Raw genomic sequence first — 288,358 nt, 5'->3', positions numbered from 1 at the left:
AGGGCCCCTCTCTCTTGCTTCCTTATTAACAGAGCCTGATTTGTTGAGGGGTGTCAATGAGCCCAGCTCATGGTGAATCAGTGAGTCAGGATTAGTCAAAGCCAGTTTGGGTAACCATAATCCACTCTATCCATGATTGTTATGGACATGGGCATGAGACAAATAAGGGGAAGTCTGCTGGGAATTCCTGGGAAAGTGTTTTCTCCCTGATGAGAGAAGAGAAACCCTTTATGCCTTGTCCCTGTTGCTGCATGCTTTGGGTATTATCAAGAGAGGAGATAAACCTGGCAGCATTGTCAGTCTATGGCAGTCATAAAGTGGGGGAGGATGGGATGTGCCTAAGTATGGAAAAAGGAAAGGATGAGAAAAGTTTGGTTTTTGATGGTCTCACTGAGCCTGGTACTGCCTACCTCTGAGCTTCTTAATTAAAGCATAATGTCTTTATATATTAAGCCAGGCTATTTGAGAATCCTATTACATGCAACCCAAAGCTTCCTAATACAGAAAAAACTTGCCTGAAGGAGGAGCAAGATGGTGGAGGAGTTGGAGACCTAAATTTCTTCTAGTCCCAGGAATTCAGCTAGATAGTTATGAAACAGTTCTGAACCTACAAACTCAACAGGAGATATAGAAGAAAAGAATAGCAGCAATTCTATGAACAGAAAAGCAACCACTTTCTGGAAGGTAGGACATGCAGAGAAGTGAATCTGAGGTGATATACGGGAAGACAGACTGCGTGGGGAGGAAGCCTCCATCAGTCAGCTACCAATAAGTTATAGAGCACCAGAACATGAAGTAAGAACTTTTAGAAGTCTGCTCTGCTGAGGGACATTGCTCCAGTGGCTAAGCAGGGGGGTGGAATCCTCTCTGGGACAGTGTCATCTCAGGACCCTTGGAGTCACAGAAAGACCAGGAGTGCCTCAGTGTGGCAGAGCACCCAGGTATCAGAGCAGGGAAGTCAGCTACAAAGATGGAGCCTAGAAGGGGGCTCTGAGCTTGGGATTGCCATAAACTGTGATCCAAGGCAAGTCTGGCCACTGTGCTTCAAGCAGAGACCACACAAGTGGCAGATCCAGGGAAACCCCCCCTCTTCCTCCACTGTGAGGAGTGGCGCAGGAGAGTGTTGCAGGAATCCTCTGTATTTGGAGACTCCAAACAGGGCCATGCACCAGAGACAGAAACACTAGACCACAGACCAGGTGAGCTCAGAGTGCGGCCAGAGACCAAGGAGAGAGGAGTGACTGACTGCTTTTCTCTGAGGGTTCACTGAAGAGGGGAGCCCCAAGCTCTCGGCTCCTCTAGGGCGGGAGACTGGGAAGCCACCATTTTCATTCTCATCCTCCAAAGCTGTGAAGAAAGTTTTCAGAAAACAAAAACTACTGAGAGCAAACCTGAGCAGATTACTTAGCCTGGCCTCTGGCAAGGACAGTGCAATTCCATCTTGGGCAAAGACATTTGAGAATCACTGCAACAGGTACCTCCCCCAGAAGATCAACAAGAATGTCCAACTAAGACCAAGTTTACCAATGAATGAGAACTGCAAAACTCCAGCACTAAAGGGATACAACACATAGAAGTCATGGCTTTTTCCCCATGATTCTTTAGGCTTTCAAAGTTAAATTTTAAAATGTTTCTTTATTTTTTCTTTTTCTACTTTTTTAAAAATTTTCTCTTTCTTATTTTAACCCACATCTTATCAATACCTTTAAAAAAATCTTTTTAATTTTCATTTTTATAGTCATATTCTATCCCTTCATTATATTTAACCTTTTTGTGTGTGTATATATATATATATACACACACACACATATATATATGTGTGTATATATATATATACATATATATACATATATATATATGTATATATATATATATAAGTTCTTCCCTCTTTAAAATTTTGGGATAAAGTTTCTTCTAACAGAACAAAATATACCTTAAGCTAGAGTATGGCTTTGTTCTAGTCTCCTGCCTGATCACATTCTCTCTCTCTCTTTTTTCACTTTCTTTTTCAACCAACATCTTATCAATTCCTTTTTTAAAATCTTCAATTTTCATCTTTACAGTCATATTCCATCCCTTAAAGATAAGAGCCAAAATCAATGAAATAGAAACTAAAAGAACAGTAGAACAGATCAATGAAACTAGGAGCTGCTTCTTTGAAAGAATTAATAAGACTGATAAATCCTTAGCCAGACTTATCAAAAAGAAAAGAGAAAGAACCCAAATTTTAAAAAATCATGAATGAAAGAAGAGAGATCACAACCAACACCAAAGAAATACAAACAATTATAAGAACATATGAGCAACTATATGCCAGCAAATTTGACAATCTGGAAGAAATGGATGGATTCCTAGAGACATAAAAATTACCAACACAGAACCAGCAAGAAATAGAAAATGTGAACAGACCTAAACTATTAAGGAAATTGAAGTAGTAATCAAAAATCTCCCCAAAAAAAAAAAAAAAAAAAAAAAAAAGAGCCCAGGGCCAGATGGCTTCCAGGGGAATTCTACCAAACATCTAAAGAAGAATTAATACCTTTTCTCCTGAAACTGTTCAAAAAATAGAAATGGAAAGAAAACTTCCAAACTCATTTTATGAGATCAGGATTACCTTGATTGCAAAACTAGACAAAGAACCCATCAAAAAGGAGAATTACAGATTAATATTCCTGATGAACATGGGTGTAAAAATTTTCTCCAAATACTAGCCAATAGGATACAACAGTACATTAAAAGGCTTATTCACCACGACAAAGTGGGATTTATTCCTGGGCTGCAAGGTTGGTTCAACATTTGCAATTCAATCGATGTGATACAATACATTAACAAAAGAAATAACAAGAACCATATGATACTCTCAATAGATGCATAAAAAGCATTTGACAAAGTACAGCATCCTTTCCTGATTAAAACTCTTCAGAGTATAGAGATAGAGGGAACATTCCTCAATTTCAAAAAACCCATCTATGAAAAACCCACAGCGAATATCATTCTCAATGGGGAAAAGCTAAGAGCCTTTCCCTTAAGATCAGGAATACAACAAGGATGCCCACTCTCATCACTACTGTTCACCATAGTACTAGAAGTCCTAGCAACAGCAATTAGACAACAAAAAGAAATAAAATGTATTCAAATTGACAAAGAAGAAGTCAAACTCTCTCTTCACAGATGACATGATACTTTATGTGGAAAACCCAAATGAGTCCACCCCCAAATTACTAAAACTCATACAGCAATTCAGTAATGTGGCAGGGTACAAAATCAATGTACAGAAATCAGTTGCTTTTCTATATACCAATAACCAGACAGAAGAAAGAGAAATTAAGTAGTCAATCCCATTTATAATGGCACCCCAAACCATAAGATACCTAGGAATATATCTAACCAAAGAGGCAAAGAATCTGTACTCAGAGAACTACAGAATACTCATGAAAGAAATTGAGGAAGACATAAAGAAATGGAAAAACGTTCCATGCTCATGGATTGGAAGAACAAATATTGTGAAAATGTCTATGCTACCTAGAGTAATCTACACATTTAATGCAATCCCTATCAAAATACCATCAACTTTTTTCAAAGAAATGGAACAAATAATCCTAAAATTTATATGGAACCAGAAAAGACCCCAAATAGCCTGAGGAATGTTGAAAAAGAAAACCAAAGCTGGTGGCATCACAATTCCAGACTTCAAGGTCTATTAGAAAGCTGTTATCATCAAGACAGCATGGTACTGCCACAAAAACAGACACATAGTTCAATGGAACAGAATAGAGAACCCAGAAATAAACCCTCAACTCTATGGTCAACCAATCTTTGACAAAGCAGGAAAGAATGTCCAGAGGAAAAAAGACAGGCTCTTCAACAAATGTTGTTGGGAAAATTGGACAGCCACATGCAGGAGAATGAAACTGGGCCATTTCATTATACCACACACAAAAATAGACTCCAAATGGATGAAAGACCTCAATGTGAGACAGGAATCCATCAAAATCCTTGAAAAGAACACAGGCAGCAACCTCTTCAACCTCATTTGCAGCAACTGCTGCTGGAAACATTGGCAAAGGCAAAAATGAACTGTTGGGACTTCATTAAGATCAAAAGCTTTTGCACAGCAAACAGTCAACAAAACCAAAAGACAGCCAACAGAATGAGAGAGGATATTTGCAAATGATATGTCAGATAAAGTGATAGTATCCAAAATCTATAAAGAACTTATCAAACTCAACACCCAAAAGAACAAATAATCCAATCAAGAAATGGGCAGAAGACATGAACAGACATTTCTGCAAAGACAACCAGATGGCCAACAGACACATGAAAAAGTGCTCCACGTCACTCGGCATCAGGGAAATACAAATCAAAACCACAGTGAGATAACACCTCACACCAGTCAGAATGGCTAAAATTAACAAGTCAGGAAACGACAGGTGTTGGCTAGGATGCGGAGAAAGGGAGACCCTCCTACACTGTTGGTGGGAATGCAAGCTGGTGCAGCCACTCTGGAAAACAGTTTGGAGGTTCCTCAAAAAGATGAAAATATAGCTACCCAATGACCCAGCAACCACACTACTGGGTATTTATCCTAAAGATACAAATGTAATGATCTGAAGGGGGATTTGCACCCCAATATTTATAGCAGCAATGTCCATAATAGCCAAACTATGGAAAGAGCCTGGATGTCCATGAGAAGTTGAATGGATAAAGAAGATGTGGTATATATATACAATGGAATAGAGCCATAAAAAATGAAATCTTGCCATTTGCAATGATGTGGATAGAACTAGAGGGTATTGTGCTAAGCAAAATAAGTCAATCAGAAAAAGACAATTGTCATATGATTTCACTGATATGAGGAATTTGAGAAATAAGACAGAGGACACAGGGGAAGGGAGGGAAAATTGAAACAAGACAACATCAGAGAGGGAGACAAACCATAGGAGACTGAATCTCTGGAAACAAACTGAGGGTTGATGGAAGGTAAGTGGGTGGGAGGGATGGGGCGCTGGCTGATGGACACTGGGGAGGGTATATGCTATGGTGAGTCCTGTAAATTTTGTAAGACTGATGAATCACAGACCTGTACCTCTGAGAAAATAATAAATTATATGTTAATTTAAAAAGAAAGAAAGAAAGAAAAAATAAATAAATAAATAAAATAAAAAGAAAGAAAGAAACAACTTGCCTGAAGACATGCAACTAGGAAGTAGCAGCACAAGGCTGCAAAGTAACCTCTGTCTTTCTGTCTATAAAGCCAAAGTGGACAGGCTCTCGCCTCTGCTCCATCCCAGTTTAATTCCAACTCTATACCTCTGGGATAGCATGGGCTTAAACAAGCATGCAAGCATTTATGCTCTGCCACAGCTGACACTAGATCCTAATCCGAATACAGCTGTACTTCTTACCCTCCTCAGTGGGACCTTCCTGAACGTCAGTTTGGTGGGAGCCTGGATCTCTCCTCGGCACTGTGGAGACAACTGTCAGATGCCATCATAATAAACAGTGAGACTTGTTGGAAGCCTATCAGTGTTCTCACTTATCTGCCTTCATGGCATCCCTTAGTTTCATGGTGCTTACATCTGCAGCTTGATTGACTACGTTTGACTTGTTTTCTGGAGTTAAGGCTCAGCAGGTACACCCTTCCTCCAAACCAGCAGGGTTCTTACCAGTGGCCTCAGAAATCAAGACACTCACTTTCATACTGGATCCAGAAGGCTTGGGGTGGGGAGCAGTAATTAGAATGTCCCCTCTTCCCACTCCTGGCCTAATTCTGTGCCACAAAAATTTGGCCTATAGGTGTTCAAGCAGATAGATCTAAGAGATGCCAAAAGGTTGGGCCAACCCAAATGTCTCTCCCATTGACTTGCTCCAAGGTGAGAAATTCCTACCCTTAGTCAGTCCTAGAAAATATAATATTCTTAGAGTGTACCTTTTGCAAAACAAATATAGAGAGAGCAGCTCATCCTTCTTGGTATACATAAGACTCTCATATGTTGCCTCCATTTATGGGGACATAAAGCCCAACTCTGTTTGGAACTATGTATGTTTTAAATGTGATTTATTATTGTCTGTTTCTCTTTCTCAATAGTCTATGAGCTTTATGAGTGAGAGAGGCCTTATATTTTTTTACTTGCTTTTGGAGTTTGAGCATCGAGCATGGTACTAGACATTTAATAGGTATTTAATAAATCCAGATGGAAAGAATAAATGAATTGCAGCTCAAGGGAGAGTGAAAGGAGGTTAAGGAAGTGGCGACGAGTATAAATAACTCTTTTAAGAAGACTGTCTGAGAGAAGAGAGAATGAGTGGTAGTTAAAGAGGGACACAGAGGAAGGGAGACTATTGTTAATGGCACACTGGGGAGAAAGGGATGGTAGAGGAGTAGCTGTCCACTGCCAACTCCAGGTGACATCATTTACATCTCATTGCATGTGATTGGCACACCGTATAGTAGTGCAGTACAGTGGCCCAGTTATGTAAGACAGAAGTAATAACTGATGGAGAAGAAGATAGGGCAGGGATATAGAGCATAGGCTGGCCTTAATTGGGGTATTCATCCTTTGAGACTGGACATGTGAATACATTTGGGGTAAAGTGGGAGGCAGGAAATTAGGGCAGTTTTTGCACAATGTAAGCCTTTTTGGTCGTATAGGAGATTACACCATCCAACAATGAGAGAACTGGGGTTCTGTGAAGAGTTTAAGGAAAGTAATGAAGGTTTGAAAGGGAAGACAGAGTGGACTAAAGACCAGTAGAAGGATGTAACTAAACCACAAGGTATGTTCTAGGCATCACAGACCCAGTCTGGCACCAGTATAAGACTGGGAGACCTGGGATCACCCAAGAGAAAGAAGTGGAGACTGGAAAATGCACTGGGGGAGGTGGTCATGGCTGGAGGGCTGTCTTCCATGCAGAGCTTCTAATTCACAAATTACTGAGCAAAGCTCAGTAAGTAAATTGTCTAGACACAGAAAGCATATTCCTATCAGAACTACTATTTACAATCACTGGATTCTCTAGTTAGCAACCTACAAAAGCCCATTTATTCTTCAGAGTCCCTGAAGACATGAACTAATGCTGTATTAATCCTTCAACGTCACCTCCCACTCTTCCCAATTATAGCCTTTCTATGGGAAAATGTATGCCAGGTTACAGATCAGTAGACCAGGAACACCCCTTCCAACCCCATCCATCTCTGAGGCTCTTCCCTAGCTTCCCTGCCCAACACGTGGTGAGGGTTCAGAGCCAGGGTCTTCAGTGGGACCAAAACTATAGCCCCAGAGCTTGTTAGCTGCATTCACCCAACCAGGCACTGGACTTGTATGCATTTGTTAAGGGCATTTGTAAAGGGATCAAGAGCTCCCCGGGGATTCCAAATTCCCCACCACTGGCAGTGCCACCGCTTGGGCTTGGGGGAGGGCGGTGTTGGAGAAGGGCGTAATCCCAGACAAGTCTCCCTTTGATGGAGAAGTCACTCCTATTTCATAACACCTCACCACCGAAAGAGAATTTAGAGTCCGACCCAGCAGTTCTATTTCTAGGAATGTATCTGGTTGAAATGCCTGCACAAAGGTGCAAAGATAATGCTCAAAGCTGTTCCCTGCAGCACTGTTTGTAATTTTAAAAAGCTGGAAACAATGCAAACATTCATCCAGGGGAGAATGGGTAAATTGATTGGGGTATCCTTGTCCTACCATTCAGGGGGCCACCATGTGACCTCTAAAAGGATATGGTATATCTATAAGTAGCAACGTGTATATGACTGATACATAACTGATTTTAAAAAGTGGATTAAAAACAGTATATGTGATATGAAGTTAGAGCCTTATAACAAAATATACACATGTTAAAATGTGTGTATATATATGTGTATATATATATGTATATATATATATGTGTATATATATGTATATATGCATGATTACGAATGTGCTTAAAAACACCTTCTAGGATGAATGCCTAATTATTAACAGTGGTTACCTCTGGGGGAATGATTGAAGTGGGGAGTGGTGGAGAAACGGAACTTTCATACTCTACTTCATACATTATAGAATTGCCAGAACTTTTTTATAATGAACCTGTATTATTTCTATGATAAGAATAACATGTGAACTAATTTTAAAAGAATATTAGGCATTGTAAATATGCCAGTGCACCATAAATTAATCTATAAATGGAATGCTTTCTCAATGAAAATACCACAAGCAGGGCGCCTGGGTGGCTCAGTGGGTTAAGCCTCTGCCTTTGGCTCAGGTCATGATCTCATGGTCCTGGGATTGAGCCCCGCATCGGGCTCGTTTCTCAGCGGGAAGCCTGCTTCCCCGTCTCTCTACCTGCCTCTCTGCCTACTTGTGATCTCTGTCTGTCAAATAAATAAATAAATAAATAAATAAATAAATAAGAAATGTTACTTTAAAAAAAAAAGAAAGAAAGAAAAAACACCACAAGCGGTTTTTTTGGAATATAACAAGCTCATTCTAAAGTCTGCATGGAAAAATTAATGTACTGGAATAATAAGAAATTTTCTAAAAAGAAGAAAAATGAGAGGGGACAAATCCTAGGTACTAAAATGCACTATCAAAGCCACAATAATTAATAGAATTACCTGGGTAGTGACCCGTGATTAAACAGGCAGAGCAATTCAATAGAAAAGAGCCCAGAAAGAGACACAAATGCTTATGAAAATTTGTTATTGGATAAAGATGGCACTTCCAAGCAGTGGGGGCAACAAATCCTTCATTAAAGGGTATCAGGACAATTAAGTTGCCATCTTGGGGGGGAAAAGGAACTGAATCTCTCATTTGATACCTATTCCTAATAAATTCTAGGTAAATCTATACATAAAGATAAAAGCCATATAAGTATTAGAACAAAGCACTAGAGGCTATGAGAATATTTTACACCACAGGAATGAAGAGTGTATTTCTAAGCAATATGCAAAGCCCAGAAGCCATAGAAGAAGTCACTGATACATTTGACTTGATAAAATTAAACATTTTCTACATGGTAACAAATATCATGAGCAAAGTAAAACAAATAAACTACAGACTGGACAAATACCTGCTTAATAAGTGTCAGGAGCCTAACTTCCTCTCTCTCTCTCTCTCTCTCTCTCTCCCTATATATATATATATATATATATATATATATTCTAAATAAATTTTTAAAAGGTCAATGAGCCCATAGAAAAATGAGAAGAAGCATGAATAGGAAATTCACATAAATACATACACAAAGGGCTCATGGCCACATAAAAGATGGTCAACCTCACATGAAACAACACAGTATCATTTTTCATCTAGCAGCTTGATAAAGCTTCTTATTAAGTTTAGTAATAAAGTTTTAGTAAGGCCATGAGTAAGCAGTGTCAGTGAGAGGAGTTATGTCCTCTTGGGAAGAGCACTAGGCAGTATCAGAATAAAAAGGGTACCCATCCCTCGAAACTGCATTCCCCTTCTAAAATTTCATCCTTCAGATATGCATGTGTGCAAAGATGTATATTCAAATATTATAGAAGCAAAGACTAGACACAACCAACCTATTGTCACTAGGGAACTGGTGAAATAGACTGCAATCTGTAGATGTCAGGGAATGAAACACGATGCAGCTCTAGAAAAGAAGAAGGACATTTTAGGTATGCAGATGTGGAACAATCTTCACACTGCTATTTCTTTTTTTTTTTTTTTAAGATTTTGTTTATTTATTTGACAGAAACAGATCACAGGTAGGTAAAGAGGCAGGCAGAGAGGGGGAGGGAAGCAGGCTCCCTGCTGAGCAGAGAGCCCGATGTGGGGCTCAATCCCAGGACTCTTAGATCATGACCTGAGCCAAAGGCAGAGGCTTTTTTTTTTTTTTAAGATTTTATTTATTTATTTGACAGGCAGAGATTACGAGTAGGCAGAAAGGCAGGCAGAGAGAGAGGGGGAAACAGGCTCCCTGCTGAGTAGAGAGCCCGATGCGGGGCTTGATCCCAGGACCCCAGGATCATGACCTGAACCGAAGGCAGAGGCTTTAACCTACTAAGCCACCCAGGTGCCCCAACACACTGCTATTTCTTAGTGAAAATCCATGAGCAAAGCGGTGTTTGTAGTATGCTACAATTTGTGGACAAAAGGAGAAATGATATCTGTGTTCATGGAATCTCCAGAAGCACACACAAGAAAGTGGTACAGTGTTTGCCTCTGGGCAGGGAGATCAATGACTACATGTTTGGGGTAGAAGAGAAACTTATTGTCACTACAGTTTATTCAGACTATTTAAATTGTTTACCAAATGCATACATTCATTTTTCAGTTAAACAAACAGGATATGATTTAAAATATAGCATTAGTGGGCACCTGGGTGGCTCAGTGGGTTAAGCCTCTGCCTTCGGCTCAGGTCATGATCGCAGGGTTCTGGGGTCGAGCCCCACATCGAGCTCTCTGCTCAGCAGGGAGCCTGCTTCCCTCTCTCTCTCTGCCTGTCTCTCTGCCTACTTGTGATCTCTCTGTCTAATAAATAAATAAAATCTTTTTTAAAAATATGGCGCTAGAGGTCATTAACTAAGTCCAAGCCTCCCATTTCACAAAGAAATGGAAGCCCTGCCCATTCACGCATTTCTTCAACAGGTGTTTTTGAGTGCTGTATTAGTTTCCTATTGCTGGTGTGCAAAATTACCACAAACTCAGTGGCTTAAAGCAACACAATTTTCTTATAGTTCTGGAGGTCAGAAGTCTAAAATAGGGTGTCAGTTAGTAGTCCTTCTGGAGCCTCCAGAGGAGAAACCATTTCCTTGCCTATCTCAGCTTTGGGAGGTTGTCCACATTCCTTGGCTCATGGACCCTTCCAGCAATTGCATCATTCCCACCTCTGCTTCCATCATTGCATCCTCTTCAACTCTGCCCTCCTGCTTCCTCACCTCTGTGGTCCCTCGTGATTATGTTGACCCAGATAATCCAGGAAGATTTCGCCATCTCAAAACCCTTAATTTAATCACATCAGCAAAGCCCAAGAAGCAGAAGACCAGGTAAGGTAACATAGTCAGTTTCAGAGATCAGCACTTGGATAACTTTGGGGGCCCTTGTTCTGCCTACCACAAGTGCCTTCTGTCAGCTGCTGCCTACTCTGCTCCAAGCACTGAGGATACAGCCATGAAAGCAGACATACAATTCCTCATGGAGTTCACATTCCAGCTGGGTCAGGGGAGATAATAAACAGCATCTGTAAGTGAAATAAAATGTTAGATGATGACCAGTGCTATAGAGATAGAGTGCATGAACAGGAATGAGTTAAAGAAGATTTGACACTGAGGTGGAGGGCTTTAAAACCAGGAAGCCCCCCTGGGAAAGGGACACTGGGAAAGGGTGTGAGGATGTGGAGGAGGTGAGGGAGAGGCCATGTTGACATCTGTGGGAAGAGTGCTCCAGGCAGAGAGACAGCAAATGCAAAGATCCTGTGGCCGCAGTGCATCTGCCACATTCATGGAGCAGAAGGTGACACGTGTGGCTAGAGAAGGTAAGGGAAAGTCAGGAGGGAAACATGGTGTAGGGTCTTCCAGCCTATTGTAAGGGCTGCCTTTACCCTGGAGTGAGATGGAGCTTCTAGAGGAATTTACGCAGAGCCAATAACAGGATCTATCTTACCAAAATCCTGATCAAATGCAAGCGAGAAGCCAGGAAGCTACTGTGGGAATCCGGGCATTATAGAGTCAGTAGCATGTTCATGGCACTACCAGTGGAGGTGAAGAGAAGTAATTTGCTTTTATGATATGACGGATGTGACATATATACTAAGCCAGATTTACAGACAGATTGTTTGTAGGATGTGAGAGAAACTGATAAGTCAAGAATGAGTCTAAGGATTTTGGCCTGAGCAGTTGGAAAGACGGAACTGCCATTATTAGAGAAGCAGGTTTTCAAGAGTAGTGGACTTGCGGGGCATAATGCTTTCAGTTCTGGAAATGTGAATTTGGAGATTCTATCAAACATTCAAGGGGAGCTGTTGAATGGGAATCTGTAAATCCACATCTCGAATTCAGGAAAGAGGGCCAATCACAGATAAAAATGGGGATCAGAGAAATGGCATTTAAAGACATGAGATTGAACACTGGACCACCTGTTGGCAAAGCCAGAGCTTGAATCCAGCTCCCATCGCTCCCGCCCTTCTATGTTGGTGACTTGAGATGGAGACTGACTATATTCCTTATTCTTTCTTTGATTTATAAAAGAATTTCTATCTTTAATGGTAAAGTATTCCATGTTCAGTTTATAGAAAATCAACATCAAAAACAAAAGACCTATAAGCTCATTAACTGTAAATAATCACTCTTAGCCATTTGACATATTTTCCTTTCAGACTCTTGCTGATGTAAAGCATACATTTGCATGTTACAAAATGCCCAAAAAGTATTCATTGATTTTTGCTTTTTTTACTTTGTAAAGTAAAAATATATATATATGAGAAAGAAATATGAGAAAGATAATGAAGGGTCCCTGAGGAAGCTCACCTAATGAATATCCATCCATGAAATTATCGTCACCATCGCAAATGCAGGCTTTCTGCCCAGGGATAGTGCATTTTGCAAAAGGATGGCCAGTGCCTCCTCCTGAACTGTGCAACCACTCAGCCCTGCCATCTGTTGAGCAGACAAGGGAGCCTGGTTTTCTCACATGCACCTCTGGCACCTGGTGAATAAACACATAAATGGGCACTTGGTTGGTATGACTGTCTTTTACGTAATATGCCTCACCACGGAGCCTCTGCGCTACACCGTAGCTGGCTAAGTCAGAGGCTGTTTCTGTGGCAGCAGGGAATTTACTGCTTTACCTAAACTGTGAGGTTCAGGAAAGGTTATTGAGCCGCAGTTTCACAGTGGAAAGAGAAAAATTGTGTCAGACAAAAGGCAGGGGCGGATAACCCTAGGGAATTCATTTTGTCTTTTCAGCTCCCAGAACATCTTATTCAGAGGGGAACTGTCACCTTTCTATTTCAGACCTGGTATGTGGCTCAGAACTAATGGCCTGCCTGCCTTTCGCCTGAATTTCTTTGAAAATATGAGGCCCAAAGAGAGTCCCCAGGGAGCATCTGCTCCAAATACGGAATGGCAAAAGGAACAGGGAGTGTGGGGCAAAATCTTACCTTCCCCGACCCCTGGCCCCTCCTCCCAGCTGCTCCCACCCGGACAAGATGAAACCATGGTATGACCACTGGGGCCCCAGAACCACAGTTTTCATGTCTCTCTCTCTCTCTTTTTTTTTTAAGATTTTATTTATTTATTTGACAGAGAGAGATCACAAGTAGGCAGAGAGGCAGGCAGGTGGCGGGGTGGGGAAACAGGCTCCCTACTGAGCAGGGAGCCTGATGCTCGATCCCAGGACCCTGAGATCATGACCTGAGCCGAAGGCAGAGGCTTTAACCCACTGAGCCACCCAGGCGCCCCACGGTTTTCATCTCTTATCACAATGTCTTTAGGACATTAAATGTCACTAGCCCTGCCAAGAACCTGGCATGATGCACTGGTAAAAGCTTAAATTGCAGAGGCAGCACACCTGTGTTCAAACCCCACCTGGAATAAGTTACTTTGTCTCTTCCAGACCCAGTTTCCACACCAGCAAAATGGGGATGATAAAACCCACCTGTTAGGTCTGTGAGGGCAAGACTATAAACAAAATGTCTGCAAAGCCCCTGGCTCATACAGGGTCACAGCAAACATTCCTTCCCTCCCTTTCACTGAGGCCAGCCTTGTAGAAATAAGGACTTCCCTTCTGTAGGTTCCTCTTGGCCACCTCAGAAGGTTATCTGGTGACACACTTCTCCTTTAGCATCTTCAATGGTGCTCCAGAAAAGGAATCACACGTCATTACCTTGACATTTGCAGTCAATACTAAAATAGATGTGATATGAAGTGCAAAGACTTAAAGTCTCAGTTCAGGGCCTAAAATGGGTTCAAAATAAAAATGACCTGGGGCAAAACATTAATTTGGGAGAATGTGAGTAACTCTCTTTGGGGGAATATACAGATGCTCTCCAAAGTGGCCTCAACAGCAAAAGTCAGTAGGAGGGAGGTGTATGGGTGGCCTACGTATAGAAAAGAAGTTCCTGTCCAGTGTTCTGAGGGGTGTCCTAGGATTAGGTCCAGGTGAGATTGTCTGAAGAATTGTGCATGTGGGTCCTGGGAGAAACACCAGCCCTACTATTATGAATGGTTTCCTCAGATAATCTTGCCAAGAGAGTCCTCCCCAGAGGAAATGGGAAAGCATGAGATAAGCAATCTCTTCCTTTTCTATTTAGGCATCCTTAAAGACACACAGAGAACAGCAGTGGCGAATAAAAAACAATTTCAATTTAAGGTAGAGATGAAGTATCAAAGTAATTCCTACAAATGAGTATTAAATGCATAGGCTGTGACAGGAAAGATAAAGACCAAGTCCTCCACATGTCGTGCTATGCCCCTACATCCTTCCTTTGAATGCTTCCCATCAGCTGTTCTGAACTCTATTCACTTCCTTGAACACTTGTGTCTCACACTCTGTGCACCTGCACAAAACCCCTTCATTCTTTCTGTCTCAACTCCAGGGGCAAATAGCAGTTGTGTCCAAGGCCAGTCTTGGTGCATGCATTTCTGACACAAGTCATTGGTTTGGATGTGGACTTGAAACATAGTTGTGGCAAAGAGATGGAAGGGTAATGTGCTGGGGGGAGAGAGGATTCAGGAAAGAGACTTCTTCACTGATTAAACAAAAAAGCCCATTAAACAAAAAGTTCCTCTTATTTTCCCAGGCATTTTCATGTCCTTGGGTGAAGCCTGGAACCATGGCAGTCATTTTGTGACAGGGAGGGTGATAAGGAGATATGATGAGGACTGCAAAGTGGGAAGATAGAATCTGGGATTTTGACATTGTTTGAGACATTGGACTAGTAGCCCAGCAGCTACCATATCTCAGGACTTTTTGCTAAATAAGATAATGTATTTTCCTTACAGTTGTAGCCATTTTGAATTTTCTACTCATTGCTACTAGAAGAATCCTAACTGATATACTACTTGAAGTCAATGTCTAATCACATAAATTTTAATCATATAAATAGTTGCAAGGCTAAATTGTCTCTCTCTGAACTTTCCAGTTTGCTTTTTGAGGGAGTGGGGGAATTTGAGGGCATACTGATGGAGGGAAAGCACATTTTTTTCTTGTCTATCTATAAACTAATGTTAACATTTGCCTGAATGTTTGTTCCTGAGGAGATGAACAGTTATTTTTCTACATTTTATTAAGGTGTGTATATGTGTGTGCTTTAAAGATGGACATTTGCTTGTAAAAGATGAGGAGCTGAGGGAAAAGGGAAAATGGGCTATTTTGTGACAGGTTTTATAGGAGTCTATACTTGAATAGTCAAGGCACTTCCTCCATGTGACACAAGAACACTTGGCCAAAGGAGGGCCTGGGTACAAAAATCTAGCCCACTCTGTTCATTTAGTCAAGTACTCTGCCACAGGCTACATTCACTTGGAGGGACGGGTACATCTTTCTAATCTGCACAAGAGTACCATAAGTGGTAGCCTGAAGGGCAATATTGCCTCAAGGCCAGTAACTAAGTATGGCATAGATGTCATAGAGAACTTAAGTTCATATTTTGCCCAAGACTATTCTAGAAGTCCAGGAAGTAGGGACTTTGGCAATAGCAGGAGAGAGCTCCTTGAAAGAGATATTCCTTATAGCAGCACTATCAACAACAGCCAAATTATGGAATGAACCCAAATGTCCATCAACTCCTGAATGGATAAAGAAGACGTGGTATATGTATACAACGGACTATCACTCAGTCATCAAAAAGAATGAGTCTTGCCATTTGCAACAATGCAGATGGAACTAATATTAGTGTATTATGTAATACATAATACCAGTACACTAGTAATACTAATGTATTATGCTAAGTGAAATAAGTCAGAAAAAAATAAGTATCATATGATTTTACTCATATGTGGAATTTAAGAAACAGATGAACATAGGGGAAAGGAAGGAGCAATAAAATAAGATGAGAGATATCCTTGATAACTCCAGGAACATGCTACTGTGTCTATATATTGCTTTAAATATTTCCTCATAGACCAGGTGTGATTACATATGTGCTAGTTAATTCAAACATCTCTAAATCTATTAGCTGTCCAAATCAAGAATATGTGTTCTATGGTTGATCAGTTGAGCTTTATATCAGAAGAACCACAACAAGTGCTTCTGAGATCAATATTTCCATCAATGTTTCAATAATTAGAATAGTGAATGCCAGAAATTACTTTTCAGAAAAAAGGAAACATGCCCCTGAAAGTTAACAGCTCTTCCTACAACTGCCTCCAGAGCTCATGGAGAGGATAGTCAAAGTTGGTGGCACAGAAAAACCTTGAATTCACCTCCTATGCACACACCAAATCCATACCTTTGTATAGAATGATTCCTCCAGAGGAAGATATGAGGGTTGAATGGACAGCTTCTGCACAATAAATAATAGAGGGACCACACAGAGAAAACTAGGAGAGACTGAGACACAACAATGAGAATCCCATCAAAGATAGCAACCTGAGTAGGAAGGGATATCACTAAGGGGCCTCTGTGTAGACTCAGGCACCCTGGGGCACAGTGGAAGAATAACATTTTAAAAGATATCTAGACTATAAGAGAAAGAAATCCATTTACTAACACTAGAGCATCACCAAATGGGCAGGAAAATGTTGCAACTCTCTCCAGGGTCAGAAGCACCAGCACACACCATTTTTTACATCCCCCCTCCACCTTCATATTGTGGACAAGACCAGGCTCCAGGCACACTAGCTGGTCTGATAAGGCCACACAAGTAAGCTCCAGGTCCCTAGCCCATCTCAGTTAGTCCCCAAAGATAGACCTGTTATGGCATACACTGAGCCTCCCTGCCCCAATTCCAACCATCTTTCCAGTGTGGATGCAATGCAGCATGTTTCAGGACTCTCCTGGCCTTGCCCAACACAGCCATCCAACCAAGATGACCCAGGCATGGCATAATCCAGAACCTCCCACCCCAGCCTATGCCCACTTCAGCTCCAGCCACCTTACCCAGGTAAGCCCTTGACAAGTGTGGCAAGTTCTGGGAAAGCTTTTCTATCACATGTCCACACTAACTCATCCCACCAGGGTGACAGTGGTGTGAAACACTCCAGGACCCCCTGTACCATATGGACCCCAGCTTCAGCTGATCTGCCAAGGTGGCCCTGGCAAAGCATACCCTGGGATACCCTTTCCTGCATCTGCTTCAGCTCTAACAATTCTGCCAAGGCAACCCTAGCATAGTGTACCCAGGGACCCTGGCCTAAGTCTGCTCCAGCTCTAGCCATCCTGCCAAGGTGGTTCTAATACTGCAATTGCTGAAACTCCACTGGCCTGTACCCACTCCAGATCCAGCCAGCCAGCTAAAGCTTTTGGGTACACACAATCTACACAGGGATGCTCTTATACACTGTCACTTCTTCAAAACCAAGAGAAGAAGCTGTTCCACTTAATTCATAGAAACAAACACAGAAAGTCAAACAAAATAAGGAAACAAAGGTAAATATGTATCAAAGATGAAAGAACAAAATAAAACACCAGGGAAAAAGCAATGAAACAAAGATATAATTTACTTGTAAAGAGTTTAAAACAATGGTAATAAAGATCTTCACCAAACTCGGGAGGAGAATGGAGGAATACAGTGAGAACATCAACAAAGAGTTGGAAAATATAAGGAAGAACCAATCAGAGCTGAAGAATACAGTAACTGAAATAAAAAATAAACAAGAGGGAATCAACAGGAGATTAGATGATACAGAAGAATGGATCAGTGATCTGGAAGACAGAATAGTGGAAATCACCTGATTTCCCAATCAGAACAGCAAAAGGAAAAATATAATTTTAAAAATGAGGTTAGTTTAAGAGACCTCTGGGATAACATCAAGCATAATAATATTCATATTATAGGGTTTCTAGAAGGAGAAGAAAGAGAAAGGGGCAGAAAACTTACTTGAAGAAATAAATGGCTGAAAAATTCCCTAATCTGGGAAAAAGAATAGACATCTAGGTCCAGAAAGCACAGAGTCATAAACAAGATGAACCCAAAGAGATCCATACCAAGACATGCTATAATTAACAGGGCAAGAGTTAAAGACAAATAGAGAATCTTAAAGGAGGCAAGAGAAAAACAAATACTCACATGCAAGGGTAACGTCATCAAACTATCAGCTGATTTATCAGCAGAAGCTACAGGTCAGAAGAGAGCTGCAGAGTATATGTAAAATGCTGAATGGGAAAAACACACAACCAAAAATACTCTACCCTACCAGGGTATCATTCAGAAATGAAAGAGAGATAAAGAGTTTCTCAGACAAGCAAGAACTAAAGGGGCTCATCACCACTAAACTGGACTTACAAGAAATGTTAAAATATCTTCTTAAGCAGAAAAGAAAAGACCATATCTAGAATTAAAAAAAAAAATGAAAGAAAACAAATCTCACTGGTAAAGGCATCTGGGGGACAAATCCCACCTGGTCATGGTAGATAACAGTACATTAAAAAGATTATCCTCCATGACCAGGTGGGATTTATCCCTGGGTTGCAAGGGTGGTTCAACATTTGCAAATCAATCAATGTGATAGAACAAATCAATAAGAGAAGAGAGAAGAACCACATGGCCCTCTCAATTTGGTGCAGAAAAAGCATTTGACAAAATCCAGCATCCATTTCTGATCAAAATGCTTCAAAGTATAGGGATAGAGGGAACAATCCTCAACTTCATCAAATCTATCTATGAAAAACCCACAATGAATATCATCCTCAATGGGAAAAAGCTGACAGCCTTCCCTTTGAGATCAGGAACACGACAAGGATGCCCACTCTCACCACTCTTGTTCAACGCAGCATTAGAAGTCCTAGCAACAGCAATCAGACAGCAAAAAGAAAGAAAATGTATTCAAATTGTCAATGAAGAAGTCAAACTCTCTCTCTTCGCAGATGACATGATACTTTATATGGAAAACCCAAAAGACTTCACCCCCAAACTACTAGAACTCATAGAGCAATTCAGTAATGTGGCAGGATGCAAAATCAATGTACAGAAATCAGTTGCTTTCTTATATGCTAACAGTGAAAATACAGAAAGGGAAGTTAGAGAGTTGATTCCATTTACTATAGCACCAAGAACGATAAGATACCTGGGAATAAACCTAACCAAAGAGGTAAAGGATATGTACTCAAGGAACTACAGAACACTCATGAAAGAAATTGAAGAAGACATAAAAAGATGGAAGACAATTCCATGTTCATGGATTGGAAAAATAAACATTGTTAAAATGTCTATACTGCCTAGAGCAATCTATACTTTCAATGCCATTCTGATAAAAATTCCACGGGCATTTTTTAAAGAGCTGGAGCAAACAATCCTAAAATTTGTATGGAATCAGAAGAGACCCCGAATTGCTAAGGAAATGTTGAAAAAGAAAAACAAAACTGGGGGCATCACATTGCCTGATTTCAAGCTTTTCTCCAAATCTGTGATCACCAAGACAGCATGGTACTGGCACAAAAACAGACACATAGACCAGTGGAACAGAGTAGAGAGCCCAGATATGGACCCTCAACTCTATGGTCAAATAATCTTCAAGAAAGCAGGAAAAAATATTCAGTGGAAAAAAAGACAGTTTCTTCAATAAATGGTGCTAGGAAAATTGGACAGCTATGTGTAGAAGAATGAAAGTTGACCATTCTCTTACACCATACACAAAGATAAACTCGAAATGGATAAAGATCTCAACGTGAGGCAGGAATCCATCAGAATCTTAGAGAACATAAGCAGTAACCTCTTCAACATCGGCCACAGCAACTTCTTTCAAAATATGTCTCCAAAGGCAAAGGAAACAAAAGCAAAAATGAATTTTTGGGAGTTCATGAAGTCCCAAAAGCTTCCACAGAAAAAGCTTCCACACAGCAAAGGAAACAGTGAACAAAATAAAGAGGCAACCCACAGAATGGGAGAAGATATTCGCAAATGATAGTACAGACAAAGGGCTGATATCCAGGATCTATAAAGAACTCTTCAAACTCAACACACACAAAACAGATATGTTTTTTCATGTCAAAAAAATGGGCAGAAGACATGAACAGACACTTCTCCAATGATGACATACAAATGGCTAACAGACACATGAAAAAATGTTCATCATCACTAGCCATCAGGGAGATTCAAATCAAAACCACATTGAGATACCACCTTACACCAGTTAGAATGGTCAAAATTAACAAGACAATAAACAACATGTGTTGGAGAGGATGTGGAGAAAGGGGAACCCTCTTACACTATTGGTGGGAATGAAAGTTGGTACAGTCACTTTGGAAAACAGTGTGGAGAATTCTCAAAAAGTTAAAAATATGGGGCGCCTGGGTGGCTCAGTGGGTTAAGCCACTGCCTTTGGCTCAGGTCATGATCCCAGGGTCTTGGGATCGAGCGCCGCATTGGGCTCTCTGCTCAGCAGGGAGCCTACTTCCCCCCTCTCTCTGCCTGCCTCTCTGCCTACTTGTGATCTCTGTCTGTCAAATAAATAAATAAAATCTTAAAAAAAGATTTTAAAAAAAGTTAAAAATAGAGCTTCCCTATGACCCTGGAATTGCACTATTGGGTATTTACCCCAAAGATACCGATGTAGTGAAAAGAAGGGCCATCTGTACCCCAATGTTCAGAGCAGCAATGGCCATCACCAAAGAACCAAGATGCCCTTCAACAGATGAATGGATAAGGAAGATGTGTTCCATATACACTATGGAGTATTATGCCTCCATCAGAAAGGATGAATACCCAATTTTTGTATTAACATGGAGGGACCAGAAGAGATTATGCTGAGTGAAATAAGTCAAACAGAGAAAGTCAATTATCATTTGGTTTTGCTTATTTGTGGAGCATAAGAAATAACACGGAGCACATGGGGAGAAGGAGAGGAGAAGGGAGTTGGGGGAAATTGGAGGGGGAGACGAACCATGAGAGACTATGGACTCTGAAAAACAATTGGAGCATTTTGGAGGGGTGGGGGGTGGGAGGTTGGGTGAGCCTGGTGGTGGGTATTATGGAGAGCACGTATTGCATGGAACACTGGATGTGGTACATAAACAGTGAATTCTGGAACACTGAAAAGAAATTTAAAAAATAAATAAAATTAAAAAAAAAATAAAAGCAGTGGATCGGTCCCTTAAATGAAGCTAATATGAAGGTGAAAAGACAAAAACAGTAATATCAATTACAACTATAATAAGTAGTTAAGGGATATACAAAATAAAAAGATGTAAAATACGATGTCAAAAACATGAAAGATTGTGAGGCAGGGAATGTAGCACTTTTTGAATGCATTTGAACTTACACAACTATCAGTTTAAAACAGACTGCTATATATAGAGAGCAATATATATATATATATATATATATATATATATATTTTAGAGAGCAATATATTTGAGCCTCATGGTAACTACAAACCAAAACCCTACAATAGACACTCAGAAAATAAAGAGAAAGGAACCCAAACATAACACCAAAGAAAGCCACCAAACCACAAGGGAAGAAACTATGAGAAGAAGAAAAGAGCAGAGAAGAACTACAAAAATAAGCAGAAAACAATTAACAGAATGGCAATAAGTATACACCTATCAATAATTACATTAAATGTAAATGGACTAAATACTCCAATCAAAAGACATAGGGTGGCTGAATGGATTTCTAAAACAAAAACAAAAACAAAACAAAACAAAACATCTATGTGCTATCTAGAAGAGATTCACCTCAGAACTAAAGCCACACACAGGTTGAAAGCAGAAATAGGACAATATATTCACTGGAAATGAAAAGAAACTTGGAATAGCAATACTCATACAAGATAGACTTTAAAACAAAGACATTAACAGAAGACAAGGAGTATTATGCAATGACATAGGGGTCAATTCAAGAAGAGGATATAACATTCATAAATATTTATACTCCCAACTTAGGAGCATCTAAATATAGAAAGCAAATATTAACAGACATAAAGGGAGAAATTGACAGCAAATCAATAATAGTAGGGTACTTTAATGTCCTGCTTACATCAATCCAGACAGAAAATCAGACAGACAGAAAATCAACAAGGAAACAATTACCTTAAGTGACACATTAGAGTAGATGTATTTAATAGATATATACAGAACATTTCATTCAAAAACTGCAAAGTACACATTCTTATCAAGTTCACATGGAACATTCTCCAGGACAGATCACATGTTAGGGCACAAAATTAATCTCAATAAATTCAGAAGATTGAAATTGTATCAGGCATCTTTTCTAACTGCAACAATATGAAACTACAAATCAAAAGAAGAAAACTGGAAAAAACAAACATGTGGAGACTAAATAACATCTAACTAAACAATCAATAGCTCCACAAACAAATCACAAAGGAAATTCAAAAATACCTTGAAACAAATGAAACTGGAAACACAGTGTTCCAAAATCTGTGGAATTCTAAGAGGAAAGTTCATAGTGATACAGGCTTACCTCAACAAGCAAGAAAAAAATCCCAAATAAACAATCAAACTTTACATATAAAATTTAGAAAAAGAAGAAAAAAAAAACAGCCTAAAGCTAGTTGAAGTAGAAAATAATAAAAATCAGACCCGAAATATATTAAATGGAAACTTTATTTATTTTTAAGATTTTATCTATTTGACAGACAGAGATCCCAAGTAGGCAAAGAGGCAGGCAGAGGTGGGTGGGGGGAAGCAGACTCCCCGCTGAGCAGAGATCCCAATGTGGGGCTCAATGCCAGGACCCTGGGATCATGACCTGAGCCAAAGGCAGAGGCTTTAACCCACTGAGGTTCCCAGGCGCCCCTAAATGGAAACTTTAAAAAATAGAAAAGATCAATGAAACTAAAAACTAATTCTTTGAAAAGATAAACAAAATCAATAAACCTCTAGCCAGATTCATCCAGAAAGTAGATAAATACATACACAAAATCAGAAATCAAAAAAGTTATAACTGATATAACAGAAATACAAAGGATCATAAGAATTTACTACAAAAAAATACTATGCCAACAGGAAATAAGTAAATTCCTAGAAACACTATCATCCAAGAGCAAATCTTGAAGAAATAGAAAATCTGAATAGACCAACTACTAGAAATGAAATTGAATCAGTAATCAAAAAACTCACAAGGGGCATCTGAATGGCCCAGTTGATTAAGCATCTGACTCTTCATTTGGGGTCAGGTCATGATCTCAGAGTATGGGATTAAGCCCAGTGGCAAGCTCCACACTAAGTGCAGCATCTGCTTGAGATTCCTTCTCCCTCTGTCCCTCCCCTTGCTTGCACACTCTAATTCTCTACCTCACTCACTCACTCAATAAATAAATAAATAAATAAAGTATTTTTTAAAAGAAATTGCTTTTTAATGATGACACTTATGACTTGTTAATTAACATGACTCATGGTTAGAAATGCATTCTCATTAGGGAAAATAATGATATTTAAGATATGCAGGCTGGATAAAATATTTCAGTGACATTTCCAACCTTTTACAAGAAGTAGGAATCCTACACCTTGAAGAATTGCTCCTAAATGATCTCATATCCAGGCATTGTTTCGGAGAGTTTCTGGTTGCCAAAGCCAACCCTAACCCTACTTTAATTTAGTCTCTGTAATATTGGAGTGACCCTCAATTGAACTTTCTGGTGAGGTGTATCAAAGTAACTTATATGGCAGAGAGCTGGAACTTCACTGAAATTACACAAGAGGCTTTAGGACCTTTTTGGCCCTTGCTGCTTGCTAATGAAAGTTTGTGTAATAAACGTCTCCAAGGGTGGCAGAGTTTGGTCTGAGACTTGTTTTTATTATAACAATATTGTGGGGCCCACTGAAATATCCCATCACTATCCCTCATGTTAGCTTGCAATAGGGCACCATCACCAATGCACTGAGGTTACTTTAGGAAGTTTTTAGATCAGTGGATATTGGCCTATGGGGAGCCAGAACATGACAGAATGTGGTGGATAAAAGAGAAAAAAGATGGTGATGCTCCAAGGTAACTAGTGGACAAACAGGTTTGTAAGCACTTGTGAGGCACCCCTTTAGAGACTCCCGGGGCACGGGGGGAATAGACGGTTCTTGATAAGAAGCTGCTGAGATTTCAGAATACAGCTGGTTGAGGCTTGAACTATTTTAGTTTGGGTATAAAGCAAATGTAACTTCAAATGTACCTGCCTACAGACTGGAAGAGTCTGAAATTAGTTACATCCACTGATTACACATAGTTATATACAATAAATCATTTTAAATGTACAGTGGTCTTGGTATAAGCTATTATAGGGGGGAAAACAGTTGAGGCAATCCAAGAATGGAGGTTTTGAACAAAGTTATGGCTTCTATAAGGTTTAATGGGGACATAGTCCCTTTTCCTCTACTAAACTTGTCAGTAATTTTATATTCCTACATATATTGCTATATTTCTGGGAAGGGCTGAGGAGTGGAATGGGTGGTAGATATTGTCCTAAAGGCTTGTCATGTGAATCTTCTGGTTGATAGCATTAAATAACAGTTACTGAGAAGACTGTGACATTGGGGGTGTCTTGGATTTTCATTTTACCTCAAGAGGCCACTTTGATGGGGTTATTGTTCAGGAATATGGGCACACCACAGAGAGAGAAAATTTAGATGGGGTTTTAAGAAGCGCACCTCATGAGAGGAAGCCAAGATGGGGGAGGAGTAGCAGACTGAAACACCATTAGGTTCCAGAAGTTCAGCTAAATAGTTATCAAACCATTCTGAACACCTACAAACTCAACAGGAGATAGAAGAGAAGAGCAACAATTCTAGAAACAGAAAATCGACCACTTTCTGAAAGGTAGGATGTGGGGAGAAGCAAAGGGAAGATAAACTGTAGGGGGAGAGGCCAGCTCCCGGCAAGTGGTGGAACAGGAGAGCACAAAATCAGAACTTCTAGAAGTCGTCTCCACTGAAGGACATCACTCCAGAGGCTAAGCGGGGGAGTGGGGGGTGGGAGGTGGAGCTCTCACGGGAACAGTGTGGTCTCAGGTCTCGCAGGGTCACAGAAACACCAGGGGTGCCCGAGTGTGGCAGAGCTGCCAGGTATCCCAGTGGGGAAGCTGTCTACAGAGATGGAGCTGGAACCGAGGAATGAGCTCTCAGCTTGGTGTTACCTTAAACCGTGATCCAAGGCACAGTTGGGCCACTGCCCTTTGAGCAGGGACCACACAAGTGGCAGATCCAGAGAGAACCCCTCTTTCCTCCTTCAGGAGGAGTGGCACAGGAGTGTGCTTCAGGAATCTGCTGAATTTGGAGGCTCCAAATGGGGCTGTGCACCAGAGATAGAAACGCTCAGTCACAGACCAAGTGAGCACAGAGTGCAGTCAGAGACTAGGGAAATGGGAGGGATTGACTGCTTTTCTCTGAGGGAGCACTGAGGAGTGGGGCCCTGAGCTCTCAGCTCTTTTGGGCCAGAGACTGGGAGGCTGCCATCTTCATTCCCAACCCCCAACGCTGTATGGAAAGCGTTCAGGGAACAAAAGCTCCCTAGAGCGAACCTGAGAAGATTACTTAGCCTGGCCCCTGGCAAGGGCAGTGCAATTCTGCCTCAGGCAAAAACATTAGAGAAGCACTACAACAGGCCCAACCACCAGAAGATCAGCAAGAAAATCCAGCCGAGACCAAGTTCACTGATAAGCGAGAACTGCAAACTCCAGAGCTAGGGGGAAGTAACTCATAGAATTCATGGCATTTTCCCCAGGATCCTTTAATCTTGCAAAGTGAAATTTTTTTATTTTTTCTTATTCTATTTTTTTAACATCTCCTTTCTCCTCTTTTAATGTTTTTAAACTATTTTATCTTAACGAAACCTTTTTTTTTTAAATCTTTTAAAATTTTCCCTGTTATAGTCATATTTTATCCCCTTATTGTATTTAACCTCATTTTTGGGATACATATAGGTTTTTTTCTTTAAAATTTTGGGATACAATATCTTCTAATAGATCAAAATATACCCTAAATCTAGCACATGGCTTTGTTCTAGTCTCCAATCTGATCACATTCTCTCCCCTTTTGTTTTTTTTCTCTTTTTCCAACCAATTTATCTTTTTTTTTTTAAGATTTTATTTATTTATTTGTCAGAGAGAGAGAGAGAGAGAGCACAAGCACGCAGAGTGGCAGGAAGAGGCAGAGAGAGAAGCAGGCTCCCTGCTGAGCTAAAAGCCCAATGTGGGACTCGATCCCAGGACTCTGGGATCATGACCTGAGCAGAAGGCAGTGGCTTAACCGACTGAGCCACCCAGGTGTCCCCCAACCAATTTATCTTATCAACTCCTTTTTTAGAATCTTTTTAAAATTTTCATCTTTACATTCATATTCCATCCCTTCATCATGTTTACTCTTATTTGTGTGTGTGTGTGTGTGTGTGTGTGTGTGTATGCATATAGGTTTTTCTTTCTTTAAAATTTTGGGAAGTAGTTTCTTCTAAGAGATCAGAATATATATATATACACATACATATATTTTTATATATAAATATAGATGTGTGTGTGTGTGTGTATTTTTTTTTATTTTCCCTTTTCTTCCCCCAGTTTCAGGTCTCTTTTGGTATGGTTAGCGTATATTTTTTGGGGTCTTTGCCACCCTTTTAGTATTTTATTCTCTTATTCATATATTCTTATCTGGATAAAATGACAAGATGGAAAAACTTACCACAAAAAAAAAAAAAAAGAACAAGAGGCAGTACCAAAGGCTAGGGACCTAATCAATATGGACATTGGCAATATGTCAGAAATAGAGTTCAGAATGACGATTATAAAGGTGCTAGCTGGGCTCAAAAAAGGCATGGAAAATATTAGAGAATGCTTTCTGGAGAAATAAAATCTTTTCTGGAGAAATAAAAGAACTAAAATCTAACCAAGTTGAAATAAAAAAGGTTATTAATGAGGTAAAATTTTAAAAAATGGAGGCTCTTACTGTGGTGATAAATGAGGCAGAGGAGAGAATTAGTGATATAGAAGACCAAATGATGGAAAATAAAGAAGCTGAGCAAAAGAGAGATAAACAACAACTGGACCATGAGGGGAAAATTCAAGAGATAAGTGATACCATAAGATGAAACAATATTAGAATAAATAGGATCCCAAAAGTGGAAGGGGGGGGCAGAAGATATATTGGAGCAAATTATACTAGAAAATTCCACTAATATGACAAAGGGAACAAGAATCAAAATCCAAGAGGCACAGAGAACCCACCTTAAAAATCAATAAAAATAGGTCCACACCCTATCATGTAATAATAAAACTTACAAGTCTTAGTGACAAAGAGAAAATCCTAAAAGCAGCTTGGAACAAGAAGTCTGTAACATACAACGGTCGAAATATTAGATTGGCAGCAGACTTATCCACAGAGACCTGGCAGGTCAGAAAGAACTGGCATGATATACTCAGAGCACTAAAATATGAGAAAAATATGCAGCCAAGAATGCTATATCCAGCTACGCTGTCATTGAAAATAGAAGGAGAGATTAAAAGCTTCCAGGACAAACAAAAATCAAAAGAATTTGCAAACACCAAACCAGCCCTACAGCACATATTGAAAGGGGTCCTCTAAGCAAAGAGAGAGTCTAAAAGTAGTAGACCAGAAAAGAATAGAAACAATATACAGTCACCTTACAGGCAATACAATGGCATAATTTCATATCCTTCAATAGTTACCCTGAATGTAGAGGGGCTAAATGCTCCAAATCAAAAGACACAGGTTATCAGAATGGATAAAAAAAAACAAGGGGCACCTGGTTGGCTCAGTGGGTTAAGCCTCTGACTTCAGCTCAGGTAATGATCTTAGGGTCCTGGGATCGAACCCCATGCCAGGCTCTCTGCTCAGCGGGAAGCCTGCTTCCCGCTCTCTCTCTGCCTGCCTCTCTGCCTACTTCTGATCTCTCTCTGTGTCAAATAAGTAAATAAAATCTTAAAAAAAAAAAAGACCCATCAACATGCTGTCTACAAGAAATTCACTTTAGACCCAAAGACACCTCCAGATTTAAAGTGGCGGGGGGTTGAAAACAATTTACCCTGATAATGGACATCAAAAGAAAGCTGGGGTGGCAATCCTTATATCAGATAAATTAGATTTTAAGCTGAAGACTATAATAAGAGATGAGGAAGGACACCATATCATACTTAAAGGGTCTGTCTGACAAGATCTAATGATTTTAAATATCTATGCCCCTAACATGGGAGCAGACAAGTATATAAACCAATTAATAACAAAATCAAAGAAACACATTGACAATAATACAATAATAGTAGGGGACTTTAACACGCCCCTCACTGAAATGAACACATCATCCAAGCAAGAGATCAACAAGGAAATAAAGGCTTTAAATGACACACTGGACCAGATGGACATCACAGATATATTCAGAACATTCCATCCCAAAGCAACAGAATACACATTCTTTTCTAGTGCACATGGAATATTCTCTAGAATAGATCACATCTTGGGTCACAAATCAGGTCTCCACTGGTACCAAAAGATTGGGATTATTCCCTGCATGTTTTCAGACTACAATGCTCTGAAGCTAGAACTCAACCACAAGAGGAAAGCTGGAAAGAACTCAAATACATGGAGGCTAAATAGCATCCTACTAAAGAATGAATGGGTCAACCAGGAAATTAAATAAGAATTGAAAAAAAATCTTGAAAACAAATGAAAATGAAAACAAAACTGTTCAAAATCTTTGGGACACAGCAAATGTTTCAAGTACACAACCTAACCCTACACCTAAAGGTGCTGGAGAAATAACAGCAAAGAAAGCCTAAACCCAGTCGGAGAAGAGAAATAATAATGATCAGAGCAGAAATCAATGAAATAGAAGCCAAAAGAACAGTAGAACAAATCAACAAAACTAGGAGCTAGTTCTTTGAAAGAATGAATAAGATTGATAAACCCCTGGCCAGACTTATCAAAAAGGAAAGCGAAAGAACCCAAATTTTAAAAAATCATGAATGAAAAAGGAGAGATCAAACCAACACCAAAGAAATACAAACAATTATAAGAACATATTATGAGCAACTATATGCCAGCAAATTTGACAATCTGAAAGAAATGGATGCATTCCTAGAGACATATAAACTACCAAAACTGAACCAGGAATAAATAGAAAACCTGAACAGACCCATAACCAGAAAGGAGATTGAAGCAGTCATCAAAAATCTCCCAACAAACAAGAGCCCAGGGCCAGATGGCTTCCCAGGGGAATTCTACCAAACATTTAAAGAAGAAGTAATACCTATTCTCCTGAAATTGTTCCAAAAAATAGAAATGGAAGGAAAACTTCCAACTCATTTTATGAAGCCAGCATTACCTTGATACCCAAACCAGACAAAGACCCCACCAAAAAGGAGAATTATAGACCAATATCGTTGATGAACATGGATGCAGAAATTCTCACCAATATACTAGCTAATAGGATCCAACAGTACATTAAAAGGATTATTCACCACGACCAAGCGGGATTTATTCCTGGGCTGCAAGGTTGGTTCAACATTGGCAAATCAATCGATGTGTTACAATACATTAATAAAAGAAAGAACAAGTACCATATGATATTCTCAATAGATGCATTTGACAAAGTACAGCATCCTTTCATGGTCAAAACTCTTCAAAGTGTAGGGATAGAGGGCACATAACTCAATATCATCAAAGTCATCTATGAAAAACACACAGCGAATATTATTTTCAATAGAGAAAAAATGAGAGCTTTTCCGCTAAGGTCAGGAACACGGCAGGGATGTCCACTATCACCACTGCTATTCAACATAGTACTAGAAGTCTTAGCCTGAGCAATTGGACAACAAAAAGAAATAAAAGACATCCAAATGTGGAGATTCCTCAAGAAATTAATAATAGAGCTTCCCTATGACCCTGCAATTGCACTACTGGGTATTTACCCCAGAGATACAGATGTAGTGAAAAGAAGGGCCATCTGTACCCCAATGTTTATAGCAGCAATGATCACAGTCGCCAAACTGTGGAAAGAACCAAGAGGCCCTTCAACAGACGAATGGATAAGGAAGATGTGGTCCATATACACTATGGAGTATTATGCCTCCATCAGAAAGGATGAATACCCAACTTTTGTAGCAACATGGACGGGACTGGAAGAGATTATGCTGAGTGAAATAAGTCAAGCAGAGAGAGTCAATTATCGTATGGTTTCACTTATTTGTGGAGCATAACAAATAGCATGGAGGACAAGGGGAGTTAGAGAGGAGAAGGGAGTTGAAGGAAATTGGAAGGGGAGGTGAACCATGCGAGACTATAGACTCTGAAAAACAATCTGAGAGGTTTGAAGGGGCAGGGGGTAGGAGGTTGGGGGAACCAGGTGGTCGGTATTGGAGAGGGCACGGATTGCATGGAGCACTGGGTGTGGTGCAAAAACAATGAATACTGTTATGCTGAAAATAAATTTAAAAATTTTTAATGAAAAGGCATCCAAATCCAAAAATGAAGTCAAACTCTCACTCTTTGCAGATGATATACTTTATGTGGAAAACCCAAAATATTCCACTCCAAAACTGTTAGGATTCATACAGGAATTCAGTAAAGTGTCAAGATATAAAATCAATGCACAGAAATCAGTTGCATTTCTATACACAAACAGCAAGGCAGAAGAAAGAGAAGTTAAAGAACCAATCCCATTTACAATTGCACCCAAAACCATAAGATACCTAGGAATAAACCTAACCAAAGAGGCAAAGAATCTGTACTCAGAAAACTATAAAGTACTTATGAAAGATATTGAGGAAGACACAAAGAAATGGAAAAATGTTCCATGCTCATGGATTGGAAGAAAATGTCTATGCTACTTAAAGCAATCTACACATTTAATGCAATCCCTATCAAAATACCATCAACTTTTTCCCAAGAAATGGAACAAATAATCCTAAAATTTATATGGAAGCAGAAAAGACCCCAAATAGCCTGAGGAATGTTGAAAAAGAAAACCAAAGCTGGTGGCATCACAATTCCAGACTTCAAGGTCTATTAGAAAGCTGTTATCATCAAGACAGCATGGTACTGCCACAAAAACAGACACATAGTTCAATGGAACAGAATAGAGAACCCAGAAATAAACCCTCAACTCTATGGTCAACCAATCTTTGACAAAGCAGGAAAGAATGTCCAGAGGAAAAAAGACAGGCTCTTCAACAAATGTTGTTGGGAAAATTGGACAGCCACATGCAGGAGAATGAAACTGGGCCATTTCCTTACACCACACACAAAAATAGACTCCAAATGGATGGAAGACCTCAATGTGAGATAGGAATCCATCAAAATCCTTGAAAAGAACACAGGCAGCAACCTCTTCAACCTCAGCTGCAGCAACTGCTTCCTAGAGACATCGCCAGAGGCAAGGAAAGCAAAGGCAAAAATGAACTTCAACAAGATAGAAAGCTTTTGCACAGCAGTCAACAAAACCAAAAAACAACTGAAAGAATGGGAGAAGAGATTTGCAAATAACGTATCAGATAAAGGGCTAGTATCTAAAATCTATAAAGAACTTAACAAACTCAACACCCAAAGAACAAATAGTACAATCAAGAAATGGGCAGAGGACATGAACAGACATTTCTGCAAAGAAGACATTCAGATGGCCAACAGACACATGAAAAAGTGCTTCACTTCATTTGGCATCAGGGAAATGCAAATCAAAACCACAGTGAGATATCACCTCACACCAGTCAGAATGGCTAAAATTAACAAGTCAGGAAATGACAGATGTTGATGAGGATGCAGAGAAAGGGGAACCATCCTACACTGTTGGTGGGAATGCATGCTGGTGCAGCCACTCTGGAAAACAGCATGGAGGTTCATCAAAAAGTTGAAAATAGAGCTACCCTATGACCCAGCAATCACACTACTGGGTATTGACCCTAAAAATACAAATGCAGGGATACGAAGGGGCATGTGTACCCCAATGTTTATAGCAACAATGTACACAATAGCCAAACTATGGAAAGAACCTAGATGTCCATCAACAGATGAATGGATAAAGAAGATGTGCTGTATACATACAATGGAATACAGCCATCAAAAGAAATGAAATCTTGTCATTTGAAACAATGTGAATGGAACTAGAGGGTTTTATGCTGAGCAAAATAAGTCAATCGGAGAAAGACAATTATCATATGATCTCTCTGATATGAGGAATTTGAGAAGCAGGGTGGGTGGGGGATAGTGAAGGAAAACATGAAACAAGATGGGATCAGGAGGGAGACAAACCATAAGAGATTCTTAATCTCACAAAACAAACTGAGGGTTGCTGGGGGGTGGGAGGTTAGGGAGAGGGTGGTTGGGTTATAGACATGGGGGAGGGTATGGGCTATGGTGAGTGCTGTGAAATGTGTAAGCCTGATGATTCACAGACCTGTACCCTGGAGGAAAATAATTCATTATATGTTAATTAAAAAAAAAAAACCTACAACCAACATCATAAAAAAAAAAAAAAGGAAGAGCTCCTCACTACCACAGGTTAACAGGATTTAGTTGACTTTAGTTTGACTGTGTCCTACAAAACAAAATAGGAAGTTGGACTAGTCAGTCAGCAAATGGGTACTGCACTCTTGTTAAGTGCTAAGCAGTGTGCTGGGCACTGTGACCCAGTCCTTCTATAAATAGTCTTTCCAATAGCAAAGACAAAATAAAACATGTTAGTAGGTGCAAATCAAGTAAGAAAAAAAAGCCTATTCCTTTAGGAGTCAGGGCTTGTCATTCTAGCCAATGTGTTAGTACCAATAAGTAGAACATCTTTAGGGATAAAACTCCTGAGCCTTGACATATAGTACTCTAGATGCCCTTCTTATCACTTTTCTTCTAGTAATGGAAGACTTTTTGAGTATCTGATGTGTCCTCAATACTTGTGGTAGGCTCCGATGATACAGAGATGAAAACACAAGTTATGGCCTTTCAGAATTCATAATCTCATCTGTGGCTATGGGAAGACTGTGGTAAAAAAACAAACAAACTAAACAATTAGCTTGGTAAACAATAAAAACAGATCTAGAATAGTTGGGGCATAGGAAACTCAGAGGAGATGCATCAAACTCAGTAAATATGATGAGGTTATAAGGACAACTCCCTGGGAGTGACACCACTTGAGCTGAATCCTGAAGTACAAGCCAAGTGGCCAGGGCAAAGGATCAGGATGAAAGACATTTGACTAGTTTGGGAGCATGTGCAAGATCTGTCATTATGACTTTGGGAGGCTGCGTTGGGGTAGGGACACAGCTGGGGCACAGGATGCACTGGGGTAGGGGAATGGAGGGAGGACATCAGAGAAAGTCAAAGCCCAGATCACAGAGCAAATTCAACTTAACCCAGAAGGTGATAGAAAGTTAAAGACTTTAAAACAGAGAAGGAACAAAATAAATTTTTGTTGGAGGAGAAAGAAAACACTGTAGGGAAGAAAGGAAGAGATAGCACCATGGCAGGGGTTTATGTTGTAATTTTTTGCAGAGCCCATTCAGGTGTATTTACCCAAAGCAGTCTACTCATATAGGTAGTCTATAATTTTTTAAGGGTCTATTTATTTATTTGCAAGACAGAGTGAGAGAGAGCATGTACAAATGGGGGAAGGGGCAGAGAAAAAGAAACCTGAAGCAGACTCCCTACTGAGCACAGAGTCCAATGCAGGGAGCTCAATCCCAGGACCTGGAGACCATGACCTGAGCCAAAACCAAGAGTCAGCCAAGTTGGCAACCTAAAGAGCTGAGCCACCCAGGCATCTCTCTAAGTAGTCTATAATTAAGACTTTTAAGTTGAAGTCTCATTACTCTCTAATACTGATATTTGAATCAAGGAATACCATTTATCATTTCTGGTAATTCATGTTGCTGAGCAACTCTCCACAAGCTGCTTCAACGGTTCTTTGATGGTTCTGCGCTTTAGAGAGAACTAAAGAAATCATACCTCAGCTTTAAGTTTCAAATTGATTTGAAGTCCATGGTGAAGATAATCTTGAAAGCTGGGTTTTGCAGAGTGACAAAAGTTTTCTTCCAAATTCTGAAAACTGGGTCATAAAGGGATCATAAAGGGAAGGACTTGGATAAAGCAAAACATTTGGAAGTGGAAAGTAAGAAACAGCAAAAGGTCAAATGCTAATGTCCTGGCTTGTCTTGGGGGGTGGAAATTTCCAAAAGCAGCATAAGAAGTCCAGTGTGATGTTTTAAGAAACCTGAGAACATAAGAGTTCTATGCCAGAGGAGACTGCAGGGTATTCAAAGAAGTCCCACACTGGACAATGGCCCTGCATCTGATGCCTCAAAAGGAGTGATGGAGCAGCTTCATTCAAGTAGAGATAGTGGCTCCAGTGGACCACAGTCTACATGTCATATGTAGGCCTTTTGACTAAAGGCTGTAGCTAAGACTCTCAACTTCTGCAGGGACATCAAAATTCCAGCCCGGACTCAATACTCCTCAGAATCATGGATAGAGACCCTGTAGGATGAGCGCCATCTCATGAAAGGCAGGGGAAGCCCAGAGTAGCCCCCTTTGCTCCCAGGTACCCAAGGAGAGGGGAGATAAAACCTGGAGGCAAAATGTGAATTAGGATCCACTAGTTACTATGAATTGACAGTTTTAAACTGGAATACATGGAGTTAAATTTAATAAACAATTTTAAATATCCTCGTTAGCATAGGTAAGAAGGGGGATTGTCGCTGGCACAATAGGCTCAGTTCCTGAATATAAAGTTACTTTAATTTTACAGATTTATTCATTTACTTAAGATGGAGAGAGACAGAGAGCAGGGGGAGGGACAAAGAGAGAGGGAGAGAGAGAATCTCAAACAGACTCCCAACTGAGCATGAGACTGGTGTGGGGCTCCATCTTATACCGCCGAGATCATGACCCGAACCAAAATCAAGAGTTGGGCAGTTAAAGAACTGAGCCACCCAGGTTTCCCATAAAGTTACTTCTTAAAAAATAATCTGAGTTGTGCTGGCCAAACTTCTACTCTGCTTCATCCATGTATCACACACACACACACACACACACACACACACACAGAGGATTTTGAATTCTTCTCCAAAAAAATTACCATGTCCAAAAATATGCTACAAATTATCACAAAACAAAAGATCCTAGGGAAGGTTGGCTTTCATTTTTTTTTTTAAGATTTTTTACTTATTTATATATTTGACAGAGAGAAAGAGACAGACAGAGACAGAGAGTGTGTGCAAGCAGGAGGAGAAGTAAAGGGAGAAGGAGAAGCAGGCTTCCTTCTGAGTAGGGAGCCCGATGCGGGATTCAATCCCAGGACACTGGGATCATGACCTGAGCTGAAGGTAGATGCCTCAGGCAGAAGACTGAGGCGCCCAGGTGCCCCAAAGGTTGGCTTTCAAATGAAAAGGCTGAGGACTCACTACTTATAGCATGAGGAAGCAACAGAATGTATTGGTTAAGACCATGGAGCCTGAAGTGTAGTATTCAAACCTTGGTTCCACCATGAACTAGCTGTAACCTTGGGCAAGCTGCTTTTATCTCAGTTCCTCAGTTTCTTCATCAGTAAAATGGAAATAATCTACTCACTTCATAGGCTTGTCATGAATACTAAGTTCATATCTGGAAAGCCCTTGGAATAGCTCCTGACATATAAGTGGGGCAATGGAATTGTTTCACAAACCAACTACTGTCTCAGAACCCCCAGTGCTCAAGGGACTTCTGACTGAAGTCAGAGTCATGGTAAAAGATGGTGATTTAGGTTAAGAACTATAAGCTTTTTGTCTAGATTTCTTGTGAAACTGGGCAGTTTCTTTGACCATAGCCCTTCTTTTTCCATAAGTCTCTTTGTCTATACAGTGGATATAAGATTATTTTGTCTGTTTCAGACAGTGAAGTACTGTAAAAATTAATGAGGGAGATGTCTGTAAAATGCTTTGGATTTCTTAAAGGAAAAGTGAAACATATAGAGAAGGTAACAGGGGAAGATGGCGGTGGATTAGGAGGACACTAGGCTTGCCTTGTCCCATGAATACAAGCAGTTAACTACTAAATCATACTAAATGTCCCAGAAATCGATCTAAAGACTGGCAGAACAAACTCCGCAACTAAAGGTAGAGAAGAGGCCACACTGAAGAAGGTAAGAAGTATGGACACCCAGTTTGGGAGAGAAATGGATTATGGCCACTGTGGTAGGGAGAGAGCTTCGGTCTCAGAGAAGGGCAAGAGACAGGCTAGCATACAGGGGAGTTCAAAAGGAAAAGGAATTCCCATAGCAATTGACTTGGAAAGTGAGAGTCCCCAAATTTCATGAGTTCTTGCAATCAGTGGGGCTTAAAGCCTGGAGTTTTAAAAGTCAGCAGGCTTGGCTCTGGGAGAGCTTAGAGAACATTGGGACTGTTCTTGGAGAAAAGGTAAGGCAAATGGGCCTGAGGACATACAGGATGCAAACAGGATCTGAAGCGCATGTGGGACACACAGTGGGGAGGTTAGCTGCTCATGTGGGAGCATGTCCCAGAGAGGCAGCATTCATGGAGACCCTTCTGGGTACAAAGGAAATAGCAGGAACCATTTCCATCCCCCACCCCTCAGCATAAGCACAGACCCACCTGTGGGAACAAGCACAGTGCCCACACTTGCTATCTAACTTGTTTACACCAAGCCCCACCGCCCCCATGCTACAGAACAGCCCCTCCCAGTTACCTTGCCTCAGTACCAGCATGGTGGGCACTTCTCCTCCAGAAGGCCCAGCCCAAACTTCTACTCACATGTGTCTTCCAAGGGTGGAATTTTGCAAGGCCTCAGTTCCAATGGTGGCAGCAATAAGTCTCATTTCACACAGAGGGCAGAGCATACCTATTTAAGACATGCCACATTCAGGCCAGGAACCAAACATTGCCCACAACAGGCGAAGAGAGCCTCTGCAGATGCCTGGCCTAAAGGATAAAGTGGCCAGGACAAAACAGCAGAGTGCACACAGTACACACTGGGGACACTCCCAGAAGCTGCAGGCCCTGGGGAACAGGGGACACCACATGGCAGAGCACTATAGGACCTCATAAGGCCATTACCCTCAAGAACAGGAGACATAGTTGACTTTTTTAACACACAAAAACAGGCACAGAGACTTAGACAAAATGAGAAGAAAGAGAAATTTTTCTCAAATGAAAGACAGAAAAAGGTAACAGCTGGTGATCCAAGCAAAACAGATACAAGTAATATTCCTGATAAAGAATGTAAAATAGATATAAGTAACATTTCTGATGAAGATATAAGTAACATTTCTGATGAAGAATCACAAGTATATTCACTGGACTTGAGAAAAGAGTGGAGGACAACAGTGAGATCATTAACATGGAGTTAACAAATAAAAGAGCTGAGATAAAGAGCTTAATAAATGAAATGAGAAATACTCTTGATGGAATGAACAGCAGGCTGGAAAAAGCCAATAAATGAATTAATGACCTAGAGGACAGAATAATGGAAAATTATCAAGCTGAACAAAAGAGAGTAAAAAAATATGCAAAATGAGAATAGATAAAGGGGGCTTAGTGGTAACTGCATTCATATTATAGAAGCTCCAGAATAAGGGAGAGAAAAGGGGGCAGAAAATTTATTTGAAGAAATAATAGCTGAGGGGCGCCTGGATGGCTCAGTGGGTTAAGCCTCTGCCTTCGGCTCAGGTCATAATCCCAGGGTCCTGATTTCGGGCTCTCTGCTCAGCGGGGAGCCTGCTTCCTCCTCTCTCTCTGCCTGCCTCTGCCTACTTGTGATCTCTGTCTGTCAAATAAATAAATAAAATCTTAACAAAAACAAAAAAACAAAAAAAGAAATAATAGCTGAAAACTTCCCTAATCTGGGGAAGGAAACAGATATCCAGATCAAAAAGGTACAGAGAACCCCCAACAAAATCAACAAAAGCAAATGCATGCCAAACATATCTTAATTAAAATGGCAAAATATAGTGATAAAGAAAAATATTAAAAGCAACAAGACAAAAGAAGACAGTTACACACAAAGGAAACCCCATATAGCTATCAGCAGATTTTTCAGCAGGAACTTTCTAAGCCAGAAAGGAGGTGCATGATATATACACAGTACTAAAGGGTGAAAACCTGCAGCCAAGAATACTCTAGCCAGCAAGCCTATCATTCAGAATAGAAGGAGAGATTAAGAGTTTCCCAGACAAACAAAAACTGAAGAAGCTCATAACCACTAAACCAGTCCTGCAAGAAATATTAAAGGGGACTTTTTGAGGGGAAAGGAAAGACCAAAAATGACAGTATGATGATAGAAAACACAAAAAGAGTAACAATGAATAATTTTAAAAAATCAGTCAAGGAACTCACAAAATAAAGAATATAAACTATGACACCATATATCTAAAATTTGAGGAGGAAAGGAGTAAAGAATGGGTGCAAACTTAAATGACTTTCAACTTAATATAGACTGCCATATTCAGAAGATGTTATATACAAACCTAATGGCAACCACAAGTAAAAAGTCACTAATAAACGTGCAAAAAATAAAGAGAAAGAAATTCAAATATATCACTAAAAACACTGGCAAACCATGAAAGAGAAAGATAAGAAAGGATCAGAGAAAATCTCCAGAAACAACCATAAAACAACAAAATGGCAATAAATACATATCTAGCAATAATTATTTGGAATCTGAATGGACTAAATGCCCCAGTCAAAAGACATAGGCAGAAAGAATGGACTAAAAAAATAAAACCCAATATGCTGCCTACAGGAGACTCATTTTAGACCTAAAGACACCAGCAGATTGAAAGTGAGGTGATGGAGAAACATTTATCATGCAGATAGATGTCAAAAGAAAGCTAGAGTAGCAATGCTTTTATCAGACAAGATGGACTTTAAAACAAAGACTGTAGGGGTGTCTGGGTAGCTCAGTTGGTTAAGCATCCTAATTTTGATTTTGGCTCAGGTCATGGCCTCAGGGTCATGGTATCAAGCCCCATGTTGGGCTCTGTACTGAGCATAGAGCCTGCTAAGGATTCTCTTTTCTCCCTCTCCCTCTGCCCCTCCCTGTCCTCTCAAAAAAAAAAAAAATAATAATAATTAAAAATAAAGACACTAATAGGGGACAAACAAGAACACTATGTACTAACAATGGGAACAATCCAATAAGAAGATATAACAATTTTAATATTTATACATCCAACCTGGGAGCACCCAAATATATAAAATGGTTAATAACAAACATAAAGGAACTAATTGATAATAATACAATAATAGTAGAGGACTTTAATACCCCATTCACATCAGTGGACAGATCGCTTAAACAGAACACCAGGAAGGCCACCTGTACACCAATGTTCATAGCAGCAGTGGCCACAGTCACCAAACTGTGGAAAGAAACAAGATGCCCCTCGATAGATGAATGGATAAAGAAGATATGGTCCATATATACAATGGAGTATTATGCCTCCATCAGAAAGGATGAATACCCAACTTTTGTATCAACATGGACAGGACTGGGAGAGATTATGCTGAGTGAAATAAGTCAAGCAGAGAGAGTCAATTATCATATCGTTTCACTTACTTGTGGAGCATAAGGAATAACACTGAAGACATTGGGAGATGGGGAAGAGAAGTGAGTTGGGGGAAATCTGAGGGGGAGCCAAACCATGAGAGACTGTGGACTCTGAGAAATAAACTGAAGGTTTTGGGGGGTGGAGTGAGCCTGGTGGTGGGTATTATGGAGCACATGTATTGCATGGAGCACTGGGTATGGTACATAAACAATGAATTTTGGAACACTGAAAAAAATTAAATTAAGTTTTAAAAATAAATTTTTAAAAAAAGGACACCAAGAAGGAAACAGTGGTTTTGAATGACACACTGGAGCAGATGGACTTAATTTCAGAATGTTGCAATCTAAAACAGCAAAATACACATTCTTTTCAAGTGTGCATAGAGTTTACTCCAGAATAGATCATACATTAGGCCATAAAACAAGCCTCAACAAAATCAAAAATATCAAAGTCATACCATGCTATCTTTTCTAAACACAATGCTATGAAACTAGAAATCAACCACAAGAAAAAATCTGGAAAGGCCACAAATACATGGAAGTTTAATAACATGCTACTAAGCAAAGAGTGGGTCACAACACCAGGAAAACAAAGAAGAAAGAAAAGTATACAGAAACAAATGAAAATGAAGCACGAAAGTTCAAAACTACGGGGACACAGCAAAACCTGTTCTAAAAGGGACATTTATGGCAACAGGCCTACCTTGAGAAGCAAGAAAAATCTCGAATAAACAACCCACCCTTATACCTAAAGGAGCTAGACAACAAAAGCAGCAAAAGGAAGAAAATAGTAAAGATTAGACCAGAAATAAATGAAATAGAAACCTAAAAAAATAATAGATCAATGAAACCAGGAGCTGGTTCTTCGAAAAATCAATAAAGTTGATAAATCTCTAGTAAGACTTATCAAGAAAAAAAGAGAAAGGACCCAAACAAATAAAATCACAAATTCAAGAGGAGAAAAACAACAAACATCATGCAAATATAATTATAAGTGAATTTTATGAAAAACTATATGCCAATAAATTGAACAACCTAGAAGTGGATAAATTCCTAGAAACATATAAACTACCAAAACTAAAATGGGAAGAAATAGAAAATTTGAACAAACTGAAAACGAGCAAGGAAATTGAATGCGTAATCAAAAACTCCCAACAGACAAAAGTCCAGGGCCAGATGGCTTCACAGGCAAATTCTACCAAACATTTAGAGTTAATACCTATTCTTCTCAAACTATTCCAAAATATATAAAAGAAAGGAAAAGTTCCAAATTCGTTCTTTGAGACCAGCATTACCCTAATACCAAAACCAGACAAAGACATTACTAAAGTAGAGAACTATAGGCCAATATCACTAGTGAACATAGATGTAAAATCCTCAGCAAAATACTAGCAAACTGAATCCAACAATAAATTCTAAAAAATTATTCATCCCATTCACATGGGATTGATTCCTGGGTTGCAAGTGTGATTTGCGTATTTGAAAATCAATCAACATCACATCAATAAGAGGAAGTATAAGAACAATAGGTTCATTTCAATTGATGCAGAAAAAGCATTTGACCAAGTAGAACATCTGTTCATGATAAAAACCCTCAACAAACAATGTTTAGAGGGAACATACCTCATCATAATAAAGGCCTTATATGAAAAACCCACAGCTAATATCATCCTTAATGAGGAGAAACTGAGAGCCTTTCCCCTAAGGTCAGGAAAAAGACAACGAAGCCCAGTCTTACCAGTTATTCAACATAGGACTGAAAGTCCTAGCCACAGCAATTAGGCAACAAAAAGAAATCAAAGGCATTCAAATTGATAAGGTACAAGTAAAACTTTTACTATTTGCAGATGACATGATACTATATAGAGAAAACCAAAAGACTCCACCAAGACTTGAGTTGTTAGAACTGATAAATGAATTCAGTAATGTTGCAGAATACAAAATCACTGCACAGAAATCTGTTGCATTTCTATACACCAATAATAAAGCAGCAGAAAGAAAAATTAAGGAATCAATTTATTTACAATTGCACCAATAACAATAAGATACCAAGGAATAAACCAAATCAAGGAGGTAAAAGACTTGTACTCTGAAAACTATAAAACAGTGATGAAAAAAACTTGAAGATGACAGAAGGAAATGGAAAGACATTCCATACTCATGGATTGGAAAAACAAATATCTTTTTTTTGTTAAATGTTAAAATGTTAAAAGTTTTGTTAAAAGTTAAAATGTCTATACTACCCAAAACAATTTGTGCACTTAATGCAATCCCTATCAAAATACCAATAGCATTTTTCACAGAACAAGAACAAACAATCCTAAAATTTGTATGGAACCACAAAAGATCCTGAATTGCCAAGGCAATTTTGAAGAACAGAAAAGCTGGAGGCATTACAATTCTGACTTCAAGTTATATTTCACACAAAAATGGCACAAAATAGACACATAAGTCAATGGAATAGAATAGAAAACCCACAAGTGGACCCCCAATTAAATGGTCAATTAATCTTTGAGAAAGCAGAAAAGAATATCCAATGGGAAAAAGGTAGTGTCTTCAACAAATGGTGGTGAGGAAACCGGACAGCAACATGCAAAAGAATGAAACTGGACCACACTTTCCCTTTCTTTCTTTCTTTCTTTCTTTCTTTCTTTCTTTCTTTCTTTCTTTCTTTCGAGGTGGGGGGAGGAGAAGAGGAAGAGGGATAGAATCTTAAGAATCTCCACATGCAATGCAGAGCCCAATGGGGGGCTCAATCTCACCACACTGAGATCATGATCTGAGCCGAAATCAAGAGTCAGATGCTTAACCAATTGAGCCACCCAGGAGCCCCTGGACCACCTTCTTACATTATACAAAAAAATAAACTCAAAATGTATTAAAGACCTAAATGTGAGACTTAAAGCCATAAAAACTCTGGAAAGAGCATGAGAAGTAATTTCTCTGTCATTGGCTTAACAACTTTTTTCTACATAGGTACCCTGAGGCAAGAGAAACAAAACCTAAAATAAACTATTAGGACAACATCAAAATTTTCTGCACAACAAAGGAAACAATCAACAAAACTAAAAGGCAACCTACAGAATGGAAGAAGATATCCGCAAATGACATATCTGATAAAGGGCTAGTATCCAAAATACATAAAGAACTTATAAAACTCAACACCCAGAAAACAAATAATCTAATTTAAAATTGGGCAGAACACATGAGCAGACATTTCTCCAATGAGGACATCCGGATGGCCAACAGACCTATGAAAAGTTCATCATCACTTAACATCAGGGAAATGCAAATCAGAATTATAATGAGCTATCACCTCACACCTGTCAGAATGCCAAAATCAACAACACAAGAAACAACAGGTGTTGGGGAGGATGTGGAAAAAGGGGAATCCTCTTGTACTGTTGTGGGGAACACAAACTGGTGTAGCCACTGTGGAAAACAGTAAGGAGTTTCCTCAAAAAGTTAAAAATAGAATTACCCTATGACCCAGCAATGATGCTACTAGATTTTTACCCAAAGAATACAAAAACATTAAGTCAAGGGGATACATGCACCCCTATGTTTATTGCAGTATTAGTTACAATAGCCAATATATGGAAGCAGCCCAAGCATCCATCAATTGATGAATAGATAAAGAAGAACTGATATATACATATAATGGAATATTATTCAGCCATCAAAAAAATGAAATCTTGCCATTTACATGGTGCTAGAGAGCATAATGCTAAATAAAATATATCAGTAAAAGAAAGACAAATACCATATGATTTCACTCATATGTGGAATTTAAGAAACAAAACAAATGAGCAAAATGGAAAAAAAAGAGACAAACCAAGAAACAGACTCTTAACTATAGAAAAGAAACTGATGGTTACTAGAGAGGAGGGGTTGGTGGGATGAGTGAAATGGGTGATGGGGATTAAGAAGTGCACTTGTATTGAGTACTGGGTAATATAAATAAAAACTTAAAAAAAGAAATGTATATTATCTCAAAAAATAAAGAAAAAGCAATATAATTTTTGAGGCACTTTCTCATAATCTTTAACATTCAACTGTTACATCATTATTATCTTTCTTCTACCTTCTCTATTTACTTCCCAGCTGGGGAAAAAAAAAAAAAAAGAAAGGGAACAGCAATCAGAAATACAGTATGTTTCATGAAATGTTTGGCATTTAAATTTCTTTAAAAAATTAGAACTGAATGACCTATAGTATGCTTTTGATACGTGTGCTGGTAGACTTTTTAAAATATATATTTTTTCACAATGGTAACATTTAACACATGAGAAGGAATTTCTCTTAGACCTGAAACCAGAAAATTAATCTGATGTCTATCTAAAAATAGAGATGTTTTTTCTTATCCTTTTCTCTATTTTTTTAAAAGCCAACTGCTTATTCATTCACCTTTCCCAGATGTTGGCTGGGAAATCTGACTTTTTCTTTCCTTTTCTCTTTCTTTCTTTCTTTCTTTCTTTCTTTCTTTCTTTCTTTCTTTCTTCCTTCCTTCCTTCCTTCCTTCCTTCCTTCCTTCCTTCCTTTCTTTCTTTTCTTTTGTAGTCTTGCTGGAAGAACTCATAGATATGCAAAAGTGTTGGTAACACCAAAGGTGCAAATTACATCAAAATCTCATGGAATTAAAGAATTTAAGTATCTGTTGTTGCCACTTCATCTTCCATTATTAAATGCATAGAAATCACAAGGTTTGTACCTGTGAGAATTTCATAAATTAGCAAACATCCAAAATGTAGTACTAATGGAAATGACATTTAAGCTTTGAGGCAGAGCTAAATTCAGGTTTCTGAAAAGTTGGTCAGCTGCTCTGTGCAGATGTTGTTTTTATCTAGTGTTATGATCATTTCATCATATAACCAGGTTTCTTGAAGTGGCAAGAAACTTGAGGCTTGAGACATTTTTAGAACAAGAAGTTCCTATGATCCTCCTCAATGCACATATGAATTATAGTCCCATGATCTAAAGCTGTGCTTTTCAAACTGGGCAATGATCCATTCATAGGCATGGAAATCACCTGATGAATCAAAGCCAACATTTAAAAAAGTAGAATAGAAAAACATCATATCATGATCATGTATTATATGTTGAAAGAGGAAGCTTTGTTTCCGTGTGTGTGTGTGTGTGTGTGTGTGTGTGTGTGTTGGGTATGATACAAACTGTATTTTTGGGGGTGAGTCAACAAAATATATTTGAAAGCCACAGATATAATCTAATGCATATTTCCCAGATAACTACAGTTAAGAGGAATTTAGTATAAACCTAATGGAAAATAATATTTCAGAAAGTCTGATAGATCTTGAAATTATCCATAACCTCTAAACCAGTTATTCCACTTTTGGCTATCCATCTTAAGGAAATAATCCAAATTTCAGACAAAGATTTATACATAAGAATATTCACCACACTATTATTCATTGTACTAGAAACCCCAAATAGTTGAAATGTTCAATAACGTAGCAACATTAGGTTCATTTTAGAACATGAAACTAATCAGACATTGCATCATCATTAAAAGCACTATTTTGACTAACATAACACAATAAAAAAATCAAAATCAATAAGTCTTTTTTTAAAAAGCACTATTTTAGGAGGATTTTTAATGATGTGGGAAATGCTCATGACATAATATTAACTAGAAAGGATTCAAAATTGCTTATACTCTATAACCTTAATAGATGCAAAAACTTGTTAGAAGAAAAAGGCTAAAGTAGTGGTGTTCTAAGTGATTATGATTTTCATTCTGTTTTTCTCTATTTTTCAAGTTTTTTTTTTACAGTGTATATATAAAATATCTATTGTGTAGGGTAAAGAGTGTTTCTTAAAAACAACAACAACAACAAACCGGCTTCACCAGGATAGCCAAGTAATAATGTGGTGTTCATCACCATTTGCTTTCGCAAAGATGTCACCTTGGCTGACTCCCCCTGTTGGGCCAGGAAGAACAAGAGTTCCCTTCTTTTAAATGCGTTTTCATAACGTGGTGATTTTCAAGGATCTGTTTCACATCCTTCCTGAGTGATTCACACCAAAGCAATGCACCAGGGTCAGGGTTTCAGGCCTCCCAACAGAGTGTTCCAGAGGTGCCCTTTTCCTTTCCCCAAGACCAGTATTTTAGTTTCTTACCGTTAAAGCTATAACAAACCACCACTAACCATAAGTGGCATAAAACAAGACAAACTTATCTTACAGTTCTTGAGGACAGGAATCCCAAGACGGTTTTCACTAGGTTAAAATTAAGGTATCACCAGGCCTTGGGTCCTTTGGAAGATTCTAGGGGAGAATCTGTTTCCTTGCATCTTCCAGTCTCTAGAAGCCGCTTGCACCCATGGCCCTCCCTCCATCTTCAAAGCCAGAAGATTAGCATCTTGAACTCTCTCTCTTTGCTTCCATTTCCACATTGCCTTCTCTGACTCTGACCCTCCTGTCTCCCTCGTAATAAGGACCCTTCAGATACAATGAGTCCACCTGGATAATCCAGGCTAACTCCCCATTTCAATATCCTTAAAATAACTAATGACATATGCAAAGTCCCTTTTGCGTTGTAGGTCACATATTCACAGGCTCTGGGGATTAGGACATGAACATCTTTAGGGGGCCCATTACCCTGTCTACCACAACCAGGCTTGACAGAGCAGCTTGAAACTAGGAGTTCATTTCTCCTGCATTACAGACAGAGTAGTCTGTAAACTCTCCTGTGCCTAGTTAGGGGTCCCAAATGTGCAGGGCCCTATGATTTTCCACTAGGGGGCAACATCCAGTAGGAACAGGATCTTCAGTCCGTCACTGACAACTGCCAAAGGTTAACCGAAGAGATAGTTTGAGGGTTTCTTGCTATGATGCAAGCCTACAGTATCACAAAAATGTAGTCAGAGTGTACCAGCACGCATAGATAGTTGCTTCAGGATTCGCACTCTGAGTCATAATTCCTTCCTACTACTGCATCTTAGGCTGCAGCTGTGTAGAAGGCAAATGAGCCAGAGGAGGGAGACTGAGGGCTCAAAAACTTCAGAGGTTATTCTCATTTGCTTTTGTGTCTATTTTACAACTTTCTAAGTTTCTTAGGTAATATCACATTGTAAAAAAAAATGGAAAGTACAGGTAAGCAATAATGAAAATATTGTTTTTATGTTGCTTTTGGCTCTTCAAAGCTGGATACAAAACAACTAAGTGTCCGCGTTTTAATTTTTAAAGACCCTTTTACTGACTTGTGGATTTAGAAAATTAAAGTCCATTTAAGCAACTAAATTAAACTTCAAAGCAATAAGAGCAGTTGGTTATTAACTTAGTTACCTTCATACCTACTATTTTCGGTTTGTCTTAAACCCAATAGCATGCTATTTTTAAAAAATTAACTTTACTGAAATTAATTTAGAATCATGGTATTCTCCAGGTTCGAGCAGACTCCTCTGTCTTGCAGCTTTTCTTTATAGATTCCAGTTTGTGTTTTTCCCTGCTTTTCTTTAAAGCTGATAAATGAAATAAAATGCCAGCATTCATAAGCCAATGAGACTTTCCTTTAATTCCTCACTGGGGTCAACAAAGTAAAGATTCTTTCCTGTCTGTACCTTCATTTCCTTTAAGCTTTTCTTCTTAAGATATTGACCTGCCTCAAAAATTCCAGCTTCCTCCCCACTTGTCTAATTTCTGCCCACCGCCTCAAAGATCAGCTCCAGCACCACCTCTTCCATGGAGCCTGAGAGAACACAGGGGCCAACACTGATGTCTCCCCTCCCCTCTCCCTTCTAGAGCCGACACACTACCCTACGTCTGACACTTCTCACTCTTCTGTTTACCATGCATCTTCACCTAACCTGGCATTCGTTTCCTTACTTTTTTACAACAAAGGGGACCTCACCTCAGAGAGGTTGGGGGGCTATCCCAGAATCTCACAGGACACTCAGCGACAGAATGGGCACTGCAGTTCAGGGCTCCCGACCCTCTCTCCCAAGGCTTCAGTCACTGCCCGCATGCCACCTTTTGGGCCCACTGTTTTGCCAAAAAACGGGTCTTTACATTTGACCATGGGATTAAACTTCCAAATATTTGCATCTTCTCACCTTAGACTCATCAAGAACTGTTTGAAGGAGGAGATCATATTTATTCACACAAAATATTCACAGCGACCATAATGGAAGTCCTACTCTTTGCCAGGCACTGTGCCAAGTCCTAGAGATGTAAGGATAAAATCAGATAATCCTGATCTATAAAGTTCTTAAGAGTTTGGTACAGAACAGAGAATGACACTACAGTGTGAAAATTGTCCCAGCATAGGAAAATGCCAGGGGTGGCCCAGAGAGCCTAGAGGTCAGGAAAGCCCTTCCAGAGGAAAAGCCCTTGGACTGAGGCTCCAGAGGCAAGGAAAGCAGAAGGGAGTGGAATTCACATTTATTCAGCAGGCACTAGGTACTCAACATAGACCAGGTACCGCTCATGTATCACCTCATGTAATACTTAATGCAAGCCTGTGGGGAGGGCAGAGGAAACCAGACATGGATGATTCACGTCTGCATTGCACTGTCCATTACTATACCAGCCAGTTCCTATGGAGGGTTCTGATGTGCCAGCTCTATTCCAAATACTTTGCATGCATTACTCCTTTCATCATTACCACAACCCTGCAAGGTCAATACTGTGGCTATCCTTATTTTACAAATTAGTAGAGTGGGTACAGTTCTCATAGGCACCCAGCAAATAAGTGGTTGAGCTGGATTTAAACCAGACATTCTGGCACCAGAGTCTGTGCTCATAACCACCATACTGTGCGACCTCTACCAGACTATTTTGTCATCCCTTGAATATATATTTTTAAAGATTTTATTCATTTATTTGACACAGAGAGAGAGAGAGAGAGCACAAACAGGTGTAGCTGCAGAGGGAGAGGGAGAAACAGACTCCCCACAGAGCAAGGAGCCAGATGTGGGGCTCCATCCCAGGACCCTGAGATCATGACCTGAGCTGAAGGCAGAGGTCTGCCTAACTGACTCTGCCACCCAGGCACACCAGGTACCCTTGAATATTTTTATTAGTAAGTAATGAATATTCTTACTGAAAAAGCCAGCAACTCAAGATTGTGTAAACTGTAAGTTTCCACACTTCTGATTCCATTTCCAGCATTATTGGTGAGTTTTGAAGCTAAATATTATTAACCTAATTTTACAGATGGGAAAAGTGAGTCTCAGACATATTAAGTGATTTGCCTGGAGTCACCGAGGTAGTAGGTGGAAAACTGGGATTTAGAACCAAATCTTTCTCACTCTAACAACTGTGAGGGAACTACCAAGCAAACTGGGGGGTCTGGAGAAGAGACCCCAATGCCACGCTAATGAAACTGGGCTTTCGTTGTTGGTGAGCAGAAGGTGGGGGATGTGAGCCTACTGATCTTTTAGGAAGATCTTTCTGGTGACAGTGTGGAGGTAAAAGGTCAGAAACCAGAACCTGGAACAAGTCAGTCGGAAGGACTGACAAATACTCATGATATTGTTGGTTAGAGTGAGCAACTTGATGACAGATCTATTGTGGGGAGTGAGGGAAAAGTTAAAGTTTAAAGTTTAAAGTTAATTAAATTAAAGGAAATGTCCTTCGGGCAGAACAAGAAGATCAACTGGTCTAGGCCCTACCTTAAGGGCTTGGAGAGAACGAGTGGGAGCTCTGGGGGGCAGGCAGAACCTTCCACAGTGGGTTACTTGAGAGCACTGAGGTTCAGGATCTGAATCCACAAACTGAGCCCACCAGGGCAGCCCAAAGAGCATCTCTGCTGTCCCCTTCCATAGGCTGTACCGTTTCCTGTGTTTTCCTGCCTCTCCAAGTCTCATTTAATCCATTTCACTTGGATAAACAGAGCCCAGTCGATGGTTTCTCAGACCTGCTCTACAGAAGATGTGCATTACCTTTGGCAAACCACATTTAAAAGTTCCAGACTCCCATGCCTCACTGGTCAGGTACATACGGGAAATGCATGAAGCAGTCAGCTCTAAACTGGAAGCGGTAAAAAACATGGTGAGCTCAAGGATACTTTTCTGCAAGCCTAATCATTCCAGTTCAATTTCTTTTTTCCTTGAACCACCAGGCTGGTCAAACAAAACACAGTCAAGCCTCATTATTTGGGGATTCTGAATCTGCAACTTTGCCTACTTATTGAAGGATATTTATAATCCTAAAACCAATACTTACAGCAACTGTTGTAGTCATCTGTGGACATGCACAGAGTGGTGAGAAATCTGAGTCTCCCAGCACACGTGTTTCCAGCTGACACAGAGCAAGCCATCGCTCTGCGCCTTCTTGTCTCAGCATTCACACCGTTAAGAAGTGTTCATCTCCCTGGTCCATTTAGTGCCACATTTTTCTCATTTTTGTGCTTTTTTTTGGCTGGTGTTTTGCTATTTAAAATGGCCCCCAAGTGTGGTGTTGGAAAGCTGTCTACTGTTCCTAAGTGTAAGAAGGCTGTGATGTGTGGCGTAATGGAGAAAACACACGTGTTAGATAAGCTTCATTCAGGCATGAGCTAAAGTGTTATTGGCCATGAGTTCAATGCTAATGAATGAACAATATATATTAAATAAGGGGTCTTTAAAGATTTTATTTATTTATTTGAGAGAGAGAAAGAGAGAAGAGAGCATGAGTGGGGGTGGGGGGAGCAGAGGGAGAAGTGGACTCTGCTGAGCAGGAAGCCTGACGTGGGGCTTGGTCCCAGGACCCTGAGACCATGACCTGAATCAAAGGCAGACGCTCAACCAACTGAGCCACCCAGGTGTCCCAGACAAGGGGTATTTAAACAGAAACACACATTAAACAAGCTTATGTATTGACTGGTTGACAAAAATGGTGTGACCAGAGGCTCACAGAAATCTAAATCTGTATTTCTCCTGGGAGCAGTGGTTCAGTTTCTGATGCAACTTTATAGAATGGAGCTACCAATAATAATGAGTATCATCTGTATCTGAGAGCCCTTCATTCTGCTGTCAGTTTGGGAGCTCCTCTTCAATGGCCTTCTCCTAATTCTCAAAGTTCTCAGAGTTCTCAGTCATGGGATTTCTAGGTATCGTTGGTTGTCACCTGGGACTCATAGTAAAGCTCTAGAGCTTGTGTATAATTTTTTAATTATTTTTAAAAAATATTTTATTTATTCATTTGACAGAGAGAGAGAGTGCACAAGCAGTGGGAGCAGCAGGCAAAGGGAGAAGCAGGCTCCCTGCTGAGAAAGGAGCCCAACGTAGGAACCTATTCTAGGACCCTGGGAACATGACCTCAGCCGAAGTTAGACACTCAACTGACTGAGCCACCCAGGCATCCCAATTTTTTTTATTATTAAGCAAAATTTAAGGTTATCTCCATAATAATATCAATGCTTTCCAGAATGGGAAGATGTACCAGTCACATGCCCCACCCTCTTAAAAAAAACCTGTGGAAACAGCTTTCAGATCTCCTGTCAGTGCTTCCCATTGACCAAACCCAAATGGAAACCAGCTGATAAAAGAGCCTGGAGTCAAACACTAAAGCAAAGAGAAGGACAAAGAATCTGTCTGGGGGAGGGGTAAGTTTAGAATTAAACCAGCATGGGGATCCAAATATTAATCAGGCAATCCTATAATTAATGTATAGATACACACTAAATGCTCTGAACAAAAAGAACTTGGTGTTCTGACAGCTCAGGACACAGGAGCATGACCAAGACTGGAAGTGAGGGGAGACTCCCCGAAATAAAGCTAAAGTACAGCTTGAGCTGAGATCTGAAAGATGAATAAGGGACAAGCATCCTAGTTAGAGGCAACAGTTGTGCAAAGGCCCTTAGAAAGCAGGGAGCAGAGTGCTCACAGGGTTGTTGGTAAGATGTAAAATCAGTAGAATTCTGAGAGGGAATCTGGCAGTTGCTATAAATTTTTTAATGTGCATACTCTTCAACCCACAAATCTTGTTTAGGTTTCTATCATAGAAGAATTACTTGCACATAGGCACAGAATAGCATTTAACCCAATACTGAGGACAACAGTGTTTATTATAACCAGACTCTGGAAACAGCCTAAGTGCCCATGAACAAGGGAATGGTGCAGTAAACTATAGAACATCCATCTTATGAAATGCCAGACCACAATGAAAAGGTAGTTTGTAAATATCTAGAAGACTTCCTGCTTAAGAAAAAAAAGAAAATTGGGCGCCTGGGTGGCTCAGTGGGTTAAGCCTCTGCCTTCGGCTCAGGTCATGATCTCAGGGTCCTGGGATCGAGCCCCACATCCAGATCTCTGCTCAGCAGGGAGCCTGCTTTCCCCTCCCGCTCTGCCTGCCTCTCGGCCTACTTGTGATCTCTCTCTCTCTCTCTCTGTTAAATAAATAAATAAAATCTTAAAAAAAAAGAAAGAAAAAGAAAATTGGAAAACAATATAAATAGCATGATCACATTTATGTAAAAAAATCTATATTTATAATACACATACAAATATAACTGCAAATATCATAGCAAGGGGAAAGTTTGAATGGGTACACTCCATACCAACAAGAGGATTATCTCTGGAGTAGGGGCAAGAAAGAACAATATTTTCCTTTTTTTTTTTAAATATTTTATTTATTTATTTGAGAGAGTGAGAGAGAGAGCAAGCAGGGGCAGGAGCAGAGGGGGAGGGAGAGAATCTCAAGCAGACTCAGATCTGAGTGCAGAGCCCGACACATGGGACTAGATCTCATGACCCTGAGATCTCGCCCTGAGCCAAAACCAAGAATGAGATGCTTAAATTTGAGTGAGCCACTCTGGCACCCCTCTTTTCTTTTTTAATCTACCTATCAACTTCTCAATCATTTGAAACTTTATAAAGAAAATCTGTGTATAATTAAAATAAGTATATATTATATTAGTATATATCCCAAAAAAAAAAAAGAGAAAAGGAGTTTTTGTTTTTGTTTTTGTTTATTTTTACTCAAGCACTGCTAGTATCTATTAGTTTCACTCTGGAAAAGAGACGCTTTCATAGAATAATTATTTCCTAAAGTTCATCTTAGTCCCCGAAGATGCTTTAGGCCAGTCATTTTTAAGCTTGGCTGCATGTAGGTTTAACCCAGTGAGCCTCTTAAAAACTCTGATGCTGGGGCACCTGGGTGGCTCGGTGGGTTAAAGCCTCTGCCTTCGGCTCAGGTCATGATCCCAGGGTCCTGGGATCTAGCCCCACATCAGACTCTCTGCTCAGCGGGGAGACTGCTTCCTCCTCTCTCTCTGCCTGCCTCTCTGCCTACTTGTGATCTCTGTCTGTCAAATAAATAAAATCTTTAAAAAACAAAAAACAAAAAACAAAAAACTCTGATGCTCAGGCACCAGATTCAGAGATTCTGAGTGAATTGGCCATGGTGGAGTCTGGGCATGGGAATTTCTTAAAGCTCCTCAAGTGGTTCCAATGTGCGGCCAAGGCTGAGAAACACTGCTCCATGACATCTTTATCCTATGGGTTCTTAGAGTCAAAACCTGCCTCAGACACTTAGTCACCTTGGAACTGGCAGTCTCTGGCACAAATCAGCCGCTGGGAAGGGTATTGCTGAAGATATGATTACCCAACACTATGAGTTATTATTGAAGCCAGCAGGAACACACCTTGGCCTTGGAGTAGAGAAGCTACCACTAACCAACATAAGGCTGTGAAAGATGCACAGGCAAGTAAAGAACTTTGAAGACAAACAAAATTGCAGACACCTTTACTCATGTAGTTATTTACTGAGCACCTACTATGTTCTTGGTCCTTTGGAACAAAGCACAGATTCCATGCTTAATGAGAGGAGAGAAGGTCAAGAGATGTTTCTTAGAGCAAAGGAGGCTTCAGGTAGGTTTGAGGCTGTGTTTACAAAGTGGACAGGACATATATATTACCTCTGATATTTTGTTCATTTCTCTCTTTTTTTTTTGTATTTTAATTTATATATTTGACAGAAAGAGAGAGAAAGAGCACAAGCAGGGGAAGCAGCAGGCAGAGAGAGAAGGAGAAGCAGGCTCCCCACCGAGCAAGGAGCCCAATGCAGGACTTGATCCCAGGACCCTGGGATCATGACCTGAGCAGAAAGCAGATGCCTAACCATCTGAGCCACCCAGGCACCCTCTTTTGTTCATTTCTTATTGCTGGGACTTCAAATGAATGGGCATCAAGCAAGAACTCAAGGTCTTTGGCTCCAGTGATTTTTATTTTATATGCAAGCAGTTAACTGTTCCTTTGAGGTTTAGTCAAAGTGGGCTGAGTCTGTGGGAAATTCAAAAGAGAAACTAACATCTATATATTCTCTATTCTAAGAAATCTGAAGATGGGGATGGTGGGTCACCCATGGGTGACCAACTGTCTCTGTTTGCCTGGTGTTACGAATTGAATGTTTGTGTATCCCTGAAATGCTATGTTGAGGCCCTAACCCTGTGATAGGTAATTAGGTTTAGAAGAGGTCAGGGGAGTTTGGTCTTTGTGAAGGGACTAGTGCCCTTAGAAGAGATCAAAAATCTTTGCTCTCTTACGCATGCACTTGCTTGCTCACTCTCTCTCTCCTCCCAGTGAGGACTCAGAAAGAAGGTAGCTGTCTAATAATCCAGGGAGAGGGTGCTCACTGCAACTCAACCCTGCTGGCAATTTGATCTTTGACTCCCCAGCCTCCAGAACTCTGAGAAATAAATGCGTATGGTTTAAGCCCATCAGTCTATGGCATTTTGCTACAGCAGCCTGAGCTGCTTAAGACAGGCACCCAGGATGCAGGACTTCCACTTTTAAAACACTCTTAGAGTACCTTGGTTGGCTCAGTCAGGTAAGTGTCTGCCTTCAGCTCAGGTCATGATCCCAGGGTCCTGGGATGGAGCCCTGCATCAGGCTCCCTGTTTACCAAGGAGCCTGCTTCTCCTCTCCCTCTGCCTCTCCACCCTGCTTGTGCTCTTTCTCATGCTCTCTGTCTCTCTCTCTCACTCTCTCTCTCTCTCTCAGATAAATAAAATCTTTTTAAAAATAAAATAAAACAAGGACAGTCCTGGCCAACCATTCCAGATTGGTTGGGACTGATGGGTTTCCTGGGACTGGCACTAATACCAGCAAAGTCCAAGTAAGCCAGGACAAGTTGGTAACCTCAGTCACCACAAACAACACTCCTCTTTCCAAATGAAGCTTTTCTCCTTTTATTGGACAAGGGCAGAATTGTTGGCAACTCTGCTCCAGAAGGGATCCCAGATTCCATCACCCCCATGATTTGGCATCCAGGTGGAGGGCTCTGCAAACAAAAATGAATCCTCCTGGACATGGGACATGCTGCTTTCAGAAAACTAAAGTGGAATGCTCTTTCATGAGTAAAACCTCCATTATTTTCAGGACTAGTCTGACTGAGAAAATGGTCTCCTGAGATATATGTTAGGAGCGCCTGACACTATATTTGTTTTCTATTAATAAATCTGGGCTTCTCTCAGGGCACCAAATGAGGGCTTGATTAAAGTTCCCTTTCAACGGGTGCCTGGGTGGCACGGTTGGTTGGGCATCTGCCTTCAGCTCAGGTCATGATCCCAGGGTCCTGGAATTGAGTCCCGCATCAGGCTCCCTGCTTTGCGGGGAACCAGCTTCTCTCTCTGCCTGCTGCTCCTCCTGCTTGTGCTCTCTCTAACAAATAAATCTTTAAAAAAAAAAAAAAAGTCCCTTTCAAATGATCCTGGAGCTTCTTTGCCTGTTATTCAAAGTCAAGTGTGGCTCCTTGTCAAATGGTTGCCAGGAGATAGCATAAGAGCCAACTCCCCACCTCCTCTGCCATGGCAACGCGCCCTTATTTCCTAACCTGGCTTCTTTCTGCTGGAGTCTAGATTTCTGAGGGTAGTGTGCTAGCCTTGATGATTTAGTTAGTCTTGCAGAGAGAAACCAGTCCTTCCAACCTTCCTTCCACACAGAGGCTTCCTCACGTGATAGCAGCCTACTACTGACTTTTCCTTTGTGATCCTGTACTGTAGCTGTCATCAGTCTCTTATTCTCTCCAGGCCTCCATGAGACACTCCTGGAAGCAGAAATACAAACACACTTTGAAGCCTTAAAAATACAATAGTTAAAAAATATATACAATAGTTCATTTAAATGGTGACCTCCCAAATAGGAGTCAAGGTCTTCATAATATTTTCTTAACTTAAGAGCAGAAAGTGTGTTGAACACAAAGTGGATGGAAATGTGGCTCATGAGGTGCCTCAGTTTACCCATCTGTAAAATAGGGATATATTCCCTTATAAGTTACTGTGAGGATGAAAAAGATGTTAGAACAGTGCCTGGCACACAGTAAGTGCTCGATGAATGTTAGCTATTGTATCATTGTAAGATTTGCTCCTGTCTGTTTTTATATGGAACTTTAACCAAAAATATAGTTAAAAGAGCTAAATGTCAATTATTAGGACTGTTTTATTTGTAAGTGATTACTCAAGTTAGCCTATGTAAAAAAGGCATCATACCGATGTGGTTTGAAGTGGTGGGGTTTGGAGCTGACAGCCAAGAAAGTATTCCTGAGACGTCTTTTGTGCAAAAATGTGGTTTTATTAAAGCCCAGGGACAGGACCTGTGGGCAGAAAGAGTGGGGTTCTGAAGAGTGACTTGTTATATAAGATTTTCTACCCTGTGGTGATGAGGGTGCTGTTAGGGCTCCAGGAAATGGAGTCTAGGTTTCTGGAAATTGCTTTATTTTTTGTAAATCATGAAGACAATTGCACACTGGTGGAGACTTATGTCCTGTGTGACTGTGATCTGTATCAGTTAACCATTTGTTTTTCCTTTTTCCTTTTCACTAGGGCAGCCAGCAATGCCTGAGGAATGTCACCCAGATCCCACCCGGGGTGTCATCTTGTGCTTTGCCCTCAGCTTGCCTTCTGCTCCCTCATTAATACTGGTTCCAAGTGCTTGCATGCATGCATTCATTTACTCCTCTTACTCTCTGCTGGTGTGAGGGCTATAGTGACCAAAGACACCACTTCCTGCCCCCAAGAAGTTCCTAGATTATTGGAGTGAGACAAAAAAGAACCCAGATATCGGCAAGCCAATGCAATAAGGGCTATGATATATAATTCTTGCATGGGGTGATATGGGACCCATCGGAAAGTTGTGTGGGGGCTGTGGGAGGAGGCCTGTCTGTATCTCCCCACTAGACTCTAAGTCCCTTGAGGGCAGGGATTGTGTGTTTTCATCTTCGATTTCCTCAGGTCCAAGGGAGGATGCATGGAGAGTAACACTGAAGCAAATCCAGGTTAAGTGGAACCTAAAGCTTACATCATTTGTGGGCTCTCTTTAAGAAAATACAAAATCACAAAGTGAAGGTTTTAGAGGGGAGGGGCTGGGGAAATGGGTGAGCCTGGGGGTGGGTATTAAAGAGGGCACATATTGCATGGAGCACTGGGTGTGGTACATAAAAAATGAATCTTGGAACACTGAAAAAATAAAATTACATTAAAAAAAGAAAATATAGAATTACAAATGTATAATTAGGTATAAGGATGAATATGTATTTAGAATGAGAAAAGAAATCAGACCAAACTATTTTCCCTTTAATATGAGGTCTCTTTAGACAATCTATCAAAAATGCTTATAGAGAAACACTTCCATTTGCTAGCTAGTTTTGCTTCCCTACACTGCATACTTTACGACTCCGGGCAGCAATCGGTACCCAGGGGCCCTTGTGAATGAGGAGCCTTCAGGCTTTGATTTCAAGAGCTTCAGGATAAATCCATTTTCTTTCTTTCTTTCTTTTTTAGATTTTATTTATTTATTTGAGAGAGAGAGAGAGAGAGAGAGAGCGAGCATAAGCAGAGGGGAGGGACACAGAAAGAGGGAGAAGCAGCCTCCCCGCTGAGCAGGGAGCCCGATGCCAGACTCCATCCCAGGACCCTGGGATCAAGACCTGAGCTGAAAGCAGACGCTTAACCAACTGAACTACCCAGGTGTCCCGATAAATCCATTTTCAATGGAACATTTCTTCCCCTGCTTCCTTCACTGAAAGTCACAGCTCCACACAGATCCCTTTTATCTCTGGGTTCTGGGAACTACTCTCCCCTCTATCTCTTCAGGCCCAAGAGAAGTAGCTACAACTCTCTGTTTCCAGCCTTGGGGTATTGCACTATCCCAGTAGCTTCCCTACTCCCTGGTCACTACTTTGTAAACAGTCCCTTAATTAAAGACTCTCAAATTGTCTAATTTGAATGTGCCATCCGTTCTGTCAGGACCCTTGATTGATACAGAAGATAAAATGTGGTTCATGTTTATAGCCCATGGGTAAATACTCTAGGTATTATTACAGTATGTGTGCACCACATATTATGTTCTTTACACCCCATATTGTACATGATTATCATTATTATGGGTATATACACCATTCCTAGATCCTTCTAGTTCACCAGCATGAGAGCTCATCTTTTCTATTCCTTCACTGACAGGGATGCTAGTAATAATACAGACTTAAAACCTAAACCAGAAAAGAAGCAAGTCAGGCCTTCTCAATGGAGCAAATCTACTGAAGACCTGAGGAGTGAGCCACCCCTTTCCAGTCCCTATAGGTGAGCCCCAAAGTCAAATACAGACTCAAAGGCCATCGACATCACCTACAGTTCAGGGGCTTGGGATGCTTGGCAGGCAAGAGTGAGATCTTTGCTTCAAGCAGACACAATTCATCAGCAGGTTCCATCAGGATGTCCCACAGACTAAACCACCCCAGCCAACTAGCACTTTTTTTTTTTTTTCATTTTAAAAAGGATTTATTTATTTATTTGAAAAAGAGAGAGAGAGAGAGTGAAAGCACACATAAGCAGGGGGAGAGGCAGAGGGAGAGGGAGAAGCAGACTCCCTGCTGAGCTGGGAGCCTGATGTGGGGCTCCATCCTCCAACTAGCACTTTTTAAATATGCCAAAGGAGAGTCATCCTGGAACTCCAAACTTTGGCCGGTAAGCAGGATTTTAGCATACCAAGGAAACCAAGTTTCAATAGCAAGTGATATCTATCACTTAAAGTGCCTTGAGACAAGAAGCAATGTATTGGCTCTTAACCACATAAAAAGTCTAGGGATGGATTTTACTTCAAATGCAGTGGGATTCAGGTGCTCAAAGGGTGTCACCAGAAATCTCGATCTCTTTCTCCCTTTCTCTCTCCTTTTCTCCCTCTTTTCCTCTCACTTTCCCTCTTTTTTCCCTTTCCCTCTCTTCCTCTCCCTTCCTGCCTCTCTCAGTTTTTCTCTCATTCTCTTCTTCAGCTCTGCTTTCCTCAGAGTTGGTTTGCTTCTTAGTCAGGCTTTTCCCAAGTGGTAGCAAAAAGAACACAAATTCTTCCAATTTTACATCCTACCAAATAAACACCATCCTCCTTAGCAACAAGGACCTGAGACTGAATCTGATTGGTCAGATTCGGGTCACATGTTCATAGCTCTACCAATCATCTTGGCCACTACTGCCCAGGTTGGAACCAAAGGATGTAGTTTGTCCGCTGAAACCAGATGAGGAGTGGGGAAAGAGGAGTAGATAATATTAGGTAGAGGAAAAAATCTGAAGGAGGAAAACACTACAAATGTCCATCACACCATGACTGCAGTGGCACCAGGCTGCAGCCAAAAGACCCAAGTCTAAGAGCTAGAGACAGTTACTGAATCTAGGTATTTGAGGTTCCTGCAGTTGTAAGGTGGTAGAAAGAAAAGATACGGAGAATCCCAGTTTGACCACTGTCTGATCCCAGGCTCTCAATTCCTCTTCCTTCCTTGGCTTCCATCTTCTCAGCAGCAAGTGGTGGTGTGGGACCAGATCTCTGAGAGTCCACCTCGATCCAAAAAATTACTGCCTGTTTATATTCAACAGATATTTTAAAATCCCCAGAGCTCAGAGGAGAACCAAGCAAAATCCACCACCAGGATAAAAGTCAGAAATATAAATTCTTTTTCACTTTGTTCTGTAGCTGTAGCAGCAGATTAGCCTCCTCAGCCAACCACCAAATCACCCCTCCTGAGGTCTCATCAAGGCAGCTTCTGGGAAGGCATTACTGAGATCAATACCTATGTCTTTGTCACATGCTGACCTGAGCAAAGCAACAACAGACATTTTCAACGAAGGATCTGATTTGGGGTTGGCAAAACTGGATGCAAAACAAAATCATGCAGGAAAATCAAGGAGACTTTGCAAAATACAAATGGGTGATAGTCTGATTTTCTTATGACATTTTGGTGGCATAAATTACAGACCAGATTTTCCATAGTTTGAAACCGATATTTGATACTAACTACCAAAAAACACAGAAAAGTGACCAAATGAAGACTGTTTGCAAACAGTAGTGTATAAATCTTGGTATGATGTTGACTTCAATTTTGCTGAGGCTGTTATCCTTGTATTACTGTCTTTGGTTTTGAGGACCAAATGACTACCCACAGTGCCAAATCAATTTTATAGCAGGAAGCTGCACACCAATATCAATGATGGGCAGAATTTGGAGTATCAGTCTGTCAAGAGTATGTAAAGACCTTGATACCCTGTTGAATGCTTCGGGCACCAATTGAATGCCATTTGCTACTGACACTACCTGTCAATTTCACTGCTTCCTTTTCTATAGACGTCAATGCTGTCCTTTAATTGGAACACCCTACTGAGACCCTGAGGTATTGCTGGATGATGTGAAGTTGGAGCCTAGGCAGGGACAGCAGAAAATTTGGCCTTATTATAATTCCATTTTGGTTTTTCCCAAGAGGGTAATATAACCAAGGGATGATCAGAACAAGAATATTTAGGCAATTACTTGCCTGCTGGTTTCTGGTTAAATTGATTATCTGCTTAGTTACCAATGCAGTTAACTACATGTTATTTAAATGTATTTATCTCTGAAATGCTGCCCACCAGTAAGGAAAATGATCTTTATTACAACCGTTCTTCATTGCTTAATTCTGCTCTTTCTGGATAAAGGTTATACTATCTGTCTTATATTTGAGAATAGTGGTTCTCAAACGTTTTAGTCTCCACAACTCTTTTCATACTTAAAAATTGCTAAGGGCCCCCAAAGAGCGTTTGTTTATGTGCATTATATCTATGAATATTTACTATGTTAGAAATTGAAACTAAGATTTTTAAATTTTAATTCATGCATTTTAAAACATGCACTGTTATATTAGTTTCAGATGTAGAAACTAAGATGTTATAATACATAATATTTTATTATTTTAACTTTTTTTTGAGAGAGAGAGTGTGTGTATGCACACTTGAGCAGCAGGCAGGGGCAAAGGGGGAGAGAGAGAATCTTAAGCAGGCTCCATGCCCAGTGTGGAGCCTGATGCAGGGCTCAATCTCAGGACCCTGAGATCATGACCTGAGCCAAAATCACAAGTTGGATGCTTAACCGAATGAGCCACCCAGGTGCCCCTACTTTAACTGATATTTTATGTATCTTATTATATATTATATGGTATACATTATTAATATATTATTAATTCAAATATTTAGCTCCTATTTTAAAAATTCCATTTCACATTAATGTAATATTTTATAGAAATGTTTTAAATTAAAAGTTTTAAATTAAAATGTTTTAAATTAAAATTTTTAAATTTTAATTAAAAGGGGGTGAGGAAAGAAGTGTGGCAGTGTCTTTAACTTTTCAAATCTCTTTAATATGTGGCAGAGTAAAACACTGCTGGATTCTTACATCTGTTTGTACACATATTTTTTGCGATATGTAGTTTTGGTTAGAGGATATGAAGATTATCTGGGCTCATATAGTGGGAAAAGAGAAGACTATTACAGTAGCCTTTTAAAGATAATTTTAGATATTCTTCTTTAATAGCACATTGAAACTTGACAAGTGGTAGTTTCTTAAAAGTTAGTTGCAACATGGAATCTGAAATCACGTCAAAGAATTTTTGTACTCTGTTACATTAAAATTCACTGGTCTATCTCATTTTGGAATGATTTTATAATGTATGTATTCCAATACCTGGAAAATATTGTTTCTCTGAAGTATACAGATCTCCCAAGTGCTAACACATTTCATTATATAGCATTTTTAAAAAGATTTTTATTTATTTATTTGACAGACAGAGATCACAAGCAGGCAGAGAGGCAGGCAGAGAGAGGAAGGGAAGCAGGCTCCCCGCTGAGTAGAAAGCCTAATTCGGGGCTCGATCCCAGGACCCTGGGATCATGACCCAAGCCAAAGGCAGAGGCTTTAACCCATTGAGCCACCCAGGTGCCCTTATATAGCATTTTTATTTTATTTATTTATTTGACAGACAGAGGTCACAAGTAGACAGAGAGGCAGGCAGAGAGAGAGGAAGAAGCAGGCTCCCACTGAGCAGAGAGCCCGATGCAGAGCTCCATCCCAGGACCCTGGGATCATGACCTGAGCCAAAGGCAGAGTCTCTAACCCATTGAGCCACCCAGGTGGCTTTTAAAATGTAGCATTTTAAAAATCACTTTCATTTATATTATTACCAATCTCATCAGAAAAGTCTGTTAAGTATTGGGAAGCTATTAAATTCATGGGTGTGGATGCAAATTTTCCAAAATTCTAATTTTGGAAAACATGTTAGAATTCTATCATTGGTAAGAAACATTGCTCATTGTTTTCTTTAAAACAACAGATTCATTTTAATTCTCAAGAAAATGTCAGCTATCCAATAGCTACAGTTTATCTGCTCAATAGCTACAAGTCTCAATAGGTACAGTTTATCTGCTACTTACTCTTTTAAGCAAAAATAGTAACTCATGAAAAACATGGCTAACTCAGCTCATAACTCAAATAATCACTCAAGTACTTTCCTTGAGTTATGAATTCTTCAGTATGAAGCATAAGTTCTTTATGCAAACATTCTATTTTACCACACAGGGCATAGAAAGACATATAATCAAGATTTGAGATTGAACGAAATCAATAATTTCTGCTGCCTCATCAAGGAATGTTGGAATGGGGTTTAAAACCCAGGTCTGCTGATCCCAGAGCCCATCTTTTTCATCAGTATGCAAGTTTCCCATCCCCAGCAAAATTCATGCATTTGGAAGTCAGGCTGGTCAGCTTTTACCTTTATAATGAAAAAAAAAAATGTTTGTATTTGTGAGGTGATGAGAAGCAAGAAAACACCATGGCGAAGATCTAGACAGACAAATAAGAAGTGGGCACACAGGGTATTTTTCCTAGAGAAATTTCTTCTGCAATAGTTACTTCTATTCAGTACAGAAGCTGAATTATTCCCTGCTTGTATATTCTAACCTTTATTTTTCTGTTCCTTAGTCCATGAACATGTGACTCAGAACATGAGTCTAGAAAAAGTGGGACAGAGTATTTGCATGTTAATTTGAAATTGAAAATCTTTTTTTATATATGGGCAGATGCATTTTCTTCATTGAGATATACAACATATGTTTTGAATAAGAACAGATTATATTACTGATCTGCAAACGTTGACAAAATAATGGCTCAAGAGTTCACAGTTGTCTTTACCACAATTCTGTATCTACTGAGACAAGCTTTCTTTCCAACTGGCATATAGATCCCCTTTAAAAAAATAATAATAATTTTTTTATAAAGCTTTATATCTTTTTCTAAAAAATTCATTCTTTCATATGTTAAAACTTAAATATAAAATATATAAAATATATAAAATATAAAATAATTATATAGAAAATCTACACTGTGACCAAATTATATCAGGCTTAAACAGAAACTAGAGAACTGGACCAAACATGCAACTCTATGCTTATACTTATAGTTTAGTTGGGAAGATGGTTAAGGTAACAGCAAACTATATGTTTCCACAGGTAATTTCTCTATCTTAACTCTCCCACATCCTGTGCAGGAGGTAGTTGTGATAGGCAGAATAACGGCTCTCCACAGAAGTCCACATCCTAATCCCCATAACCTGTGAATATGTTACTTTACAAGGAAAAAGCAGTTTTACAGATGTGATTAAGTTAGCGATCTGCAAATGGGGAAATCATCTTGGATTACATGGATGAACCTAAAATAACCACAAAGGTCCATCTAAGAGGGAGAAAGAAGAGTCAGAAGGAGGAGATGTAATAATGGAAGCAGAGATTGGAGTGATGCAGGACCATGGACCAAGAAATTTGGGAACCTCAAGATGCTGAAAAAGGCAGGGGAGAAAATTATTTCCCATACCTCCAGAAAGAATACATGTAATAGCTCCATTTTAGCCCATTGAGACCCACTTGGACTTCTGACCTCTGGATAATAAATGTGTGTTGCTTACAGTTGCCAGAGGGAAGGGGACAGTGGGGTAGGGCAAAATGGGTAAAGGGGAATAGGAGCTATAGGCTTCCATTTATGGAATGGATAAGTCATATGGGTGAAAGGTACAATATAGGAAATATAGTCAGTGGTATTATAAAAGCATTGTAAGGGCAAAGATGGTAGCCACACTTGTGGTGAGCATAGCAAAATGTACAGACTTGTCAAATCACTATGCTGCACATCTGAAACTAATGGGTAACATTGTGTATCAATAATACTTCAATTTGAAAAAAAAAGGAAGCTTGTGATAATTTATTATACTAGCAGCAGGGAACTAATATAGCTGGTATCACTATTGGTCCTATTTAAAACGAACAAATGAATGAAAAGTTCACATGACTTAAAACTCATACATTTTGGAGGGTGTGCAAAATGGTATAACATCCATGGAAGATGCTTTGGCATTATGTATCAAAATTACCAATATATTTACTCCACTTACCCCAATGCTACAGATATACCTGTTTGCATGAAATGACACATGTTCAAGTTCATTCACAGCAGCATTGTTCATCGCAACAAAATACTGTAAACAATCTGATTGTTTATCCCCAGGTAAGTAATGAAATAAACTTCACAGTGAGATACTATGCAGCTGTGAAAAAGAATGAGGAAGCTCTCTATATACTGACATGGAAAGATCTCCAAGATTTATTGTTGAGTGAAAAAAGCATATAGTATGCTACCTTTTGTGTACGGAAATAGAGAAAATAAGAATATATATCCATATCTATCTACATTTGAATAAATATTGGAAGGATACACCAAAAGCTAACAAAAGTGGTTACCTGTAGAGGAGAGAACTGCATGGGATGAGATGGAAGGAAATAGAGGAATGAGAAAGATTTTCCAATATACATCTTTTCATGTCTGATTTTTTAAAAGATTTTACTTATTTATTTGAGAGAGAGAGAGAGCACATGTGCATATATGAGCAGGGAGGAGGGGCAAAGGGAGAAGGAAAAGCAGGCTCCCCAATGAGCAAAGAGCCAGATGCAGGGCTCGGTCCCAGGAGCCTGGGATCATAACCTGAGCTGAAGGCTGATGCTTAACTGACTGAGCTACCCAGGCGCCAGTGCCCCCCTCCCCCGCCACCATGTCTGAATTTTTAACTTTGTGAATGTACTACACTACTTTTTTCTAATTAATATTAAAATGAGTTTAAGTAACTTACTGGTCTTATGTTGCACAATCAATTCTAACAGTAGCAATAAAAGTAAAAGGACCAGTAATGGAAGCAGCTACTCCTTTTTGCATGTTGTGTGCTAGGCTCTTTCATGTCTTTCTCATTAAATCCTTATAATACCTTAGTAAGGCAGAAATCATCATCCTATTTATTACAAATGGAGAAACTAATGCTCAGAGAAGGTGAGTCTTGCCTGAGGTCTCCCAGCTCATGAGCAGAGGAGTTGACCTCCTAGCTTAGGTCTCTCGACTCCAAAGCTTATGCTCCTGGCCACCAAGTTATAGAATCTAGAAACCAGAGTGTTTTGAGTGTTAGTGAATTCAATATCACAACTCAGCTTCTCATATACAAGTTTTTGATGAGCTAAAATGAGAACCAAGTTGGCTAAGTGAAGCATGAGGGTTTTTGGGGAAGGGGAAGGGCTGGCTAGGCTCTCCTATGAGGCTTTGGAGAGCTTGATTTGGGAACAATCCATTGTAAATCCATAAAATTAGATAGTCAAAGTGCTATCATTAGTGGTTACTTCATGAAATTAAATCGACAGGTTCTTCCTTGTTCTTCCAGGTCAATACCTGAGTACCAGCCTTTTGAGTTCTCCACATGCTTCACCCACCCCCTGCCAGACTCTAACATTTATCAGGTCTGGGACAAGGATATAAATGGAGATCTGTGTGCCATAATTCTGACTATTATAAGTTATAAGCCAAACTAAAAAATGGCCAAATAGAATAAGTTATAACCACCCACCTTAACAAACACACTTGCAGAACCATATGAAAGGCCATTGTTTGAAGTTAAATTTCTTATGCTCCTAAAAGTTCTGTGCCCAAAAGTCCTATTTCGGAGAGTTCCAATCCCTGGTCCATGAACTATGACCCCTCTCTTTCCACCCCTAGATCTCCCTCCATGCCACAACCAGCCTCAATATCCCAACCTACATGTCCAAACTCCATTTATACACCCACAAATAACCACCCTTAGGCCATTCTTTGAGCCCAGCGGTATGTATTCAGTGGTACATTCTGTCTTTAGGAAAATGGACCCAGAGACAAAGCCAACACAAACCCTAGAAGCAGGCTCAGGACCACAGGGAATTTCAATTCCAGGACCATGGTCTATATGGTTAGAGAGAAGGCTACATGTGGGCATGGGCTCTTGGTCTCTGGGACTTCTCACCCTATGGGGAGAGTGGGGCAAGGGGAGAAGAAGCCAAAGTCCACTAGATCATGGGGCCCAGAGAAGGCAGCCATCTTTCTCAAGTCCAAAAGAAATGCTGCTTGCTCCTAGAAGTGTTTGTAAAAGTGATACTACAGGATGGACAAAATTCAGGGCTCAAGCTCAATCACTTAGTGAACAGGAGAAAATAGTGAAGAGAAAAAAAAATCCCATGGTTCATGGTAAATTCATGTGTTACACAAGCAAATTTTAAAGAAAGAAAGAAAGAAAAGATCAATGAAACCAAGACTGGTTTTTGAAGAGATAAACAAAATTGATAAACCTTTAGCCAAACTAATTAAGAAAAAAAGAGAGAGGGCTCAAATAAATAAAATCAGAAATTAAAGAGAAGAAGTGATAACCACCACCACAGAAATACAAAGGATTATAAGAGATTACTATGAAAAATTATATGCCAACAAAATGGATAAATTGGATGGAGAAATGGATAAATTCCTAGAAACACGTAACTTTCCAAAACTGAATCAGGATGAAACAGAAAATTTGAACAGTCCAAATACTAGTAATTAAATCAAATTTGTAGTAAAAAACCTCCAACAAACAAAAGTCCAGGACCAGATGGATTCACAGATGAATTGTACCAAACATTTAAAGAAGAATTAGTACCTATTCTTAAACTATTCCAAAAAACAGAAAGGAGAGAAAAGCTTCCAAATACATTCTATGAAGCCAGAAGACCCAGATGAAAAACCAGATAAAGACACTACAAAAAAAGAAAACTACAGGCCAATTTCCTTGATAAAGATACATACAACCCCCCCCCCAAATACTAGCAAATCACACTCAACAATATACCAAAAGATCATTCACCACAATCAAGTAAGATTTATTGCAGGGATGTACAGATAGTTCAATATTTACAAATCAATCACATGATAAATCACACTAACAAAACAAAGAATAAAAATCATATGATCATCTGAATTGATGCAGGAGAAGCATTTGAAAAATTCAACATCTAGTCATCATAAAAACTTTCAACAAAGTGAGGTTAGAGGAGACACATCTCAACATAATAAAGGCCATATATGAAAAACCCACAGCTTACATCATACTCAGTTGTGAAAAATGTAAAGCATTTGCTCTAAGATCAGGAATAAGACCAGAATGTCCACTCTCATCACTTTTATTCAAGATAGTACTGGGAGTCCTAGCCACAGCAATCAGACAAGAAAAATAAATAAAACTCACCCAAATTGGTAAGAAAGAAATTAACTATCACTATTTGTAGGTGACATGATACCATTCATAGAAAACCCTAAAGACTCCACCAAAAAACTATTAGAAGTAATGAATGCAACAAAGTTGTAAAATACAAAGTTAATACATGGATATCAGTTGTGGTTCATATACTAATAACGAGGCAGCAGAACGAGAAATTAAGAAAACAATTGCATTAGCAATTACACCAAAAAGAATAAAATACCTAGGAATAAACTTAACCGAGGAGTTTGTACTCTAAAAACTATAAAATATTGATAAATAAAGATGACACCAAAAAAATGGAAAGATATTCCATGCTGATGGACTGGAAGAATATATATTGTTAAAATATGAGCACTGGATGTTATAAGCAACTGATGAATTACTAAACTCTACATATATGATTATCTACTGACCATCAGCTATTAACAAACCCTGATTACTTAACACACTGAGGGACATCATTCCTTCATAATCAACAGAGTCCAAACTTGGATACAGACTTTCATAGCAAGAGTGAATGATTTCTATTAACCTACACATATCTTTAGACTTTCCTCCTCCCAGCACCTAAAGGAGCCTGTTGGAACTGCTCAGGCTGGTCCTAATCCTGTTTTGCTAAATCAGACCTTTGGGATTTTGTAATGCACAACTGGGAGTAAAGGGAAAGGAGATAACCTAGAAATCCAAAAGCCAGGGCTAGAGAAGAATTGGGATCATGGAGCTTTCTGTGGAAAATAACAAATTTAAAGAAATTTTTAGATGTTTTATTTTTGCTTATGTATCCCCTTCATAATATTTGGAAAACACACGTTGGAGACTTGAGCTACTTTGCAATTACATTTAATTTCTGGGATACATTCTGTTGGTGGTGACTTGGTAATGTGAAGAAGTCCCATAGGTGAATGCTTTCAGAGCTTACAGGTGGATGTGGGAATGAGGATCTTGGGAATCTCATAGGGATGAGGGAACAGCCATATTAACACATTTCATGGTGACCAGAACCTAATGAAACAACCTTAAATGTGGGTCAGGACCAAAAGCAGCTTTGGCCACTTACATTACTTACATTACATTACTCTTTTCATCTTTGCCTCTATCTCTAATTACTCCTACCACTACCAAACAACCAGCCAAGGTTTTCTTCAGTTCATAGCTATGACAGTCTCATGCCCTGTGCATGCTGTTCTCTTTCAGGGTGTCATTTTTAGTTACAGCCTCTATGTGGTCATTAGAAAGCAGGCTGCAAATCCTTTGGCTTTCTTTCCTCCTAAGCAAATGCTCAGATTGTATTTATCTGCTCTACTAGAAGTTATGTGTGGCCATATGATTGTATAAGCCAGTGAAACTGAGTAGAAGTGACATATGTCACTTCCAGGCAGAAACTTTAAGAGCTACCACATGTTTCACTGTGGCCAGAACTGTACAGGGAGTGGCTGTTCCATCAATCTGGGTCTCTGATGAGAGAGCTGTCATTGCAGAGCAGAGAACCCAGCAAACTCATGACAAACATGTGATCCAAACAAGAAATAAACCTTTGTTTCCATCCTACACTGAGATTTGGAACTTGTTTTTTACTACCATACGAGCTAACCCAGTAATTCTCAAAATGTGGTCCCTGAATCTAAGGCAGCAGCCTCACCTAGAAATTCATTAGAAATGCAAATTTGGTGGCTAACAGACATATGAAAAAATGTTCATCACCATTAGCCATCAAGGAGATTCAAATCAAAACCACACTGAGTTACCACCTTACACCAGTTAGAATGGCCAAAATTAACAAGACAGTAAACAACATGTGTTGGAGAGGATGTGGAGAAAGGGGAACCCTCTTACACTGTTGGTGGGAATGCAAGTTGGTGCAGCCACTTTGGAAAACAGTATGGAGATTCCTTAAGAAATTAAAAATAGAGCTTCCCTATGACCCTGCAATTGCACTATTGGGTATTTACCCCAAAGATACAGATGTAGTGAAAAGAAGGGCCATCAGTACCCCAAAGTTCATAGCAGCAATGGCCACAGTTGCCAAACTGTGGGAAGAAAAAAGATGCCCTTCAGTGGATGAATGGATAAAGAAGATATGGTCCATATATACTATGGAGTATCAGAAAGGATGAACACCCAACTTTTGTATCAACATGGACAGGACTGGAAGAGATTATGCTAAGTGAAGTAAGTCAGGCAGAGAGAGCCAATTATCATATGGTTTCGCTTACTTGTGGAGCATAAGGAATAACACAGAGGACATGGGGAGATGGAAAGGAGAAGGGAGCTGGGGGAAATCGGAGTGGAATATGAACCATGAGAGACTGTGGATTCTGGGAAACAAACTGGAGGGAACTTGAAGGGTTCTGGAGGGCTTAGGTGAGCCTGGTGGTGGATATTATGGAGGTGGTGGTGGATATGCATGGAGCACTGGGTGTGGTGCATAAACAATGAATTCTGGAACACTGAAAAGAAAAAAAAAAGAAATGTAAATTTGGGGACTGCAGCTCAGACCTACTGAATCAGAAACACTGGGGGATGGGACCCAGAATTCTGTCTTTTAATAAGCCCTGCAGATTATTCTAATGCTCATTTTAGTTTGAGAGCCACTAACCTGAACTATCCTGAATGACTCTGCCTCCATTACCAATAAACTGAGACTTTGTACCCAAAAATAAAATCTCTAAAGAAAGAATCTGGTCTAATTTAATCATCAACCTATTGGACAGAACTCTTGTACCATGCCACCTGATAGGCCATTGTCCAGACTATAAACTGGCAATCTTGGGCCATGTGCCTTCCTCAAATTCAGTCAACCCTGGCCCCAGTAGTCAAAGTTTAGAAGGAAGCAGGAAGGGTCACTGATACAGAGCATGGCTACACATGCCTGCATAACTACCTAGATACCCACTCAGCACCAGTGAAGGGCATAATATAGTATAGTTCAGAAGGGGCTGTGGATGCAGCAGCACCATGACTGTTTTCTTTAATAAATTATAACAAATACAGAATAATATGTGGAATATAGGAAGAAAAAATAGAACACTCTAAAGGAGTAGCAATAGATTATACTGATCTGTTAAGAATCATATCCATCCTTCTTTTCCCCGTTTCTGTCAACATTAGTCTACAGAGGGGGCCTTTGAAGTTTTATCCAGTGTTTCTGAAACTTGATGTATATTAAAATCACCTGAGGAACTTTAAAAAATACCAGAACTGTTCATTCTGAATCTGGATGGAATGTAGTGGCAGGGAACTGCCAGACTTAGCAACTAAAAATATAGGACACATGGTTGAATTTGAATTTTAGATAAATAATGATTTTTTTTTAGTGTAAATGTGTCCTTTGTAATAGTTGAGATATCCTAAAATATTATTCATTGCTTATAAGCTTAAATTTAATCAGGTCTCCCCAGAAAGGGGAAGCAGGAGGAGGGCCTGGAGGAGGGGGCAGGTGGATCAGTCTTTTTAAAGTTCCTCAAGTGATTACCATTTGAGGTTTAAGACTGAGAATCTCTGGTTTTGCTCAACCCATCCTTAACCCTGCAGAATAAAAGTTATTATTATTTTCTATCGTCAGAACTTTAAGTAAGTGTAGAGTAGAATTCATTCTCTTCTAAACACACTTCAGGTGATGGATTTCACATTCATTTATTTCTGCTTCTCCCCTCCATGGCACTATAAAACCGTACAATGATTGACAACCCTATCATTGCCATTATGAGTGAACAGCACATAATCCCCCATTATGTAAATGCCTACCACCTCATTTCTGAATTAGGCATCAATTATGGCAACATAATTGTGTTGTGAAGAGGCTTAGTCAGAGAGTAGAGCTGATCTCTGACTCAAAGGGACAGGGAAAAAGAAGATGCATAAAATTCAAGTGTGCCATTAGCTTTTAGGTTGATGCTCACTGAGCAAATCATTTTTCCTGAGTTCCAGTAGCCATAGTTCTTTCTATGAGTATTGAATTTTATTAGGTTATTCTGAGCTGGTGAGAATATCCTGGATTGAATTATAATTCATGGTTCCTGAAGGATTTTAAAAAAACAGTTCAGGAGAAACTGGACTAGAATGTATATTGCTGTAGGATTATTAACTCAATCATTGAAGCAAACAGGCCATATCATATCTAGGTTATCATAGTGAAACAAGAGTGTCAGATTAACCTATGATAAAATAGGTGAAGGGGATTAAGAGATACAAACTTCCAGGTAGAAATAAGTCACAGGGATGAAAAGCACAACATAGTCAATAATATTGTATACTGACTTGTATATTATATAGTTAATATTATTGAATATAGTCAATAGCATTATAATACTTTGTGTGAAGACCAACGGTAACTACATTTATTATGGTGAGCATTGTGTAATGTATAGAATTGTCAAACCAAATTGTCAAATCACTATGCCTAAAAATAATATTGTATGTCAACCATACTTCATTAGAAAAGAAAATTGCTTCAAGAAGACAAACCATTATGATTCATAGCCAAAGATGACATTAGTCATGGTGATTTTTGAGAACACTGACAATGTGACACATCATACATTCTTTTTAAATATATTTTATACACATTTCCAATGATCAGAATATTATAACTTCACTATAAAATATTTGAAAATATAAATATGTCATTCAGAATATCACTACTCTAATAGAACCATAATGTGCATTGGGCTGTATTTTCTTCTAGACTAGAAATTCCTTTGCGTGTTTTCAAGTGGTTGTCCATCAGACATTTTTAAAGTCCAACTACACTGCAGACCCAATGCTGCTCTTAATCACCTAGGAAGCAACTCAAATGCCATTTTATGACTATTATTTTCTTTCCTTTGTTTTTAAGTCTCTAACCCTATCTTGGTGGATGACCTCACTTCCCACCTCAAAAAGACCATAGATACTAGCAACTCTTGGGTTAATTACCTTTGGTTCAACACACATAGTCCCCTCACATCTTTCCCTTCACTCTCTAAAGAGAGACAATCCCTCCTCTCCTAAGCTAATATTCAACCTGGTCCCCATCATTTCCTGTCCCATTGAGTTAACCCTCCACCTCTTCCCTGTTCCCCAATGCCCCGTGCTCCCTTCCCCCCCAGTAAGCTAACCCTCCACCTATACCCTGGTTCCTATTGTTGCATGTTTCCTCAAGTGGCTCACATTCATTGATAATATGGCTTATATATCATGGGCTTATCAATCTCAACCTCCCCACCATATAATGACACCTGGAATTCCTAGTTGAACTTGCAAAAATTTCAGGTATGTCACTGTTTAAATGTATACAAAATGTAACTATCCCTACTTTTCTGTAACACCTCTCAACTGTTAATAATACAAACCCTTATGCCATCAGATGGCAGACACAATCTCAATTACATCAGGATTTCTCTCACACATTTTCTTTGAGGTTTTGTTTAAATTTTGGCAGGCCAGTCTGACAACAATAATATGAAAAACAACTAACACTTACATGTCACTTAATCTATGCTAGGCATTGTTTTACATGCTTTCCATGTCTTCACTCATTTGATTCTTTTAAAAAAATTTTTTTATTTAAATTCTACTTGATTAACATATTCTGCTTTATTAGTCTCAGAGGTAGAATTTAGTGATTCATCAGTTGTATAGAACATCCATTGCTCGTTATTTCAAGTGTCCTCCTTAATGTCCATCACCCAATTATACCTTCCTCCCACCCACCACCACTCCAGCAACCCTGTTTGTTTCTGAGAGTTCAGTGTCTCTTACAGTTTGCCTCCCTCTCTATTTTCATCTTATTTTATTTTTCCTTCCTTTCCCCTATATTCACCTGTTTCGTTTCTTAAATTCCACATATGAGTGGAATCATATGATTATTGTCTTTCTCCATCTGACTTATTTCAGTTGGCATAATACCCTCTACTTCCATCCATGTCATTGCAAATGGCAAGATTTCATGTTTTTTGATGGCTGAGTAATACTCCATTTTGTATACATACCATATCTTCTTTATCCACTCATCTGTCAATGGACATCTGGGCTCTTTCCATAGTTTGGCTATTGTGGACATTGCTGCTATAAACATTGGAGTGCATGTGCCCCTTTGAATCACTATGTTTGTATCTTTTGAATAAATACCTAGTAGTTCAATTGCTTTGAAAGAATTAATTAGATCAATAAACACATAGCCAGATTTGTGAAAAAGGGAAGAGAAAGGACCAAAATAAATAAAATCGTGAATGAAAGAGGAGAGATCACAATTAACACTGAAGAAATACAATTATAAGAGGATGTTATGAGCAATTATATACCAACAAATCAGGCAATCTGGAAGAAATGGATGCATTCCTAGAAACATATAAACTATCAAAACTGAAACATGAAGAAGTAGAAAACCTGAACATACCCATAACCAGGAAAGAAATTAACTTATTTGATTCTTACAACAGCCCAATTTAGAATCTATTATTGTCTCATTTTATATATAGGGAGATGAGTATATAGAAAATTAGTTATTGGCTCAAGGAAATAAAGTTTTATAAGTCATGTTATAGTCTGTGTTCTAAACCATTACCCTAGATCTCCCTTAGTTTCTTTTGTAGCCCAAGGCATTAGCAGGCAGAGGTAGTATGTGACTTGGACCATTGTCTATGTTGGCATCTGCTGAAACATCTTCCTTCCATCACAGACTCATGCAGGTGCCTGCTGACTTATACTCATTCCTCATTCCAAGGCTCCTTCATGACTGGCTTACTTTCAGTTACTTCTGTTTTCCCTTTGGGACCACTCTGTATAGCTCTCTTGTCTTGCCAAGCTTCAGGCACTCTACTTATCTACCTGAAGACTTCTCTGCCCAGATATAACATTCAACCATGTTTCCTTGCCACATTCCCAGGCACTGTTTGGGAATGAAGGGACAGGTCCCTTCTACCACCAGATCAGGACCCATCTAGAGTTTCTTCTCCCACTCAAACCCCAGGCTTGGACATTAGGATGTCCTCCTCAGGGACCCACAGTACCTAATACACTCACCTCTCCTTCTTTGACTCCCCTTTGCCTGGTCTGAGAAGTCTTTATTTAGTTAGAGTGGGTGAAAAATTTTATCTCAACCTTGTATTCTACAAAGTTAATGGCTCAGTCTTTCCATCAATCACTCAGGCTAAGGTTTTTAAAACTCAAAATCCAGGGTGCCTGGTGGCTCAGTCAATTGAGCATGCAATTCTTTATTTCAGCTCAGGTCATGATCTCAGGGTCATGGGATCGAGCCCCTTGTCCATCTGGCTCCACACTCAGTGCAGAGTCTGCTTCTCTTTTTCTCTCTTCCTCCCTCTTTGCTCCTCTCCCCCTGCTCTCTCTCTATTTCTCTCAGATAAATAAATAAATCTTTTTTAAAAAGAAACCCTGAAAATCCAACAGCTGGCTTCTGTTTTTACTCTTGAACACCTAGTCTTCCAAATACAAAAAGGGCCACAGGGTTCACAGAAATACTAAGAATGGCACCTGTTGCTGTATGATATTGAGTAAAGGCTAAATCTTTCACATAACAGTCTCACATGAGGCTTAAATAGAAATGTTCCTGAAAAAGACATTTTATCCACTTATTCATGTTTATTTACTTATTTATTCATTTGTTGAATATTTATGAAACACTTATAAAGCACTGCATTAGTCAAAGTTTCCAGACAAATAGAACCAATAAGATGTGTATATATAGAGAGACTTATTTTAAGAAATTAGTTCATGCAATTGTAAAGGATGACAAGCCCAAAACCTGCCAGGCAGAATACCCTCTTCATGTGCAGAAGTCAGCTTTTTTATATTAAGGCCTTCAAATGAGTAAAGGAGCCTCACCCCTACTGTAGAGGATAATCTGCTTTTCTCAAAGTCCATTCATTCAAATATTAATCCCTTCTCCCTAAAAAACCTTCACAGAAACATCTACAATAGGGTTTAATCAAATATCTGGGTACTGTGACCTAGCCAAGTTGAAAGGTAAATTTAACCATCACAAGCACCTACTCAGTTGTTTTTCACTAGGGATGTAACAGACAAGAAAACAAACATGGTCCCTGGCCCCATGATGTTTCCTCAAAAATTCATTAATTCAACAGTCCCTGGATGTAAACAAATTCAAATTCAAGTGCAAAGGATTCAAACTAGCTCTTTTCCAATTAGCAAGAATTGATAAGAAAGAGAAAGAGATAAAGTGGTCTTTGGGTACCAAAAATCTAGAAGCCTGTGAAAAGGTAGTAGAAAGGGATTCTGGTATCTTTGAAGATGAACTTGAAATCATTCACAGCTTTGTCAGGACCATTCCTACTCATTTCCCCAGCTAACTCTTGCAGGGAGAGGTAGTCCCCTTTTGCCTTTTAGAGATGGGTATTGGCAGAAGAGGCTTCATAGAGGAGGTGATGTTTTAGCTAAGTGTTCAGTGATGGATAGATACACGCTTGGCGGAAAGGACAGATAAAAATTATTCCAAGCATTAGATGTCAATGAAGCCATATATAAAGCCCAAACGGGAAATATATCATATTTGGGGAAGCACAAATATCTCCTGTGACTAGGGCACAGGGCACAGTAGCAAAGCACAGAGACAAAGGAGGCCTTTGTTTTTTGTTTTTGTTTTTGGGGCCTTGTTTCCCGTGCATGCTTGGACTTAGCAGTGAGAAACCATAAAAGGTGTTACATTGAAGGAGATGTGATTGTTTTGTGTTTTAGAAATATTATGCTGGTCAAGAGTCCTAAGGATGGATTACAGAGGGCCAAGATGCTACTAGTGGGAAATTAAACAATCCTGGAGAAAGATCTTGAGGACCTCAAAGAAAGACTGGAGGGAAGAGAACAAGGTTGAAAGATGCAATGGAATTAAAATAAAAAGACAGTGAGGGGTACCCAGATGGTGCAATAGACTCTTGGTTTTGGCTCAGGTCATGACCTTTACCTAAGGGTACTGGGAACAAGCTCCACATCAGGCTCTGCGCTCAGTGCAGAGTCTGTTCGAGATTCTCCCTCTCCCTCTGCTCCTCCCTCTCACGCTGTTTCTCTCTCTCTCTCTCTCTTTAAAATAAATGGATAAATCTTAAAAAAAAAACTTGGCAATTTATTGATTGTGGGGGTGGGGAAAAATTGGGGAAGAGGAGTGGTCCTTTCAACCAGTGGAGTTACCCACCTTCGAGTGGAACACACAGGCCTGATCAAGGAGAAATATAGTTGTGGTCACCTTAACAGAAGGCACACCCCTATCCCATAGTCCTGGGTCACATAAACTCGGGTTCTTATATAATCTAAGAAAGGGGGAGCAAGTTCCCTCAAAATACTAATATTGGACTTCCTGCCATGCTTTGCATATGGCAGACTAAGAAGTAATTGGGTTAGGTGTCACGGTATAATTCATAGCTGATAGTTTTATATTACTAAAGTTAATACTTAAACAGTAACTCTCTATGAGATCAATTCTATTATCATCTCTATATGACAGAGACTGTGTAACTTTATCAAGACCATCCAACTAATAAGCAGTAGTCAGGATTCAAAGCCTGGTATTTAAGCTGACTCATAGCCATCAGATGAGGGCCAGGAGAAACGAGCTACACAGACGTAGTCTAAACCATTTTTTTTTTTATTTTTATACAATCCAATACTGAATAATTTAAGGATCTCTTGCCTTTTTCCACAAAGGAATGCCAGTATAAGTGAGTATAAAGCTCATCTGATTTATAATTCATCTTCTTAAATGTGGAGATGAGATCTTACAATAGTTTTCCTTTTTTGTTGTCACTTCCCGTTGATAAATGAAAGGATCAAGGACCCTAAAACCTCCTGCCCATTTAGCCAAAAAATTTACTTGTTTTTATAAGCAAAAATAAAAGCATTGCTCTCTTCTTTTGTTATAGGTACACTGAATGCACAGAACTCATCAGATGTCATTACATATGCATCATTTTAAATCTCCCACTTTCCCTTTAATACTGTTTGGTGAAAGCTGTCCTCCTCCTCCCTCTGGATTAAAACCTATATAGCCTCTGTGATATTTCTACTCACTTCTATATAATAAAAATTCCTAAGCTCATTTTAAAATTACAAACTCAATCTCAGTTGAAAAACTAAAAAACACCCACTTAAATATATTAATAATCTCTTCAATCCTCATTGAAAGGTGAGGCTTCTCCCCCCTGAAGGTGGGCACATGTTTTTTCTTCTCCTTTTCCAGCTGGCAATTCTTCTCCTCCTTGAGCTTGATCTCCTTCTCTGGGAGGACCAAAGCAGGGAGAGAGAAGAAACCTTAGGATTTTAGGACAAATGCTAATTAAATGACCCCGTGGTAAAAATAGCTTTGAGCTCTGTGGACAGGCTAGAGCTTAAAATGATCTTTCTCTTTCTCTTGTGACATGCTTCTGAGGTTCTTTAGTGGCACCCCAGCATTGGGGCCTTCCTCTGCAGCTTCCTGTAGGTAATTTTTATCTGACTTATCAATAATTGAAGACATATGTTGGTAAAATTTTCAAATATATGTATTTGGAATATGCATTGTGTGCATTACATACTTTGAGGCAATCTGGTATACCAAATTTAGAATTATTATGGCTTTGTACTTAGCTGAACCTTTTTATTATTATAGTGATCCTCCTTTGCCTTAACAATGCTTTTTGTATTGTGGTCTCTTTCATTTGAATTAATGTGAAGTGCTTATGAAAGACGTGGCTATCATGGCTTTCTTTTGGTTAGAATTTGCTTCTTCTATTTTCTATTTCCTTTCTACTTTCAAACTGTCTCTATCCTTAGAGTTTAAACATGTTTCCAATAAGCAACATTTAGCTGGATGTGGTTATTTCTGTCATTTTATTGTGTGCTTTCTATTTGTCTACTTTTTCTATGTTTCTTTTTTCCTCTCTATTGCCTTCTTTTAGATTGATTTTTTCCCCCCTTATTCCAGTTTCCACTTAACAGGATTGAAAGTTATATACTCCATGTATATTCTTTTAGTAGCTATTCTGAGAATTTTACCATGCCCAATTTTGGGCATGAATAATGCTGAATAAGGCTGAATAATGCTCCCCACTCAAGGATTTCCATGTCCTATTCCCAAAACTTGTGAAAATATTAAATTTTTAAAAAGACTTTGAAAATGTGATGTTATAGATTTTGAGATAGGAAAATTATTCTGGGTTATATGGGTGGGTCCAATGTAGTTACACAAATATTTATAAGAGGGAGATGGTAGGGTTAGAGTTAAAAAAAAAAAGGCTGTATGATGACAGAATGGAGAGAAAGACTGCAAGATACTATACGGCTGGCTTGGGGGACGGAGAATGGAGTCTATGCCAAGGATGCAGACAGACTCTAGAAGGCAGAAAAAGCAAGGAAACAGATTCTTCTCTAGAGCTTTCAGCAGGAACACAGACTGCTGACCCATTTAGACTTCTGACTGCCAAAACAGTAAGAGAATAAACTTGTATTTGTTTAAACCACAAAGGATGTAGTCTTTGTTATAGCAGCAATTGAAAACAAATACAGACTTTGGCACCCAGAAGTAGGGTGCTGCTATAACAAATACAAAAAAAAATGTGAAAGTGGCTTTGGAATTGAGTAATGAGTAGAGGCTGCAAGAACTTTGAGGTGTATGACAGAAAAAATCCTACATTCCCTCGAACAAACTGTTAATAGACATGTGGATGCAAATGACTCTGACAACGAGGGCTCAGAAGGAAATGAGGAGCATGGTAGAGAAAGCCTACATTGTCTCAGAGAATACCTAAATCATCACAAATAAATCATTGATAGAAATATGGTGAGGGCTCTGATATGGACCCTCAACTCTATGGTCAAATCTTCGACAAAGCAGGAAAAAAATATCCAGTGAAAAAAAGACAGTCTCTTCAATAAATGGTGCTGGGAAAATTGGACAACTATGTATAGAAGAGTGAAACTCAACCATTCTCTTACACCATACACAAAGATAAACTCAAAATGGATGAAAGATCTCCATGTGAGACAGAAATCCATCAAAATCCTAGAGGAGAACACAGGCAGCAACCTCTTCGACCTCAGCCACAGCAACTTCTTCCTAGGAACATAGACAAAGGCAAGGGAAGCAAGGGCAAAAATGAACTATTGGGACTTCATCAAGATCAAAAGCTTTTGCACAGCAAAGGAAACAGTTCACAAAACCAAAAGACAACTGACAGAATGGGAGAAGATATTTGCAAATGACATATCAGATAAAGGGCTAGTATCCAAAATCTATAAAGAGCTTAGCAAACTCAACACCCAAAGAACAAATAATCCAATCAAGAAATGGGCAGAGGACATGAACAGACATTTCTGCAAAGAAGACATCCAGATGGCCAACAGACACATGAAAAAGTGCTCCACATCACTTGGCATCAGGGAAATACAAATCAAAACCACAGTGAGATACCACCTCACACCAGTCAGAATGGCTAAAATTAACAAGTCAGGAAATGACAGATGCTGGCGAGGATGCGGAGAAAGGGGAACCCTCCTACACTGTTGGTGGGAATGCAAGCTGGTGCAACCACTCTGGAAAACAGCATTTTCAAAATGTTGAAAATAGAACTACCCTATAACCCAGCAATTGCACTACTGGGTATCTACCCTAAAGCCAGTTGGTGGTATTAAGGAGGGCACGTTATATTGCATGGAGCACTGGGTGTGGTGCAAAAACAATGAATACTGTTACGCTGAAAATAAATAAATAAATAAATTAATTAATTAATTAAAAATTTTTAAAAAACCCACACACACACACACAAAAAGAAAGAAACAAACAAATGTAGTGATCCGAAGGGGCACATGTACCCGAATGTTTATAGCGGCAATGTCCACAATAGCCAAACTATGGAAAGAACAAAGATGTCCATCAACAGATGAATGGATAAAGAAGATGTGGTATATATATACAATGGAATACTATGCAGCCATCAAAAGAAATGAAATCTTGCCATTTGTGACAAAGTGGATGGAACTAGAGGGTATTATGCTTAGCGAAATAAGTCAATCAGAGAAAGACAACTATCATATGATCTCCCTGATATGAGGAAGTGGAAATGCAACATGGGGAGATTTGTGGAGTAGGAGAAGAGTAAATGAAACAAGATGGGATCGGGAGGGAGACAAACCATAAGAGACTCTTACCGTCACAAAACAAACTGAGGGTGATGGGGAGAGGGGAGAAGGGAGAGGGTGGTGGGGTTATGGACACTGGGGAGGATATGTGATATGGTGAGTGTTGTAAAGTGCATAAACCTGGCGATTCACAGACCTGTACCCCTGGAGTAATAATACATCATATGTTTATTAAAAAATTTAAAAATTTTAAAAATTAAAAATAAAAGAAAGAAAGGATGAATACCCAACTTTTGTATCAACATGGATAGGAATGGAAGAGATTATGCTGAGTGAAATAAGTCAAGCAGAGAGAGTCAATTATCATATGGTTTTACTTACTTGTGGAGAATAAGAAATAACATGGAGGATATGGGAAGATGGAGAAGAGGAGGGAGTTGGGGGAAATTGGAGGGGAAGATGAACCATGAGAGACTATGGACTCTGAAAAACAATCTGAGGGTTTTGGAGGGATGGGGGATGGGAGGTTGGGTGAGCGTAGCGGTGGGTATTATGGAGGGCACATATTGCATGGAGCTCTAGGTGTGGTGCATAAACAATGAGTTCTGGAACACTGAAAAGAAATTTAAAAAATAAATAAAAAATTTTTTAAAATTCTAGTTAAATGAAGGGGTCTCAGTTTTATACTAGCCCATGGTATGATCTCCTACTCCTCTGAGATATAAATCCTCAAAGCTCTAGAATTCTGAGTCTACACTGCCTGGGCTCAAATTTTGTTTCTACCACTCACTCCAGGGTTTCTTTCTGTGACCATGGACAAGTTACCTAACTTCTGTGTGCTTCAGTTTCCTCTTTTATGAAGTGGATATTAATAATAATTCCTCTCCCATAGGATTGTTATAAGGAATAAATTAATTGATATGACTAAAATGCTTGGAACAGTGCCTGACCCACAGAAAGTGCTCCAAAAGTACTTACGCTCACTTTGGATATTGGCATGTACCCCCATGTTGACTGAAGGGTCACTTATTCCGTTTTAGGTCGTTGAACTTTTTTAAAATGATCTTGAGGATTTGCTTTATTTTCTTTCAAGCTGGGCAGCATTTAAAAGAACGTTTGTTATAATCTACCCGGAATCTAGTTGAAAAGAATGTTGGTTGCATTTTTCCAGAATCTAGATGAATAGCCTAGTAGGAAGGCTTTTTTGATGACTTAGTCCCTCTGCTGTGGAGACTGAGATGAAGGGATCATCCCAAAGTAGTTTCAAGGCTGTGCCAGGGACCTCAGATCCTTGAACATTTTAAGCTTTCCAGGAATAGGAAAGAGTTAATATGGAATAACAAAGGGCTGTTTTGTTCTAGGTTTTCTTTAGAGGCATGACCAATAGCCCCACTTTACGCTCCAATGGAAGACCTCCCCAAAGGGCTCTGAGAACTCTCAGTGGAATGGTTTCTTTCTTTTTACCCCTGCACTTAAGCTGTGTACAGTTATCTATTACAACATATGCATAATTTTACCTCATTCAGCCTTAATAAATATTAAATGCAAGAATAAATGAAAGAAAAAGGCAATGGAAAAAATAACATGTATGAAGAATAGACTTTTTCTCTGACTTAAAAGTAAAGGTGAAACTTCCCCCACAACTTTTCAACATGCTAAATTTTCATGAACAAGCCAATTAATCAATATTGTTTAAAGACATCAAGGTAAATAACTGAATGAAAAACAAAAGTATTAAAATTGGTTCCTTCTGGGGAAGTAATGATAAGGTGAGTCAGTGATTACTATTCTTTAACAACACTTTGTACTATTTGATTTTTAACCATGTTCTACTTGATTTTTTACTGTATCTTTTTTTAAAAAGATTTATTTATTTGAGAGAGAGAGAGTGTGTGTGTGTGCATGAGCAGGAGAAGCAGAGGAAAAGGGAGAGAGAATTTCAAACATGCTGAGTGCAGAGCCCCATGCAGGGCTCAGTCCCATGACCATGAGATCACTACCTAAGCAAAATCCAAAAGTTGAACAATCAACCAACCACACCACCCAAGCACTCCAGATTTTTCCTATGTATATCTTGAAAAAAAAAAAGAAATATTTAAAAGCAAAGATTAACCAATTTTGGACCTGCTGTAACTCAAAAGCACCCAGTAGTACATCTGACCTCGTGAGGTTTAGTACAGTCTTTTATTTTATTTTTTAATTTAGTGCCCAGAGTCCCGATTACCAAAGAGCTGTTGATACAAAGCCAAGTTGACAAATAAACAGAATTCTGAACTTTAATAAGTCACGTCCAGTGGACTTGGATTGAGCCGAATAAGCTTACTGACTGGTGCCAGAAAGTAGCTGTAAAGAGACTCTGTAAATCAATTAACTCCATGGTTTTTATGGAGATCGCTTGATACCAAAACTTCTTTCTTTGAATGCTTCTCTGATCCTGTGGAGATGAAAATTGACATCCATAGTCATATTCTACCAAAAGAATGGCCAGATCTAAAAAAGGTAATGGTGATTAATCTGCTGAATTATTTCTGGATCTTCTCCAGGGTTTCTCATTGCTTCTACTACAGATCTGTTTATTCTTTGGGGAATTAGATGTTAAGTTTCTCTGCCCTAGGGGTGATTTAAAATTATTTGGTAGCTCTGATTTCCCAGTTTTTTAAAAATTAGCTTCATATTTATTTTCAAAGAACATTGATCAAAGAAGTAAGTGCCTTCTCCAAATCCCCTTCTCTCCTCAAATGAAGCATTCTTTAAAATTTCTGGACAATTTAAGTCAGGCATTTTTACTTCCATTTAAATCATATATTCAGCTGCTGGGAAGATACGTGCCAAATACAGAATTTAAAGTTACAGTTTCAAGTAAAAGACTATTAAAAAAATGGAATATGATAGGCTTCCAAGACTTCTAAAACACATCTCCTTTCCAAAATGTTTAAAATAAGTTTTAGAAGCACTAAGAGATAGCTTTGCGGAATTTTTTTAAAGTCTATTTTAGGACACTGTCTGAAACCTTTCCTTTTGATGTTCTTTAAACTGTAAATCCTTGTTATGAACTAGAGAGTAAGAACATCAAAAAACCCTAGAGAAAATGACATGAAGCCTTTGTACAATGAGTGTCTCTTTCTCTGTTTCTCAAAAGAGGGAAATTTCCTTTTGTCATTAAGAACTTTTGAATGAATACTAAAAGAAGGAGGTGAGGAACATGAAGAAATTTATAACCGGTTTGAGCTTTATTCAGGTTAAGTATCAGGTTTTACCCAATCTTCTCTCTAGTATTTTCATGCCACTAATAATGTTTCATCTTTTTTATCCCAAGTGAGGAAAAATGAATTAACACAAACTCTAATTAAAATACAGTTTATTATGCAAGTAAGTGAAACTGTTTTCTTTTCATAAATGTCTCCTAGAAGAATGTTAATCTTGCTTCTTTCTCCATTGGTACTTTAGGTAAGGTGAATGAATAGTAGACATTGTAGTTTGAAAAATACATATGATGCTGAACCATCTTAAAAGTGTTTCCTGTTGTAGCACGTAGTCTAAGGGCCTACATGGGACATTGCTGCTCTAAATGTTATTGTACTCATCAAGTTTTATCAGTGTGTAAACCCCACCTTACAAGGTTAGTGATAAAAACCCAGAGCAGCCTAAAAATGTGCCTCCTCTTTGCTAAAGGGAGAAAACTTTCTACCTACTATCTACCTAGTGTCACAAATCCACCTCCCTTCGTCTGCCTCCCACCCAGAAGCTTGCCTCCAGTTTGAGCAGAGAAGTTGTCACCAAGAGCTGACAATTTCTAGGTGCCCCCACCCAATGCAGGGCCCTGCAGGCATTGTTGAAACTGGTTAGGAAACCGAAAGATGCAGAGATTAGGGAGGCTATAACCATAAATATGTGCCCTGGAGACTTCCCAACCACATGCTCTGCTGGCTCTTTTTGCCCCTTCTCCTTTTTTTTTTTTTTTTTTTGAGATTTACTTATTTATTTGAGGCAGAGGAGGGGCAGCAGGAGATGAGAGAAAGTCTCAAGCAGATTCCACACTGAGTGTGGAGCTTGATGAGGGGCTTGATCTCACAACTCTGAGATCACAACCTGAGCTGAAACCAAGAATCAGACACTTAAGTGAATGAGCCATCTAAGCACCCCCCTCCCTTCTCCTTCTTAACCTCTAGCTGTCGCCTAAAAAGAGGGGAGGGGCATTCAGTTTATGTCCCAATAAACCAGGGTTCTATCTAGTAGTCTCATTTGCTGCAGATGACTGATAACCTTAATAATATTGATGATATAATGATAGTAATAATAACCATTATACTCTTAACTGCCAGGGAGCAAGATACATATATATTAGATTCACATAAAAATCATGTAAATCGTAGATAGGATTTATATTAGTAACCTTGCTGGACCAATGAGTGCCCAAGACACAGAAAGGAGCCTCTAATCCCAGAGCTATGTGGGACCACGGTGGCCCCTCTACAGCATTACCACTGCCACCACCTTGATAGAGCTTGCGCAGGAGCCTATCACTGCTATGAGGGATGTCGCTGCTTCCCTCTGTCCCCCACTGTCTCCCTCCACACCAGCCTGTCCCCCAACTCCCCACATTCATGTAAACCCACTGAGAGCCTCATCACAGGGTCACTGGAACCTGACTTCAACCCACAGGTCAAGTAAGTGGATTTGTTATGTGGTAAAGTCTTCATTTGATTGCAAGCAAACCAGTGATGAAAAAAAAACAAACTGAAAAACAGTTTGTTTTCAAACTGGGAGTGAGATAAACATGGGATTCTTCTTCTTCTCACCCCATTACCAGTCCATATAGCCAGAGTAATGTAAGCATTAAAGTGACCTGAGTCCTTGGTGTTCATATAGTTCAGTAATTACAACAGATTTTCCTTTATCTTCAAATTATTTCTCAAGGGATAAAATATTATTTCAAAACATCAATCTCTGATCTTTTCTCACCATTTTTCCAAACTTTCCAATAAAAGAATGAGAAGGAGAAGCCAATTTTGTTTCAGAAGATGAAGCCCCATTGGAAGAACTAACATGTTTTCCAACCTGCTTTTCCTTATTAAACATTAATGAACACACCTCAATAACCTTGACCTCCTAATGCAGTGAAGAAACAGATAAGTAGAATCAAAATGCCTGGGTTGATATTTAACTAATGATTATTAACAACTGGGATCTGAGAAATCTTTTCATTTTCACTTGCTAATAATGATTTTACTCAGACTTACAGTTAAGATCCTTAGGGGGAAAATCTATCTCAGGTGTAAAGAGCAGATGCAGGGAGCACTTGATCAAATTGTGTTTCTGATGCATCAGGACCCCTACTCTCTGCTATCAGAAAGAGGAGGATGGTGGCCCAAGGAACCATGGTGAACATTGTTTCAGGTTGATCCATGATGAGATTATTCATAACAACAATGATGATAATAAGGTCTTGGCTCTTTCCTTCAGTAAGAATTTACAGACCACCTACTATGTCCCCAATAGTAAGATTTGCAAAGATTTTTCCAGTTTTAAATGGGTTTGAAAAATTCTGGCCATTAATAAATATATATTTACATATTTTTTCATTAGCAATGATTTAATTGTACTTGATCACTGTCAGATTTTAGGAGACAAAATTCCAGACATAATCTGACTTTTAAGCAACCCCTCTGAGGAAATAGATATCTGGTTTCATCAAACAGGAAGTTCCTTATTCACCTCATGAAGTGTGATGTCCCCAAGACATTAAAAATGCCATTCAGTTCATCTATCTCTAATTGATATAAATCTATTTCAGAAACATATCTCTTATATTTAGAACTGAATTCCCTTGAATTTTTTAGTTTGTTTTTTATTGTCATGACCTTAAATACCTATGGTCATTGTCAGTCAAATATTTTCAGACTGTAAATGCCTCTTGGCATATGCTCTCACCAAAACTATTTTCAAGGTCATAAATTTCATACCCCAGGCTTGATTCAACCTAGGATGACAGCTGAAGAACTATGTAGAACCCAGACTTGCAGCAGTTGCCCTAAATAGGTTAGGCCTTTCCAGGGGGGTTAGAAGAAACACAAAGTGGTCAAATTTTGTGCTTTCCAAGAAAAAGGAAGGAGGAACACAGGGTGACAAAAGCTCCTTCTTTCAGAGCACTCTTTAAAGTCTGAAGCTAGGGTATGCCTTCTTCTACCACCTAAGGATAAAATAGGCTGCCACCACTATGCTACATTTAATGCCACCCTGGCTGCCGCCACCACCACCACCAAGCTTACTAACATTACCGCTACCACCTCACAACCTCTACCATTGCCACCACCACTGCCATCCCTACAAATACCACAACCATCACTATCACCCCCACTACCTCCACCATTACCAATGCCACTGTCATCATCATCATCATAATCATTGTTAGCATTGATGAGGCCCTTTCTATAAGCCAGGTCTGGCATCAGTAGCTCTCTATGAATTTTATCTCAATTAAATTCCTACAAAATGCTATGTTACAGCTAAATATGAAGCACAAAATGTAGCCTCACTTTACCCATAAGGAAAGAGTGACTTTGAGATGCTAAGTTACTCCAACAAAATTCAGAATCTTGTAAGTGGTTGGTCATATGTGACAAGATCCCTTTGTTCTGCCTCCCACTGCCTCTCTGCCCTTCCTCCAAGAGACTACATCTTTAACCTGCTAACTTATGGGTTAAAGTTCCTTAGCAAATTAAGAATAAGTAAGAAAGACAGAGAGGAAAGAAAGAATAGAGAAGGAAACAAGGAAACGAAACTTTTTCTTCTACAGTAAAGTAAAATTTCAGTGACAATTTTCCAATTCAAGAGAAAGTTTATTGACTTTAAAATGTAACTGGTAGAGGCCATATGCCGCCTCCTCCACCAATGTAAATCTCTCATCAGCTTTATCCAGGAGAAGATGGAGGTGGAGAGCACGAGGGTATTAAATGCATGAAAGGAGAAGAGTGGGGTGGTGGGATACAAAAGAGAGACTTGGTACAAAGAAGAGAATCCAGGCCCCTGATGGACAGTTTCCTTTGCATGCCCAGGTTACTACTCCAGGTCCTACGATGTCATTTAGGAAGAGGGCAGGTTGATTTTTCAGAGCTAATATGATTATTTGGAAGTAGAACTCAAGAACAGACCTTATGTCAAGGTAGAACAAGGCTGGTACAGAATTTACAAAATCTTAAATCTCTCTTGGGGTGGCCCCAGTCACAGACACAGAGACATACAAACAGCCCTGTGCTGCAGGCCCAGACCTCCCCTCTCAGTCTGGAGGTGAGAGGGTAGCTAGGAAAAGAAACCTGCCAAGGACTGACTCCCTCAAGACAACTTCCCTATAACATGACATGAAAACAAATCACTGTTAGCTTGTTTCATCCAACTATAATAAGCAAGAAGTTGGGCTGATATTCAGCTTCTCTACCCAATACTACTGACAATTGCTGTTGATAAGCTCTTCACATCACTGTTTCTGCCCCCACCATCTTCCCTTCTTCCATCACACGGTGGGAGTCACTGTCCTGAAGCCAAGAAATGCTGAACATTGGAAGTTCTGACCCCAGACTATCTTTTCAATCTCCCTCCATAGATATCACCCGACTCAAGTTGGTGGCCAGTACCCTCCTACAGGTTCCCAGAGAGCTTGTGTGTTACTCTGTCACAGTACGTCTCACATACCATTACTCTTCAATACTTGCCAGCCTACCCCAATGTTCAAGACTGGAAGTGTCCTTCATTTTCTCTGCCCTAGTAAGGCTGGTCAGGGATGGGATTCTCTGAGAGCTTGAAGAATGAATGAACAAAATGAGGTTTGAAAACCTCTAATTATGTGAGTCATATATACCTATGTTCTCAGGCAGACTTTGAAAGCTTTTTATTCATGATCTCAAGAAGAAATATATTTTATATTGTGACTCAGTTCATTCATATATATAATGGAAAAGTCTAATGAAACTAATAACACCTGGGAAACATTCTAATATATTATTCTATTCTATTCTGTTCTGTTCTATTCTCTTCCACTCTGCTTCATTCCATTCCATTTCATTCCTATTTTAACATGGGTTTTCCAAGAAGCAGACCCTGAAACAAAGATTCAAATGCAAGTAGTTTACTTTGGAGGTAATCTCAGAAATACCAGGAGAGAAGAGAAATGAGACAGGGAAAGCAAGTCAGCCAATGAAAGTGTAGAATGTGTGCCTCATCTCAGACTCATCATGCCCAAGTGGTGGGGAAACCAAGGTATTCAGTGTATATAAATACAGGCATCCTCAGTCACTGGTTGAGGGATTTGGAGACAGGGGGCCAGGAATGGGGACATTAATTTCCTGAGATTTCTGACCTTCTAGAAGGACTGCACCAAAGCTGGCTTCAGGAGGAATAGGGAAGTCCTTGTCAAAGAAACGTAGGAGCTGGCAGGTGTAGGAGGGCTGGTGTGTACAGGAGTGTTAAGGAGAGGGAAGATAGGTAGAAAGCTGGCAGCATTCATTACATAAATTATTTTGGCTTTTAGGATGTCTGGGTCACCATCCACTAAATTGATTTCATGATCTACTAATGGGCAACTCATGGTTTGAGGAGCAGTGTTAGCATTCTAAGATGGTATTTCCTAAAAAGTAGACTTTACAGTCCACATACTTCTGGTGGTCTGTGAAATGATTTTAGATGGTGCAAGAAGAACTATTTTTTAATGTTAATCCTCATTTAAAAATTGTAAACTAGTGTCTGATATCTGGTGCAGAACACATAAACATCTCTCAAAACTCAGTAATAAGAAGACAAATAACCCAGTTAAGAAAAAAAATACTAGACAAAAATGTTCACAGATATTTCACCAAAGAACATATGGCAAATGAGTATTTGAAAAGCTGTTCTAGTTATTAGAGAAATACAAATAAGACCACAATGGTATAACACTACACACCTACTGAAGTGGCTTTATTAAGAAAACTAACAATACCACATTCAGGTGAGGGTGTGGAGCAACTGGAATTCTCATACTTTGTTGCTGGGCATGCAGACTGCTACAGCCACTTTAGCCACAGTTTCTAAGGGGCAGTTTCTCATGAAGCAATTCCGCTCCTGGATATTTACCTAAGAAAAATTAAAACATATTTCCACACAAAGAACTGTCTTCAAATGTTTATAGCAACTTATTCATAATAGCAGATAAGTAGAAAAACAAAATGTCTACCAAGTGTCCCTAGAATGGGATACTACTCATCACTAAAAAAGGACTGAACTACTGGCACATTCAACAACATGGATGGATCTCAACTATATTATTAAATGAAAACAAATCCGCTCATAAAGGATGTATAATGTATGGTTTAACTTAAACAACATTTTGGAAAAGTCAAACTTACAAATTGAGAAATCAAACCAGTGGCTGTAAGAGGCTGAGGACAAGAACGAGTCAAGTGTTGACTGTAAAGGAGCATGATACTATATTTCAGGGTGATGAAAGACTCTATTTTCTTTTTTTTTTCTTTTTTTTAAATTTTTTTTATTTATTTTCAGCGTAAAAGTATTCATTGTTTTTGCACCACACCCAGTGCTCCGAAAGACTCTATTTTCATTTTGATTGCAATGTGGGATTGCATAGAACATACACTTACAAAGATCTAATTTTACCATATGTAAATTATACCTCAACAAACCCAACTTTAAAAAAAATTGCAACCTAGGTAAAACGAGCACTTCTATGACATAGAATTTTCCTCTGGAATAAATATATTTGAGGGAAAAAAGTAAATTGATTTAACTATCAACAAAATATGTGATACATGGGTGTGCAGGGAGAAAAAGGGAAAGTGATGCCTGGTAGGATGGAACTCAGGATCTTTTGCCCCAGAGATGCTCCTTTATTGCAGTCCTTCCTGTTTTGTTCTTCCAGTCTAACTGTGCTTCTCCCCCACAGAGATTTGGCTATGGAGGCTGGGTGCAGCTCCAACACCACAGCAAGGTGAGTTTCTCCCAAATTGTGAATGTGCTTTAGACAGGGACATCCTGAGCCTGAGATGTTCTTGCAGGTGGGCCTCCAGGGAGCTCAACTCATGTCCTCTTATTGACTTTGTAATAAGCAAGGAAGCAGTACTGAGTTTCTCAAAATTACTAGGAAAAATGAGGGTGACTTCAAAGAGCTGTAGTTAAGAAGATAAAATTGCAATTTGAGAAGTCATTAAGAAATCTTTTTTTTTTCTACCCTAGAACCAATTTTAGCATTTATTGTTCTGCCTCAAGAAAGTGACCTGGGCTCTTTCCACAGGTTATTATAGTATATTAATGCCAACCAAATAAATGACACAGTTTAGGTTTGTGCACAAGCTGGAGAAATTAAACACTGGAGACAAAGCAGAGAAAAGCCACTTTTATTAAAGGTTGAGTCTGGTAAGAGAAAAAGCAAGAGGAGGAAAGCCTGGGGCAAAGCATTCTGTAAGTAATGAGACCTGTGCATGAGCTGAAGTCTAGGGCTACACAGAGGCATCTCATGCTCTGTCAGAGGCATCTCATGCTCTCATGGAGTTCAGGTCACATTCCTGAGCTTCCAGCTAAATGTAGATAGACCATGGAAGCACACCCTAGAGGACTCATGGTCTGGGAAGGCACAGTTACCATGCATAGGGGTAACTTGGAAGAAATGCAAATTTGGGGGTCTCACCCCAGTCCTGCCATCTCAGGAATTCTGAGGGTCAGGCCAGCAATCTGTGTTTTGACAAGCCTCTAGTGATTCTGACACTCACTCAAATCTGAGAACCTGGGGGTCATACATTCATTTACTCACTTACTGATTTATATTGACACTTATTTTGTGTCAGGCCCACCAATCTCAACACCAGGAATAGCCTGTTGACCCAGAAAGAAATACTCAATGCCCTCATGGTGCTCAAATTCCAGGGATAGACAAAAAAAATATCATCACAACAGAGAATGGAATGAAAAACAATGCTGTAGTAGCAAGTGACTAGGGAAGATTCGCTGGGCTGGCTGCTCAGGGGGCCATCTAAGACTCAGAGGATGGTAAGGAAATCCTGGACAAGTGTCCCTCGATAAGGAACAGCAGTTGCAAAGCCCACCAAGTGAGAAAGAGCTGTGTTTGAGGAACAGAAAGGAAAGGATTGTGACTAAGATGTAGTAAAAGGGGGAGATGGTAGGAAATAAGCCTGGTGAGGTATGCAAGGGCCAGATCAGGGAGAGACTGTGGAGACACTTGAAATAACCCTAGTTGTGGAGTCCGGATTTTATTCTCAGTGAAACACAATTTCTCTGGAGGGTCTTAATGGCTTGAAAAGACCACCTTGACTACTCTGTGGAATAAGAACAGAGACAGGTAGAGTTTCGGAAGCCAAGGAAAAAGGTTGGAGAGATGGGCAGAAGCCTCATCAGACAGGGTCATAGAGGATAGATTTAGGCCTTTGTACTTGATCCTGAAGGCAATGGAGAATAAATAGTTTTGAACATCAGCATCTCTGGGCAGTTCGCTCTCACCTCCACTAAAGAGGGCCCACTAAGTGCTGCTATAGACACGGTGTTGCACTTTTCCCATTAAAAGTGCTAGTTCCTAGGGGAGCTGGTGATGTCAGTTGGCCTTAAATCTCCCCAAGGGAGAGTACATTCTGAGTAGAGCTGATTACAAGGCTATTAAGAAGTCCACAGGAATGGACAGACAGGTCTCATTTGTAACCTTGATACTGTATTTGAATGGCTTTCATTTCATTTTGTTTTCATGTCAAGAGATTGCATAAACACTAAATCTCCAGAAGAAAATAGGAATGAAAATATTTCATATCTACTACCTACATATTTCCAGCAAAACTGTACAGAATTTAATAGAACAAAACAGTGACAATCTATTTCTCTCTCTCTCAAAAACAAAACAAATAAACATGCAAAAGAACTGAATATGTATTTTTCATAATTACAGTGGTCAGAGATTACAGCCACTGGAAAAACAACAGGCAAATATATATGAATATGGAAATTAGGCTAAGCAATGAGAAAATCCAGTATTTGAGGCTGAAATTTCTTTTTGTTCTCCTACATTCCTTTGAATAAATATCTTGTGGCCCCCAAGACTGATTTGCCTCAGAGATTCCTGTCCTCAGAAAAATCTTTCCAAAACATTTCTCTGGTCTGCCATTTGTTTCTCTTTTTAACCTTTGGCTTTTCAATGCCCTTGGAATGAACCAAGGAGTATTTGTTTGCCACAGGAAAGCTTTGTTCAGAACTAAAAAACACCATTTATCCTTGGTTGAGTGGTGATAAAAGTATAGGTAGCAAGTCAGGTTGTATAGCCTTTCGGGAGCTGCTTAGGGTGGTAAAAGAATACCTAGGAGCATTTCAGAGGGTAGACATAGTGTCCTTTTCAAATCCATGGGTCAGATGAATCTAGAAACATGCTACTGAGTGGTTTCCAGGCCTTTGGGAATACAAATACAGACATGCACAAATGTGCACATAAACATATACCTGTGCATGCATATACACAAACACATCATTTCCATCCAATTAGCATATTTCACACACTAGTCTGTGTGATCTCATCAGGTTGCTGCTCTCAAAATGATTTCCCCCATATAGAAAAACCTACCCATATTTTCACCTGTGTCCCAAGCACAGGACCTTCCATCCCCACGGAGTTGGGGTGCATCATCTTCCCAGTGTGGATGCGTTCTCCATCCTGGAAACTACTAAAACCCCCATGCTATTGGGATTTTTATGGAGGTTTTCTCATGTAGGCATATTCAATTATTAACTCTATTTCTAGCCCTTCTTCCTTCCCTGGAGAAGTGGTGGGGGACTGAAAATGCCAAGCTTCTAATCATGGCTTGGTCTTTCTGATCACCAGCCCCCATCCAGGAGCCATCCAGCGGTCTACTCAGAGTCACATCAATAGATCAAAAGAGGGGTGCGTGGGTGGCTCAATGGCTTCAAGCCTCTGCCTTTGACTCAGGTCATGATCCCAGGGTCCTGGGATCGAGCCCCACATCAGGCTCTCTGCTTGGCGGAGAGCCTGCTTCCTCCTCTCTTTCTGCCCACCTCTCTGCCTGCTTGTGATCTCTGTGTGTCAAATAAATAAATAAATAAATAAAATCTTAAAACAAATAGAATAAAAGATGCTACTAGTGCTCTTACCCACTTAGGAACTCACAAGGGTTTTAGCAATCCTATGTCAGAGGACTAAAGACCAAATATTAAAGTAAGAGATGCTCCTAGTAACCCTCAACAAAGTAGGTAGAGATGGAACATACTTCAACATCATAATAGCCACATATGAAAGACCAACAGCTAATATCATCCTCAATGGGGAAAAACTGAGAGCTTGTCCTCTATGGTCAGGAACAAGACAGGGATATCCACTCTCACCATTACTCTCTAACATAGTACTAGAAGTCTTAGCCACAGCAATCAGACAACAAAAAGAAATAAAAGGCTTCAAAATAGGCAAGGAAGAAGTCAAACTTTCACTATTTGCAGATGATATGATACTCTAGAAAACCCAAAGACTCCACCAAAAAAATTGCTAGAACTAATACATGAATTCAGCAAAGTCGCAGGATATAAAATCGTGCAGAAATCTGTTGCATTTCTACATACCAATAATGAAGCAGCAGAAAAAGAAATCCAGGAATTGATCCCACTTACAATTGTACCAATAACAATAAGATACCTAGGAAAAAACCTAGCCAAAGTAGTAAAAGATCCATATGCTGAAAACTATAGAACACTTATGAAAGAAATTGAAGAGGATATAAAGAAATGGGAAAAAAATTCCATGCTCATGGGTAGGAATAACAAATACTGTTAAAATGTCCATACCACCTAAAACAATCTACACATTTAATGCAATCCTTATCAAAATACCACCAGCATTTTTCACAGAGCTAGGACAAACCAACCGCAAATTTGTATGGAACCACAAAAGACCCCGAATAGTCAAAGCAATCCTGAAAAAGAAAAGCAAAGTGGGAGGCATCACAATTCCAGACTTCAAGCTATAGTACAAAGGTGTAGTCATCAACACAGTATGATACTGGCTCAAAAACAGACACATAGGTCGATAGAACAGAATAGAAAACCCAGAAATTGACCCACAATTATATGGACAACGAATTTTTGACAAAGTATGAAAGAATAGGCAATGGAAGAAAAAATAGTTTCTTCAACAAATGGTGTTGGGAAAACTGGATTGCCACATATAGAAAAGTGAAACTGGGCCATTTTTTTACACCATACACAAAAATAAATTCAAAATGGATGAAAGACCTAAATGTGAGACAGGAATCCATCAAAATCCTAGAAGAAAACACAGGCAGCAACCTCTTTGACCTTAGCTATAGCAACTTCTTACTAGACACATTGCCAGAGGCAAGGGAAACAAAAGCAAAAATGAACTCTTGGAGCTTCATCAAGATAAAAGGCTTTTGCACAGTGAAGGAAAACAACCAACAAAACTAAAAGACAGCCTACAGAATAGGAAGAGATATTTGCAAATGACATATCTGATAAAGGGTTAGTATCCAAAAGTCAGAAAGATCTTATCAAACTCAATACCCAAAAAACTTCCCAAATAATCCAGTTAAGAAATTCGCAGAAGACATCAACAGACATTTTCCCAAAGACATCAAGATAACTAACAGACACATGAAAAGATGTTCAACATCACTCATTATCAGGGAAATGCTGATCAAAACCACAGAGAGATACCACCTCACACCTGTCAAAATGGCTAAAATTAACAACACAGGAAACAACAGATGTTGGAGAGGGTACGGAGAAAGGGGACTCCTTTTGCATTGCTGGTGGGAATGCAAACTGGTGCAGCCACTCTGGACAACAGTATGGAGGTTCCTCAAAAAGTAAAAAATAGAACTATCCTACAATCCAGCAATTGCACTACTAGGTATTTACCCAAAGGATACAAAAATACAGATTTGAAGGGGTATATGCACCACAGTGTTTATAGCAGCATTACCAACAATAGCCAAACTATGGAGAGAGCCCAGATGTCCATCGACTGATAAATGGATAAAAAAGATGTGGTATATATACACAATGGAATATGACTCAGCCATCAAAAATAATGAAATCTTGCCATTTGCAATGATGTGGATGGAGCTAGAGTATATTATGCTAAGCAAAATAAGCCAGTCAGAGAAAGACCAATACCCTATGGTTTCACTCACATGTGAAATTTAGGAAACAAAACAGATGAATATGTTGGAAGAGGAAAAAAAGAGAGAAGGAAGAAGGGGGAGGCAAACCATAAGAGACTCTTAACAACAGAGAACAAGCTGAAGGTTGATGGAGGATGGACTAAATGAGTGATAGGTATTACGGAGGGCACTTGTTATGTTGAGCACTGGGTGTTGCATGTAAGTAATGAATCACTAAATTCTACTCCTGAAACCAATATTACACTATATGTTAACAAACTAGAATTTAAATAAAAATTTGGAAAAGAAAAAGAGAGACACTCCTAGTGTTCTTATTACTTAGGAAATTACAAGGGTTTTAGGAGAAATGTGCCAGGAACCAGGGGCAGAGACCAATATATATATTTTCTATTATTTCACACTCCATCACTAGGGGACCAGGGAGACACCCAAACGGGTAAAGAACACACAGATAGCAATAATTTTGTGCTAACAGAGCAAAAGAAACAAAAAATACTAAGGGATTTCAGGAGACGTGGAAGGCCCAATGCACGGGGCTATTTTCATGAAAGAATCTCAGAACTTTAGAAGTAGTGATTATCTTGTCAATGTTTGAGAATATGGGCTGCAACAAAACAGTGAGTCATATCAATGCAGTGGGTTAGAGCAGCTTAAAAAATTAAACAGATTACAAAAGAGAATAGCAGAATGCATTTGTGGTAAGAGTAAACATTGTTTCATGAAACTTTTGTCTCAGTTTGTGTCTGTATAAATAGATACACAGAGCTGTAATGTATCACAATGCAAAATACCTTTCTTAATGTGGTATCATGGCCAATACTGATTAAAGTCCTCATCCAATGCCCTCATTTCATGTTTTTATTTTTAAGGTTAATTTTTCATTACATAAGTAATATTTGAATAAACTTTCCTTTTTAAATTTAGGCTTTTGGAGATAAAGCTATAGTTAATTCCCATGGATCAGCACTCCTTATCCTCAAAAGTAATTCCTATCAGGGTGCCTGGCTGGCTTAGTTGGTAAAGCATTCAACTCTTGATCTCAGTTAATGAGTTTGAGGACCCACATCAGGTATAGAGATTACTTAAAAATAAAATCTTTTTTATAAAGTAATTTCTTTTTTTAATTGTGTTATATTAGTCACTATAAAATACATCATTAGTTTCTGATACAGTGTTCCAAGATTCATTATTTATTTACAACACCCAGTGCTCCATTCTATTAACAGTTTGGTGGATATCTTTCCAGACCTTTTCCCATTATTTTATTTACATATACAGAGAGACACACATAAACATATAGTATTATGTAACAAAATGACAAACAAATGACACTAAAGACAAAGGGCAGATATCCAAGATCTATAAAAAAACTTCTCAAACTCAATACTCAAAAAACAGATGAACAAGTCAAAGAATGGGTAGAAGACATGAACAGACACTCCTACAATGAAAACATACAAATGGCTAGCAGACACATGAAAAAATGTTCATCATCATTAGCATCATGGAAATTCAAATCAAAACCACATTGAGATACCACCTTACACCAGTTAGAACAGCAAAGATTGACAAGGCAGGAAACATCAAGTGTTGGAGAGGATGTGGAGAAAGGAGAACCTCTTACAGTGTTGGTGGTGGAATGCAAGTTGGTACAGCTACTTTGGAAAACAGTGTGGAGAACTCTCAAAAAGTTAAAAATAGAGCTACCCTATGACCCTGCAATTGCACTACTGGGTATTTACCCCAAAGATACAGATGTAGAGAAAAGAAGGGCCATAAGTACCCCAATGTTCATAGCAGCAATGTCCACAATACCCAAACTGTGGAAAGAGCCAAGATGCCCTTCAGAAGATGAATGGAAGATGTGGTCCATATATACAATGGAATATTACTCAGCCATCAGAAAGGATGAATACCCAAATTTTGCATCAACATAGATGGGACTGGAGGAGATTATGCTGAGTGAAATAAGTCAAGCAGAGAAAGTCAATTATCATATGGTTTCACTTACTTATGGAACATAAGGAATAACACGGAGGACATTAGGAGAAGGAAAGGAAAAGTGAAGGGGGGGATCGGAAGGGGAGATGAACCATGAGAGACTGTGGACTCCAAGAAACAAAGTGAGGGGTTTTAGAGGGGAGGTGGGTGGGGAGATGGGTGAGCCTGGTGGTGGGTATGAAGGTGGGCACGTATTGCATGGAGCACTGGGTGTTATACATAAACAATGAATCATGGAACACTACATCAAAAACTAAGGATGTATTGTATGGTTACTAACATAAAAAAATAAAAATTTAGGAAAAGTCAACAAAACAAGGAGGCAACCCACAGAATGGGAGAAGATATTTGCAAATGATACTAAAGACAAAGGGCTGATATCCAAGATCTATAAAGAATTCAAACTCGACACACACAAAACAGATAATCACGTCAAAAAATGGGCAGAAGACATGAACAGATACTTCTCCAAAGAAGACATACAAACGGCTTACAGATGCATGAAAAAATGTTCATCACTAGCCATCAGGAAAATTCAAATCAAAACCACATTGAGATACCACCTTATACCAGTTAGAATGGCCAAAATCAACAAGACAGTAAACAACAAGTGTTGGAGAGGATGTGGAGAAAGAGGAACCCTCTTACACTGTTGCTGGGAATGAAAGTTGGCCCAGCCACTTTGGAAAACAGTATGGAGATTCCTTAAGAAATTAAAAATAGAGCTACCCTTTGACCCTGTAATTGCACTACTGGGTATTTACCCCCAAAGATACAGATATAGTGAAGAGAAGGGCCATGGTACCCCCAATCTTCATAGCAGCAAGGGCCACAATCGCCAAACTATGGAAAGAACCAAGATGCTCTTCAGTGGACAAATGGATAAAGAAGATATTGTCCATATATACAATGGAATATTATGCCTCCATCAGAAAGGATGAATACCCAACTTTTGTATCAACATGGACAGGACTGGAGGAGATTAAGCTGAGTGAAATAAGTCAAGCAGAGAGAGTCAATTATCATCTGGTTTCACTTACTTGTGGAGCATAAGAAATAACATGGAGGACATTAGAAGGAGGAAAAGAAAAGTTTATTGGGGGAAATCGGAGGGGGAGACGAACCACGAGAGACTGTGAACTCTGAGGGTTTTGGAGGGGAGAGGTGGGGGTTGGGTGAGCGTGGTGTTGGGTATTAAGAAGGGCACATATTGCATGGAGCACTGGGTGTGGTGCATAAACAATGAATCTTGGAACACTGGAAAAAATAAAATACATAAATAAACAAACAAAAAAATTTAAAACAAAACAAAACAAAAATAAATAAATAAAAATCTTTCAAAAGGGGGAAAAAAAGAGTCACATACTCTTCCAACTGAGCCAGCCAGGCACCCCGCTTGGGGGACACTCCTTAAAAAACAACAACTTGGTTTTCTTTTGCGAGTTTAGAAAAACAGGATTTGTTTGTGGGCTGAATAAATTAGAGCAGCTTACACCAATTACTTGATTATTAGTTTAGTTTAAGATCTTGGTTGATATTGAGGTCAATTTAAAAACAGAACCTAGGAAACCCCTCTGTCCCTCCCCCAGCAACAGGTGCTACCTTCTGAGGCACATTAACAGCCCTGCAGGGATAGCTGAGTTCCCAAATGTAAAGTGAGATGGATCAGGAATTGATTCTCCCAAAATTCTGGTTTAGGAAACAATGCAGATTGGGAGCCTATTATAGGGCACAGCTGCTCTGTGGTACTTTTCACTCAGAAAAGGTTCTACTGACAGTTGCTGCCATTCATTAGCCTTACCATGGATCCAGCATGAAGGATGTAGAGAGAGTTTAGTGAGTCCAATTCTCCTTCCATGTAATGAGGGCCATCCTCTCAAAACATCAGACTCTGTAGGAAGTGAAAGCAATTAACCTTTGCCTACTAGATAGACACCAATTACCAATATCAGCTTGATGATATGGAAAATGGATCTATAACCTTGGACAAGTCACTGCGTTTTATGGACTTACTATTAAATGCAAGACTTGAACTAAATGATCCATTTCTGCTATAATGCATCCTGCTTTATCTAAAACCAAAACTTACTCATGCATCTCCCAGAGAACATTAACATATTACCATATGTTATTAATGTTATACCATTAGTAACATATGGTAAAACATTAACATATTACCATATGTTATTAGTTATACCATTAATAACATATGGTATATGTTATAGTTATATAGGTATATGTTATAGTTATACCATTAATAACATATGGTAAAACATTAACATATTACCATATGTTATTAATGTTACACCATTAATAACATATGGTAAAATCTGGCCTGAAATGTTGAAGCATGTTCTCTGACCTGGTTCTTTACAAATACTCTATTATTGAATCTTCTGTTTCACCCAGTTCTTAGTGGCAAACAACAGAACCCATTCTATCTTGCTTAAGAAGAAAGGCAGCTCACAAACCTTCTGGGAAGACAAGCGATCAAACCATGAGGTTGTGCTAACATGGACAATGCCAAATCATACTTGGGGGGGTGCTGCTCCACCAAAAAGGCAAGTGCCTGGCCACAGACAAGAAACTTATGCTGATGCTGATGAGACTGGAAACCAGAGTATTGACATTTCTGCTCCAGCCACATCTGGCACCTCAGACAACACCCATACCAGAAGGTAGTTTCTGCAATTTGTTAGTACTCTTGCTACAAGGAAGGCTGGGAAAGTGAACTCTGGATTCACCCTCATAAAATTTCTTCACACACAGAAGTGTTCCAGAGATGCTGGGTGGCCACAGCATGACAAATATAATTGTCCACATTTTGCAGATAGAAGTGAGGCTTCAAGTGAGAAATCCCCTGACCAATCCTCTTCTACTGGTAGAAAGTAACTTCATGAGATTTTAAACCCAGGTCTGTTGGAATGCATGCTCTTTCCGCACTCTGCTATCCTGGGTACTTTATAGTGATTAAGCTTTTCTACTTAGGAGCAAAAGAAAAATAAAGCCTCTAATTTGCCAAATAAAAGTTTATTTCTTCACTTTTTCTTTTATTGTCATTCTCTCCCCTCCCTTCTTCACTAAATAGAAAGACACATGTTCCTATATTCTATTTGTGCAATCAGTATTATTCAGGAATCTTTTTTGTGAACAACAGAAACCAATAATGGCCAGTTTAAGCAAAAAAGGAATTGGTTGCAAGTGTCTCAAGCCCCTCCAGAATTGCAAATGCCTAGGGAACCACTCATAAGATGTTCAGGTGATTGAAGCCACAGCCAAGGCCATACCACAGGACTCCCTAGCCTGGCTGCTGCCTCCCAGATGGACACTGAACACTGCCACCAGCACGACTGCCAATGGATACAGCACAGGGTCACTGCTGAAATCACTGGCAGAATTCACCAATCCTGTCTTTTAGCATCACTTCCTCTTGATTAAAAACTAAGTATTGCTGGTCAAACTTGGGGCAAGGAGAGCAAGCACTGGGGCTCTGAGGCTTTATGAGAGGGTATCTGGGACCTGCCTCCACCAAGACTCTCACAGGAGATTGCCCAATCTGGGAAGGTGGTTCAGATGCTGCCAGGTCAACAAAGGATGGGAACTGAGGCAAATAAATCATGATGTCCTAATGTCAAGAGACTCAGGTCTGCCTAGGTATGGACAGCTATATCAAGTATACAAGTCATTGTTCAGTGATCTTTTCCCCAGCCATGAGAAATGAAAACTTGGATGTGAGGTCTTACGTATGCATGCCAGATATGAATGGGCTGCCACACTTGAAGGTGAAAAGTGGTCAAATTTCTCCATGCGTGGGATGGAGAAGTTCTTGTCCAAGGAATAGAAGGATGAAGAAAAAAGCTGTGGCAGGGCCTGTGTACCACTCACAATCAAGCCTAGAGGAAGAGGAGGAAGGTGAAAGACTCCATCAAGCAGAGCTCAAGGCCTTTGATCACCACATGACCATTCAGCCATCACATAGGGCGCAAGGGCAATCCTGAGGCCCTGAAGCACCATGAGGGGTGATGTGCCATCAAAGCAGGGGAATATCAGAAGATAGTCTATTCCCTAATTAGCCATACATCATTAAAAACTAATACTTAGAATAACTAGCACTTAACTTGTGTCAGAAACTCCACTAAGTGTATTAAATGGATTATCCCATTTCATGCTTACAAGATCCATTCAAGTTAAGTCACATTATTATTCCTATTTTAAAGATGAGCAAATTGAGGCTCAGCGATATTGTTTAACTTGCTCAAGTTTACACAGTAAGTGGTAGAATGGGGATTTGAACTTGATCACTATGATTTCAGGGACCTTGATCACACCTTTCCCTTTTCTTTAGGAATTACAAATTGAAAGTCCACTTTAGAGGACTCTTTGCACTGAGTATTAAATGTAACATACACAGGCAGGCATGATGTCTGGTGGAAGCTAACAACTTAGCACCGAATTTCATACCTGCTACTAGACTGATTCACTTCATTGTCTGCCTTGTCCTGCAGGTGTTGACATCAGTGAGCCCTGCTCTGTTAGACAACTCATTTACTGTCACTATCCATCTGTTTCTTCTCTGTAAAACAAGAGGGTTGGACTAGACAGTCTATCTCAAAGGCCCTTTCCAAGTCCAATGTTATGGGTCTGGAGTTTTCCAGACACTGGGCCATCCTCTCAGGTCCTGTAGCCAGCAGTTGAGATCCGCAAGATGACCAGCCATGCTCAGTATGCAGCCCCAAAAGGCCATAACCATGACCTTGTTCCGTGTCCAGTCACTGACATGAAGAGAGCACACCTCTTCAATTCCAGGCCAACATTAAGGCACGAGGATGAAAAGCTGAGTCCCATTAAATGAACAGACTTCTACTTCTCTAAGGATTAAGTAAACCACTCCCCCCCCCAAATTTTGGAACATGTAGAGAACCATGTTCCAAAACACATGTTCCAAAGCATACAAGGAAGAATAAATCTAAGTAAGCCTAGGTCAACCTTTTGCTAATGCGAGTTTTCTGCCCTAGGGAGAAGCAAAGATGCTGAAAGATGGGAAGGTCTTCAGAGTGATCCAAGAGAACTGCTGGGATCCAGAAGTTCGTATTAGACAAATGGACCAAACAGGTAGTTGGGCGAGAAATGCTACCAATGTTTGCATCTGATATAAAAGCAACATCTGCCTCTAAAAGTCTGTTCACCACTTAATGTGATTAATGTGATGGCAGCTTCTGATTGACTTTTCTCTACAGGACAGGCTATTCAGCTTTGCTTCTAATACAATGCTTTTAGAAAGTGTGGGTTTAAACTTTTATAATCAGGTATACCCTGTTTTAAAGTAGAATGTTACATCATCAAAAAGATAAAAGTAGTATTTTATTATTTCAAACTTGTTAAGCTCAAATGTAGAGTACTTACTATGAAGTCAACTAAAACCATAAAAAATGAGAATTCACAATTAAGGATGCCAACTACTTGCTTATCAGATTCAGGATCCATATTCTTTCTATAGTTTGTCTCAATGCACAGTACACAGAATGTCCCCATTGATGTATAAGGGGTGGAAACGGGAGTAGTTAAAAAGAGAGTTAATTGCATAATAATCTCAGAATACTCTATGATGTAACCAACAATAATAATAAAAAACAATGAAGCTAACCCAAAAATTTGAAAGAGGAAAATTGGGAAATTCTTGTTTCAAAGCTGAATCACTAACAATTTCTAAGAACTGCTTGATTTTCCTTAGTTTACTTCTAAAAAGCAAACAAGTCTCTCAAATTTAAAAGAATTTTTAAGACTATCTAAAATATGGTATGATGGCCACGTTGTACTTTTACTTATTACTACCTGGTTGACCATGTGACTTGAGGAGTATATCCTCCAAGAAGATGCACTGAGCCTTCTAGACACATGTGAGCCCTGACCAGGGGCCGTGACAGGGAACTCACTACTATAATACTGTCAGGCTTAAATTTCAACATGGGTAGTCTAGAGTCAAAAAAGAAAACAAACAATGCATACACACAAATGAAAGAGCAGCTTGGAATTATCACCTTCTTAATCAAAGACAAATTTATAAGAACTTCAAACATATACAGAGATAGAAGAAGACATTTTATACCAAAATCTGCACAAAATGAGTTAACTCGCCAGTCCCAAATAAGTAGGTAGTCTTTGGCATGTTAGAACTTGGTCTAGGATACTTCCTTATAGTTTTTTTTTTAAACAATTATAAGTATATTTAAATAGCATTCAAATTGAATTTTACAGAAAGTCTAAAGCACCTCTGTGGACCATTCCACAGAACACAGAGTATACGCCTCTGTTCCAGAAGTATATGGGAGTGGGAGAGGAGTGAGAGAGAAAAAACTTCCCAGGCTTAGAGCAAAGAGCAAGGTTTGATCTACATGCAAAGTTCAGAGTGAAGATGGTGGAGGCATAGGGGACCCTAATTTCATCTAGTCCCTGGAATTCAGCTAGATAATTATGGAGACTATGAAGTACGTCTATGGACAGCATGGAATTTGAAGAGGATTATATCATAGTTTATCTCTTAATTACATTTGCTGTGTTTCCTCTCAAGGAAACATATGAACTTAGGAAGCAGTTTTTTCACCTCAACTAAAGAAAATGATTTATTTTCCTTAAAATCTCAGAGGGAGAGGGAAAAAAAACAGGGAGACAAGAGTGATCAATTGCTTTTCTGTAAGGACTCACTGAAGAGTGGGGTACACAAACGTCAGCTCTGGGACTAGATATTGGGGTGTTGCCATTTTCATCCTTCCCCCCACAAAGCAATCAGTGCTAAAAGCCTTCAGGGAGCAAAACAGCACTACTTAGTGCAATCTGGAACTGCTTACACTGAGCCTGGTCCCCTGGCAAGGGGTGCAATTCTGTCCGGGCAAAGACACCTTGAGAATCAGCACAACAGTCCCCTCCCCCAGAAGACCAGCACAAACATCTGGCTAATACCAAATTTACCAATCACAGAGAACTGCAAAACTTTAGCTCTTGGGGAAAACAGTATACAGCATTTGTGGGTTTTTTCTCATTATTCTTTAGTCTTTCCATTTTATATTTTTTCTTTTCAGCTAGTTTATTTTATCAATTCTTTTTTTAAGTCTTTTTTTATTTTTATTTTTACATTTACATTATATATATATATTTCATTTTTTGTTTCCTTGTATTCAATTTTATTTTTATATATAGTTTTTCTTTCTTTCCTATTTTAGGACCTAGTTTCTTCTAAAAAATGGACCAAAATACACCCAGGATCTAATTTACTGTTGAGTTCTCTTCTACAGCTTGTTTGACTGTTCTCTCTCTCTCTCTCTCTTTTTATTTATTTTGTTTGTTTGTTTGTTTGTTTGTTTTCTGTTATCTTCTAAATTGTTTAGTGCATATTTTTCTGGTATTGTTGTTGCTATTTTTGTATTTTATCTCTTTCATCTATTCTTTTCTGGACATAAGGATGAGATTGAAAAACTCACCCCCCAAAAAAAGAACAGGAGGCAGTACTCACTGCCAGAGATTTAATCAATATGGATATAAGTAAGATGTCAGAACTAGAATTCAAAACAATGATTATAAAGGGCACTAGCTGGGCTTGAAAAAAGCATAGAAGACACTAGAGAATCTCTTACTGGAGAAATGAACTATAATCGGGCTGAAATCTAAACGATTATTACTAAGATGCAATAAGAAATGGAGACTCTAACTGCTAGGATAAATGAGGCCAAAGAGTCAGTGATATAGAAGATAAAATGACAGAGAATAAAAATGGTGAGAAAGAGAGATAAACAAATGATATTAAAATAATTGGAGTCCCAGAGGAAGAGGAAAGAGAGGGGTCAGAAGTTTATTTAAACCAATAATAGTTGAGAACTTCCATAATCTGGGGAAGGAAACAGGCATTCAAGTCCAGAAGGTACAGAGAACCCGCTCAAAATCAATAAAATTGGTCAACACCTCAAAATATAATAGTGAAGCTTGCAAATCTCAGAGGTAAAGAGAAAATCCTGAAAGCAGCTCGGGACAAGAGGTCTTTAACCTACAAGGGTAGAAAGATAGTTTGGAAGCAGACCTGTCCACAGATACCTGGCAGGCCAGAAAGGACTGGCATGATATATTCACGGTGCTAAATGAGAAAAATATGCATCCAAGAATACTTTATCCAGCAAGGCTCTCATTCAGAATAGAAGGAGTGATAAAGAGCTTCCTGGACTAACAGAAACTGAAAGAATCTGTCATCCCTAAACCAGCCCTGCAAGAAATACTAAAGGGGATCCTTTGAGTGAAGAGACAGCCCAAAGGTACCAAAGACCAGAAAGGAATAGACAATATACAGAAACAAGGACTTTACAGGTAATATAATGTTACTAAATTCATATCTTTCAATAATTACTTTTAATGTAAATGCTCCAATCAAAAGACACAGGATATCAGAATGGATTAAAAAACAAGACCCATTGATATGTTGTCTATAAGAGATTCATTTTAGACCCAAAGACACCTCCAGATTGAAAGTGAGGGAGTGCAGAACAACTTGCCATGCTAATGGGCATCAAAAGAAAGCTGGAGTAGCTTGCATCAGACAAACTAGATTTTAAAACCAAAGACTGTAATAAGAGACGGCAAAGGACACTATATCAGAATAAAAGGGTCTATCCAACAAGAAGATCTAACAATTGTAAATACTTATTCCCCTAACTTGGGAGCAGCCAATTATATAAACCAACTAATAACCTAAATAAAGAAACACATTGATAATACATTAATAGTAGGAAACATCAACACACTATTCACAGCAATGGGCAGATCATCTAAGCAGAAGATCAACAAGTAAACAAGGACTTTAAATGACACACTGGACCAGATGGACTTCAGAGAGATATTCAGAGCATTTCATCCTAAAGCAGAATACACATTCTTCTAGAGTGCACATGGAACATTCTCCAGAATACTTCACATACTGGGCCATGAATCAGGTGTCATCCAGTACCAAAAGACTAGGATTATTCCCTGCATATTATCAGACCACAGTGCTTTAAAACTTGAACCCAATCAAGAGAAAATTTGGAAGGAATACAAATACATGGAGATTAAAGAGCATTCTACTAAAGAATGAATGGGTCAACCAGAAAATTTAAAAAGAATTTTAAAAGTTCATGGAAACAAATGAAAATGAAAACACAACCATTTAGGACCTTTGGGATGCAGCAAAGGTGGTCCTAAGAGGGAAGTATATAGCAATACAGGCCTTTATCAAGACACAAAAAACATCTCACATACACAACCTAACCTTACACCAAAAGAAGCTGGAGAAAGAAGAGCAAATAAAGCCTAATCCCAGGGGAAGAAAAGAATTAATAAAGATTAGAGCAGAAATCAATGAACTAGTAATCAAAAGAACAGTAGAACAGATCAACGAAACTAGGAGCTAGTTCTTTGAAAGAATTAACAAGATCAATAAACCCCTAGACAGACTCACAAGAAGAAAAGAGAAAGGACCTAAATTAATAAAATCATAAATGAAAGAGGTGATCACAACCAACACTGAAGAAACACAATTATAAGAGCATATTATGAGCAACTATATGCCAAAAAATTAGGCAATCTGGAAGAAATGAATACATTCCTAGAAACATACAAACTATCAAAATAAAAACAAAAAGAAATAGAAAACCTGAACAGAGACATAACTAGCAAAGAAATTGAAGCAGTAATAAAAAATCTTCCAACAAACAAACTTCAGGGTTGGGTGGCCTCCCAGTGGAATTCTACCAAACATTTAAAAAAGCATTAATACCTATTCTTCTGAAGCTGTTTCAAAAAATAGAAATGGAAGGAAAACTTCCAAATTCATTCTTTGAGGCCAGCATTACCTTGATCCCAAGACCAGACAAAGATCCTGCCAAAAAGGAGAATCATAGACCAATATCCCTGAAGAATATGATTGCAAAAATTCTCACCAAGATAATAGTTAATAGTATCCAACAGCACATTAAAAGGATTATTCACCACAACCAAGTGGGATTTATTCCTGGGCTGCAAGGTTGGTTCAACATCCACAAATCAATCAATGTGGTATAGCACTTTAATTTTTTTAAAAAAGGACAAAAACCATATGATCCTCTCAATAGATGCAGAAAAAGCATTTCACAAAACACAGCATCCTTTCTTGATAAAAACTCTCTTCAGTGTAGGGATAGAGAAAACATACCTCAATATCATAAAAGCCATATATGAAAAAGCCACAGAGAATATCATCCTCAATGGGGAAAAACAGAGTCCTAGGGTTAGGAACATGACAGGGATGTCTATTCTCACCACTGTTATTCAATATAGTATTAGAAGACCTAGTGTCAACAATCAGAGAACAAAAAGAAATAAAATGCACCCAAACTGACAAAGAAGTCAAGCTTTCACTCTTCATAGATGACGATACTCTTATGTTGAAAATCCAAAAGAGTCCATGAAAAAAATTGCTAGAACTCATACAGAAATTTAGTAAAGGGGTGGGATATAAAATCAATGCACAGAAGTCAGCTACATTTCTATACAGTAACAATGAGACAAAAGAAACAGAAATTAAAGAATCAATCCCAATCAGTATTACAGCCAAACCATAAGATATCTAGGAATAAACCTAACCAAAGAGGCAAAGGATCTGTACTCAGAAAACTATAGAACACTTATGAAAGAAATTGAGGAAGACATAAAGAAGTGGAAAAAACAATCCATGCTCATGGATTAGAAGAACAAATATTGTTCAAATATCATGATACCCAAAGCAATCTACACACTTAACGCAATCCCTATCAAAATACCATCGATATTTTTCACAGGGCTGGAACAAACAATCCTCAAACTTATGGAACAAGAAAAGACCACAAATAGACAAAGGAATGTTGAAAAAGAAAACCAAAACTGATGGCATCACAATTCTGGACATCATCCTCAATCACAAAGCTGCAATCACCAAGATGGTATAGTACTGGCAGAAAAACAGATACAAATAAATGGAACAGAATAGAGAACCCAGAAATGGTCCCTCAACTCTATGGTTAACTAATATTCAACAAAGCAGGAAAGAATATCCAGTGGAAAAAAGACAGTCTCTTCAACAAATGGTGTTAGGAAAAGTGGATAGCATCTTGCAGAAGAATGAAACTGGACCATTTTTTTTACACCATATGCAAAAATAAACTCAAAATGGATGAAAGACCTAAATGTGAAATAGGAATCCATCAAAATCCTAGAGGAGAGCACGGGCAGTAAACTCTGAGACGTTTGCCACAGCAACCTCTTGCTAGACACGACTTCAAAGGCAAGGGAAACAAAAGCAAAAATGAACTATTGAGATTTCATCAAGATAAAAAGCTTTTGCACAGAAAAGAAACAGTTGACAAAACTAAAAGACAAACTGCAGAATGGGAGAAGATATTTGCAAGTGTCTTATCAAACTCAACACCCCAAAAAACAAAAAATCAATCAAAATATGGGCAGAAGTCAGGGTGCCTGGGTGGCTCAGTTGGTTAAGTCTGCTTTTGGCTCGGGTCATTATCCCCGGGGTGCTGGGATTGAGCCCCACATCAGGCTCCCTGCTCACCAGAGCCTCTATTTTTCCCTCTCCTTATGCCCCTCCCCACACTTTTGCACACTCTCTCCCTCTCTCTCAAATAGATAAATAAAATCTTTTTTAAAAATTAAGAAATGGGAAGAAGACATGAACAGACATTTCTCCAAAGAAAACATACAAATGGCTAACAGACACATGAAAAAATGCTAAATATCACTCAGCATCAGGGAAATAGAAATGAAAACCACAATGAGGTATCACCCTACACCAGTCAAAACGGCTAAAGTTAACAAATCAGGAAATAACAGATGTTGGTGAGGATGTGCTAAAAGGGGAACACTCTTACACTGTTCATGGGAATGCAATCTGGTGCAGCCACTCTGGAAAACAGTTTGGAGTTTCCTCAAAAAGTTAAAAATAGAGCTACCCTATGACCCAGCAATTGCACTACTAGATATTTATCCAAAGGACACAAACATAATGATTTAAAGGGGCACCTGCACCTCAATGTTTATAGCAGCAATGTCCACAGCAGCCAAAATATGGAAAGAACCCAGATGTCTATCCACTGATGAATCAAGAAAAAAGATGTGGTATGTATATATATACAATGGAATATTACTCAGCAATCAAAAAAATGAAATTTTACCATTTGCAGCAACATAGATGGAACTAGAGGATATTATCCCAACTGAAATAAGTCAATCAGAGAAAAACAATGATCATATGATTTCATTCACACATGGAATTTAAGTAACAAAACAGAGGACCATAGGAGAAGGGAGGGAAAAATAAAATAAGATGAAATCAGAGAGGGAGACACACTATAAGAGACTCTGATCTCTAGGAAACTGAGGGTTGCTGGAGGAGAGGTGGGTGGGAAATGGGGTAACTGGGTGATGGGCATTAAGGAGGGCACTTGATATAATGAACACTGGGTGTTATATGCAACTGATGAATCACTAAACTCTACCTCTGAAACTAATAATACACCATATGTTAATTAATTGAATTTGAGTGAAATAAAATTAAAATTTTAAAAAGAAAAAATAAATAAATGTGAAGTTTGAGCAAGGACTCATTGTTTCAAGGAGAAAACTATAGAAATGAGATTCAGATGGCTGTTGTGAGAATCACAGCTTATGACTGCAGTTTAGATGAAGTGTGTCTCCTTCGGGTTTCGTTTTGTGTTTCATTCCATGGCTATCCTTGAGAGAATTGTCATGACTAACCCTGGCTGAACACTTACTTCGCACCAGGTACTGTTCTCAGTACCTACCATGTATTAACTCACTTAATCCCCATAACAACCCTAGGAGATAGTATCTACTATTATGCCTATTTTATAGAAAAAGAAAGTGAGGGACAGAGATTAAGCAAATTGCCCAAGATCACACAGCTTGCAGGGGGCAGAAACAGGATTCAAACCCAGGCAGTCTGACACCCCAGGGGCTTAACAACAATATCCTACCACCTCTGTGGAGGTAAGAAAATAAAATGATGAAATGCCCAGCATAGAAGATTTCAGCAATCCATGCCATCTTCATGGGGAGGAAAATGTAACCAGCAGACCCTGGGTCATTTCACCACAAGATCCAACATGGAGCTGAGAAAGACCAAAATACTAAGATAACAACAAGATGATACATCTGTGTTCCCAAGTCCTCAACTAAGTTGAGTTCCTCTTGAAGCTGGTTCTGGGATCAACCCAGGAAGGTCAGGACTAGAGAGGGATCTAGGCCTGGTAAGGGCTGGAGTGGGAGCTCAGTCCTCTCTGCATGAAGGACGCTAAGAGGCCCCAGTGGAGTCTGAGGGATGTGAGCAAATACCTGCTCACACCTCATCCTCTCTCAGCATCTCTGAAGGCAGGTATTATTGTACCTACTTACAACAGAAACTGTGGAAAGGGCCTGCAATAGGACCCATTGTACCTACTAAGGGAGGCAAGGAGGTTAAGTGATTTGTTCAGGATCACACAGCTAGTAATGGCAGATCTAGGATTGTACCTAGGGCTGTTTCTCTCATTCTACCACAAAATCTCTCCCCAAACCTCTCTCAGGATAAGGATCACCTGGGATGTTTGTTAAAATTCTTTTTCAGGCCCACTCCACTGAATCAGAATGTCCAAAGGAGGGCCTAAACATTTGTGGGTTGTTTTTTTTTATTTTTTTTTATTTGACAGACAGATCACAAGTAGACAGAAAGGCAGGCAGAGAGAGAGAGAGGAGGAAGAGGCAGGCTCCCTGCTGAGCAGAGAGCCCGATGCGGGACTCGATCCCAGGACCCTGAGATCATGACCTGAGCTGAAGGCAGAGGCTTTAACCACTGAGCCACCCAGGCGCCCCTAAACATTTGTTCTTATGACATTCCCCCTCTCCATTTTAATCAAGAGGTAAGTCTGGGGAGTTATGCCATAGGGTTAAAACCCCCATTTTAAAAAAGAGAAGTTCCAAATGGATTAGGCTTCTTTTTTCCCTTTCAGTTCTCAGAGACCAAAGAATATGTATCCAAACCAAGTGATACATAAATAGTGCAATTTTAATCTGAACTATGTGACATGTAATGGCCTGTGAGGTAGAGGGAAGGAAAAATGTTGGATAGGAGCCTCACCCCACCACTTTCAAACCAGTGACCTTACATCTAATCTATAAAATGTAGAAATGAAATAGTGTAATATAGGCAAAAGTATTTAGGTAAAATGTAAAGATTTTATAATTGAAAGGAGCTCATCTATTTTATCCTAATCAATGAGCATAAACATTACAGCAACAATGTTTTAACAGTGCTTTCTAATTAAACACTGCAGTCTCTAGTCCTCACTACATAATGATTAATTCTTTCATTTACTGGGTCTGTTCAACATGGCAGTCATGGCTCTGGACACTAGAGATATGGCATGGACAGTCAGGCTTAAGTAGTGTCTACCTTCATAGTAGAATCCACAGAGTAAACAACTAAACACAGTAATGACAGATTACATAGAAAAGGGAGGAAACAGAACAATGGTGTAGAGAGTGGCTGGAGTTGGGGAAGGACTCTCTGAGGAGGTGACATCCCAATCGACCTAAGGGTGAAAAGGAACCCATCCTGTGATGAGCCAAAGAACATTCCACTCAGTGGAACAGCAGTGCAAAGTTCTGGGGTAGGAAAGCACTCCAAAGAACAGGCAGAGGGCCAACAAAGCACAAGGTGAGCCCTGGGAGAGACTGCGTGGGGCCTTACAGACCACGTTCAAGTCTAGATTTTATTCCAAGTGTGATGAAAAGTCCTTGGAAGTTTGAAGCAAGGAAGTGACTTAATCGGATTTTTAAGCCTTACTCTGACTTCTGAGGAGAGAACAAACTTTAAGAGGACAAGAATGATAGTAGGAGACCAGTTGAGGCTTCTGCAGTGGTCCATGTATGCTGGTGGCTTGGACCAGGTAGTAAAAGGGGTGGGATAGGTGGGCAATGAAAAGAATCAGAGTAACTAACCGGACTTGCCAGTGGATTGGATGTAGCTACAAAAGAAAAAAGAGCCAGCTCAGTCTGGCAGCACCTCTCCTGATACCCCAGCTCCTGGAGCTTGAAGACAAAAGATTTTAGGCATCCTGGTTGCTGGATTCTGGCGCCTACCAAAGAGACTCATTCTGTGCATTCCAGACAGTGGGACTCCACCCAGGCTCACTAAGGAGATGAATTAAAAGGGAAGGTGGTTGAGAAGCACTCTCTGTCACACATAACCTAAGATGAAAAGCTCTGAAAGAATTGATGGAAAAATGTCTTGCTTAAATAAAACTTCACAGGGAGAGGAGGGTAGAAATATCCCTTTACAAATGGGGCCTCTTAGTCTTTTCTTGAATGAGCTCATTTTTTTTTTTAATTTTTAAAATTTATTTTCAGTGTAACAGTATTCATTGTTTTTGCACCACACCCAGTGCTCCATGCAATCCGTGCCCTCTCCATTACCCACCACCTGGTTCCCCCAACCTCCCACCCCCCGCCCCTTCAAAACCCTCAGATTGTTTTTCAGAGTCCATAGTCTCTCATGGTTCACCTCCCCTTACAATTTCCCTCAACTCCCTTCTCCTCTCCAACTCCCCTTGTCCTCCATGCTATTTGCTATGCTCCACAAATATGTGAAACCATATGATAATTGACTCTCTGCTTGATTTATTTCACTCAGCATAATCTCTTCCAGTCCCATCCATGTTGATACAAAAGTTGGGTATTCATCCTTTCTGATGGAGACATAATACTCTATAGTGTATATGGACCACATCTTCCTTACCCATTCGTCCGTTGAAGGGCATCTTGGTTCTTTCCACAGTTTGGCGACCGTGGCCATTGCTGCTATAAACATTGGGGTACAGATTAATTCGCTACATCTGTATCTTTGGGGTAAATACCCAGTAGTGCAATTGCAGGGTCATAGGGAAGCTCTATTTTTAATTTCTTGAGGAATCTCCACACTGTTCTCCAAAGTGGCTGCACCAACTTGCATTCCCACCAACAGTGTAAGAGGGTTCCCCTTTCTCCACATCCCCTCCAACACATGTTGTTTCCTGTCTTGCTAATTTTGGCCATTCTAACTGGTGTAAGGTGGTATCTCAATGTGGTTTTAATTTGAATCTCCCTGATGGCTAGTGATGATGAACATTTTTTCATGTGTCTGATAGCCATTTTTATGTCTTCATTGGAGAAGTGTCTGTTCATATCTTCTGCCCTGAATGAGCTCATTTTTGCCCAGCATTTACTCTTCCCCCTAGACCTAGAACTGTAGGATAAGGGAAGCCTGGGACAGAGAGCCTCTCAGGGGGATAGGGAGGAGAAGCAGGGGAGGGGAGGGTGGGATGGAGACATGCTGGGCCATGGCAAATGCAGGAGGAATGCCTGGACTATTCTTCTCATCACCTTTGCCTTTCTTTGTGTCTGTGTCTAGGAGTGACTGTGCAAGCCCTTTCCACAGTTCCTGTCATGTTTAGTTACTGGGTAAGTGTGAAAACTTAAATGGTCTCATTGGTTGGTGAAGGCTCATGTTCAGCTCACTAGTGAGTGGACAGATGCCTCAAGTCTTGACATTATCCCCCCCCAACTCTCCTCCCCTTTAGAGATCACCAGGGATCCCCAGTTTTGCATACTGCAGTGTCCCTTCCCAGGCATTCTTCCTAGTCATGTTCTTGCTCTAGACCCGCACAGTCCAGAACAGTAGCCAGGAGCCACAGGTCAACGTGTGACTCGCATTACATTTCCACTGAACAGGGTACTTCTAGACTCAACCTGAATTCCTTCAGAACTTACCTGTCTCATGATTCATTCTTGCAGTGCCTTCCTCAGTCACTGACAAGCCAGTTTATTCTGAGATGATAATGGCCAAAAAGTGAGAACAATAATAATGGCTTGATATGCTGGCTCTCTGGGGGAAATACACAATTCAAAATGGGATTGCTGCACTTGGATGCCTCTCCCCAACAGATTAAATCTCTAGCACTGAGCTTCAGGCATGATCACAGGCTGTGGGAGGTCACAGCTGGGGATGCACTAAGTATCTGCTCAAGCAAGTGAATATTCATTCGTGTGGTGATTTAAGGAGTAATGGAAATATCACCTGCTCACGCGGACTTTCCCCACCCATGCTCATATTCCACTATTAATGCTTTATTTAGTCTTTAGCTGTTCCTGCGATTAGATTCATTTTTTAATTTTCTTTTATTTTTTATTTTTGAGAGAGAGAAAGAGAGAGAGAAAGTGCAAAGAGTGGGGAGGAGCAGGGGGAAAGGGAGAAAGAATCCCAAGCAGACTCCCCACTGAGTGCAGAGGCCAAGGATGGTTCCATCTCATGATGTTGAGATCATGACCTGAGCTGAAATCAAGACTTGGGAGCTTAACAAACTGAGTTACCCAGGCACTTCTAGACTCAATTGTTTTTTTAATAAAAAAAAACTCTAAGACTTCAATATGTGAAAATTTATCAAAGTGTCTACTATTTTGACCGAACAGCTGGAATTTCTGGAAAGTACCAAATGCCTGCCAGTGGAGGTAGGATGAAGTTAAAAGGAAAGAAACAGTAAGGAAAGGAGAGTTAGGAGGGGCAAGATGGCAGAGAAGTAGGAGAACCCTATTTCAACCCATCCTGAAGTGAGCTAAATATCTACCAGAACACTCTGAACACCCATGAAATCAGCCTGAGATGTAAGATTATACACTTCTGGATCTCTATGGGGGCAGGAAATCATCAGTGGAGAGGTAAAATGGAGGGGAATGCTCAGAATGATATCGAAGGATAAACAGAAGGGGGAAGGAGCCACCAGAAGCGACTCACTGGAAAGTAATAACCCAGTACGAAATTACCCTGTGCTTGGGGACCAGCATTAACCTGGAGTCTGCTTAAAAGCACTCAAAAAGAGCAAAATTTCTTAAAGGGCAACTGTGGAATTGGGTAGCCATGGGCACAGTCCTAACCCATGGACCCAGGATGGCCAGTGCCTCTGACCACCCACGCCAGAGAGAGTGCAGCACAGCCCCCAGTCCATGATCCCTGAGCCTCTGGCTTTCCGATGCTTGTGCCACTGCTTGGCTGGGCGCACTCCCACCCGCACGTGAGAGAGCCTGGTGTGGGACCCAGCCAACAGTCTCTAGGTCCGCAGCCTTCCACCACCTGCCTGTGGGAAGTTGCAGTGTTCATCGGAGTTTGCAGAGGGGGAGTCTGTGTGTTCTGGGTGATCCAGGGGGGAGCAGACTGAGGCTTCTCTCTGAGATCAAGCACTATGTGTGGACAGTTTACTTTTTGCACTAGCCCTCTGAAAAGCCGCAAAAAGCTGCCCAAGAACAAAAACCTCAAGACAAAAACCTGAAAAACCCAGTTTCCCCATAGCCCAGCCACTTGATAGGGGACAGGGTGACTCAGCCAAAGCAAGACCCACTGAAAAACAACGCAGCATGCCCCTCCGCCAGAAGACAAGCTAAAAGAACAAGAGGACAATAACCACAGGGTCCCCATAAAACTGTAAAACCCCAATATCAGGGGAAAACAGTATATTAAGTCTCCGGTATTGCCCCCAAACCTGTATATTTCATTGATACAACTTTTCTTTTTAATTAGTTCTCACGGTTCATCGTATTTTTTTAACCTACTCACCATTACAACTAGATATTTAATACTACATATTGCATAATAACTTTTGTTTTTACATAATAACTTTTTTCTTAACATAATAACTTTTTAACTTGAGCTTTTTTCATATATATACCTGGCGGGTTTTTTTTTTTCTAAATATAAATAGATATAAGCTTCAAGGTAATCCTTTTTCCCTATTTGATACTACCCCTATATATAAGACAGTTTTAATTTCCCTGTATCTCTGGGAAGTTGAGTCCTTTAACAAAGATAACAAGATACACCCACATCAAGGGTTTATAACCACCTTCCCATCTTACTCTTCTGTCAGTGTTTCTGTGCACTTGTTTTTGCTTTTGCACTGTATAAATTTATTCTTGTGGTTCATTTTGGGTGGGTTTTTCTTTTTCTTTTTTTTTTTTCTTTCTTGTCTCTTACTTTTGTCAGTCTTCTTGTTTCTTCGTTTTTGGTTTATATGCCTTATAAACCTTACTTTTGGAACTCATTTTGGCTGGGTTTTTTTTTTCCTTTTTCTCTTTCTTTTTTCCTTTTTTTCTTTCTTTTTGGTGATGACCTCCCATTGTTCCAAAACTTTCCAAGGGACACCTTGACTGTATCATGTTGATATATTCAGCTATACATCGCCTCAACCACCTCTCACAAAAATGACTAGGAAGAGGAACACCCAACAGAGGAAAAATTCAGAGACTTTGACCTCTGCCACAGAACTACTGGATATGGACATAAACAATATGTTGGAAATGGAATCTAGGGTAAAAATTGTCCAGGCAATGGCTAGGTTGGAGAAGACCATTAGTGGCAACATAGAATCTCAAAGGGGGAAGTGAAAGCCAACCTAGCAGAAGTTTAAAATGCTATCAAAGAGATCCAATCTAATCTAAATACTTTAACAGCTAGGGTAACCAAGGCAGAAGATCAGATTAGTGATCTTCTAGAAGATCAGTGATCTTCTAGAAGACAGAAGATAGAAAAGCAGGATCAGGAGGAGGCCTGGACCAAACAACTTAAAAGCTGTGAAAACAGAATTAGGGAAATAAGTAACACAACAAAACGTTCCAATGTCAGAATTATTGGGATCCCTGAGGGGGTGGAGAAAGAGAAGACTAGAAGATATAGTTGAACAAATACTGGATGAAAATTTCCCTATTCTGGGGAATGGAACAAGTGTGTGTGTCCTAGAGACAGAGAGGACACCCCCCAAGATCAACGAGTCTAAAAAGACCTCCAGACACTTAATTGTGAGATTCACAAATCATAAATTCAGACAGGAGGTCTTAAGGGCAGCTGGGGAAGAGATTCCTTACGTACAGAGGAAGAACCATCAGAATAACGTCAGATCTGTCTACAGAAACCTGGCAATCCAGAAAGGGTTGGCAAGACATATTCAGGGCACTAAATGAGAAGAATATTCAGCCAAGAATACTTTATCCACCAAGGCTGACATTCAAAATGGAAGGAGAAATAAAGAGCTTCCACAACTGGCAAGGTCTAAAACATTATGTGACCACCAAGCCAGCAGTGTAAGAAATACTAAGGGGTAGTTCTATAAAAGAAGAAAGAACCCAAGAGTGGACAGAACAGAAAGTTACAGAGACAATGTATAGAAATAAGGACTTCACAGGCAACATGATGTCAATAAAAACTTATCTTTCAATAATCATTCTCAATGTGAACAGCATAAATGCTCCCATAAAAAGGCATAGGGTAGCAGACTGAATAAAACAACAGGACCCATCCATATGCTGTCTCCAAGATACATATTTTTAAACCTAAACATACATCCAGACTGAAAGTGAAGGGATGGAGAACCATCTTTCATGGCAATGGGCCTCAAAAGAAAGCTGGGGTAGTGATTCTCATATCACATAAATTAGATTTTTAGCTAAAGACTGTAGTCAGAGATACAGAAGGACATTACATCATTCTTTTTATTTATTTATTTATTTGATAGAGACACAGCGAGAGAGGGAACACAAGCAAGAGGGGTGAGAGAGGGAGAAGCAGGCCTCCCACAGAGCAGGGAACCCAATGTGGGGCTCGATCCCAGGACCCAGGGACCATGCCCTGAGCCAAAGGCAGATGCCCAACGACTGAGCCACCAAGAAGATCTAACAATTGTAAATATTTATATCCCCAATATGGGAACAGTCAACTACATAAGACAACTGTTAAACAAAATAAACAGTCATATTGATATGAATACATTAATTGTAGGGGATCTTAACATGCCACTCTCAGCAATAGACAGATCATCTAAGCAGAAAATCAACAAAGAAACAAGAGCTTTGATTGACACATTGGACCAGATGGACCTCATAGATATATACAGAACATTCCACCCTAAAGCAACAGAATAGTCATTCTTCTCGAGCACACACGGAACTTTCTCCAGAATAGATCACATACTGGGTCACAAATCAGGGTTCAACCAATACCAAAAGATTGAGATTATCCCCTGCATATTCTCAGACCACAATGCTTTGAAACTGGAACTCAACCACAAGAAAAAGTTTAGAAGAAATTCAAACACTTGGAAGCTAAGACCACCTTGCTTAAGAATGTTTGGATCAGCCAGTAAATCAAAGAAGAACTTAAACAATTCATGGAAACCAATAAGAATGAAGACACTTCGGTCCAAAACCTATGGTTATGGCAAAGGTGGTCCTAAGGGGAAATACATAGCCATCCAAACCTCACTCAAAAAAGCTGAAATATCCCGAATACACCAACTCTCTTTACACCTTAAAGATCTGGGAAATTAGCAATAAATTAAGCCAACCCCATGCACAAGAAGGGATTAGTTAAGATTAGAGCAGAGATCAATGAGTTAGAAACTAGAGATACAGTAGAACACATCAACAAAACTAGAAGTTGGGTCTTTGAAAGAATTAATAAGATCAATAAACCACTGGCCAAACTAATCCAAAAGAAAAGAGAGAGGAACCAAATTAATAAAATTATGAATGAAGGGGGAGGGATCACAACTAACACTAAGGAAATAGAAACAATCATCAGAAATTATTATCAACAATTATATGCCAATAAGTTAAGCAATCTAGAAGAAATGGATACATTCCTGGAAACCTATAAACTACCAAGACTGAAACAGGAAGAAATTGACAACCTGAATTGACCAATATCTAGTAACGAGATTGAAGCAGTGATCAAAAACCTCCCAAAAAGTAAGAGCCCAGGACCTGACAGATTCCCTGGTTAATTCTACCAAACATCCATAGAAGAAATAATACCTATTCTCCTGAAGCTGTTTCAAAAAATAGAAACAGAGGGAAAATTTCCAGACTTTATGAAGCCAGCATTACCTTGATCCCCAAACCAGGCAAAGACCCCATCAAAAAGGAGACTTTCAGACCAATATCCCTGATGAATATGGATGCCAAGATTCACAAGATCCTAGTGAACAGGATCCAAGAGTACATTAAAAAGCTTATCTACCATGACCAGGTGGGATTTATCCCTGGGATGCAACGGTGGTTCAATATTCATAAATCAATCAATGTGGTAGAATAAATCAATAAGAGAAGAGAGAAGAACCACATGGTCCTCTCAATTGATGCAGAGAAAGAATTTGACAAAACACAGCACCCTGTTTCTGATTAAAATGCTTCAAGGTATAGGGATAGAGGGAACATTCCTCAATTTCATCAACTCTTATCTATGAAAAACCCACAGTGAGTATCAATCCTCAATGGGAAAAAGCTGACAGCCTTCCCTTTGAGATCAGGAACACAACAAAGATGCCCACTCTCAATACTCTTGTTCAACATAGTATTAGGAGTCCTAGCAACAGCAAACAGACAACAAAGAGAAATAAAAGGTATTCAAACTGGCAATTTGAATTCAAATTGGTACAATTAAAAACAAATTGTTATAATTGTTACCACAATTGCCAAGAGGTAAAGGATCTGTACCTGAGGAACTACAGAACACTCATGAAAGAAATTGAAGAAAACACAAAAAGATGGAAAAGCATCCCATATTCACGTATTGGAAGAATAAACACTGTTAAAATGTCTACACTGCCCAGAGCAATCTATATTTTCAATGCCATCCTGATCAAAATTCCACTGGCATTCTTCAAAGTGCTGGAACAACAATCTTAAAATTTGTATGGAAACTGAAAAGACCCTGAATCTCTAAGAAAATGTTGAAAAATAAAAACAAAGCTGGGGGCATCATGTTGCCTGATTTCAAGCTTTACTGCAAAGCTATGATCATCGGGGCGCCTGGGTGGCTCAGTGGGTTAAAGTCTCTGCTTTCAGCTTGGGATCAAGCCCCGCATCGGGCTCTCTGCTTAGCGGGGAGTCTGCTTCCCCCCCCCCTCTCTCTGCCTGCCTCTCTGCCTACTTGTGATCTGTCAAATAAATAAATAAAATCTTTAAAAAAAAAAAGCTGTGATCACCAAGACAGTATGGTACTGGCACAAAAACAGACACATAGACCAAAGGAACAGAATAGAAAGTCCATATATGGACCCTCAACTCTATGGTCAAATAATCTTTGACAAAGCAGGGAAAAATATCCAGTGGAAACAAGACAGTCTCTTCAATAAATGGTGCTGGGAAAATTGGACATCTATGTATAGAAGAATGAAACTCGACCATTCTCTCACACCATACACAAAGATAAACTCGAAAGGGATGAAAGACCTCAAAGTGAGGCAGGAATCTATTTAAATCCTAGAGGAGAACATGGGCAGTAACCTCTTTGACATCGGTCACAGCAACTTCTTTCAAGACAAGTCTCCAAAAACAAAGAAAACAAAAGCGAAAATGAACGTTTGGGACTTCATCAAGATAAAAAGCTTCTGCACAGCAAAGGAAACAATCAACAAAACAAAAAGGCAACCCACAGAATGGAAGAAGATACAAATGACACTACAAAGGGTTGATATCCAAGATCTATAAAGAACTCCTCAAACCCAACACACATGAAACAGATAATCATGTCAAAAAATGGGCAGAAGACATGAACAGACACTTCTCCAAAGAAGACATACAAATGTTTAAGACACATGAAAAAATGTTCATCATCACTAGCCATCAGCCTTGCTGACCCCCTGGGTGTCCGGGGATGGGTGGGAGGGTGTGGTCCACCCTCCTTCCACTCTACTATAGGATGACTGGCCCAGTAATTGTGTCCATCCCTTCTGATTATTACTTCCATTTTTCTAATTAATCAGCAATACACTAGCAGTTTTCTTTACTTTTGCAGTGATTGGCTTTTGGTCTCCTGCAGTCAGGGGCCATTTCAATCTGTGCCCCAGCTTGCTGAGGAGTAAAAGCAATGGACAGTGACAAATGATTCAGCCCAGGTGGTGTTGTTAGAGTAAATATCTAAAGAAGTAGGTTATGAATGATATGATCTTCCCTTACCTGTCTCCACCAGGCCAAACCTCAGGACACTCTAGATCTGTGCCAGCTTTTAAACAATGACTTGGCTGCCACTGTTGCGAACCACCCCAAGAGGTTTGTGGGCCTGGGCACATTGCCCATGCAGGCCCCTGAGCTTGCTGTTAAGGAGATGGAGCGCTGCGTAAAGGAGCTGGGCTTTCCCGGGGTCCAGATCGGCTCCCACATCAACGAGTGGGACCTGAACGCGCCGGAACTCTTCCCTGTCTATGCCGTGAGTATGCGGGGATACCTCAGCCAGCATGCGGTGGAGCCAGCATGGTGCTGGGTGCTGGAGAGCAGAATAGGAATATGTCACCTCCCTGGCAGGGAGGAAGAAAGATGCCTGATGACATGCTGCATATAGCAGGAAATATGGAAAGAGTTCTCCAAAAGGAGGGGCAATACCCTAGAAGAGAGACAGGTGGAAATGTTTCACAGGCCAGCCTGGAGTTAGCCAGGGAAATCTCTCTTCCTTTCCATCCCCCATGCTCCTTTTCTACCCTTTCATTTGGACGCTGAAATATTACCCTCATCCCAGCCATAGTACAAAAGGCCATATTAGTGACACGCAAAGAAAAAAAAAGTATTTATTTTGCTTTAGAAAAAAAATACTTATCTTTCAAAATCATGAAGTTGTTTTCCAGGTGCCTGAGTGGCTCGGTCAGTTAAACACCTGCCTTCAGCTTAGGGCATGATCCCAGAGTCCTGGAATCCAGTCCCCCATCAGGCTTAAGCGGGGAGTCTGCCTTTCCCTCTCTCTCTCCATCTGCTTCTCCCCCAGCTCATCCTCTCTCTTGTTCTCTCTCTCAAATGAATACATAAAATATTTTTTAAAAAATTATGAAGGGATTTTGAAGAAATTCTGGAAAATACAGAAAAGCATAAAAAGGAAAACAAAAATAACTCATAATCCCACTACCCAAAGATAATCACTGTTATTATATATTTATTTTGTTTGCATGTTTCTGCATATATCTATATTTTAAAGAAATCTGAATTCTATTATACATGTGATTTCATATCCTAATGAAGAATTTCTAATCTAAATGAAAATTCTCTTAATGCATGAATTTTAAATAACTGCCTAATATTCCAATATATGGATATGTTTTGATTTATTTAACCAGTCCTCAATTAATATACTCTTTATGCCATATATTTTGAAAATGTATAATTAAAACATGTAACAAAAACAATGCCATCAAAATATTTGGTGAAACTAGCTGGTGAGTATATGAAAGTTCATGGTACCATTGTTTACAACTTTCTACATTTGAAATATTGCTTTATAGAGTCTATTTTCAGGAATTCAGTGCCATTTTCACCTTCCAAGTATCCAAATTAAGTGTCCACAGTCCCATGGTCCTCTCCACCAGTCCTCCTCTGCCCTTCTGTTCTTTCTGCAACTAAGCATGCTTTTCTTCGTATCAGGAATCAAGATGCATAATTCTACATTCAATTGCATTTTTTATTTCTTTCTATATTTCTAGAATGATAGTAGTATTGCTTTCTATTATTTTCATTGTAAATGCAAAATCTTCAATAGTGAATTAAATAGATGTTGGTGGGGATACCTGGGTGGCTCAGTCAGTTAAGCGTCTGCCTTCAGATCATGATCCCTGGATCTTGGGATCAAGTCCCACATTGGGCTCTCTGCTTAGGGGGGACTGCTTCTCCCTCTGCCTGCCTTTCTGCCTGCTTATGCTCTCTCTCTCTCTCTCTCTCTCACTGACAAATAATTAAACAAAATCTTCAAAAATAATTTTAGAGGCACCTGGGTGGCTCAGTGGGTTAAGCTTCTGCCTTCGGCTCAGGTCATGATCTCAGGGTCCTGGGCTCGAGCCCCGTATTGGGCTCTTGGCTTGGCGGGGAGCCTGCTTCCCCTTTTCTCTCTGCCTGCCTCTCTGCCTACTTGTGATCTCTCTCTCTCTGTCAAATAAATAAATAAAATCTTAAAAAAAAATTTAAAAAAATAATAAATAAATAGATGTGGGTGTACTGCCCAGCACTATAACCACAGATCATTTATTTGTGTTTATTGAGCTCAGCCTACATGCAAAAATGTTTCCATGTTGGGCACCTGGGTGGCTCAGTTTGTTAGGCAACTGCCTTTGGCTCAGGTCATGATCCTGGCGTCCCAGGCTCAGCAGGGAGTCTGCTTCTTCCTCTCCCCTTTCATGCTCTCTCTCACTCTCGCTCAAATAAATAAATAGAATCTTTTAAAAACAATGTTTCCATGTTTATATCTATGGACAATGCCCACCAGTTAGGGTGTTACCTGTTAAATTGCCTCCCAATAACCTGAAAGATTTAATGTTCCTCTAAATATTGAACTCCCTGAAGCATATTGGCTGCTGGGACTGAGGTGAAGCAGTGAATGTTTTCTAGAAACTCTAATGGGCTTTGAAAGAGAATTTATTTAATTGTGCATCCAAGTTGTTTCAGCACAATGTGAGCAAGCCTTCAGCTGCAAATCATTTTATTATTCACTGGGATTGGGTTTATGAATTACTAAGGAGCTCAAAAAGCAAGAGCAGTCAGTTGTGGTCCAAATGGATATTTTCATTTGTATGACTCGCTCAACCAATCACTCATTCTAAATAGGCTGTTTTGGGGGCTGCTGATCTCTCAGGGAATTCAGGAGAGTATCCTGACCCCAGCAGATCTGTGATATCCTGGGGCTGGCAGCACATTCATTCGGCTAGCAAGACTTGACAGCCTCACTAGTCGCTAGCTTGCATCAATAACATGGCTAAAACAAATGACAGGAGTTATCATGAATCAAGTTGGCTTTGTCATTTCAAGGGAGCCTGGACCTCCAACGTGTCTAGCCATCTCCTTTATTTCCTAGACCTCCCTCGTTAGTGAGTGAACCCAACCATACATGCTCATGTCAGTTTTCAGGCACAAAAATGTCCTTATTACAAGTATGAGACACACAGACTAGCAGTGGCAGACTGCCTGCCTCTACCATGTATCAGACACAAGACCTGAGTAATTTACCTAGCCTCTAACTGCCTTAGTGTCTTTCTCTGTAAAATAAGAGTAATAAAAATGCTCATCTCAGAAAGTATTATGCTAAGTGAAACAAGTCAGAGACAAATAAATACCATATGATTTCACTTATATGTGGGATCTAAAAGAAAAATAAACAAAGACAGTGATATACCCAATGGACACAGAGAGCAAACCAGTGGCTACCAAGGGGATGGGCAAAATGAATAAAGCGGAGGGGGGGGGGGATACTTGCCTTCCAGATATGAAATACGTAAGTCACAAAGATGAACGGTCCGGCATAGGGAATAAAATCAATACCGTAATGGTGCTGTATGGTGACAGATGGCAGCTTCCCTTGTGTAAGCACAGCATAAGGTAGAGTTGTCAAATCACCATGCTGTACACCTGAAAGTAATGGAACATTGTATATTATGTATATATATTATGTATATTTATATATATTTCAATTTTTAAAAGTGCTCATCTTATAAGGGATTAAACTAGTCAACAATTATAAAATTCTTATAACAGCTTTGGCATATGGTAAGTTCTCTGTTAACATGAGTTATCACAATTTTGAGAGTTTAGGTGACTTCTTTTTGTGTTCTCTACATACAGAAGGTATCAAGAGTATTTACTAATTTGAATTGAAGAGAAATGCACCATCACAGGTGCATAGAATAACATTTTATCCTAATAAGGAGTCAAATCCCACTGAGATACCATGATTTTGTGCCTTTGTCAACTCCAACCCATCCCAAGAAGTTAACTCTGCCTGCATCCATTATCAGAAACTAATTACCTCCTCTCCCTTCTGTCCCCAGAACCTAATGAAATTAGAAGTCCCTTCTCCAATCTACCCTTTGTCTGCCGCTTCCAGAATCTCTTGTTCTCCCATAATTGCATCTCCATTTTTAAAATGCATATGTCCAGGGGACAGCTGGATGCCTCAGTCAGTTAAGCACCGGGGTCTTGATTTTGGCTCAGGTCATGATCTTACGGTTGTGAGATCAATTCCTGCATTGGGCTCAATTGTCTCTCTCCTTCTGCCTTCCTCCACCCTCTCCACTGCTCCCCCACTCTGCCAACTAGCACACCTCTCTCTCTTCTTTAAAAAAATAAATGAAATTTAAAACTAAAACTAAATAAAAATGTTTATGTCCAGAACTTATGTTGCATCACCCTATTTAACCCACATATTTTTTTTAAGATTTTATTCATTTATTTGACAGATAGAGATCATAAGTAGGCAGACAGGCAGGCAGAGAGAGAGGAGGAAGCAGGCTCCCTGCCGAGCAGAGAGCCTGATGCGGGGCTCGATCCCAGAACCCTGAGATCATGACCTGAGCCGAAGGCAGAGGCTTAATCCACTGAGCCACCCAGGTGCCCCAACCCACATATTTATATGTAAAGGTAGAATGAATCACTCCAACACCTCAATATATTTAGGTAAGAAATGAGTTAAGGAAAATTGGTTTTGAATCTTGTTAAGCACTCATACTCAATGCCCACTGAGGGAACTTTTTCAAATTAAATATTTTGTTGAATAAAAGTCATTCCATCCAGATAGGATTTCCAGTTCCCAGAAGGACCTGGAATAGGTTTGCCCATGACATTCATCGCAGTACCTGCAGGGCTGGAACTGAGAGCTCTTGACTTCCTGAAGGCATCTCATTCGCAACAGACTGTTCAGGGACTCAGCTGGGCTCCTGAGGCTTTGTGAGTACCTGTAGACCCCCAGAAACTCCCAGCCATTGTTGGGCTCTGTGTGACCAATGGCTTGGGTCAGGCCAGCCTGCTCCAGTCTAGTCACGGGCCTCTGGCCCCCACCTATCGCTTCTTCACTTTCACATCCTCAGGTTTCCAAGCGGGAGAAACAAGGGAACACTCTAGCCCTGACTCTAAGTGTACAATCTGAACAGTCCTCCTGAAAGAATGGATCAAGTAGGAACCAGCAGAGGAAACTTCCCCTGCATTTGAGGTGTGGGATCAGTCCTTGAGCATTTTGCTCTCAACTACAACACTTGAATGCTGGATGTTTCCTGTGACTTGTTTTGCCAAAAATATATTATATTCATTGACCTCCATGGTCAATCCACCAACTCCCTTGTTAATTCTAAGAGGCCTTCTTATTTTCTAAGCAGGAGCAGAATTTCTCAATGCTTTTTTTATATAGATTAAGAAACAATTTCAAAAATGCTTTAGCTTATTTATTCACATCAATATAGACCCAGAGAAAAAGTCTCCCTAAAATAGTACCCTATATTTGCTGGTTCATCCAAATAACAGTCCTTCTCTCTCTCTCTCTCTCTCTCTCTCTCTCTCTCATTGCTTCTTTGAAGGAGGCTGTAAAGCTGAACTGTTCCCTATTTGTGCACCCCTGGGACATGCAGATGGATGGACGGATGGCCAAATACTGGCTCCCTTGGCTTGTAGGTTTGTATCAGCTTGGTTCTAAAAAAGAGGATCAAGTTTTTGGTTTTTTCCAATTATTTCTGGAACCCTTCTATGTCAAAAAGAGAAAGTATGAATAATTAACAGGATTACAAGTTACTGAGCTCTGGGATAAATGCTATATACATTACTTCAATATATACATATCCACATAAAACTCTATGAGGATGACGTTATAATAACCGTCTTATAGGGAAGAAACCAAGTCTCTGAGTGGTTAGATAAGTTGTCCAAGTAACACAGTTAATAAGTGAAAATGGAATTTACACAAATTTGTCTGACTCCAAAGCTACCTCACTACACAGACTCCCAAAAAAGCTCCAAAAATAAGTAACCATGCCTGCGTAATAGAATTTTTTAAAGAGCCAACAAGCTCTTGGGCACCTGGTTGGCTCAGTCAGCTAAGTGCCTGCCTTCAGTTCAGTTCATGCTCCCAGGGTCCTGGCACTGTGCCCCACACTGGGCTCTCTGCTCAGCGAGGAGGAGACTGCTTCTCCTTTCCTCCTGCTGCCACTCCCCCTGCTTGGGCATTCTCTCTCTCTCTCTCTCTCTCTCTCTGTCAAATAAAAAATAAAATCTTTAAAAAAAGAAAGAAAGAAAGAAAGAAAAAGAGTATCAGCTCTTAAAATGAGAATGCTGGAGTTAACAAGTAGAAGGTCAACTCCCACCACCCTAGATTGTAGATGACCCAGGCTTTCAGTTTTTCTGTTATCTGTTCCTTTCTGTTGCTCTTTGTTCCTGCTCTATTCATTCATGATTCCACATGAAGGTAAAGGAGAGGATAAGAGGAGAGACCTCTGCTTGGCCTATCCAATCTCCTTATTACTCCTGATAACAGGAAATGGAGACAGGTGGCAGTTCTGTGGTCACAGGTAAAAAGTGCGGCTCATCTACAAATCCAGTAGTGGGTTTCCCAGTTGAACAGCCTTGGATTTTCTTTAGGGAGGCCATTATTCCATTCTCTCCTCAGCCCAGTTAGTACAATCATAGTTAGTTATAACTAATCATAGTTAGTACAAATGATAGTACTTGTATCATTAGTACAGGTAATGATAAAGTAACCAACATGAAGAACTAATGGAGCAGTATATTGGAAGTAAGAAAACTGAATTTCAGTTCCATCTAGGCTCTAGTTTTCTGTATAACCTGTGGCAAATCACTTCACCTTTTCAGGCCCATTTCTCATGTGTAAAGTGGGAGAGCTGGTCTGCACTATCTTTCTGCTCTGGCATTTTGTATCTCTCTGATTGTTTTTGGAGACCAATGTATTTAGTAAGGCAGCTTCCTACCCATCCTCCACCAAATTTTTCAGCAAGAATTAGCAGGAAGAGACAACCTAAAAGGCACCAATGCTGTCCAGCTCCAAAGAAAAGCCATCCTAATTCAGACAACACTTTGACTAGTCCCACAAACTTATTTGTATTACAACTTCCCACATGAAAAACAGAAGAACATGTGCCTAAAGAGACATTTCATCATTCATTTATGCAACATGTATATATTGATCCTTTCCAGCATGCCAGGCCCTGTACAAGGCAATGAGGACATTGACATGGACAAAACCTCTGCCTTTCTGAAGCTAATGTTCTGGTTAGAAGAAAGAGATGACAGAGACACAGTTTATAAACAAACAAACAAAGGCTAATTTCGGAATTCTATTCTGGACACAAAAGTAGTCATCAGCCGATTGGAGGACTCCCAGTAAGGGAGGAACATGATGCAACTGACACTGTAAATATTCCACTTTGGTTCCTGTAAAGAGAATGGATTATGTAACTATGGTCCAAATAATTAATGGAGAGCAGAATCACAGGACAAAAAGGAAGTGACGCTTTCCATCCTCCCGCCTTCAGGAAGCTCTGCCCACAAACCAATGCCAGACAGATATGAATCTGTCACTCTTCCAGAATTCCTACAAGGCCAGGGAGTCAGACCATCTCTGTCCATAGAGCAATGACAGGCTTGGGGAAGGATGAGCATCTGGTAAATCCCCATTTGGCAGTCAGAGAGTAAGTCTTCCCCTGAAGGTACAGGCTTACCTGTGGAGCCCCCAGAGATTTGTTGATAACAGTCTGAAAAGCAGTTGCCTGGAAATGTAACCCAGACTAACTTTGTGGAGGTGAAGGCACTAGGCATGGAACAGATGCTTCTTCGAGGGGCACAAAGCACTTGAAACAACTCATCTTTTTTTTTTTTTAAGATTTTATTTATTTATTTGCCAGAGAGAAAGAGAGCACAAACAGGGGGGAGTGGCAAGCAGAGAGAGAAGCAGATTCCTCAATGAGCAAGAAGCCTGATACAGGACTTGATCCCAGGACCTTGGGATCATGACCTGAGTCAAAGGCAGATGCTTAATCGAATGAGCCACCCAGTCCTCCCAAAACAACTCATTCTAATTCAGTTATTTTCGACCTCACCTCTAAGAAGCAGCAAAGATTTGGCAGGAATTATAATTTTAGTTAATATTTATTGAGAACTAAGTGGCAAGAACAAACACGTTATACAGCTGAAGCACAGGGAAGCAACTAACACTTGTTGAGCACCTCCAATGTGAAGTTCTGGCTAGAACCTTTCCCAACATCATCATTTTCAAGGCTCCAAAATAGTCTTGCAAGATGGGCAACAGACCCATTTCACAGGTGAAGAAGCACAGGCTCAGGAACATTAAATAATTTGTCAAAGGACAGGAAGCAAGAAATTAGAAGAGTTAGGCTTCAACCCAGACTCACTGTACTCTTCTTGCTCCATCATCCACACTGAAGTGGAAGAATCAGGACAAAAGCTCGGTCCTTTGGCTCCTTGACTCTCTTGTCCATTAGATGACTCCACAGGAGTCTAAGTGGCACATAGGAAGCTTCTAGTGGTCTGTTTGCCAAAGTAATGGCTTCTAGACAACCAAGCCAAGCTGGGACAGAGGGACCTCACATTTCTCAGCATTGACAATCACAGCAAGCTGCCATTCCCCCAACCAAGAGAGCTTCTTCTTGCTTGAGATGACAAGCCTTACACCCTGTGACTATTTCCTCTTTTAGGAATGCCAGCAGAGACCACCACTGCCATTTGCTCCATGATCATGGGAGGAGTGTTTGAGAAATTTCCTAAACTGAAAGTGTGTTTTGCACATGGAGGTAAGGCACTGTCTGCGTTACTCAGCTCAATCTACCATAACAAAATACCATAGATTCAGTGGCTTAAACAACAGAACTTCATTTTTACACAGTTCTGGATGCTAGAAGTACAGGATCAAATTGCCTGCAGGATTAGTTTCTGGTGATTCCTATCTTCCTGGATTGTAGAAGTTTACTTTCTTAGTATGCACATGACATATCCTTTTGGATGGGTAGAGAGATAATCCTAAGGAACAGGAGCTGATCTAAGGGAATCAGCCAGTCATGTGGAGTATCTGGGATTTCCCTGGTGTATATAATGGCTCTCTGGCGATACACACTCTGTGTTGAAGGCTGGGGAGGATCTCCTGTACAAGGAAATCTAATCCCAAATCTCACTGTCCCTCTCCTTTCTCCTATCAGATTAAAGTTCCACCTTATAATTTCATTTAACCTTAAATTACCTCCTTAATTACCCTTGTCTCCAAATACAGTTAGATTGGGGGTTAGAGCTTCAACATAAAAATTTTAGAGAGACCCCATAATTCAGTCCATAACATGCCTGCAGCCATCATTCTAGTCATAAAGTATATGATGGTTGGGAACTAAATTCCATTTTTGTGGACAAGGTTAGTTTGGTTGGCATAGTTTTTGTTTAATTTTGCTTTGTTTTGTTTTTGTTTAAATCCCTCTAGTCAGACTATAAGCTCTCCAGTTTGCAATAGTCCCTACCATTCTCTATTATTTACAAATAGGCTTATTTTATTCATTTATATTTCCTACTTGGTCCCTGCAGGTAATTGAGTTTCTGACTCTTGGGCACACACACATACCACAACGACCATTACTTTTGATGGTTGCACGCATGGCAATACATTTTATGGATATGCCATCATTATGTAGATATTTCCCAGTTCATAGGCTGTCTCTGTATTTTGCTATTATAAGCACACTACATTTGAAAACCTTGACCACATATCTTTACACACATGTATTCTTTCTTTAGGATAAATTCCTCAAACATGAATTTATAGATGAGTTCGTATCATTAGTTCTGTCATCTCCCAGCATTTGGGACACAATAAATCCTTTGTAAATACTGGACTACAGTAACTCCTCTTTGTATATACCATGAGGATTGAAAAATAACCTTTTCAACTGACACTTGCCCCTCACTAATGGGTTTTACTTGCAGGAGGTGCTTTCCCTTTCACAGTCGGAAGAATTTCCCATGGATTCAACATGCGCCCAGATCTGTGTGCCCAGGACAATCCAACCAACCCAAAGAAATACCTTGGTTCCTTTTACACAGACTCCTTGGTTCATGATCCTCTGGCACTCAAGCTGTTAACAGATGTCATAGGAAAGGTAAGTTGAGTCTACCACGTGCATGGCATATGGGGAGCAAAGTGTAGGATCAGCAACCAGGTACATGGCCTCTCTCCAAAAAGGGGATGTAAAAAAAGGCATTAGAAGAAAGAAGAGAGACAGTGAGATTTAGGATTAGATTTGCTTGTACAAGAGATCCCTCTCCAGAGCCTCCTTCAACACAGTGTGTATTATCAGAGAACCATTATATACACCCAGGGAGATCCCAGATAATCCACATGGCTAGGTAATTCCCTTATGTCAGCTCTTTTCCTTAAGGTCATCTTTGTAGTCACCCAAAATGATAAGTTGCAATACGGTAAGCAGGAAAAGAGATACCAGTTTTTTGAGTTTTTTTTAATCATTTTTAAAATTTATTTTCAGCATAACAGTATTCATTGTTTTTGTACCACACCCAGTGCTCCATGCAGTCCGTGCCCTCTCTAATACCCACCACCTGGTTCCCCCAACCTCCCACCCCCCCACCTCTTCAAACCCTTCAGATTGTTTTTCAGAGTCCATAGTCTCTCATTGTTCACCTCCTCTTCCAGTTTCCCCCAAATGCCTTCTCCTAACTCCCCATGTCCTCCATGCTATTTGTTATGCTCCACAAATAAGTGAAACCATATGATAATTGACTCTCTCTGCTTGACTTATTTCACTCAGCATAATCTCTTCCAGTCCCATCCATGTTGCTACAAAAGTTGGGTATTCATCCTTTCTGATGGAGGCATATTACTCCATAGTGTATATGGACCACATCTTCCTTATCCATTCATTCGTTGAAGGGCATCTTGGTTCTTTCCATAGTTTGGCATCCGTGGCCATTGCTGCTACCAGTTTTGAAATCAAACTGACTGTGTTAAAATCTTGGCTCTACCTCTTACTAATTGGGTAAATTATGAACCCAACTGTCTTCATCCACTAAATGAAAATTGGAACATTAAAGAAGGAGGAGGGACACCTGGGTGGCTCAGTGGGTTAAAGCCTCTGCCTTTGGCTTAGGTCATGATCCCAGGATTCTGGGATCAAGCCCCACATCGGGCTCTCTGCTCAGCAGGGAGCCTGTTTCCCCCCCTCTCTCTCCTCCTGCCTCTCTGCCTGCTTGTCATCTCTGTCAAATAAATAAATAAAATCTTTAAAAAAAATAAAGGAGGAGGAAATGACACTTGACAGGGAGGCAGGGGAAGATGATAAAGGGTCTGTATACCACCTGAAAGTTTTTTCTGAAATAATACGGTACAGCCTTCATTTTGAAAACAATTCCCTCATTTAGTCCAAAAAGACCAACATGGTATTACTTTAAACTTCACAAGTCTTTCCTTTGTTGTCATGTGCTCATAGATCTCCTTGTTGGTGGCATTTCTACTTTTAAGTATTTTTTGAAAATGCAGACTCTACAAGTTACACAATTTTTAGGGCAAAGTCCAGTTTGAATCATTGAAAAGTCTGAAATATATACTATTTCAATGCCCTCATATTATTTACAAATATCTATAGAAAGTTTCCAAATTTTCTAAGGAAAAAAAAAAAACCTTGAGGATTTCTTTAAAAATGTGAACATATTTAAAGATTTGCAATGTGGTGCTTAGATTGAGAGTAGACTCTAAGGCGTTTAAAATTTGTCTAGCAGAAAAAGAAGTCCATCATTGCACAGCTGCAAGAATTTCTCCATCTCCAGAATGGAGACTTCATCTTACTTTAAAGCTGACTGTTTTTCTGGCTTAAGAAACTCACTAGAATATAAATGTTAAACATTCTGGTTTGGTAATAAATTATATAGTTGAGCTGTGTTTCTGGGTCTTCTAGCTTTTATGTTGTTCCTGCAAAAATGGGTGCTTAGCAGTGGGTTATGAATGTTGATGATTATTGGTTTGGACACTGGAGTGATGGGGAGGAAATCACAAAAAGGAAAAACTGGAAGAGAGACTGTGAGTTCTGGACTTTGAGCAATGGAGAAGAGGGTGTGAGGAAGTGGCGTGGAATTGGCGTGAATTCCATCAAACCTAGTACCCCCGGTATTCTGAGAAATGGTAAAATCAGAAGATAATACCCCTGGCAAATATAACACCCATCTTATGAGGGATACCTACCATTAGCAGTGAGGGATACTACCAGCATCAAACAGAATTCAGGGAAATACATATTGCCAGGGATTCAGAGCAAAAGAGGAAGAACATGGCAAATGCTTTGTGGTAACTAGCAGATGGACTAGTTAGTGAGCTCCTGTGAGCACACCCCTTTTAGAAACACTGAGAGGGCACTTTGCAAAGTTAGTGGTGCTCAGAATCTGCATTCAAATCATGAATGCTTGAGCTATCATAATTTGGGCATCAAAAGCAAATGCAACCTCATTTTATGTGACCTCACTGTATGGTGAATCCAGGACACAGAAGTAATACATATATTAATAGTTTGGATTCTCTCTAAAATATTAATGCTTCTTTGTTCTTGTTATAGCCACATTAACAAATTCTCTCAAAAACAACCCCCAAACGAAAATGGCTGAGGAAAGTCCCAGCATGACACTCAGACAAGACAGAATCATTAGAGGTATAAAAGGGAGGTTTCCTGGAGGGAAAAAATGGAACTGATGTCTTATTTCATGGGTTTGTGAGTTTGAAAGGATGACTACCAGGCATTCAAATTCAACAGATGCATTGATGCTATTTGGAACAAATAAGCAGTATGTACATAGAAAATTAAGCAAATGAAAGAAAAGGAAATAATTAACTCCAAGAAAAAAAAAACACCCATATAAGGGCAGATAATCATTGTACATTACTTGACTCAGCAATGAACAATATTTATAGTCATAATAGTGTAAATACTAAATACTAGTTTAAATGAAAATTCTAATTCAATTGGGAAAATGGAGGAGAGAAGTTGGGGTACCAAAGAAATTCTCAAAGACCATAATGAGAAGTCAGTAAATGCTCTCTAAAGCTAATAAATCAAGAAGAGGAATAAGGTAATTATATAGAACAATAAAGGTAATTATCTGAAGATGCAAGTTAAAATGGTGAAAGTGGCTGAGTTGAAGGATAAGAGTTAGGAACATAGGCACAGGATTGTTTTTAATGAGAAAGACATTTTAGTGATATTTGATTATTTAGCTATGTATAGGCATTACTTTGATAAATAAAAATTTATATAATACCTTAGGAGTAAATAAATTCAAAGAGTATGCAGAGAAAAATAAATAGAATAATAAACATTTAGAGAAAAAAATATATATTTATACCAAAACTATTTATTGAGCCCCTACTATTTCTAAAACACTGAGCTAAATGGGGGACTTAAATTACCAAATCTCTGACAGGTATGAGTTGATATCTCATTGTAGTTTTGATTTGAATTTCCTTGATGATCAGTTTTATTAAGCACTTTTTCATGTGTCTGTTGGCCATCTGGATGTCTTCTTTGGAAAAATGTCTAATCATGTCCTCTGCCCATTTTTTAATTGGATAGTTCATTTTGGGAGTGTTGAGTTTTATAAGTTCTTTGTATATTTTGGATAATAACCTTTATCGGATATGTCATTTGCAAATACCTTCTCCCATTTCATAGGTTACCTTTTAGTTTTGTTGACTGTTTCCTTCACTGTGCAGAAGCAGCTTTTATTTTCTTTTAGAAGCTTATATTTTGATATAGTCCCAGCAGTTTATTTTTCTTTCCTTTACCTTGCCTCAGGAGACATATCTAGAAAAAAGTTGCTATGGAGGGTGAGGGCACCTGGCTGGCTCAGTTGATAAAGCTCTTGATCTTGGGGTCATAAGTCCAAGCCCCACATTGGGCATGGAACCTACTTTAAGAAATTAATTTAATTTAATTTAATTTAATTTAAAAGTTGCTATAGCCAGTATCAAAGAAGTTACTACCTGTGTTCTCTAGGATTTATGTGGTTTCAGGTCTCCCATTTAGGTCTTTAATCCATTTTGAGTTTATTTTTGTGTATGGTGTAAGAAAGTGGTCCAGTTTCATTCTTTTGCATCTTGCTGCCCAGTTTTCCCAACACCGTTTGTTGAGAACTGTCTTTTTCACACTGGATATTCTTTCTTACTTTTTAATCAGCCATATAGTTGTAAGTTCATTTCTGGGTTTTTCTATTCTGTTCCGTCGATCTATGTGTCTACTTTTATGCCAATACCATACTGTTCTGATCACTACACCTTTGCAATATACCTTAAAGTCCAGAAATTGTGAAGCCTCCAGCTTTGCTTCTCTTTTTCAAGGTGGCTTTGGCAATTCAGGATCTTTTGTGATTCCATACAAATCTTAGGATTGTTCGTTCTGGTTCTGTGGAAAATGCTATTGGTAATTTGATAGGGGTTGCATTAAATGTGTAGATTGCTTTGGGAAGTATAGACATTTTAATAATACTTGTTCTTCCAATCCACGAAAAGTGGAAAGACATTGTTGTGTCATCTTCAGTTTCTTTCATCATTGCTCTATAGTTTTCAGAGTACCCATCTTTCACCTTTTTGGTTAGGTCTATTCCTAGGTATCTTATTGTTTGGGGTACAATTATAAAGGAGATTGATTCCTTAATTTCTCTTTCTGCTGCTTCATTATTATTGCATAGAAAACCAACAGATTTCTATACATTGATTTTGTAACCTGTGACTTTACTAAATTTGTGTATCAGTTCTAGAAATTTTTTGGTGGAGTCTCTCAGGTTCTCTATATACAGTATCGTGTCATCTGCAAAAATTGAAAGTTTTACTTCTCCCTTGCTGATTTGGATGCCTTTTATTTCTTTGAATTGTCCAATTGCTGTGACTAGGACTTCTAGTACTATGTTAAATAACTGTGGTGAAAGTAGCCATCCTTGTCTCGTTTCTAATAATAAAGGAAAAGATCTCAGTTTTTCCACAATGAGGATGATGTTAGCTGTGGGTTTTTCATATATGGCCTTTATTAAGTTGAAGTATGTTTCCTCTAAATCTACTTTGTTGAGTGAGGGTTTTTATCATGAATGGATGTTGTACTTCATCAAATGCTTTTTCTACAGCTATTGAAATGATCACACAGTTCTTATCCTTCCTCTTACTGATGTGCTGTATCACATTGACTGATTTGTGAATATTGAACCATATTTGCCTGCCAGGAATGAATCCGATTGGATCATGGTGAATGATTTTTTTTTAATGTGTTGTTGGATTTAGTTTGCTAGTATTTCATTGAGAATTTGTGCATCTATGTTCATCAGGGATATTCGCTTGTAGTTCTCTTTTTCAGTGGTGTCCTTTTCTGGTTTTGGTATCAGGATACTGTTGGCTTCATAAAATGAATTTGGAAGTTTTCTTTCCTTTTCTATTTTTGGAATAGTTTGAGAAGAATAGGTATTAGCTCTTCTTTAGATGTTTGGTAGAATTCCTGTGAAGCCATCTGGCTCTGGACTTTTGTTTTGGTGGGAATTTTTTGATTATTGATTCAATATTTTTGCTGGTTATCAGTCTGTTCAAGTTTTCTATTCCTTTCTGTTTCAATTTTGGTGGGTTTTATGTTTCTAGGAATTTATCCCTATTTTCTAGGTTGTCCAATTTGTTGGCAAATAGTTTTTCATAAAATTCTTATAATTATTTGTATTTCTGAGGTATTGATTGTTATTTCTCCTCTCATTCATGATTTAATTTATTTCAGTCCTTTCTCTGTTCTTTTTAATAAGTCTGGTTAGGGTTTATCAATTTTATTTTTTTTTTTCAAAGAACCAGCTCCTGGTTTCACTGATCTGTTTTTTAGGTTTCTATTTCATTTATTTCTGCTCTAATCTTTATTATTTCCTTCCTTCTACTGGCTTTAGGCTTCATTTATTTTTCCTTTTCTAGCCCTTCTAGGTGTAAGGTCAAGTAGTTTATTTGAGATTTTTCTTGCTTCTTGAGGTAGGCCTGTATTGCTATATACTTCCCTCTTAGGACAGTTTTTGTTGCATCCCAAAGGTTTTAGACTGTTGTGTTTTCATTTTCATTTGTTTCTGTGTATTTTTTTTTAATGATTTATTTTTTAAAGATTTTATTTACTTATTTGACAGAGAGAGACCTAGCAAGAGAGGGAACACAAACATAGCAAGAGAGGGAACACAACCAGGGAGAGTAGGCAAGGGAGAAGCAGGCTCCCCACTGAGAGGGAGCCTAACACATGGGGCTCGGTCCCAGGACCCTGGGCTCACGACCCAAGCCGAAGGCAGATACTCAACAACTGAGCCACCCAGGTGACCCTGTATTTTTTTTAACTTTTTTTTTTATTTCCTCTTTGGCCCATTCATTGTTAGTAGCATGTTATTTAACCTCCATGTATTCATGATCTTTCCAGATTTCTTCTCATGGCTGACCTCTTGCTTCATGGCACTAAAGTCAGAAAAGGTGCATAGTATGACTTCAGTCTTTTTGTATTTGTTGAGGTCTAATTTGTGACCTAATATGTGATCTACTCTGGAGAATGTTCCATGTGCACTTGAAAAGAATGTGTGTTCCACTATTTCAGGATGGAATGCTCTGAACATATAAGTTCATCTGATCCAGTGTGTCATTCAAAGCCATTGTTTACTTGTTTATTTTCTGTTTAAATGATCTGTCCAGTGATATAAAAGGAATGTTAAAATCCCCTATTATCATCTTTATTATCAGTTAGTTCCTTTATGTTTGTTATTAACAGTTTCTATTACTTGGGTGGTCCCATGTTAAGTGCATAAATATGTACAACTGTTATATCTCTTTGTTGGATTGTCCCCTATATTATCTTATAGCATCCTTGTCTCCTGTTACAGTCTTTATTTTGAAGTCCAGTTTCTCTGACATAGTATTACTACTTTGGCTTTCTTTTGACATCCATTTGCATGATAAATGTTTCTCCGTCCCCTCACTTTAGTTCTGCAGATGTCTTAAGGACCAAAATGAATCTTAGCTTATAGATGGGTCTGGTTTCTTTATTCATTCTGACAGCCTATGTGTTTTGATTGGCGCATTTAGTCCATTTACATTCAGAGTAATTTTGATAGATATGTATTTATTGCCATTTTATTATGTGTTTTGTGGTGGTTGTTAACTATTTTCTCTGATCCTTTGTTGTCTTTCTTCCATGGCTTGCTGATTTTCTTCAGTGATGTATTTGGATTTCTGTTTTTTCTTTCCATACTTATTAGTGGTTTCAATATATGGTTACCATTAGTGTGTATAGAACCTCTTCAGCAAATAGCAGTCGACATTAAGTTAATGGTTGCTTAAATTTGAACCCATTCTCTTCTCCTCTCTACACCTGATTTTAGGTATATGTTATTATATTTTATATACTTTTCATGTATGTGAGTTCTTTGATTTTTACATAAATATTCATTTTTACTGCTTTCATGTTTCCTGCCTTTATATTGTTACTGTTGGTATCTCCTTTCCACTCAAAAAGTCCCCTTTAATATTTCTTGCAGGGTTGGTTTTTGGTCAAGAAATCTTTTAGTTTTTGTTTCTACAGGAAACTATTTTATCTCTCCTATTCTGAATGGTAGGCTTGCTGGATAGAGTATCCCTGGCTGCGAATTTTTCCCATTCAGCACTTTGAATATATCATGCCATTCCCTTCTGTCTTACAAAGTTTCTTTTGAAAAATCTCCAACTAGCCTTAAGGGTATTTCCATGTAAGTTAATGAATCCTTTTGTCTTGCTGCTTTTAAGATTTTTGTCTTTATCACTATATTTTGCAAATTTAATTACAATATGTCTTGGGGGGCGCCTAGGTGGCTCAGTGGGTTAAAGCCTCTGCCTTCAGCTCAGGTCATGATCCCAGGGTCCTGGGATCAAGCCCCACATCTGGCTCTCTGCTCAGCAGGGAGCCTGCTTCTTCCTCTCTCTCTGCCTGCCTTTCTGCCTACTTGTGATCTCTCTCTCTGTCAAATAAATAAATAAAATCTTAAAAAAAAATACAATATGTCTTGGTATTGACCTCCTTTTGTTGATTTTGATGGGAGTTTTCTGAGCTTCCTGGATCTGGATGTCTCTTTCCTTTCCCAGGATAGGGAAGTTTTCAGGTACTATTTCTTCAAATAATTTTTCTGCCCCATTTTCTCTTCTTCTGGGACTCCTATAAAATAAATGTTATTACATTTGAATAAGTCACTAAGTTTCCTAAATCTATTCTCATTTTGCATAGTTCTTCTTTCTCTCTTTTGTTCAACTTCATTGCTTTCCATTACTTTGTCTTCTAGGTCATTAATTTGTTGCGCTGCTTCTTTCAGCCGGCTGTTCATTGCATCCAGCATGTTTCTAATCTCATTTATTGCACTCTTGATCTCTAATTCTTTTTTAACTCTCTTATCTCTGTGGCAAGGGTCTCACTAATGTCTTCTATTCTTTTCTCAAGCCCAGTGAGTATCCTTAAGATTGTTGCTTTAAATTCTAAATCAGGAATGTTAATATATATTTATACATATATCTAGATTACATTTAGAATACATTTAGAATACATTTAGAATATCTATATGTATATAGACATATAGATATCTATATATTTAAGTGATTACATATATAAAATCACTTAGATCTCTGGCTATGGCCTTATCTTGTTCTTTCATTTGGGATAAATTCCTCTGCCTTTGCATTTTGTCTATACATTTAGAATATCTATATGTATATAGACATATAGATATCTATATATCTAAGTGATTATATATATAAAATCACTTAGATCTCTGGCTATGGCCTTATCTTGTTCTTTCATTTGGGATAAATTCCTCTGCCTTTGCATTTTGTCTAAGTCTCTACCTTCTTCCCTATATTAGAAAACCCAGTTATATCTCCTGCTCCTGAAAGTAATGGCCTTATGAAAAAGAGGCCATACAGTGCCCAGGGCCTGGCACTTCAGGGAGTGTCTCTGGTGTGTGCTGTGTATACTGTTGTGTCCTGGCTGCTTTATCCTTCAGGCCAGTCTTCTACAAAGGTTCTCCTTGCCAGGTGTGAGCAGTGTTTGGTCCCTGACCTGAATGTGGCAAGTTTTAGCTAGGTGTTCTCTGGTCGGCCTATGAAAAGAAACTTGTCAGTACCTCCACTAGAACTGAGGCCCTGCAGGGGTGCCTGGGTGGCTCAGTTCACTGAGCATCCAACTCTTGATTTTGGCTCAGGTCATCATCTCAGGGTCTTGGGATCAAGCCCCATGTCAGGCTCCCCATCAGCCGGGAGTCTGCTTCTCTCCTTTTCCCTCTCCCTTTGCCCCATTCCCTGCTTACACTCTCATTCTCTCTTAAAATAAATCTTTTAAAAAAAAAGGAAGAAAGAAAGAAAGAGAAAGAAAGAAAGAAAGAAAGAAAGAAAGAAAGAAAGAAAGAAAGAAAGAGAAAGAGAGAGAAAGAAAGAAAGGAAAAATGAAAGAAAGAATGGAGGGCCTGCAAAACTCTCTGGCCATAAGATGTGTATGAACTGGGGTTTGTGCTCCCTTCTGGAGAAGGGGCCTTGATGCTGGTACTAAGGCAAGCATAACTGAGGAGGGCGGTTCTTCCAGAGTGTGTGGGACTGGGGTTTGGTATAAGCAAGTAAGGCATCCAGTGTCTATGCTGTGCTACTTCTCACAGGTGGCTCTGTGTTTATCCTCATGGGTAGGGAAGGAAAATGGCATGGGCCAGGTCCTTTGTTCACAGAGAGGTATCCCAGGAACACTGCCTTTCAGGGATATACTCTAAGAAGACCAAATGACCTCCCCACTGTGACCCCAGAGCTCTTCAGATCACTATTTCCATGATGTCTGCCCCTGGTTTCCTGGAGCACAGTATTCCACAGTCCTCCACAGTACTCCACAGGTTCCATCCCAGCTGAGTCCGCTGACCTTTAAAGCTACAGGCTTAAAGGCACACTGGTTGCTAGAACTCACAAAATTCAGTCCCTTTCATTTTCCAAGGCAATGGCTTCAGGGAAACATTCTTCTACTAGTGCATTCCCCTGTGTGCTTCTTTCTCTCACCCTTCCCCATGGCAATGGCTCCCTCCCTTCCACAGCAGCCATGAACCATTTCTCCCCTAAATCACATCTCTGCACTTCCCACCTTCTTTGATGTGGCCTCTTCTCTCCCTTTAATTGTGGAGTTTGTTCTGTGAGCCTTCAGATTAATTTCTGAGGTATTTAGAATTATGTGATAGTTATCTAGTTGTGTTCACGGGATAAAGCAAAACTAGGCTCCTCCTACTCCACCACCATCTTCTCCTCTCCTGCTGAGGTGACTTTTAATATTAAGTCACTTATCCCTCTCACCCTCAGGTTCCATAACTATAAATGGAAATGACACCATGCAGAATTGATGTGAGGAGTTGGTGTAATACTATGCCAAAGGACTATACAAATGTCAGCAATTTATATCACCTATTCTAGTGCTTTACAAATAGTAGGTATTGAGTTAATATTTGTTTAATTGAGTTAGTATAATGGTTTCATGGATATAAGGCTAATCTTACTGTGCATTTGTTGAATTAAGCCAGGCTTCTTCTCCAGGAAATTATGTCTCAGAGAACAAACTGAATCCTTAGTAAGTTAGAATTTTTATAGTAAGCTACATTATAAAAGAGTTATGTTGTATTTACTGCATATGCTGCTGATGAAATAGGCTAATGAGAAGATAGCTAAATGTTCCTTTTCTAGAAGACAAATGAATTCTCTTCTATTATTTGAATTTAATAGTAAGTCACATCTTTCAGAATTCACAGCATTTCCTGAAAATGTGAAAAAGTTAATACATACAGCAGGTGAGCATTTTATTTATTTTCCCTGGCAGGAATATTAATCACTATTATTATCATCTCAGTAAGTCTTTGACCTCATAGGGAATGTGTGTTGCCGGCGTTGGGGAGGGAAACATATGTCAGGGCAGAGTGCTGGTGCTGAGAAATCAATCAGGATTATCTACTGTCTCATAAAGAAAGCCAGTGTCTTGGTAGACAGTATAATTCCAGGATCCCAGAAGAAGCAAGCAGCCATGGTAACTAAAAAGCCCACCATTATAATTATTCCTTTGGGTTTAGAGAGTCTTTAGAAAAGTCCTACTAAAATGTGGCTGTTGTCAAATGTTATATTAGCACATATAACCTTAAAATTGGTTCATGATTATGGTGGATCCCATGGGAATAGAATCCTAGATCGCAGGCAAGAAGACGACAAGAAGGAGAAAGTTCTAGCTTTTGGAAAACCAGAATCAGGTATGTTATTTCGGAACCTGAGATGTCACAAGAGCTTAGGATTCCCTGAGAGCTTGGAAATAGGGCAACAGTCATCCAAGTCCATATCCTTTGCCTCCTTAACCAGGATTCTCTATGTAATCCCTTTAAAATACAATCAATTTGCAGTTATGAGACAAAAGGTGATAAAAATAGCAATACAAAAAGTATTTTTAACTCGAGAAATATTTATTAAGCTTCTATCAAGTGAAGACTGGTATTAAGCAATGGAGAATGTAATCTTCATCATATAGGACCATATTTTGAGGAATTTCATCTTCTTCCTTCTTCCTGAGGAATCCCACCTCTTCCCTGCTACTATCTCTTCTCCCTCTGAACAAGAATTCTCATTAACAAGAACTTCACTTCCATTTTTTTTATGCCTACTTCATTATCTCTTACGGAATTCCTAACAAGTTAGAAATGATCAGAAATTTACCAGAAAGTATCAATAAAACATATACAGATAGATATAGGGTATGAAAAATTAACATAACAGAGATTATCACAAGTAGATAATTAACCTTCTATAGAGAGGAGCTGTGAACAATAGCTACTAAATAATAATTGAATACTGCCAAACCATGAGTTTGGAGTTTGGCAAAAGTCATCTACAATCAAGTTAGCAAGGAGAGCAGGGAAGTATCTTAACTAGGAAGGATAAAATGCAGAGGAGTGGTTTTCATTTCTGCTTTAAAATCCTTTGCTCTCTCCATATGAAAATGGAACAGATACATTCCCCCCTTAAAATGTATTTATATCCAAGAAGGCCATAATACTGAAAATGAAAGAATTCCTGACTAGGAAGCAAAATACATTTCTAAATTTCAATTTCATGTTAACGTAGTTAACAAATGTAATATAGCAAGGGACTTTTTAAAAATTATGTTGTGTTTTAGAATTGTAAACAGCTTTAGCAAGAGAAGCAAAAATAAGAACAAATGAAGCTCCAGTGAATACAAAGCAGGCATTCAGAATGAGATCAGCTGTTGGCACAGATGTGAGTAGATATAACTTTGGGCCTTTAGGACTTCTATAAGCAGGTGTATTTCCTTGGCTTTTTAAAGTAAAGAATACAAGAATCTAGAAATAGAGTTGTTAGTCCATCATAGCCTTCCTCTAACTTTATTATATATTTTCACATATCATTTCATGTAAACATATTCATAAAACCTAGGAAAATCCTTTTTTTCCTGGTATAAATCAAAATGTCACTTATTCTTACAGGAGCTAAAATTTAACATATTTAAAATATATATAGGCAGTAGCTCTTTCTCCCCACGGTCCTGTCCCTGTACTTTAATAAACCACCATTTTGCATCAAAAAATAAAATATATTTAATATTTCAGGGCTAGTAACAATCAGACTTCCCTCTTTCATATAATCAAGCATTCATTCCTTCAAAACACAAAGCCACTCTCGGATTGATTATAATCATGTCAGAGTTTTATTTCAAACTTGTTTAAAAAAAAAAAAAAGAGGCTTTCTGAAAAGTCCAACTCAAAGAATCTATCTTGGCAGAGACATTTTATAGGGGAAAACATGGTTAAACAGTTACTATTGACTGGATTAAAAAAAAAGACAACTATCCAGTTAAGGACAATTAGCCTCTTTGTATTATTAATTAAAAGTCTTAGACTAGTTTGAAAACTAAGTAAATGGAGGGGGTGTCCTAGAAACTTTTATGATCATTAAAGTCTATGAGAAAATTAACCAAATATTTTATCAAGAATGCTATACTTTGGGGGTGCCTGAGTGGCTCAGTTGTTAAGCATCTGCCTTTGGCACAGGTCATGGTCCCAGGGTACTGGGATCAAGCCTCACATCAGGCTCCCTGCTCAGCAGGAAGGCTGCTTCTCCCTCTCCCACTCCTCCTGCTTGTGTTCCCTCTCTCACTGTGTCTCTCTCTGCAAGTAAATAAATAAAATCTTTAAAAAATAATAAAAATAAATAAAAAGAATGCTACACTATCTTTGGTGATTAATGTTAACTAAATTTATCATGGTGATCGTTTCATAATATATGCAAGTATCAAACCATTACGTCATACACCTGAAACTAACATAATGCTATATATCAATTGTAAGTCAATTAAAAAAAAGAAAGAAAGAAAGAATGCTCATTATTTCCCAGGAAGAGCAGATAGTCATAACAGACCACAAAGTTCTACCCCAGTTCAGATTCAGGACAACTTTTTTTTCTCACACTTACTGGAGGCATTTTATTCCATGCTAAGGAAATTTGGGCTTCACCTTCTGGACAACAGAAAATTATTAATGGATTTTTAGGAGGAATGTGGCATGATCAGATTTTTATTTAAAACAGCCTTCTCTGGGTTATGGACATAGGGGAAGGTATGTGCTATGGTGAGTGCTGTGAAGTGTGTAAACCTGGCGATTCACAGACCTGTACCTCTGGTGCTAATAATACACTATATGTTAATAAAAAATTAAAAGTTAAAAAAATAAAATAAAACAGCCTTCTCAGTGTTAGATATTGATTAAAATGGATAAGAATGAAATCAGTTAGAAAGCTATAGTAGCAGTTAATTTAATTCAATAAACATCCACTCTGTACCAAGCCTTTTGCTCAGGGCTGGAGACAGTTTTTGCCCCACTTCTTAGCTGAAATGGAGACACAAACCTGGCTCCACCACATACTAGCTGTGCAGCTCTAAGCAAGTTAAGTTATCATCTTTGCTTCCTTGTCTGTTGAATGGGGATAATGATAGGATCCATGTCATAGAAAGGCTGTGAGAATGAGTTAATGAATGCAAATGGCTTAGAACAGCATCTCACACATAGTAAGTAATCAATATATGTTAGATATTATTATTATTATTATTTAGGGATTATTTCACAGCAATTTAAGAAGTACTGTGAATCAAAGTATTTGCAGGATGCTTTAGGGGTACAGAGATCATACTTGGCTGAGTGAAGGGATGGTAAGAGCCTGAGTTGAGGGAGGAACTAGGGAAGTAGAAAGGAACTGATGAGTGCAAGAAATGATAGAGGTAGAATCCAAAGCGCTCAGCGACCCATGAAATGCTGGGGTGACAGAGCAGGAGTCCAACATGATTCCCAGGTTTCCAGCTTGGGCAACTGGGTGAAAAGTAATGCCATCAACCTAAAGGAAAAACAGATTTGGGTTCATGCTCTATCAAGTAATCATGAATGAGTCAATAGAATTTGTGAAATTACCCAATTAATGCCCAAGATACAATTCGCAGTTAACAGTGGCAAAAAAAAATCTTATCAGAGTTGTTACTTAATATCCGCAACTGGAAATAGTCATTATTATGGAAGGCACATTAAAATCCTAAACTCAGTTACAGTATAAATGTAATTAATTGCTCAAGTTTAAGTATTTTCCAAATATCCCTATACTGTTGGCCCAATATCTGACTTATTAACTCAGATGAATATAATGTAGGTTAATTGAGGCCAAGAGCATGGGTTAGTTCAGTGGTTCTCAACTCTGCTTATGCATTAGAATCATCTGGGGAGATTTTTTTTAAATTCTAATGTTACTAGTTATTTTTAGGTCTCACCCCCAGATATGATGATTTAATTGATTTGGGGTAGGTTCTAGGGTGAACATTTTTTTAAAGCTCCCTAGGTGATATTAATGTACAAGTAGTATGGAAAAACAATGGGTTAGCATCAGTAAGAATCTATAATTTATGGTCACAAGGAACCTTAGAAATACTCTAGTTTTGGAACTTTGCTTTTAACCTATGGAAACATATGGTCAACAACGTCTTATAATATTGTGTAAACAAGTAAAACAGAGAAAAGCAGAGTTGTTCTAATTAGGCAGTAGAAGTCAGGAGGGAAGCTTTGTCTGGCAGGCCTCCCCCTCACTCCTGTCCCATCTCTCTTATATAAACTTCATTGATGCTGCTCCCTGTCCTCCAGCCCCCAAGAATTCTCCATGTAATAGTTTAAAAAATTACTTCTGACTAAAAAAAAAAAAAAAGTCATTCTCACATTCATGAAATATTTTTAAGCTCTAACAACATGACTGGTGCTAATATATGGGAACACTTTATATTTTAGAGAGGAAAACAGACAAATGACAAGTGTATATAGAAGAAAATATGAAGTAATCATCTATATCTTGGAAGTAGGGAAACCTTTCCTAATGATGACTGAAAAATCTAGTAACTACATGGAAAACGATTAATAAATTTGGTTATTTTAAAAATATTTTGCAAGGCAATAAAATATTGTAAACAAAGTTCTCATCACAAGAAAACAAAATTTTGTAACTAGAATTTGTATTTAGAATTTTGCAACTATAAATGACAGATGTTAACTATACATGTGGTGATTATCATTTCACAATATATACAACAGTGAATCATTATGTTGCACACCTGAAACTAACAGAGTTGACCCTTGAACTGTACAGGTCCACTTATACCTGCATTTTTTGCAGTATTGTAGCATAGTACTATAAATGTATTTTCTTCATGATTCTCTTATAACATTTTTTCTAGCTTATTTTATTGTAAGAATATAGTATCTAATACATGTAACACACAAAATATGTGTTATTTCACTGTTTATGTTACTGGTAAGGCTTCCAGCCAACAGTAGGCTATTCATAGTTAAGTTCTGGGGGAGTCAGAAGTTATACTCAGATTCTTTTTTTTTTTTTTAATAAACGTATTACTAGTTTAGTTGTTAATAATGCTTGAATAAAGCTGGGAAGGGGAGAAGAAAAAAATACCACATATACCTTGATTCTCTTTATTGGTCAGGAATTCTCCAAAAAGTTTTACATTTATCATCTCATTTAATTTTCAAAATAATAATTTTCACAAAGGATATAAATACTAGAATATGATAATTTTATGGATGGGGGAAGCACAGAAAGTATAAACAATTTTACCAACACATAGTTAGTAATTGTTGGAGCCAGAATTCAAACCCTAGCAATATGACTCCAGTTTTGGAACGCTTAACCACTAACTTATGCTTTACTTTTTCTTAATGTATTTTTTTACTTTTTTTATTATTATGTTCAGTTAGCCACTGTATAGTACATAATTAGTCCTTGATTTAGTGTTCAATGATTCGTTAGCTAAGTATAACACAACACATGCCCTCCTCAATACCCATCACCCTGTTACCCCCTCCCCCCATCCACTTCCCCTCTGAAATCCCCAGATTGTTTCTTGGGGCCCATAGTCTCTCATGGTTCATCTCCCTCTCTCATTTCCCCCTCTTTGGATTTCCCTCCCTTCCCCTGTGGTCCTCTGTGCTATTGCTTATGTTCCACATATGAGCGAAAGCACGTACTCAGATTTTCAACTGTCCTGCCCCTAATTCCCATGTTATTCAAGGGTCAACTGTTTAATGTTGTATGTCAATTATACCTCATTTTTTTAATGTATGGCTTTAAATATATCTATTAGAAAAAGAAGGTATAAAATCAATGATTTATGATTTAAGAAACTAGAAGAGGGTGCCTGGTTGGTTCAGTGGGTTAAGCCACTGCCTTCGAAGCAGGTCATGATCTCAGGGTCCTGGGATGGAGTCCCGCATCGGGCTCTCTGCTCAGCAGGGAGCCTGCTTCCCTCTCTCTCTCTGCCTGCCTCTCTGTCTACTTGTAATCTCTCTCTGTCAAATAAATAAATAAAATCTTAAAAAAAAAAAAAAAGAAAGAAACTAGAAGAGGTGGAACCCCTGGGTGGGTCAGTCAGTTAGGCATCTGCCTTTGGCTCAGGTCGTGATCTCAAGGTCCTGGGATAGAGTCCCGCACTGGGCTCCTTGCCCATCCGGGAGGCTGCTTCTCCCTCTGCCTGCTGCTCCCCTGGCTTGTGCTCTCTCTTTCTTTCTTTCTTTCTTTCTCTCTCTCTCTCTCTGACAAATAAATAAATAAAATCTTAAAAAAAAAAAAAAAAAGAAACTAGAAGAGGAGAAAATTAAACTCAAAGTAAGTAGAGGGGACGCCTGGGTGGTTCAGTTGGTTAGGCAACTACCTTTGGCTCAGGTCATGATCCCAGGGTTCTGGGATCAAGTGCCACACTGGGCTCCTTGCTCCATGGGGAGCCTGCTTCTGCTTCTCCCTCTCCCTCTGCCTGCTGCTCCCTCCTGCTTGTGCTTGTGCTCTCTTTCTCTCTCTCAGGTAAATAAATAAAAATAAAATCTTAAAAAATAAAAAAGTAAGCGGTTAGGAAGAAATGATAAAGAGCCAAAATAAAAAATCAGAACCAGCATAAACAATAAAGAAAATTTATAAATCAAAATTTGGGTGTTTGAGGGTGCCTGGCTGACTTTGTTGGTAAAGCATGCAACTCTTGATCTTGGTATCATAAGTTCAAGCCCCACATTGGATATAGAGCTTACTTTAAAAAAAAAAAAAAAACCTGCTTGTTGTTGTTTTTTAAAGATTAAAAGATTTTATTTATTTGAGAGAGAGCAAGAAAGAGAGGGATAGAGCACAAGGAAAAGGAGGAGCAGAGGGAAAGGGAGAAGTAGACTCCCCACTGAACAGGGAGCCCAACATGACCCTGGGATCATGACATGAGCTGAAGGAAGATGCTTAACAGACTGAGCCAGCCAGTCACCCCAAAAATTGGGATTCTTTTTAAGAGATCAGTAGTAAACTCCTATAAAGATCGATCAAGTCAAAAAAAAAAAAAAAGAGAGAGAGAGAAAGAGAAAGCACAGATTACTAACATCAGGACTAAAAGTGGGATAAAACCACAGATCATACAAATATTAAAAGGATATCAAAAGAATATTATGAAAAAATAAAATAAAATATTATGAGCAATCTTCTGCCACTAAATTTTACAAATTAAATGGACAAATTTTTTGAATTACATAATTTACTGAAACTTTAATATGTATTAAAGGAAACTGAATTTGTTTTCAAAAATCTTTCTACAAGGAAACACTAGGCCCAAGTAGTTTTGCTTGTAAATTCTATCAAACACTTAAGGAAAAAATAATGCTTATCCCATATAAACACTTTCAGAAGAACAGAGAAGAAAATAATTCCCAAGTCATTTTATGGGGCTAGAATGAACCTAATACCAAACCCTAACAAAGACTACACAAGAAAATAAAATTACAGATCACTATCCCTCCAGAAAAAGATGCATAATCCTTAACAAATATTAGTAAATCAGGAGCGCCTGGGTGGCTCAGTTGGTTAAGTGTCCAACTCTTGATTTCAGCTCAGGTCATGATCTCGGGGTCATGAGATCAAGCCCTGTGCCTCAGGCTCCATGCTGGGCATGGAGCCTGCTTAAGATTCTCTCCTCCCCTCTTCCTCCACCCGTTTCCCCTCTCTAAAACATATATATACATATATATACACACATACATATATATGTAAATCAAATTCAGCAATAATTTAAAATAATACATCATGAACAAGCAGGGTTTATTTTAAGAATGCAATATTGGCTTAACTTCTTAAAATCAATGTAATTTACCATATTCATGTTATAAACACTATGATTATTTCATAGATGAAGAAAAGATATTTGACAAAATTAATTAGTCATTCCTGATTTTTAAAAAAACTCTCACAAACTAAGGAATAGGAATGAATGCCCTCAATCTGATTAAGAGCATTATCAAAAAACTTATAGCTATTACCCTATCTAATGGTGAAATAAACACTTATTCCCTAAGATAGGGAAAGAGACAAAGATGTCCACTCTCACCCCTTCTAATCAACATTGTACTAGACATTCTAGCCAGTATAGAAAGATGAAAAAAGAAATAAAAGGCATACAAATTAGTTGAAGCAATAAATTGTCTTTGTTAGCAAATGACATTATTGTCTATGCAAAAATTTTTAAAAACCCTACAAAGTAACTACTAAAACTAATCGAATTTAGCAAGATTGCGGACATTAGGGCAATTTTTTTTTTTAAGTGGGCTCCATGCCAAGCATGGAGCCCAACATGGGGCTTGAACTCACAAGCCCTGATCCTGAGATCAAGACCTGAATGGATGAAGACTTGGATGTTTAACCAACTAAAATACCCAGGCACCCCCATTAGGGCATTTTTAAAAAAATCAATTGTCTTTCCATATACTAAGAGCAAACAACTGTAAACTAAAACTTAAAATTTCAAGGGGACCTGGGTGGCTCAGTTGCTGGGCATCTACCTTCGGCTCAGGTCATGATCCCAGGGTCCTGGGATCAAGCGCCATGTTGGGTTCCCTGCTCTGTGAGCCTGCTTCTCCCTCTGTCTGCTGCTCCCCCTGCTTGTGCTCTCTCTCTGTCAAATAAATAAATAAAATCTTTTTTTAAAAATAATAAAAAATAAAACTTCAAAACAATTCAATTAGCAATTGTGTTAATAACCACAAAGTATGCAGAAATAAACAATTGATGTGCTATACCTCCACAATGAAAGTTATAAAATATGACTGAAAACAATTGCTAAAAACCCAAATAAATGGAAAGATAAACAGTGTTTAAGAATCCAAGAACTCAATATTGTTAAGATGACAATTCTCTCGGGGCGCCTGGGTGGCTGAGTGGGTTAAAGCCTCTGCTTTCCGCTCAGGTCATGATCCTTGGGTCCTGGGATCAAGCCCCGCATCAGGCTCTCTGCTCAGCGGGGAGCCTGCTTCCTCCTCTCTCTCTCTCTGCCTGCCTCTCTGCCTACTTGTGATCTCTGTCTATCAAATAAATAAATAAAATCTTTAAAAAAAAGATGACAATTCTCTCAAAATTAATCTATACATTCAATGTAATCCAAGCTGAGTCCAAAATGTATAGGGATATACAAAGGATCAGAGAGCCAAAATAATCTAGAAAAAGAAAAGTAAAATTGGAGACCTGCATTAACTGACTTAAGAGCTATTATAAAGCTATAGCAGTCAAAACAATGTGGTATTGGCATAAGAACAGGCAAATAGGTGGATGGAATAGACTATAAGAGTACAGAAACAGTCTCACTTTTATATGATCAATTAATTTCTGACAAAGGTATAAAAACAACTAAATGGGAAAAGGAAAGCCCTCTCACAAATGGGGCTGGCACAAGTAGGTAGTCATATGGGGGGGGGATGAAATTCGACTCTACCTCACACCATAAACAAAATATAATTTGAGAAGGATCATATACCTAAACATAAAGCTAAAACTATAAAGCTTCAAGAAAAAAATATAGAAGAGTATCTCTTTAACATGGTAGCCAACAGAAATTTGTTGGACAGGACACAGAAAACAGTAAACATTTTTAAAAAGACAAGTTAAACATCATCAAATTAAATTCTCTCTTTATAAGAAAAATTAAGTGAATAGGCAAGCCACAGAATGACAGAAATATTCATAAAATACATGTATGACAATGGACTTACATCTAAAATAAAGAACTACTACAACTCAGTAATAAAAAAACAAATGACCCAACTTAAAAATAGACAAAAGACTTCAATAGCCATTCTGCAAAAGATGTACAACTAGCCAATAAACATGTTTAAAGATACCAAGGGAAACGAGTCAAAGTGGTCAAAAGATACAAGCATCCAGTTGTAAGATAAATAAGTTCTGGAGATGTAATATACAGCATGGTGACTATAGCTAACAACACTGTACTGTGTATTTGAAAGTTACTAAGAGAGTAGATCTTAAAAGTTCTCACCACATGAAAAAATATTTTTAACTATGTGAGGTGATATATGTTAAACTTACAGAGGTAATCATTTTGCAATATATACATATGTCAAATTATGATGTTGTACACCTTAAACTAACATAATGTTCCATGTTAATTTATCTCAATAAGACTTGAAAAAAAAATAAAAAACTAAAAGGAAATATGCTCTTTAAAATGGTAAAAATAAGTAAATAGATAAAGATACTCCACATCATTAGTTCACTGGGGAAATGTAATATGAGAAACCACACATATCACTAGAGTGCTAAAAACAAAGAGACTGAAAACTGCATTGCAAAGGATATGGCACAACAAAACTTCAGTATATTGCTATGGAACACATTCCTACATACTCCCAGATATTGACTCAAGAGAAATGAATACATATATCCACAAAAAGACTTTACAAGAACATTCATTGCAGCTTTATTCAAAACAGCCAAAAACTAGAAAAAATCTTAAGTGAAGGGACATGTGAGAACTTTCTGGGGTGATGGAAATGTTCTGCATCTTGATATGGGTATGAGTATATGCATTTGTCAAAAACTTACCAAATTAAGAAAAAAACTTATCAAATTGAATACTTAAGAATTTTATATTTTAATCTATGTAATTATTACCTTAAAAATATACCAAATTCTAGGGGTGCCTGGGTGGCTTAGTTGGCTAAGCAACTGCCTCCAGCTCAGGTCATGATCCTGGAGTCCCGGGATCGAGTCCCGCATCGGGCTCCCTGCTCAGCAGGGAGTCTGCTTCTCCCTCTGACCCTCCCCCCTTCTCAAACTCTCTCTCTCTCAAATAAATAAATAAAATGTTTAATATATATATATGTATATACATATATATGTGTGTATATATATATGCATATATATATATATATATATATATATAATTCTAGCTAACTTTACTTTTTGCAGTACTATGTATCAGCAATTCTGAAAATATTTTCTGCACATTCTGCCCAGATCTTAGTTTACTGATACCATTTTTCACAATAGGGAAACTGGGCTATTTGAAGAAATGGCTGATTCCAGAACAGAGAAAGTACAAAATCAGCTAGAAAAACAACCTGTGCTTGAGAGTACTTAAAAAATAGTGGGGAAATAACACGAGGACACAGGGAACAACTTGAAGGTATTCACACTGATCAAATTTATGATCTGTTCATCAAAAATAAACAATGACAGGAATGGGTTATAACCCACTAAATAAAATAAAGTCCAGAATGATATAAATATATAAATGGGTGCAGAATATATATGAATAAATACATGAGCATATATATTTCAATAAATAAGCATGTATATGTAATAAAATCTCTTCCTTAGAATTAAAGAGTGTAGAAAAAATTATAGAGCTAGAAAATCATTACTGATAAAATATGATAAAACCAGTGGGTAAAAGTTTGATGAGGAACAAGATATTTATGTGATCCTAAAGTATCTCCACACAAATTACTTATTAATCATGAAGGGGAAAAAATTGTAACTTTATGGTAGAGAAACTAGGTGGGCACCAACTGAACTAAATGATTAAACATCACCAATACTAGGACATACTGGTGTCATGCACCCCTAATATGATGTACTGAAAAAAAAAATATCATTTCTGTAAGAGTCCTACCAAAAATAGATAATATATATAATCATGAGGAACAATCAGACAAACACAAACTTAAGGACATTCTATAAAATAGCTAGACTGTACTCTTCAAAAAAAATCCAGGTCAAGAGTAAACAAACAAAAAAAGTGTTCTAAATTAAGAGAAACTTCAGAGCAACTAAATTTAATGTGATTATCGATTGGATCCTAGACTAGGAAAAAAGATTATTGGGACAGCTGACAAAATTGAGTATAGACTAGGAATAATATAATAGCATTATATTAATTTTAACTGTCCTGATTTTGAGAACTGTACTGTGATTATATTTTTTAAATGTCCTTGTTTCTTAGGTAATAAACTAATTTGTTTAGATGTAAGGAGCCATGATTTTCCACCTTACATATAGTTCAGAAAAATATGCATATATACACAATTATCCATAAAAAGAACATGATAAAGCAAAGGGGGCAAAATGTAAAAAATTGGTGAATCTGGGTGAAGGTTAAATAGCAGATCCCTAAATTACCCTGCAAAATTCCTATCAGTTTGAAATTTTGGCAAAACAAAGAGGTATCCACTACATCAATCAATCAATCAGTCAATCAATCAAAAACAGGAGTTCAGGGCTGGATGCAATCAACCCAGTAAATTCAGGAAACTATAAAGTTTGGTATAACTAGTACACACTGTGACAATAGGGTTCCAGCAAAAAATAAGATGGTAAGCTTGAATTGGGAAAACTACAAGAAAATTAATAAATGGAGTACTTACAAAGATATGGAAAGCTCCATTTCCATTCTAGGCCAAAACTTCAAGACAGGACTCTGTGAAAGGGTCTGCATAACAAGAGCAGAGACTTTTAGGTAGAGCTAAGCTGAATAACTTCACAGAAGGGACCTGAAACATAAAACACTTTCCTTCTACTCTCCAGTCTGCCACCCATGTTACCTATTAGCCAAACTCAACTAGAAGCCTAAGATCAAGGGAGTATTCACATTGGTCAGTCTCCAGGGGACAAATAGTAAAGACGAATGGAGAGTGGATCTGGAGAAGCATACAGAAGATATCCAGGATACAAGTGGACAGGGATGGGAAAGAGAGTAAGAGTGTGGGAAAATGAGAACAAGAGAGAGAATGAGAACGAACATGATGCAGAATAAATATTAAGATCAGGACTTCAATATTAGGTAACATTGAGTTTTAATTGCCTTTGAGGTAGCTGAGAGGCAAAGTCCAGCAGGAAGACCTATACTCAAGACTCAAGGCTTAGGAGCTAGATCTTTGTTTACAGACAAGACTGCCTAAGTAGCACAAATAGAACAGCAATAAAAGAGAAGAGGGGCACCCAAGCTAAGAGACACTTGCCATTTTTTCACTATTCATTTATTTTTCATACAATTCATCTGTTTTTCTCCCTGTCGCTCCACTGGATATACACTTAATAAGGATGGCATAACCAATAGACACTCTTCAGTGCTTACCTTTTTTATGCTCTCTAAAGCATTACTTATTAAAAACTTTAAATATCTCTCTTTGCATTTTTCTTTTTTTAAAATATTTTATTTATTTATTTGACAGAGAGTGAGAGAGGGAACACAAACATGGGGAGTGGGAGAGGGAGAAGCAGGCTCTTTGCAGAGCAGGGAGCCTGATATAGGGCTCAATTCCAGGCCCCTGAGATCATGACCTGAGTTGAAGGCAGACGCTTGATGAGTGAGTCACCCAGGAACCTCTGCATTTTTTTCTAATATCACTTTTTTCTGGCTTTCCTTCCACCTCAATCATTGTCTCTACCTCTTTTGTGGGGACTTCCCTCTACCCTCCATTTCGGCAACCATTCCACCTACAATGTTGATGTTCTCTATGGCTCTACCCTTAGCTCTCATCAGAAACCATGAAGGCAGTGGAAAACATATTTAGAGTACTGAAAGAAAAAAAAAACGTAAATCAGGAACTCTAGATCCAGCAAAAGTATCCTCCAAGAATGAAGAGAGATTAAAACATTTCAAAATAAACAAAAAGAGAATTCATCATTAGTAGACATGCTATACAAGAAATGCTAAAGAGCATACCTGTAGACAGAGAAGAAATCACAAGGAAAATTAGAAAATATTTAAGACAAATGCAATATAAAACATAATATTCCAAAATTCATGAAGTGCTGCTAAAGCAGTACTTAGTGGGGAATTTATAGCTGCAAAATGCCTATAGTAAACAAGAAGAAAAATCTCAACTCAATAGTCTAGGCTTGCACCTTAAGAAACTAGAAAAAGGAAAGCAAACTAAACCCAAAGTGAGCATGTGGAAGGAAATCATAAATATCAGAGCAGATATGAAAAAAATAGAGAATAGAAAAATAGAGAAAATCACAAAACCAAAATTTGGCTGAGATAAGGTCACATGGCAAACCTTTAGCTAAACTGACCAAGAAAGAGAGAAGATTCAAATTACTAAAATTGGAAATGAAAGAGGAGGCCATTACTATAGACCTTACAGAAATAAAAAGAATTATAAGAAGAGACAATGAGCAATTGTACACTAACAAATTAGATAAGCTAAATGAAATGAAATTCCTAGAAAGATGACAGAAACTGATTCAAGGGAAAAAGAATATCTGAATAGACCTCTAACAAGTAAAGAGGTTAAATTAATAATTTTATTTTCTTTAAGGTGTCACTCATTTATTTATTTGGGAGAGAGCATGAGGCAGAGAAGCAGAAGAAGGAGAAACAGGCTCACCACTGAGCAGGGAGCCCAACTCAAGGCTCGATCCCAGGACCCCAAGATCATGACCTGAGCAAAAGGCAGACACTTGACCGACTGAGCCACCCAGGTGCCCTCCCCCAGTGATATTTACTAAACTCAATCCAGCAACATGTAAAAAGAATTATACACCATGACCTACTGAGGTTTATCCCAGGAATGCAAGTTTTTCAACACACACAAAAAAATTAATATAATATACCATACTAGGACAAAAACAACACAGTCATCTCAATAGGTGCAGGAAAAATACTCAACAAGATCCAACAGCCTTCATGATAAAAAAAACACTCAGCAACTAGTAGGAGAGCTTCCTCAATCTGATCCAGCGCATCTGTGAAAAATCCCCAACTAACATTAACAAACTTAATGGTGAACTGAAAGGTTCTGTTCTCACCACTTCCATTCAATATTGTACTGGAGATTCTAGCCAGGACAATTAAGGAAGAAAAATAAATAAAAGGCATCCAGATTAGAAAGGAAGAAGCAAAATTATTTCAGATGACATGAACTTATATATAGAAAATCCTAAAGAATCCACAAATAAATTATTACGGCTAATAGATTCAGCAAGGTTGTAGGTAACAGATAAGTATATAAAAATTAATTGTATTTCAGGGGCGCATGAGTGGCATAGTTAAAGCTTTCAACTAATGGTTTTGGTTCAGATCTGATCTCAGAGTTGTGGGATCAGGCCCTGCAATGGGCTCCACACTCAGCACAGAGTCTACTTGAGTTTCTCTCTCCCTCTCCCTCTGCCCCTTTCCCTACCTCTCTCAAATAAATAAATAAATCTTTTTAAAAAATAATTGTATTTCAATAAACTAGCAATGAATAATCCATACATGAAATTGAGGGGAAAATTCCATTTATAATAGTATCAAAAAGAATAAAATACTTAGGAATAAATCCAACTGAAGAAATGCCAGACTTGGACACTAAACTATAAAACATTGTTGAAGAAAACTACAGAAGACCTAAATAAATGAAAAGACATCCCATGTTCATTAAGTAGTGCACTTGTGATGAGCACCAGGTGATGTATGGAAGTGCTGAATTGACTTAAAAGATTCAATGTAATCCCTATCAAAACAAACAAACAAACAAACAAACAAAAACAGGTGCCTTTGGGGCGGGGGAGGGGGCAGGAATTGACAAGCCAATCTTAAAATTCATATATAAAAGCAATGGACCCAGAAGAACCAAAACAATGTGAAAAAGAGGGACAAATTTGAAGGATTCACACTTCCAATTTCAAAACATTCTATGCAGCTACCATAGTCAAAACTGTGTAGTACTAGCATAAGAGACATTTTGAATACAAGTGCCAATACAATTAAATGAGGAAAGAATAGTCTTTTGACACAACCAGATATCCACATGCAAAAAATTTAAATTGTGCCCCTTATTTACACCCTACATAAAAAATAAACTCCAATAGGGGCCTCTGGTTGGCTTTGTCAATCAGACATCTGTCTTCAGCTCAGGTCATGATCTCAGGGCCCTGGGATCAAGTTCCGCATCAGGCTCCCTGCTCAGCAGAGCTTGTGCCTCTGACTCTGCTGTTCCCCCTACTTGTGCTTCTTGTCTCTTGTCTCTCTCGCAAATAAATAAGTAAAAATCTTTAATAAAATAAACTCCAATAGAACAAAGACCTAAATGGAAGAGCTAAAACTACAAATGCTTCAAAGAAAATATTGTTGTAAATCTTTGTGACCTTGGTTTAGGAAATAATTTCTTAAATGTGATGCCAAAAATATAAGCAACTAAAGTAAAAAATCAGATAAACTAGACTTCATCAAAATGAAACTTTTGTACTTCAAATATATGTCTAGTAAAGTGAAAAGACAACCCACACAGAAGAAAATATTTATAAATTTATGTCTGATAAATCTCTAATATTCAGAAAATATTTTAAAATTCTTACAATTTAACTATAAAAAGAAAATACAGGGGCTTTGGCCACCTGGTGGCTCAGTAGTTAAGCATCTGCCTTCAGCTCAGGTTATGATCCCAGCATCCTGGGATCAAGCCAGGAGTCAGACACCTTGCTCAGCCTGCTTCTCCCTCTCCAGCTTGTGTTCCCTCTTGTGTTCCCTCTCTCACTGTCTGTGTCAAAAAAAAATAAATAAAATCTTAAAAAAAAAAAAGTAAGTACATGGGCTTGAATAGACACAAAGGATCAGAATAGGTATTTCTCCAAAGACAAAAATGGCCAACGAATGCATGAAAAGATGTTCAACGTAATTAGTCACTAGAAAAGTGCAGATCAAAACCACAGAGAAATACTACTTTATACCTACTATGATGGCTTTAATCAAAAAGATGGATAATAACAAGAACTGATGAGGATTTGGAGAAACTGGAACCCTTATGCATTTCTGGTGGGAATGGACTTACCATATGGACTTACCATATGACTCAGCAATTCCACTCCTAAGTGTATATCCAAGAGAAGTGAAAACATGCTCATGGTAAAAACTTGCATAAAAATGTTCGAGTACTAGAGGGTATTATGCTAAGTGAAATAAGTCAACCAGAGAAAAACAATTATCATAATTTCACTCACATGTGGGATTTAAGAAATAAAAGAGGATTATAAGGGAAGAGAAGGAAAAATAAAATAACCCGAAATCAGAGAGGGAAACAAACTATAAGAGACTCTTACCTATAGGAAACAAACTGAGGGTTGCTGGAGGAGAGGTGGGTGGGGGAATGGGGTAAGTGAGTGACAGACATTAAGGAGCGCACGTGATGTAATGACATATATATATATATGTTTTATATATATATATATAACACTCGGTGTTATATACAACTGATGAATCCCTGAAGTCTATCTCTGAAACTAATAATATACTATATGTTAATTTTAAAAGATGTTCAGAGCAACATTATCATAAAAGCCAGAAAGCAGAAACAACCCAAGTGTCCATCACCTGCTAAGGGATAAGCAAAATATGGTACATCTATACACTGGAATATTATTCCATCTAAAAAGGAAAGAAGTACTGATCTAGACTACAACATGGATGAACCTTGAATATAGTACATTAAGCAAAAGATGCAACATATTACATAATTGCAGTTACATGAAATTTTCAGAAAAGGCAATTCCATAGACACAGAGGATAAATTAGTTTACACTAGGAAGGGGGGAAGGAGGGAATGGGGAGTGCTTGCTAATGGGTATGGGATCAACTTTGGTGTGATAAAAATGTTCTGGAATAAGATGGTGGGAATGATTACACAAATTCATAAATACACTAAAACGCACTGAATTATACATTCAAAAGGCTAAATTTTAAGTTACATGAATTTTTTTTTTAAGATTTTATTTATTTGACAGAGAGAGAAAGAGAGAGCAGGGGAGGGGCAGAGAGAGAGGGAGAAGCAGACTCTACCTGCTGAGCAGGGACCCCGATGTGGGGCTCAATCCCAGGACCCTGGGATCACCAACTGAGCCAAAGGCAGACACCCAACCAACTGAGCCACCCAGGCACCCCATGAATTACATTTCTTAAAGGGAGGCAGGGATCTCTTCCATCTCCAAATCCTAATCTTCTTTTCAGAGGCAACTAATGTTATTTGTTTCATGAGTACCATTCCTGAAACAGACTGTATACATACAAAAGTATATTTCTTTGTCTATAGGTCCCTTGTTAAAAACAGAAATACAAGCATAGTAGATACACTGTCGTAGACTTTTTCTCTTTACAATAAAACCTCAACATTATTCCTCTTTACAATATAACTTAGTGATTATTCCATTTCAACATATGTAAGTATTCCTCATTCTTCTTGTTTAGATATGCTATAGTTTAGTTTGCTAGTCTTTTGCTGCTACAAATAATGTTGCAATTAATTTCCTTGTGTATATTTCTATTACATGTGTATTAGTGGAACATTTTTCTAGAAGTAAAATTTCTGGTTGAAAATGTTTTTATTGGGGCACCTGGCTGTCTCAGTGGGTGAAGCATCTGCCTTCAGCTCAGGTCATGATCTTGGGGTCTTGGGATCGAGCCCCGCATCAGGCTCTCTGCTCAGCAGGGAGCCTGCTTCCCCCTCTCCCTCTGCCTGCCTCTCTGCCTACTTGTGATCTCTCTCTCTCTCTCTCTCTCTCTGTCAAATAAATAAAATGTTTTTAAAAATGTTTTTATTTTATTTTGATAGATTGCCATTACTGATTTAATCTCTCTCTTACTTACTACATTATGAGTTCTCTGAGGACAGGGACCATTTCTGTTTGGTTGACCAGGATAATTAGATTCTAACACACTGACTGACATACTGCTTTATATATTTGTTGATGGATAAGCTTGTACTGCTTTGTTGTACAAAGTGTCAAACGGAGATTCAAAGTGACATCATTCAAAAAAAAAAAAAAGACAACTATTCAGTTTGTAGAGATTAGAATTCTTTGGGGATTGGTTTTTGTTTGTCTTTACTTTTCAACCAGTTGTGTTTTTTTTTCCCTTTTCGACTGAGGCATGTTTTCAAAAATTACATGATCAGGGGCACCTGGTCGGCTCAGTCTATGGAGTGTGCAACTCTTGGTCTCAGTTTGAGCCCCACATTGAGTGTAGAGCCACACTGGGCTCTCTGCTCAGCAGGGAGTCTGCTTCTCCCTCTCCCTCTCCCTCTGCCCTTCCCCAGGGCTCATGAGTCCTCTCTCCTCCCCCCATCAAATAAATAAAACTGAAAAAAATTATGGGATCAATTGCAGTGTGACATTCTAAGAAATATAGAATCCTTAATTTCATCTGCAGATATCAACATGTTTTATTAAATAAATGCTTTCTTCTTATATATTTCAGTTACTCAAAAGAGGGAGGATGGGGGCAGGTTGATTCGCAACTTTAAGAAACCCAATAGCGACACCTGCTGGAGAAAATGTCAAAATATGCTTTTAGATCAGTTTGTTTCTCTTAACTGAAGGGATTTGTTATCTTATCATAGGAGTGCTTGTAATAAGTAAATATAATTATATTTAGGGAAGGTTCTTTGATCCTCTGTTAAGTTACAGTTAATTTTTTTTTCCCTCAGGATAAAGTCATTTTGGGAACTGATTACCCCTTTCCACTAGGGGAGCTGGAACCTGGGAAATTGATAGAATCCATAGAAGAATTTGATGCAGAAACAAAGGTATACGTCTTTTCCTTCATGTTTTTCTTCCTGAGTTTTTCCAATCAATTCTTTGGTTTCAGAGTACTTTCAAATGTGACAACAAAGAACAAGGGAAACATTATGCTTAATATTCCTAGAATTGTTACTAGAAATAGTGGAACTATTAAAGGCAAAGGAAGATGTGGTGTATATATACAATGGAATATTACTCAGCCATAAAAAAGAATGAAATCTTGCCATTTCCAGTGACACAGCTGCAGCTACAGAGTATAAAACTAAGTGAAATAAGTTGGTCAGAGAAAGACAAATGCCATATGATTTCACGCAAATGTGAAATTTAAGGAACAAAACAAACAAAAGGGAAAAAATAAGACGAACCAAGAAACAGACTCTTAACTATAGAGAACAGATGGTTCCCAGAGGGAAGATGGTTGGAGGGATGGGTGAAATAGGTGATGGGGATTAAGAGTATATTTATCTTGAGAGCACTGAGTAGAACAACTGAATCACTACATTGTACCTGAAACTAACTTTATGTTAACTACACTGGAATTAAATTTTTTAAATTATTTTTTTAAAAGCTGAAAGTCAACCGAGTACAACTAAATTCATAGAGCCAAAAACAGAAACTGTAGAGAAGCATATCATAATATTTATGCTTGTACGTTAGATGAACAAGAAAAATGTCTAAGTTTTCCTTTAACATTTCTGTAACAAATCTACCAATTTCAAAAATTGTAATGATTCTGGTTATTTGGATATTGAGATTAAAGTCTTGATTAACAAATACTCAAAGAACCAGAACTCTCAAGTAACGATTTTTTAATTTTGGCATTTGATTTTTAGTGTGGGTAAATGATACTAAAATGTACTATAATGCTGCCACTGCCTATTCTGCCCTTCAGCTTATGAACCAAAATGAGTTTAAAATCAGAATCCATGTCCTCAGATCCCCTCTCCTTTGTCATCCCCCTCCCATCCCACCCATAACCCACAATAAAACAAGTTCTTCCTCAGGGATTCACTGCAAATCACAACTGAGGTCAAGGGTGGCCAAAGATGAAGACACAGGGACATATAAACTCTTAACGAATCTTATAAAAGTCTCAGTCATAGGGCGCCTGGGTGGCTCAGTCAGTTAAGCGTCTGCCTTCTGCTCAGGTCATGACTCACAGGTCCTAAGATTGAGCTCTGCTCACGGGCCCCCTACTCAGCAAGGAGTATGTTTCTCCCTCTCCCTCTCCACTTCCCCTCTCCCCGCTCATGCTCCCTCTTTCTATCTTTCAAATAAATAAACTTTTTTTTTAAAAAAAGTCTCAGTCATAATCCTTTTGCATAATTCCTGGCTTCCTTCTAAACTAGAATCCACGTTCCCTTAACCAAAATTAAACAAACCAAATTACCTTAAGTCTCCTGATTTGACCTTTACCAGATAATTATTATTATTTTGTGCCTCTAGTTCTTTATTTTATGTGCTTATGACTTTTAAGGTCAAAGTTTAAAAAAAAAAACTCTTACATGAAAACGTTACGCTCACAAATTCATGACATTCTATACAAGGTTACTATAAAATTATTTATAATAAAATACTGAAACAATCTACAGGATAATAGTTAAATAAATAATATATCCATACAATGGAATGTATATACCCATAAAAAAATTAAAAATCAATTTTGAAAGTATCTTAAGTTTAAAAAGCAAGGTACAAAACAATGAATACAGTGTACTTCCATTTGTGTTTAATACACTATCCACTTGTGAAAAAAGTCCATATACCTAAATATAAGTATTTGCTTATATATGCATAAGATATCTCTGGGAAAACAGACAAGAAACTGGTAACTCTGGGAAGAAAAAGTACTGGTTAGATGGCAGTAGTGAAAGGAAGCATCTTACAACCTTTGAATTTTGAGCCACATAATTTGTGGTCACCCATTTGATGACCACAGCAGCACTGGGAGGTAGACAGGAAGATGCATTCCACCATGTAAATGCAGAGGAGGAAAACAAGATTTAGGTGCTGGGTGATTTGCCAAAGGCAATATTAACTGTTAGATTATAGCACATGGACCCAACACCAAATCCGACATGCAAAAATGTATCTTCTTCAAATGATAGTTGGTACCAACCTATTTTTAAAAGCAAACAGTTTTCTCTTCTAAATCTTCCTTTTAAGATGGGGATGGCACAAGTGTGTTTTAGGGAAGAACCCTGAGTAAGAGGACCCTGCCTCAAATCCCTCACTGTCCAAGGCTGTGTAAGAACCCTGAAGTGATCAAAATATATAGAGATGCATTAATATCCACAGATATTACACAACCCCATGCATGTTTGCTTCTACTCTCAGCTACATGGGGCCCTTTGCAAGCTGGACGTATATCTAGAAGTTATCCCCTTAACTCACAATACTTTTTTTTAAGATTTTATTTATTTATTTGGGGGGGGAGGAAGCATGTACGCATGAGCGGGGGACAGGCAGAGGGAGCTGCAGACCCCCCCAGCAGGGGGGCTCAATGCACAGCTCCCCCTGGGGACTCCAGGATCATGACCTGAGGTGAAGGCACAGGGCTTAACCAACTGAGCCACCCAGGTGCCTCAGCTCACAGGAGTTCTCTAGGGTTGACCTAGTCTATAACTGGAAAGAAACTGAAGAAAAATTTGGCAGGCCTTTTTTCATCTGAAATCTATAAATTTACATATTTACATATTCTGAGGTGCTTCATCTACCACTTCTCTTGTGCCAAAAGAAAATACCTTTTGTTCAGGCCATGTGAAGGGACAACACATATGTCTAAAAACTGGAGGATGTCTAGATGACTTCTGGGCACTATTTCCAGCTCACCTGTCCCACAGACCTAACCTGTACCTTTTCTTTATTAAGTTGACCTTGAACAACGCAGAGTTAGTAGTGTTGACCCTTTTATCAAAATCCACATATAACTTTTGGCTCCCCAAAAACTTAACTACTAATAGCTTGCCACTGACCAACCAAAATCCTTACTGATAACATAAATAATTAACACATATTTTGTATCTTACTTGCATCATATACTGTATTCTTTCAATACTTAACTTTTTACAATTTTTTTAGTAATTCTAGGCTACACAGTTTGTGAGGTTTTTTTTCAAATTGTCACAAATCTCTGAAGAATTTTCCAATATACTTATTGAAAATACCCACATGTAAGTGGACCTGCGCAGTTCAAACCCGTGTTGTTCAAGGGTCAACTGTATTTGTCTCTAAATAGTCCTTGAAACCCATTAGAGGGTCCTACAGAGGTTTCTAAAGAAGGGCATTTTTCCCTAAGGGGGCTTTCCCCCTTCTAATTGTCCTTTCTTCCCATGGCCAAGTCTCAAACTTAGATTTTAAATAGTGAGGCAGAACAGGGGTCAAGAGGTTTGTTGTTCAGAGGTGCCTGGATGGCTCAGTGGATTAAACCCTCTGCCTTCAGCTCAGGTCATGATCCCAGGGTCCTGGGATTGAGCCCCACATCGGGCTCTCTGCTCAGCAGGGATCCTCCTTCTCTCTCTCTCTCTCTGCCTGCCTCTCTGCCTACTTGTGATCGCTGTCAAATAAATAAATAAAAATCTTTAAAAAAAATATTCATTGTTTAACCTGCTAATATTTTTCTCTCACATTGGGAAATTCATCTTTTAAAAACCTGATAAAGACATTCAGTAAAGTATTTTGAAATAACCATTAAGTAATACTTTAAAACCTCTCTTTTCTTTTTCAGGATAAACTCAAAGCTGGCAATGCCTTAGCATTTTTGGGCCTTGAGAGAAAACAATTTGAGTGACTGAATTTACTACAAAGGCAAACATTCAAGAAGATACTTTTTGTTTTTAACTATGTATCACACATGCATTACTAAAATCTTATTTTGTGCTATTTTACCCAGAAATAGAATATCCACACATGTTCTCAATTATTCATAACAAAAATGACTCTCAGAATATGTTTTCATTCTGAAAAACAGCACATTATTTCATGTGCAAATCAAAAATGATATTCCCAGAACTTTTTAAATTAATGTCAGAAATAAAAAGCAAAAGGTCATTAATGATTTATACGTAGAAAGACCAGACTCATTCTGGAGGGCTGAGGTAGGTTCTCCACTTTGAGCGGGTATATGTGAATAGGGAGGGCCCCCCCCAAAAAAATTCTTTATTCATTTTTATTACATTAGCCCACAGCTGGGCCAGGAATGCTTTACAATCCAAAAAAATAAGTGATATATACATGTTACCTAACCTCTAGAGAGTTTATAATCCAATTAAAGAGGCAAGACACATGTTCATGGAATAATAACTAAGCAATACAATAGGAGGCACAGAAGTTTCAGTAAGAAAAACTCATCTGGATTCAAACTTGGACAGATCTTCACAGAACTTGGGCTGAGTCTCTAAGGATGGACAAGCCTAACGGGAAGATGGGAAATAGACAAAGAGGCCAAACTATTAAGAATAGGACTTTCAGACTGAATGAGAACTTACTTATTCTGGAGAAAAGTTCCAGTCTGTGATTTACTTTTACCAGAAGTTCTTTTAGTTTAAAATACTGAGCAAAATGTGTAAAGCTAGTTATGGAGATTGAGCAAGGAAATACCAGGGTAGCTATGTTCTACTGAGTTCATTTATGGTTGTCCTACCCAGGCTGCTGAAAATGAAGTTGGTCCTGGGAGGGGTAATGAACATCTGTGGTTCATGTACCTCTGGCTGAATTCTAAAACCAAATACAATTTTTCAAAGTGATCCTCTTGCTTTAAACTCATTCATAGTTCTTTTCCAACTTATTAGTCCAGAAAACCAAGAGTTGAGTATTGGCAAGAATTTTAGGTGATCTAACTTGCTAAACTACACCTATCCCATTATTTTTACTTTATTTAGTTCAGTATTCTCTCTCTTTCCTGCTCCTCCTGTTGCTTTCTAGGACATTACCCACCCACCATTCTGCTTACTACTACAATCTGCTTAAAAAGAAAAACAAAGCTGAGCAAAATGTCAACATGAAGCATATGTTTTCACTTTTTCCTTCCCCATTCTTTGGGGGGAAATGTCTGTTCTTTTTCATATATTCTACATTTGAACACTTTTAATGTAGTGTTTAATCACTGTTTTATTATGAACAATAACCTGATCACCTTACTCAATATCACAGACAAATAAAGACACATTAAATAGATACAAACAAGGATATTCATACTCATAGACTGTTTATATGATCTGTCAGGGCTGTAGAAGTAGGGATACGAAAGTAAACAAGAAGCACAAAAGTCCTCCTCTGATTACACTTAAAATCTGGAGAATAAGATGCACAAGTAAACAAAGGAGAGAGAACAGAAAAAGGAGGAATGGAGACAGGGAAAGAAGGAAAGAAAGCTGGAGGGAAGGGAGGAAAGAAATTTTTTTCTTATGCTAACAAACACTATAAAGAAATTAAAACAGGGAACTGTATAGGGTGACTAGAGGAAGGATGGGGGAGAAAACATTAAATTGTGGGCCCTCTTTAGAGAGGACTTTAAGACTTAAATGGTAGAACGCCAAGAGCCATGAGAAAGAGATTTCCAGGCAAAGTTAAAAACCTCTGAGACAGGAAAGAGCTTATGGCAGTTTGTGAGCAAGAAGGAAAGAGGTAGGAAGTGAAGCTGAAAAGATAGCTAGATAACTAGGTCATAGGGAAGAGTTTAGATTTTATATTTAGTTTCACAGGAAGCCACTGGAGTTTTAGAAATAGGTCTGTGATATGATCTGACTTATGTGTTAAAAAAAGAAAAAAAATTAGCAACTGTGACAATTATTTAAGGGGGTAAGAAAGGTAGCAGGGAGACAAAGCAAGAGTTGACTTGGGCAAACTAATAAAATGGATGTGGTTGTAGATAGAACCAACAGCACTTGATAAATGTGAGGAAGAGGGAAGAAAGAAAGGAAAGAAATCAAGGTTGATTCTCAGGTATCTGTATGTGTGTGTGTACCACACTTTGTCCATCAATCTCCTATATTTGGAGATTATATATAATTTCCAATATTTGCCATTAAAAATAATGCTACAAGATTAGATCCATTTCCCACACCAAACATAGGAAAAACTCCAATAGCAATTGGATAAAAGATTTATCTATAAGAAAAGGAAATTATGTCAACACACACACACACAAATTCAATCTGATACAGGCACATTTGGGTAGTTCAGACAGTTAAGTGGCAGACCCTTGGTTTAGGCTCAGGTCATGATCTGAGGGTCCTGAGATTGAGCCACGTGACTGGCTCTGACCTCATCATGGAGTCTGCTTCTCCCTCTCCCTCTGCTCCTCCCCCAATTTGCTTACTCTCTCTGTCTCAAATAAATAAATAATGTGTGTGTTTGTGTGCTTGCATGTAGGAAGAAGACCTGAACAGACATTAAAAAAAAAAAAAAAAGACACACAGGTGGCCAATGACACACATGATCAACATCACTAATTACCAGACAAATGAAAATCTAAACCAAAATGAAATATCACACCAGTCAGAATGGATGAAGTAAAAAAGACAAAAAAAAAACAGGTGTTGGTGAGGGTGTAGAGGAAAGGGAACCCTCATGCACTGTTGGTGGGAATGTAAATTGGTGCAGCCACTCTGGAAAACAATATGGAAGTTCCTCAAAATACTAAGAATAAAAATACCATATGATCCAGTAATCCCACTTTTACATATTTACCTGAAGAAAATGGAAACACTAATTCAAAAAGATCATGCACCTCTGCATTCACTGCACCATTATTTACAATGACCAAGATATGGAAGTAACCCAAGTGTCCACTGATAAATAAATGGATAAAGATGTGGGATGTGTACATACATATATATGTTACATATTATATGTTTAATTACATATGTAACATATATAATATTCCATTGTGTGTATATGCATAATATATATAACAGTAAATGTTATGTATATTACACACACACACGCAGGTGTGCACACACCATGAAATAGAACATTACTCAGCCATTTTTTTTAAAAAGAATGAAATGTTGCTACTCATGACAACATGGATGGACCTAGAGGGTGTTATGCAGTATTTATTGAGGGCTTATTTAGTGCCAAGAATCATTATAGGTGCTGGGATGATGTAAAAACAAACAGGGTTCTTACCCTCAATTGTGCCTATAATCTAGTGAGGGAGACAGGTATCAGTTAAGCAACAAACAGATATAAAATTGCTACCATAACAAGAGCTAGAAAGGAAAGGCACATAGGAGGTAGAAAGTTTATAAAAAGAAATTTTAATTATTATATAAATTTTAATTTTTATGTAAAAATAAAATTTAATTAATCACAACCGGGAAGAGACTTCTCAAATGAAATGTTTGAGCTGTGATTGGAAGCAAGAGGTGAGAGGTAAAGGGAAAGAGGTGAAGAGGAGAGAGGGAAGAATATTTGAGACAGAGGGAACAGCATAAATGAAAATCTTATGGCAGGAGAGAAAAGACAGCAAGAAACAAGACCACTGAGACTGGTGGTGAGAAAGCAAGACATTTTTGGTAAATGTGGTAAGTGGCAAAATCATGTGGGGTCACAGTTCAGCTAAAGAATTTTATCTGTCAAAAAGCAATGAAGTCTAAGTGGGGGAAGACATGAGTGGAGTTAAATTTTGAAAAGATCCTTCTGGCTCTAAAACAATACTGCTCACATCCCGAATCTCAAAATTCTCTCGGGAAAATCACTCTTTCAGCCTTTTCTCTCTTTCGTCATCTAATATACAAACTTCCCCAAAATATATCCATGAAAAAAAAAAAAAAAAGAATCCCACCACCATCAGATTCCAGAGGACATTGATTCACAGCCATCCAAGCATTTCTCTTCCTTTTACAGTACCCTTCCCCATCTTTTTGACCTCCCCTAAGAAAGAAATCAGATCTGACTCAATTTTTATTATCCAACCAAAAAACATCAACTTATATTCCAGGTAATTAAGATTAACTTAATGAAAATAAATACCCACTTTGTATTTGCTTAAGAGAAGATTCTAAGGCTTTTTTCCAATCAAATTGAATAAAATTAAATATTTTAAATATAAAACACTGCTCACTTTTATTAAGTACCTAAAATTTTTAGGTTTTTTTGAAAAGTCAATACATGATTATGTTAGAATAGTTCAAAAAGATCAAATTCAGGGGTGCCTGGGTGGCTCAGTGGGGTAAAGCCTCTGCCTTCAGCTCAGGTCAAGATCCCAGGATGCTGGGATCAGGTTCTCTGCTCAGCAGGGAGCCTGCTTCCCTCTCTCTCTCTGCCTGCCTCTGTGCCTACTTGTGATCTCTCTCTCTCTCTCTCTGTCAAATAAATAAATAAATAAATAAATCTTTTTTTTAAAAAAGATCAAATTCAACCTATCCCAGAAGGAACCATTTTTACCTATTCTTTTGGATATTCTTGCAAAGATCATCGATGATTATACAAGCACTTACTTGAGCAGATTCCTTTGTTCACTTTACCCAGACAGTGACATCTTGCTTTTTTGTTTCTACTTAATACCTTGGTGGTCATTCCACATATAAGCTGCCTTCTTTTCATAAGAGTCTGTCTTAGTTTGGTAACTTTAGTTTGGATGCATTCTAAAGCTCTACAATTTTAAATCCAGTTCACAAATTCTACATCTTTGATGTCCCAATTTATATCTTTTTATCTGATGTATCCATTAACAAATTATTATAGTTACTGTTAATACTGCTTTTGTCTTTTAACCTTTACACAAGCTTTATAAGTGATTAAATCAACACCTCTGCAACATTAGATTATTTTGTTAGTACATATTTGCCTTTACCAGTGAGATTTACATTTTCCTATGTTTTCCTGTTACTAATTAGTGCCCTTTTATTTTTAGCTTAAAGAAGTCCCTTTAACATTCCTTGTAAGGCCAGTCTAGTGGTAGTGAACTCCTTTAGCTTTTCTTTATCTGGAAAACTCTGTATCTCCCTCAATTCTGAAGGAAACTGCCAGGTATTCTCGGTTGGCAGTTTTCTCTCTTTCAGCATTTTGATGCCTTCTTCTTTTTAACACCTGAACAGTGTTTTGTTGCAGAGAAGTACCAAATCATCCAAGCCTCAATTCAAGGATCCCTTCCACTCTTCTGCAGTGATAAACTACAACTAAGAACACCCTCATGACATAAAATGTTGAATATCTTTGAATACGCTTTATTTCCATTGGCATATCTTCCTTGTGAGGTGTGGGTTCAGATCTTTTACCCAGTTTAAAATTGGGATGTTTTCCTCTCAACAAAGTGGTTTTAGAGGGAACATACCTCAACATAGTAAGAGCCATATAAGAAAAACCCACAGCTAACATCATACTCAATGGTGAAAAGCTGAAAGCTTTTCCTCTAAGATCAGGAACAAGACAAGGATGTCCACCACTTCTATTCAACACAGTAGTGAAAGTCCTAGCCACAGCTCAGGCAACAAAAAGTAAAGGGCATGCAAATTGGTAAGGAAGAAGTAAAACTGTCACTATTTGTTGATATTATATATAGAAAATCCTGAAGAGTCCACCAAAGGATGACTGGATGGCTCAGTTGATCCTGATTTTGGCTTAGGTCATGATCTCAGTGTAGTGAGACTTAGCCCCTAGTCTGGCTCCAAGCTCAGCGGAGAGTAGGCTTCCTCCTTCTTCCTCTCCCTCTGCCCCTCCCCCCGCTTGGACACTCTCTCTCTCTCTCTCTCTCTCTCTGTCTTAAGTAAATAAATAAACAAATCTTAAAAAAAAAAAGACTCTACCAAAAAACTGTTGCAACTGATAAATGAATTCAGTAAAGTTGCAGGATACAAAATTAACATATAGAAATCTGTTGGCATTCTACACATTAATAATGAAGTAGCAGAAAGAGAAATTAAGATAATTCCATTTAGAATTGCACCAGAAAGAATAAAATACCTAGGAATAAACTTTACCAAGAAGTGAAAGACCTGTACTCTGAAAGCTATAAAACATGACCCACACAAATGGAAATATAGTCCATGCTGATGGACTGGAAGAATCAACATTGTTAAAATGTCCATACTACCCAAAACAATCTACACATGTTCAATCCCTAACAAACTGTAACAGCACTTCAGCCGATCCTAAGGGCTAATTTGTTTCAAGTTGACACACTCCTTACTTGCTGACCTAAGACCCTGGATTTGTGACAGAACTAATTTATTTTCTTTGAGATATGCAGACCATTGGCCTTGAGGAGTAGAGGACCAGAACTCTACCAGGCTACAGAAGCCAGAAATTCTGTTTGAAGCCAGCTCAGCTTTCTGATTAGCCTAAAATTTTTTTAGCAAAATGATTTTACTGACCTCCCTTTGTGTATCTGTAAACCTGGCCCTCTTCTGCAGAAGGAACAGGGTACTCCTACATATCATGAAATAAGAACCAGACCCCATCACACAGCCCCCAAACACTGAGATAACTTTTATAGCTGGCATCATCAAGTCTTCATGTAATCAAAAAATACTGCAGGCCCCTACACTCCTTTTGCTGATCAGCCACTCAAAATCCCTTTAAAAACCTCTGGGCCAGGCAGAAACCTTGGCATTAGCTTTCGGACAAGAGTCTGCTTTCTTCTCAGGTTGCTGGCCTTCTGAATAAAGCTCAAATTCCTTTGCAATCAAAATTTTCTCTTCAGTAATGGCCTTTTAGGAATGGGCAGCCAAACTTGGATACAGTAACAAAAATACCAACTGTATTTTTCACAGAACTAGACCAAATAATACTACAATTTGTATATAACAACAAAACACCTCGAATAATCAAAGCCAGCTTAAGAAAAGAACAAAGCTGGAGGTATCACGATCCCAGATTTCAAGATATACTATAAAGCTGTAATAATCAGAACAATATAAAAAATAGACACATGGATCAATGAAACAGAATACAGAGCCCAGAAATAAACCCATGCTTACATGGTCAATTAATATATAATAAAGGAGGCAAGAATATGCAATGACAAAAAGACAGTCTCTTCACTAAATGATGCTGGAGAAACTGAACAGCTATATGCCAAAGAGTAAAAGTGCATCACTGGCTTACACCATACACAAAAGTAAATTCAAAATGGATTAAAGATCTGAAACCATAAAACTACTAAGAGAAAATATAAGCAGTAATTTCTTGGACATTGACCTTAGCAACATCTTTCTAGATATGTCTTCTCAGGCAGAAGAAACAAAAGCAAAAATAAATTATTGGGACTACACCAAAATAAAAAGCTTTTGCATGGTGAAGGAAATCATCAACAAAACAAAATGGCAACCTACTGAATGAGAGAGGATATGTGCAAACAATATATCCAATAAGGGATTAATATCCAAAACATATAAAGAACTTATACAAGTCAACACCAATAACAATAATAATCTTTCAATTAAAAATGGGCAGAGGACCTGAATAGACATTTTTCCAAAGAAGACATACAGATGGCGAACAGACATGAAAAGATGCTCAACATCACTCATCATCAGGGAAATGCAAATCAAAACCACAGTGAGATGTCACCTCACACCTGTCAGAACAGCTAAAATCAAAAACACAAAAAATAACAAATGTTGGTGAGGATATGGAGAAAAAGGAACCCTCATGCAGTATTGGTGGGAATGGAAACTGCTACAGCCACTATGGAAAACAGTATGGTGATTTCTCAAAAAGTTAAAAATAAAAACACATTATCCAGTAAGTCCACTACTGGGTATTTACCCAAAGAAAATGAAAACACTAAGTTGAAAAGATATATGCACCCCTGTGTTAACTGCAACACTATTTACAATAGCCAAGATAAGTGTCCATTGATAGACAAATGGATAAAGAAGCTATTGCATACATGTGTGTGCATCCATGCATGCATGTGTGTGCACACAAACACATAAATATTACTTGGCCATAAAAAAAGAGTGAGAGCTTGCCATTTGTGACAACATATATGAATATAAAGGGCATTATGCCAAGTGAAATACACTGAGAAAAACAAATACAGTATGATTTCACCTATATGTGCAATCTAAAAACAAAATTAATAAAACACACTCTTAAAATACAGAGAACAAACTGTTGGTTGCCAGAGCTGAGTTTGGTGGGAGGGATGAGTGAAATATATAAAGGGGATTAAGAGGTACAAACTTTGAGTTATAAAATAAGTCACTGAGATGAAAACTACAGCATAGGGAATATAGTGAATAACATTATAATAATCTTGTATGGTAACAGATGATAACTACATTTATTGTGGTCAGCACTGAGTAATTCACAGAATTGTGAATGTACATGTTCACACCTGAAACTAATACAAGATTGTATGTTAATTTTGCTTCAATTTTTAAAAATTGAGATATTTTCTTCCTGTTGAATTCTAAGATTTCTTTTATATTTTGGATACAAGTCCTTTATCAGATATGTGTTTTGCAAAGATTTTCTCCTCGTACTTTTACTCTCTTCACAGCAGTCTTTCATAGAACAAAGTTCCTTAATTCTAATGAAATCCAACTTAATCTTTTCTTTCATGGATCATGCTTTTGGTGTTGTGTGTAAAAATAATTGCCAACAAAAGGTCACCTAGATTTTCTCCTGTTCCGTCTTACATGTACATTTAGGGACATGTACATTTACTTTACATTTAGGGACATGATCCATTTAGAGTTAATTTTTGTGAACAGTGCAAGGTCTGTATCTAGATTTTTTTTTTTTTTTTACATATGGATAGCCAGTTGTTCTAACATCACTTGTTGAAAAGACTTTCCTTCCTCCATTAAATTCCCTTTGCTTCTTTGTCAAAAATCACTTGACCATTTTTGTGGGTCTATTTCTGGGCTCTCTATTCTGTCCCATTGATCTGTCCATTCTTTTGTCAATATATGCTCTCTTTATTACTGTAGCTTTGCAGTCAGGTAGTGTTAGTCCAACTTCTTTGGATTGTGTTGGCTATTTGGAGGTCTTTTGCCTTTCCCCATAAGCTTTAGAATCAATCTGGTGATATCTACAAAATAACTTGCTAAAACTTTGGGATTGCATTGAATCTATAAATCAAGTTGGGAAGAAATTATCCCAAATGATAATGTCTTCCAACCCATAAACCCACAATATTCTTCCATTTATATCTTTTCTGACTGCCTTAGAGTTTTGTAGTTTTCTACACATAGATCCTGTACATGTTTTAGATTCATTCCTAAGTACGACTTTTTGTAAGCGACACTATGCTATAAATTTTGAGTTTCAATTGTACATTGCTGGTATATAGGAAAGCAAATGATTCCTGTGTATTAATCTTGTATCTTAAGATCTTGCCATAATCACCTGTTCTACATTTTAAGTACTCTCCATGTCCAGCCTGGAGCCCAATGTGGGGCTCAAACCACTCCAAGATCAAACCTGAGCCAGTATCAGGAGTTGGACACTTAACAGACTGAGCTACCCTGGTATGCCTCCACATTTTTAATACTTTGAGACTTTCTACAAAAACAATTATGTCACCCTTGAACAAATTCATTTTTTGCCCTTCCCAATCTGTTTTTCATTCACTTTTCTTACTGCATTAGCTAGGTTGGATTCCAGCATTCCAACACAATGTCGAAAGATGTGGAGAAAGGGAATATTCTTGTTAGCAGGAAAGCTTCTAATTTCTCACCATTAAGTATGATACTAACTGGAGGGTTTTTATAAATTTTCTTTATCAAGCTCTCTTCTATTCCTAATTTGTTTAGAGTTTTTATCATAAATGACTGTTAGGGTAAGCACCTTATAAATGCTACTTTAATTCTATCCTATTACTTCTCTAAGCAGGGACAGATGGGAAGCAAGCAAGGGAGATAAATAAAAGTTATGCAGACAGCTATTCCAAACTGCCTATTGCAACCAAATCAATAGCTCTCTATCGAATATGTGAAAAGGGAAGGCAAAACAAAGATAGAGCAGTACACTGGGCATAGGAGCCCCAAAACAAGGACAAATGCCTGGATTATCAACCAGTAACTCACTTAAAAACATTATCAGTTACCTTTCAGAAATATGTCTGCCTGGGGGCGCCCGGGTGGCGCAGTTTTTAAATGTCTGCCTTCGGCTCAGGTCCTGATCCCTGGGTTCTGGGATTGGGCCCTGCATGGGGTTCCCTGCTCCTGGGAAGCTTGTTTCTCCTTCTCCCACTCCCCCTGCCTGCGTTCCCTCTCACACAGCATCCCTATCAAATAAATAAAATATTTAAAAAAAAAAAAAAGAAAGAAAAATATGTCTGCCTGTATTAGGTCTTTGGCAAATAGTTAAAATTTTAAAGATTTTTTTTATTCATTTATTTGACAGAGATCATAAGTAGGCAGAGAAGCAGGCTCCCCGCTGAGCAGAGAGCCCGATGCGGGGCTCGATCCCCGAAGCCTGGGATCATGACCTGAGCTGAAGGCAGAGGCTTTAACCCACTGAGCCACCCAGGCGCCCCCAAATAGTTAAAATTTTAAAAGGCAGATTTTATTCACACACAGTAGGCACTGGCTCAGAGCCGGAGACCTATCTCCTCCGAGAACGGAGCTCTGCGGTACTCTCTTACAAGGACAGAAGAGGTTAATCATACATGCGGTCTTACACTTTTAACTGTTAACAAAACAAAGTAAATTCAGGGGTCCTCTTGTGTATCTGTTCCTCCCTAACCTTGTTTTAAATCATAGCTTGGGGGCGCCTGGGTGGCTCAGGTCATGATCCCGGGATCAAGCCCCGCATTGGGCTCCCTGCTCCCCGGAAGCCTGCTTCTCCCTCTCCCACTCCCCCTCCCTGTTTGTGTTCCCTCTCTCGCTGTGTCGGTCTGTCAAATACATAAAATCTTTAAAAATAAATAAAATACTTAAATAAATAAAATCTTTTTAAAAATAAGTAAATAAATCATAGCTTTGTGTAAAAACAGTAACCAGGGGCTCCTGGGTGGCTCAGTGGGTTAAAGTCTCTGCCTTTGGCTCAAGTCAAAATCCCAGAGTCCTGGGATCTAGCCCGGCATCCGAATCTCTGCTCCGCAGGGAGCCTGCTTCCCTTCCTCTCTCTCTCTGCCTGCCTCTGTGCCTACTTGTGATCTCTGTCAAATAAATAAATAAAATCTTTAAAAAAAAAAAAAAAAGCACAGTAACCATATGGCCTCAAAATTTGGTCTTAAAAATTCACCTCCCCTTTCTAACGTGATAACCTTTGGCCAGAAATCTCAAAAATAAGCCCCACAACCTAAGTGGCTGTGGAATCCAAACAAGACTACGTTGGGAGCGGGGGAAGCATTCAAATCCACCACAAACGTGGAATGCTGTTTCTCCTGCACTCCTCCAGACGCGTCCTTCCTTCCTAGAGCCGCCAGCAGACAAAGACTTTCGTCGCGGACAACTCCTAAGAAAGCCAACAAGACTGCGCGGATTAAAACTGAAGGAAAATGGGGGCTGAGCCATGCGCGTGCGACACAGGACAGCTTTTCTTAAAGCGCCGCCAGCCTCTCGGCCCTAGAACCCGGCCGACTTTAAAGTCCACGCCCAGGTCGCACCACGCAGCCGCCCGCCTGCCTTCCCTCTGCACGCGACCTGGGGCCAGCCCCTTCGTTCTTCTGCCCAACCCTTCGCCCCGCCAATCCTACACCCGGCATGCATCGCTCCGACCTTTTCCTTCCCAGCCGACCCCCACCTTCGGGCGCCTCTAAATGACAAGTGGCGCGGGGCATTGTGGTCCCGAGCGTGAGAGCGAGACCGGGGGCTGGAAAAAGAAAGCAAAAGACGGGGGCGAGCCGGTAGGGCGGCCCCTGCGCACGCGCACGGGCGGCGGCGAGGGTGAAAAGGGGCGGTGCGTGGTCTACGGCGAGCGGAGTGGGGCGGGGTCGCGCGGCCTTGGCCGGGAGTCCGCGAGCCGGGACGGGAGGGGGGTGGGTGAGGGAGCGGGCGCAGGAGGAAGTGTCATGGCGTCGGGCCGTGGAGGTTCTTCTCGCTGGTTCTTTACTCGGGAACAGCTGGAGAACACGCCAAGCCGCCGCTGCGGTATGGAGGCGGATAAAGAGCTCTCATACCGCCAGCAGGCGGCCAACCTCATCCAGGACATGGGACAACGTCTCAATGTGTATCCTTTCCTATTCTTGGCCCTCCGCCGCTCACGCCCTGTCCCTCCTTACTATTCGTCCAGTCGCCTGGTTGCTGGGCCTGCTGCCCCGCGAACATGGCGCCGCCGCCTCGGCCTTCGCTGGGCTGCGGCTGCGGTGTAAGGGAAGGCAGGCTCGGGCTCGGGAGGCCGCAAGCGGCCAGTGAAGGAGGGGAGGAGAGGAGTCCGGGAATGCGGGCTGGGAGGCAGCGTTGTATAATCTGTTTGGGGCCGCGCGTGTGGCGGCGGGGGATGGGAGTGGCGCCGAGACCCGAAGGGAATCTTAGGGATTATCGCAGAAAAGAGGTGGCTACTTCGACTTTTAGTCGGAGAAAGGGTCGAATGGTAGGAGGGTTACCGATGCTGAAAGGCATAAGTGTTCTCCGCGGCCTCTCCCCGCGCTCCTCGCTGGTTTGATGGCGGGTCTCGTACCCTGGGAGCTCACTGGAGGTCTTTATGTTCTTGGCGTGGTTTTGTATGGATGTGCGCGCGCGTGTTTCAACTGTCTGATGTTGAGCTTAGTCAGTCCTAGCCATTGATAAATCCTTCCCGGCTTACTTAATAGCAATATTGGATGCTCAGCACTTATTATTACTGTTGGCGTCGAGCCTACCACCACCCTGCAAGGTTTTGTGTGTGTGTGTGTGTGTGTGTGTGTGTGTAGTTTTGGGATTGGTTTTGAGTGAACGGTAAGCACTGGAAAAACACCGTAGATCGGGAATTTTCCATCAAAATTGTTCCTGTAAATTAAATACTGTTTTTTCTCGGATATTTCCTAAATGTTACGTTCCAGCTCTCAGCTTACAATAAACACTGCGATTGTTTATATGCACAGGTTTTATATGCACCATTCTTTCACCAAATTCAGTAGAAATGTAAGTACTATTTTATTGTTTTTTACCATAACCATAACCAAATTTTGAGGTAAAATGGATACGCAGAAAAAAGTTGGTCGTTGACTTTATTTTTGGACTTAGTGTTGTAAATTAATAGTGAAAGTAAACCGCGTGATAAACGTTTTTGCTTGAAATGCAAAATGTTCCTGGTTTGTTTTTAATTTGTGATGATAAGCTGCCGGGCACTGTGTTAGGCTCTGCCAGGGTTTTGAGCTAAAGAGTAATAAACGTTTATTTACTCACTTATTATATCGGTATTCGTTTAAATTTTATACTTTTGGATAATTTCAGATAGTAATGTACAGTGTAATTTGGCCTAGTCACTCTGGTGTACATCTTAAATGTGTTGGACTCCTTGTGCTTGAAATACTGTGAACTGGGCTTAATTGTGACATTCTTTTTAAATGACCCTTTGAAAGTTAAATGGTTAGCAGAAATATTTTATTTGCTATTAAAGTTTTTTAAGGTATCAGCGTTCCTCTTTATCACAGCATTAGTTGTCTACTTAAATCTTTGGTGACTTAGACATCAAATTTTCTTGAATTCACACATACATTATCAGAGGTGTGTATATGTATAATCAGTTTTGAAGTAAAATTTATCTTCCAGTACTAAAGAACATAACCTATAAATCTTGAAGAATAAATAGTGTTGGGTTGAAATTTTTATTTTACCTTGTGAAAGGTGTGAGTTTGGTGTCTGTCCTTTTCAGAGTAATATGCATACTGTGTTGCATCTGTTAACAAAATTGCCCAATATTTAACTCTGTCTTAATTGTCACTATTTTTTTGTTCTTTTTATCACAGCTGTTTTTAGAATGCTATTCAGAAAGGTGTGTATAGAAAAAAAATGGATCATGGAAGACTTTATGCTATTTGTAGTTTGTCATTAAGACCTTTTTGCTAAGAAAACAATCTTTGAAAAGGTCCTTGAAATACTTTTTTCTGATTGGAAGGAACAGCTTCATAGCTTAGATTGATTCGTGTTTTAATCTCTTCTGATCATAAGACGTTTTGGTCTCCTGAAGGCTCCTTTTCTTCTCTTTCTCTTTTAAATCTACATGATTCTTGTTCTATTTCTGTTTTCCTAGTTATTTCTTTGGCACAGAACTTGGGTCAGTGATAGTGTTATGGAAGAGAGAGGAAGCCTTTTTGGCAATAACATTAGATTGAGAGAATGAAATTTAAATTGGCTCCAAAGGCAGTGGTAAACTAATGAATACTAATATAAATGTGACTTTCCTTAAGTAGCCCTGAAAAATGCTGGTAGAAATCATAAGTCAAAATAGTCCTGGAAATTTTCTTGATGTGGCTACAGATGTCCCATTTGCTTAAACAGGTTACTTTTCTACTTCCAGTAAATGATCTCACCACAAGACTATACTTCTTTTTGAACCCTCCCTCTTTCATAATTTGTCTCTGCGGCCTGGTTGGTGTGCTTTAAAACAGTTATCTTGCTTATAGCCAAAATTCACAGCTTTAACTTTAAATTGACTAGTGAAGCACAGGTCCTTTGCATTCTTTAACTAATTTACTTAAATGCCATCATCAATAAAAAGCCAAAGTATTTTTATTACCCCATTTAGTGTCTTATATATGTACAAAGGTAAACTCAGCATTTTACATTAAAATGTTATTAGCAATTGAAGTCTGATATTAATTTCTATTTGAAAACGTGGCATTGCACACTTCATATCTAATTGTTGTCTTTTTTACCTTTGCTGTTATATCAAAAGTGGTTTTAATATTTGTATTGATGCACTTGCATCAGTTGCACAGCCTCACTCTTTTATCTTTTTTTTTTTTTCCTATTCTTTTAGGGTGAAGGGGGTGGTCTCAAATTGAATGTGAGTCACTTTTAAATTCATACTCCCCCACATCATTGGGAAAATTTTTCTTGTAGGGTTATAATGGAATGTCATAGTAAACTACAAAAAGCATGAATTTCACCACAAAGTAAACTGAACACCATTCAGTAAATTCCTAACAAGTTTAAATTTGAAGATGCTAGGGACAAACTATAGCTAGTTTTGTAATAAATACCATGCATTAGTTATATTAAAATGTTTAATGATTATGTGGATTCATTGTGTTTTCCTACATTGACTAATTTAAAAGTAAAATGTCCCCTAAATTTTAAATGCTATTGTTTAAGAATAAAATCAGTGTCAACATGTGTTGTGACCCAGAAACTGTCTTTTATCATTGAGTTTTATTGTCAGTATCTCTTGGAGAGTTGGATCACTATCAGCATAAATGACTTTTATATGTAACCTAATTAGTTAAGTCTACCCTTTGCTCACTGGATGCAGTGAGGTTTATGTAATTCGGGTTAGTAATTAAAGAATGACCTTGTAGCATCAAGCTCGAGATAAATCTAGTAAAGTATAAAAGCCCTGGCGCCAAGAGTGCCTCCAAGTTACATACTGTGGGAGAATATCCTCTACAGTGTCAATCTTGGAATAAATATTGACCCAACTTCTCCTAGAAACTCTGTTCATTAATTTGGTTCGTCAAGTTCATGATGCATTTGTTTCTTCTATTAATTCCACGTTTAGTGAATTCTCTTAAGATCAGATCTTAAACATACTGTTTTCTCAGTGTTTTGGGTGGTCACGGTCTATTCTCATAGCACCTCTCCAGATCACATGGCCATTTTTATCTTCTCTTAACTTTCCTTAGTTCCATTGTCTCTTTTTTTGACTGCAGCATTCAGAACTATATATAATCCACCAGATTTAAATGTATTGAAGTTCTCATTTAACATACTGTATTTCTGCTAAGGTTCCAAGAGTACACAATTAAGGACAGTATTCAGGACTGATGATATTAAGGAATGACTATAATGACTTCTAAGAGTGCATCATCTAGGTCATGTCTACATTTTATACATCTTAAGTTAGATGATCAGCTGCTACACGTAAGCAAACTTGTATTTTTGCTTGTGCTAAAATTTGTTTACCACTTCTTGCTTAAAATCTTTATAATCTTTATCAGTTGACCTGACTTTTGACTATGAGATGTCATTTGAAAATCTGCAGTTGTTCTTTTTGCATTCCTTTTTCCCCCCATAAAGACTTAATGAGGAAAGCTATTCTTGTATCCATCTACAGAAATGACCGTAGTACCTGTTCTTTGATAATACAGCATTCTGCCATTATAATTTTTAAGAATAGTCTGCAATAGAAATTTATTCAAGACTTTTGAAGTAGTTTTTATCTCGTTTATACTGTGCATATTTATACTCAGTCATAAAATTGTCCTACATGATTGCCTTTTCTGAAAGAAAACCAGCATTTTGGGGAACTTGGTTAGCTAAAGGGTTTTGCTTATATTTTTATTGTGAAAGCCCTTAATTTCTCTCAAATATAGTAACATAGATGAAGTTAAGTATAAAAATGTTTCCCGACACATACATTCAGATTAGAAGGTAAACAATGTAAGGGCAGGATTTTGTTTGTTTCCTTTCTTTTTTGGTTTTACTGATGGTTGTGTCGCCAGTACTTCACATAAAGTAGGTAATAGAGCAGCCATTTGTCAATAAGATGGATCAAATCATGTTTCTCACGATCTGTTGAGTGAAGTCTTATACATTTTCCTCTGTATACATTCTCTCTACAGAGACAAGCTTTAAATATTTTATTTTGAAAACTGATATAGGCACATAGTAAATGAAAATGGTAGAGAGGGGGATGTGATAAACCACCCTCCAATTTGAGTGTGTAAGCCCACTGCCCCAGAACATGTGCTGTTAAGTTTTTGTGTGCCCTTTCAGAAATATTTTCTGCTTGTTCAAGCTTTTATGTATGTATAACTTTTTTAGCCCCCCCCAAAAAGGGTTGAGTTGGGTTTGGTTTCATAGTTGTTAGAAGTCCTCCTTCGAATTAGGCCCCAGAGTCCCCTGTTAGCCATATATGAGTCTTACCATTTATGCATTGTGCATCCCTCTTTTTCCAGATGGTGCATTCTCTTCTCATGTAACAATGGTCTCTCAGGTTTTAAGACAGGTGAAGTTTAACTCTTCTTGAAGCATTCCCAAGATAACTCCAAACTCCACTCTTTGACTTCTGAATTTCTTTCTTATTCTTTGAGTCCTGTTCACATCCTGTTGTATTCCATCTATTTGGTGTCCTTTATTGCTACAGCATAACTACATTTGTGAGGTGAAGTGGATTTTTTATATAAAGATTTTTATTTACTTATTTGTGAGAGAGTACACAAGAGAGCACAAGCAGGAGGAGCGGCAGAGGGAGAGAGAGAGGGAGAATCAGGCTCCCCACTGAGCAGGGAGCCCGACACCTGGCTTGATCCCAGGACCCTGGGACCATGACCTGAGCCGAAGGCAGAAGCTTAACCAACTGAGTCACCCAGGTGCCCCAGGGTTTGTTTGTTTGTTTACTGTAAAATACAACACAAACATAAAACCACCAACCATGTATAGCTTAGTGAATTACAGTAAGGCCAACAACCTTGTAACCACCACTCAAGAAAGAGAACTTTGCTAACTATCCCGGAAATGTTTCCGTGTGCCCCATCCTTATGTCAACCCCTTCCCTCCCTCCACAAAATAATTATTATAGTTATCAGTTATTACAGTTATCATTAGGTTTCGTATAGTTTTACCACCTATTCCTACACTCCTAAATGCCTCAGTTTCATCTTGCCCGTTATTAAAAATTTGACTACTTTTTTGAGTCTCTGAATCTACAGTTTCTCCTCCATCCCTTTCTTTCCCTTAAATTTTATCTGTTGAAGAACCTAAGGCAATAGACCTGTAGAGTCTGGATTTTGCTGATTGTATACTCATGGTGCAGTTTATCATGTTCTTTTGTTCTTGAAGTCCCTGCAAATTGCCAGGTAGATCTAGAAATTTCATCAAACTCAGGTTAGATGAGTAAGTTTAGTAAGACTACAGGTGTTGAGATGCCTAATTAGGAGCCATCTGATGTCTTTTTATCTCTGTGTTAGCAGCTTTTGACTGATACTCAACATCTAGATCCTTTGGTTCATGGTGATACTCTCATTTCATTAGTAATTGGAATATTTTTGTATTGAAATGCTGTGATTCATCTACTACTTAGACTCCCAGTTGTATAGTTCATAAAGGAAAAGCAGGATAAATATATGATTCTTACCCTACATGTACTACTTTTGTTGAAATGTAATTCATATACTGTATGTTTCATCAGTTGAAAGTGTAGTTTAGTGGAGTTTTTTAAGTGTATTCACAAAGTTGTATGTTAATTTTAGAAATTTTCGTTACCCCAAGAAGAAACCCTACACCAGTTGGCCATCTCTTTACATTCTTCCCCCACCCTATTCTGGACTTTTCCTATAAGTGGAAACATTCAATACGTGGTATTTTCTGACTGGCCTCTTTCCCTTACTGCATAATGTTTTTAAATTTATCTGTATTGTAGCTTATAAGCTTATTGTAGCTTGTAAGTGAAGTGTAAGCTTCACTTAACTTTTCTTGCAGACTACCATTGTACTCCATTTTATATATCCATTTATCAGTTGATGGACATTTGAGTTGTTTCCACTTTTTGGCTATTATACGGCTCCTGTGAACATTTATGTGTAAGTTTCTGAGTGGACATATGCTTTGATTTCTCTCAGGTGCAGAAGTAGAATTGCTAGACCATATGGTAACTCTATACCCCAGTAATCTTGTATAGCTTCCTCACTATCTGTTACAGCAAGGTATTCCAGGCTTATCTTGTACATTTTCTTTTCCACAGCTGGAATCGCCATTTCTTTAATTAATCCTCCTTTGTTTTAGTAGGAAGTGAGCTGGACACTAGGGATACTGTATTTGTCTTGTTTCTGGGCATCTACAATGAACAGAGAGAGGAAATATATAGTACCATAAATACCCATTTATTATGCAGATTGGTATATTAAGTGTTTATTATTCATTTACACATTAAATATATGAAATATATTAACCAGATTTTTTTAATAGGTATTTCTTTTAAATGTATATTTTAAATACCTCAGGAGTTTTGCTAATTCAAGATAGCAGCATTTTTTACTTAACCTCTCTTTGTGATATATTTCTCTGACCTTCCACACCAAATAGTTCTTAAGAATGTGGGATTAGTGGGCACCTGAGTGGCTCAGTTGGCTAACTGTCTGCCTTTGGCCTAGGTCATGATCCCCGGGTCCTGGCCCCACTGCAGGCTCTCTCTCAGCCTGGAGTGGAGCTGCTTCTCCCTCCCCCTCTGCCTGCCACTCCCCCTGCTTGTGCTCTGTCAAGTAAATAAATAATTTTTTTTTTTTTTTAATGTAGAATTAGAGAATTTATCCCATCATCACTCATTAATTTAACCTCACATTACACAAATAAGTGTTGGAATAGCAGTACTATCACCACCAGTATAATTACTGAGAACAATAAAATGTTTTTGTTTGCTTTCCCTCTCAGCCCTGGTGTTTAAAGTCCTGTTAATGGCTACTACATTACCTTAAATAGCCATTAACAAAACTCTCCCTTTTAATCCTTATTTAATCTTAGTTCTACAAGTAACTATTTTTTGTTCACTGCCAGTGCTTTTGTTGATGTCTCTGTAATCATTTTGATTGTTTGAAGTTCTCTCAAACATCATGGAAACAAAATTCTCTGAATCTTTGCATGTTGATAATAGTTTATCTGTGATATTTATATTCAAGGTCAGTTTTGCTGTGTATAAAATTCTTGACTCATGCTTTCTTTTCTGAGATATCTTAAATATGTAACACCTTTTTTTCCTGGCATAAAGCACTACTACTGGTGATGATCTAGTTTTCTTATGGCTATGGGACTTTTTTTTTTCCTTTGTAATCCAGTAATTTTACTATGGATTATCTTGATGTTGGTTGTTCTCGGTTTATATACTCAAGGGATCTTTCAGTGTGTGACTTCATTATCTTCTTTTTTTTTTTTTTTTTTTTTGTGGGCAGCGGAACAAGGTTTATTGAGTGATATTAAAGCAAAATTTATTGATAGTACAAAGCTATCAAAGAGGGAGGAGACATGAGAGGGTTGCCCGTCTTTTTTACTTACGTTTTGTGTTTTGAATCCTTAGTGTCTGTTAGTTTGGAGGTGTGTTACTCTTTTAATTTTTCTGGGTTTCTGTTGTGATAAAATATACATAGCATGAAATTTATCATTTTAACCATTTTTTTAAGATTTTTTAAGATTTTATTTATTTAACAGAGAGAGCGAGAGAGCACAAGCAACGGGAGCAATAAGAAGGAGAGGGAGAAGCAGGCTCCCCACCAAGCAGGAACCCATTGCGGGCCTCAGTCCCAGGACTCTGGGATCATGACCTGAGCCAAAGGCAAATGCTTAACCATCTGAGTCACCCAGGCGCCCCTAAAGGTTTTATTTATTTGTCAGAGAGAGAGAGAGAGAGAGACTGAGCAAGCAGGGTGGGTAGCAGGCAGAGGGAGAAGCAGGTTCCCTGCTGAGCGAGGAGCCTGATGTGGGACTTGATCCCAGGACTCTGGGATCATTACCTGAGCCAGAGGCAGGTGCTTAACGGACTGAGCCACCTAGGTGTCTCTTTTTTTCTTTTTAAAGGTCATTTTAACCTTTTTTTTTTTTTAAAGATTTTATTTGTTTGACAGACCGAGATCACAAGTAGGCAGAGAGGCAGGCAGAGAGAGAGAGGAGAAAGCAGGCTCCCTGCTGAGCAGAGAGCCCTGTGTGGGGCTCAGTCCCAGGATCCTGGGATCATGACCTGAGCCGAAGGCAGAGGCTTTAACCCACTGAGCCACCCAGGCGCCCCCATTTTAACCATTTTTAAGAGTACAGTTCAGTGACATTGTTGAGCAAACATCACCACTATCTAGTTCTAGTACTTTTTTTTATCTTTTCAAATGGAAATTCTGCTCATTGAGCAAACTTCACATTCTCCCCTCCCCGCAGACCCTGAAAACCACCTTTCTATTTAGTCTATGAATTTCACTATTGTTTACCTCATATAAGTGGCGTCATACAATATTTGTCCTTTTTTGTGTGTGTTTTATTTCACTTAGCATAGTGTTTTCAGGATTCATCCATGTTGTGGCATGTGTCAGAATTTTCTTCTTTTTAGGGCTGAATGTTATTCCTTTGCATGGATGAACCACGGTTGGATTCCTTTTACCTTTTGGTTATTGTGAATAATGCTGCTGTGAATGTAGGTTTATAAAAATCTACTTAGGTCCTTGCTTTCAACTCTTTTGAGCCTATACCCAGAAGTGAAATTACTAGATCACATTGTGAGTCCATATTTAATTTTTGAGAAACTGCCCTGTTTTCCACAGCAATAGCACTGTCTTAAATTCCCATTAACAATGAATAAGGGTACCAAGTTCTCCATGTCCTCACCAGCATGAGCTCTTTTCTGATTTTCTGATAATAACCATCCTAATGAATGTGAAGTGGGTATCTCGTTGTAGTTTTAGTTTGCATTTCTCTGGTGGCTACTGGTGTTTAGCATTTCTTCATGTGGTTACTGGCCATTTGTGTATTTTCTTTGGAGAAATGTCTAACCAGTCTTTCATCCATTTTTTTAATTGGATTTTTTTCTTAAATTATAGGAGTTCCTTATATACCCTGGATATTATTCTCTTACCAGATACATGATTTGCAATTTTTTTTTTCATTCTGTAAGCTCGTTCACTTTTTTGATGAACAAAAGTTTTTTATTTTGATGAACCCAGTTTACCTATTTTTTCTTGTGTTGCTTATGCTTTTGGTGTCATTTTTAAGAAATCATTGCCTAACCTTTCATGGAGCTTTTCTCGTTTTCTACTAAGAGTTTTACAGGTTTAGTTCTTATATTTAGGTCACTGACCCATTGTGAGTTAATTTTTGTGTGTGGTGTGATGTGAGGGTTTAATTTCATTGTTTTGCATGTGTATATCCAGTTTTCCCAGTACCATTTGTTGTTTTTTGTCTTTTGTTTTTTTGAGCAGTACTTTCTACTGTGATTTTTGTTGCTTAGGGTTAACTCTTCTGGTTTTTACAGTATCTTAGTATGGCCTAAATAACTTTTCATTTACATATACAAAAATAAAACAATTGACTTTCTGAGGTTCCCTGGCTATGTACCCCTCCCTCGTTTTTATTTTCTGTTTACCTTCTCCCTGTCCTGCCAGTTCTGCTTTAGATCTCAAAAATTCTTTCCAGTGTGGAGTCCTGGAAAAGAGCCTTGGGAGATCTGTTTAATAGTACATAAGAAGTTAGCTTTAACCCTTAAAGCCCTTCTCTAGGCCTCTGACATATACCCACTTAATTGAACTTGACAGAATTCCTCTCCAGTTCAGCTGCTGTTCTCTGATTGGTCCACCATGATTTCCAGTAAATGTCCGTGGGCTATTTTGAGGTTCTTTTATCAAGCCTAGCAAATGGCCCATTACTTTGCTTTGCTTCTTGTTGCGTAGATGCTGATACTGGGTAGGGATTATGGATACATATTTGCCAGGTTTGTCCTTTATCCATTTGTATTTTGGAATTTCCTAGGAATGCCTTACCAGGTAGTTTGGTTATAAATATCCGTGGAGTTTTGCTTTTGTTCTCTTGTTACTCTGCTTTTCTGTGGGGATTTGGTTACCACCTCTGCCCCTATCTTCTCAGAATTCTTCTACCTTCTTAAAAGGTAATTGTCAGTCACTTTAAGAGATGATACGCTAATTTCCAAACAAGGGAATAGACTATCATCTAAACGTACTGTTGACCCTTAGGTTTGAACTCTGTAGGTCCACTTAATACAGATTTTTTTCAATAAATATATTAGGAAATTTTTTAGACATTTGCAATAATTTCGAAAAAACTCAATGACAAACCATATAGCCTAGAAAAACTGAAAATTTGAGAAAAATGAGGTATTGGGAGAAGATGGTATATAATACATATAACATAGAAAATGTGTTAATTGACAATCTATAGGCTTGCAGTCAATAGTAGGTTACTTAAAGAGTTTTGGGAGAGTCAGAGTTACATATGTATTGTGTGTGTAGGGGGGTGGCACTACTAATACCTACATTGTTCAGGGAACAATTTTAATAGTTTAATAGGTCCCTTAATAGGTTTAAGAATGTCTAAGGAGAAAAGGGTAATTTTTTAGGAATAATTAAGTCACTTGAACTTATTTCTGTTAAAGAAGGAACATTATGATCCATCTGGAATAGTTTATCAATAGACATAAAAAGCGTATGTGATATTATTGACTGATTTTTTTGCAAATTAATTCTGAAAAGATCTCCAGAATGTTCTCCCACAAAACTTCAATGTTATTTTGAAACATGGAACTCTGCCTGCCTAATTACAGGGTTGTTGACTTGATGTAGTGTATTGGGTAGTATACTATACAAGTCTTTATAAAGTCTTTGTGAAGCAGCTCTTTTTTTCTCCCCCCAAAATTAGGTGATTGTAAAAGGTTCAAATCAAATCATTTTTACATGCGCACACACGCGTATACACACATACACACACTTAATGTGTCTGTTAGTCCTGATAGTTCATGTTCTTATGGTAGCTTTAGCTCATTTGTCTCAAGTAAGAAAGCATTTTATACAGTTTGGTAATGTAGCATTTCTAAACTAACTGATGTATAGAATAGAGCAGATTTTTACATTAACAAATGTGTGTCAAATATTTTTATTACCCAAAACACACAAAGGTCTCTCTAAAGACTGTGTAATTTATAAGTTGACTTTGAAGGCAGTTGGAACAGAAATTCTGAAGATGTTTTTAGTGCATAAGATTGGGTAAAATAATTTTTTTAAGGGAAAATCAAATTGTTATATACTTTACAATGGGGGGAGATGATGGAAATCTAAAATTTTATTCTTAACTAAGTTACTGTTGTAGATGTAAAGTTATTTAGTAAGTAGTCCTGATACCATATTTACAGAAAAACATGTAAAATGAAGGTTTTTTAAAGTTATTTGAGTCTGATACAGAAAAAGAAACAAATGACTGTAGAAGTTCACCTATTTGTTCAGCACTGGAATTTTTAAATATTACAGCTTTAATGGTTTGTACTTTGTTACGTGATGCTATATGTTTATGTGACAGTAGTTAGTCCACATAGAGTGCATGTTATGTGACAAGCAGTGTGCAAAGTAGGCGTGATTTTTTTTTTTAAATAAATAAGAAATAGTGTTTTTCCTAAGGGATTTACATTCTAGTGAGAGAAAGAAAAAAAATTTGTCTTTCTGCTCTGGGAATAACTAGGAAAAGTAATCAGTTTGAGCTATTTTGAGATGCCAGTGGACATTTAATACATTTCAGTCTGTTTCATATCATTTTAATGTATTTTTTCTTTAGAATGCCAATTGTGGGTTTAAACCTGTACTAATAATATAGCCACTAACTAGAAGTGAATTAATTTCACATTTCTTTACTATTTTAACATGGCTGCTAGGAAAATTACACTTGTGGCTCACATTACATTTCTATTTGATGGTGCTGGTTTGGGCTATAAACTCTTAAAAAGTAATACCAGTTAACTAATGAAAAGTATAGACATTTGTATCTGTCAACAAGATTACTGTTGGATCTCACCGTAGTAATTTGTTCTATAGAGAAGTTTGCACATTCAAGCTAATTTTAAATAGAGGGCTCATTCAGAAGTTGAAAAAGTAATGATAATGATTCTTTTCTGGTCAAAAATCTTGAGATCATGAAAACTATAATAGTTGCATGCTTAGAAAAAAAAATTAGCTTTCAGCAGAGAAAGGAAATTCTGAGGATCTGGGGAAAGTCTTTAAATGATGCACTGATTCAGAGAATATAATCAAATTTTTACACACTCCCCCCATTGTTAAATAGAAGTTTTAGTTTGTATTGCTCTAGCTCAGTGATTGCTGTTTAGAGTGACTAACAGGAGTACCTATTTGAATTAACAGTACGGTTCACTTTATGTAGACCTAAACATCTGTTCCAATTATTTTTTTTTTACTTTTTCTAAATTTTTTTTATTTTTTTAATAAACATGTAATGTATTATTAGCCCCAGGGGTACAGGTTTGCAAATCACCAGGTTTACACACTTCACAGCACTCACCACAGCACATACCCTCCCCAATGTCCATAACCCCACCACCTTCTCCCAAACACCACCACCCCCCCTACCTCACCCTCACAACCCCCCTACCCCCTGCAACCCTCAGTTTGTTTTGTGAGATTAAGAGTTTCTTTTATGGTTCGTCTCCCTCCCAATCCCATCTTGTTTCATTTATTCTTTTCCTTTCCCCTCTCAGAAAGCTTTTTAAAAACGATTTTTAAGGGGCGCCTGGGTGGCTCAGTGGGTTAAGCCACTGCCTTTGGCTTGGGTCGTGATCTCAGGGTCCTGGGATGGGGCCCCGCATCAGGCTCTCTGCTCAGCGGGGAGCCTGCTTCTCCCTCTCTCTCTGCCTGCCTCTCTGCCTACTTGTGATCTCTGTCTGTCAAATGAATAAATAAAATCTTAAAAAAGAAAAAAAAACGATTTTTAAGAAATTGCCACACTTTTGCAAAGTAGCCATACCATTTTACCTTCCCACAAGCAATGTGTTAAGGGTTCCAATTTCTCCACATCTTTGCCAACATTTGTAACTGTTACTGTCTGTCTTTTTAAAATTATTATTTTATTATTATACCCATCTTACAGGCATCCTAGTGAGTATAAAAAGCATTATCTCTTTGTGGTTTCAGTTTGCATTTCTGTAATGATTAGTGTTATTGAGCATCTTTGCATGTGTTTATTGGCCATCTCTAGTATCTTCTGGGGGGAGATTTCTACTTATCCCTCCCCTCCCCTTTTTTTTAAGGTAGGCTTCATGCCTGGCAGAGCCTGAACTCATGACCCTGAGATCAAGAGTCAGATGCTTAATCCACTGAGCCATCCAGGCACCCCTCCTTCCTATTTTTTTAATTTCATCATCTCTCTATCAAATTGTGAGAGTTGTAGATATATTCTAGATACCAATCCCTTACCAGATACAGGATTTGCAAATATTTTCTTTCATTCCATGGGTTACCTTTTTCACTTTGCTGATATTTCATCCATAATACATGCATTTAATTTACTAGGATTTTTCTTTTGTCATTTGCATTTTGATGTCATATCAAAGAGAACATTGCTTGATCCATGGTCATGAAGATTTAGTCCTCTTCTCAGAGTTTTATAATTTTTAGCTCTTGTATCTAGGTCTGTGATCCATTTTTAGTAAGTTTTTGTTTATGGTGTAAAGAAGGGGACTACCTTCTTTTTGTTTTTGTTTATTTGTTTGCATGTGGATATACAGTTGTCCCAGCACTGTTTTTTGAAAAGGCTAATTTTTTTTTCCCATTGAATTAAATGTTTATTTCTGGAAACTCTATTCTATGATCTCTATGTCTTTCCTTACACTGTTATCACATGGTCTTTATTATTCTAGCTTTGTAGTAAGTTTTGAACTCGGGAAGTATGAGTCTTCTTTGTTCTTCATTTTCAAGATTGTTTTTGCTGTTCTGGGTCCCTTGCATTTCTGTAGGAATTCTAGGATCAGCTGGTCAATTTCTGCAGAGAAGCTGAGATTCTGACAAGGAATGTGTGAATCTGTAGATCAGTATGGGGAATACTATCCGCAGTATTAAGTCTTCAGTAATATTAGTTCTTATTTGTTTAGCCATTTGAAGGAAAGTGGAGTTCTAAAGATTTATGTGAAATATTTTAATACATATGCAACTTGTTTACCAATAATCTATGACTATTTATTGTTGGCTGGTAGGAGTTGGGTGTCTAAGGGAGACTAGAGACTTAGCTATGAAATACTCCATGTACTTTGTAAGTTGAAAATTTTTTGTTTTTGTAACAGATTCGTAATGGTAACATAGGCTCCATAAATAAATTTTTAAATGCCAAGTTACATTAAGCATTTAAATTCTTTTAAATATCATATATTTACTCTATGGATATCAGGGCCTATTCTCTTAATTATTACTGCTTTTCAGCAATACTGAATACTAGTTAGTCTTTTTTAGACCAGCTCTCTTTTAGATGTAATTAGAAATCCCAAATAACATCCAACCTGAAGATTTTTTTATTTCTCAGTATAAATTTTGTTATGTTGACAGTATTACACTCATGCATAATTCTATGGGTAGAAAAACAACTAAAATACCAGACTGAGTTAATGACATTTTCTCTAATCCTGTGATGTCAGTCTTTTCAGTGCATCAAAATTAAGGATATGAACCACTTAAATTTGTACTGGAATTTTGATCTAATTGGTAAAGCTTAGTGATCTTTGTTTTGAACAAATCGACATTTTGACTTAATCTGTTTTCTTCTTTGTTGAGAGCTGTTACCCCCTTATTACATCTAAGTTTGTATTTCCTTTTTCCTATTCTAAGACCTTTCTGGGAGTCTTATAAAGTTGTACCATTACCATTTTTCTTTAAGCCTCAGGTGTGTCATTTCCCAATTATGAGCTGTGATACCTAGAACTGTGTATTCATTAATGAAGCCTTTTTTTTTTTTTAAGATTTTTTTTTATTTATATATTTGACAGAGAGAGACAATGAGAGAGGGAACACAGCAGGAGGAGTTGGAGAGGGAGAAGCAGACTTCTTGCTGAGCAGGGAGCTGAATGCAGGGCTTGATCCCAGGACCCCGGGATTATGACCTGAGCTGAAGGCCAGATGCTTAACGACTGATCCACCCAGGTGCCCCATTAATGAAGCTTCCTGAAGGCACAGGAAAATAGTTATCCTAGTCTTGGTGGAGGGGGTAGTTTGGGAGCAGTTGAGGAACAGAGCAGAAGTGGCTTTACCAGCCTGTAGGTCCTAAAGATGAAACATAAGAAGAGATTAGAACAAGCCTACTGATGACATATTAGCAAAAAAAAAAAAAAAAAAAAAAAAAAGCATTTTCTTTGCTTCTGTTAGGGAGTCTTTTGGATTAGGAAATTTTAAGTTGAAGAGTAATAAAACAGTTGTAGCTAGTTCTTAAATACAGATGTACACACAAGGTGTATGCACAAAATTAATTACTAAAAGAGTAAAGACCAGAATGATTCATTTGAAACTGACTGGCACACAGCCATCATCAGTGATTTAGAAATTACCCAGGCTTTTGTTAATTCAGACTGACCTTACCTCCAAATATCGACGTTGAAGCCAGCAGTGGAGAGTGAAGAATGTCAGCAGTGAGGGCATCATGAGCAGAAAGGGGAGACGGGGGCTAGGAATGGGCAGGAGGAGAAAAGATGGAGAAGGAAGGGAGTCAGATCAGGAGGTAGGAATGGAAACATATAAAGGATTAGAAAAAGAGAAGGGGCTGAAAACAACTGGAGGGAGAAGGGACAAAAGAAATACTGCAGTGACTGAAGAAATATGTGTCATCATTTTAGTGTGTCTGAATCTGCTTAGTTAGGGCTACCATGGAACCTTTAAAGAATTCAGTTTAACGGTTTAACTGTGAAAGAAAGGAAGAAGAGGAGCAAGAAAGAAGGGGATTTTTAAAAGCATACAAATCCTTAAGATCAGTAGTAGCAATACACAGTTGTTTAACTTACAACATAATAATGATATTATTTGAGTCCTGTTACTCTGGGGCACTATACTGAGTGCTTTACATATATTGATTCAATGAATCCTCACCACAATTTTGTAAGCAGATACTATTTCTCCCATTTTACAGATGCGGAAACTGAGCCACAAAGAATAAGTAATTTGCCTAGGCTAGTCAGATAACAGAGCCAGGATTCCACTGAGGCAGCCTGACTACTGTGCTACAGCTGGCTTCATCACCTCTACCTCCCCCTCTCCATGATTTGTATGGTATATTTCTGTAGAAATTTTTCTTGTTTTGAGAATGTAATATCCCTTTGAAATAGTTATACATCTTCTAGGCTCACAAACTCTGGACACTATTTAAAAATCAGTTTTTATTTCCTGTAGTTAATAGTAATTCGAGAAGCTTTATTAGATAACGGAACACAAAGGTGGATAGTGCATGGTCCCTATCCCCAGTGAACTAAAATCTCAGTTCGTAGTTTTTTGCTCACTCAAACCGAGTATCTACTCCAATATTAGTGTGAATTCTTTGACTTTGAACCAAGGTTACGTGCATTAATGAATGTTTATTGCCTTCAAAAGTATGCTCACCTTTAAAAGCCACAGACCAATAATAATATAGCCATTACTTAAAACTTTTGGAATTCTTCTCCTTTCAGTAAGCCACACAACGAATCAGCCTTCTATAAAAAAACAAAAACATAAGTACCTAACTTGATTACCTTCTTTAGTCATCCTTAAAATTAAAGCCTCACATGGATATTCACAAAGTATTATCTAAAAAGGTGTTTTGTTTTGTTTTGTTTTGTTTTTACAGCCCTGATGGAGTAAAATGTTTGCAGGCTGTAGAGGAGGAAATGTGAATGGAGTTAGTGGATTTCACCAGGAACTTTGGAAGAGTGTTGGGTATTAGTGTTGCACTGGAAGGAGGATGAGAATTGAGCCCTATTTAGAGGGAACAGAAAGACTTCTGTGAGGAGTGTGGGTAAATAAACCAGGGATCTACCCTGAAGATCATTGATTAGCTCTCTGAACATTTAATTTTTTTAATTATTTGTAGAATTTTAGAACCGTTCTCTAGTACACATACTTTGTTTCCATTGAGACTATCTTGTAAGGAGAAAAGCTGTGTGGTTTGAAAGTACTTCTTGATGTTGAGGCTTACAAGAAGTCTGAAGAGAATGAAGCGGTGACTGGGAATCCTAAGAGATTTTACCAAGAAGAACTCATTGAAGACTTTAGAGGTACCTTTTAGGCGAGTAAGAGAAATCCTGGGTCATCTGGCAGTTAGGAAGGAAGTTTATGTATTAAGTTCAGTCTAATTTGACATTGGACTTGTGTCTGTATTGCTTCACTCTTTGGTAAATAGTTCTGGCATGTGATGGCTGGCTTAGCCATTCCCCTCTTAGACATGACTTAGGTAAAAAGTGACAGACCATGGGAAACTGAGAGTATCTTTATAGTTTGCTGCATTTCTTACCCCGTGGTATTGGCTCTTAGATTTTTACTGTGGGATTGGGAATACATGGAATTTAACATCGGTGCCTTTACAATTATATGTGGATTATCCACATATCATTCATTTGGCAAATATATTGAACAGCAGCTGCACAATGGGAGACAATGGGAACATCCATGAATAATTCAATCTCTATATTTAAGCTGCTTCTAGACTAGTAGAGCAGTGCTCACTTCGGCAGCACATATACTAGACTAGTAGAGCAGATAAAATTAATAAGCAGATAAAATTAATAATTGAAAGTAAAATAATAGAGGTATGCAGCTTCCTACTGAATAAAGAAGGGCACTACTCTGACTCAGGAATTTTCCCTAGGATGAGGTAAGCCTTTAAATAGAAAAGGAATTTATCAAAAGAAGTAGGTAGCAGGGTAGGAAATTTTCAGTATGTAGAAGAAATAACTGAGCTAGGAAATGATTCTCCATTGTCTTGTACTCTGCATTTCAGAAAACGCCCTGCCTGCATGACTGCTATTTAGCTGGTATTAACTAATTTTTAGTGTTGCTTAATTAAATCTGTTATAAAGATAACAGTTTATTCTAAGTCTGTGAAAACTTAAGAATAATTTGCTTTTTTGAGCATTCTCAATTTTTACATCTTGTTTTGTAACTTTAATTCTAAAGGATAGAAATAAATTGAAAGTCCAAGTTGAATTACTCAGTCCTTTTAAGGTAACATTACTGGTAGTTGGGAGGCAAATGCACTTAATTTTAGGTCTGTTTTAAACATGTATACATCAGGAAGAGAATTTCTTAAAGTCATTTTTACTCCATTTATTCATCTGCAAATGCAGTTGGATTAGTGAAGGTCCCTTTCAGATTCAAAATCCAGTGGTTAAATTTCATGGCTCAGCATTATAAGTTGTTTTAAAAGCTCAGAGGAAAGAGTCATCCTTCTTGTATCAGAAACTTTCTTCTCATGTTAAACTACCCAAGTCATGTAGCATGATTCATGCTTTCTCTCCTCCCCTCCCTTTTTTGGCATTGATTGTATGTAGTGATTGATGACCCCCAAGATACAGGGACACTCAGATGTTCGTCTCTTAAAAATTAATCTGAATCTTGACATTTAGAGATCATCTTCCCATGAGAAGTTTCTTCTGTATAATCTTAGATTATTTGAATTTTGGATGTGCCTATTTTCTGAATCAGCAGTTAATTTGGCTTATTCCTAATTTCAGGGTAAATTTTGCTCAAAATTGATGTTTCTCTTTCTTAGTGTCTTTGTAGTGCTATGTTCTTGTACTTCAATCCCAAGAACATATAACTTACTAAAGCCAAAAAATATTGCTTATTTCTTGATCTCCAGTTGTCAGTGTTTCTGCTTTATTGATTTATTTTACATGTTTATTCCCTGTTATTTTTAAAGCTGCTTTTAGTATTGCTGTAGTGAAGTAATACAGATACTAGGTAATAATATCTCATTCAGAATCTTCTCATTTTGCCTTGTAGATCCTTTTTCTGTCCCAAAAGTAATACTATGTAGTTCTTAGCCACACAATGAATTGTTGATTAATCTAAAAAAACTGTAGAAAGTAGTGGCTGTACCTAAAAAGAAGGAAAATCTGGGTATATTTTACTGCCTTCCTTTTTTTTTTTTTTTTTTAAAGCTGTGGCTTTATTATTTTGCTTGAGGTTGTTTTTTCCCCTTTACATGCATTAATATGATTTAAAGTTTCTTTGAGTTAGCCCAAGTAAAAGTCTTTTTCCTTTTTCCCTTTGGTATTCTATTTGCAAAACAAGTAAAGCAGGTTTTATAGACTAGGGTAATGAGTTCTATTTAATTAAAACTCTTATATCAGTCTTGTTATAGCCCAACTCACAATTCATACTTTTAATACTACATTCCTTCTTTGCACGCCCCTCCCTTAGAAAATAGAAGGTTTTTCCAAAATTTTTTACTTCTAAATCACCAAATTTTTATCTTTTCTGCAGATAATATCACCTACTGCATTATTTTTGGCTGCAAAAGTGGAAGAACAGGCTCGAAAACTTGAACATGTTATCAAAGTAGCACATGCTTGTCTTCATCCCCTAGAGCCACTGCTGGATACTAAATGTGATGTACGTAATAATAATTCAATTGGTGTTGCCTTCCAACTGCTGCTTATTCCTTTGACCATTTAGGAATGTAATACTGGCAAGTGACCTAACAAACATATTTCACGTATGTACATGAGTTTCAGTATTGTTCTGAATCATGTCAAGGCTGTGATTCAAAGGTGGTTATAAGGTGTTTCACATTTTGTTGTTTATCCTCACAGCCAACCTATGATATATGTAAGTCATATCACCTCCATTGTTTGGGTCCATTTGAGACCAGAGATAAATAACTCTTAAATTGTCAACAATGAAAAAAAAATAGAAAAATCTCTGGACTTGCCTCTAGAGCAGTAAATAGTAATTTTACAGAATCGTTTCTTTGTTAATGCATGTATACTAATAGTTACTGATCCATAGAGACACTGTTATACCATGCTTTCATGAAAGGGTTTTTTTTTTTCATATTTTTAACTTTCCTCAAGAATAATGCTGACTTCTAAACAACTTGTTCATTATCAGCATTTTAATAGACCTTGTTTGAAAGTGCCATTTTAAAATGTTATGACATCTTAAAACAGAAGGTGGAATTCTAGGCCTTTAAATTCACTTTCCCAGCTCTTGTATTATAGGTGAGTTCCTCTATCAGAAACTTTGTAACTACTGAATGACTGCCAGATTATATTAGTTTACTTTCATTTAGTTAATCTTAAAGTCCTGATTAAGTATATCTGATTTTTTAAAGTATATCTGAGTTTATTAATGACAAGTTTTACCGTAAATGTTGGCTTTAAGGGAGTGAGATACTAATGTTACCATTCAGTAATAAAGAATGTGTGATTATTCAGAGATTGTTCTTGTAATTTCTATTAACTTCACAGATTCAGAGTTAATTTTGGTGAATACTTAGGGTATTGTTCAAATAATAGAAATCTGTGTTTTAAAAAATCATCTTGGTGACCTTTTCAAAACGGGACATAAATAAAGGTGCTTTTCACTCTGAGTTTAGCCACACGACCACCTTACATGAATATTTATGATGTGTTGCTTTTTATACCTTACTCAGTTCTCTTAATTTAAGAAATTTGATAATGGTAGAAATTTTTTATACTCTCTATTCCCAGAGTAATTACAATAGGGGAATGATTTGTTGAAGTAAAAGAGAAGACCTTCTATTTCCCCATGGGTGTGTGATACATTCTTTTGGTATTTTATATCTAAAATGTTTTCTTTTAACCTAGAGATTTGAGGGTTTGCTTTGATTTTATTTTGTCTTTTTTGAGGAGAGGAAGTTCAAAAAATATAACTCATTGACTTACTCTGACCATCAAGGAATTACCACACAAAATATCTTAGAGTGAATTGGTATGTTTTTTCTTTACAGGCAGGTTTGGATTTGATGTTCTTACTTGAGTTGGTGCTTCCTGTCTTAATGTGTCTTGAAGCACAGTGCCTACATGAAGTTTTATAGTATAGACTGGAGGGTTTGTTGTTTTCAGTTAAGCTCTACCTCCTTTCGTATTATTGTTGTCTTTTTAGGGGTTTTTTAACTTGTTTTTTACCTTGTTTACATATTCTGTATTAGAAGTGAATAAGTTTAGATTGGTTGTAGAAAATGGGATTTCTCTGTCACCCTCAAATTATTTCCTTTGTGTTTCTAAACTACTCTGATTTAATGTATCTGTTAATTTTCATGAGATTTAACAGTCCCATGATCTGGTAGTGTTTATCTTAAGCATTTTAATGTTATTATTTTTACCTGGCAGGCTTACCTTCAACAGACTCAAGAACTGGTTTTACTTGAAACCATAATGCTACAAACCCTAGGTATGTATTTTCATCAGATATTATTTGTGTATGTGTTCTTCAGTGTGGTGTCCTAAAAATGGAATAATTTTACCACTATATAAAGTTTCGTTTTAAAACAAGGTTCGGGGCCAGAATAGTATTACCTGGTTATAAAGAAACCATTTATTAAAAATTTCATTTACCATTAATTGAACAGTAAACATAGTTTTCATTGTGAAAGGCTGCATGTGATTGTAACATGTACAAATACTCTGACTATAGGGGCACCTGGGTGGCTCAGTGGGTTAAGCTTCTGCCTTCAGCTCAGGTCATGATCTCGGGGACCTGGGATCGAGCCCCGCATCGGGCTCTCTGCTCAGCGGGGAGCCTGCTTCCCCTTCTCTCTCTGCCTGCCTCTCTGCCTATTTGTGATCTCTCTCTGTGTCAAATAAATAAATAAAATATATTAAAAAAAAAATACTCTGACTGCAGTCAGTATTTAATGAATTTATCACATTTTTAATGTGACACAGTAGTTACTTAAACATTGATCATCCTTTTCTGAAAATTACATTTTAAGTTTTTTGCAATTTAAGTGATCTCTAAAGATTATTTATTCAAATCTTTCACTATATTGTTGAGGAAATTGAGACTTAGCATGGTTTGTCTTGTGTGAAGTCGTGTATTTCTGGAAGAACTTGGCAGTGTATTATGGGAATAACACAGGCTTTATGGAGCTCTTGGTTTAAAATCCATATGCCTTTGACTTGCTTTTTTAAGCTTGGGCAAAGTCGTTTTACCTTTCATACCTCCATTCTATATACGCACGGTAGAGTAATAATGTCTGCCTTAACGTTGTGAATTTGAAGATGAGAGAGAGTGTATAAAAAACATGTACCACATAGTATGTGTGTCAGAAGTCGCTATTAATCATTATGGTAGTTATTTATTACTCCATTCCCAAACTAAAAGAAGTTTAATAATCATAGCCTCCTGTCATGACAGACTTTTTTTTTTTTTTAAGAAAAGTAGCTTGTTTAAAATAGATGGAACTCGTTTAATACTTTTATAGCATAAAAAGATACAAAAATAAAAGTGAGAATCTTATCTCCAAATCCAATAATTTAACATGTTACTGCTTTATTATATGAGATTATATAAATATGAAATTTACAAAGATTTGTGTAATGAAGGTTAAAAGAAAAATTATATTAAGGGGAAGTTTGTGTAATAAAGGTTAAAAGGAAAATTATTTTAAGGGGAATTATTTTAAGTTAGAATTTATAAGATATACTTCTATGGCTTTGATTAAAGTATGATTTTGTGGGTTTAATTACAGTAGAAATATAAATAGATCACACAACAATTTTAAAAATCTGGATTACCTGTTTGTCAGAATGTTATTTGTTTACTGCTCCTGAAGACACTAATGTGACCTCCACTTTTTAAAAAAAGGAAAAACCCGGCCCTCCCTAAGGGTTATTTAGACATGGAAAGCTCTTTCAGCATTTTATCTTTGGTTTTAGAACCTGATTTAAAGAATCTTGAGGGGTGCCTGGGTGGCTCAGTGGGTTGGAGCCTCTGCCTTCAGCTCAGGTCATGATCCCAGGGTCCTGGGATCGAGCCCCACATCTGGGCTCTCTGCTCAGCAGGGAGCCTCCTTCCTCTTCTCTCTCTGCCTGCCTCTCTGCCTACTTGTGATCTCTCTCTGTCAAATAAATAAATTAAATCTTTAAAAAAAAAATAAAGAATCTTGAGGCTACAAGTTTCACTTGTCTTAATAACTTTATCATAAATGTATGTAATTGATATGTATGTACATACATAAATGTATGTACATAAATGTGATTGTAAGCTAACTGGTTGAAACCCTTTCATCTAAGGCATACTAAGAAAATAAGAGGACTCTAAATCATTTAAAAGATTTTTCTCCCACTATGGCCCAGGGATTATATTTATGAAAAATACTCTTTACATCTTCTGAAAGAGTTGTAATACATTTTTTAAAATATGTTATGTAGTTGAAGTCTTTGCTTTATAGTTGTATTTTCTGTAATTTTAGTTTGTTTTTAACGTGAGGATAATCTCAAGCTAATCATAATTCAGAATTTTTAATAAATACCACCCCAATCTGCAAATAGCTTTGTTAACCAGTTTTCAGTAAGTGGAACATTGGTTTTAGAAGAAATTATTTCTTGTCATTGAAGGTGTGTAATGAGCATGTCAGTGATAGAAAAAAACTTTTGTCTTTGGATCTTTTTAATAATGAACAATATATTATACATTTATGGTTGTGCTGATGAATGGCATTTCTCAGGCAAGTATTGTAGTGTGGTAAGTGATTGGGAAAAAAGTGCTTTTCATTTCAGGTTTTGAGATCACCATTGAACATCCACACACAGATGTGGTGAAATGTACCCAGTTAGTAAGAGGTAAGTGATCTTTGAAACTTCTAAATTAAGTGTTAATGCTTTTTATTGTCTAATTGATTTGAATGAGTTTTGTCAAAATGGGGAAATGTCATTTTGAAGCAACATCTTTTGGTGTCCTGCATCTGCCTATTCATTTACTTCTGCATGTGGTTCTACCTGGCAAATTAGCGGCCTTTAAACTTACGGGAGAATGTCCTTTCACTGAAAAATTGGAGGGCTTCCAAATGTTAAGACTCTGTTCATCTCCCCATTAGGCTAAGCCAGTCCCATTTCATTTAATATTTAAGAAGTTGGCCATTGACACATACAGAAAATTTCTGGTCTATCTGAAGCTTTCATTGACTTCTAGAAAAGTTATTACAATTTAAGAATTTGGAGACCATCCTCAGATCTTTCAGATAAAAATTGTCTTAGCAGATTTGCCATTTTGGAAATACTTTCCCCGTGTTCATTTGAACAAAATTGACCTAATACATTCTTCAGAGTTCTTTAGTATTACTAAAAATAATTTCCTTTTTGTGTGTAATGGGGAAGTACATAATATGCTACAGACAGCATGTGATGTGCCTATTAAACCTTTTAAAACAGGAGTAGGAACTTTTTGTATTATTTGCTTTATGGCTTATAAAGTGTGGTATACATTTTTCTGCTCTTGTTAATGAATCCTACATATCTGTTCTTGTATCCCTAGAAATACTCTTTACACAATTGCATGTTGTTACACTATTTCTTCTACTTTCCTGTTTCCCATTTGAAGTGTAAATGTACTAAGAGCAACCACTTGGAACTTTCATTGTACCTTTTTCTATTACTTTTTGAAAGTGAAATTTTGCAGTTTTATTCTTTTACCCCCAGACTTCCTTCCTTAGGTTTATTCTAAACAAAATGGGTAAGACTTCTAAAGGCTTTTCTTTGTTTTTTAGTGTTTTACATGAATATTCTCATATCTTATTCATTCTAAATTGAATTCCTATACCTGGTAGGATTTTATTATGTTAATAGCTACATTTAAAACAAACAAACCTGTTATTACAGTGTCATTGTTAAGAAATGGACTTCTGAAAGTCCCATTTATATTTTGTTATTCTAATAACTAGTACATGTTATGACTTGTAGAACATATTTAATTATGGTTCCTGTACTTCATGGTTATTGGAATATAATTTAGAGCACATTTTCATCCCAGAATTACAGTATAGTATAGAATTATTTTAGATAACTAGTGTATGTGTTTGAATTAAGGGGAAAAAAGGCTTTAGAGTGGTTTTCCTGAAAACTTGAAAGAATAAGCTATTTTGTGAAAATAATGAGGAGCCATGTAACTTTGCTTCAAGCCTAATGAAAAAAGATAATGAAGAAAGATATTAGGTTAAAATTCATAGAGGTACCTAGTAGGAGATGAAACTGGATTTTCAGCTTAGCATCATTGTGAAATTTGAGTCCTGATCTTTAATCAGAGTTTAGTAGCTTTTGTACATGTTGCTCTATATCTAAAGCTAGAGACACCAAGTCCATTCATTTACAAAGTTGGTTAGTAAGTTTTTAAAAATTCAGAAAAACTACAAATTTGATGTTTTATCCAAAGCAGAATATTTAAATCTAATTTTTTGTTGTTAATGCTTAAAATGTGACCGATTCTTAAATTTTAATACAAATCTTACATATGTTTAACTTCCATTTTGTCTGACTAACATTTCAGGTAACTGTAGTTTACATCTTACTCCATTTAAAAACATTCTTTTATGTTTGCTGTCTGTTTTTCTTTGCTCTGTTAAAATTTTCAGCTAACAAAAGAACATTTTTCCTACATTCTTCCTCTGTTGTACGCTGTTAATAGGTTATTGAATTTAGATATATTCTGAGGTAAAAACTGCTATGACAATTTAAAATTATTTTTACTTCCTTCTCTACATATTTTGATTCTTTGTGGGTATGGGGGGTGGTAAATGGTTTGGTTTCTTTAAAGTTCTTCCCACCCTCCACCCCCTCTGGAGATGAGAAAGTTGATATTATGCTACTTTGCTGCAGAATTGGCTAATGTCATTTTACAGGGACCTTTCATTTCTGTGATTTCTCCTTCCCTCCCCACCAGGAAAGAATGCCATACATAAGTCACACTGCCTCCAAGACATCTGATGCTTTGACACTCTTCCTTAGCACAACTCTGCTAAGCCCAAATCCCTTTTGTATACCTTATGTTCGTGATCCACATGGGGCAGCAGGGATTACAGGTGCCATGAAAAAAATAGAGGGCAAATGTGAGGCCTCTTAGAGAGGGGTGAGTTGAGGTGAACTGATCAGATCTTAGGTGAGCAGAGGGGAAAGGTGCATCAATGATTATGAATGTAATTGGGGGAAAAGGGAAATTAAAGCAAAGAATCCCTGATGGGAAGAATAAGAGAGCAGATAAAGTGAGCGGGGGACTGTTTTCAATTTCAATGTCTTAAAAGCTAGTTGTTAAAAATTGCTTTTCCTTTGGGGACCAGTGTTGCAGCATCCTGATTCCCTAGAGTACTTATATCTTTTTCTAAAGTTGACAATTGGATTCTGTAAGAAAAATACATGCAGTGGAGTTTTCTATATCTACGCCCTTAGGATGTTTCTAGGTTGTTTATTCCTTGTTGATGCTTAATAGCATAAAAAACTGAGCAGTTCGTGCTCTCTTGAATTTGGAGGGTGGAGGGTTTGTTTTGTTTTCTTTTCTTTGGATGGAAGTACTTAAGCCAACTTAAATATGATGACTGAGGATTAAGTCTGGCAGGCACCTCTTTGTATTTTGTATTAGACTTCAAAATCTTTTCTTCTTCTTCTTCTTCTTTTTTTTTTTTTTTAAATCCAGGAGAATGCTTTATTGCAACTTTTAGCTGACTAGATGCTTAACTTAGTAACAAGTTTAGCCCTTGTAACTGGCTAGCTAAAAGCAAATCGGCTTGTTTCTCAGATCTTTGGGGGATAGCAAGAAACATTTGAGTGAATGTTGTTGAAGATTTTCAGTAGTATAGAAAATGATGGCGCTCTTGTGATATTTGTAAGTAGTAAGTAAAATTTACTTTTTGTGTACAAAACTTTGAAGTTTTTGTTGTGTTGAGAACTTTTTGATGGTAGCACAATAAAGCTGATAGTATTGTCTTCGTTTTTTTTTTCTTTTCTTACAGCAAGCAAGGATTTGGCACAGACATCCTATTTCATGGCTACCAACAGGTTGTTATCCTGACCCTCTTTGTTGCACTGTTGTAGCACACTATAGCTTCCTTTAATGCAGGGCCCCCTCAATGTGTCTCTTACCCTTGTTGCAACAGGAGACTGGACCATCTACTGTGGTGGTACCTTCCTGTCTGCTTTGCGGTGTATTGTACAAGGGACTTCTGGCACAGAGGGGTTAAATGCACATTGTGAAGTGTAGTGGTGCTTTCTGATGACATATTCTCGATTTGTGAGTGCATAAGTCTAAAATTGGTAGCCTGAATAGCAGCTAAAGATTACAAAGAGCTAAACTTAACGTAGAAATTCGAGCAACTTGGTAAGTATAAAGCTATTTCTAGTTTACAATTATAGTTAATTGACAATTTTTTAAAATTTCACATTGATCCAGTCTTAACTTTAAAATAATCATTAAAGTTTTTTTAATAAATAAAATTTATATAACTTGGGTTTTTCTTCCAGATAATACCCACTAGTTGTAAATCAGAAGTAGCCAAGTCCTGTCAGTGCCTAGATTTGACTAAGTACAATTTTTACTTTAAAAAAAAATTTACTTCCTTTTCAGTTTATATTAAAAAAAAAATGGGTTTGTGGTTGATAAACATTTTTCATCAATTCTGAACTGAACTGGAAGAATAATTTTTTAAAGCCTTTAATACATAATTCTGTTCTGGGTTGATTATATTAATGCTTTCAGTTTGTTTTTTAAATGGGTTGTTTGGGAGGAGGGGACCAAACTAGCATTGTGTGGTCCTTACTTTCTTGTGACACTGTTAAGTTTTATGTAAAGCTTTAGACCGGTAAATACCAATTTATTTTCTTAGGTATATGTTGTTGGGATTTAACCTCGATCCCTAGGAATTTTGAGCAACAAAAAGAAAGTACTAAATATAAAACTTCAGTTAGAAAAGGCTAGCTGTAACATGTTATATGCCCAGTTTGGGGCATATAGTAGAAGGAGAAAGGTAGCATTTTTCTAGTACTTAGCAACATTGGGCCTCGAAGCTGTTCACCAAAAGGTAAGTTTTCTCTGTAGCTTTGCTGAAAAGAAGACAGAGGTTTACGTAGATTAAGTGTTAGATTCTCTTTGATTTACTTGAGAATTCTGTTTATTAACCCATACCAAATGGTAGAATTCCTGATTCTGTAATGTGATGTTGAAATTACTTTGTCAGTTTTACAGTCTATTGCTTTTTCTCTACTTTTTTGCCAAGACATTACAAAAGAAACAAAAATACTACCAAAAAAATTAAAATGTTATAGTTGTTTGTGCTGATTATTGGAAATACACTGTCTTCCCCCTTATAAAGAAGTAAATATACTTCAAAATTTAGAAATCTTAATATATTAGTATTAATAAATGCTCTGGGGAGTCAGAATGTGGAGAATGTTCATAAGCTATGTGGGTTTTTTAGTTTTAGGATTTTATAACTATAGTGCTAGATTTTAATTAAATAAGGTTTTGTACTGTAGACTTAAGAAAACCTTTATGTTTTTGCTCTAATCTTACTGGTAAATATTTTTCTTTGTTTTACATATTTGAATTACTATGGTTCTTCGTTTTCAAACCTGCTCTACAACAGTCTACACCTTACCACCTTCTGTCTTCAGTACAAACCAACAGTGATAGCATGTGTATGTATTCATTTGGCTTGCAAATGGTCCAATTGGGAGATTCCCGTGTCAACTGATGGAAAACATTGGTGGGAATATGTGGATCCTACAGTTACTCTAGAATTACTAGATGGTAAGTAGAGAAAAATAAGTATTTTTTTAATGTGGAAAACATATTTATATTATGAAAAAAGTCTGCCTGCTTTTGTCCAGATTTGAAAAAAAAGCAAATCCTCGTAGACTCATACTTTAAGTGAGTAGTTACCCGTTCTGGCTGCTCCACCATTTTCCCCTCCCTCTGTAGTTTTTTTTGATATTAATCCCAGATATCTCTTCAACTATTAATATTTTAGTTTGTGTTTCAAGAGGTAAGAGCCTCCTTTGAAACATAACTATAATTTCATTTTAACAATTTGGTAATAGAATTTTAAAAAGTGTAATTACACGGGCAAATGAACAGGACGAAAATAAGGATTTATTGGCCTAAAGGAAAAGCTAAAAACAAACAAACAAAAAAAACACACTTGAACATGTTTTAACCACCAGTGAATATCTAAAGCTCTTTTAGGACTTTTCAAAAATATATTTATGTCTATATGATTTGTAATGCTATAGGTTGGTAGTTGGTTATAACTTACTGTAGAACATGTGAAGCAGTGAGCTAAAGGTATTTCAGGGTAACATTCCATGTTCTGTAGTTCCACTGATGTGTATCATTATTGCCTTTCATTATTAAATATAAATTGACAAAATTAGGGTACAAATACTATAAATTGTGAACCTGGAACTGGATCTTTCTTAATAAGAAATTTCTCTGGTAACAGATAAGAGAAGCTGACCATAGGAGAGATTCTTGGGGATTAAGACATTTTAACCAAATACTGTAGATTTCAGAAAGGAAATAGATTACACTTCTTACTGAAGATACACCTAAACTGGTAAACTGTTATGTTAGATTTTCAGCTTATTGTTCTGTGGGCTTTCCCTAACTTCTGTTGCAAAATTGAAGCTAATGGGAAAATAGGATTTGTATCTGTTGCTACTAAGGACATCTGTTACATAGAGACCCCTTTGGGTTTCACATGTGATCTTCCAATAAAATCTCAGCATGTTTCTGTAACCTAGATGTTTGTTTTCTGTGAAGGGCCAAAAGTAACTCTTTTTAGGGCTTAGGTCCCTTCTGTCTATGCCAGCTACGCAACCCTGCCCCTGTTGCTGCGAAGCCACCAAGGCAATCTGTAAGTGAATGGGTATGGCTGTGTTGCAACAAAACTTTGTTTACAAACACAGGGTACAGGTCTATGTGCAGTATTGCCTACCTTTCTGGTAAAATAAGCTTCCTCTTTAGATTTCTTGATTTTTGGTTTTTTTTCCCCTCCCTGAAAAATTTCTCAAGAGCATGTAGTTCATGCTATATTACTGCCACATGATTATGCTCTTTTCCTCACATTGCCAGAGGTTGTTTTTTGTTTTTGTTTTTGTTTTAAGTTTAACGAGAGAGGGAGGGGCGCCTGGGTTGCTCAGGCAGTTAAACGTCTGCCTTCAGCTCAGGTCATGATCTCAGGGTCTTGGGATGGAGCCCTACGTCAGGCTCCCTGCTAAGCAGGGAGTCTGCTTCTCTCTCACACTTTCCCTCTGTGTTCTCTCCACCCCTGCCCCAAATAAATACTTAAAATCTTTTTTAAAAAGAGAGAGAGAAGAAAATCTTCAGTGAGTGGAAATGGCATCTTCTAAAAGCCAGTGGGAGCTTTTTTTCATCTATGACTTGAAAATAAAGTTATCTGTGCCACCATCTTACTTCAGCAGGTAACAGTTAAGATAAAGTAGGTATAATTGGAATAAAAATAATTTATATACATGATCCTAAAATAAAGTTCGCAAAAAGCAGGTAATCTGCCTCTTACACTTCTCTTAAGTTATAGTTAAAGTTGGTTTTTTTGACACAGCAGGGACCACCTAAAAAATCTCTCTGTTTCCATTCTGAAAATGCTCAGGTCTGTTACTCATAAGAAGAGCCACTGAATAGGAATCTGGGACATTTAAGACATTGACAGTTTCAACATTTCGTATAGCATTCTTTCTTTGTGTTTTAATCACAAAAAAATGTAACAGTTTAAGATATTAAGATACATCTGAATTTTAGCCTGGTGTCTAAGAATCAGTGTTCACTAAAATAATTCATTTTTGGGGACCTGGGTGACTGAGTGGGTTAAAGCCTCTGCCTTCAGCTCAGGTCATGATCCCAGGATCCTGGGATCGAGCCCCGCATCTGGCTCTCTGTTCAGCAGGGAGCCTGCTTCCCTCTGCCCTCTTGCCTACTTGTGATCTCTGTCAAATAAATAAAATCTTAAAAGTAGTAATAATAATAATTCATTTAATGACTATTGCAAAAACAGCATTGGCTTGGACTTGGCCTACCTGTAACATTTGTTGTTGTTTTGCAGAGGTTTTTTTTGTTCTATGATTAATAACAGACCTTCATGTGTTTCTTGCATTTTGAATTTTTTTTTTCTGTATACTAGTTTGGAAGGGGAAAATGGCTCTATTTTAAGCATCATCTATGATTGTTGTGCACTTAAGTAATATATTAGCAGTGATTATTTGACAGATTCTTAGTGTCCAAGTATAAAAAGGTGGGGTTTTTTTCAGATTAGGAAGGATAGTAATCCAGGCATTAGATTGTTTTCACTCAAATTGGATCAAAAAGTTCCCGAGCAAGTTTAAGTTGTCACAGCTTATGAACATAAAATAAGTGCTGAGTTTTTGCATATTTTTTCTTAAAGAAAAATTTTTTATTGTCTTAATTTTCATTATCAGTCTTGGCATGTTTGCCTAGAATCATTTATAGAGAAACTTACTGTGCATACTAAAAAGTAATAAATGAATCTGTCTACTAAATTGGCATGACTAATATTATGTGATACTGTAATTCATTTGACTGGTATGGATATTTGTCTTGAGTGGTCAATAGCTTTATTAATAGCACTATTTTGGGGTAGGAGAGTAGAGTTCATCATAACCACACTGCCTTGGAAAAGTGAGTCATCTCACTGTAATCCCAAATTTAAGAAAAAAGTGAGGTAAAAATATATGACCAAGGTGGTTTTACTACTGTGTTAATAGTAATAATTACTAGGAGTCTCTGAGTATAGATGGAGGAATTTTTTTCATTTAACTTTGAAATAATTCTAAACTTAAACTACGTTGTAATACAGTTTCTATGTACTCTTTACCTGGTTTCTCTAATGTTAACATCTTATGTACATGGTTATCAAAACCAAGAAATTAACATTGTTACAATACTGTTACCTAACTGCATGTTTTATTTTATGTCCTGAGTTTTTTTGTTCTAAGATCCCATGTTCCATTTGCTTGAAAATGCCCCTTAAATCTCTTCTAAATTAGTCAGTTTTTCTATTATTCGTTTTCTTTTATGACCTTGACACTTTGAAAAATAATGGTGAGGGGAACCTGGGTGGCTCAGTCGGTTAAGGGTCTGCCTTCAGCTCAGGTCATGATTCTCAGGGTCCTGGGATCAAGACCCACATCAGGCTCCCCGCTGAGCAGGGAGCCTGCTTTTCCTCCTCTCTCTGCCACTCCACCTATTTGTGCACATGTGCGCACGCGCTCTCTCTCTGTCAAAGAAATAAATAAAATCTTCTGAAAAGACAAAGAATGGCCAGTTACATTATAGAATGTTCCTCAGTTGGGGTTTGATATTTCTCAATATTAGATTGAAATAATGCATTTTGGGCAGGAATACCACAGAAATGGAAAATGGGTTTACCTTGCCCTGTGCATCTTCTCAAGGGTTGTTTTTTGTTTTGTTTTGTTTTTCTCAAAGGATTTACCTTATTACTGGTAATAACCATGATCGCTTAATTAAGGTGGTATCTGCTGGGTTTCTCCGTTTTAAAGTTACTGTTCTTCTCTTTGTAATTAAATATCTTAAAGAAGTTATTTTAGGATTATACATATATCTTCTTTTTCCTCCAACTTTGTCCATTAATTTTAAAGAATCTATTGATAGATCTTGCCTGCAATAATTTCTATGATGTTTGCCTAATGAAGGTTTTCTGTTTGGGGGGAATTTTTTAATGCTACTAAATTTTCCAGAGATTCTAAGCATGGGGGTGTGGGGCGAGTGGTTTTTTTTTTTTTTAAGGGATTAGTCTTTGAAAATAGCAGTTCAGATCTATGTCTACATCTATATTTGCTGAAGGTTGAATAGAAGGGTGACAGTGAAGTAGATGAACTCTTGAGGCCCCTTTTTAATATTGCCCACTTGAGAGAAATATGAATCCTAAAGACACCTTCTAAGTTTTAAATTTAAATTTTATTTTTAGAGCTAACACATGAGTTTCTACAAATATTGGAGAAAACACCTAGTAGGTTGAAGAGGATTCGAAACTGGAGGGTAAGAGAATTGGCAGGGTTTAATAGAATATCAGTTTGTCACTTATCTAACGATTACATAGCTAACCAGTTTGAATTTTTGGTTAAATATCCTTATTTCCAGTATTCCAAAATAATTACAGTGTATTGGAAGCTGCATACCCTCATAGTTTATTCAACTGCTGTGTCCAATGGACTTTGTTAATTAAGTACTTTATAAATTTTGTGTTTAATTTCACGGTGATTATAATGGAAATAGTCTCCTTATTTTATAAATGGGCATACTAAAGCCTAGACAAGTTAAATTACTTTCGCAAATGCTGGGCCAGGATTTAACCTATATCTAAGTCCAAAACCAGTGGTTTCCACTTTTTATAGCCTTCTTCTATGCCTCTAAGTGAGACATTTATTTACTGGCAACAAAAAGCCTTAAACCTCGGGTGATTTTGTTTGCATATGTTTAACATAGATTTTTATAAATTAAGGAAATTTGTGTTAAATTCCTTTGCTGTCATTGCTTCTTTTGTGTTTTATTTAAATAGGCTAATCAGGCGGCTAAGAAACCAAAAGTAGATGGACAAGTTTCAGAAACGCCACTTCTTGGTTCATCTTTGGTCCAGAATTCCATTTTAGTAGATAGTGTTACTGGTGTGCCTACAAACCCAAGTTTTCAGAAACCATCTACATCAGCATTCCCTGCACCAGTACCTCTAAATTCAGGAAATATTTCTGTTCAAGACAGCCATACATCTGATAATTTGTCAATGCTAGCAACAGGAATGCCAAGTACCTCCTACGGTTTGTCGTCACACCAAGAATGGCCTCAACATCAAGAGTCAGCACGGACAGAACAGATGTATTCACAGAAACAAGAGACATCTTTGTCTGGTACCCAGTACAACATCAACTTCCAGCAGGGACCTTCCATATCACTGCATTCAGGATTACATCACAGACCTGACAAAATTTCCGATCATTCATCCATGAAGCAAGAATATACTCATAAAGCAGGGAGCAGTAAACACCATGGGCCAATTTCTGCTACTCCTGGAGTAATGCCTCAGAAGATGTCTTTAGATAAATACAGAGAAAAACGTAAGCTAGAAACCCTTGATCTGGATGTAAGAGATCATTATATAGCTGCCCAAGTAGAACAGCAACACAAACATGTGCAGTCACAGCCAGCCGGCGGCAGTTCTGTCACTTCTCCCATTAAAATGAAAATTCCCATCACAAGTACTGAAAAACCTGAAAAATACACAGCAGATAAGAAGGAAAAGAGTGGATCACTGAAATTACGGATTCCGATACCACCCACTGATAAGAGTGCTAGTAAAGAAGAACTGAAAATGAAAATAAAAGTTTCTTCCTCAGAAAGACACAGCTCTTCTGATGAGGGCAGTGGGAAGAGCAAGCATTCGAGCCCACATATTAGCAGAGACCATAAGGAGAAGCACAAGGACCATCCCTCAAACCGCCACCACCTCAGCAGTCACAAGCATTCTCACTCACACAGTGGCAGCAGCAGCGGTGGCAGTAAACACAGTGCTGACGGACTACCACCCACTGTTCTGAGGAGTCCTGTCGGCCTGAGCAGTGATGGCATTTCCTCTAGTTCCAGCTCTTCGAGGAAGAAGCTGCATGTCAATGATGCATCTCACAACCATCACTCCAAAATGAGCAAAAGTTCCAAAAGTTCAGGTAGTTCATCTAGTTCTTCCTCCTCTGTTAAGCAGTATATATCCTCTCACAACTCTGTTTTTAACCATCCCTTACCCCCTCCTCCCCCTGTCACATACCAGGTGGGCTACGGACATCTCAGCACCCTCGTGAAACTGGACAAGAAGCCAGTGGAGACCAACGGTCCTGATGTCAATCACGAGTACAGTACAAACAGCCAGCATATGGACTACAAAGACACATTCGACATGCTGGACTCGCTGTTAAGTGCCCAAGGAATGAACATGTAATCATTTGTTTAGGTCAATTTTTCCTTTACTTTTTTAATTTAAAAATTGTTAGAATGGAAAATTTCCTCCTGATCTAGCAGTGGTAACACCTGCTGTTGCTGCCACTGCATCAATATTTGTAAGTGCTGCTTTATTCTTCATTCTGAAAAGAAGAGATGATAGTAAACAAGTCTTTATCTCCACATATGATAGTGTTATAAATACTGTAAAAGCATGGAAGGTGCAAAACTCAGTATTTCTACAATTGCAGCTAAGAACATTAGGATGAATGGCTGGCTGCTTCTAGGAATATAAGATGCCTCAAGCATTCATTATTTATAATTTGAATACTGTAGCTATTTTTTGTTGTTGTTGCTTGGCTTTTGAATGAGTGTAAATTGTTTTCTTTTGTGTATTTATACTTGTATGTATGATTTGCATGTTTCAATGATAAAGGGATAAAACAGTATACTGACAACTGTTTACAAGAAAGTGGAGAAAAATGTACATACATTTTTGTATGTTTAGATATTACCATAAATACTCAGGATTGGAGCTGCTTGTAAGTATAACAATATAACTTTATTTTATCTTGTCAGAGTCCATCACTAATCTAAAACAAAGGTGGCACTTTTTCATGTTAACCTTAAACTCTAGGCCTTACTGGAAGCCACTGAAGGGGGGGACACTTCACTACCAGATGGATATGCAGTGCCACAGATGGTCATTTATTTACACTGTGAGGCACTGAACTTTTGCCTTCAGAGCTTCTGACCAGGTTGGCTGCTGAAATAGCCCCTAATTTTCTGAAGGCTTGAAGAGGAAAAAATAAAGTTTACATACTCTTGATGTGAAGTGCATTTGAAATGTTTGTTGGCTTGTTGCAGTACTATAAACACAGAGCTGTTAATAATGGTTATGTAGATTACTGTGATTTGAAAACTAAATCCACAAAACTTATATAGTGAAGAATTAGTAGGTTTTTTTCTTAATAAGGAACTTTAACACTACATATTTTAACAGTAAACAGGGATTGCTTTTCCTTTAGTGTTCAGAATGACACCATATTCTTAAACATACTCCTCCCATGAAGTGTGTTTGTGTGTGATGCCATATTTCTTTTTCAGGTAAATGCAGTCTTCCTTATAGAAATGAAATTAAACCTGTTGTCTCTCAGTTCTTTTATATTCTAAAAATAAATAAAAAGAAAAGATCACTGACTGTGCATTGTACCTGTATTTATAGCTTATGGTTGTTATCAGGAAGCTCTGTGAGAAAAAGGGGTTAGCCTCCAAGTAAACAAACTAGTGGAGGTTTTACATTTGTTTGCACATCTCAGAATATTCCTGTTGAGGTCAAGTTTGCACAGTCATCTAACTTCTGAACAAACAATAGACTTTAACTTGTTTAAAATCTGTCTTAAACACCAGTAATGTGGCTCCGGTTTATCAGCTAATCTTGAATTTATTCTGTGGTAAATCTTTGAGCTGTTGAGTGTCTATAGATGGGGTGAATTCAACTTTCGTTGAACTGAAAACTGTCTTAATTTTTTCTTCTATGTATATGAATTATTTTTGTTACAAAGCCACTGATATGTGCACAATTGTAATTTTACTCAAGTATGTTGCAGTTGTAAATATTAGAGTTTAATCTCGTGCTCTACCTTTATTTAGCGATTACCTAATTTGCCAGTAGCTTTATAATCTTTTTTTAAGATAACTGTTCATTATTTTGTCAATGTTATTTGAACTTAGGATACTAGGAGCCTCTTTCTAGGGACTTCGCCTAGGTAGCATGTCCTAACATTTGTTCTTTGTCTTGCATAACTTTAGTAATCTTTGTCATTACATGTAACTTTGTTGCTCTGTATGGCATATTATTGTATCCATAAACATGGTAATTTTGATACAGTTATACTTCTACAGTGGTACATAATCCGAGGACTAGTATAGAATTAAGATGAGTGCAAGATGAGGGCGGGGAAGGGTTTTGTTCTTGGTAATTTAGATGTGAAACCTCTAAGGAGCTATCATGTGAAACGACATAGGGTGGTCGTGCTACTGTATAATTGGGGATGATAATACCAGGAATTTTAATAAGATTTTGTAAAGAATATCCAAAGTAGTGAACTTATTTTCAGTATGACATAGAATACAATGTGAATATTTAAGGTCTGTGACTATACTTAAACTTCACTAAGAATTTGAAGAATTGTTTTGAGATGTGGGAATAAAGGTAATTTGTTGAATCTTTATTGGTGCTAATGATGGACAGTTTAAAAGGTAGCTAGTATATATTGTTATGGGTCAGTACTTATTAGTACTTCCAAAATTGAATTTGAAATGCTATGTATTCACTTTCACTCTGTAAATGTAATTCTTTACAATGACTTTATTTATTAAAGGGCAGCCAGTTGTAATTTGTACAGGATTGTGTGAGCTATTCAAACTCTTTAACCTCTGAACAGGATTATAGGTTCTAAAACCACCATGGGGATGAATATGAAAATCCTTTTACGTTTCATTTCCAGTAAATGAAAAACCCCTATTACTCATACTGCCATTAATTTGCTTTCCCCATCTCATTTGCATAAAATAGTTCATCGGCCTGGTCCCAATAGGCTCAACCAAAGAAAAAGACTCCAATGAATGGACATTATTTTTGAGTCTTCTTGTAAGTAGCCATAAATAAACCAAAATAGTACATCAAATTTAGGTATGAAATTCCACATGTGCAAAGTACTGTTAAGGTGATTTACATTTTTGATGAGATTTTTTTTAATATTTGAAATATTAAAAAGCATTATCTTTAAACATCCTTTAAAAGAGTGACTCATTTTTCAGTTGTCTTTTCCCTAGATCATAGCTTTGTTACCTTTATGCAGAAGTACATTGCATAGAAAGGCTTTACTTCTACCTCTTTACATAGTTTTCCAATATTGAGCTGTGCCCCCTAAATATATGCCTTAGCTACTTAACAATACGTTTTCAGAACCAAAAAGCAGAAAGAGTGTTTTTTTCACTGAAACATTCTTGGAGGCCTGCTGTACCAAACTGGTACAAACCGGTGTACCAAACTGGAGATAGTATCCTTTAGTGGTAAGACCTTACAAAATGTCCCAACTCCTTTTTGTTGTTGAAACTGAGGTTCATTTCTTAGGTTTGTCTCTGAAAGCAGTTACAGGTGCATCTTGATCTTTCTCTGCACAGGTGCATTCTGATTAGAGTTGTTGACTCCAGATTTGTACCATGATAACATCAGTGGTTTCATGTGGAATGTCATGAGAGGTGCTTGCATGACTTTGTACCAACAGATTATAATTAGGTAGACTACCTTATCTTTTCTTGGTCTGTCTTCCTTGACCTAAGGGAATGACTTCAGAGAACCAAATTTTGAATGTTTTTGTTAGTTACCAATTGCCTTTCCTAGCATTTTAAGCACATTTTTCAGTTATATTTGAGTATTTAAATTGATGGGTTTTATATCTTAACCAGCCTTAGAAATAAACCACTGCATACTTACGCATGACTTGTGTACTGTAGAAGTATCTTGGGTGAATTAGATATGTTAGGGTATTTTGTATTCACTGTGGAAATAAGGAGGGTTTTGTTTTGTTTTGTTTCATTTTAACATGATAGTAGCTCTAAAGGAAGACAGTTATATTCTCAAAATATCACCATTTTCAAATTTTATCTAAACAGAAGTTGTTTCTTAGCTACTACTATGCTTAAATTGCTGGGTGACTTAAGATTTCTGCTGAGAAAAATTTGAGAGCTCTTGTGAAGAATCTTTGATTTAGCAATCTCTTGCTCAAGAGGCTTTCTTGGGAGCCAGTAGGGTTCACTAACTGTGTTTACTCAGATGAAAGATCAGTGAATCCCCCATCAGGAAACTTGTGTTAACTGAGCTCACAGAATGATACTTGATAATCTTGTGTACCCTTGTATTTATTTATGGTAGGCTGATTTAGATTGGGAGCTTTGCATTGGAAAACAGCACATTCTGTCTTCTGCCCTCCAAGTTACAATAGCAACTAATTTGAGACTTACAGTTATTCAAATATCTGAAATTTGATTGCTGTAAACCAGATTAGAAGTGAGCTTGTTTTGTAAGAGAAGTTTGCCTTTGTAGTTGAGATGATCTTGCCAGTGGGTCTGGAATGCTCAGTGTCTGATTGACCATGCATCCATTTTTTTATTCCACAATGACAGTTTGGGCAAAGCCAGCTTTTGCTTCTGTGACTCCTTTTTTTCTAGTCCATATAATTTTACTAGTATCTATTTTCGCCTGACAGGTTCTTTAGAATAGGCTGATAAGCAAGGTACATTGAAGGTTGTATGGCTAGGAGTAATTCTGTTTTTCATAAAGGTGAGTTTACCCATTCACTGTGATCCTTTAACCCCAAAGGAAATTCTGAGGGCTAATTTCCCTTATTTCCAACTTTTGGGAGGAAGCCGCACTTAAAACCTGTTTAGTAGTTGGTTTGATTTGCCTGTTGTTTAATAATGAGTACATTCTTACTTTTAAGGTGTGTTTTTCCAGCAGCTTCATTTGGTTTGGCAAACTTAACCTGACTCATTTGTTGTCTGCAATGATTAGGATTTTGTTTTCTGAATATACTCAGAACCCCCAAGGACTATTGAATAGGATGTTTGCTGATAGAAAATCCAAAATCGGAACGTGTGTGTGTGGCATGAATTTGATTAGTTACTGAATTTCAGTGCAGTATCTGTTACGAGAAATTATTAATAAAATTTGTTTATTGAAAATGTAAATCCAAGATTCTAATATGTGTTGTTAATGTGAATCAGAAGTAACTTTCAGGCCCTAGGAAATACAGGAAATAAGGTCTTAATGTGTTTCTCTTTATCTGAGTAACTTCATAAATCTTCACGGAGTGTGGCCTTTGAGTTCATTCAGGTTGTCTGTATTCCACTCAGACTCACCACTTGGTAGCTGATGTTCTTAGGTGAATTACTTGACTGTGCCTTGATTATCTTACCTGCAAAATGTACATGTTCATAGGGTTGTGAGGTTTAAGGTTTGAACGATCAGGGAAGGCTAAATAGAATAGATGGCATTAACGAGATTCTTGATAGAGGTATACTCTAGCTATTAGAGGACATGATGAAACCCAGTCCAGGTGCATTAAACTTGGGTGTGTATTAAACTGCATGCCTACTGTTTTCCAGAATTTAAGTTGTTCATTCTAATTCATACTTTGGGATTTTCTTGGTTAAACTGTTGCATCACCTCCCCAAAAAGCAAAGAGAAATTGCGATTATCTGAAAGGGGAATTATTCATGAAAAAATATTTAATCATAAACTGCTTTATTATTGCTGCTCTCCAACCCCTTGCCTTCACCGATTTGCCCGTACCTTCCACTTGAAAGAAAATTGAAGCCATGCAGTGGCTTTAATAAAATAAAATTAGGATAGAAAAGTTGCTTTCTCTAAAATGCATCTTAAGCCTAAATGTAAAATAAATGTTTTGAAATCAATTACAAGAGAGTTGTCTTCATCTTCTGTTGATAACACCAATAAGGGCGTGTTGTGTTAGCAAATAATCTCATGAGTTTTATTTAGGAACATTACAAGGTCTGTCAGTTCCACTTAATCAAAGTTAGTAATTCTGTTTTGTAATTCATCCTACTCCCTTGTTTCTTCCCTCTTTTTTTGCCCTGCTATTCTCAATATAATGGAAATAATTGCACATTTTTGTTTTAGCTCTGCTGCATGAACTGCCTTGTTCCCTCTCCCCAGTCGTACCTCCCAAAGCAGTGGAGAGCCTCACTGATGAAAGGGTTTTTACCTTTATTGCCATAGAAGTTAAGAGCTTTTAGACCTTACAGGTGTCAGGGCATACACCCCAGATTAATTTTTGGTTCTGGTTTTGTTTTAGTCTTTCAAGTTATAATCCATTAAGAGCAATTACTCTACGGATGAATTCAACCATAGTTTTTCCAAGGTGTGAGAAGTGATTGCAGTAGGACAAAGTATTTGATCCTTTCTTCACAATTGTTTGCTAGTGGAAAGAGTTTTCCACTTTTTCTCTTGTTAATTGATCACCAGTGAAGGTAGGGACTGCCTACATTGGGTACTTCAGTGTTGACAATTTCCTGAAAAGCTCTTTTAAATGCAAGTTTCTACATAGTGGCTTCAAGCTGAATTAACACTGGCAAGTGCAACACGTAGGAGAAATAAAGATGAACTGGTAGGGAATGGAGGGTTTTGACTGCTCATTGAGCAGATTTAGAGGTTTTTTATCTTGGAGCTCTTCTTTCCAGTATAGAACGGACTGCTGTAGCAGTCATGCTGGAGGAGGTGGGTGATGGAGTCTTGTACACCCTAATCCCATACTCCAGAGCTTGCTTTTTTCCACTCTGGCAGCTCTCTTCACCCAGCCACTGAGAAATGTCTGCCATACAAAGTCTAAAGTGGGTTCAAGTTAGGGAAGTGCTGTAGCGTTGTAACTACTGTGGGGAGTTAGATTTCCTTTGGTGGAGCATACAGGCAGATTCAGTACATAATGAAGTGTACCTTTGAATATAATTAAAAACAGGCATTGCGTGGGGTAAAAAGGGAGCTGCTGTTAAGTGAAAAAAGAAAAACTTTTCACACCATTCATTAATCAAAGTCACTAACCGGACTGGTGGAATTTAATAAGCGTCCCAGTGGGGTTTTGTTTGGGTAAAACCTAACAATGTAATTTTACTTATAAAGCACACATCTGAGAGGCAGGAGGCTGTAAAGTCACACAAATTACTGAGTGATGGTCCCAACTTCCACCTACCGGTCAGAAGGCCTTAAGAAAGTCACTTAGCTCTCAACCCTATCACTCATTAATAAAATGAGAGTAATACTACCAACCTAAACAAGAGAATTAAATGAGGTGCTTTTTATATTACAAGCTCAGTAAATGCTAGTACTTCCAGCCACCACTTATCTGCATTCCCCATCCCCTCTCAGATGCTCCTCCTCCCAAAGGAAGATAAAAAGGGAGCAAACAGCTGGGCAATGATAAGAGCAGAATTCCTGCCTGTTCTGTCTTAACACAATGAATAACAAAACAACTGACCTCTGTTGTTTTGTCAAGGGTCACCTACTTAAAACAAAATTTTTGAAGGTTCTGTTTAATGTTCCAAAGTTGTGTTCAGTATTCTATAGACAGAAGAGGGTTAGAGTTGTTAACACCAACCTCATGTGTCCATTGCTGCGATACCTATGTGTAGAATATGCTGTTTTCCCTACCCTTTCCCATAGGTAGTTTCTCTGCTCCTAAATCAGATAAAACTACCCAGATTTTAGGGTCGCCTGGGTGGCTCAGTTGTTATGCATCTTCTTTCAGCTCAGGTAATGATCCCAGGGTCTTGGGATCGAGCCACCTCGGGCTCCCTGCTTGCTTCCTCTCTCACTCTCCATGAGTGTGTTCCCTCTCTCGCTGTATCTCTCTTATCAAATAAACAAAATCTTAAAAAAAAGAAAGAAAAACTACCCAGATTTTAAAGGATGCTTAAGAGTCCAACTAAAATTTTTTAAAAAGCACTTTAATAAAATGATACTTCATTTTGTCAGGTTATGCTGATACACAAGTAAATGAGGGATGTATCTCTTAAGTTACCAACAAATATGAGAAAAAGAACTGTACTTATTGGAGACAAGGAAGGTACATCCACAAAGATGTATCTAAAAATGTTGGCTAAAGTAAAATCTTTTATCTCAGTTTGACTACATTTCAGTTATTTCTCAAAAACTTACGAAGAACCAGCTTGATTTTGACAAAGTCTGACAACCAGTGTTGGAATACACCTGAAGTTAATTTGTAATTGTGCCACTTTTGAAATGATAGTGGCCAATAAAAAGATTCTATAGAAATAGCTCAAAACAATAGATGTCAGTGAAATTTCGATGAGTGGAGTCAGGGCAGTAGAAACCTTATCAACAATGCTGCTTCTACCAACATAAAACAAGGCCTTGTAATAATTCTGACAATTTGTCCACTTTCTGGTGAGGTTTTTCAATGTTCTAGAAATGGAAATGATGATTGATTTCAGGGGTACCTGGGTGACTCAGTCAATTGGGCAGCTGGCTTGATTTTGGTTCAGGTCATGATCTCAGAATCCTGGTATTGGGCTTCAGTTCCACTCCCCTTGATCAGATCTAGCTTTTGTCATACTAGCAGGCTTAGGTTTATGTAGTTCTAGATGTGCCATGACCTAATTCACCCTACAAATAAGTGAAAGCTTCAAGTCATACTATAAATTACAGGGAGAGCAGCCTGAGGCGTATGGAGTCACCTTGAACAATGCAGGTTCTTGTAGGTAGAAACTTTGGAGTTAGGGGACCCTCTAATGAAATGCCAAGGCCCTTAGCTCTTCCTGTTAACTTTGAGGCTCCTGTAGTCTGCCAGATTAAAATTGCTGCCAAAGTAAACAACCTAGCATCTCTCTCGTTTTTCATTTCTCACCTTTCTGTAGTTTCCCTTCCAAGAAATAAAAGTTTTTACCCACCAAGTCGAAACAAACAATTTTCTTTTTGTTTTTACAATTTATTTTAAGTTAAGGACATTGAAGTTGACAAGCCAAAAAGAAAAGGTAAAATCCTATATAGCAATAGAAGTGGTAATTCCTGGACAGTCAAGCTGTAAACACTGGAATAGGTTTTTTGTTGTTACCGATGAAGAAAATTTTTCCATATACATGTGTAACCATGCCTGAAGCGTGAAGAGACTAATAGGTAACAAACTTTTTAGTTAGCAACACTGCAGGATCTGGTTAAATTGGGTTGATGGGACTTAACAGTAAGAAAACAAAGGTCCCTTAACCATGATTCCCACAATGAAGCAATCACAGAGTGCCTATAAAGGAACTGGAGGGAGAAGTTGATGTACGTTCAGTGATTTCTCTTTAAGAAGGAGTGCTTCAGGAGCTGGGCAGCAGAAGGTCGCTCATGCTGGTCCCTAAGAAGGGAAAAACAATTTAGAAACAGCACCCCATAAGTGCCTCCCAACTGGATGTACTTGACTCAAAATGCCAACTTTAAAAATGGAAGTAGAAAGGCACATGGGTAGTTCAGTTGGTTAAATAACTAACTTGATTTTGGCTCAGGTCATGATCTCAGGGTCCTGGGACTGAGCCCTGGGTCAGACTCTGCGCTTAGTGGGGAGTTTGCTTGAGGATTCTCTCTCTCCCTCTCCCTCTGCCCCTCCCCACTCCCACCACTTGTGTGCACATTCCTTCTCTAAAATAAATATTTTTAAAATTTTTTAAAAATAAAAATGGGTGAAAAAAATAAAAATAAAAAAATAAATAAATAAAAATGGGTGTACAATCTTGGCCAAACAGATTTGAGTCCACCCTTAAGATTTTAGCTGTGTGAGCTTAGGTCAGGGACACAAATTCATCAGTAAAACAGGGATAACAGTAACACCTAACTCACTGGGAGAATTAAATACCGTATAAACGGGTTTTAAACAGTGTCTGGCACATAGTGATAGTCCAAAAAGTAGTCGCTATTGTGATTAAAAACTGGGTATTGCTTTCCAGTTGTACTTCTTTGTTCAGTTTGAGGTGTAATTTATACACAGTAAAGGCCACATTTTCAGATGTACAGTTTAAAGCACTTTTAACTAGCATTAAATTTACTTCTAAAATTTAGAGGCATTGGAATCCAGAATTGAAAAGCCTGTAAGGGGGTGCCTATGCCTGTGCTCATGCTCGCTCTCTCTCTCTCTCTTTCTCAAATAAGTAAATAAAAACTTAAAAAAAAAAACAAGTAGACATTCAAATGTGTTTTGGTGATTAATTGAAATAATTCCACTTGGGGCACTCAGGTGAGCATAAAATAACAGGAGACATATATTTAGTACTATTTTGGTTTAGGTTATTTTTCCTCAAATTAAACTTTTGCCAATAAACTAGTCAATGAAGCAGTGAACCAGTTGATAGTTACCTGCAATGATCTATTCCAGAGACATTATTTTGGCTAAAGTGGCTATCTTTTGATAATGTGGGTGCCAGGGAGCAGGGCAGGTGTTGGGGGACAGTTGCAGGGGATAACTACCAAGAATAGCCCAGGTGGAAATGATCATAAAAATAAAGGGACCATAAATTATTTTGAAACAAAACCTCCCCTTCTGGAGGCCCTTTCTCCTGTCTTCAAAATATGCAGAAATCTCTCCTCTCCAAAAATCCTTTCCTTAATATAGCCAAACCTAGTGACTTTTTTTTCAATGTTCATTATCCCAAATCCTTACCTTTTGGCCCATTCCTCTCTATAGAAATTCCCCTCGTATAATTAACCATAATCTTCTCATTGCCAAATGTGATGAGTTCATCCTACTTGTCATCTCGGCAGTAGCATTTGAAGCGTTCACTACCCCCTCCTTTCAAAACAATCTCTTCATAGACTTGGAAGAAACTTTTCTTGGTTCTTTTCCCACCTTGGGACAACTCCCCTCCCTCCTTCCGTCCTTTCCTTTGCCATGTGCTAGACTTGATGCTATGTCTGTTGTTACTTCTCCTCTGAGCATTTTCAAAAACATTTTCCTCAACGCTCTTAAGTTGTTAACAACTATAGCCACTGAACTTTGGGTTTCTAAAATGTTCCTCCAATCTCATTTGCTTTCCTGAGCTTTCCCATAGCTTTGAAAGTTTCCTTAAATGGTGGGCCCCCTCTGCTTGACTTATTTCACTCAGCATAATCTCCTCCAGTCCCATCCATGTTGATACAAAAAGTTGGGTATTCATCCTTTCTGATGGAGGGATAATACTCCATTGTATATATGGACCATTTCTTCTTTATCCATTTGTCTGTTGAAGGACATCTTGGTTCTTTCCACAGTTTGGCAGCTGTGGCCATTGCTGCTATGAACACTGGAGTACAGGTGGCCTTTCTTTTCACTACATCTGTATCTTTGGGGTAAATACCCAGTAGTGCAATTGCAGGGTCATAGGGTAGTTCTATTTTTAATTTCTTAAGGAATCTCTACACTGCTTTCCAAAGTGGCTGCACCAACTTGCATTCCCACCAAAAGTGTAAGAGGGTTCCCCTTTCTCCACTTCCTCTCCAACACTTGCTGTTTACTGTCTTGTTGATTTTGGCCATTCTAACTGGTGCAAGGTGGTGTCTCAATGTGGTTTTGATTTGAATCTCCCTGATGGCTAATGATGATGAACATTTTTTCATGTGTCTGTTAGCCATTTGTATGCCTTCTTTGGAGAAATGTCTGTACATGTCTTCTGCCCATTTTTTGACGTGATTATCTGTTTTGTGTGTGTTGAGTTTGAGGAGTTCTTTATAGATCTTGGATATCAGCCCTTTGTCTGTAGTGTCATTTGCGAATATCTTCTCCCATTCCGTGGGTTGCCTCTTTGTTTTGTTGACTGTTTCCTTTGCTGTGCAGAAACTTTTGATCTTGATGAAGTTCTAAAAGTTCATTTTCGCTTTTGTTTGCTTTGCCTTTGGGGACATGTCTTGAAAGAAGCTGCTGTGGCCAGTGTCGAAGAGGTTACTGCCTATGTTCTCCTCTGTGATTTTGATAGATTCCTGCCTCACGTTGAGGTCTTTAGAGTCAATTATCATATGGTTTCACTTACTTGTGGAGCATAAATGATAACACAGAGGACATTGGGAGATGGAAAGGAGAAGTGAGTTGGGGGAAACGGGAAGGGGACACAAACCATGAGAGACTGTGGACTCTGAGAAACAAACTGAGGGTTTTTGAGGGGAAGGGGGTGGGAGTTGGGGGAGCCTGGTGGTCGGTATTAAGGAGGGCACGTATTGCATGGAGCACTGGGTGTGGTGCATAAACAATGAATTTTGAAACACACAAAAAAAGTGTTTAAAAAAGTAAATTTTAAAAAGAAGGTAAGGGAAAAAAATTAAAAATTTTTAAAAATGGTGGGCCCTCTTAAATTCCCTCCCTTGCTCCTCTTTCAAAACTTTCTATTATTTCTTCCATTATGCATACTCAAAACCATGCAGTCCTATCATGCCCCCATCACCAAGTGCTGATTCACCTTCCCCTGGAATGTTTAGGAACCCTTCTCTTGACAGTCCCACTGCTTCCACCACCATCCAAGTCCAAGCTCTGGATTCCTGCTTGGCTTTCTAGTCTGACCAGCCTCCATTTGAAGTCCTTCGGTGCACTGCCATCTGACTTGCTTTCCCAAAGGCCAGTTTCTTTACGGTATGATCTGCCCCAAATTCTTTGCAGTCCCCTGCTCTTCTCTGCCTATTGCATAAAGCTAACTTCCTTTGGCCTGACTTCCCAGAACTGTCTTTTTGTTTTGTTTTGTTTTTTTAAGATTTTATTTATTTATTCTCTCACTTATTTATTCATTTTCTCTTCAGAGAGAGCACAGGCAGGGGGACCGGGAGAGGGAGCAGCAGGCTCCTCACTGACCAAGGAGCCCAATGCAGGACTCCATTCCAGGACCCTGGGATCATGACCTGAGCTGAAGGCAGATGCTTAACAGACTGAGCCACCCAGGTGCCCCTTCCCAGAATTTTCAAATTGCCCATAGCAGTACCCCCAACTCACACATCCTATTGATCCCCAAAGTTCATTTCTGTTCTACTTAGTCCTTGTTCCTGGTCAATACCTAGTCATCTGTACTTCTGAATCTTTAGGAGTGCCTCCCACCCAACTTTATTTCTGACTATTCACACCTCCAGGGAATATTGTCATAAGGCAAGACTCTAGAGTCCTTAGGATCTTTGCCTTTGAATTTCAAGAGATAATCTTATGCTTGTATATGATACTAATTAGGTCATATATATTAATATTCTCCCAAACATTTAATAACTACAGAGCCCTAATTACGTGCCCCATACTCTGCAACTCTATTAATTGATCATTAGTGGTATGAGTTCTGTATTGCTTAGTTTTTGAAGCCATGTTTCAAAAGGAGAGCCATAAAAAAGATTTCACCCTTTCTCTTTAAAGCTGTGTGTGTGTGTGTGTGTGTGTGTGTGTGTGTGTGAGTAGTGACAACTTGAAAGAAAATGAAAATAGCATGTAGTTTCTGTGGATCAATAATAGATAATTGCTCGATTCAGAACAAGGCAACTATAGTAGTTTTAAGAGCTAAGTCCAATTCCAAAACTAGTACTGGTTCATATATTTTAACACCTTTATGTCTCTTGTGTGAGGTTTTTGCAGAGAGGGAGCAAGGGGCAGCTCTGTGTCTGGGGTTCTGTCCACAAAATCCATGCTGGAATGCTTATGGTGTCTACATCTAGGGATGCCCAAAACTGGAGTGTGGAGTACATGTTCCTGCCTTATCCTGTGTGATCCCCTGAAATCAACCAGGACACTGATACACACGCTGACCAGGAGAGAGTCTGAAAGAGAAAGGCACATTTGTCAGCAGGCAGGGAGAACTGTGGGTTTTGAGAATCATTAAGAAAGAAAAAATGAATCCCTTCTGAGAGTTGGAGGTTGGCATGTACACTTGCTGAAAGCTGGAGCACTAGAATTTTTCATGTAGGAATAGGAATGCTCACTCCTTTGAAAGCAAGAAAGTCTTCCTTGTCCTGCATGTGCAACTAAAGGTTGAGCCTCACTAGGTAGATAGAGGCCAGGCGGGTGGGCGCCAGCACCCCACCCTACACTTTACCTCTCCCTCACCATACACATACACACATACTTTATTCAGAGCCATCTCTCTGCTCTTATGTTTTATTCTCTGAATTAAAATTTCATATGAGGGGCACCTGGGTGGCTCAGTTACTGAAGCATCTGACTCCTAATCTCAGGCTTGTGAGTTCAAGCCCCACACGGGCTCCACTCTGGGTGTGAAGCCTACTTAAAAAAAAAAAAAAAATTTTGTATGAGCAGAAAGTGCTTGGCTAAGAGAAGTTTGAAAACCACACAAGTGGGTAATCTCTAAGGTCCCTTCTAACATTTTTCCCCCCAACATTTTATTCCATAGATAGTAGGGAGCATTGGAACAGGAAAAAATAGGCAATCTTCACTACTTTTCTGCTTCCCCACTTATTCCCCACACTTTATGCATGAAATGCTTCAATTAGAGATTTGTATCTTTTGATCAAAAGCTCAAATGTTTCCCCTCACTTTGAATACAAGCATTTCTGGGAGGACCAATACGTTAGAGCTGTCGGTCATCAATCAGTCAATTCATAACAATCCCTCAACATGAATGAATTTCTCACATACTTTCCCAAAAGCCAGTTTTAGGAAGAAGGTGAGAACACTGGTTGCTTGAGAGGAAAGGCATCTCAGGAAAGGGGAACCTATGCACAGCTGATGTCATTGCACCATGACAAGTCCCTTGGAAGACAACCCACTCATAAATAAGTAGACCTGTGGCAAAGTTTGCACATCCATTGATTTGCCTGTCCCTGAGTAGACATTTAATTGAGACACTTGCTACTTGAACCATTACCCCCCTACCCTGACACAACGAGGAGCACAATCACCCAAGGTGGCTAATCATGATTCCTTTCAGTACAAAATCACTCTCTGCTTGATTTTTATTTTTGTGGGCCATAAACTGCAGGGGAAATGTCAGCAATCTTGGATTCTCTGGGGATTTCTCCTCCTCCTGTGTTTAGTTTCTTACCTGGTTAGGCACACACGCACAAAGTCCGCTGCATTTTCCGAGAAGTGTTCTGGTAACGGAGGCATCAGCCCTCGGTGCGCTCCAATGTAAAACATGGCTGCCATCCTGTCCATGGAAGCCAACGGGGGCTTCCCTGTGGCCATCTCAAACACGGTACAGCCAATGCTCCAGATGTCTGACTTCCTTCCATAACCAGACTCATTGATGACTTCTGGGGCCATCCAATATGGAGTCCCATGCATGGACTTCAGCATGTCACTGTGGGTGCCATTTAAGCCAGCCCACGCCAAACGCTTGGCACAGCCAAAGTCAATTAGCTTTATTATTCCGGTTGGCATGAGCATGACATTATTTCCTTTGATATCTCGATGCACCACACAGTTCTCATGAAGATAAGCAACACCTTGCAGAATTTGTCTTGTATATTTACAGAACACCATCTCAGGCAATGGCCCAAAACGGTTTATAATACTAGAAATAGAGCCACCAGGGACAAACTCCATGAAAATGCTTACAATGTTCTCTTCCAAGCATGTCCCCAAATAGGCCACGATGTTGACATGTTTCAGTGCTTTGAGCAAATCTACTTCTTCCTGCAGTTTCCGGTATTCTTTTTCGGTAGCTAATTTATCAGAGGTATCCAAAGCCACCTGTTTTACAGCTATCAGCTGTCCTTGGCTAGTAAGACCACAATATACCTAGAAGCAAACATTATTATTAAATATAAATGATATAACTTGTTCACAAAATGCCTCAGGTGACCATTGTCTTTCCCTTCTCCTCCCAAACCCTCCTCTTTTTCTAAGTTGATACATCCCTACGTAAGAGCAAAGTACTTAAGCAAATTCAATGTTTCAGTGAGGCCAAAATGGGGAGGAGTAGCATGGCGAATGGATATTATACTGGGTTGGATTGGATAGAATCTTGGCTTCGCCATTCCCCAGCTGTGTAACTTTGGGTAAGTTGCATAATCTTTTTGACTTAAGTTTTTCTCATCTATAACACTGAGATAAGAATTCTTACCTCATAGATATCTACATGACTACATTGGGAAAACTCCTCACCAAATAAGTGAAATGCCTATTTCAGTGCTAAAGCTCTAAGGAGAAAGGGGAACCCAGGTCCTGGGGTAATTTGGCAGTGACCTGTCATACGTTTTCAGTGGTTTCATGTCTTTCCAGCTTCTCACTGATATGTCCCCAGCTAGAAAATAACCTGTCTCATCTGGGGATCAGTCTTCTTTTTACCAATCTGTGTAAACAGTATCTAATGTGCTAGGATTTTAGATGGTCTTTCATGCCATTCAAAAAATGTAAGGAACTTTTTTTTTTTTTTTTTTTTTTTTTTTGCCACTCAGCAATGATTCTCCCAACTTCTTGTAACATCTTGAGCTGTCGAACAATGAGACATCTCTCCCACTGGACTTGGACCCGGGAGAATGAAAGGCTAGAAATACATTGGCCATCGCCCCTGAGAATGAGACCCATTAGGAGAGATACCAAGAGGCCAGACCTTAGTGACATTGTCTGACCCCTGAAATCAGCTATGCCCAGAGCCACGCCTATTCCGCACCCTTCAGTTACATAAGCCAGTGAATATCCTTTCCCCCAGGCCAGTTTGGGTTGGGTTTCCTATTACTTCCAACCGAAAAAGTTCCATGTAAAAGAGTTTACAGAGTGGGGAGGGCAGAAGAGGATTAGGGAGAAAAGGGAGGGTCAAGGAGGAGTGGGGAATTGAGGTTTCATCATGTTTCCCACTTAACTTACTGTGCCATAGGCTCCCTTCCCAAGGATCTCTCCCTTTGTCCACAGGATAGATTCTTCATACTTCAAACTATTTTCAGAGAATGTCTTCTTTTCATTTGAGTTGAGAAATTTCTCCTCCTTATTGTATATCCTGAACCCATTACTATATCTCTGGGACAATGAGACAAAAAGAAAAGTCACCATTAAATTCTGAGTCATTGGGATAGAGGGAGGGCAGGAAAGTAGTCTTCCTTTCTTCTAACTTGGGACCAACTAGAGAAGCCAAATATGCACACCCTGACCAGTCACATAGGATGCTGCTTGTTAGCCCACCTGCAGTTTCGCCATCCCAAGAGCACACTGAAGCCTGCTCTTTTTCCCTCTAAGGTTTCCCACTCCTCTGCCTGTCTTTGAGTCTCTGCCAAACACAGTGTTAGTGGCTGACTCCATTGCTATAGCAAGCTATGAATAGCTTTTGTCTGTTCTTCAGTTATTTCCACAACACAAACATACACTCAAACACACGCATATATACATAAACCTATATACATATACACAGAGACACTCTCTCTCCCTTGTGCACAGCCACAATGCATAAAGAGTGAAGATCCATGGTCCTCTAGACCCTTGGTACTCAAAGGAGAATCTGTTAGGAGCTTGTTAGACATGCAGAATCTCGGGCCCCAAGCATACTGAATTAGTGCCTACATTTTAACATGATCTCCAAGTGATTTGCATTCACAATAAATTTGGAGAAGTCTTGCCCTAGAAGTCAGAGAACAAGAATCTCTGTAGAATATAGACCATGTTTTCCAACTCATTGATCAGGGCCAAAAATGCTTTGTTTTGATCTCCTTCACAAGTTCTTAAAAACAAACGATAGTGACGCAGACACATGGTGAAGGCTATTAGGAGCAAGACTTTCTTGCAAGCTTACCTTCCTCGGGAATGAAAAGACCATTTGAGTTCCTCCTCCCCCATCCTTTCATGTTTCTACCCAAACTAAACTTAAGGACTGCTTGGGAAGGAAAAGGCTGCAAATAGTCAGTTTTGACTCCATCACTGCAGGATGGGGTTACAGGCTGATGATTTTACTAGCTTGATAGCTTTGCTTGAATTTAAAATGGCAGAGTTGGGCGGCACCTTCATGGCTCAATTGGTGGAGGCATCGACTCTTGGTTTTGGCTCTTGGTTATGATCTCATGGGTCATGATCTCATCTGTCTTGACATCATGCCCCAAGTCAGACTCCGGGATCAGCAGGGAGTCTGCATGAAGCTCTCTCCCTTTCCCCCTCCTCCTGCATGCACGTGTGTGCACATTCTCTCTCTCTCTGTCAGATAAATAAGTGTTAAAAAAAAAAAAAAAACTAAAATGGCAGAGTTCTAGACTCAACTCAGACACACAGATGTGCACACTCATATCCCATTTCCTACCCCAGCCTGGAGGCCTTCCTGAACCACTCTCTACTCCCAACAGAAATTAAATTCACCATGAGGACAGAGCTGGCATTTCAGGACAAGGAGTAATCTCACTGTGTAGTGATTAAAGGTGTGGGCTGGAATCAGAATGCGTGGCTCCGCCACTCACTGACTGTCTTAACTTCCTAAGCCTCACTATTCTCACCTGCCAAATGGGGACTTGTTATGTCATAGACCTGTTATGAAGCATATAAAGAAGACAACATAACATATCTCACTCCTACGTGGTAAGTTCTCAGTAAACCCAGCTATGATAAAACTATTTGCCTTGTGTATCCTTTGATCAGCTGACTACAACGATTGTTCCTAATCTGGAGATGGTGTGATATAGCCCCAGTCAGTGCACAATAAAACTTCAGGCAAACCTACAGTTTCTGCCTTTATAATCTGAGTAGAACAAGAGGCTGATGTAATTCAGTGAGAATTGAAACAGACAAAACAAAACCCAGTGATCTGTTGGTATTCCTCTTCCCCACCCGCACTCCAAAACCAAACAAATTTTTTTTTTAATTTTTCAGGATTGTTACTTATTTTCCTTGAGAACAATGGCTAAGTCTTGTATCCCAACATGTCGCTAGTTCTTAGCCAAGTGCCAAAAACACAGGAAGCACCAATAATATTTCTGTGTTAAAATTTTCATATTTCATGTCTTCGTATCTGTTTTGGAATTAGCTGGTGAGCTACTTCAGGGGCTATGTGCATTTCTTTCTATTTCACATACCATCCAGAGCAATGTTTTACCCATAATTATCTCTCTGCTATTTGTTGATTGAAAACATCTTCACTGAATAAAATATTGACCTACTTTAAATAAATAGTTTTGCTATATTAATGTGCCCAAAGTGATGCCACAGCAGTGTTGGGCTAGCTGAATTCCAGAAGTAAGGCGGTATAATGAAAACATCTTAGCCTGGCAGTCAGGAGATCTGGATGCCAAACTTGCAACCAAACAGGGAGACCTGACAAACTGTTTAGTTGTTCCGGGTTTCTGATTCCTCAACTGAAAATAAGGAGTCTGAACCAGACTGTTTCTGAGGTCTCTTCCTGCCTCAATGGATTACTGATTCTAATTATACCAACCTGTATTTTAACGTTTGTTGTCTCTCTGCCCAATTCTGCCGTGGTTTTTCCTCTCCTACTGAACACAAGACTTAGGTTTTCAGGATCTGTTTCATTTGCCATTATCTGGCAAGAGGTGTTCTCTCTCTCATCCAGAGCTAAGAGTTCTGCAGCTAGGCACCCTAATAGTTCATCTGTCAATTCTTCGCTCTTCACAGAATCTAGAATTTCTTGTGAAATTGAATTTGCCTCCTTTAAAGTGTCTTCAAATGTGTGATATGTAACCGACTCATCAGCTAAACTATCCTGATCCAAAGAACGTGCCCAATGCTGATATGCTTGGGAAGATGCCCTCTGTTGTTTCTCTTGGAAAGAGAAACTCTGAAGTGTTTCAGACTTATCTAAAACCCTCTCAAACCCTATATCATTAGTTAAAATTTGGTTGGCATTTATTTTGCCAAGAGAGGGTGTATTCTGCTTTTCTTGCTGTACACGCTTGTTGGAACCCTTGTCACTGGGCACTGCCCAGCTATTTTCGGAAAGGACAAGTGGGGTCTGGTGATGTAGCTCTTCCAGTTCATGCAGATCTCTGAGGCTTGTGGCAAGTATTTGATTGTTAGAAGTGTCTCCTTCATCACCAGACTCTTCCATAGAGACTTCTTCAACAGTGGACAAATCTGTAACAGGAAGTTCATTCTGTTCAGGGGACCGCTTGTGCGGCAGAGCCAAGTTCAAGGGCTGAACTTCATCCCTGGAAGAGAGAAAGTCACTTCCTGAAGACTTTACCTGCCACTCTGGATCTGAAATATCATCACCATTTCCAATGCCTTGTAAGTTGCTACCTACGGCCCTGTAACCCTTTTCTTTAGAAATTAAACTTTTGTTCTTTTGTTTAATGTCAAGTGAAGCCTTTGCAGGCTTAATATGTGGTCTTTTCTGAGAAAATCTTGTTCTGCCACTGCTGCTCCTCTCACTGTGTGAAGATCGACATTTGCTGGTAATACTGCTCCCAGATGGAGTTGAGGATATCTCTCTGTAGTATTTGTTCTCATGACGTTCAGCCTCTCTCATGTGACAATAAACAGGAGTCCCAAACATTTCATAGATTCCAGGCCCATTAGCAGTTGAATTGATTTCTTTGAACATGTCACTATACTTAAGATCTAAGTAATTGAGTCTCGGCTCTGTTGGTTGAGCAGAGAGAGGAACAGAAGACTTTTTCATTCCTGGATTCTTAAAGAGACAAGGAAAAGATTGCTTTTTGGTTTTTAGAGCCCGGTGACTTGATTGCTTCTTTTCTACCTGTGGCATTTGCCTTTGAAACTTGGGTGACTGTCGAGATCTGGGGTCAACAATCCCCAAGGCAGGGAAAACTTGAGTTTTAATGCTGTTTTTATGCATGGTAGGCTTGATGGAACCTTCAATGGAAATCATGAAATTCTGGGGTGTCTTGTTACTGCTCTTGGTCTTTGATTCCAACTTATTTCTGTGGGTTTTCCTCTTATGCCCATCAGTTTCTGGGTGTGCGAGTATGTTGAAGCTATTGTTGTTTTGAGGAGTGCCTTTTCTTTTTGGGAGGCTCGGTTTGGCTCTTGCCAGTTCCCTGGGAGTTCCATGTTCAGGGAAAGTGATGTGGATAAGAGGCACTATTCCATTCATTTCTGGTTTGGTGGCCTCTGCTACTGATACTTTTATGTTTGTCTCCATGCTTCTATGACCTTGAGGGAGCTTCTCAGTGGGGCCATCAGGGACTGCACTGGACAAACTTTTAAGTACAGCATACTCTTCTAAAATATGATTTGGCTCAAGTGCTTCACCTTTATGTACTGAAGCACTTTTGGAATCAGTCTGATCGTTTCTAGTTTCTTTATCCTGGTTTAGAATTATTTCTGAATGCTGGGATTCTTGGAACTTGATTGGCATGGTACATCCAACTTCACAGCCTTGTTTACAGTTTCTGGCTACTGAATCCTCTTTCTTTCCTGACGATAGATGTCGAGAATTCTCTTCTGCTTTTCTCATTTCATGACCAATGGAGTCAATATCCATCTCCCTATCTGTCGGAAAACTGCTTTGCTTACAATTCTCAAAGGACACCAAAGATTGTCCTTTTCCGAAGTCAAAGGTTGTGATTTTGTCACTTCCTTCATTTTCCTTGGAATTCCTACTCTCCTCCATCTCCATGTATTGTCTATGATGGCTAGCCTTCCAAAAGGAGCACATGTTTCTGGACCAAATGGAGCTATCAGTGGACCTAAGAGTCTGATCCACAAACACCTTAAACGGAGTTTCCTGCTGCTTGTGCGATGGTCTAAACTCCTCAGATCGACTTCCAGGCTCTGAGAGCTTAGGTACGAAGGATATGAAGTTCAGAATATTTCTTTCTTTCTCTTTTTGACCCTTGTGATTTGAGGGGATTGTATGAAGACCAGGTTTCATGGACAAAAGTGACAACTGTGGCAGAGGGAACTAAAAGGAAAGAGAAAAAGGTTAATGAACACAGAAATGTACATGATATCATATTAAGTGGTTTAAAGTAATCCAGAAAGATTCTTTTTTTTTTAAATTCAATTAACCAATACATAGTACATCATTAGTTTCAAATGCAGTGTTCAGCAGTTCATCAGTTGCGTAAAACACCCATTTCTCATCACATCACGTGTCCTCCTTAATGTCCATCACCCAGTTACCCCATCTCCCCATCCATTCCAGATAGATTCTAAGATTCTCTTTAGGTAGCCCTTTACAAGGGTATCTTAGAGATACCAATTTTATTTTTCTATTTTTTAAAGATGTTATTTATTTATTTATTTGTCAGAGACAGAGCACAAGCACGAAGAGCGACAGGCAGAGGGAAAAGCAGGCTCCCTGCTGAGTAAGGAGTCCAACACGGGGCTTGATCCCAGAACCCCGGGATCATGACCTGAGCCAAAGGCAGACGCTTAACCAGCTGAGCCACCCAGGTGTCCACTAGGGATCCCAATTTTAAAGACTAAAAGCTCACTTATGGTATTTTTTGTAAAACAATACTTCTAAAAACCAAGATTCTTGGGGGTGCCTGGCTGGTTCAGTCAGTGGACTAGGTAACTCCTGATCTCGGGGCAGTGAGTTCAAACCCTATGTTGGGTGTACAGATTACTTAAAAGTAAAATCTTTTAAAATATAAATAAATAAAAAATAAAAACCAAGATTAGTATAGCTATAAAGATTCATGTTTATGTATTTATAATAAAATAAAGGCCCTGTAATGTAAACATTAAAATTTTAAAAAATATTTATTTATTTTAGGATGAGAGAGAGTATGTGTGAGTGTGGAAAGAGACAGAGAGAGAAGGAGAGAAATAGACTTCCACTGATTGTGGAGCCCGAGGTACAGCTTGAGCCCAGGAGCCTGAGATCATGACCTGAGCAGAAATCAAGAGTCCAGCGCTTAACCAACTGAGCCACTCAGGTGCCCATGTTAATATTAAAATTTTAAGATGAGAAATTTTATTTCTCTTCTCTTTTCCTTTTCATTTCCATAGAATCGATCTCTAAGATTTTTTAAAATACCCACTTAGATTAAAATTTCCGTTACAGAGGCACCTGGGTGTGGGCTCTACATTGGGCAAGGAGCCTGCTAGGGATTCTCTGTCTCCCTCTCTCTCTGCTCCTCCCTGCTTCTGCTTATGCTCTTTCTCTTAAAAAAAAAAAAAAAAAAAAAAAAAAAAAAAGTTACAGTTACTTTAACAATGATTATTAGGTTATAGACTAACTCTGAATTTGTATCTGGAGCACAACTACTCCTTAATATTGACGAATTGTTTTGTTGAGCAGGGCTTAAAAAGGTGCCACACTATACACTTGAAACCTAGCAACCGTGAATGGTTTTTACTTCTTTGTCCTCTCAACGGTTTTCAAAAGAAGTTAGTTTTTATTATCTGCAACCTCTAGAGGTCAGTGTAACCCAATATATAAAATTAAGCTTTATGGTCATTAAGCTATAAAATGACTTTCCACTGTGATTCTTCCCAGATTTGGTACCTAATTATATTAGAATACTTTTGGCATGGATCATGCATGACAATAGAGAGCTATATGTTTAATTGTCATTGTATTGCTACCTGTTTGTAAGTAGAAAGGAAAAGGAAGCTGACACTGGAGACCTAGCCATTAGAAGTAGTGAAAAGCAGTGAGATTCCCCACTTCTATTGTCCAGATGATTTTCTTCAGTCGCTTAAACATAATGTCAGAAATAAAGACAGGGCTGCCTCAGTGGCTCAGTGGGTTAAGCCTCCGCCTTTGGCTTGGGTCATGGTCCCAGGGTCCTGAGATCAAGCCCCAAATCAAGCTCTCTGCTCAGCAGGGGGCCTGATTCCCCCGCCCCCCACCGCCCCCTACCTGCCTCTCTGCCTACTTGTGATCTCTCTCTGTCAAATAAGTAAAATCTTTAAAAATAAATAAATTAATTAAATAAAGACAGATTCTGCAAGGGCTTAAACATCTCCCTAGTAGTAGCTTTTATTTGTTTTTAAGGCCAAAAAATTTCTTTTTACAATACTGAGCAGGACCTATGCGCTTTCTTTCTTTTTTTTTTTTTAATAGATTTTTATTTATTTATTTGACAGAGAGGGAGAGATCACAAGTAGGCGGAGAAGCAGGCAGAGAGAGAGTGGGAAGCAGGCTCCCTGCTAAACAGAGAGCCTGATGCGGGGGCTCGATCCCAGGACCCAGAGATCATGACCTGAGTGGAAAGCAGAGGCTTAACCCGCTGAGCCACCCAGGCGCCCCACGACGCGCTTTCTTATAGGCTCGTGGGACAGAAAAGAGGCTGGCAGTTGAGAGGTTCGCAAGAATCTTTCCAAAAACTATACTTACAAACTGAATTGGGAAAATCTATCACTGGGGGGAAATTTTACCTAATTTCTAGACATGTTAAAAGAAGGAAAAATATGTCTAAAAGAGTTACTTACCACATTATATAGTGAACAGAAGACACACCGGAAAAGAAATGTACATGGCAAAGTATAACTGTCCTAGTAGCTATTTGCGACTCTCTAAACTGTCTGTGAGCTGTTGTTTTCCAAGCTATAGTTGCTGAGGATTTTGGTCCTGAGTTCTTTGATAGAGTTTGTCTCTAACAAGAGGTTCCTTGGTTTTATATGTTAAGTCCGAAATGCTAGAACTAATCTTACCTCGATTCTTTGGTTACTGTACTTCATATCAGAAATAGAAAACTCTATAACAAGAAAAAAATAAAATAATTAGATATTCTTAGTAATAGAGTGAACACAGCAGGTTTTAAACCAGAGTTGGAGATGGAGTGATCTTAGTGCTAAGGTTTGAGGAAAAGATAAAATTAAGAACTTTTCAAGTTGTGGGGCGCCTGGGTGGCTCAGTTTGTTGAGCAACTGCCTTCGGCTCAGGTCATGATCCTGGAGTCCTGGGATCAAGTCCCACATCGGGTTCTCTGCTCAGCGGGGTGCCTGTTTCCCCCTCTCTCTTTGCCTGCCTCTCTGCCTACTTCTGATCTCTGTCTGTCAAATAAATAAATAAAATCTTTATAAAAAGGAAAACAACTTAAGGCTTAAAGAAAAAAAGGGGGGCCCCTAGGTGGCTCAGTCGGTTAAGTGACAGCCATCAGCTCAGTTCATGATCCCAGAGTCCTGGAACTGAGCCCCGCATTGGGCTCCCTGCTCAATGGGAGGTCTGCTTCTCCCTCTACCCTTCCCCCATCAAATAAATAAATAAATATCTTTAAAACAAACAAACTTCAGGCTCCCACCGCTGAAGGGGGATGATGTTTTATATATAAAGTTTTCTTATATACAGTTTACCCTTGAACAACATGGGTTTGAACTGCATGCATCCACTTACATGTGAACTTTTTCAATAAATGCAATACAGTACTGTAAATGTATTTTCTTTATGATTTTTTAAAAATATTTTATTTATTTGAGAGAGAGCAGAGGGAGGAGTACAGGTGAAGGGAGAGGGAAAAAAATCTCAGGCAGACTCTGTGCTGAATGGAGCCCAACATGGGGCTCAGTCCCAAGACTCTGAGATCATGACCTAAGCTGAAACCAAGAGTCAGATCCTCAAGTGACTGAGCACTCAGGTGCCCCTTTATGATTTTTCTCAATAATATTTTCTTTTTTCTAGCTCACTTTATTGTAAGAATACAGTATATAAGACACATACAAAATATGTGTTACTTGACTGTTTATATTATTGATTAGGCTTCCAGTTAACAGTAGGCTATGAGTAGTGAAGTTTCTGGGGAGTCAAAAGTTATACATCGATTTTCTATGTCAGTTTCCCCAACTCTCACATTATTCAAGGATCAACTGTAAATTATATCATATATATATATAATATGCATATTATATACATACACATATATGTTTGTGTTCATATATCTACATTTACATTCATAATTATATTCATAATCATGTTTATGTTTATGTTTATGTTTATATTCTGATAGGAAATACAAGCTTTCTGGGTCAGAGAACAGAGCATTCATTACTCACAAAGCATCATAGCACCAGCTTCCCACACCTCAGTTCCCCACAGGGCAACACAGTGAGCACCAGATGTTTACCTGTGGGGAAGCACCACAAAAACGAACCTTGAAGTTATGAGTCTCAGAGTGATGGGTACTTCGACCCTTCTTTCTCTCCCAAGAAAGAGTGACCTTTACTATGAAATGTAAGCAAATGTCTCCAGGAGAAAGGGGGCATGTATCTCTGGGTTTGATGATCCTTGAATGTAAGCAAACAGCTCCTGAGGAAATAAATGTCTGAATCTCTCTGGAGCAGTACACTAACTCTAATTTCCAGGACATGTTTATCATGCAATCATCTTTTAACCTCATTTCCTAGCGCTTTTTGTTCATAAAACCTGGGCCATACAGAAATGTGAAAACAAATATTCATGTATAATAGGGACAGTTGTTTGAACTTAAACATGGGATAGATCATACATGGGGTTACTAGGTAGTGTCGACCTAGTGGTTGTCCTTTTACCAAAAAGTCAGAATGGTGCCTAAAGCCCCACCCACCACCACAGCTTGAAGTTAAAGCCAAAAGGTCCCATGTGTCTAGTGTCAAGGCAGGTCCCATAAATGGATGAAATGGGACAGATAGGGACAGTAGTGAGCTGAAATTATGTGCTCCAACTAAAAAGACATCTACTGGGTGCCTGGGGGGCTCAGTTGGTTAAGCCACTGCCTTCCGCTCAGGTCATGATCCCAGAGTACCAGGATCGAGTCCCGCATCAGGCTCCCAACTCCATGGGGAGTCTGCTTCTCCCTCTAACTTTCTCCCTTCTCACACACTCTCTCTCTCTCAAATAAATAAATAAAATCTTAAGAAAAATAAATAAAAATTAAAAAATAAAAAGACATCTGCTACACAATTCCAAGTGATGTTTTCCATTCCAAATGGATAATTTAGTACTGCTAGTTTCTCCAATCATCAAGAGAAGCCAGAGAGCTGGAGATTTTATGTGTAATTTCCCACCCATCCCCTTTTTTTAGTGTTTTGAAGGTCGAACATAATATAATCCAGGTCCGTTTTAGCCACAGGTTGCCATTTTTTTAAAAAAATTTTATTTATTTATTTGACAGACAGAGATCACAAGTAGGCAGAGAGGCAGGTAGAGAGAGAGGAAGGGAAGCAGTCTCCCTGCTGAGCAGAGAGCCCGATGTGGGGCTCAATCTCAGGACCCTGGGATCATGACCTGAGCCAAAGGCAAAGGCTTTAACCCACTGAGCCACCCAGGTGCCCCCACAGGTTGCCATTTTAAAATCTGACTTAGAAACAGACCTCTCTAAGATATAACACAGGTAAAGAAGACATCAGCGGGTGAAAAATGGTACCTAAGAAGAGGATACCAATAGGAGGGGTTTGAGCATTCCTCGTAGCCATAGCTAGCAAAACCACCTTCCAATTCTTTATGCATTTCTTCAACAAATATTTATTGAGTGCTTGAGGAGTGACTGATAGATGGCAATAGAGTTGTCAACAACAAAGACAAAATCCTTGCCCTCTGAAAGGTCATATTCTGGAGGTTGAGGTCTCCCTGTTGAGAAGATGCTACAAGTTAATACCAGAAATACAACTGAATATAAAGTATAATTGGGTGCATGTGTATAACCTCCTGATTTAAAAAAGAAAAAACCTTTCTAACCTTATTATAAATATTTGGATAAATGTTATTCAGTGTTGGGAAGGCACGATATGAGGCAGAAAAACACTCAAACATTTCTGGTGAGATGGTAGAGGTGAGATCTTGCTGGTAGGTACTTCAGCATTAAATGTTGAAGGCCTTTCTACAATGTGTATAGAATTCCAGTTAAAAGATCAAATGTGCCAGGTTTTCTCCATTCCACAAACCTCACTATAATGATAGTAAAGGAAATTAAAAAGGAGTAAACAAGAACAGCAACAACAACAAAAGCCCAGAGGACAAGACAGCAGAAGAGGAAAGTCAACAAAATTTTACATGGTGAAAACTTAACAGATGAATAAGAATTGATTGGCTGTCAGCCTGCAGGGGAAGAACTCAGTAAGAAATAAGAACTCCAGACAGGAGCCGAAATTGAAGATGCTGTGTTCCTCCGAAGGTGAGGATGAAAAAAAGGGGTTGCTTGTAAGTCTGGGGAAGAAGTGGTTTCCAGCTTCCCTGTCCTGCCCCACTCAACTGGAGCTGCTCTTCTCTGTTCCTGGCAATGGCTGGAAGTTTACTTTCTGGAGAGTTTGGGACAAAAGATAGTAAGGAGCTAGGGAGGTATAGCTGAGAGCAGAAGCAGGGTGCTGGAGTGAAAATAAAAGGATTAAGGGAAAGCTGGCAAACTGAGAGACTTTCAATCCAGTCAGGGGCTTGGGTTTTCCCTAGGAAAAACTGGCCAAGAGAAAAGCCTATCTGTACACACTGACACTTGGGGAATCCCTCACTCAACCATCTAGGTCTTTCTCTGCCCATTCAATACGCTCCCTGGAGCACACAGCACTTTTTATTCCCAACAAACACAAATAGATAGCCAAGCCAAGGAACAATGGATGTGAGGAAAGCCTCTGATGTGAAAATACAGAGAACAAAACAAATGGAAAGAACAGAGTTCAAAAGAAACGGAGACAATGAAAAACCATCATTAGTATACTTTATGCACCTCTTCTCAGGAAGCTACTAGAAATGCGCCCTACTGAAAATCCTGCCCTGACAGCTTCTCTGCTATGTGATCTCTTTTATTGCAGTAAGCCAGTAAATGCACCATGTTGGACTACATGTTTGTCCCAGGAGGTTTAAGCCAATTGGTTTAGGACACTGGTGAGCAAATACCAAAGACAGCGTTGCCCTAAGGGAAAATGCTGGCACCAGGGCTGCTATCTGGTAAATAAGTCTTGGGCTAGAGAGAGTGGCAAACTCAAATCCTGGAGGAAGGCATCTTCCATGTAAGCCCCCAAATTCCCACAGGTAAACATCAACTAAATACGAGTTCACAGTAAAGATTTTTCAAACATTCAAGAAAAAGATGATAGATAGATATATAGATAATTTATTGGCAGAAGAATAAAGGACTTTTTAATTAAATGAATTAAATGTAATTAATGAACTCATTTATTACAGATTTTCTTTATCTGTAATTAAATGTAATTAATTGAACTCACCTTCAGATTTTCTTTGCTGCCCCTTCAGAAAGTGAGGAACATCTTCTCTGACTACAGACATGGAGACGTTCGGTTCTAAGCAAGGTCTTGGCAACAAAAGGCCCACATTCTCATCACAGAGCTCCTTGGAACTTTCCTCTTTCTTCAAAAGTAAAGGCCCCATGGTCAGCGTCTTGGTCTCGAAGTCCACCATCTCATTTGGGAGAGAAACAGCATGTGCTCGTGCCCATTCTCGATGCACTGGGGCTATCTGACTAAAAGGGAGGAGGACAGAGTTTCACTCAAAACTTACTCCCTGTTTTTTCTGGATCTCCACTTCCCAGTCTAGCCTGACATCACCAGAAAGTTGGAGAACTATTTCCAAGTGGTGCTGCTGAGTGGAAGAGCTGTACTCTTGAAAGGACAAGACCTCTCCACCCTCTGACTCACACCCCACATCATCTGTCTCCCTATTTCCCTGGGCAGAGAAATCAGAGGGGGAAAGTGCAGACATAAGGGATGCACTCTTTTCCTTCTCCCAAAGGCCTGCTCAGGACTTCTCAAACTATCTTTGGGAAAGGACCAGTTTTTAAATTTTCCAATCCATTGTGGAATGACACTTTTGTAGAATTTTTATAATAAAAGTGAATTACTATAAGAATAAAACAAAAATCAAAACCATGAAAACAAACCCCAGTTTTTTCATTATCAGATCAGTGAACCTAAAATTACCTGGTCACATTGGAATACAACTTTTTAAGTGTTTACATTTTCATGTTCTGTCCTGACTTCATCACGGACTGGTAATAGAAGGACCACAGAATCACATATTAAGTGGCACTGCTGTAGGGTCAGCAAACTCTGCCCTAGGAGCCAAAGTCAGCCTTCAGTCTGTTTTTGCAATTTTATTGGATCACAACCATACCCATTTGTTTTCATACTGTCTATGACTGCCTTGGAGCCACTATTGCAGAGCCGAATCATTGCAACAGAAGCCACATGACCCGTAAAGCCTAAAATGTGTATTATCCAGCTCCTGCCACAATAATATTTACTACAACCCCTGCTTTAGAGTGTTTTTTGGAGAGTGAATTACTAAAAATGTAGGTTACCACACAAGTATCCCTTTGTACTTAAATTTCAGCCTAAACTTTCAAAGAAAATTCCTTACTTGTTTTCTTGCAAATCTTCTTGGCTCACTTCTTGGAGATAATGGACATCTCTTGGAAAAGTAACAATAATCTCAACACCTGTAGAAACACATGATGATGATAAAAAGAAGAAAGTAATGAATTCCAGTGATACCTGGGAACTGAGTATTTTATTTCTGGTTATTTAGCTAATGTTTTTAATAATTAAAGAATGTGCAATAGAATAGAAAGCCCAGAAATCAACCTACAACTCTATGGTCAATTAATCTATGACAAAGGAAGCAAGAATGTGCAATGGGAAAAAGACGGTCTCTTCAACAAATGGTGTTGGGAAAACTCGACAGCTATGTGCAAAAGAATGAAACAGGACAACTCTTACACCACACACAACAATAAACTCAAAATGGATGAAAGACCTAAATGTGAAACCTGAAACCATAAAAAATGTAGAAGGGAGCACAGGTGGTAATATCTCTGACATTGGCCATTGCAACATTTTTCTAGATATATTCTTGAGGCAAAGGAAACAGAAGCAAAAATAAACTATTGGGAGTACACCAAAACAAAAAGCTCTGCACAGCAAAGGAAACAATCAGCAAAACTAAAAGACAACCTAGTGAATGAGAGAAGCCCTTTTCAAATGACATATATGATAAAGTGTTAGTATCCAATATATAAAGAACTTATATAACTCAACTCCAAAAAGCAAATAATCCAATTCAAAAATGGGCAGAAGACATGAACAGATGTTTCTCCAAAGAAGTCATCCAAATGACAGATACATGAGCAAAAAAAAATGTATATAACAAAAATTTTCAGGTATGAAATAAAGATTTATGATGAGCGATGCTTTCTCCCTGGATGGAGCAAACAAGACCTCCTTCTGTAATGTACAACTAATGACACCTACTTCACACAACCACTGGGAACTTTCAATGAGATCATTTACGTGGCCCCCTAGTAACTTGCTTGTGTATGAATTTTGATCAAGTCCTATCTGATTCCATGGAATGATTTCCAGTATAACCCTTAAGACAGAAAGTTCCAACTTGTAGAATCAATGCTTGCTTACAATATAACATGTTAAATTTACATTTAAAAACTAGTATGAGAGGCGCCTGGGTGGCTCAATGGGTTAAAGCCTCTGCCTTCGGCTCAGGTCAAGCCCTGCATCCGGCTCTCTGCTCGGCGGGGAGCCTGCTTCCTCCTCTCTCTCCTCCTGCCTCTCTGCCTACTTGTGATCTCTGTCTGTCAAATAAATAAATAAAATCTTTAAAAAAAAAAAAAACTAGTGTGAATCATGCTACTTTAAGGTTTGGTCAGGTATTCATATACTTTTATTAAGTATATGCCAAGCCTAACCCTTTGTGCTGAAGATACAGAAATAAGGTACAAGATATAGAAATAAACAAGGTATCACTGTGACCTTAGTAAAGACAGCAAATAAAAAAGCACAGAGTGTATCAAGTTATCTATCACACTGTGATAGAAGTATACAAACGTTGTTGCAGGAACATAGAGATGTATCCTTCTAGAACAACCCAGTGCTTCTCCCAGTCTTCAGTCCTATATCTGTGTTTCTTAGGGCCGTTTAGTGAGTCTCCCTAGGCCTAGAAGAGCTATGGTTTTAATCAGCCCCACTGACAGAATGCTAGGAAGGAAGCAGAGCAGAGAAGATCAAAGAGGGGTATGAATCAGACAGATCTGGACCTACAGCCCCCCTCTGCTCTTCATGGGTGACTTCGGGAATGTTCCTGAATAATCTACCTTTGGTTTTCCTGATGTTTTCCCAATATGATGAAATGACTGCCGGTTTTCTAATAAATAGCAAGGAGCACGTGTCTAAAATTGAGGCTTCCCTGGAATGGTCGATATATTCTTAAAATTTTTTCAAAGAGCCTAACCACCACACTATTTATCAGCACAAAATGAGAGGCTTGGAATTCAAGTGTAAGGAATACCTGTGTGACTGCCTTTGTGGAAATTGTTAAAAACTAATGGCCCTATCCTAATTGTTGGTCCTAAATTGGGGCGGGGGGCATGATAGAACATGCTGACTCTGAAATCAGCTGGGAACATACAGATGTTCCCCATTTTGTCTCTCTAATAGTGTGAATGGTCGTGGGAACCTCTGAACCTACCCAGTGGGCCAGAAAAGATGATGCATTTTCACATGTAGAAGTGGAACCCTTGCTCCTGAGTGTGCCCTTCTACTTAAGAAGAGATAAAGTAAGCCTACCAGAAAAAGGTTACAGTAGAGAGAAACTAAGGCAACGTTTAAATATAGCCAGAAACAATTCTGCAGAAGAGGTGAAAATGATATTCAAAGTGGGAAAATGATCCTTAATTTGCTAAAGTTCAGCCATTATTAAAATGAAAACTGAAAAATGGCCCAGTCTAATTCACTCAGTGATGAAACATTCTTGTCTCCAGAAGTGTCTTCCTTTCCTGTGTTTTCTGCTGGTTCTGTTTAAATTAATGGGCATCAAAGTTCAAAATATTTTGACACCCTCTCCACACTTTTATAATTTCCTAAACCGTGAATCTCAACACGGATTTTTTTTTTTTAACTATATTTTCCAGTCTCCTTTGCCACTCGAGTTCAGAAAGCCAACTGGAGAGACAGAGTCTTTTCATGAGTTACATGAAAAAGGTAAGATGTAGTCATCGTTTTTGCCGGTGTTCCTGTCTGCAGGTGGATGAGTTTCCAAGCTTGATATGTGAGCAACTTCCTGGTTGCGGCAGAGCAGCGTGATATGAGGATGAGCAGCCAGCTTTGAGGTGTGATTACCAGAATTCTTTCTGACAATCGAACCTAGAGACTGTTCTTCTCCTTTGGCTTTTCAGTGGTCTGTGAGTTTTCTAAATATATATTTTTTAACTTCCTTCATTTCTAACTCAATTAAATTTTGTATTCTGCAACAAGAATCCTGATGGATACAGTGCATTAAAATTTTTCAAGCACAGTACTAAGAAATAGGTTCTTATTCCGTTTATGAAGAGAGGAATTTTAGATGTTCAAGGTAGTCTTCAAGGTTTGCATCTGATAATTGTTCTAGGAACATAGCTGATTGATGAATGCAAGAAGATTTTTATACTAAGGAAAAAGATGAGGGTTTTTTTTTTTTAAAGATTTTATTTATTTATTTGACACACAGAGAGCACAAGCAGGGGGTGTGGCAGGCAGAGGGAGAAGGAGAAGCAGGCTCCCCACAGAGCAGGGGGAGCCCAATGTGGGACTTGAACCCAGGGCTCGGGGATCATGACCTGAGTCAAAGGCGTTGCTCAACCAACTGAGCCACCCAAGTGCCCAAGATGAGGAATTTTTTAGGGGTGGCATAAATGGTACTTTATAAATTACCTTCTATAAAAGCCTATAATTAAGCCAATGCAGGCTGCAGGAATATTTAGCTGTTAAAATCTATGGGTGTGATCTAAACATTATAGAGTTTATATATATTTTGGTCATACTCCCTTTTGAATAGAATACAGTGAACAAAAAGATAAACTAAATGATTAAATGTGTGTATCTACAACAGGATAGAAACTCACATGGCATATACATAAAGTCTTTATAAAGTGTGCAAGCACTTAAACATCAACAACTTCAAGTGTGTTAAAAATATGTAAATGGGAGTTAAAGAGATTTATTGATACTTAAGATGAATACAACGCACACTAGAGCTCCAAACGTTTTTGTTTCACACTTGTGACTTGAAAGAGTAACTACTAAAGACTAATAACTATGAGAAGAAAGTTTACCAGAAACATAATGGCTTCTTTCAAATTTGAGAAATTTCAAGCAAAATTTTAAGCAAGAGCTTAGTGGAGGTGTTACATATGTGCTATGACTCCTCTATGAAAATTTTTTATTTTTTATTTTTTATTTATTTTTTATTTTTTATATTTTAAATTTATAAAAAATTATAAACGTTTTAAAAGATTTTATTTATTTATTTGAGAGAGAGAAAGAGTGAGCAAAAGAGCGAGTACAAGGAGTGGGGGTCGAGCTGGGAGGCAGAAGGAGAAACAGGCTCCCCGCTGAGCAGTGAGCCCGATGCAGGGCTCCATCCCAGGACGCTGAGATCATGATCTGAGCTGAAGCCAGAAGCTTAACTAACCGAGCCACCCAGTTCCCCCTGACATTATAAATTATTTTAAAAGAATTAATTGCACCTCAAATGGCAAGTCATCTCCAAATAGAGTAGAATAAATAAATTATTTAATCTCTTGGAGGGTACTTGGGACACAACTGTTCTGAGAACTCTGCTTTGAAGTGTTCAAAAGTCAAAGTCAGACCACAAGGGGTGTTTGGAAGAGGGCCAGGATTTTTAAAATTTTAATTATTTAGTTATTCTCCACCCTAAGCCTGGACAAAGGAGATTCCAAGTGAGTTTGAGAGAGACAGGAGCTCGACAGGAGAGGGCAGCATCGTATAAGGGGCCAAAGGAGATAGTGGTTGGGCCGGCACTGCGGTGTTTGAGGAGGTTCACGGGGTTGCGGAGAAAAGAATAAAAGAGGACACCTCCCCTGCAGAGTTAGAAATGGAAGCCAGAAAATTGCTGAAGAGAAACTGGAGCAGTGTGAATAAACATTTAAGAAATTTATAGGTGAGTAGATCATTGTGATCTTCGTGAAGACCATTTTCTGAAGTGAGAATCTGCAAATACCTTGTGGTCTGTTAAATGCAAAGGCATTCATGGATATGACAGGATAACATATTTGGAATGGGTGTTGTTCTGGAAAATTCCAGACTTATGTCCTCATGGAATAAAAGACTGAGACTTGGGGCTTTAGTGCCTTGTTCAGTTCCCCATCTTTTTCTGAAGAGAGAAGCCCTGGGAAAACAGCTGATGGAGAAATGCTTGTTTCTGGAAGAGAACAGATCCCTGGAGCTGATGGAAGATTCTGAGAGGAAAGAAATGGGGGGAAAGATGTTAATCAGACAAAAAGGAAAGCAGGGGAGGATGGTCAGCTGAGCTAGAATGAAGTGAATCAAGAGAGAGACATAAGAGAGATGGCCATTTTAGCTGGCAAGTGGCCAAGACTCTGATTGAGATAAAGATCAAAGGATAGGACTGTGAGTGGGTTTTCTTGACCTTTGAACTTTTCTGTGTTTTCAAAGTTCTCTACCAAGACTACTGAAATTGGGGTGGCGGGGTGAGGGGAGAGTGGAGTCCAAATAATCAGTGTATACAGTAACACAAATAATAGCCCAGATACCTTCTGTCCCGGGTTGCCAATCTTGTCCATCACCACTTGGATCTCCTCCTTCACTAACCAATATGGAATGACTACAGTCCTCGTCTTGGTCAAACTCCTGCAATATCATGAAATAGCAACTCAATTATTCAATGTACTACTTTGTTGACAGAATGAATAGTGATTTTTTGGGGTGCCTGGGTGGCTCAGTGGGTTAAAGCCTCTGCCTTTGGCTCAGGCCATGGTCCCAGGGTCCTGGGATCAAGCCCCGCATTGGGCTTTCTGCTCAGCAGGGAGCCTGCTTCCCCCTCTCTGCCTGCCTCTCTACCTACTAGTGATCTCTGTCTGTCAAATAAATAAATAAAATCTTTAAAAAAAAAAAGAATAGTGATTTTTCTAATAGTGATTTTCTAAGACAAAATGAATAGTGATTTTCTAAGTTACACACGGTAGATTGCTTTTAAGTTGGAGAAAGTATTTAAGACTGAAATAATGGGAAAAGTATCTCCTCCTGAGCACCAAGCTCAGACAGTCCCATGGACATGATTAAGTGCATAATTGAAAATGAAGATCAAAGCTGAAATCACATAGACACATAGAAATTCAATATCTTATACTTTTTATCATGTCAGCATCCAGACTGCTAAGCTGCCATGAATTCTATCTGGGCGGGTAACTGGAAAGAATCCTTTGGCCACAGCAGTGAACAACCCCAAAGAAACAAGATTTTTTTCCGTAACGCCTCCCTGGGGCATCACTTACAGTTGGCAAGGATGGAAATCCCTGCCCCATATGGAAGCTGCAGATATAACTCTAGACTGAAAGGAGACTGCAAAGCTGATTAAAGTTTTCACTATGACAGCTTTCTGATCTAATCATGGCATGCAACCTCTCAAGGAAGGAAAAACTTCCTTTCTACGGTGTAGAAAGTAATCATTATGCTAAGAACCATGGCTGAAAACCAACTTAATTTACGAAAAGTAACCCTAACTCTCCAAATGAGAAGTGTTTTCTTATTAGAATTCATTGTTGTCGATAGGTTCCTTCCTTAGAAGTTGTTGCTGCCAGTGATTTTGCCCTATTTAATGTGATGGAGGCAAGTGATGGAGGCAAGCGGTTGTTAAAATACCACCTCATAACCCGGAAGTTACAATGAGCTCTCTGGCTTCTCTTATCTGGGTGCGCCACCTATTTAAGAGAACTGGTGGATATAAAGTCTTCGCCCTAAGCGTAGATGCCTGTCACACAGGTGGGCATGGCAGTCCATCACAAAGACTCTGATATGTCATTCATTCATAACCAGTCGAGCTTGGGAATCTTTTCCACTTTGTTCGTTTTAATTATCACAGAAAATACTAAAAGTACAATCCTTCATTTACACTGCCATTAAAATGTTTTAGGTATTCAATCATAATAACTTCATAGTCATATACTCATTACGCAGCGGGACCTGCTTTTTAAAGCATTTTCTATCGCCTGGCAAGGGTTAGGTACCCTGTCTCAGACCATCCCGGTTGTCACTGGCAAATAGGAGACCTGGGCTGGGTCACCCTGATACTAGGCTGTTGTGAATTTCACGGCTTGCTCTTCTCTGCATTTCAAAAATTCTACCACTATGGGGCACATTTCTTCTCTATCCCATTCATTTAAAAAGTGGGAGTGGGGAACTTTTAAGAATATATAGAAATCCAAAAAAATTTTCTTTAATGCAGTAGAAAAAAAAATCTCCTATTATCCTACAAATGAAAAACAAATTCTGTTAACATAGAAATAATATTTCCCTAGTCTTTTTCCAAAATATTTAAAAATATAGTTGCATTAAAAAAATATATAGTTGCATCATACATTGTTTTATCCAGGTTTTTCACTGAAGACAAGTACAAATTACATAGCAATTTTACTAAGTAAACATTATTTTAATGTAATTGTAAATTCTTTCCCTCAACAAATATCTATCATAACAATGTTTAGTTAAATCCGTGAGTCTTACAATAGAAGCCCATAATGCTTATTAGGCAGTTCTTAATTCTTCAATATTACACATTGTGCTGTGAACATCTTTTCAATGAATACCCCAATTTTGTATTATTTCTTTTTTTTTTAAGATTTTATTTATTTATTTGACAGACAGAGACCACAAATAGGCAGAGAGGCAGGCAGAGAAAGAGGGGGAAGCAGGCTCCCTGCTGAGCAGAGACCCGATGCGGGGCTCAATCCCAGGACCCTGAGATCATGACCTGAGCTGAAGGCAGAGGCTTAACCCACTGAGCCACCCAGGCACCTCTGTATTATTTCTTTAGAGTAAATTTCTAGATATGGAATTATTGATCCAAAGAACATGAGCATTTTTAAGTTGTTTTACACACATTACTTTACTTTTATTTAATTTTTTAAAAAGATTTTATTTATTTATTTGACAGAAAGAGAGAGAAGCAGAAGCAGGTTCCCTGATGAGCAAGGAACTCGATCCACACCCCAGTTGTGACACCAAAAATGTCTCCAAATGCAGCCAGATGCCCCCTGGAGGGCAAGATCGCCCCCCTGTGGAGAACCAGTGTATCAAAGCAACTCTAGCTTGGTTTTTGTTTTTTAACCTGCTTTAAAAAATTATAAATTCACAAAGGAAAATACTCAAATAGTATTAAATAAGCTGGGTTTTTATTTTTTATTTTATTTTTTAAGGATTCTAAGTACATCCACTGTGGGACTTGAACTCACAACCCCAAGATCAGGAGTCACATGCTCTACCAACTGAGCCAGCCAGACACCCTTACACTGTTTTTTAATATTAAAAAAATAGTAATAGTAGTATTAAAATGCACATTTCCATTCTACCTCATCCCATCCCATGCCCCAAAGGAGTCCTGATTTAACCATTTCTATACATATATTTTTAAAGATTTTATTTTTTTAAGACTTTATTTGAGTGAGAGAGAGAGAGAGCACAAGCCGTGGGAGGAGCAGAGGGAGAGGGAGAAGCAGACTCCCTTCTGAGCAGGGAGCCCGATGTGGGGGTTGGTTCCAGGACCATGACCTGAGCCAAAAACAGATACTTAACCAACTGAGCCAGTCATGCACCCCTAAAGATTTTGTTTTTAAGTAATCTCTACAAATGATGTGGGGCTCAAACTCACAACTGGAGATCAAGAGTTGCATCCTCTACCAACTGAGCCATCCAGACGTCCCCAACCATCTCTATATTTTAATTTTAAATTAATTTCAATGTGTGTCAAACTTACATGTTTTTAAAAAGTCAAATAATGGTAAAAACTTTTAAGTAAAGGTCATAAGTTTCCTTCCCTACCCTTTCCCTCTGAGGTAACCACTTCCAACCTTTTAATTGTTTCTTTTGATATTTTCTTCCATATCTCTAGCTGATACAATAGTCCTGCTATCTCCTGAGTCATCAAAATGAAATATTACCTACTGACTTTTTATTATGTAGACAGTATCATATTCTTATACACCCATTTTTATTTCTGTTTTGTTTTACTCATTTTCTTGTATTTTTTAATCCCTAAATCTTCCCAACCTCCAGTGATTTCTCCAGTTGGTTAAATATATGAGATAATATATTAGTTCCATTGCTTTCCTGGAAATCCCCATTATCCTGCTCTTCTCCCCTCCCCCACCCCAAATTATCTCAGCTCTTTGTTCCCTAGACTTGATACGTGGCTGACACCTTGGAACTTGCCTTCTCCATAATACCAATGATTCACTATCTCTTGTGTTAGAGTCCAGATCCCCTGCATCATGGTCCAATTTTCCTTCTTTATTTTTATCTATTCCCTTAATTTTTTTAATTTTTTATTTTTTTTTTAAGAGCTTATTTATTTATTTGACAGAGATCGATCACAAGTAGGCAGAGAAGCAGGCAGAGAGAGAGAGAGGGAAGCAGGCTCCCTGCTGAGCCACCCACATGCCCCACCCTTAATTTTTTTTAAAGATTTCATTTTTTTAAAATAATCTCTACACCCACCATGGAGCTTGAGCTTACAAACCCAAATTCAAGGGTCACATGCTCTACTGACAGAGCCAGCCAGCTGCCCCTCTATTCCCTTAATTTAATAGGGCACATAGTAGCTTCCTTAAAAGGTATTTGAGAAGTAAAATGCTTCAGTGTTAAGTATGTCTGAAAAATTTCTTTATTCAACTCTAATACTTAATTGATAGTTTGTCTGGATATAGAATCCGAGGCTGGGAACAATTCTTTTCTCAGGTATTTGAAAGCATATGCCTCCCCTTGCCATTACCTTCAATTTAAGTGTAGCAAACATTCAGAAAAGTGCATAGATCTGTAAATTTTTATAAACTGAACACATTTGTGTAACCAGGACCCAGATCAAGTAAAAGAATTCTTAGATATAACATGAGAATTAAGACCCATAAAAAATAGATGAATTGATTTTCATCAAAATGAGAAACTTTGGGGGGCGCCTGGGTGGCTCTGTTGTTAAGCATCTGCCTTCAGCTCAGGTCATGATCCCAGGGTCCTTGTTGATTAAGCCCAGTGTCCAGCTCCCTGCTCAGTGGGAAACTGGCTTCCCCCCTGCTTCTCCCTCTCTCACTCCCCCTGCTTGTGTTCCCTCTCTTGCTGTGTCTCTGTCACATAAATAAATAAAATCCTTAAATAAATAAATACAAAAAAACTTCTGTTTGATGAAAGCCAAGTTACAGAGATGAAAATAACAAGCCAGTTCTTCCTATTGATTAGTAGAAAATATTTGCAAATCACATATCCAGAATACATAAGGAATTCTCTAAACCCAACGGTAAGAAAACAAACCAATCAGAAAACGAAATATCAAAAAAAGTTCAAACGATTTATGCTAATGGGGAATAGTAAACCTATGAAAAAATGTTCAACGTCATTAGGGAAGTGCAAATTAAAACCACAATGAGAGACCACCATACATCTATTAAGACGGTTAAAATAAAAAATACTGATAGTGCTAAATGCTGGCCAGGGGACAGAAAAACTGGACATTTCATTCATTGCTAGTGGGAATATAAAATGATAGAGGGGTGCCTGGGTGGCTCAGTGGGTTAAACCTCTGCTTTCGGCTCAGGTCATGATCTCAGGATCCTGGGATCCAGTCCCGCATTGGGCTCTCTTCTCAGCGGAGAGCCTGCTTCCCCCTCTCTCTCTGCCTGCCTCTCTGCCTACTTGTGATCTCTCTCTGTGTGTCAAATAAATAAATAAAATCTTAAAAATAAAAAAAAAATTACACAGACATTTACCATATGACCCAGTAAATGGATTCTTGGACATGTATCCTAGAGAAATGAAAGTGTATATTTATACAGAAATCTATTCACAATTGCTCATAGTTGCTTTATATATAATAGGTCAAAACAGGAAACAACCTAAATGACTCTCAACAAGTGAATAGTTAAGTAAACTGTGAATATCTGTGCCATAGAATACTACTCAGCAATGTAAAGAAACTTGATAGGACTTGGGTCTATCTCAAGAGCATTATGCTGAGTAGAAAAAGCCAATCTGAAAAGTTTTTATGTATGGTAATTCCATTTATATGACGTTCTCAAAATGACAAAATTATGGAGATGGAGAACAGATCAGTGGCTGATCAGTGGCTGCCAGGGGTTAGGGAAGGGAAGAGGGTGTGGCTATGAAGCCACCCTTGTGGTGGCAGTTTCGAATTTTTGATTCTGGTGATTCAGGGGATGAACCATCACAGAACCAGGGGTGCCTGGGTGGTTCGGTTGGTTAGGTGACCTAGTCTTTGTTTCGTGTCCAGTCATGGTCTCGGGGTCATGGGATTAGCCCCCATGGGACTCCCCGTTCAGCATGGGGACTCACTTTCTAAAACAAATAAATAAATAAATAAAATCTTAGGGAAAAAAAGGAAATGTCACAGAATTGTATACTCAGACACACAAAAACAGAGAAAGAAAGAAAAAAGAATGTATGTAAATTCTAGTGAAATCCAAGCAGGGTCTGTAGTTTAGTTAATTGTAATGGATCAATGTCAACTTCCCAGTTTTGACAATCTGCTATAGTTATGATAATAGTTCCCATTGGGGGACGCTGGTGAAGTTTACACAGGATGTCTTTGTACTATTTTTATAAGTTCCAATAAATCTGTAATTATTTCAAAACAAGAAAGTTTGGTTTGGTTTTGTTTTTTTTTTAAGATTTTATTTATTTATTTGAGAGAGAGAGAATAAGTCAGGGGGAGGGGCAGAGGAAGAGGGTGAAGCAGACTCCTGGCTAAGCAGGGAGCCCTACATGGGGCTCATTCCCAGGACCCTGGGATCATGGTCTGAACTGTAGGCAGAAACTTTACTGAGCAGAAACTGAGCACCTAGGCGTCCCAAGAAGTTTTTTCAAATTAAATTTTTGGTTTTTGTTTTCTTTGTTGTTTTGGGATGATTTTTCAAAGGAGAAAGGGACTGAAAGTTCTTTACTCCACCATCTTCAAAAGTCCTTATTATTGTTTATAAATATTATACTCCATACCTCATTAACTTTTTTTTTAAATAAAGATTTTACTTATTTATTGGACAAAGAGAGAGAGAGAGCTCAAGCAGGGGGAGCAGCAGGGGGAGAAGGGAAGCAGGCTCCCTGATGAGCAGGGAACACGACACTGGGCTCCATCTCAGTACCCTGGGATCATGACCTGAGCTAAAGGCAGAGGCTTAACCAACTGAGCCACCCAGGCACCCCCCTCATCAACTTTTAAAAATAAACAATTTGTGGCCATATTTTTTCCTACCAACAAAATATAGGGTAGCAATATTTTTAACTGTCCGGGCTATGTTAATTTTCATAAAAACTGAAAAGGTACAAATGAGTACACAGTGCAAAGTTTGTCTCCAATTCTCTCCCTGTAGGCAACAACTGTTACCAATTTATTGTATATATTGTGTATCAGTCCACAGTTTTCTATGTATTACACTGTTACTAGTACTGTTACTGAACTGTGAGGGACTTTTTGTGGAGTCATTCATCATGGCAGGGGATTGTTGGGGTGTGGTGGTGACTGTGGCCAAGAGGGAGCACCTTCTTTGTGGTAGCCTCTGATGGATTTGACATGATCAGATTAATGGTCTTCTCTTTTTCCACATTTACACACATATACATAAACTATATTTTATTATTTAATATGGATCCAATATTCTGTGGTATTAGGTATACACACACACAATGCACAAGACTCCAAACTGACTAGCTAATTACTGCTCTGAAATTAAACCTGTGGAACACTGTCTTTTTTTTTTTTTTTTTTTTTTTAGTTATTTATTTATTTGACAGAGAGAGATCACAAGTAGGCAGACAGGCAGGCAGAGAGAGAGGAGGAAGCAGGCCCTCTGCTGAGCAAAGAGCCCGATGTGGGGCTCGATCCCAGGACGCTGGGATCGTGACCCGAGCCAAGGGCAGAGGCTTTAACCCACTGAGCCACCCAGGCACCCCGGAACACTGTCTTATTAAATGTGCTTTCAATTACTTTGTGATTACATTAAAAATATAATTGTAATGTACGATTGTTACAAAATAGTCAAGCAATACAAATGAAGTTGTCGATGGAGTAGGTTATTCATTTTTTGTTAGTTTCTTTGAAGAAAAAACATCTTACCTCGCTGCTGCTGATGCTTTGCAAGATTATATTTTGGTTTGTAGTAACTGTCCTCGTATCGGGGGGAGAAGAGTTTGTATCATGACAAATGTCAAGCAATGATTCAGCATGTCTTTCTGCCAAAAGAAACAGGATAATGTGTTTTGATAAGACTCATCTCTCTCAATTTCATAGGAAGATCTAGATCTTGGTTCTAAAACCAGTTCCATTTTGTCAAAGACTTTCCTAAAATCATGATTTGGGATCCTGATGAGGCTTCAGGCAATAATTATCACAGGAAAGGGTATGAGGACAAGAGTCTACAGAATGGATGGGTTTTTGCTTGCTTAAAAAACAAAAGTTAGGCAAAGTTGCTAAGTGAAACCCCCTAGTAATGGGCTAGAAATTATATCTGTTCTGTAGTTACCAAGACCAGGCACATTTTCTGTCTAACACTTGAAGCCCGATTAAATTGGCAGAGTTCTGAACACCAAACGGTAAACTCCCAGTTAGTTACTGAGGGACTGTGGTCTTATATGCATCCCCTCCTGCTATCATAACTTTTTCAAATAAGGGCAGGCTCTTTGATGAAAACGTCTTCCTCTTCCAAGATCTATTCCAGTTATTTTGTAACTGATACAAAATTGCACAAGGTTTATCTCTGCTCAGACCCTCCATATTTTCCTTCCTTACTCCATGCAGTCTTCTGCCTCTATCCTATCACTAAAACTTCACACTTCCTTACCACATCTGCTTTGCAACCTCTTTTCCAAGTTGGTATTTTCCCACACCTTGCTTCTTGCAACTCTCCCCAGTTCCTTCTTCTCTGTCTCACTGCCCTTGGGTCCCTAAGTGCACACCACTCCCTAACTGTGGGAATACTTGCTCAGCTCAGCCCTTTGCAATCCTCCGGTGATCTTACCCGCTTGCAGATCCTCACAATTCCCTTTTTGTAGTGAACTCCCAAACAATACCAACTCATCCCCTCCCATGGCCCTGTCCTATAGAACATTGTTACTTGAAAGGTAAGGTTCCAACAAACGCAGTGCCTTAGAACTCATTACCTTCAATATCCTCACCAAACAAGAGTGGTCTTCTCTTTTGTTGATTGTCTTTCCATCCCCCACCCTCCTTCCCTGGGCTGAAACTTTGGAATCAAATTGAACTCTCCTGACTTTTGTCTCCATCAGATTTACATCACTAAATGCTGTGAATTTTTCTTCCACAATAGCTCTTAGAGTCACTGCACCCAGCACCTGGAAGGCGCAGTCCCACACCAAACCCAGGACTCTTCTCTGGCCATTGTCACCACACACGCACTTCTGTACTCTCTTAATAGAGCTCCCCGCCATGAATCTCTTCCTTCGAGTCCACTCTACACAATAACAACAGCTTAATTTTCCTAAAACATGGCTTTCACCACTCACTGGCTTAAACTTCTTTAGCAACTCTATTTTATTGAAAAAAATCTGCATTCAATCGTTCTTCAATGGACCCAGTTTCTTTAGGTATCTAATCTTACTATGTATTCCTGCTCCCCAACACGAACTTCCTAGTGTCTTGTTTGCCCCTGGGATAAGTGAGGCTCACTTACACCATGATGCCTCTGCTCTACAAAATCAGATCCCATCGCTTTTCAAGGACCAGATTGTGTTTCACTTCTATCATGGAATGGCCTTGTTCCCAGCCCAGAAGCTTCAGTCAGACAAGAAAGTCAACCAGCTTTCACAAGGTCACATGTTACTCAATGAAACTTCTTTCATTTTACTTTTTTCTCTGTGACTATTTCTATTTCTTTGTTCAGACTCTCTCTCCCTACCTATATCAACCTTGTATCTTTTTCTCTTCCTTCCAAATCTTTTTTTAAGGATTTATTTCTTTATTTTGAGAGAGAGATAGAATGCAAACAAGCAGGGGAAAAGGGGAGAAAATCTTTCAAGCAGACTTCCCACCAAGCTAGGATGCCGAGGTGGGGTTCGATCCCACAGCCCATGAGATCAGGACCTGAGTAGAAACCAAGAGTTGGATGCCCAACTGACTGAACTACCCAGGTGTCCCTCTCTTCCCTCCAAATCTTATCTAGCATTTAAGGACCATGGTATGTCCCTTCTCCTCTTTCAAGCTCATGAAAATCTCTTTCTCTCCTGACTTACATGATGTGTCCCTGACCAAACTAAATACTTTCAGGAGTTTGGACCATGTCTTGGATTTCTTTGCATCCCCCAGAATACCTAGTCATGGGCCTTGTATATAGTCACTGCTCAATAAATTGCTGCTGCCTTGATATCTTTATTTTTTTTTTAAGATTTTATTTATTTATTTGAGAGAGAGAGGGCATGAGAGGGGGGAGGGTCAGAGGGAGAAGCAGACTCCCTGCTGACCAGGGAGCCCAATAGGGACCTCCATCCCAGGACTTCAGGATCATGACCTGAGCGGAAGGCAGTTGCTTAACCACCTGAGCCACCCAGGTGCCCTGCCTTGGTATCTTTAAATGAATCCATCAAATACACGTTAAAAAAGGAAGATTTTTAATAAGGCTTTTCAATAACGGGAATTTTGAAAGTGGAATAGAAGTACTTACCTGGTTTTGGCATAGAATTCATTAGAATGTCCAGTAACTGTTGTTTCCTAAAACTTTGTATTTGTGACACATAATGTATTGCTGATTTTCCACTAAAATCACAGAGTTTAGGATCTCTAGGAAGAATAAAATCACATAAAAGATAATTCAGTTAAATCTATTGAGGAAAGAACCAATATAAGAAGAAAAACATTGACATCAAATAAATAAAAGCAATCATGTAGTTTGGAGCTGACAACAATAACTTCAAAATGTAAGAGAGAGTGACATTTTTAAGTAAAAGGATTATGTTGGATATCTTATTTCTACTCCCAACCTAAAAAATTCCAATATTTGTAGAAAATGTCCAACTTTGGGCAAAAAATTTCATAATTCTTTAATGATGAGTAAATTAAGTGAAGATTGAAACATCCTGATAAACTATTGTCTTATCATTCCAAATAGCTGACTTGATTGCTTTTTTCCTTTCCAATGATTTAGCTAACTGCTTACTTTCTTGATAGTTCTTTTTTTTTTCTAATGCTAACAGCTAGCTTTTACCACTCAAAATAGTAGAATGGCATAGAATTAAGCTGATATGTTTATTTTACAGACTCTGGTTGAGTGGATTGGATCTTGTCATAAAATCCCTCTGCATAATCTTTTCATTTCTCTTTGCCTTGCTCTATGATTGTTAAGCCCACTGACTGATCTTAGCACTCCTTCAAAAGCACAAACATCCTCTCTATGTCGTACTGAATCCTAGGATTAGACATCAGCTCAGAGAGATCCAGAAGGTAAATGATGAGAGCCCTGTTGACAGATTAGGGAGAGGGAAACAATGATTATACTTGCTTTGCTAGTCACAGTCTAGGAAAAGGAACGCATCAGTCGTGGTCTCCAATGTAACAGCTTTGAATATGAATCTCCTTATTGCTACGGGACAGGTTTTTTTGTTTTTGTTTTTGTTTTTGTTTTTTCATGGGACAGGTTAATGTTTTATCATCTGCAACAATAATCTCTTACAGCTTTTTCTATATTGAAGGTCATGATTCAAAAAAATAGCTTAGGACCCAGAATCAGGGGACAGCACTGCCTTGATATGTGGCCATAAGTCATTTAACTCATTGGGACTTGAGTTTGCTCGTTTTCCTTGATTAGTGTTTCTCAATGTGGTGTTTTTTGATTTCCTGTATTCTGGACCCCACTCCAGGCCTACTGAACACCATCTTCGGAGTCGTGTCCGGTACTCTCCATGTTAAACAATCTCAGTGGTTTCTTAACACTAAAGTCTATGGTAGCTTCAAACTTCCATCTTCATCCTATTATACTAACTGATCCTTTTACAATAGCTAATGTTCTTAACTCTACTTTTGTTCTTGAAACTCCCTTTCCTCTTTTATTCCTAAAACAAAATTCATATGAAGTACTGAATGAATTTTGTCCATCTGTTCTTATTGGATGACAAGATATCTAGGTAATGGTGCTGGGAAACTACAATTCTAACATGAAAAACTGTTTTTTAATCCTCTGATTAAAAAAAAAAAAAGCTAATTGTTTACTTTCCCTCTTCCTAAAGAGCATTTTGGCATACAGCAATTTTTAGATAACTGGAAATCAAAATTGCTTTTGATAACTGACAATGCTTTCTGAAATAATTAGTAACATTTTGGGGGTAGGGAGCTGCCTACTCAAGAAGTATTTGACACTCCTCATAACTACCAAAAGATTATTTAAACAAATGGTCAACATCATAAGAATAATAGATAGCAACATCTAACATCTATATATCACTTTGCAACTGCTAAGTCCCTTTTATGACCATATATGTGCATTCAATTCAATATAATTTTTTTTAAGATTTTATTTTTAATTCATCTCTACACCCAACATGGGACTTTAACTTACAACTCCGAGATAAAGAGTCACAGTCTACCTACTGAGCCAGCCAGGTTCCCCAATATGTAGAATTTTAAAAAGCAATCTATATGCCCAGATTTACAAGTGACTTCTGAAAATAACAGTGACACAAGACGCCCTTCCACTGATGCTGACTGACCACTCATACTCACGCGTGATGCTGGAGGAGCTCAGACAGAACCTCCACAGGTCTGTAGGCTGTTGACATATCGAGACTCTCGAACAGATCCACATCCCTCACAGCCAGCATCAGAGGGGTCAAGCCATGTTGGTTTGGGAAATTTATATCCAGGAGCTCTTCAGATGCCTTTAAAAACAAGAAGCTTTATTTCTGTTTTGTTTTTAGTGTTTGTCTATTTATACCAATCTTTGCATTTTCCTTGTTTAGCCAAATTTTCATTTTCACTTCAATACATTCTTTCTCAGCATCTATATTGAGGAGGAGCTGATGAAATTACACAGGCCTGAGAGCCAGACAGAATTGGGTTTGAATTTTACTTCCTTAAACTCATTCTTTAACTTTCCTGATAGGATTATCAAGAACACTTGATAAAATCACACTAATAAAATAAGGGACATCCAGTTAAGCAATGAATAATTTTCATGGGGGACATAATCATATTAAAAGATTTATTTGGAAAAAAATTTGTTTGGTATTTATCTGAAATTCAAATTTAATTGAAAGTCTTGTATTTTTTGTTTGCAAAATCTGGGAATCCTACTCTCTGACCTTCAGAATCCTCAGCTGTCAGTAGGAAAAACAATGTCTTTTCTGTGGAGTTGTTTTTGTTAGTTTGTTTTTTAAGATTTTGTTTATTTGAGAGAGTGAGCAAGAGAGAGAGAGCATGAGCTGAGCCAAGGGACAGGTAGAGGGAGAAGGAAGGCAGACTCCCTGCCTCTGTGGGGTTGTTTTGATGGTTGGAGACAGAATATGAAAAGCACTGAGTAGAGTTTGACACGTGCTCAATAAACATTTGTGGAATGAATGAATGATCCGCAATAAGAATGTAGCTCACTTAACCGTCTATGTACAGTCAAATGGAGGTGGGTATATAGGTGATATTTGTTGTTTTAATGAAAATGGAACTTAATTTGGATAATTCACAACTGAAAAACCACTGTAAGGCCAAAGTATCCAAATTGCTTATTTTATAGACCAAAGCAACTCACTAATTTCCACTCTATTTCACTTTATGCCATATCAGTATAGTCAACGTTTCTACCTCACTTTCTCTAGGGACAAACTAGAGATAATGATATTACCTCAGAGGGGTGCTGTGGGAATTAATTAGTTAATATTTTTTTCAGTCTCTGAAAAGAAGCTACCTCTTATGTCAATGTTTATTCTTAGTTAGAACCAACATGAAAGGTTTGAGCTGAGAATAGTCTTACAATAGCACTTTAATTCACCATCTGCTTATTAAGTTCTGGATTCAGTTATAGGCACCAGTTTCTTAAAAAGTGGCTGCTAATATTTAGGGTGAAAAAATGTGGTTATGAAAACATATTGTATCATAACAACCATTACAAATACCATTGAAATAAAATTATTGTCTTTCAAAAGTGTTCTAAACTTCAGTTATGACATATGGCAATTTTAGACTATAGTTTAATACAACAAAAGAATTTAGAGAGTCCTTTGAATTTTGTTGTAGATTTCCTTGAACTCTAGGCGACAGAATTCTGTTCACTTTCTCTTTATCTGTTTGTATCTCTACCATATGGGACTGGAAGAAACTGTTTCCTAGCAGCAATTGATTTTCTTTCAGTTGGAAGGTCATGTGATCTGAAAGTGTCTCTGAAGGTAAATACCAAGAATAGACAGTTGCGGTCACCAATAATTAAAGTCCCTGGTTATGCATATGGTTTCGTAAGTTACTTTGGGAAAGCATGTCTGTGGCTAGAAGATCTAAACAAGAAGATCAATACCCAGAGAAGAAAGCACTTAAAAAACACACCCTCTTAACTCCTCTAGTTACAACTAAATATTATGCAAAGCAGAGGCTCTCTGATTCCCTTTTCAGGATAAAGATAATAAGTGCAACTGGTCCAAAGGGATCTAAACAGCAATTGCACAAATGGCAATGATGTCAAGGGAGCTCCTCTGAGCAAGTTGACAGCCGTTCTTTAGGGACATCCTGGGAGCATATCATTTCCCGTGGGTGCTGCGTGACTTCTAACATCCAGCTGGAGGAAGGTGGAAACAGGCTGCTGCTGTGTTCTCTTATTACCCTGTTTTCCACCCTAGTATCCTCTTCGATCCTGTTTCTTTCCCCTATACTCTTCCTGAAGCTTTCTGGGACTGCATTTGAAAATAACTTATTTTTCTTTAAAAGGAGTCCTATATGGTCTAGGCTTTTCTTACCATTTACCCACCCAAAGGCAGAAGCAAACATCAATTTAACTGACCAGCAAGTGTTGAAGTTGTTCAAGATCACCTTGCCATGAACTTTGTAGAAGTTGCATTTGGGGAGCCTGGATTCCACTGATGGCCAAGAGTAGTCTTCGCACATGGCAATTAGCCACATGAACTGCAGTTTGATTGCTATAATTACAAAGGGTGATATCTGCTCCCTTTTCCAGAAGGAATTCAACAACCTGCAACATCACAACATTCAATTCAACAACCTGCAACATCACAACATTCTTATTTACATTTTTGAATGCAAACAGTATCTTCAGGGCTACTCAAAACTTAGACATGGCTTTGACTCATGATGTAGGAAAGGAGAATAAGAGGGGCATAAAAATGGAGAATTGATTTGAACTCCGATGACTGCTATTTGCCTTTTTTAAATTAGGAAAACAAAAATCTCCATGACACGGATGGTTTGGGGATATTATTCTTTTCTTTTTTAAGGTTTTATTTTTAAGTAATCTCTATACCCAACACAGGGCTTGAACTCACAACCCTGAAATCAAGAGTCACATGCTTGTGGTGTCTGAGTCCTTCGGTTGGTTAAGCATCTAACTTTGGCTTAGGTCATGATCTCAGGGTCCTGGAACTGAGCACTGCATTGGGGTCCATGCTCAGCCTGGAGTCTGCCTCCCCCACCAAATAAATAAAATCTTAAAAAAAAAAAAAAAGAAAGAAAGTCACATGCTTTACCGCCCAGGCACTCCTTGGAGATACTATTCTTTTCTTAAAATTAGAAGTTTGTGAATATATTATGTTAAACCCACATAAAGTATCAAAGTCCTATTAGTATGATCTGTAATTTAATATGCAAAACCCAGGGCTCCTAGGTGGCTCAGTCAATTAAATGTCTGCCTTTGGCTCAGGTCATGATCGCAGCATCCTGGGATAAAGCCCTGTGATGGGCTCCCTGGTCAGCAGGTAGTCTGCTTCTCCCTCCCCTTGCTCTTGCACTCTCTCTCAAATAAATAAAATCTTTTAGAAAAAATAAAATATAAACCCCAAATTTAGACAAACATTCTCGAAAGTTGCAAGTATTTCCATAAGTATTTCTAGGAAGCAAATAAATGCTATTCAAAATGTTGACGCATAATTTATTCAACAAATGGGATGGAGTGATTAGCATGAGTCAAGAACTGTCCTTGGTGCTGAGGCTCCAACTGTGAACAAGACAGGGACCAGCCTTTAAGGCATTTACAAACTAATGAGGAACAGAGACAGATAAAAAAGCAATTGTGACATAGTGTGAGAAATAGAGTAATAGGGTAAATATAGAAGAGTGAAGGTGTCACTTAGAAGAAATGAATTAAGCTGTCTCATTGGGTCCAGGAAGACTTTGTAGAGAAAATGTCTAAGCTGAGAACTGAGGGATCAGACTCAATTAACTAGGCAAAGACTAGGGGAAAGATTGTTTGAAGCAAAGGATATAGTGTAAACAAAGTACTGTGGATGCTATGGACAGAATTATTTCTCCTCAAAATTCATATGTTGAAGCCCTAAACTCCAATGTGACTGTATTTAGAGAGGAGACCTCTAGGAAGTAATTAAGGTTAGATTAGGTTCTAGAAATGGGGCCCTGATCTGATAGGACTAGTGTCATTATAAGAAGAGACATAAGAGAACTTGTTCTCTTTCTCTCTGCCAAGTGAGGACACAGAGAGAAGGTGGCCATCCATAAGACAGGAAAAAAACCTCTTGCCAGAAACCAAATTGGCCAGAATCTTGATATTGGACTTCCCAGTTCCCAGAACTATGAAAAAATTAAATTCTATTATTTAAGCTACTCAGCCATGGTATGTTTGCTACGGAAAGCCCAAGATGACTAATACAGAGGACAAAAGAACAAATAACATTCAAAGCTCCGGAAGACTAAATTAGACATGGCTGGAGCTCAAGATGGAGGATGGAGGGTAAAGAAATGTGATGGAGAAGTCAACAGTAGTGAAATCCTAAAAGGCTTTACCAACTCCCTTTAGGAATTAGAGTTGTATCTTCAAGACAATGGGAAGCCAGTGAGAGATTTTAAACAGAGAGATGACATGATCAAGTCAGCACTTAAAAAAAATCACTGTGGGAAGAACGAAAGTCAGGAGACCAATGAGATTACCCAGTGGCCTCATGGAGAGAAAATAGTACTAAATCAGGGAAGTGGTAGTAGAAATGGAGCAACTGAGGGCACAATCCAGGAACATTTAGGAGGTGGAACTCATTAGATGTGGATGTTGATGGTGAGCCAGAAATCAAGATAATTCCCAGGTTTTTCACTTCAGTCCATTTTTGTCTAGCTTCCCTACTACCACTGAGGACAAGGCCACAGTGATCTTTGGCCTGAAACAATGCAACAACCTTCTAATAGATCTCTCCACTTCCAAATACCTTTGTCTGAAACCCATTACAGTGGTTACATTCAAAAAGTCAAAAAGTAGTAAGTGTTGACAAGGTTCTGAAGAAATAAAAATCCTTACACTCTGTTGTAAATGATATAGCCACTTTAAAAACCATTCTGGCAGATCCTCAAATGATTAAGCATAGAGTTCCCATATGACCCAGTAATTCCACCCCTAGGAAGATGAATGAAAGAGAATTTGAAGACATATGACCACATTAACACTTATACACAAATGTCTGTGGCAGCCTTTTTCATAGTAACCAAAACAGGGAAACAACTCAAGTTTCCGTCAATGGACAGATGAACAATGAAAATGTGGTATACCCATATAACCCAATATTATTCAACTATGAAAAGGAAGGAAGTGCTGATACATGCTGCAACATGAACCTCGAAAACAGTATGCTAAGTAGAAGAAGCCAATCACAAAAGACCACATGCCGCCTGATTCCATTTACATGAAAGTCCAGAATAGGAAGATCTATAGAGACAGAAAGTAGATTAGTGATTGCTTAGGGCTAGGGCAGGGAAAAGGAGGAAAGATAGAAACTGATAGTTAAAGGGTTCAGAGTTTCTTTTGCGGGGAAAGAGGTGAGTAGTTCTTTTTAAGATGACGAATATGTTTTAAAATTGACTGTGGTGATGATTGCACATTCATATGAATAAACTACAACCCACCTTAAATGGGTAAATTGTATGAAATGTGAATTATATCTCACTAAAGCAGTTTTAATTTTTCTTATTTTTATTTTTTTAAAGATTTTATTTATTTATTTGACAGACAGAGATCACAAGTAGACAGAGAGGCAGGCAGAGAGAAGGAAGCAGGCTCCCTGCTGAGCAGAGAGCCCGATGTGGGGCTCAATGTGGGGATCGATGTGGGGCTCGATCCCAGGACCCTAGGATCATTACCAGAGCGGAAGGCAGAGGCTTTAACCCACTGAGCCACCCAAGCACCCCACACTAAAGCAGTTTTTTAAAAAATACCTTTTCATGCCTTGTGGTCTTGCAGGATTTGGGCCCTGCCATTTTCCAACCTCATCTTGTGCTAATCTTCCCCTTCCTCTGCAAGTTCTAGTCATCTTTTTACCTCAAATATGCAAGTTTTTTCCTAACCAAGAAGCTTTATCTCTGTTATCCCTACTTCCCCAATTGTTCTTCAAATGTCATCCTTTATCATTATTTTAGTTTTAACGTAAATGTAACCATATCAGTGAAGATTTTCCTGACCATCTTATCAAACAAGGAATCACTCTATTGGTTACTTCAAAGCACTACCAGTAATTTGTAATGTAATTAAGCATTTTTTGTTTCCTTATTTGTTGTGTTTCACCTTCATTAGAATGTAAGTCCACCTTATGAGAGCTCTTACCGCATGAATAAATGTTTTAGGAATGAGTGAGTGAATGATTTAAGATAAACAGATGCTGACTCTACCTAACAAAATGGAAAGCACTGATGCTGGTGCTCCTCAGGAGAATTAGATTTGGAGAGAAAAACAATGAAGACAATGTGGATATGCTATGTTTGAGATCTGTGACATGGAAGTAGAGATATATGGTTAGAAGCTCAACATTATACACACAGAGAGAGAGAAGAATTCAAGTGAGATATGTGGGCTGAGATTCAGAATTAGGAGCCATCCCAATATTATTAAGGACCACCAATGTTAAGGACATTACAAGTCACATCACCAAGAGCGGTTTCAATGGACTGGTAGAGAACAATGCCAGACGGCAGTAGTTTGAAGAGGTGAGAAAGTGGAGGCAGTGAGGATTGACCAGAGGAATACTCTTTAGAGGGGCTGTTGGAAGACAATTCTCTAGAAACTCCAGGAACTTGTGTTTTTGTAGGTCTTGTGAGCAAAGGTGCTCACAGAGGTGAGCTTTGTTCCAGACCATGTTTTCAAAGATGTTTATACAGTGAATGGCTCTGTAAGATAGAGACAGCGTCTCTTTCTGGAACATTGGGAGCATTGGGAAAACGTGCTTACTGTCTACTGTAAAAGACTCAGGTTTCCTAAGCTTAGGTTTCCCATCTTTTATTCAACCCACTGCATGTACAGTTATCGCTTCCTTATGTTGGCTTGTGGAAACTGAAGGGAATGCTGATACTCTGACCATTACTATTGTGAACAGCAAACAGTTATTTTTCTCTGACCCAGGAGTCTCATGTCTTCTGCCAGACTCTGAAGCTGTAGTAGGCTAACTTATTGGGTGACAAGTAAGGAAAAATATCAGATGCTTCGCAGTTACTAATTTCTGCAAAAGATGAGATGATCAGAGAGACAGAAATGATAGATGAACAATGAGGGCTTCATGGGGTAATTAATGAGATTTATAGAAGGTTCATGGGAAGTGGTAGCAAATATGTTGACCAAATTGTATGGTCAATTGGGCAATAAACGATCCTCCATATTAGTGACTACCAAAGCCTCTTTAAGGAACTGGGAGGCAGTCAAAGTCAGGTGGCTCAGTTGTTAAGCATCTGCCTTCAGACCAGGTTATGATCTTGGGGTCCTGGAATTGAGCCCTGCGTTGGGCTCCCTACTCAGCGGGAAGCCTGCTTCTCTCTTTTCCACTCCCTCTGCTTGTGTTCCCTTTCTCTCTCTCTCTCTGTCAAATGAATAAATAAAATCTTAAAAAAAAAAAAAAGGCTGAGTAACAAGAAATAAGTTCAAAAAACAATTGCTTCCTGGTTTTTAATAATTTTTCTATCGTTGCTATCTTCCTCACCAAACTGGCAGTCGGCCTCAGGTCCATGCCACTATAACAAATAATGCAAGATTTGTCCTGGGTAGGCAGAAGATTCTACTCCCTTTCAGACAACAGTTACAGAGATGCAGATCTCCACTGCAGGAAAAAAGGAAAATTCATGACTGATATGGGCAAAAAACCAGGCAAACTTTGAAATTTGGCTCATTCATTTGGGATCTGGGTAGGGAGATGAATTATATTTGTTAAGGAAGAGTGATAATAGCTATATTACAAGTCAGCCCTTCCTGCTGACAAACTTATGTCCATTTAATGATAAAAGTCTCAGAATTTTTTGCAGTGGGTTTAAGCTACTATAAGGGAGCTTTGGACCTCCTAGGGAGATTTCCTTGAGACAGACAAATTCCCATGATAAAGCACAGAAGTGGTGTTCAGGTTCTTACTGGTCTGGATTGGGTTATAATACTAATGAAGATGACCCATTGGAGAGAGAGAAAATGACAAAGAAATCCAGCGGATTTTTGTGATTACCCCCCACTACTCTGAAAACTCCCCTATCCCTTATGTTAAAACTAGGTGAAAATGTAAAGGTGTTATCATGACAAAGGGTTAGCAAATGATTCAGATTAAGGTAGAATCCTTTAAAAATTAAAAAAAAATTTTTTTTTAAAGCCCCTGCAATGAAAAGCCAAACCTGAGTCAATCAAAGGGGGCAAAACCTGCAGTTCCAGTCAGAAAGTAATGTAGCTATGGCCACTAAGTCAAGGATCTCTGAGGCTGAAATAGATAGTGTCATTAATAATGTCCTTGCCACATGATAAAGAGCTTTGTATGGACCAAAAACATTGGAAGTTCATTTTGTTGAAAAGCAAGAAACCTCAATGCTTCCGGAAACCAAAAGTAAATATCCTCTGCTTACAGGTCTGGAGCTGCTCTCTTTCACCATGCTCCTAATCCCTCCCTCCCCCTGAACCTTGACCTCAGCTGCTTTAAGGAGAATGATCATTTTAAGTGGGACCAAGAACACCCAGTCTTCAAAAGGGCTTGAAGGTCATAGCCACCGACATGACTATGTGACAAACACTGGGGAAGGAGAGACTCAAACTTTTTTTTTTTTTTTAATTTATTTATTTGACAGAGAGAGATCACAAGCAGGCAGAGAGGCAGGCAGAGAGAGAGGAGGAAGCAGGCTCCCCGCTGAGCAGAGAGCCCGATGCAGGGCTCGATCCCAGGACTCCGAGATCATGACCTGAGCCGAAGGCAGCGGCTTAACCCACTGAGCCACCCAGGCGCCCCGAGACTCAAACTTTAATGGCTCTCTTAGATTCAGATTCCCAAGTCACCATCCTGTCTAGTCCCTTGGGAAAAGTGGGTGTCTGAATTCAGCTAATGGTGTTTGAGCAAAGTTTGCAGTAGGGAAAGAAAGCTAACATGATTCTGTACATGGGGCCCTTTGGGCCAATTCAGTGGATTATTGCTGTGGCTTCTATCTGAATGATTGGGCAAAATTCTGACAAAGGGAAGTAGTCTCTATCTGGAGGCATTTCTTGGGGATTTGGACTTGTTGCCTCCTCAGCATGTCTACTAGGGGTATCATTTTTATTTTTTATTTATTTTATTTGTTTATTTAACGAAGAGAGACAGCAAGAGAGGGAATACAAGCAAGGGAGTGGGAGAGGGAGAAGCAGGCTTCCCACTGAGCAGGGAGCTCATATGGGCTCAATCCCAGGACCCTGGGATCACGACCTGAGCTGAAGGCAGATGCCCAACAATTGAGCCACCCAGGCACCCTGGGATATCACTTAGAAAAAGCATATGTTAGGGGTGCCTGGCTGGCTTAGTTGGTAGAGCTTACAACTCTTTATCTTGGCATGGGAATTTAAGTCCCATACTGGGTGTAGAAATGACTTAGTAACTAACTAACTAAATAAATAAATAAAAGCAGATATTAGCTTGCTAGTGGGTTTTTGTCAAACCTGAATGCCTTATCCAAGGAGATCTTGTGGCTCTTGTGTCCAATATTTCCATTTGGGGGAACCAGAACTCAATGCCTAACAAGGAAGGAAAGGCCCAACAAGCATTCTTTGTCCAATGGAAATGGTGTATTTAAGAATGTAACCAGCCTAGGCACATTGGCATCTTTGCTTTACATGAAAAAATAGTGTCTTTTCTATTGCTGGAAATTCTACCATCCCATCCCCACCGCTACCACCTAAAGCAAAACTGCTAGCGAAGGGTACTTTGCTTCTCAGGGATTCCCCTAAGTGCCTGGGCCTGTGTCAATTATGGTTCAGTCAGGATGAAAGCTGATGTGTGCACTGGGCTATTGCGGCTTGTTGGCCTCGGTGCCAGCTATGTAGAACTGGTAATGGACATGGTTGTCCCACTCAGTGGGTAAAACTCAAGACTCTTCTCGTAGCCCTGGCCAATACTCCTCATAATGACCTTTGTTATATTTTTCCTGATTCTTGGGCTGCTGCCAGTGGTCTGGCTGTTGGGTCTGCCACTTAGAAAATTACAGACTGGAAGATTAAAAAAAGCACTTCTCTTTAGGGCGATGAACTGTGGAAGCAAACTGTCTAGGTCAACTCATGTAGAAGCCCATGGCAAGAGTCCATTCTCTGATGAGATAGACAAGAATAAAACTACTGATTGATGCTGTACAACCCTGATTTCCTCCCCTGCTGCTTGAATCCATCATCATATTAGACATGACAATACAGCCACCAACACAGACTGGGTACGAAGTAAAGAACTGTTATAGGGGTGAAGCTGCAGCCACATTTTGAAATAGGATATGTAGACTTTGTGGTGTTTGAGGATACCTAAAGAGAGAGTATCTTCAACCTTATGGAGTACAGGGAAGAGAGAGACTTTGATGACCTTTGTTCTTTAGAACTACCCAGGACATTTTCTTCGTGAAAGAAAATCTCTTGGAGAGTCTCTCCCAAACTCTTCAAAGCACCTTACATGTAACTGACTACTGGGTCTTCCACTCCTTGCCACACAGCCCTGATCATGACTTGATTGCCAATTCTCTTCTTTGTCTAGAAGTCTGTTACCAATTGCAGTCGACAGCCCCACCTCTTGCACCTTCAATGTGAAACACCTGTCCACACCTCCAGATTTCTTCCCACTCCCATTCTCACAGCCATCACTCTTCATTCTGTGAGGGTGGATGAATGCTACTTGGCTGTTGGCAGGGACAAATAGGACTGATAATCCTCCCAAATCAAGGACCAGACTCAGTTATTCAGATTGAACTGGGAATCCTAAGACCAACCAGCCAGCTGAGCGATCACATGGAGGCACTGTCAACCTGTGCCCCCTGACTAATGTAGGTCCCACGCAAAAAAGCCCAACGATTGATAACACTACCTTTTTCTGCCCAAGAGGTACTCCCAGGATTATAGCTCTTATAGAGAAACCTGGCATTACTTTGTATGGCGCCTGAAAACATAGTGACTTATGCTTTAGGGGTGGTCATAAGAGACCTTCAAATCTTTAAGTAAATACCATCTGTAGATATGTAGACTCAGATGACTTCAGAGCTTTCCCAAAATGAAGCTATCATTGGTTACTTGAGGGAGCTTCCCCGAGGGATAGCCCCTTGTGGACAATTTATGTGCCCCTTGTGGACAATTATCCCTAAGACAGATGTCCAATTAGAAAAGGTAGAACAAAATTTGTTTCTGCCTTTAGCTAAAGTTATCAATGATACCACCTCATCCCTGCAAGACATTCAGGTCAGCAGTCAAGTCACTGGCCAGGGTCGTTATGAATGATAGAATTGCCCTAGACTTCCTCCTGTGGGTCAAGGTGAAGTCTGTGCAATGGCTGATATAGACTGCAATACCTGGGTTGATGCCTTGGACCAAATGAGAAGATCAACAGAGAAACTTAAGGAGAAAACCATCTGGTTGATGGCATTTGTTGAGTTGGAGGGGTTCAGGACCATGGATGGCATGATTGACACTAGTTTACAATATGGCCTTGTTCCTCTGCTTGGAGTTCTATTGATAGTAGCTTTAACTGAATATTGTATGAGACAAATTAATGGATGTGGTTCCCACCTCTGTTGGTCAGATTAATCAGAGTGGTATGTGCATGGGAAAATTCACCAGAAGCCAAGACACTGTAGAAATGAAAGGTAGATATTTTTAGGAAAAGTCTTTCTGGGTCTCTCACATTTCTATAAGTTGTATGAGCAGAGGCACTGAATACCTTTGCCCCAGACACTCTTTTCAAGCTTGCTTGTGTAGTGAACAGCCTTGGAAGCAAGAAGTAGGTTTGCTTACTACCCATTATAAAAGATTTGGGGTCCCTAAATTTAGAGCTCCTGTCCTGCAATCCAACCTACTATCTGAACAGGGGTCATCTGGTCCTCTTCCTACTATCATGTGGGAATTAGGATGAGTGAGATGATACAAAATTGTTAATACCCTGGTAATCCTATTGTTATGAGTAATAAAGTGCTCTCTGTCTCTGACAAAGGGTTTTGATGTCTTATGCCAAGGATCTAAGAAATTGGGGCAGGCTAACTTGTTAGCTTATAAGCAGAGTAAAATCGTAGATCTTTCATATTTCTCGACATAGATCTGCAGATGAAGAAGTCTGAGAGAGAAGAGGATGTGGTTGGAGGAGGATGTGGGATCAGTGGAGGTGTTTGTTTATTTGTGTGTCATCAGAAAGGAGATATCTAAACATATTAAATTCTAATGGAAGGTAGCATTGTTGTCTGTAATAACATAAATATGGAAAGCACCCATGTGTCCTTCAAAGTAGGACAGACAAATATGTTGTGGCATAAATGTATTACTAGACACCAGTAAAAACAAACAAAAAAACCCCCCACAGTTATATGTCTCAAAATGGTTGAATATAAAAAACGCAATAATAAGAATGAGGAAGTTAGACAGGAACACATGTAGTATAAGTTTGTTTTTGTAAAATTCAAAAACAGGTAAAAGTAAATAATGCATTATTTAGGAATATAAGCAGAGAGGACAACACAAAGGAAATGATTAACTCAAAATTCAGGATAATGATTATGAAAGATAGGGGACACAATTCAGGAGGAGAATATAAAAGGCTTTTGAGGCCTGGCAACATCTAATTTTTGGTTTGGATGATAGGTACATGGGTGCTAGTGTCATTATTTTTCTTTAAGCTGTGTATACATTTTTATATGCTACATTTTATAATTTGTTTAAAAAGTGTTACTAGAAAGGAGTCAAAAGAGAAAAAAAAGCTAAGAATATCTTCAAGAGAGAGGATATTGAGATGGCTAAGCAAGGTTGAGGGTCCACTTGCATTTAGACTCTCAAGAATTTACAGAGGCATCAGCCTGCTCAGTTGAGTGAAATTGTCTTTTTCATCTTCTTGTCCCCATTCTAAGCCCTTTCACATTCCCTCTGAAGCCTGCCTTCAGGCATTCTTTCATATAGAGGTAAGTGTTTTGCTATTTGTAAGCACCTCATTCTTGGAATCCTTAGCTTAGAAGATTACCCATGGGCCCCAGGACACCACACAGTACCTCTGTTAGATTTTCTTCTGCTGCAGTAATGAGAGGTGTATTCCCAGTCTCTGGATGCTGAAAGTCAAGGTTTCCAAGGATGGAATGGACTTTAGTAATATAGTCACCGATGAGTTCAACATCACCCCTTGAAACTACTTCCAGGAAATCATGAATCAGTTTATTTTTATTCATCTTGCTAATTCCATATAATCGCCTGCCCCTGCCAAAGAAGAGAAACAATTTAATTAAACAAGAACCAACAAAGCATGGGTGGTTCAAATGTTAACATATTCTATCTTTAGTGTCACCTCTTTCCCCTCTTTTAGGTATGAAATAACGGTTTTAAAGACAAATTTGAAAAAGAGGAAACAGTAATTCTATCAGTGTTAGTTCTGTGGACATGTTTTAAATTATAAATAACAATTTTCACCATCACTTTGTGAGAGATGCTGTGGTACAGGAGAAGAAAGGATGGATCAACACTAGAATGGAAAGAACAGAGGCTCTGGAACCTGGGTTTAAATCTCTCCTCCACAGATTCCCAACTGTGTAAACTTGAGCATGTCACTCAGTTTCTCCAAGATTAATTTCCTCATCCCTAAAATGGAAATAACAATCCCCTCTTCAAATGGTGAAGATCTGAAGTAATATGTCCAAAGCTTTGGCACTCCTTCAGCAGATGAATGGATAAAGAAGATGTGGTTCATACATGCAATGAACTATTACTCAGCCATCAGAAAGGATTTACATGGACATGTTTGGAACTGGAGGATACAATGCTAAGTCAATCAAAGAAAGAAATTACCATATGGTTTCACGCATATGTGGAATATAAGAAATAGTGTAGAGGATCATAGGGGAAGGGAGGGACAACTGAATGGGAAGAAGTCAGAGAGTCAAACCATGAGAGAGTCTTGACTCTGGAAAACAAACTGAAGGTTGTGGAAGGGGAGATAGTAGAGAGGATGGGGTAAATGGGTGATGGGCATTAAGGAGGGCACCTGATGTGATGAGCAGCGGGTGTCATATGAAACTGATAAATCACTGAACACTATATCAGGAACTAGTGATGTATAACATGTTGGCTAGTCAAATTTAAGTAAATAATAATAAATTTTAAATAAATATTAATTTTAAATAAATAAATAATAAATTTTAAATAAATAATTTTTTAAAAGCTTTGGCACATTTTATTGGTTAAAATTCTTGCAGGATTTTGTTTTTTTTCTTTCTTTTTTTAAAAAGATTTTGTTTATTTATTTTATATATAGAGAGAGAGCACAGGTAGGCAGAGTGGCAGGCAGAGAGAGAGGAAGAAGCAGGCTCTCTGCTGAGCAGGGAGCCCGACATGGGGCTTGATCCCAGGACCTCAGGACCACGACTCGAGCCGAATGCAGCTGCCCAAAGACCTGAGCCACCCAGGCGCCTCAGGATTTTATTTTCTTTAGCGCTGTTTATTAAAACCCCTGTAACTATTTTCTTTATGGAAGTTTTATTTTCCTAACAATACCGTAAACTCCTCAGAAGCAGGAACATTCTATGCCTTATATTTTGTATCCTCAATAACTCTAGTACAATGTGAGTCATTGAAGAGCAGGGTGGCCATCATTCCAGATTTTCCAGGAAAAACCTTATTTTAAATGTGTTATCTCAGCTTTCTTAATCATTGAAATATCTCTTAGAGTGCAATTTTTAAAAAATTTATTTACTTATTTATTTATTTATTGACAGAGAGAGACATAGAGATCACAAGTAGGCAGAGAGGCAGCCGGGGTGGGGGGCTCTCTCTGCGGAGCAGAGAGCCCTATGTGGGGCTCGATCCCAGGTCTCTGAGATCATGACCTGAGCTGAAGGCAGAGGCTCAACCCACTGAGCCACCGAGGTGCCCCTTAGAGTGCAATTTTTTTTTTTTTGGGGGGGGAGGTTTCTTTCTTTCTTTTTTTTTTTTTTTTAAAGATTTTATTTATTTATTTGACAGACAGAGATCACAGGTAGGCAGAGAGGCAGGCAGAGAGAGGAAGGGAAGCAGGCTCCCTGCTGAGCAGAGAGCCCGACGCGGGGCTCGGATCCCAGGACCTTGGGATCATGACCTGAGCCGAAGACAGAGGCTTTAACCCACTGAGCCACCCAGGCGCCCCTAGAATGCAATTTTTGAAGCCACCAGACTATCTCCCCCATGGAGCCTCTTGCTGTTGGAAACAGCACAAAATCATTTGTCAGACTCTGTATTCCAACTTCAGCTTCTGATACCATAGTCACTGCATGTAGGCAAATGTTATTTCTTTGAACTGGCAATTTACTTGCAATGAACTGGCACTTTGTTGAAAGCGAGAAGACAAAAAGCCCATTTCATAGTACAATTTTGTGGATAAAAGTTGACAAAAATAAACAAGAAAATGTCTAGAATTGGTTTTTAATGTTCTATATACACAAATGCCTTAGAATTCATAGGCCACACTATATAGAGCCTTCTTTTTCAAAGAGAACATGTATTTCACCCCAGAAATAGTACTATTTGATAAATTCATTCATTCATTTAAGAGGCTACTATATGGGGCGCCTGGGTGGCTCAGTGGGTTAAAGCCTCTGCCTTCGGCTCAGGTCATGATCCCAGGGTCCTGGGATCGAGCCCCATGTCGGGCTCTCTGCTCACCGGGGAGCCTGCTTCCCTTCCTTTCTCTCTGGCTGCCTCTCTGCCTACCTGTGATCTCTGTCTGTCAAATAAATAAATAAAATCTTAAAAAAAAAAAAAAGAGGCTACTATATGTTTTTCAGTTGTTTCATTGACCTGTCACAGTGGAAAATAACATAAAATAGCTATGACAAAAATGGAAGGAAAAAATTATGATTAAGTGTCAAATCAAGCAACGAATAATGAAACTTACAATGTCAGAGAAATGTGATGGTTATGTGACTGGAGCAACTCCATTGGAAAAAGGGTATCAGTAATATTTGGAGGAGTGGAGTGAAGAGGAAACAGCAGTTTTGACAGAGGGGAAGGGCATGAAAGAGATCCATAACCAGGGTCAATGAGGAGAGAGTGGACCAGATGGGAATTTACACTTTACTTCTGAACAAGTTGGGGAGCCCAAGGAGAGTTTTGAGTAGTGTCTTTTAGAAACAGTGGTATTTTGAGAAGATTATTATGCTAGAGAATAGAAAGACAAAAATAGAAATTGAAAGTAAACTTAAAGGATTTGTGACTGATTGGCAATAGAAAATGTGAAATGGGTCCAAGAGGATGTGTTTAGGCAACTGGGGAAGACCTGATGCTGCGGTAGGCAACCATTTGCTTTTATAGAATGATAATCAACAAGGTCATCAACAGAGCCAGCATGTAAGTAGGGTGTCTTATTTCCTTGGCTCTCCATGAAATGTGGCCTTAGGTGAGTGCAGTTTCCTAAACTAGCACGAGCATAAGAATTTTGCTGTTCCTTGTTATGAATAAAGATTCCCAGGTTCCCTTCAATTTAGCATGTATGGAATAAGGCTTGGATACTCCCCCCATTTTTGTTTTAATTTGAAAATTTTTACACTTGATCTTAGCCAAAAGGCCGAGAAGCAATAATTTGAAAATTTTTAATAGACTAATTTTATTTAGTCATTTTTTTTTAAAGATTTTATTTATTTATTTGACAGACAGAGATCACAAGTAGGCAGAGAGGCAGGCAGAGAGAGGAGGAAGCAAGGTCCCTGCTGAGCAGAGAGCCTGATGCAAGGCTCAATCCCAGGACCCTGATGAACCTACATACATCATTATCATCCAAAGTTCAGAATTTACTCTTAGGACTCACTTTTGGTGTTGTACACTCTAGGACTTTGGACAAATGTATAATGATATATAACCACCTTTACACTATTAGAGTATTTTCCCCTAAAAATCCTTTGTGCTCCACCTATTCAACCCCCTGACCCTCATTCCCTGGCAACCACCTATCTTTTCACTGTCTCTTGGACACGCTTTTTTTTGGCTCAAGCATTCAGGTGATTTCTATCATTAGACAATTTCTGGAAACACTGACCTTGGTTAGATTCTAATCCACAATCTTTCTTGCAATTTGTTTTCTTTTCTTTCTTCCCCTTTTTTTTTTTTTTAACATTTATTTATTTAACTGCATGAGAGAGAGAGAGAAAGAGGAAAGCGTGAGCATGGGGGAAGGAGCAGAGGGAAAAAATCTCCAAGTAAACTCCCCACTGAATGCAGAGCCTGACGCAGAGCCGATTCCGTGACCCATGAGGTCATGACCTGAACCCAAACCAAGAGTCAGACACTTAACTGACACTTAATCTGAGCTACCCAGAGCTCCTCGTTTTATTTCCTAATTGACATTTAGCATTACCACTTATTCCTTTTGATTCAAATTTCTTAGAATAAATACTGTTTTTCCCTAAATTTCTAATAGGGAAAAAATTGAAATAGAGAATCGATTCCTCAAGTCTCTCCCTAGTTTTGTTCAAAGTGCTGTTACATCATCATCATCATCATCATCATCATCATATAATGATAACAGCAATATTGTCTAACATTTATTGAATGCTTACTACATGCCATATGCTATTCTAAATGCTTTACATATATCTTATCTATTTAATTCCAAACAACACCATCAGGAGAGTAGTATTATTACCGTATTTTACAGGTGAGGAGAATTAGGCACAGGTGTTAGCAAAATGGGCTCTCACCCAGGAGACATGTGGGTGCTAGCACCCAAAAAGACTTAATGCAACTCGTATTTAAAGGAACATTCGTAAAGTAGTCTTATTTTCACTTCTTTGGATCCTAGGTAGAGAGGAGTGGGTTAATCATACCCACTAGTAGTACTAGGTTGGATCTAGTTTTCCTCTTGTTTTATTTTATTTTTTCTTTCTTCAACTCTGATCCCTCCCACTTCCTCTGCCCCAAGGGAGCCAATCTGATGTGCCCAAGAGCTATCCTCAGGTAGATTGCTTTAAAAGCATATAGTGCTGTTATGTATGAGGGCTTGTCTTAAATTTGAATAAATAGTATTGTTACTTACTTTTTTTTTATTTATTTATTTTTAAAGATTTTGTTTATTTATTTGACAGACAGAGATCACAAGTAGGCAGAGAGAGATGGGGAAGCAGGCTCCCTGTTGAGCAGAGAGCCCTATGCCGGGTTGGATCCTAGGACCCTGGGATCATGACCTGAGCCGAAGGCAGAGGCTTTAAACCACTGAGCCACCCAGGCACCCTGTTAGTTACTTTTTAACTTAATACTTTTTTTTAAAGCTTTAACCTTGTACAGGTATACCTCTGGTTGTTTGCTTCTAATGGCTGCATAGCAGGCCTCCACCACACTTTATTATTCCGTCACTTGATTGCGGACATCTAAGTTGCCACCAACTTCCCACTCCATAAACAACACTGCAAGAAATATCCCTGTTCAGGCCTTGTTAGGCCCTGTGCAAAAGTTTCTCTAAGGTGAATGAGTTGAATGTATTTCATTTCACGAAATACTACCAGAATATTCCCCAGGATGGCTGCACCAATTCACACTCCCACCAGTAGTGCCTGACTGTTTTCTTTAAGCTCTTCCGAAGGAAGCAGACAGTTGGTTGATCGCTGTCACTTCATCATCATTATCATTATCATTAACATTGAAAAAGCATTGTACTTGGAACATTGCTAGGGGCTGAAAGATCAAATGGCACACTTGAAATTAGGCCATAGAGGGGCGCCTGGGTGGCTCAGTGGGTTAAGCCACTGCCTTTGGCTCAGATCGTGATCTCAGGGTCCTGGGATCGTGTCCCACATCGGGCTCTCTGCTCAGCAGAGAGCGTGCTTCCTCCTCTCTCTCTCTCTGCCTGCCTCTCTGCCTACTTGTGATCTCTCTCTGTTAAATAAATAAATTTTAAAAAATTTAAAAAAAAAGAAAGAAATTAGGCCATAGAAAAATTTTAAATCAGCATACATATCTGTCCCGGTAAACGGCTTTGAAACTTGGATTTATATACTTCTTTTTGAATACGTAACAGTATTTGCAATATCACAGGTAAAAGAAACACCTTCAGAAACAATGTAAAGCTGAAAATCAGATATTCAAATAATGACTAGGCAAGAAATATATATTTATATCACCAGTTTGTTCATAAAGTGGGAATAAAACCCCAAAGATACTTCTTCGCAAGGTTATTCCCCCTAGCAATGAAATGACAATGCATGTTCAGGGGTTGTGGCTTAATCCTTTAATGTTACCTTTAAGTGAGAGCATTTTGCAAGTAGTAGCTGCCATACCAATAAAAAAAAATACACATTAAAATTTAAACCAAACTATTATAAGGCTATAGTGTTCATTCTACTGGAATGATTGTTTTGAAAGTAGGCTCTATGCCCACTGTGGGATTTGAACTCACGACCCTGAGGTGAAGAGTCACATGTTCTACCAACAACCAGCCAGGCACCTCTGGAATCAAAAAAATTTTTTTAAAAAGAATTAAACTTGGCGCCTGGGTGGCTCAGTGGGTTAAGCCTCTGCCTTCGGCTCAGGTCATGATCTCAGGGTCCTGGGATTGAGCCCCGCATTGGGCTCTCTGCTCAGCAGGGAACCTGCTTTCCCCACTCTCTCTGCCTGCCTCTCTGCCTACTTGTGATTTCTGCCTGTCAAGTAAATAAATAAAATCTTAAAAAAAAAAAAAAAAAGAGTTAAACCAAATTGCAACCTGAATGTTATCAAATCAAATCACTACCGTGGGGCGCCTGGGTGGCTCAGTGGGTTCAGCCGCTGCCTTCGGCTCAGGTCATGATCTCAGGGTCCTGGGATCGAGCCCCGCGTCGGGCTCTCTGCTCAGCGGGGAGCCTGCTTCCTCCTCTCTCTCTGCCTGCCTCTCTGCCTGCTTTGTGATCTCTCTCTGTCAAATAAATAAATAAAATCTTTAAAAAAAAAAAAAAAATTCTTAAAATCACTACCGTACTCGGCAATGTGGTCATTATTTGGTCATTCATCATCTCACACACTCAGTCGTGGCTGGAGCAAGACTATGAAGATTAGATCAGTATATAACAGTATTCCTATACATAGGTAAGCTCTTTCAATTAACATGGACAGACCCACGTTGCTTTTTATTAGTGAGCTCCATTTCCTCTTCTGATCTTCAGTCTGCACATTTCCAAGTTTTTTTTTTTCTTTTCTTTTTTTTTTTAATAAGAAAATGTTTCTCAATTTTCCTTTTAGGATTGTTTTGAGTAATGGTTTTTAAGCAATAATATTTCTTTCCACAGGGATATCTGGTTTAGCATCTGGTAAAACCCGATGTCTTTTATCTCTGTGTGCATGGGTAGTCTCCTCGTAAAACAAAGCATTTTATTACACTACATTTCATTTGGAATCTTGTGTAATTAAGACTTAAAGTAATGAGAACCCTTTTCATGTTGGGAAAATATTACCAGGTCACATATATGAGTGTTTGTACTGAGTGTTTACAAGAAGACTTATACCAATTAAAGTTAACACATACTTAAGTGACTAAACTAAAATGAAAGATGTCCCTGGGTATAATTAAATCGAAGGAAGTTTTCTCATATACTTTTCTTGCCTTTATCAGGTTAGCCTGTGATCTAGAGGCATTCGCATAAGGTATTAGAAAGGACTGTCTTGATATTTGAAAAATCAAAGATAGTTTATTAGAGCAACTCTAAGGATACAATTATTTGAGATTAGGATATAGTTTCCTCTATCAGTTTACCTGATGTTCCTCCTCTGGGACATCCTCTGGGGAGAAGAAAAAAAGTTGCAACACAGGGCAATACCTAAAATGTGCTGAAAAGTGGAGATTTGGCTTACCTATGTTGTGTTTTGCCGAGGGAGCTGATACACAGTTGAAGAAAGACCAAGAAAAACAGCAGTCAACGTCATCCTATTTTACTGTGACACTGATTTCTGGGACAGCTGTCAACCCACACTTCAGTAAAGGATCCATTGAAAAGCAGCATAGATACAGATTTTTTTTTCTTTGATTATTTTCCAATGTTGCACAGCTCAATGTACTTAAAAAAATAATTAAAACTGGTTCTGTGTGTACAAAGCCTCCAGTTAGCTGCAAAGAGACTGCTTCGTTTACGGGTTGTCACCCAGGCAACCATCCACTGTGCATTTAGCTTTGAGAATTGAAGGCAGGACAATATCATCCAGGAAGGAAAACAAGCATTGTGCTTGAAGGAGTTGGACCTTGGCGTACTTCCATGCTTGGCACAATTGCCGTTATCATCTTACCCACCGAGACTTTCTCCAGGAAATCCATACCTTTGTTATTGCCGTAACGTGCCAGAAGGATCCCTTTCCAAATCTAAATCTAAGGTACAGAGCAGGAGACTCCAACAGGTTACCCCCAGACTGGCTGTACTCTTAGAGTCATGTTTGAGAAAGCACCAGGAATCAAAGTTCTTCCATCGGAAACTATTTCTTGCCTAGACTTGTGATAGTCCCAAGTAAAGTCTTTAGGAAATGGACTGTATTTTTGTTTGAGTCATAAATGCTAATAAACCCAGCTGAAAAAGACTTGAAGTTGTGGACTACAAAAACACTCACGAGGAAGTAGACTCAAGGCGCTCTAAAACATAGAGTTGTCTGCCATTTGTGTGCTGCTAGGTTTTTTTTTTCACTTACTGGAGGATGCAAGCGGTTTTCTTCTAAAAATGTCCTTGTTGTATATACTCAACCGCAAAGGGTGCAAATATTTTATTGTAACAACAGAGGGCATTTAAATAAATGCTTACTTACTAGGTTACTTACTAGGTTAGTCCTTTATGTTCATGATGTCATTTAACCTCCACAACAGCTCTAAGGAGTTGACTATGATCACCATCATTCCCCATGTTACAGATGAGAACACTGAGGCTTAGAAGAAATTTTAAGCTAATTAATGGTAGATCTAGGGATTGAACCAAAGCAGCCTGACTGCAATGTTGAAGTATTCATCACTTTCACGATGCTAACACCACACACACACACACACACACACACACACACACACCACACACACGCACAAACACATACTCTCTCTCTCTCACACTCACATACTTCCCGAGTCAGTGAACCCTTCTGAGTAAAAGACCACTCAGCGATTGCTAGGTTTCTGTACACTCTTTCATCACTTCATTCAGCCTGAAGGGCTTTAACACTAATCCAAGCACCTGCAGGCTGTTACTCTGTTTTACTTTGTAACTCCTTCCGTGTTTCTGCTGCCAGGAGGAACAGTACTCTTTCTTAGACTTTATGTCAAGAGAAAGTTGTAAGTGTTGTCCTTTCTGATGTTTAGGATCTCTGCAGGGTTCCGCTTGGGCTCAGGCTGGTCTGCAATCCATGAATCTTTTTATTGGTTCCGCAAAGAGCAGTCCTCCCCTTGTCTCTTAGTTTGAGAAAGAGTCATTAATTCAAATCATGTTTCTTTGAAGAAACGTAAGTTTTCAGAAGGAGGGGCAAGATAAGCATGCACAACAAGGAGAATCCGGTGTTCCCCATATCCTCAGCGGATATGCTTCAAGACCAGCAGTGAATGTCTGAAGCCTCAGATAGTAGCGAACCCTCTATCTACTGGTTTTTCCTATGCATACACACCTAGAATAAAGTTAAATTTATAAATTAGGCACAGTAAGAGATTAACAACAATAATCACTAGTGGAATAGAACAATTATGACATTATACTGTAATAAAAACTACGTGAATGTGGTCTCTCTCTCAGAATAACTTACTGTACTGTGTTCACCCTTCTTGTGATGCCTACGTGACCAGATGAGGTGAGGGGAATGGCGCAGGGACTGTAATGTAGAGTTGAGCTACTACTGACCTGAGGACTTCTCAGAAGGAGGATCATCTGCTTCCTGAGGGTGGTTGACCATGGGGAACTAAAACTACGGAAACCAAGGATATGGGGGTGCTCCTGTGTTAGGTGATAAGGCCACCACAGAGCTATGTAGAACGCTCTAGTGAAACCTGGAACTTCCTCAGTTGGAAGGGCTAGGGTATATTAGTTTGCTAGGGCTCTTGTAACAAAATACCACAGACTGGAGGGGGGGCGGGCTTAGGCAAAATATTTATTCCCTCACCATTCTGCAGGCTAAGAATCCAAGATTGATGTGTTAGCAGGCTTGGTGTCTCCGGAGGCTCCTCTCCTCAGCTTGCAGGTAGCTGATTCTCACTGTTCTCACAGGGTCTTTTCTCTGTGCACAAGCCCTTTGATGTCTCTCACTGTGGCCTAATCTCCTTTTTTAAATAAGGACACCAATATGATTGGATTAGGGACCACCCTAATGGCCTCTATTAACTTATTCATCCCTGTGAAAATCTTACCTCCAAATATAATCGCATGTTGAGGTACTAGGGATTAGGCCTTCAACATATGAATTATGGGGGGAACACAGTTCAGGCCATAACAGCACAGGGAGTCTTCAGAGAAGAGACAATTATCTGAGCTGAAATTTGAAGGGCAAATAGTTCACCAGGTAAACAACAGGCAGATGGATGTTGCCGATAAACTAAGCCACAGCATGTCCAGAGAAAGGATAAAAGCATGAAATGTCGAAAATATTGTGTTTGGGTTGTATATGTGTGGTTGGAAAACAGAATACATTGAGGGGGCAGGGGGACAAAAGGGAAGTGAGGCTATTTCCAGTTGAAATGAAATAATTTCCAGTTATTCATGGGGAGACATGATCAAATCTGTATTTTAGGAAGATCCTCCTGATAGCAGGAATGAAGATTTAATTGAAGGAAAGGGGTAGATAGGAATGTTAAAAGATTATTGTAATGGATCAGGAAGCAAATGATGGAGACATAACCTGAATCAATGACAGAAAAGATAAATGACCACAGAAAAACAAAGATTTGAAATCACTCTTAATAAGAGAGGAATACAAATGGCCAGGAAACACATTTAAATCACATTAACCTCACTAAGGATCAGGAAAACGTAAATCAAACCATGTTTTGTTTTGTTTAAAAGACTTACAATATTAAATGTGTGGGAAATGGCAACTCTTACACACTATTAGAGTGTATATAAATTTGTAATGCTCTTTTTGGACATTGCAATCTGGTGCTATCTATTGCCTTTTAAAATGCACACATTCGGGGCGTCTGGGGTGGCTCAGTTATTAAGCGTCCTGCCTTCAGCTCAGGTCATGACTCCAGGATCCTGGGATCCAGCCCCACATCGGGCTCCCTGCTCAGCAGGAAGCCTGCTTCTCCCTCTCCCTCTCCCGCTCCCCCTGCTTGTATTCTGTCTCTTTCTGTCTCTGTCAAATAAATAAACAAAATCTTTTTTAAAAAATCCACACATTCTTCAACTTGGTATTCCCATTTCTCAGTATTCACCCTAGAGTAATTCTGAGAGGTAATTACAAGCATGCAGGTATAATAAAATTTTTACCCTAGAATTTTTTTTGTTTTTTAAATTGTTTTATTTTTATTTTTAAATTTTATTTATTTATTTATTTATTTATTTATTTAGAGAACGGGGAGGGGTTAGAGGGAGAAGGAGGGAGAGAATCTCAAGCTGGCTCCACTCTCATCAAAGAGCCTGATGCGGGGCTCGACATGGGGCTTGACCTCATGGCCCTGAGACTGTGACCTGAGGCGAAATCAAGAGCAAGACACTTAACCAACTGAGCCACCCAGGTGCCCCTTATTTTAGAGAGAGGGTAGAATTTTTTTCATATAACTTTTTTAGAAAATTTATTTTGGAAAATTTAAAACATGCCAAGTAAGCAATATAGTTCAACAAACCCCCATGTACTTGTCACCCATCTAAGGATATTATTCATATCTTTAAATAGTAGATTGTTTATATGTCAAGTCACAGAAGAGAATTAAATAAAAAGTAGTACATCTGTACTTTGAATTCTGGAATGCTGTGTAGCAGTATAAAAAAAGGAGGAAGAGCTTTATATCATGTCCTAAATGGGCTCCAACACATAGCTCAGTTAAAAAAAAAGCGGGTTGCTGCATAATGCATACAAGGTGGTATGACACTGGTATGAGCAGGTTCAGATCACATGCTCAGGAGCCAGCCTGACCACTTCGGTGTACAACCTGGGCAAGTTACCTATGGTCTTTCTGCTTTCACTTCATTACCTCAAGTAAGGGTGTATGATAGGAGCAATATCTACTTTACAGGGCAATTATAAGAATTAAATGAGTTAATACCAGTAAGACATTCAGAAGAATATTTGGTGCATATTAAATACTAAATATTCTTATTTGTGCAAAAAAATGATTAAAAAGAAGGTAAAACTATATATTTCATATATATAAATATGTATGGAAAATAGGTAGAGGTCTGAAAGGATTCATGCTTACCTAGTATTAGTGATTGTATCTTTTTTTTTTTAAGATTTTATTTATTTATTTGAAAGAAAGAGACAGAGTGCAAGCATAAGCAGTGTGAGCAGCAGAGGGAGAGGAAGAAGCAGGCTCCCCACTGAGCAAGGAGCCCGATGTGGGGCTCAATCCGAGGATCCCAGGATCATGACCTGAACCAAAGGCAGATGCTTAACCAACTAAGCCACGCAGATGCCTCTAAAAGGATATGATTGCTCCATAAACTTGTACACAATTCTCATGACTCTTCAGTTAATTTTTTGTTTCCTACGTTCTGAGTTCAAGACCCACTAAAATATTTTAAAAATGGAAACATATAAACTTCGACAAAGTAAGTCAGCCTTTCAACAAGTACTGTTCTTGTTTCAACTTGTTTCAACAAGTACCAGACACATGACACACTTAAGAATTGGAACTGGCTGTTCTTGACTTATTATCATCTTGAAGGACTTCAATTACTTTATACTTGAAACATCCTGACCACAGGCACCTTGTTTTTATGTTTTTGTTTCCCAGCTTCTATGAAGTACCAGGCACATAGCAGCTGCTTTTAATAAATGTTTAGTGAATAAAAAGAAAGGACAGATTGAATGGTAAGTGACTGAAGACTGTGAAGGAGTGAATAAATCACTTCTCTTAAAATTTCTGGGAGATTCCTTGCCTTGGTGATTGGACCTTTTTCTATTTCAAGAAATAGTGGCGTGCTTTTCTAAAAATTTATTTTTTTAATTTTTTAAAAAAGATTTTGTTTATTTGTCAGAGAAAGAGAGAGAGAGAGAGCACAAGGTGGTGTTGTGGGGGCAACAGGCAGAGGAAGAAGCAGGTTCCTGCTAAGCCTGGGAACATGACTTGAGCTGAAGGCAGAAGCTTAACCAACTGAGCCAACCAGGCGTCCCGATAATGGAGTACTTCTTTTTTTTTTTTTTTTTTTTAAAGATTTCATTTGTTTATTTGACAGACAGAGATCACAAGTAGGCAGAGAGGCAGGCAGAGAGAGAGAGGAGAAAGCAGGCTCCCTGCTGAGCAGAGAGCCCGATGTGGGGCTCGATCCCAGGACCCTGGGATCATGACCTGAGCCGAAGGCAGAGGCTTTAACCCACTGAGCCACCCAGGCGCCCCAGTGGAGTACTTCTTTAGGATATAAAATATGGTGTGTGTGATCTTGGGGCACCTGGGTGGCTCAGTTGGTTAAGCATCCAACTCTTGATTTCTGCTCTGGTCAGGATCTCAGAGTTGTGAGATAGAGCCCTGTGTCTGGCTCCTCATTCAGCAGGGAGTCCGCTTGAGCTTCTCTCTCTCTCCCTCTGCCTCTGCCCCTCCCCCCAATAAACAAATAATCTTAAAAAAAATATTGTGTGTGTGTTCTGAAAGGTCACTTAGATATTTTCCTACCATTGATTCTGAAAAGAGTTTGAAGTTGGATTAACCATCCTGCATCCCTTTCTAAACCATATCGTACTTACGTCTTTTCTCAGACTGCGAGCACCTTGAGGGCAGGGATTATTTTTTACTCCCTCCATTGGACTGACCACAGTGCTATGACTTGATGACTATCACTGAGTGAAAAAAATGCTGTCTGAGAATTTGGCTGTAGAGATTTCTCTTTCAAGAGTTTCTAATGATCATAGCACATGTTTGCCTTCCAGCTCTACCTTCTACTGTAGTTGTTCTCCCTGCATGGAGGCATCCAGCTAGGTGGGGACAGCATAGTCCCATGCTGTTGCTCCTCTCACAATGTTTGCTGTTTCACTAAGACCTAATTAAACTGTTATGCCCCCACATTCCTCTGAGGACTAAGCCAAGGGTGATTTTTTTTTTTTCCAGGCATCTAACCTCTTAAATTGCCTAAGCGTCAAAATTCTCCCCATGTCTATTATTGGTTAACACCTTGAAATAACTCAAAATTATGCCAGTGAGGAAACGTGCTTTCAACAGAAAATCCCTTGCCTTTGGACGTGTAGCCAAAGAGCTCTTAATACTGAAGAAACAAAATCTTTTCTGCCTTGTGAACCAGTGAAAATCTAATAAAAGTGTGTCTCCCTTGGGTACTTTACATCATTAGCATCCTGGCTTCACACTTCACTTTAACAAATAACTTATTCTAAAAGTTTCTCCAGGGAGAAGACAAGAAGCCAAAAATACCCTGGAAGAAAACTTTACCTAGCAACCCAGTAAGGCTGTTTCATCCAGTTTCTAAAATTTAACTTCATGCAGCAAAGTCTTTGTGATTTTTTAGTTTCTCATTTTGGTACTGAAATTTCTTCATGGCTAAACAAGGAGGAAGAAAAAGTAATGCCTTACATGTGAGCAGCAATTTCTGGTTTCATAGTAAATTCACGATAAACGCTCCTACCACAGTTGATCACCTACTACATGCCAGGACATTGTGCTAACCGTTTTACATTGGTTCATAGAACTTAATCTTTGCCACAACCCTTTGTAATACGAGGTCTTAGAAGTCCTATTTTACTAATAAAGACCCAGGGGTTTGGAAGAGTTAAGTAATTTGCTCCAAGTGATATATTGTAGTTAGTAAATGGCTGAATCTGAGTTTGTCTGACCTTAAGACCTACAGACTTGGG

The 288,358-nt window shown here is 38.6% G+C and overlaps 3 protein-coding genes across 8 annotated transcripts; 2 read left to right on the top strand and 1 right to left on the bottom strand.

Annotated features, from left to right (window-relative positions):
* Positions 1 to 82,799: 82,799 nt before the first annotated feature.
* Positions 82,800 to 166,191, top strand: ACMSD (aminocarboxymuconate semialdehyde decarboxylase). The gene is made up of 10 exons (XM_032856180.1): positions 82,800 to 83,006; positions 90,439 to 90,483; positions 102,712 to 102,808; positions 114,183 to 114,232; positions 121,785 to 122,021; positions 127,129 to 127,222; positions 130,273 to 130,368; positions 131,543 to 131,715; positions 161,954 to 162,052; positions 165,775 to 166,191. Exons 1-10 carry the CDS (start codon positions 82,950 to 82,952, stop codon positions 165,835 to 165,837), a joined length of 1,011 nt encoding a protein of 336 aa, XP_032712071.1. The 5' UTR covers positions 82,800 to 82,949; the 3' UTR covers positions 165,838 to 166,191.
* An 11,747-nt stretch (positions 166,192 to 177,938) lies between these two features.
* Positions 177,939 to 215,912, top strand: CCNT2 (cyclin T2). 6 transcript variants are annotated; one of them, XM_032856177.1, is made up of 11 exons: positions 177,939 to 178,121; positions 178,933 to 179,014; positions 180,855 to 180,881; positions 198,004 to 198,132; positions 199,875 to 199,935; positions 202,266 to 202,328; positions 205,484 to 205,529; positions 207,113 to 207,276; positions 211,490 to 211,560; positions 212,081 to 213,239; positions 213,341 to 213,521. In XM_032856177.1, exons 1-11 carry the CDS (start codon positions 177,964 to 177,966, stop codon positions 213,406 to 213,408), a joined length of 2,028 nt encoding a protein of 675 aa, XP_032712068.1. In that variant the 5' UTR covers positions 177,939 to 177,963; the 3' UTR covers positions 213,409 to 213,521. The 6 variants fall into 6 exon arrangements, 5 of the variants coding, with proteins under 5 accessions (XP_032712068.1, XP_032712066.1, XP_032712069.1 ...); XM_032856175.1 differs by having other exon boundaries at positions 212,081 to 215,912; XM_032856178.1 differs by lacking the exon at positions 180,855 to 180,881.
* A 6,143-nt stretch (positions 215,913 to 222,055) lies between these two features.
* On the bottom strand, positions 222,056 to 273,618 carry MAP3K19 (mitogen-activated protein kinase kinase kinase 19). The gene is made up of 13 exons (XM_032856174.1): positions 273,460 to 273,618; positions 262,814 to 263,002; positions 260,557 to 260,711; positions 258,506 to 258,621; positions 255,946 to 256,061; positions 248,366 to 248,462; positions 243,163 to 243,241; positions 242,013 to 242,266; positions 237,534 to 237,577; positions 232,381 to 234,828; positions 229,842 to 229,991; positions 228,076 to 228,773; positions 222,056 to 222,446 (listed from the first exon to the last, which is right to left on the bottom strand). Exons 2-13 carry the CDS (start codon positions 262,868 to 262,870, stop codon positions 222,380 to 222,382), a joined length of 4,281 nt encoding a protein of 1,426 aa, XP_032712065.1. The 5' UTR covers positions 262,871 to 263,002; positions 273,460 to 273,618; the 3' UTR covers positions 222,056 to 222,379.
* Positions 273,619 to 288,358: the final 14,740 nt, after the last annotated feature.

Source organism: Lontra canadensis, unplaced genomic scaffold, assembly GCF_010015895.1.
Source record: "Lontra canadensis isolate GAN:19392208 unplaced genomic scaffold, GSC_riverotter_1.0 scaffold11, whole genome shotgun sequence".
Classification (NCBI taxonomy): domain Eukaryota; kingdom Metazoa; phylum Chordata; class Mammalia; order Carnivora; family Mustelidae; genus Lontra; species Lontra canadensis.
This window is presented reverse-complemented; position numbering and strand designations above follow the sequence as displayed.

What these genes read in the sequence shown, in the direction of transcription:
- ACMSD (XM_032856180.1), top strand. Translation starts at nt 82,950, where the DNA reads ATGAAAATTGACATCCATAGTCATATTCTACCAAAAGAATGGCCAGAT. An exon ending in AATGGCCAGATCTAAAAAAG is followed by an intron (nt 83,007 to 90,438) that starts GTAATGGTGATT and finishes TCTCCCCCACAG; the next exon opens with AGATTTGGCTATGGAGGCTG. An exon ending in AGTGTGTTTTGCACATGGAG is followed by an intron (nt 130,369 to 131,542) that starts GTAAGGCACTGT and finishes TTTTACTTGCAG; the next exon opens with GAGGTGCTTTCCCTTTCACA.
- CCNT2 (XM_032856175.1), top strand. Translation starts at nt 177,964, where the DNA reads ATGGCGTCGGGCCGTGGAGGTTCTTCTCGCTGGTTCTTTACTCGGGAA. An exon ending in TCACCAAATTCAGTAGAAAT is followed by an intron (nt 179,015 to 180,854) that starts GTAAGTACTATT and finishes CTATTCTTTTAG; the next exon opens with GGTGAAGGGGGTGGTCTCAA. An exon ending in TGCTGGATACTAAATGTGAT is followed by an intron (nt 198,133 to 199,874) that starts GTACGTAATAAT and finishes TTTACCTGGCAG; the next exon opens with GCTTACCTTCAACAGACTCA.
- MAP3K19 (XM_032856174.1), bottom strand. Translation starts at nt 262,870, where the DNA reads ATGCAACTTCTACAAAGTTCATGGCAAGGTGATCTTGAACAACTTCAA. An exon ending in TTGGCAACCCGGGACAGAAG is followed by an intron (nt 243,242 to 248,365) that starts GTATCTGGGCTA and finishes GTGTTTCTACAG; the next exon opens with GTGTTGAGATTATTGTTACT. An exon ending in GTGCGTGTGTGCCTAACCAG is followed by an intron (nt 222,447 to 228,075) that starts GTAAGAAACTAA and finishes TTCCCTTCTTAG; the next exon opens with GGACCAGCATGAGCGACCTT.